This window comes from Kogia breviceps, chromosome 4 (genome assembly GCF_026419965.1).
Source record: "Kogia breviceps isolate mKogBre1 chromosome 4, mKogBre1 haplotype 1, whole genome shotgun sequence".
NCBI lineage: Eukaryota > Metazoa > Chordata > Mammalia > Artiodactyla > Physeteridae > Kogia > Kogia breviceps.
This window is the reverse complement of record NC_081313.1, coordinates 57,082,333-57,370,690: the sequence shown is the minus strand read 5'-3', so window position 1 is coordinate 57,370,690 and position 288,358 is coordinate 57,082,333. Positions and strand designations below refer to the sequence as shown.

Here is a 288,358-nt window from a genome sequence, read left to right as displayed (position 1 = left end):
CCCCCAACCCGAGCCTCTGCCCCAAGATGACTTGTTCTCCTCTGTGTCTGTGTGTTTTGCTGTGATAGAGCAATGCTGGCCTCCCACGAGGCAGTGTCTCTGGATTTCCTGCACTGCATTTCTTGTGCTCAGAGTGATGGCTGCTGTTATCAATCTTGGGATCACCTTTGGGATACCTGTAAAACCTGCAAGTATGTCTCCTTCCCTAGGTGATGGATCTGTCAATAATTCACTCAACCAGCAAGAGTATATTTATCCCCCATGTATTTCCAAAATGAGTGAGTCTCCTCATATGGGTGATATGAAGTGAGTCCACTGATAATTGATGGTTGGCACGTGCTATGTGCCAACCATTGCTCTGGACACCTAACACATCTCATCTTTACTCCATTCTTTTCAACAACCTTGAGAGGTGGTTGTTGTTATAACCATTAAGAACAGAGAGGGCTTCCCTGATGGTGCAGTGGTCAAGACTCCGCCTGCCGATGTAGGGGACATGAGTTCATGCCCCGGTCCGGGAAGATCCCACATGCCCTGGAGTGGCTGGGCCCATGAGCCATGGCCGTCCGGAGCCTGTGCTCCGCAGCGGGAGAGGCCACAACAGTAAGAGGCCCGCGTACCACAAAAAACAAACAAACAAACAACAACAAAAAACAGAGACTCAGGGAAGTTAGGTGACTTGCCCAGGATCATACAGCTGGTAAATCGACAAGCCAGGGGTTCATTCCAGGTCTGCCCAACTCTGAAGCTTACACAGGACATGGTTTCTATCTGCAAGGAGTTTCTGCCATATTTAGGGAGACCAGAGATACAGTGATGAACAATACAGGACAGCATATCATTCAGTGTTAATGAGGTTGAGTGGGGTAATAAATATTGTTAGCAATTTGAGTGAAACCAGCCACAATCACAGTCCAAGAACCTCATGGATTAAGGTATACACACAGTAGCGTTACCTGCTTCCTAATTATTAACCTAGTCCAACTATAAAACTTTCAAGATGCACAATGCACCTTCCCCAAACCCTCACCAACTCTAACCCAGGTATTTAAAACATTTCCTGTTGGGCTTCCCTGGTGGCGCAGTGGTTGAGAATCCGCCTGCCAATGCAGGGGACACGGGTTCGAGCCCTGATCTGGGAAGACCCCACATGCTGCAGAGCAACTGGGCCTGTGAGCCACAACTCCTGAGCCTGCGTGTCTGGAGCCTGTGCTCCACAACAAGAGAGGCTGCGATAGTGAGTGGCCCCCGCTTGCCACAACTAGAGAAAGCCCTTGCACAGAAACGAAGACCCAACACAGCCATAAATAAATTAATACATAAATTTTTAAAAAATATTTCCTGGTTACCACTACACACACTAAACCAGAATTTTCTGGCAATACGTTATTTCAGGTGTAAATGTTTGAGATATGTGTTACCAATCTACCTCCTAACTTCCATCAAAATTTTACAGTACTTAAATTTCTTTAAAAATATCATCACAGGGCTTCCCTGGTGGCACAGTGGTTGAGTTCGCCTGCCGATGCAGGGGACACGGGTTCGTGTCCTGGTCCGGGAAGATCCCACATGTCACGGAGCGGCTAGGCCCGTGAGCCATGGCCGCTGAGCCTGTGCGTCTGGAGCCTGTGCTCCGCAACAGGAGAGGCCACAACAGTGAGAGGCCCGTGTACTGCAAAAAATAAATAAATAAATAAAAAATAAAATAAATAATATTTTTAAAGGTTGTTGGGAGAAAAAAAGTCTCTAAGCACAGGCAAAACAGGACTAACCTTAGCCAGCATCTGCTACAAGCAGCAAGTGGCCTAGAAATCTATTGCACTTCTCTATTTAGTCCCTATCCTATACAGATCTAAGTAACTATAAGGATATTCAGACAGCGGCCATCTTCATATGCTCAAGTCAGCCTCTGTCACTGCTATCTCTTGGGATGAGTTGAAAAAATCTAATTGTGCTGCTCAAAGGAAGCATCACCAGTGGAAATGCACTATCACCAGGGAGCTTATGATATGCAAATCCTCAGGCCTTAACTCCAAGCCTTCCAAACCCTCTGCCCTCCAGGTAAGCCATTCCACTTGTCTTGGCCAGTTATATACAAGAAGTGATACTTGTATCACTTTAAGAGCCAGCAGTGACCTACCACCATCTCATTCTGCCTGGAAACTCAGTGTCCCAAATAGAGGTTGCTCCATCAGTCTGGGACCTGGAGTATGCAGCACAGCCCAACCTAACCCACAGTAGTCTGGAGACATGTACTTGTTTTCTAATTTTGTAAACCACTGAGACTTTTAGTCCTGCTTACTGTAGCAGTATACCTTAACAGAATTGATACACATCCTTTGAAGAAAATAATACAATGTTAAGATGTGCAAATATTTTTTGCACACCATCTCATTTTTGAGTTAATAGTTGACTTTTAGATATAGCTGTATAGTACCTTCAAAAGGTACTTTCCAATTAGTACAAAAATTTAAAATGAATTCTTATTATTGCAAGCAGAAACTAAGGCATTATGATTGCTAATACAATTTTTTTAAAGTAGCCCTATATTGAGGGAATTTTCTGGGGTAATGGAACTATTCAGTATTCTGACTATGGTGGCAGTCATATTACGTGTTAAAATTCTTACAACTGTATACATACATGTCAATATTACTGTTAACTTAAAAAGTAACAAAAACAAATTTCAAGAAAAAAGTAGTCCTATTTATTTAAAGTGTTATCACTTAAGGAAGATAAGGTGACATTCCTAACACAAACACTACTTTTTTTCAGGTATCTTAGAGAATACACTACATAGAATGGAGTTAAGAGATTAACTACTTTTAACTTTTTTGATGTAACCTCAGTTATATCTACAAAATGGAGCTACTAGTCCCTACTTCATAGATTGAGAATTAAATGAGAGAAAATTAAGTGTTATAATACATATAAGGCACTCAGTATATGTTTACAATATAGACAATATTAAGAGAAAAAAACTCCTTGCTTACCCACGAAGGAATATGCTAGTCTCATAATTACACCCATAACAAACCATGGAAGCCCTGAGGCCTGCTGGAGAAAAATGTTTTCAGACATAAGAACTTTAAACCACCTTTGATACTTATACTGTCATTTTAAATCTTTAATCAGATTCCATCCATGATTATCAGTCATATTACATGCCATGATTAGCTTTCTATAAACAACTTTACCTTCTGTGTACAAATCAGTATCAATGAAATAAAATATAAAACCGTATACTAAGCAAAGAACTTTATTAATCTTTGTTTCAAACTTTATTCCCAGGCTTCCTCAGCTTAATTAGCTGCAAAGAATGAATTGTATATAAGCAAAAACTGAAAAGAGCTGCAGTGTCCAGGGGCTTGGGCTTAAAAATATTAGAGATCTAGATTTTATCAGATCCATAAACAAAATTTTAAAAAGCAGTCATAATATAAAATAGCAGCTCCCAGTAACTTCTTCAAGATTTATCTTCTTCAGAAGTTGACTCAATTCAGTTTGCTTCATTCTTGGAAGCCTCATCAAAATTCTCCACAAGATCTAGGAAAAGGAAAAAAAAAAAAAAAAGTAAAAACTCAGAAAAAAAAGCCATGTCTATAAAAATAATCATCAGGTCTTAAAAAGAAGATAGAGAAATGCTCTCAAAATATATCCTACAGTTAAATTAGGATATAAATTTAGACACCTGTTTTTATTTCCAATGAGACCACTACTCATTTGGCATACTTTGAAGTGTATATTTTGGCATATAATTAATACAAGGGAAAGAGGGAAATTATTAACTTGCTGATGACATAAATATTATGCTTAAAGAATATGTGTATGCCCTACCCATTCCTGCTCCATTCCAAGAATTACAGTTAAGTAATATTAGTTATGTGGGGGAAAGAATCAAAGAATACCATGACACATAATCTGAAGTTTTCCTGGATTCCTGTCTATGCAATGTGGAAATATTTCTGAGTCTAGGGAGTCTACTGCCCAATATCTGTTTTACAACAAAATAAATTACCCAGTAACAGGACAGAAAAATGCCTCATGACTGCCAAAGGAGTTTTCCTGCTGATTTCAGAATGATTATATAGAAGATATTTCTACAACTTCGCCATGCCTTCTCATATTTATGGATCTTAGAGTAGGAAACAAGGGTCATTTGTAATCTGCAAGTACCTATTATATTTAGATTACTACATACCTATCTATTTACAAAATATTTAAAGTTAGACACCCCTTGGGATCCCAAACAGAGAAAAACCAAGCCTACAAACCTAACTCCTAGGTGGTTAACACCGCATTATTTTTCTCATTCTCCCTTTGCCCCACTTTACCCTATTTCACATACCTCCCCAACCCCTGGCCTAAGGTAATCTTTCTTATAGTACAGATTCTTCGTTATCCCTTGCTAAGATTCTCTAGTTTAACCACAAGTGAAAGTTCCTACCTGGAACTTCATCATCATCATCCTCTCCAGTAGCAAGTGGTGCTTTTCCATCCACAGCTGTTAAAGGAAATGTAAATGTTCAAATAACACTAACCAAAAGAACAACAGGTGAATGGTCAAGTGTTGTTACAACTTATGTTTATGGTGACATTTGGGATTTCTTTTACAGTACTAGCAATAGCATGATAGTCTGATATCTACAAATGAGCTAGAATACTAGTACCAGCCAACACACCAAATTCCAAACCCATTCTCCTTTCAATCCCTCTCACCTCTCACTGTGTACAACACAGTACAGGTAAACCCACATACCAAAAAACCTTTACTGAAGTGAAAATAATCAAAAAATTAAAAATGCCTTTGACTGGTAAGCCTCCATTTTCCTTTTTTTAATTTTTTTTTTTTTTTTTTTTTTTTTTTGTGGTATGCAGGCCTGTTGTGGCCTCTCCCGTTGTGGAGCACAGGCTCCGGACGTGCAGGCTCAGCGGCCATGGCTCACGGGGCCAGCCGCTCCGTGGCACGTGGGATCTTCCCGAACCAGGGCACAAACCTGTGTCGCCTGCATCAGCAGGCAGACCCTCAACCGCTGCGCCACCAGGGAAGCCCTCCACTTTCCTTTTATTACACAAGAAAGTGAACTACACTTGAGAGCTGAGACCTCACAGTACTAGCCCTGTACAATTTTCAGTGGAATCCTTCAAAAGCCTACCTCTGAAAGCCTACCTCTGAAAGCCTACGACTTTCTAGAACCTCTTAGGCCTTTCGGCATGACAAAACAAACAAAAAACACCAACACACACAAATTGATTAAAGCAGAGTGAGCAAACCCCAAGAAAAACATGGATGACTAAATAGCAGACCATATAATAAACCTGTCTCACTTCTACATTTCCATTCCTCAAAATTTTAATCAGAGAGCTTCAGCATAAAGCAGCTATACCCCGCTATATACCTATTCAACCACACAATTTTCTGCCCCGAACAAAATCCTTATTTTACAGTATAATTAAAAACACCAGAATAGCAGGAGGCCAGTTCTTAAAGACAAGTGGTAATACCAGCTAAATTTGTACAACTGAAGAAGTTTAATAATTTATAATGTATTTAAATATATTTCAATTAACTGTCAGTTATTTTAAAAAAAGAAGCGCAAATTAACATTTTCATCATTTCCAGCTAATAAAGGTAAAATTTTTAGTCTCTGATCCAAAACAGAAAGCTAGTAGAAAGCAAACATTCCACTTAACCAAGTATAATGATCAAAGCATACTAGATAAATTATTTAACTCACCAAGAACACCTGCTTAAAATTGGTATTTCTTAGAGGAAAGGCTACGTTTCCAAATTTAAAAATATTCATATCCACTGTGCACTCTAAATCTTAGAAATCTACTGACAACTCAGTAACCCTGGGCAAAACTGCTACTAAGGAAACTCACATTGTTTGGGCAGAGCTTCAGCCAGTCTCCTTAAACTGGTCAGACTGTCTGCACCAAGCTGGTTTAAGATGCTGGGTAGCATTTCTGTCAGCTGCTTTGTCTCAGCATGGCCTGTAATGGTGAAAGTGTTTGCTGCCAGAGATGCCTGAACTTTAGGATTGTTAAAGTGGATCACTGTTCCTTGGTTTGTGAACATATTCACCTAAAAAGAAAAAAAAAAATTGTTAAATTAGCAACACTCACCAAAATCCCTTTAAAACCAAACACTGTATTAAGCAAAAGCTGAAGTCTGGCTAAGTAACCTAGTATTACACCATAATGCACAAGCAAAATTCTGCCTGAAATGGAAAGTGCAATCTAATCCCTTTTACACTTAGCAATCTCTCTGATAGTAGAATAGAAACATATTTTAGAGAGAGATGAAATTCTCTGTTGGCAGTAGAGTCAAAAAAATCATTTAACGCACGAACATTAAAGTTTCCAATCAAATCTTATTTTTTTTTGTTTGTTTTTGTTTTTTGTGGTATGCGGGCCTCTCATTGTTGTGGCCTCTCCCGTTGTGGAGCACAGGCTCCGGACGCGCAGGCTCCGCGGCATGTGGGATCTTCCCGGACCGGGGCACGAACCCGTGTCCCCTGCATGGGCAGGCATGTTTTCAACCACTGCGCCACCAGGGAAGCCCCAAATCTTATTTTTGTAAAGAAATAGAATCTGACACTTACCTCTTCAATACCAGAGATATTGTTTACCCCTAACTTCTTTAAAGAGAACTGAAGTTTTTTGTCGTCTGCTGTGGCTGTTCTATGAACCACCTTCTTCTTTCTGCGAGCGGTTCCCTAAAGTGGGGAGAAAAGGAAAGAACACAGCATATGTTTATACCACAAGAGTCATTTTCAAACGGACAGTTTCTAATTCCTTTCTGACCTCTCAATCTGTGTAAGAAAATTACCATAACCACAAACTTTTATGCAGTGAGTAGGCATATTAAGGCACCGATGGAAGCCAAAAGAGGAGAATGAAAGGAATTGTCTAAAAATCCTTCATAACTTCTAAGCTTCTGGTTTTGTCAGATATAAAGGAATGATCTTTTCAAAGTTCTACTTTTTATGTTATCTGCTCTATAAGGGAGCATGTGCCAACCTAAATTAAGCCTCATTTAGAAACTCCATATCCAGAACCATTAACCTTTTGTTTCGATATTAAAGAAAAATCAACATCCATTAATATTCACAGACAAGATACTATAAGACACAGATATGTCTATATATAGACTTCTACAGCATCCAAGAGTAAAATCTGAAGTAAAATCTATCTTAACCTAGCAGGTCCCTACACAATCTGCCCTGCCCCTCTATGCCACTCTTGACACTCCATCTTCTATCACACATGTAAACTCATCTTCAGCCAAAAAAATCTTTTTGCTGTTCCTTAAAAAGGCCAAACAGGAGCCTTCGCATATACTGTTTCCTTCTTCCCCTAACATCTGCATGGCTCCCTACCTCACTACAGATCTCCGTTCTTATGCCACCATATTGGAGTGGCCTTTCCCAACTACCCAATGAAAAACAGAAATTCCCACATTCATTTTCTATCTATCCAGGTTTATTTTTCTTCATAACACTTCAGAGAGAAATACATTTTATTGTCTTTCCTCACTAGAACATAAGCTCCTCGACGGCTTCGATTCTGTTTATTGCTATAAACCTAGTATTGAGTACGGTATCTGATTCATTGAAAGCACACATCTTGATGAATGAACAGAATACAGTCTTCAGGAAAACTTGTCTCTTGTACATATATGCCAAATCTCCAATCTCTCTTCTCAAAACTCGTTAATGACACTCTCATGGACTCTCTCATACATACAGACTAATCCATTCATGCAGCACATAAGGCTCTTCATGGAAAGGCTATCACCCACTGACTTCACCTTCCCCCAACCTCCACACCAATTCCTATTCATCTTTTTAAAATCCTGCTAAGGCCATCATCTCTTCTGTGCCTTCCCTAAACTGCCATAACACCCTCAAACCAAATTATTCCCATCTCTATATTTTGAAAATGCTTCTGTTCCACTATGTATATTACACTGTGAAAAGGGGTTTTTGTTTCATTTTGTTTTTTTTAAGATGCCTATCTCCCCTACTAGCATTAAAGTCCCCCTCTAAGGACTTTAAACTTCTTAAATTTTATACTCTCAGGATCCAGCAATAGTAAACGCTTAAACAAATCATAGTTTAACTGAAAATATCAATAGCTACAAAAAATACTGGTTACCAAACACCCCCAAAACCCTTTAAGAATAAAGATCTTGAAGCCATGTAGATAGATACCTGGTTTCCAAAGAATCCTCCCTAAAAGACATTCCAAAGAACTACTATAAGATTCTAAAAACAAACCCAGCCCACATTCTATAGGTTTCATACACTTTATACTCAATTCTTACTGAAATAAAGGGCTGTCATAGCATTTACCTAAAAAGTACCTAACGCTTTCAGATTTCTCTAAGGCAACACTAACTCATCTAATTTCACATTCCACAGTAAGTAGGTTTCTTAAAATGTGAAGAAAATGTTTCCATATTACAATGACAGAAATAGTTCCTACATTAACTAAACAAAGTTTAATCCTACATCAGCCTTAAGAATCTTAGAAAACCTTGACTTTCCTTTACCCTAGAATGATGTCACTCACAAGTTAAAGACTAATGATCAGAGTAACAACAAAAAGAAGGCACACAAGCACATTATTCAAATGACTCCTTCTGAAACCTGCACTAAAAGGAATGATGGTTAAAAATACCAATCTAAGAGCACCCAAACACTGCCCCACAAGGAATACGAGTTTTCCTGGCACCTGAAGGCCACACCTAGCTTATTAACAATTGCTAAAAAGGACAAGAAACACCTACTGCTGTTAATGGGTAGGTGTAGATCTTGAAGACCAGTTTGGGGGGAAACGGGGGAGGGGATCAGGATACTTTCACTTCTGGTAAAACCCAGTAATTAACAGATACACATCTTATTACTTAAGTCTAAGTGCAACTTTTGGCTATTTTGCAGTAGACTCTACTTGACGGTAAATGCTTGAAGTGAGAAAAACTAATAGATAATAAACTTGTAGCATGGAAGCTTTACAAGTTTTACCAAGTAAAGACACGCTCTGTTTCAACACGCTACCACACCTTGTTAAATACTAGGAATGTGCTAACACAAGGTAGAATACAACTAGGTAGACCTCTGCTAGAGTGCACATCTGACAAGTAAATTACAGAACCTAAAACTTAGCAAGTTCAAAAAAAAATCCCCTTGAAGGGGACCAACAGCCACCAGGAAAGATTAACCAAAAACCGATCATTTAAAAACCCACCCGTCAATCACTCTTATTCCCTCAGTTTCAGTGTAATTACAAAGCAAAAATGGAATGGTATCTGCTTAGGTAATATTTCCAAATCCACAGTCATTGCTCTTAAATTTAAAAAAATGTACCTATAAGAATGACATCTTCAAATATCCTAGAAAATACACAACTACCCTGGGTTGTATTTAGCTAAGAAAGGATTATGAAAGGTCTTAATTTACAAGAGGCATGAACTTCCAACTATTAAGTACCACAATTATCCACAACCATAAACTAAAGTTGAAAAGATAGGTGCAACTTAGATCTACTTAGCTTAGTTATTAAATAAATAAATAAAATAAAAATCAAGCACTGACTATATACAACTTAGATTATAAAGCCAATGACAAAACAAAGTCAAGGGTATTACGGGTCATGTGATGATCTAACCGAAACGACAAATTTTATTCCTAATTAAATTAGGAAACACTTCAGTTCTACTTAAAATACTGTAACACTGAAAACACCTACATAAAAGCAAAGTTAGCAGTTTAAGTGCTCTCTTTATCTCTTCGCTTGCATTTTTTTCTTCTAATTTACCAGCTACACGCCTCACTGATACACTACACAGTATACCTAATTTAATCCTTTGCCACTCCCTTCATAACGATTTGCAAGCTCTGTGAAATGCCCTCTAGGGACAAAGTGACAAGCCAATTCTATTAAAAATGCAAAGGAGGAAAAAAACCTAAACCATAAAACTTAAAAAAAAACAGAAACCAAAACCCAAAACCCCCAACGCTAGTAAAACTTACTTTCCCACCAATGCGCACTTGTGCCTGCAGTTTGGCGAGTTTCTCCTGGTTCATGATAGTTTCTTTCATCTAGAAAAACAGGAAACCCTCAGCGAGGAAAGATCTAGTTCACTCCAGCATTCCACGCTCGTTATTTCCCAAGACACCAGCGGAATAAACGTCCTACACAGGCCGAGGCCTGGATCCCGAATCCACCCCGCCAAGCTCCCGAACTTCAGTTCCGAGGGAGCCCAAAAAGCACCCGCTTTCCTACCCCTCCCCCGCTCTTTAAAGGCCCAGAAGAAGGGCTCTAATCCACAGCTGGTCAGCGCCTCCCACCCCCGGCCCCGGCCTGGCCTCGCCTCGGCCTAGCCAGGGCCTGCCCGGCCCGGCCACTTTCCGCAAGCCTCGCGGTACCTGAGGCTCCTGTCCTCGGGTTCCGCCGCGAGGTGGAGGAAGAGACGGCGTCGCCTCGCCCCCAGGGCAGCCGCCCCTGGCCCGACCTCGACCCCGAGAGTCAGCCTGAGTGGGTGCGCCTGTCCGTCGCATCGCCTTCCTCTCCTCAGCCCTGTCCCTCCCTGTCTCGCTCCTTCCGGGTACTTCCCGCCCCCGTTCCCGTCCTCCTCCCACGCCGGCGTCCAGAGCCTTTTTGTACCTTGTTGGAGCGGAAATGGGGCCGCGCGGGGGACTAGGGTTGGCGCTCAGGGGGGTCTCGGGCAGACCAGCTGAGATAAGGCGCACACACGCGGGGAGGCAAGATGGCAGCTAGAGGGAGGCCGGAAGTGACGCAACGCCACTTCCTCGGAAAGTCAGGAAACGGACTTCTCCGAGAGCTCAGCGGCTGGCTGCGCACGCGCGGCCTCAGGTCGCCGCGTTTGTGAAAGTCACCTGTGAGCGTCCTCTCGTGGTCCAGCGCTGGCCGGGTGGAGACTGAACGAAAGACTGGGCTGGAAGCACCGCGAGTGACCCTGGGAAAGGCTGTGGAAGGGTCAGAGAGCACGGTTCTTTGCACAGTTAGGGTTGAGTAAGTCGGTCCTGTCTCAGGGCCCCATCCCCAAAAGAAAGGGCCTGTTCACGTTTGCGGAAACGATAGGGGAGCCTAGAGTGTGCTCACCCCTCCATTCGCTGGGAGGTGTAGATTGTAGCGATCATCGGAATGTTTTCGAATTTCCCCTTTGACCTGAATGAGCCTTTACCAAGGCGTTTTGTAAAAAACGAAGCTAATTTAGCTTTCACAGATTAGGTGGTTTGGTTGGTTGCGGGACCATGGTTCCGAATTTCTGGGGAGCGTGTTTAGAATGCAGACCTGAGCCCCACCTCTCAGCGATTCAGTCTGACTGGGAATGGGACCAGGTAGTCTGCATTTTAGTAGGTGGCTAACCACCTTAGACCCGTGACCGTGATTACCTCATTTCTTTTGTGTCTTAGACAAAAAGTTGACTCCTTGATACCAGTTGTATCGATTTGACGATTAGCGATTCACAGTTGAACAAATTTTACCTCTCTTAGCTGAGTCATTCAATCAAAGGAGAATTTGTGTCCGGTGTGTTTGGGGAGGCTAAACTGGTGTGAGTTAAAATTTTCTAAACATTAGGACAAGCTTTTTTTTTTTTTTTTTTTTTGGGGGGGGCCGGTGGTACGCGGGCCTCTCACTGTCGTGGCCTCTCCCGTTGCGGAGCACAGGCTCCGGACTCGCAGGCTCAGCGGCCATGGCTCACGGGCCTAGCCGCTCCAGGGCATGTGGGATCTTCCCGGACCGGGGCACGAACCCGTGTCCCCTGCATCGGCAGGCGGATTCTCAACCACTGCGCCACCAGGGAAGCCCTAGGACAAGCTTTAAGACAATCTTAAAACAACCGATATTAAAAATGGCAATTTAAATCAGAATGTTTCCTGATCAGCCTTTTTGTGGTCTTAGCTATGAAAAGCGTTTGCATATTAAAAAGTGAGTCGGAAATCTAAGCTAGAGAAAATACAGTTTACATAAAGCAAGAAAACTTGTCTAGGTGCAGATTTCTCCCCAATTAAGATTAATGTTTTTGTTTTTGAATACTTACCTAATGTGAATTTGTTAGGATTGTGACCTCTTTAGGAAAATAACTGATGAGGACCGCTGTGTTGCTTTTTAGGATACTTGTAAGAGTTGATATTTTCTCAAAAAACAATGTTACTTCTATTATTAAATATGAGTCAAGTTTATTACAGAAAAAGGAGTTTGTACTATTAGGCTCTGGGGGTCACTGTCTTAACAATAAGGGTCAAAATGTGCTGTAGGAATATTACAAAATATATAGAAATACCCCTCTTTTTGAAAGTATATCTTTGTTCAGGAACAATTTTCCCCCCTTCCTCCATGTTATACTGATGGTATTTGAAACTTCCTAGTCATGTGAGGTTTTCTGAGTATTTGCATAAACACAGGTTTCTACTTAAGTAACTGGCCACCTGATTTTCTTCACCTGTTTTCAGGAAACGTTCCAGGTTTTAACTTTCCTTTGGTTTCCACTTTACTCTTGTTGTTTTGTAATTTTTAAAACTTTCATTGTGTTGAAATCATGAAAGATTCCCTAATAGTAAGAAAAGAAAATTTTGATTCTGACTCCTGGTTATTTTGTGAGTGGTCAGGAAATTCTGATTCTGCTAATATTTACATACCAGTCTTTTAAAAGAAATAACTGAAGGGATTCCTCCCCCACCCCCTGAGAAAATAGCTACTAAGTTGCCATCTTAGCTCAGTGACGGCAAAAGAGTAACTCACATTACCATTTCCTATGTGCTCCCAATGTCTATGACAAATATGGTTAGCTGGCTCCCACACTTTACTACTGAGCTTGAACAAACCTAAGAATCATTTACTCAGCACTCAACTTGGCCTTTGTCAATAGAGCCAGTAGGCAAGAAAGGGGAAATGTGCAATCCTCCTTGGTTTATGGTTTACGGTCTAATTAACATCCATGAATTGTTTTCACCTGTCAGTTGGACTTGAGCCTGCTTCTGTAAGAGCTAAAATATTTATTTTATATTATGTTTATTTGTTAAGAGCCCCATTCTGACCCACAAGAGGTATTGGAGATCACCGAGTATAAATGTTCCTGTGCTTTTAGTTGCTTCATTTTCTGGCCCCTTGACTGATAGCCACAATGGATTTTTTTTTTTTCTTTTATGTTTTTAAACCGTCTTAAACTCTTCTAGCATCCCCACCTTTATAAAGTTAACATCTATACCTCATCTAGCTCTTAGTTTAAGTGTCTCAGGAAAGCTTTCTCTGACATACCCAACACCATTAAGTTACATCCATCACACTCATTTTTTTTAAAGGAATGAGCTATTTTTTAAATAAATTTTATTTTACGGTAAATCTATTTATTTATTTATTTATTTTTGGCTGTGTTAGCTCTTCATTGCTGCACGTGTGCTTTCTGTAGTTTCAGTGAGCGGGGGCTACTCTTCGTTGTGGTGCAGGGGCTTCTCATTGCGGTGGCTTCTCCTGTTGCAGAGCACAGTCTGTAGGCGCACGGGTTTCAGTAGTTGTGGCACGCGGGCTCAGTAGTTGTGGCTCCCGGGCTCTAGAGAGCAGGCTCAGTAGCTGTGGCGCATGGGCTTCGTTGCTCTGCAGCATGTGGGATCTCCCTGGATCAGGGCTCAAACCCATGTCCCCTTCATTGGTAGGCAGATTCTTAACCACTGCACCACTAGGGAAGTCCCCATCATACTCATTTTAGTTGTGGTATTTTATTAAATGCAAAAGGAGAGGTTGATAATTTTGTTGAGTTGATGGAGAATTGAGAATTGTTGAATTAGGAGTCTTCATAACAATTTTCCACTGGGTTAATATTGAGTGTTGGCTCCTTGATTGTTGAATCTTCAAAGAAATCTTATGAGATAGGTACTTTCCATATTAGTGGTGAGGGAACTGAGGCTTAGAGAGTTAAAGGTGTGAAAATAGACACACGCAATCTCATCTTCCCTCCACCAAGTCTATCCGTCTATATGCATCTGAACCTATAGATATTGCTTTCCCTCCTGTTACACATGAAAGAAATAGTCTCTCTACTTGTTTATTTCATTCAGGGCTTTGGTTCTTCTGTTATTGTTTCCCTCCTATATCTGTTTTCCCCTTTTCAACTAGATCATTCTGCCAGTGCACTGAATATGCCTTAGTATCAGGTATCTTAAAAGAGAGCAAAACAAAAAAAATTTTTGACTTCTGTCCCCCTCCAGCCACTACTTAATTTTTGCACTCCTCATTATAGCAGAATTTCTCCCCAAATTGTCTAAACCTCCATGTTGGCAAATCCAAAGACAAATTCTTAGTTCTCATTTTAGGCAGTATTTGACATACTTGGCCCTTCCACATTTTTGGAACATTTTCTTCTCTAAGCTTCCAGAATATCTCACCTCCTGGTTTCCTTTTACTTTACTGGCATCTCTTCAGTCTACTTTGCTTTATCTTCTTCCTCCAACTTCTAAATATTAGAGATGCTCACATCTTAGTCCTATGTTCTTTTCTATCTGTACTCTCCGTAAATGGTTTCATCCAATTCCATGACTGTAAATATTATCTTCATTTTGATAAGTCCCCAAATTATAATTCCAACTTTTTGAACATCAGACTGAATATTCTTTTTACATTATTACAGAAAACTTCAGGTACATAAAAATAAAAATAATATAATGAACCTCCATAGGTTTGTCACCCAAGCATCAACAATTATTAATATGTAGACTCATTCTTAATATGGTAGGGTGATTATTTTTCATTTTTGACGTTGACATATTTGTAGACCTTTATTCCATATATACTTTAGATTTTGTTCAATTATTTAAAACTTTTTAATTGGGAATGATTGTGTAGATTAATTTGGGAAGCTTATTTATCTTTACTCATTATTGTATGAGTCTGCATTCAGTTGCAGGAAATAGATCTGGCTATTTTAAATATATAGGGATTTAATATGAGGAATTGGTGTTTAGAAACTTGTTTAAAGGGCTGGAGGGGCTTCCCTGGTGGCGCAGTGGTTGAGAGTCCGCCTGCCGATGCAGGGGACGCGGGTTCGTGCCCCGATCCGGGAAGATCCCACATGCCGCGGAGCGGCTGGGCCCGTGAGCCGTGGCCGCTGAGCCTGCGCGTCCGGAGCCTATGCTCCGCAACAGGAGAGGCCACAACAGTGAGAGGCCCGCGTAGCACACACACAAAAATAAATAAATTAAAAAAAAAATAAAGAGCTGGAGGAGTGGGCTGTCAGAAATGAGTCCCAGGATGATACTGCCAAACTGGGCAGTTAAGGGAGCTACTACCACTGTCTGTACCCATCAGGATGATGGAGAATTAAGACCCCACACCTGGAGTTATTGATGTTAAGAACACACTACGGTAGCTACAATTCAAGAATAAACAAGTACTCAAAGCAAATGACTGCTTTAGAAAGCTGTTGCAGGGCTTCCCTGGTGGTGCAGTGGTTGGGAGTCCGCCTGCCGATGCGGGGGTCACGGGTTCGTGCCCCAGTCCGGGAGGATCCCACGTGCCGCGGAGCGGCTGGGCCCGTGAGCCATGGCCGCTGAGCCTGCGCGTCTGGAGCCTGTGCTCTGCAACGGGAGAGGCCACAGCAGTGAGAGGCCCGTGTACCACACACACACAAAAAAAAGAAAGCTGTTGCAAAAAAAAAAAAGAAAGCTGTTGCAGAAAATAGTAAATATTATATTCATCTCCGTGATGCCTACCAACCAAAAAACAAAGTAGCAGGAAAAAGGCTTTTGCCTTACTTCTACCTTCCAAATTTTATTTAAATGTACCTTTCTAATTGGCAGAAATCATTTACCTCTAGAACCCTAACTGCATGTCTGGAAATGTATTGATAGTATTTAACTTTTTAAGATTTATAGGATAAGGAAGCAAGCTTGAAAGAAATTTGAATGAATGCTGAATCTTCACATTCATGAATGTAGTGAAAAAATTTTTCAAATATTTTATATATTTCAATAGAGAAAACTTTCTGAAGATCTTGTACATTCTTTGTTAGCTAGATTCCCAGCTATATTATAGTCTATTTTTTAAAATCTCTCCTATTTTAGATATTGCAAATATCTTCTCCTGTTTGTTAAATTTGTCTGTAGTACCCTGGTTGAACAAAATCATTAATTTTTGACCCCAAGGTGATCAGCCATCAAGTTACAGAAAATATGAGCTACAGAAAAAACATGTTAAATTATTCCACAGAAGGCAGTCAACAAAATTCAGGTTACAGGAAATGACAGGACAATTAATCTGGTATTTCAACAAATAAATTCTAAGGAAAAAAAAAAAAGGAGAAAGGGGCTTCTTTAGATAAAAAGAGACCTAAAAGACATAGCCAAAAAAAAGAAAGAAAGAAAAACTAGGCAGAACTAGAACGTTTAAGGATGTACACGCTTAGGTGACGAAAAGGAGATTGTCAGAAACATCAGGATAGTAGCTATTCTTGGGAGGAGAAGAAGGGTTGTAAGTGGGAGGAGACACATGGAACATTGCTAGGGTGGTAACCAAGGGTCTCTCTATTCTGACCTGTTAGTGGTATGCAGTTTTCTGTATTTGCTATAGTTAACAATAAAAGATTTTTAAAAGGACATAACACAACATATATAATACAAAGTTATGTGCATATTTAAGGTCATATTTCAACACTAGAATGGTGTGGTGTAAAGAGAAATGTATATTTGGACTTTGTCCCAGGTTTCTGGGCCACAGCTCCTAACATCCTTGGAGTGTTAAAAGTGTCTTCTGTATGCTAATGAGATGACTAGTGGGCTGTCGCCCCTGAAGATAGCTTCAGGTTGGGTCAGGTTGCCACAAAAGATCAAGACAGGATTAAAGGGTTGAGGGTTGTAACTTTCAGTCCCATCCCTTCCCCCTCCCCACCCCTTCCCCTGCCCCCAAACCTCCAGGGAGGAGAGAGGGCATAGAGGTTGAGTTTAATCACCAATGGCCTGGCCGATATTTTACGCAATCATGCGTATGTAATGAAACCTCTATAAAAACTCCTAAACAAGAGGGTGTGGAGAGCTTCCAGGCTGGTAAACACATCCAGGTGCTGGGAGGGTAACACAGCTAAGAGAGAGCATAGAGACTCCAGAAATCCCCCTCCCGCATACCATGCCCTATGCATCTCTTACATTTGGCTGTTCCTGGGTAGTATCCTTTCTAATAAACCAGCAATCATAGGTAAAGTATTTTCCTGAGTTGTGTGAACCAGTCTAGCAAATTTCTGGACTTGAGGAGGGGGTCATGGGAACCCCCAGTTTACAGCCAGTTGATCAGAAGTTAGGGTGGCCAAGGACTTGAGACTGGCATCAGTTTTGTGGGACTGATCCCCTTTAACCAGTGGCATTTAATGCTAACTCCAGGTAGATAGTGTCTTCATCAAATTGAATTATTGGACACCCAGTTGGTATCCAGAGAATCAGAGAATTGGATATTGGTGTAAAAAAAAAAAAACAAAACCAACCACTCGAACAGGCACCTTTTTGGGGGAGGAGAATAGGAGGGAAGATAAGAGAAGAAGAATACATGAGATACCTGGCATGGATTGAAGTTGACTGTGCTAACAGTGGCTAATGTCTATATAGCTTTTACATTAGACATTGTTCTTAGTGCTTTACGTATATTAATCCATTGGATCCTATGAAGTAGGTACTATTACTCCCATTTTACAGAAACAGAAAACTGAGACACAGAAAATGTTAAGTAACTTACCTAAGGCCACAGTGCCATAAGTGGCAAGGGTGAAATATGAACACAGGCAGGCAGCTCCACAATCTGTGCCCATATCTATTATACTGTGCTACTTACTACTAGGGAATATGATTATCTCAACTCTGTACTTGATACCCAACAAAAGTATATTCAACTGCTCACTCATTATCTCTACCTAGATGACTAACAGACTTCCCAAATATACCACATCTAAGCCAGAACAATATTTCCCATCCACTATTAAATCAACACTAAGAGTCAACTCTTTCCTTTTTTCCTATAATCTCCTATATCAAATCCATCTGCAAATGTTATCGGTCCTACCTCCAAAATATATCCCAACTTTGACCACAGACCATATTTACTGTTTCCAGCCTAATCCAAGCCACCATCACTCTCCTGGGCTACTACTATAACAGCCTCCCAACTTGCCTCCCTGTCCCCACTTTGCCACCTGCAGCTCATGCTCCACACAGCAGACAGTTTTTTTACAAAGCAGATTGTTCATTATTGTTTATTTTACAAAGCAGATTATATTATTTATTATAATAATTATTTATTATTCCCCTGCTTTTAGCATTCTGATGGCTGCCCATTGCATTCAGAAGAAAATCTAGACTCTACTATGACCTTCAAAACTACACATAGCCTGCCCTTAACTACTTATCATATTTTATCTCCTATTACTCTTCTCCTAGTTCCTAAAACATCTTCCATATTTAGGCTACTCAAGAGTACACAACAACAACAAAAAGTTTCTTTGATCTTCATTTTTATTTTGGAAAATAAAATAATAGGGTCAAAATATTCGGAATGATGAGTTTATCTCAGTCTCGGGGAAGTAGTCCTATAAAGTAACATTTGAACTAACAACTCCTCAACCTCAGTTGTCATCAACTTCCTTAGTCGTAAGTTTGAGGTAGTTTGTTATATAGTATTATTGTGGCACTAGTGGACAAATACAATGGCAACAATTAGTGCTATATGCTGTTGTGATATTGTGGTTTATAATAAATGTAAATTTGGTCTCAGCCCTCAGTTCTGGCACAGAGCTTCTAAAACCCTGGGATTTTCCTAAGTGATAAGAGCAAATTAGTGTGTCTTTTGATTTTCATAACAAACCCCTTTCAACCATACCTGAGTTTATGTTAATGAGGTAACTTTTGGAAGAAGTTGGTTGGGGGGCTGGGGGGTATTGCCAGAGGAACCAACCTTGATTAGAGGGTTGTAATTTAGCCCCACTCTCTGAGGAGGGGAGGGGCTGGAGATTGAGTTCAGTCACCAGTGGCCTATGTAATAAAGCCTCTATAAAGAACCCAAAAGGAGAGTTTGGAGAGCTTCCCGGTTGGTGAATACATGGAGGTGTGGGGAGAGTGGCACACCCAGAGAGGGCATGGATGCTCCACACCCCTTCCCACATACCTTGCCCTATACATCTCTTCCACCTAGCTGTTCCTGTTTGTATGTCCTTTTATAATAAACTGGTGATCTAGTAAGTAAATTATTCTCCTAAGGTCTGTGAGTTACTCTAGCAAATTAATCAAGCCTGGTAGCCTCCAATCAATAGCCAGTAGCTCAGCAGAGCAGGTAACAACTTGGACTTGTGATTGGCATCTAAAAGGGGCGGGCAGTCTTGGAGGACTGAGCTCTTAACCTGTGGGGTCTGACAGTAGTGTCAGAATTGAGTTACATTGTAGGACACCTGATCATTGTCTGCTGAGAATTGAGGAATTGCTTGGTGGTGATGGAAAACACACACTGGAGCTGTCCATCCTGTTCCCTTACTGTTAGCTCTCAGTTTGGCCACATGTAACCCATTTTGAGTTTATTTTTGTGTATGGTGTTAGGGAGTGTTCTAATTTCATTCTTTTACATGTAGCTGTCCAATTTCCCAGCACCACTTATTGAAGAGACTATCTTTTCTCCATTGTATATCCTTGCCTCCTTTGTCATAGATTAGTTGATCATAGGTGCATGGGCTTATCTCTGGGCTTTCTATCCTGTTCCATTGATCGATATTTCTGTTTTTGTGCCAATGCCATATTGTCTTGATTACTATAGCTTTGTAGTATAGTCTGAAGTCAGGGAGTCTGATTCCTCCAGCTCCGTTTTTTTCCCTCAAGACTGCTTTGGCTATTTGCGGTCTTTTGTGTCTCCATACAAATTTTAAAATTTTTTTGTTCTAGTTCTGTAAAAAATGCCATTGGTAATTTAATAGGGACTGCATTGAATCTGTTGATTGCTTTGGGTAGTATAGTCATTTTCACAATATTGATTCTTCCAATCTAAGAACATGGTATATCTCTCCATCTGTTTGTTTCATCTTTAATTTCTTTCAACAGTGTCTTGTAGTTTTCTGCATACAGGTCTTTTGTCTCCCTAGGTAGGTTTATTCCTAGGTATTTTAGTCCTTTTGTTGCACTGGTAACTGGGAGTGTTTCCTTAATTTCTCTTTCAGATTTTTCATCATTAGTGTATAGGAATGCAAGAGATTTCTGTTCATTAATTTTGTATCCTGCAACTTTACCAAATTCATTGATTTGCTCTAATAGTTTTCTGGTGGCATCTTGGGATTCTCTATGTATAGTATCATGTCATCTGCAAACAGTGACAGTTTTACTTCTTCTTTTCCAATTTGTATTCCTTTTATTTCTTTTTCTTCTCTGATTGCCGTGGCTAGGACTTCCAAAACTATGTTGAATAATAGTGGTGAGAGTGGACATCCTTGTCTCGTTCCTGATCTTAGAGGAAATGCTTTCTGTTTTTCACCATTGAGAATGATGTTTGCTGTGGGTTTGTTGTACATGGCCTTTATTATGTTGAGGTAGGTTCCCTCTATGCCCGCTTTCTGGAGAGTTTTTTTTATCATAAATGGGTGCTGAATTTTGTCAAAAGCTTTTTCTGCATCTACTGAGATGATCATATGGTTTTTATTCTTCAGTTTGTTAATATGGTATATCACATTGATTGATTTGTGTATATCGAAGAATCCTTGCATCCCTGGGATAAATCCCACTTGATCATGGTGTATGATCCTTTTAATGTGTTGTTGGATTCTGTTTGCTTGTATTTTGTTGAAGATTTCTGCATCTATATTCATTCGTGATGTTGATCTGTAATTTTCTTTTTTTGTAGTATCTTTATCTGGTTTGGGTATCAGGGTGATGGTGGCCTCATAGCATGTGTTTGGGAGTGTTCCTTCCTCTGCAGTTTTTTGGAAGACTTTGAGAAGGATAGGTGTTAGCTCTTCTCTCAATGTTTGATAGAATTAACCTGTGAAGCCATCTGTCCTGGACTTTTGTTTGTTGGAAGATTTTTAATCACAGTTTCAATTTCATTACTTGTGATTGGTCTGTTCATATTTTCTTTTTTTTTTTTTTTTTTTTTTTTGCGGTATGCGGGCCTCTCACTGTTGTGGCCTCTCCCGTTGCGGAGCACAGGCTCCGGACGTGCAGGCCTAGCGGCCATGGCTCACGGGCTTAGGTGCTCCGCGGCATGTGGGATCTTCCCGGACCAGGGCACGAACCCGTGTCTCCTGCATCGGCAGGCGGATTCTCAACCACTGCGCCACCAGGGAAGCCGTGTTCATATTTTCTATTTCTTCCTGGTTCAGTCTTGGGAGGTTATACCTTTATAGGAATTTGTCCATTTCTTCCAGGTTGTCCATTTTATTGGCTTAGAGTTGCTTGTAGTAGTTTCTTAGGATGCTTTGTATTTCTGCATGTCTGTTTTAACTTCTCCTGTTTCATTTCTAATTTTATTGATTTGATTCCTCTCCTTCTTTTTCTTGATGAGTCTGGCTGATGGTTTATCAATTTTGTTTATCTTCTCAAAGAACCAGCTTTTAGTTTTATTGATCTTTGCTATTGTTTTCTTTGTTTCTATTTCATTTATTTCTACTCTGATCTTTATAATTTCTTTCCTTCTGCTAACTTCAGGTTTCGTTTGTTCTTCTTTCTCCAATTCCTTTAGTTATAAGGTTAGATTTTTTTATTTGAGACTTTTGTTTCTTGAGGTAGGCTTGTATAGCTATAAACTTCCCTCTTAGAACTGCTTTTGCTGCCTCCCATAGGCTTTGGATCATCGTGTTTTCATTATCATTTGTCTCTAGTTATTTTTTGATTTCCTCTTTGATTTTTTTCACTGATCTCTTGGTTATTTAGTAATGTATTGTTTAGCCTCCATGTGTTTGTGTTTTTTACGTTTTTACCCTGTAATTCACTTCTAATCTCATAGCATTGTGGTCAGAAAAGATGCTTGATATGATTTCAATTTGCTTATATTACTGAGGCTTGATTTGTGATTTATTTATTTTAAAATTTATTGTTTAAGTTATTTTAAAATTTATGGTTAGTACCTTTTTCTTCCTAAGAATTTTACTCACCCCATACTCTCCTTTGTTTCTTGTAGTTTTTTGCTTTCACAATTAGCTCTGTGACCCATCTCTAATTTTTGGCTATGATGTAGGTAGAGATCAAGGTTGTGGTTGGGTTTTTTTTGTCTGTTTGTTTTTTTCCTCACATGGATTCTAGAAAGACTCTTGGTAAAAGACCAGAAAGAAAAGTTTTGAATTGGACTCTGGGCCTAGCTCAGCTGAAACAAGTAGTTGAGGTCTCTCTGCATAAAGATTATATAACATAAATTAGTAAAATAAAGTGGATCGTTATACCTTAGAAGGGTCTACTAAACCTGAACGGTGGTATTAAAATGGTAGGCGGAGCATTCATAATTCTTTTGGCTTTTCTAGATCCTCTCTGTCATAGGATTTTATTCTGATTCATTTGCAAAAATAAGATCAAAATCTAAAATAATGCCAAGTTCCAGCCTGTAGCACTGCTTTAGGAAAAAGAAAAAACACCTATAGAATAATATATTAATTTTATGCTATAAAATGTAACTCAGGTGGTAGAGAGTAATAGTTTTCAGTCTCCTGTAGTTTTACAGAATTCAAAATTTAAATGTTATACTCCCTCATTATTTTCTTTTAGCATACAGTCTGTTTTTAGCTGAGATCTGCTAAACACATGAAGAGAATGACATTTGCATTAAAATCTAGTTAAATTATAACCATGATCTGTGCTTTTAAGTATCATGGCTGATTTTCAGACTTGGTACTTCACTGTTGTTTCAAACAAATAAGGAGTAGGTGGGTATAAGTATTTATTCTACTGATGAAAATAGAACCATAGTTTCATATTTCCATTGTAAGTAGTCTTTTCATGTACATTATAAAAACTGAATTGAAAACCTTCATGAAGAATGGTGAGTTATCCCATTTTTCACTTCTACTTCAGTCCTTGGATAAGTAGATCAACCTCTCTGAACCTGTTTTCTCACCTGAAAAGGTTCTCAAACTTTGGCATGTATCACATTCTCCAGGAGAGCTAATAAAGCATATAGAGTCCCAAGCCCACTGGAGCAGGAGGGGGCCTGAGTCTAGGTCTCTGTGTTTTTACCAAGTTGCCCCAGGTAATTCTGATTACATGCCAAAATTTGAGAACTGTTGTCTTAGAATACTTCTGTGGATTCATTGATTGAGTCATGCATTTATTTATTAGTTTATGCATGTGTATAGAAATAAACATGTACTGTGTCACTCAGTTACACAGAACCAAAGTCTCAGAGATGAAAGACCTAGACCTGCACTAAAGAAGTTCTCAGTTTAGTGGAGGAAACAGACTAATAAACTGCTAATCACAATAGAGTGTTATGTGCTCTGAAACAGGCAGACAAGATGCTGAGGAAGCACATCACAGTTTGCCTAGAATTGCACACCAGGCAAGAGTTCTCTGCATCTTAGAAGGCTAGAGAAACCAACTGGGTGAGAATTCGAGGAGAGCAGTTTAAGCACAGAAGAATAAGGAGGCATAGATATTACAAGCAGTTTGAGAAGCTACTATTTTTCAAAGACTGGGACACATCACACTTAATGTTCAGATTTTAGGTGGTTCATGGTCAGGTAGGTCATTACTTAATGGTAGAATTAATACTCTCCAATTCTTTCCCACATTTTCTTTTGTAAAGAGAACATCTTTTTGTTTCTAGTATGAAACACCTTTGTAACATTTGCTAATCTGCTTTTAAAGAGTAGGCTTGAACTCAGCTTCAGCAGGCAGCATTATCTAGGTAGATTAAACAACACATCTTCAGTTTCTAGCAATTGAAAATAACTAGCTAATTTTGTAGAGATACAAAGTTTTCTCTTTAAAATCATTTATTCAAGTAATTAAATTGATCTATTTTTAAAGTATTAAGTAACTAGTTCATTTGGCGTTTGGGTGTGCCAGAAACTGTGAAGATGGTATATGAATGACTGAATTTTGAAGACTTGCATGGAGATAAGTGGCAGGAGATAAGGCTACAAAGACAAACAGTAATGAGGGACCCTGGAAGCAATGCTAAGGACTTTTAAGTTTTGCTATAAGGTGAGTGGAGGAATCCTGAAGAATGTGAAACAGGAGAGTGTTAATCTTGGAAAGAGCGACAAAAAATAATGCCAAAATGAAGTGGAGAAGCTGGTGTGAGGTGGGGGTGGGTGGAGGGGGTTCTCAAAGAGGTTTGGCTATAGACGATCCAAAGTTGTTCTTTATGGGCTTGGTCTCTTCATCACATCAATGGAAACTTCTGAAGTGGGTGAAGTAAATCGTTTTAAGAGCCTTCAGCCCCATTTAGCTGATATGAACAAAATAGCTAGTTTAGTAATATAAAGCATGATGGCTCTGCAGATTATTAGTTATGGGATAATAGTCCATGCTAAAATATTAATAAGAAATTTGGAATATAACAAAATTATAGCTTCTCTATGATAACAGGTACTAAAAATATGTACCATTAAAACCAAAACCAAAGCAAACAAACAAGCAAGCCTTCTTCCATGTGATTTGGGTGAAACACTTCATACAACTCTCCACTCCCCCCAAATCTGGATGCACAACTGCTGTCGAGTCATTATTCCCCCACACAGATTGGGCCAGACATGACTTCCAGCTCCTCTAAAATAGTGACCAAACTTGGTCATAGAGCCAGATGCCAGACACCTGTCTTCTGTCAACTAGGATCAAAATGAAGCCCTACCCACTAGATGACTTAACATATAAGATGTAACCTGAACAAAAATTGGCCCTGTTGCCTGTTTAGCAAAATCTCATTTATTAGACTTCCTTCCCACTTTCTCAACAGCTGTTGAAGATAAAGGCACTTGCAATATGGTCATATGGCCTTTTTTTCTTTTGTCTTTTTTTTCTTCTTCTTCTGATGCTGTACTGGCTTATTTTTTCAAATACCTTTTTAGGCTCTTCTTCTCTCCTGGTTCTTAGACTTTCTGCAGGACCTTCTGCTTTTTCTGTCTCTTCTCCAGAGAGTCCAATCATTTTCTGAGCCTCCACAATCAAGTCTCTGCTGACTTTTGAATTTGTATCACAAACCCTGGCCCCTTGTTCCCAAGTCCATATCTTCAGATGTCTCCTGAATCCATTTGGATGTCCTCAAGGGCAGTGTATCTCAAGTAAATCATCCTAGTGAATTAAATCTCCTTAACCATCCTGTTTTTTTACTACCAGTTACTGAGGCTGATAAAATGATATACTACAGGCTGTGGCTTCACCTCTTATTAGCTGGTCTGCTGTTCCATGATTTCTGTCCACAGAGAAATGGACAGTGTTAACTGATTGTGTACCCAGAGAATTTTAAACCGTCTTTTGTTGTGTCTTTGCCTTATGAATTTCAATGTATTTTATTTTTTAATTTTTAAAAATTTTTTGAGAGGAAAGCATTTGGGATTAAGGTTGTTGAAAATCAAGAATTCACTAAAGTTCAGATTACTGAGTACAGGATTATTAAATGGAATACTCATGAGGAATACGGAACGGCTTTAGTACTAGTGAATGCACTGATTAGAACCTTACAAGCAAATTCCAAAATATATTAGCCAATATACTATAGTCCAATTAAAATATATATTTGTATTTACATACTTTGTAATAAAATTGTCAAAATCAGTTTTACCTTCTGTTTATCTGTCATAAATTAGCAATAGACATTTGTCATGGAGGTCAGAGTAGTATTTCATAAGTATAGATTCATGTTTATTGCTTTTCAGTGTGTAGTACCTTAATGATACATACTTAATCATAAGTGAGCTGATAATAAGTGTCACCTAATTAATTTATGAATATTTACATATATGGCAAACATTGTGAAGGTGCCAGCATAAAGGAAATAAAATACATTCTTTCAGATAAATAATAATTCACAATTTAACCAAGAAATTGAAAGTGGCACCAAAATTACTCAGGATTAGTCTCTGAGATTCAAAACAGTACGCAGCAAGAACTGTAACAGTTTCTCTGAGAGTGGAGTTTGAGAAGAAACAGGTGACGGGTCAAGGCCCCAGGCAGGGAAAGCAGACTTGCATGAGGAACTGAAGAAGGATTTCTGGCCTCTGGACAGTCATTGAATGAGGGAACAGGGCAGAGTTGGGTTAGTAAATGAAAAACAAACCTTCTGGTTGCTAGTGACAGAGACTTGACTCCAGTTGGCCTAAGCCACAAAAGACACCTGAAGGTCCTGGGGCTCAGATAGCTTCAGGCATGACTGGATTAGGTTCTCAATGATATCACTGAATGCTGTCTGTGTCCTTTGGTTCTCTGGCTCTGCTTTCTGCTGGGTTGGTTTTATCGTCAGCTAGGTTTTCCCCACGTATGGCAAAGAGAGACCCCAGCAGCTCTGAGCTTACAACCTGACATATGTAACCCCTACAGAGAAGTATCTCCTCAGTTCCAGCAAAAGTCCCAGAATTAACTCTGGCTTGGTTGAAGTGACATGTTCACTGCTGGCCAGGCCTGGGTCACCTACCACCACTAGAATCAGGGAATGGGATTATGGCTCCAAAAGGAAGAGAGTGATTCTGTTAAAAAAAAAAAAAAAGATGTACAGTAACTTGGGGTGGGAAAAAAACAAGAGGGGACAGGAGGACAAGATAAGAATGTGAATAAACCTATTCTTATTTTCAAATTTTGGCTACAATTCATCTTGGCAAACCAACAGTAAAATGTTTTCATGCCAAATTGTTTAGGTGGCTTTAATTCAGAGTTTCACAACTTTTAAAAAATTATCATTCACTAAAGAACTTTAAAGGCATTGTTTTGCCTAATCACTCCCTATGAAATTTTAATACCACAGGTATACTGTATATCTGTTTATGTAGTATATATATATCTGTGCTTTATACATAGGAAGAGTAAGTATAAAGCCTCCTCTTTTTATCCAGTGCAGTTATGAACAACAAAATTTTAAGTTAAAATTTTAGTTAAATTGAAAATCAAAGCCATTAACCTTTATAACTGTATTTGCTGTGTAACTTTTAATATAATTTATTTGTTTATGTACTGTATTGTATCAAATTATACATAGATATTGGCAATTTTTAGAAGTACATGGTAATAACAGTGTAATCAATTTAAAAACAAATCATTCAAAATGGTTATCTTTTTCAGCAAAAGAAAAACAATTGAAAAAAGTTTCCTAAACATTAACTTTTAACTTTTGCTTAATATGAGAAAATGGCTTTTAACCTAGCTGGATGTTAGATATTTATTCAACTATTGTTGACAGTTCTTCTTTTCAGCACTTGATATAGTTAATGGGTTGACTAACTTTTGTAGAATTAAATAGTAAATATAAACCATTTTAATTTACTTCTCAAAGTTCAAGTCATACACAAAGCCTACACAGGCAATATGCTCAAGGCAGTCAATAGCAGTCAATAGCACGTGCAGGCCACCTCTTACTATGTGACTTCAAGATTAAGCTATCAATCAAGAGAAAGTCTTCCAATCACAGCCATCTATTTGGCATAGTTTTGCAGTACGGATATAGCATACATTTACATACCTTCCATGCCAATAGCAATGCTGCTCATGTGATACCTGAGAAAGGTCAACAAGAGAAATAAAATACTAAGGAATATGATTTTGCTGGGTAGGGTTGAACTTTGGAGGGTCAGAAATCATTGTACAGTAATATTGTTTTTCACCCACCCCCACCCTGTCTTGAATCAATTTTCACCCCCTTGATGGCACTGTCACTCCCTCTGAGCGTGAGTACTAACAGGTAGCTTAAAGAGCAACTTTTCCTCCTCACAAGGAGCTGAACTCTGTCTTCTAGTAAAGATTACATATTGGTTCTAATTTTCCCATACCAAACAGATTTAATCTCTCTTTCATATATTCCCAACATACTGAAAGGCTCCTCTAAGCATTTCCTTTCTGAGGCTAAAGTGAAGCACAGGTTCCTTGAACTGGCACTCATTTGACTCAGTTCCCCTGTTGCATTAGGTATCCTTTAGGGGCAGACACTATGCCTTGTTTCCCAAGCTGTTTGCTCTGTTGGGATCCACTCCAATCTGTTCTTAAAATGAGGTATCTATATCTGAACACAGTTTCTGATAGAGTTAAGGAAGGCTATCTCTTTCCTTCTTTTTGGTGGTACTCCTCTATAGACTTAGATTATACCAGGGCAACCTGGCTGATTGCCTACCAAGTCATGAACTGAAATCCTGAAGCCTTTCTGCACAGGTGCTGCTCATATGCTGAATTCCTCCTCCATTTAGTTCTAGTTTTCTGAGACCTATGTGTGCTTTGCGTTCACACCTGCTGCATTTAATTATGTTAGACTCTTCCCGATACTCAATCATGTTGAGACATTTGAAGATTCTGATTTGGTCATCCAACTCATTGTCCTTAATTAGTTATACTTGCTTTTCTAAATAGGTTTTTCATAAAGGTTAATAAGAACAGAAAGTCAGTATGAGGAAGAAAAAAGAAGCACATTTTTCAGTCCCTAGAGCTACTGTATGTACTGAGACTGATGAGCACGTGAAGTTTGTATCTAGGCTTCTTCCTGAAGGGGAGGTTTGCATTCCTCCTTCATGCATCTCCCACTTCAGGGAGAGAAGGGGATCTAAAAGGGCCATCTCAGGAGTTCCCACATACTGACTTTTCCAAAGTAAAATATACTTAGCACCTGAGATCTAATGACCTAATATCAGTCAATGTTTGTGGAAATTGTAAACATTATTGGAGTAACAGAATCTTATAAAAATATGGTCCTTTTCAAGCCCATAATACATGAAATGTTTTATCATTTTGGCCATATTAACATATGTTAACAATGTGACATCAAACACTGAGTCAATCAGCAGCATAATTTTGGAGGAAAAAAAGACCTTGCTACTGATACTGTCTATAATGAAGGCAAAAGAGTGTTTCTGACTTGAATTATTTGGAGATTTGGCCCAATTCTTGGCTCAGCAAGAATAGACCTGGCTTATGAGAGTTAATTCATACCATTTGGAGGCTAAAACAGTTATAAAGCTGCTTTGCAATGTCCTAAATTGTGCCTAAGAGACCTGTTTTTGACAGATGTGTTCATGTAGTCCAGTCAATTGGCATATGGAATTTTTATGTACAAGCTAGTGCAAAAGTTTCAACATGTAACTTTTATTAGTGCTTCCACTGGCGTGGGGAGACAGATGGTATACACATTGCTGGCAGAAGCAAGTTTTGCAGTTGGCCTTACAAGCCTGACTTCTCTTGGTTACTTAGGTCACTTAAGTTCACTCCCCCTGCCTCCCGCCGCCACGTGCACCTCCTGCCCGGAGTCCTCTGTAGGAATTCTCGCCCAATCGCTTGACTTAAGATTTCCCTTCTTCCCACCCATTCCTTGGCCCAGATCCCTACCTCCCCTGTCTGTTTGCCCCTTCCAGCTGGTCCAGGGTGAGATCGGAGGCTGAAGTAGGGAAGAACACACCCCCACTGTTGTTCTCAACCCCCATCAACCCCTAACGTTAGTCTTGGCAGTATCCAGCCCATTTCCCCCACATCAACCCCAAACTCCCCCTCTCTTTAAGTCTCAGCTCCAGCAATGAAATGCCCAGTTGAGCAAGAGCTACAGATTAATCTTCTGTCCCAGATACTCCTAAAGAAAAACTGGCGTTAGGGGAAATGTCTTCCCTTCTACTCTGAAGTACCTACATGAAATAGCACCAGAGGGGCACTCAGGGTGGAGCCTTTTTCCTTTTTCAGTCCCTACCATTTTCTCCACTGCTCGTAAGTATACAAACCCTCAAAAAATCCTTAAAGGTGTGTGTATTTTTAAAAGGTATATCTGAGGAAGTGAAAAGCTGAGTCTGAATTCAGTTGCCCAAGGAGGAAAGATTCTGTTCAGAAGCTACTAATGGTGGCAGTGGAAGAGGAAGTAGGTGTATTGGAGTGTCTGGGGATCCAGTCTTTGGAGATGCATTAGCGCAAAAACCCAACAGCCACAGCGCCCCAAACTCCTGTCCCACAGAGGCCCATTTCCCCTCTGTTCCACTTGTTTGGCCTCCATCTAGATGCTCACCCCAGCCTTGTCCTAGCCTCCTTCCTCCTCTCCCAGCCCCATGGTTTGGCTGGAGAAGTATAAAGAAAGGGGACCCACCATTTCATTACAGTGGTGGTAGGTGAAGGGCAGAGGAGAGATATAATGAAGTTCTAGACATATCTTCCTGTAAGTTGAATAGTACTGTTAGAACCACCTTATACAGGAAGATTTGGCTTACTCAGTAGGCCATAGGATGTGATTGATAGAGAATTGGCCTAGGAATCCGAACTTGCCTCCTAGGCTTGGTTCTGTCGCCCAGCACTTCAGACAAATCACTCAACTCATGTGCTTTGCAAAACATCCATTTATATATCTTTCAAATAGAAATTATGATATTTCCCACCTCGCAAGTCTGTGAGGGATTTAAGATTATATAAAATGGGCAAATAGTGCTTTGAAAGACAAAGAGCCATACAATTGAGGAGGGTACTGCACTATTGCCAGCATGTGAGACATAATCTGAGAGGAGGCTTTAGCATGTGGTGGGGAAACAGGGAATGTAGACTCCACTGGACAATGCTAAGATGGAATGTAGACTTTTAAGTCCCCAAAATGCATCTTTGGAATCTTAGGGCTCTAATGTTGCACAGTAAGCATGGACCCTTCTTGAGTCCACTCACCAGGCCCAGTGGTGAAGTATTGGTGACCTCTTGCTATTTTCATTTCCACCCCTTCTCCAGGAGCTATATCAAAGCCTCCACAGAACACAACCCTTTCTAGTCCTCCCCTACAGCAGAAGTCATGATTTAATGCACCTATGCGTTGATTTTCCTTTCCTATATGTTATTTTAAGCCCCTTGAGGTCAGGGATTGGGTCAAATTCATTTTTATAGCTCCAGTGCCTAGCACAGTGCCAGGTTAACTGTAGGTGCAGGTAACAATTATCAAATACTGGAAAAAAATAGCTGCTAGAGAGATGAACCCAGGTGTTTCTAGGACAGTTAGTGGAAAAGTCAAGCTTTGAGAAAATCCTATCAAAATTCACTTGGAAGAATAAATGTTCAACAGTAGTGAGGAAATATTTGAAAAGTGTTAATGAAAAAGGATTGAACTAGCTCTAACATATTAAAATGTATTATGAAATTAAACCAGTGTGCTACTGTCACAAGGATAGATCAATGAAAAGACTACAGAATCTAGAAAGAAACTAAAGTGCATGCAAAAATTTAGTGTATAATAAAGGTGGTACTTTAAATCAGCGGGTAAAGTATGTATCATTCAATAAATGGTGTTAGAACAACTGGCTATCCATTTGAGAGGGAGCATTAACTTCAGAGCCTTGTTCCATACCTTACAACAAAATAAATTTCAGATGGATTAAATTTTAAAAGTGATATATAAAAATTATGTATAATAAGGTATGGGTAAATATTTTAAAAATCTGAGTATGGGAAAGTCTTTCTAAGAATGACCCTGAAGGAAGAAAGCATAGATTTGACTAAATAAAACTTTTATAAACAACCAAAGTCAAAAGACAAATTGGAAAACAGCCGTTGCTTATACAACAGAAGATTAATATCCTTAGTAAATAAAGAGTTCTGATATATCAATAAGAACCACTTTCCAAAAGAAGGTGGGTAAGGAACATGAAAGGGTAATTCAACAAGGAAAAAACATTCAAATATATATGTGTGCAACCTCAACTTCAATTAAAAGAATGAGATTTTTATTTTTACTATTTTAATGGCAAAGATTTTAAAAGAATATAGTGCTCAGTACTGGCAAGGCTGTGGAAAAGCAGGTTCTCTTATCTCAGGGATTGTTTACACACAGTTGGGAATTAGGATGGAGTGAGGGAGAGAGGGGTGGAACAGTCAGGGGTGGAGAGCACCAATACTCACAGAAGAGGCTCAGTGTTCTGAGCCCTAGTCCGCTCATCTGAGATTTGCTGAAAGCTCTTGATGGGATAGAAAGTTAGACAGCAGGATAGCAAAGGAGAAACAGATCCAAGAGGGTACTAGGAATAAGGGTGATTTCTGATGCCATTACATCTATGTTTCCCTTCATAAAGTCTTCCTTGGTCATGCTTTTGATTTTTATAGAGCATCCCAAGACTTAACTCTTAAAACCCAGTGCACATTTATAATGGTTTCTTTTTAAAATTATATACATTTTCAAACATTTATATTCAGGAAGTGCAATGAGGTGGTAGAAACAAACTAGGGCTGGCATTTATGGATGATGCATGGTGTGGATGGAAAAGTCACCCCCAGATGGGCAGGGTAGGATAACAGTGAGAGCGTGAATCTCAGTTTACTAACTGTGGGGTTTCACGGCACATTGTTCAATTTGTTTCCTATATGTTTGTAGTTTTGTAAGTTGGAATAATACTACTAACTTCACAATGTTGTTGTGGGGATTAAGTAAAATTGTGAATGTAAAATCCTGAGAGTTAGTACGTGCTCAATAAGTTAGGTTCCCTTCCTTGCCAAGAGCACCAGCACAGGGATTCCTTATTTTGCGGGAGTCACCACACATTTCGTCTGTGGTCTGGTTCCTTTCCAAACAGGCCCTGAGACCTCACACTGTCTGAGAGTCTTGCTAACCCTTGAAAAGGGGTTCTTGGCAAAAAATTGAGCTGTTTCCTATTTTGCTGACCTCCAGGCTGAGAGGAAGGCTCTGGCTTCTGGTAAAATACTGATGGGTTCAATCTAACACGGCCTCCACCCAGCTCCCTGCCTGTGCAGGCTCACATGTTGTGGCTTGTATAAAAATTAGAGAAGATGTGACCCCATCTGGTGAGGAAATGGAGAACAGAAGATGGGCATCAGGAAATTTTAAAATACTGAGACCTTGCTCCTACTTTCAATATTCTGATTTATAATGGGATGCAGCCTGGGCATCCAGAGTTGCTAAATCTCCCCCAGGTGATTCTAATATGTTTAATATGTAGATAAGTTTGAGAACCACTATTCTAGGTTTAATGAGCCAGGATATAGCTTGGTCCACCCCTCTCCAGATACTTTCTACCACAGTGGTTCTCAAAAGTATGGTCCCTGAACCAACATAAGCACCACCTGCGAACTTTTTAGAACTGTCCTTTTTAGGCCATACCTCAGACCCGCTGAATCAGCAATTGTGGGGGTGGGGAGCAGCAGTCTGTCTTGTAACAAGCCCCCCAGGTGACTTGGGTGCACCCTAAAGTCAGAGAACCACTGCTATATTATCATCATTATAACTTGAGCATCCTGATCGCCATTCCCCTAGAGACCAGCCAGAGCAAGAAGCAAGAACTTCAGTCTTCTGAATTTGGGGCAATACCAAATCCTCAGTTTCCAGGTGAGTGATGCCAAAATTCTTAGTGTGACTGAGTTTCCATATAATCTGTGAAGCTTTTGTTCACTAGAAACTGGCGGCATTAAATTGGAGAGTCAGTTACGGGCTGCAGCTGCAGTCTTGGTCAAAATTAAAAGCAAGGAAGAGGTAACAGAGGGAAGGCAATGTAAAGCAAACATCAGCCCCTCTTGTCTGGGCTGTGAAACAGGAGCATGAAATATGAGGGGAAGGAGGAAAGGCAAGTGTCCGTGCCAAGTGAGACCAGAGCACCTTGGTCTCGGAGATTTCCTTGGGTGCTAATGCCCTTCAAGTTTGTTATACCTGCAGGTGAAATCTATTTTCCTTTTTATAGGGACCTGCTTTCTTGCTGAGGGAAAGAGCTAGTGTGAACTGGGTTAGATGCTGAAAGATAATCTCCCTGATCACTTCAGGGCCAGGCAGAGTGACAAAACACACAAGCAGTGACAAAACACACAAAGAAGGAGACTTAACCTGCTTGACAAAGGACTCCTTTGTTCACCCCCATAAAACCAGTTTACACTAATTCATTTCGTCCTGGGGTTAGATGTTGTGAATACTAAGGTAAACATGGCATAGAACCTGCCTTCAAGTAGATTACACTCTAGCAGGGGAAAGAGGTGAGCAAGTATATTTCTGCACTGTGTGCTGATTGCTCTGTGAATGAAATACAGTCGGAATACAGAGGGAAGGATTAATTCTGGATGGGGGTGGAGGTGAGGTAGTCGGGGAAGACTTCATGGAAGCAGCCCCTGGAGCTGGATTTTGGAGGGTGAATAGGTTGGCAGTCAAGGTGGGCAGAGGGTTTTCAGCCAGGACAAGGGCCCAGTGGGGTGAAGCAGTGTACTAAGTATTGTGAGCTATTGGTATTCAGGATTGTTATGGGTTAATCATAAGATGGGAAGTGACAGGGGATGCCACTGTAGGGTTGAGCAGGGATGATGGCCTTTGTAGGCTAAGCTTAAGGAACTTGCATTTGATCACACTGACCTGTAGTTGGCAAACCTAGCTGATCACCAGAATTACCTGGGCAACTTCCAAAAAAATTCCTGGGCTCCACTTCTAGAGGTTCAAATTCAGTAGGTCTGGGTGTCTCCCCAGGTGAGCAGGAAGGGAAAGACTGATGAGTAGAAAAGAGGCTGGGAAAAGCAAAATAGCAGGAGTGAGCAGTACTGAAAAGCAATTTGAAGAATTAGTCCAGTGGATTGTGGGGTAACTAGGTTTCTACCCCACTTTTTTCCCTACCCCACTTTTTTTTTTTTTTTTTTTTTTTTTTTTTTTTTTTTGGTATGCGGGCCTCTCACTGTTGTGGCCTCTCCCGTTGCAGAGCACAGGCTCTGGATGTGCCAGCTCAGCGGCCATGGCTCACGGGCCCAGCCGCTCCACGGCACGTGGGATCTTCCCGGACCAGGACACAAACCCGCGTCCCCTGCATCGGCAGGTGGACTCTCAACCACTGCGCCATCAGGGAAGCCCCCTACCCCACTTTTAAAAGGAATGTTTGGATTTTTGAGACTGGCTTTTGTGCAATCTTTATTCAATGGTTGGTGGTGCAGAACATCTGCTGTTGTGCATTTGGGCAATGAGTGTTAACCAATACTGATCTGGGTTTGGCAGGAGCCCTGCCTGTGTGTAAAGTTTATTTGGCACTGTATGAGTCATCTCAAGAAGTAACAATAATGGTAACAAATGAGGCATGATAGGATTTACTGTTACAGTACATACTTATTAATATTTGTTTTTCCAAAAATTGATAATAATACATGTTTAAATTTACTTTGCACGTAAAATAAAACTAACAGGGATGAATTTCTCTGAGTGAAGACAAGATTAGCCAAGACTGAACTACAGGCACTAATAGTGAGCGTCTACTACAAATAAGCAAATCAGCAAAGGAACTTAAAGTAGAGTGAATCCTTGGGCCAGAAATAATAATTTGTTGGAAGTTCTGTTAGGAAGCACTAGCTGTTGAAGCACAGCTTTTCACTGCCTTGGGGAAGAGTCGATCATAGAGGTTCCAGGTGTCTTGTTTGGAACCAAACAGTTGATATTTGAGCTCTCTGACTGCTATAAAAATATGAAACATATGATAGTAGTTCCCCCCCAAATTATATTTTATATGTTGTGAGCTGACTTATATGAAACGAATAATATAAGCTGTAATAGGTTCTCATTATTAAACTTTTTAATATTGTGATGTGGTAGATTATATCTTCCAGTGATGGCAAGTGACAATATCTCCCACATGCACTTTTTTAAAGTTTATTATTATTTTTTTACTATTTTTTAAATAGATCTTTATTGGAGTATAATTGCTTCACAATACTGTGTTAGTTTCTGTTGCACAACAAAGCGAATCAGCCATATGCATACACATGTCCCCATATCCCCTCGCTCTTGAGCCTCCCTCCTACCCTCCCTATCCCACCCCTCTAGGTCATTGCAAAGCTCTGAGCTGATCTCCCTGTGTTATGCTGCTGCTTCCCACCAGCCAACTATTTCACATTTGGTAGTGTGTATATATATGTCGAAGCTACTCTTACTTCGCCCCAGCTTCACCCTCCCACCCCATGTCATCAAGTCCATTCTCTCTGTCTACCTATTTATTCCTGCCCTGCCCCTAGGTTCATCAGTAACTTTTTTTTTTTTTTTTAGATTCCATATATATGTGTTAGTATATGGTATTTGTTTTTCTCTTTCTGACTTACTTCACTCGTATGACAGACTCTAGGTCTATCCACCTCACTACAAATAACTCAGTTTCATTTCTTTTTATGGCTGAGTAATATTCCATTGTATATATGTGCCACATCTTCTTTATCCATTCATCTGTCATCCCACATGCACTCTTTACATGGTGACTTTGACACACTGCTCGTTGAAAGTTGGCATCTATGTTCATCTTATGGATTAAATTGTTTCCTTCAAAATTCATTTGTTGAGGTCCTAACTCACATTATCTCAGAACATGGCCTTATTTGGAGATAGGGTCTTTACAGAGGTAATCAAGGTAAAATGATATCATTAGGGTGAACCCTAATCCAATATGACCAGTGTCATAAAAGGGGGGATATTTGGACACAGAGGCACACAGAGGGACAGTGATGTGAAGAGACATAGGGAGAAAATGGCTACCTATAAGCCAAGGAGAGAGGCCTGGAACAGATCCTTCTCTCACAACCCTCAGAACGAACCAGTCCTGCCAACAATGTGATTTTGGACATATAGCTTCCAGAATGGTGAGACAGTTGTTTAAGCCACTCAGTCTGTGGAGCTTTATTGTGGCAGCCTAACAAACTAATACAGTCCCCTCCCCTTGAATCTGGGGGAGGTATGACTACTACAGAAATAACATATGTGACTTACTAGGCTAGGTTATAAAAGGCATTACAACTTCCATTGGTTCTTTTTTTTTTTTTTGCGGTACGCGGGCCTCTCACTGTTGTGGCCTCTCCCGTTGTGGGGCACAGGCTCCGAACGCGCAGGCTCTGTGGCCATGGCTCACGGGCCCAGCCGCTCCGCAGCATGTGGGATCCTCCCGGACCGGGGCATGAACCTGCGTCCCCTGCATCGGACTCTCAACCACCGCACCACCAGGGAAGCCCTTCCATTGGTTCTTTAGGGAGACTGGTCAGCCATGCTCTGAGGAAGCCCAGGCCTCCTGAAAAGGTCACATGTTAGTGTTCTAGCTGACAATCCCAGCTGACAGCTGTCATCAACTGCTAGAGGTGTAAATAAAAACACCTCCAGATGATTCCTGTCCGCAGCCCTGGGTCACCCCAGCCTTCAAATCCTCCTACCTGAGTCCCCACCTACTGCAGATATATCAACACCTTTATGGTCCTTGTGAATTTCTGACTCACAGAAGTTGTGAGCATAATAAAAAGTTGTTTCAAGCCACTAAATTTGGAAATAATTTGTTACTTAGTAGTTGGCAACATGTCATTGTTTACAAATTTTTATTTTACGTGACTCGTGTTTTTGTTGAAATCATCAGGTACCTTAGGTCCTAGACGATGGTCCTCACTTCTCTGAGCCTTTTGTGACATTAGGCCCAGACGTTAGTCAAGAACAATCGGTGACTCTGCCTCAAGTCAATTTAATAGAACTAATGAATGAATTTCAGACAAAATGAACAGGACAGGGAGCAGTGGCTCAAGGGTGAGGGTAGGAATTTCAGAACAACTTCTGAGATAGTTACAAACTTTAGCAGGGTTACCACAATTTGCCTGGAGCAGGGGAGGAATCTCGGAGCCCCATAAGGCAGTACTTTCCTCATCTGGGACACAGTCCAGGAGAAAAAAAAAAGCAAAAGTGCCAACCTGTCAGGGGGGTGATAAGTATTGGCTGTTCTGGAAGAAGAACTGGGAAGCAGATTGTGGCAGGATCTAAAATTTCAACCAAACTAGGCAGCACTGCCAACCTGACTGCCCCACAAGTTCAGTGTCTGAATCCCTAATGAGCAGAGGTAGGAAAGAAGGCATTGACACATCTGCACTGAGGAGCTGTGTTCATCAGACTCTAAGTATCAGACATAAGGAGAATGTAATCCGTAAATCTGACCCCAATTATTTTCTAGCTCACTCTTCTTTTTGGTTTTTGGTTTGCCTTTCCTTGCTTTTTAACAAAATTCATTTTGAAAACTTTCAAATTTTGTCAGGGATGGGGGAATTTTTTTAAAAAGTTTTATTGAGGAATAATCAACATACAATACACATATTTGAAGTGTAGAATCTAAGTCTTGACATAGGTATATACCGGTGGAACCATCACCATTCTCAAGATAGTGAACATATCCTTCAGTCCCAAAAGTTTCCTTGGCCTTTTATTTTTTTTCTCCCGTTGCGGAGCACAGGCTCCGGACGCGCAGGCCCAGCAGCCATGGCTCACGGGCTTAGTTGCTCCGCGGCATGTGGGATCTTCCCGGACCAGGGCACGAACCCGTGTCCCCTGCATCGGCAGGCGGATTCTCAACCACTGCGCCACCAGGGAAGCCCCTCCTTGGCCTTTTAAACCCCTCTCTGTCCTTTCCCACCCCGCCAAGGGATGAGGGAGTTTTGACCCACACACACGTCCGCCTTGCTTGGGAGGCATATTGCCCCTAGTGGCAGAGTATGGTAATGACTATAACGCTTGCTGGAAAAGTCTGCTGAATAAGGAGAAAAGCGGAAACTCAGATTCTGTGTAAGTGGAATGAGGGTGTGTGTCTGTGTGTGTGTCTGTGTGTGTGTGTTTCTTACAGGCCATTTCTTGACTACCCTGTAAAGACCTTATGAGACTGGTTCTGTTATCTGAGAACTTCTTGAGTATAGTTTCTTTTTCAAGCACATGCTTGTTCACACTCATGAGTATTGTGCAGAAGGTAAGAGGGATGCTTTCCAAGCTCACTAGTGGTGTTAAGAAGTGAGAAGAACCACTTCATACCCATTAGGATGACTACTATTAAAAAAATGAAAAAACAGAAAATAACACGTGTTGTGATCATGTGGAAAAATTGGAACACTTGTGCACTGTTTTGGGGAATATACAATGGTGCAGCCACTATGGAACACAGTATGGCAATTCCTTAAAAATAGAATTCCCATATAATCCAGCAATTCCACTTCTGAGTATATGCTCCAAAGAATTGAAAGCAGAGACTCAAAGATATATTTGTGTACCCACATTCATAGCAGCATTATTCATATTGCCCAAAAAGTGGAAGCAACCCAAGCGTCCGTCCATGGATGAGTGGATAAACAAAATGTGGTATATACGGACAATGGAATTTTTTTCAGTCTTGAAAAGGAAGGAAATTCTGGTACATGTTACAACATGGATGAATCTTGAAGACATGCTAAGTGAAAAAAGACATAAAGGACAAATATTGTATGATTCCACTTACTTGAGGTACCTAGAGTAGTCAATTAAATACAGACGAAGTAGAATGGTGGTTACTGGGAGGGGGGGCGGCAGGGGGGAGGGAGGAATGGGAGCTACTGTTTAATGGGTACAAAATCTCAGTTTTGCAAGATGAAAAGAGTTCTGTGGATGGATGGCAGCACAACAATGTGAAGATACTTAGTGCTACTGAGCAATACGGTTAAAAATTGTTAGGATGGTAAATTTTGTGTTATGTGTATTTTACCATAATAATAAAAAAAGAAGTGAGAGAAAAGAGAAAATTCTGTGTGGAATTTTTGGCCTGATCAGAAGGTTAAAGTGAACATGCTTTACACTTATTTTTTCTTATTTTAAAATAATTGGGCTTCCCTGGTGGCACAGTGGTTGAGAATCTGCCTGCCAATGCAGGCGACACGGGTTCGTGCCCTGGTCTGGGAAGATCCCACATGGCGCGGAGCAACTGGGCCCGTGAGCCACAACTACTGAGCCTGCGCGTCTGGAGCCTGTGCTCCGCAACGAGAGGCCGCGACAGTGAGAGGCCCACGCACCGCGAAGAGTGGCCCCCGCTCGTCACAACTACAGAAAGCCCTCGCACAGAAACGAAGACCCAACGCAGCCAAAAATAAATTTTTAAAAAATATTATATGCAACAGGGAACTTTAGCCATATTAATATTTCTTAAAGCAGTAGTACTTGGGTGTTTCATATTTTTTAAAAATTATGTCTTTTCATGTATCTAAAATATGTAACAATACAAAACTCAGAAAGTAAAAATATTTATTCATTCAAATACCTTGGAGGTACTTAGTCTATGCCTGGCCCTGTTTGATTTACTGGGGTTACAGCAGTAAACAAAACTGATATAATTCCTTCACGGAGCTCACATTCCTGTGGGGGGATTGTTTGGATGAAGTACTTTTTTTTTCGATGAAGCACTTTTTATATAAATGATTATTTCTCTGGGATTGATGCCTAGAAGTAGAATCACTGGGCCAAACAATATAAACATTTTAAGGCTTTTACTACATCCTGCCAAATGCCTTCCAGTCCCATCAGCAAGCCATAGGAGTGTCTGTTTTCTCACACCTTACCAGCCTTAGGTATCTTTTACCCTCTTTGGGGGGAAAATAGCATCAGTCCAATGTGCATTTCTCTGACTAGCGGTTAATGTAATTATAAACAAGTTGGAACAGTTTTCAAATATCCATTGTCCATTTTTCAAATACCATTATTTTTATTAAAAATCAATTTGGAGGACTTCCCTGGTGGCACAGTGGTTAAGAATCCGCCTGCCAATGCAGGGAACACGGGTTCAAGCCCTGGTCTGGGAAGATCCCACATGCCTCGGAGCAACTAAGCCCGTGCGCCACAACTACTGAGCCTGCGCTCTCGAGCCTGTGAGCCACAGCTGCAGCCGCGTGACTAGAGCCCCTGCTTTACAACAAGAGAAGCCACCGCAATGAGAAGCCCGCGCACCGCAACGAAGGGTAGCCCCTGCTCTCCACAACTAGAGAAAGCGTGCGCAGCAACAGACCCAACGCAGCCAAAAATAAATAAGTAAATAAATAAATATCAATTTGTAAGGACTATTTTAACTTTATTAAAACTCCACTGGTCACATTTGTTGCAGTTATTTTCCCCATCTGATCTTTCCCCTTTGCCTCTGTCTATATGTTTTTTTTTTTTTTTTTTTTGTGGTACGCGGGCCTCTCACTGTTGTGGCCTCTCCCATTGCGGAGCGCAGGCTCCGGACGCGCAGGCTCAGCGGCCATGGCTCACGGGCCCAGCCGCTCCGCGGCACGTGGGATCTTCCCGGACCGGGGCACGAACCCGTGTCCCCTGCATCGGCAGGCGGATTCTCAACCACTGCGCCACCAGGGAAGCCCTGTCTATATGTTTTTACCCAGTTTTTATGTAGCAAAATCTATCCATCTTTTTCTTCATGATTTATTCCATTCTCTGATACTTAAGGTGTTTGCCCATTCCAGGATCCAATAAATAACTCCTATATTTTTGTTAAAAATGGTTTCATCTAAAAAGAAGTTTTCATCATTTGCATTTACTTTCAACCAAAATATTACAGTTGGGGGATGGAGGAGGATAAAGCACTGAAAAACTTTGAAAAACTCCCCCCAAGTGAAATATCCTTGTCATCCTCTCCCCACTTCTAAAGAACCACCAGTTTTATTCACCTGGAATTTATTTTGATATATGAGCTAAGGGGTCTAACTTTTTTTTGGCTCCCAAGAAAAGTTAACCGACTGGCCTATACAATTTACTGAATAATCCTTCCTTTCCTCTCTAATCTGTTGTGCCACATTTAAAGTCATATACTAAGCAGTCCACGTTCACAGTTTATGGCCCATTTCTGGACTCTACAGTTTGCACTATCAGTCTACTTTTATTTGAAGTCCACATTATTTTGATTACTAGAGCTACATAGTAATATCTAAGGCAAGCTCTAATGCCCAACCACTCTTCTTTTTCAAAATATTCTTCATTATTCTCACTCATTTATTATTCTTTGATACAACCTTGGAATGAAGTTTTAAAAAGCCTTGATAATTTTTTTATCATAATTGCATTAAACTCATAAATATAAATACCTTTAAAATAGTCATTATGCCCACCTATCTAGTTACAGTTGTTATATAGCGGAACAATTGATTTATCTATATTTGTTTCATACCAGCAAAGCCTTGCTAAACACAGCCTGCCAGGGCACATGCTACACACTGCATGTGGATGCAAAGATGGCTGATACACATCTTCTAAATGAGGTCATCTATAACTAATCTAAGTCAGAACATTGTGGATGCAGCAGAAGATGCAGATGAAGGCACAATTTGATACATTTTGACATGTATACACCTATGAAATTGTTACCACAGTCAAGATAATGAACATAATCATCACTCCTACATTTTCCTTGTGCCCCTATGTAATTCCATAATTCATTCTCCCATTTCCCCCATTACCTCAAGGCAACCACTAATCTGCTTTCTGTCACTCTAGATTTGTTTGCATTTTCTAGAATTTTATATACATAGAGTCATGCAGAATATACTCATTTTTGTCTGACTTCTTTCACTCACCATAGTGATTTGCAGATTCATTCATCTTGTTGCATGTTCTTTCCTTTGTATTGCTGAGTAGTATTCCACTGTGTGGATATGCCACAGATTGTTTATTCACTCTCCTGTTAATGGACATTTGTGTTGTTTTCAGTTTTTGGCTATTACTGATAAAGCAGCTATGAACAATCACATACAAGTTTTTGAATGACCATATGCTTTTGTTTTTCTTGGGTAAATAGCTAGGAGTGGAATGACTGAGTCATGTAGTTGGTGTGTTTTTCACTTTTTAAGAAACTGCCAAAGTGTTTTTCAAAGTGGTTGTACCATTTTGCCTTCTCACTAGCAGATGCTAAGGCAACTCAGTGGCTAGCCTGTCAAGAAACAGTGCTGGAACAATCAGATATACACATACAAAAAACAAAACAAAACAAAATAAGCCTGCCTCTATACCTCACACCATATACAAAAATTTATGCAAAATGGATCACAACCTAAATTTAAGGCTCAAAACTATAAAACTTGTAGGAGAAATCCTTTAAAAATGCTGAGGTTGGGTAAGATTTCTGAGGATACAGCATTTGAGCCAGGCCTTGTAGAAAGTAGAACTGAAAGGACTTGGTAGCAAACTAGACATTGTAGAGTAAGGGAGGAATCAGAGTTGATCTGAGTCTCAACTGGTTCTTACTGGCAAGATAGCAAGAAGATTGATACAGGAGCGATGAGGCATACAGAAGGAATAGTGGGTTTGGAAGTCAGAAGAGAGCATTTGAGTTGCCAGCACAAAGTCCAGCTAGATACGTCCAGCACACAGCTGGAAACATGACACTGCAGCACATGGGGGAACTATTATTTGCCTAATAATAACAGATAATGCTATGAGGGTGGATAGTTTCACCAAGACATAGAATATAGAATGCGGTAGAGATGAAGACACAATCTTGGGGAACACCAACATTCAGGTGAGGAAGGAGTAAAAAAAGAAGCTTAGGTGGAGCAGTGCCAGAAATGCCATGGAAAGACCAGATGAGATGATTCTTTGACTCCTGTCTTGATCTTATAGCCTGTATTCAATGTCAGGAAATCTTGTGAGATCCTTCTTCAAAATACATCTAGAATTCAACCATTTCTCACCATCCCCGTTGCCATCCCCCTGATTTAAGCCACCAGCAGGTCTCACCTTCATTGCTGCAATCTCTTCCTAACTTGTCTTCCTATTTCCTCCCTTGCTTGATATAGGCTATTCTTAATAGAGCAGCCAGAGGGACCCTTTACAGGATTTAAGGATTTAAGTTTGAGCAGGTCATTGCTCTGCTTGACCCCCTACAATTGCTCCCCATCTCACTTAGAGTAAAAGCCCAAGTCCTTCTAATGCCTACAAGGCCTTGCATGGTTGCCTCCTCCCATCCCACACCCCTTTGACCTCATCTCCTATTCTTCCATTCTATATCGTTCTCCCCCTTGCTCCACTAGACCACCATGGCCTGCTTGCCACTCCTTGAATATGACAAGCATGGTCCTGCTGTAACTGAAAGTGGGGTCCGGCTACTCACCACTCAAAAGGCAATAAAGAGGCAAGTTCATGGAAAGGAAGGTGTGCTTTGTTTTGGATGCCAGCAACGGGTGGAGGTGGAGGAAGGGCAGGCTCCTGTCCAAAGGCCAACTCCCCCCACCCCCGACAACCAGGGGGCAAGAACTTTTATCGACGGAGGGAGGGGGCTACATACAGAAACAGCACCATCAGCTCTGACAGGCATCTTGAAATTGATCATGCGGTGGTCTGACCAGCGTCATCTTGATTGTTTTAGGTACAGTTAGTCTTCAGTTCTAGGGTCAGTTTATTTCCATTTCTTTGAAGCAAATTCTCGGAATTGTGGCAGCTTATGTCATGCCTACAGTCTGGTCACCATGTAGTTTACTTCTTCCACCTGATGGGGGTTTCAGTATCTATAAGACAGCTCACAGGATATGGCTCAGAATATTATCTTTAGCCCTTGAGGAGGAACTAAAGATCCTTGGCTTTGCTTACTGACCAAATTTATTATTTGGTCTCCTTTGACTGCTTACTTTAAACTTTTGGTGTCTGTTCCAATAATCATGCTTCAGATTATATAAACCGTTCAGTTTGTAGTCTTTCTTTCACACTAGTAGTGCTCTTCAGGTGTCTGAACTCAGCAATTTGGAAATTGCTCATTGTGAGAAATTTGGGAAAAAAATATAGAAAAGTACAATATAAATAACGAAATAAAAACCACCCATAATTTCACTTCCTGGAAATAACCAGTTGACATTTTAGTGTGTTTCCTTCCAGCCATACAATTTACATGTATAGTATATTAAATAATTGATAAATTATTACATATAATTTTCTCTCTGGACTTTTACCATTAATCTTGAAGTTTTGTCAAGTTATTAAAATAGTTCACAGACTTAATCTGTAATGATTATAAAATATTCCACCTTAAGGACATATAGTAATATATTTAACTCCTGGGCATTTAGAATGTTTCCAATTTTTTCCCTTTAAAAAAATCACTGCAACAGATATTTTTGTACGTAAATCTTTGTTCCTATTTCTGGTTGTTTCCTTAGAATAGGATCCTAGAGTAAATGAATCAAAGAAAATGGCACTTAAGATCCAAGCTTTGTATTGCCAAATTGTCTGCTAGAAGGTTTGCACCACTTTACACTTTACAAAGGCAGCATATGATTGAGTTCCTACCATCACACCCCTCACCCTCATGCAATTTGCTAATTTGATAGAGGAAAATGGCATTTCATCATTTTCTAATTTGCATGTCTTTTTTAAAAAAAAACTATTGATCATTATTTGCATTTACTCTTCTGTAAATTTTGGGTTTAGGACCTTTCTCAGTTTTTTTCTGCTCTGGAAGGCTGCCAACCAAAGCTTTCTAGCAAAGGAGATTCACTCACATGTGCCTCTAGTGGAAGACATCTAAAGTGCTTTCTGCACAGGGGACTATGTTTGTACTTGACTGCAACAAACCTCCCCCTGTCTCTACTCACCTCCCGCAGCTTGATGTCAGACCATGGTGTCAGGTGCAGGGTTGCCCCTGAGGGCAGACATCGAGCTTTTGGTGTGTTTGCATGTGTAGAGCATGTAGTTCAGCCTTGGTTTAAGCCTGAACATCAGGCTAAAAAGAGTGTGTGTGTGTGTGTGTGTGTGTGTGTGTGTGTGTGTGTGTGTGTGTGTGAGAGAGAGAGAGAGAGAGAGAGAGAAGGAGGGAGGGAGGAGGCTGGTCACTGTATACATTTTAAGCACACAAAAAAATTTCAATTCAAGACAAGGCTTTCTCATGGTCTTGTAAGAATTCTTTTCATTTTCAGTGTGTCCTGTAGATAGCTGCACCCCTAGAATCCCTTTAGAGAGCCCCATTCTTCCCAAGAAGAGAGATTTCTCTTCACAGACAGCCCCTGGATGAACTACAAATAAAAAATAATTCTAGATGTGCTAATATTATTATTATTATGTGTGCTCTTTCTAGATGTGGTAATATTATTTTTAAATTCTTATATTAAAATTTAAAGTACTATATATATTTCCAGGAAATTAATTTATTAAACAGTGTAAATAAACACTAGATGATTACAGCACCACACACACAGACTCTTGAGGGTCTTGTATTGAAGATGACTTACAAATGGAGGAGTTCTTTCTGGAATGGAGTTGTGTATATTTTGCAATTAAATTCACGATAAAAATATCTTTTGAACTTTTGATTTGGGGATGCAAAATTTAAATGTGTGTCACTGCAAACCATTGAGACCCAGTGTTGAATAAGTCTGTGTTGGTGTGTGTTGGGGCAGGAGGGCTAGTCCAGCTGAACTGCAGTAATGAAAATTCCTGAGTCAGTGTAAATAATTTTACTGTTATAAAACACAGATTTAGACCTTTGCTGACATTCTGAATTCTTGAGGATTTCTGAATCCTGCTCAGGCCACGAAATGCTTGTTTAAGGAGCTGTGTGCAAGCATAGACTACCTAGCAAGACCCAGGAGACCACTAACATATCTTCTTCACAAAGGAATCTCACCTCCCAACTACACTGCTTGAAGATGCACCATTTGAAACTGGATTACGGCATTTTATCAACAGAATTCCTGGGTTAAAATGCATCTACTCTTGGGAGAGGTGCTAACCACTGTCAGCCAGTAATACCTTGCCTTGAACTTATTTTCAGACTAACTAACTGGTCCTGAAGAAGTAGATTGGGTGGGGCAGTGGGGGGGGTGGAAAGAGGCTGGCTCACGGAGTCCTGTGTTGGGAGAGGCCGCTAGAACTGGGACATGATGCTGGAACGTTCTACTCTGCCATTGCTGCCTCCGTAACGGCCAGGGGCAACTCTCAAGAGCCTGCTTTGCTTCCTCAGCCGTCACATGAGGTACCCACTTGACTGGTTGTTGTAACCTTGAAATTAGCTTAGTGGCACATGTGAACCAACACTCATGGCAGGTAATATTACACCACAGGAGAATGGTGAAGTGGAGGGCTTGGACAGCCAGAGAAACATTTTTAAATCATCTTGGGCCCTCAAGGATTTAGGACAGGTAAGAAGGCATAAAAAGTAAAAGGATGTAAAAAGTGTGCATGTGTGTATGTGTGTGTAACTAATTGTACCAGGAACTAATTCTGGCAGAGTCTTAACTTTTAAACTGAAGATAATGTGCAGAGTCTGAGTCTGAAAGTCCCAAAATTGTGAGCAAGTTAAGGTGACAAATCCAGAAGGGCACAGCAAAAAACAATGGGGATCCTTTGAGGATTTCTGGAATGAAAAAGATGTAGGAAAATTAACAGACACATCTTTATTGAGTGCCTAGTGCATGCAGAGTGTTACAAAGAGCTAGGTAAGTAGAAATTCAAAAATAAACAGAAAAGGAGGAAACAACCCAATGTCCACTGATGGATGAATGAATAACCAATATGTGGTATACATAATATACAACAGACTATTATTCAGCCTGAGGAATGAAATTCTGATACATGCTACAACATGGATGAACCTTGTAGATATTATGTTAAGTGAAATAAGCCGGACACAAAGGACAAATATTATATGCTTCCATTTATATGAGGTAGGTGGCTAGAATAGTCAATTTCATAGAGACAGGAAGTAGAATAGTGGTTACCAAGCTGCTGGGGGGGGGCGGGGTGGAATGGGAGTTATTCTTTAACCCGTACAGAGTTTCAGTCTGGGATGATGTGAGAGTTCTGGAAATGGACACTGGCGGTAATTGCACCAAGGTGAATGTACTTAACGCCTCTGAACCCTACACTTAAAATGGCAAGTTATGGCGCGCCTACGCCCCGCTCCCAGTAAATGCGGCACGGCGGAGTGGAAAAAAAAAACAAAAAACAAAAGCCAAGTTATATGCGACGCACATGTGAACACGCACACAGCGAAAAACAAAAAAACAACGAATAGAGCCCTTTTTGGCCTCCAGGCGCTAGCGTTTCAAAAAACAAGAGAAGACGCATACAGCCACAAGAAGGGCAGCGCAGGATGAAAGAACAGAGCCAAAGACATGCAGGGACCCCGAGGCATCGCCCACTTTAGGCTGGGGTACTCAGCACTTCTCAGTAGGCATAATAATTATCTGTTTACCTTGCTTCCCCATGGGACATAAGTCACACCAGGAACTCTCCTTTGATTGTTACGCTCTCCGAAAACCAGAATGCCTGGCACAAAGTAGTATCTCAATACAGGCGAGTGGAAAGACTCTTGGAAGAGAGAGAGCCCCAAATGTCCGCGTAATTTGGAAATGCGTTCATGTTCACGTTCATGGGTAAACGCCTGGGATGCGCTAGGGACCGGAGAGTGTAGTCCAGTTTCCCGCCCGGGAGCTTACGCCCCCAAGTCTGCCAGCCTTCGCCCACCGAAGGAAGCACCTGGACCTTGTGGAGCTCGCGGTCCGGGGCCCGAGGGCAAAGGGCTGAAGCGGTGCCTCTCGAGGCTTCAGCCGCCTCCTCTGCCCCTGCGGCGCCTTATCCGCGATAACCCCGGGACGCCTCCTGGAGCGCCCAAACCGCCAGGGGAAAATATCCGAAACCTGCAGTCCAGGGAAACGCCTCCAGTTGCCGCAGAGAAGGCGACGTGGGGCCTCGAGAAAGAAAGAGTCTTGCCGCCCAAAGCCCAGGGGGAGGGAAGCCCGGGAGCCCACCTGGCACACTCGTAAAACGCCCGCTGCCTCCCGCGTTCCGACTCTGGGCCAGCTCCGGGCCAGGTCCACGCCGCCGCCAGGAGGCAGGCCTCCCCCATGTCGGCACCGCCCGGCCCGCAAGAGCCCCGCCGCTTTCCGCGTCCGCGCGAACTGGGCGCGCCGGAGGTGTGTGTGTGGGGGGGTCGCCTTGACGTCCCCCGCCCACGACAAGGAAAAGTTTCTTGATCTTGTACCAACTTGAGGGGTGGAAGTGGAGATTTCCCAGCCGAGGCCGAGAGCTGGGAGCCCATTAGGACGGAAGGCCCGCGGGTAGGGGACAAGGAAGGCGAAAGGGGGACGCGCTGAAGAAGAAACGCTTGGGTTTCCGCGCTGGGGAATTTCACGAGCGCGGAGCTAAAGGTGGCATACAAACGTGTAGCTTAAGTAAAGCAAACAAAACAAGTGGCGTGCACAAACGCTAGGCTTTAGTAAAGCTCACCCAAATCTCCGTTAACGCTCTTTATCCTTGCAGCGCTTCTCCTGGATTGATATTCCGCTCTAACCTCCAGTAAATCCTAACACTTTCCCCTGAGTGGCCAGAAGATAACTTGACACGTTTTTTCAAAGGTTTTCAGGGATGAGCTCTTAACCCTTTGGGGAAGGACCTTCGGGCAAGGTTACAAACGGAACTGCAAAGTCAATCTCCCCGCCCTCCTTGGTCAGACAAGTCCACGGAGGTGGTAGCAGAACGGAATGACGGCTGTAACTGATCATCTAACGTAACTAATGGTCTGCGAACAAATTCTTCCTCTCCGTTTCAGCTTTAAACACTTCACCACACACCAACCCTCAGTGCAGCGAAAATCATGGTGTTTATTTAGATAACGACTGAGTACTTATAAAACTTAAACTTTCAAATGTAAAAGTGAACTCCTTGGTAAGGACTCCTGGCTACATCAACAAAGCAATGTAATGCCTGATTAATAGTGCTGATTAATGTTGGCTCGGGTTAATGCTGAGCCCATTACAATAATTAGATGGTTCAGCCATGTATCAAACGAGAGTCAATGAAAAATTATTTAGGACTTTGAGGCGTTCTCATACATCTTCCAAAGATCTATGATGGACTTTATGGGTCATTTGTAACTATCACTGATTGATAGCTGTCCCGAGCAACAAAAACTTGGCTTAAAAATAAGTCTTAGGTGGGGTAACAGTTTATTTTTGAGGCTCTGTAACTAAGGGGAGTAATGAAACGTTTGGAAACGTGAAAACTGCTTGATCCATGAAATGATATACACAAGGGTAGCTGATGATTGTTCCTACATAAAGCCATTGATTTTTGATCCTCAGTTATTGTCAAGTGATCATTTTAATTAGGAAGCTAAAATTTTGAGGCAAAGTCCCCACTTTGAAATAAGTGTTTTAGGAAATGCAAAAATCCAAAAGGTATGGCTATGTATGAATTCCACAAACTATTAGGGTTTTCCCACTAGCCAAAATAAAATCAGCTGGTGACAAAGATAGGTGTACTTAAAATACCATCGTATTTGAAATATTTCCACTACCTTGTCACCTGAAAAGGAAAATTGGGCTGAACAGAACTTGAATCTTCTTTTTAAAAATTATTTCGTTTCTTCTCACCAGTACCTACTGGAAATATTTAGTGGATTAAAAAATTTTTTTTTCTAAAGCTGGTGTGAAAGTCTTTATCATTGTAGTTTCTATTATTAAGCCTGGCTGAGTAGAGATATGTGTACACGTTTAGTAATTTAAGTATTTCGAGATTACTGTGGAGTGTTGATTAGAACGTTCCTCTTACTGATAACTATAGAATCCCTTACCCCATTATGAAAGAACTTTTAAAAGTCGTTCCTAGATGCATTTTCTGGTGTATTTGTGTTTTCACTAAAAATTTCTATTCCTTCTCTGCATTCAATGCTTACTTTCTTTACTTCCATGAAATTTGTCAGATCCTCTCATTAGAGCAGCTTAGTTTAGCTGTCAAGTTTCTAGGGCATTCAGTTGCAGATAAGTGACTAAAACGCTAGCTTAACAGCATTTTTATTAACAGATGGTGGAAAACAAACGTCTTTGGAGAAGAACCGAAAGGGACAAGTTAAAAGGTCAATAAACAATTATTATTGTGCTTAAACTGGGGGGTTTCTCATCAGATTCGGTGGGGAGCCGCTCGCCCTATCTGGTGGATATGGAACAACGCAGCAGACCTCAGGGCCGTTCCCCGGGGACCACCTCAGAAGACGGGGTGGTAATCTCCTGGCTGGACGGCTCCGATAGGCCATCGAGTGGTCAAACCGTCGCGTCCCGAGAGTGCTTCTGAGGTTTGGGTTGCGGGCTAATTGAAGAGGAGACTGGGAACTCTTAACTCGTGCATCGGCCCTTGGTCAGACCACCGCGGGCCTGCGCGTACTTCAGGTCTCGGCCCCTTTGGTAACGAATGGTGGGGTCCTGTCTCCTCCCCCCTCTTCTCAGTTGCTGCTCCCTCCTCTGGGTGAACTTTCTCTCCCGAGCGGGGCTGCTTTCCTAGGTTTCCTTTCCCTTGCCTCAGTAGCGCTCTGACGTGCACACCATGTGACAGGCCTCCTTCTGCTATAAGCAGAGGAAAGGTCCGCCCTCTCCTGGACTCAGCCCTCTCCTCGCCGATCTCTGTCCCTAGAATCTCAACCGTCCCGCAACCTCCCAGGCGCCCGACGCTCTGACTTGCTCGCCCAGGAGCCCCAGCAGCCCCTCCTCGACTGACCCGGCGAGGGCCGCTGGGAGGGAGAAAGATCAAGTCCTCCGCCCGGGCGGGGTGCGCGCGGAGCCAAACGAGCGCGGAGGTTTTGGGGCTACCGCGGCGGCGCAGGAGTTACAAAGTCGCAGCGCAACCCTCAGCCGCCGCTGCGCAGCCCGAGCAGCGGCGGCGCCCCCCATTGTGGCGCCCCCAGGCCAGGCCAGCCACCCGGGACCTGGGCTGGGGCGCGGCGGGAGCCCGGCGCCCGGCGCCCCTATGGGCCACCTCGCCTACGCCGCGCCACAGCTATGACCCTGAGCACGGAGATGTCCGATGCCTCCGGCCTCGCCGAGGAGACAGACATCGACGTGGTGGGGGAGGGCGAGGACGAAGACGACGAGGAAGAGGAGGACGACGACGAGGGCGGCGGTGGCGTGCCCCGGCTGCCTGTCCCCGCGCAGCGGCGGCGACGGCGGCGCTCGTACGCCGGGGAAGACGAACTAGAGGACCTGGAGGAGGAGGACGACGACGATGACATCCTGCTGGCCCCGCGGACAGGGGGCTCGCCGGCGCCCCCGGGCCCAGCCCCGGTGGCAGGGGCTGGCACCGGCTGCGGCGGCAGCGCGGGCGCGGGCGGCGGCGGGGCCGGCGGCGTGAGCGCGGGCGGCGGCAACAAGAACCCCCTGGTGAAGCCGCCCTACTCGTACATCGCGCTCATCACCATGGCCATCCTGCAGAGCCCCAAGAAACGGCTGACGCTGAGCGAGATCTGCGAGTTCATCAGCGGCCGCTTCCCCTACTACCGGGAGAAGTTCCCCGCCTGGCAGAACAGCATCCGCCACAACCTCTCGCTCAACGACTGCTTCGTCAAGATCCCCCGCGAGCCCGGCAACCCCGGCAAAGGCAACTACTGGACGCTCGACCCCGAGTCCGCCGACATGTTCGACAACGGCAGCTTCCTGCGCCGGAGGAAGCGCTTCAAGCGGCAGCCGCTGCTCCCGCCCAACGCCGCCGCCGCCGCCGAGTCGCTGCTGCTGCGCAGCGCCGGGGGCGCGGGGGGCGCGGGGGACCCAGCCGCCGCCGCCGCGCTCTTCCCGCCGGCGCCCCCGCCGCCCCCGCACGCCTACGGCTACGGCCCCTACGGCTGCGGCTACGGCCTGCAGCTGCCGCCCTACGCGCCGCCCTCGGCCCTCTTCGCCGCCGCCGCCGCCGCCGCCGCCGCCTTCCACCCGCACTCGCCCCCGCCGCCCCCGCCGCCCCACGGCGCGGCCGCAGAGCTGGCCCGGACCGCCTTCGGCTACCGGCCTCACCCGCTCGGCGCCACCCTGCCCGGCCCCCTGCAGGCCTCGGCGGCCAAGGCGGGCGGCCCGGGCGCCTCGGCGCTGGCGCGCTCGCCCTTCTCCATCGAGAGCATCATCGGGGGCAGCCTGGGCCCCGCCGCCGCCGCCGCCGCCGCCGCGCAGGCCGCCGTCGCCGTGCAGGCCTCGCCCTCCCCCTCTCCCGGGACACCGTCCGCGCCCGCGTCCGGCGGCGGCGGCTGCGCGGCTCAGGCGGCCGTGGGGCCAGCCGCCGCGCTCACCCGCTCCCTCGTGGCCGCCGCGGCGGCCGCCGCCTCCTCCGTCTCCTCGTCCGCCGCCCTGGGGACTCTGCACCAAGGGACTGCCCTGTCCAGTGTCGAGAACTTTACTGCTAGGATCTCAAATTGTTAATAACGCTATGTTAGCGCGCTTGAGAAAGAGAAGGTAGGAATCCCGGCTCCTTTTTTTCATCTGGGTGGTTTTGTGTTTTGTTCCCTCCTCCTGGCGCGGCCCTTCCCGACCTCGCTCCCCCATTCCACCGCTTTGGATTCTCAGATGAGACTGTGTCTGGCAACTGCTAGGGCGCGCTTTTCTGCTCTGCAGATTCCTCTTATTTATGCAAAGTCGCCCTATGCTGCAGCCCCCCAACCTAGGGCGGGGAGGAGGAGGGTGCTGGTGGGGATCCGCCCTGTCTAGGCACAAGGGGCTTCCTTGACTTTGGGAAATTTTAAAAACCTAAGCCTTTTTGAGGTCTAGAGAGTCTCAGGTCCAGGCGTTAAAAGAAAAAAAAAAAAAGGATCGATAATGTTCAAAAGAAGATTAAAACAAAAATAGTAAAAGTCCCGAAGAATGCCAGAGAAACAATAGTTTTTATCTGAGGTCACTTGTCTGATGTATTTTTTCATGAAAAGAAAAAAATGATTAACATGTTTACATAGGGGAAAAAGTCAGAATTATCATTTCTTATTTTAACCTGTGTGTTGTATCATAATAGACATGAGGACTTTTTATTTTGTACTTACTGCGTATTCTTTGCAAGGGGTATTGTAAATTTTGACTGGCAATTATTATTGTACTATTCTAATGTAAGATTTTTACACTTTTTTAGAAATAAATGCTTAATTTTCAAAGAAAATTCTCAAAAAGCATCGGCTTCAGTCATCCCCTTCTTAGTTTATTGTCTTTTCTGCTAAGAGTTTCCTTGTGAGATAAGTAGGAACCCATTATGAAATAGAAAAATAATATTTTCTAAGACAACTTAACAAAAGCATCATGCCGTGATTTTTCATTTATACTTTCTAAGTCAAAGTCATTGCAGGGGATCAGAAATTGTTTTTAAACGACTACAAATAAAAGTTACTTTGGTATACATTTCAAATCTTATTTGATTCCATTTTGAAGAGCATTGAGCCTACTCAAAATAAAAGCCACAGTTCTTTAAGATACTGATAACTTTACAGAACTTTAAAATTTATTTTCGAGTTTCTCACTCCATTTAACTGCCACTCTTTTTTAAGCACAATATTGTATATATATATATATATGTAAAAATCCTGCAACATAAGGTTATATTATAATGGAAGCAACACAAGCAAATAGGAAATTTTTGGATGAAAAATTTACTAGAAAAAATTTAATAGAGCTGATCATTAGTTAAATAGCTTTAAAGTCATGAATAAGAAACTATTTACATAGATAAAATGAATTATATTTGAAAGCTCTAGTATTTAAAACTATTTTCTTTGACAGAAAGGATTCCAGTAGTTGCATAAAGAAGTTTTTATCCTAAAAGGCAAACTTAACTTTGAAATTCTAGTTTAAATGCAAAACTTAGAGTATGTAAGGGAAACCTTTAATTTTTGGATAGTATACTCTTTAAAGAATAAAAATGAAAATGCATCAGGTGTTTATACTGAACTACCTATATTTATACAATTTGGGTGATTTAGGATATCTTTTTTCAGATTTTGTTTTCACTGACTACTTGTTGCAAGCAATTTATAGTTCTTTGAAAAAAATGTGAAACTAGTTTTGATTACGACCGATGTTGTGGGCTTCAGATAAAACCAAGGCATATGTAATATGTAATTTAAATGCTTAATATCAGTGAGTTGCAGAGGTTAAAACTGTTAATTTTTTTAAAAATCTATTAAAAAAATATCTGGACAGGTATATATCTGAAGAGCTGGAGATTTAACCTAGCAAATTAACAAAGACTTCATCATAGTCCAGTGTTTTGCAGTGACGTTCATTCTTGATGCCCTGTCCTTCCCTCCCTTTTTAGGGAGGAAAAAAACTGACTCTCACGGCCTCAAAATTAAGTTCTGTGTTTGTTTTTTTTCCTATGAGATATTAGGGAGAGGTTAAATAAGAGGTTAAAGTAAACACAATCACCCCCAAATTTACCACTAAATATATAGATATAAGTTGAAATTCGTTAGAACAAAATCTTATATGCAAAGTTACTCTTACTCTAGCCCACCTAAGGGAGAGGAGACATTGGAACCCAGAACGTCCGGATGCCACTGGTGCCCTGGGTGAACAGACGTTAGCAGGCCGAGCCCAAACCACACAAGCACTGCTGACGGGCCTTGCAGCCTTCTGTAACGCATAAATCTGAAATGTATATCTGAAAGTAATTAGGAAGAGAGAGCGAAAGAACAAAACCGTGTGTATTATTATTATTATTTGCATGATGCTTGGATGTCCTGAAACCTGGGAATCCCTGCTGATCCCTCTCTGTGTCCAGATTCCTGCATCTTTAAAAAAGTGCGGGGACTGGGCTTCCCTGGTGGCACAGTGGTTGAGAGTCCACCTGCCGATGCAGGGGACACAGGTTCGTGTCCCTGTCCGGGAAGATCCCACATGCCGCAGAGTGGCTGGGCCCGTGAGCCATGCCTGCTGAGCGTGCGTGTCCGGAGCCTGTGCTCCGCAACGGGAGAGGCCACAACAGTGAGAGGCCCAAGCACTGCAAAAAAAAAAAAAAAAGTGCGGGGACGGGCTTCACCCCCCCAGGTTGTCAGTGCTTTTAAGAGAATGGCAAGAAGGCCTCGGCAATCCAGCGTTGGCCTCGGTCCTGGACCCGGAGCTTCCCCTGCAAGCGCATCGTGAGCCCTGATTCCTGAGAAAAGGTAAAGCAGACCCGCCTGCCTCAGTTTCGAGTTTTGCGTCCTGCGAGTTCAGCTCCTCCACTCTCAGGGTTTGGGGTTCCACCATCTTCTTTGCTGGCTCCGTGGGCCTGGCCGACAGGCGGACGACATATGAGAAAGCGAAGGCCGTGGGGCAAGTGAGGGGTGGGCCGTGGGCCGCTAAGCGAGGGCCGCGGGGCAGGCGAAGAGTGAGCCGTGGGCCGTGGACCCGGTGAGCCAGGAGAGCGGGGCGCGCCCCGTCAGGCCGCCGGGCGAGCAGGTGCTGGAACAAAGACCGCCGGGCCGCCCGGCTACCGCGGCCTTTGATGGGCAAGGACGTCTCCTCCCGGGGCTCCTCATTCGCATGCAAATCCAGCTCCGGTCCCCTTTTCTTTGAAGGCAAACAGAAGGATGTTTGTGTGTTTGTAAGGACGAAGCCTGCTTCAACAAGCCTTCCTCAATAGGCTGGGTCTCGAAAAATAAACCAGTTGGACAAACATTGGCCACCAGCTCTCCTCCTCCCGACTACAAAGTGTGGATTTGCTACAACTCATTAACCCGACGCTTTTCTCCCCTTCTTGTTTCTTTGCTCATCAAACGCCCCCGTAGAGCCTGGAGACAAATGACCGAAGCGCAGTTGGGAGGGAATTGCAGTTAATAGGGAGAGGGATATATTGGGGCTAATGGTTCAGGCAGCTCCCGAAGAAGGACCACACAAAAAGGAGCCTCTCCATTCAGGGCTGTGTTGTGCTGTGGAGATTTAATCTGCAGCTAGATTTAGCCAAATGTTATCTATTGCGGGGGTAATGAAGCCCTTATGGATTGAATTGCTCCTTGTACCACACATGGTGTCATGACCTTAGATCATTTCTTGGTTGATTTCTTTCTTCTCTATTGGGTAATTATTTTATTTCTTTAAAATAAGCTAGCGTTTCTGCTCAACAACGTGTTTCCTCTCCATCCCCATCCCGTGAATTTATTTAAGAGGCACTTCCCTTCTTCTTAAAAAAGAAAAAGAAATTGAGGAGGCAAAGGAAAAAAATCGTGAGGACTTTCCCCATTTTTTACTCACTAAGGCATCTTGTTTGCACATCTCCGCTTCCTTGTCCCCTACTCAGTGGCCCATTCCTGCCTTAACTTTCTGCTGATGAATTGGAATTTGGGGTATATTTGTTATCAAACTTCTTACAGTGAATGTAGTAAGCATCTCTTTGGGGGGAAGGTTTCTGCCCTTCACAGTTTTGTTTGTTTGTTTTTAACCCACCATTTCTTCCTCTAGCCTGTCCTCTGAGAGAGCTGGGGGAGGTGATTATTTTGATGGAATACCAGCCTGTGCCATTTATTAAAGGCTGTCTGAGGCCAGTGGCTGTGCCTGTTTTGTTTTTCTCTCTCTGGCTCTGGTGGCTCTGATTTCCTTGCTTGACTGAGGACCAAGCTTGGAGCAGCTAACAGTGTTATTACAACTGCTATTGATGGGTAGGGATCTGATGTTACTACCCAGAGCTAGGAATTAAGAACTCTAATTTCAGTTTAGAAATTCTCTGCTGGCTACACATTTTGCTCACACCTGTCTGTATAACTGACTGAGAAAAGTCATTTAGGGGCAAATTAAAGGTCATATCAGCATCAAACTCAATCCAAATCAGAAATCTGCCCAGGAAGGACCCTGGTCTCTCTGGCCTTCTGCCAGGGAGGGTAGCCCTGGGACTAATTGGAATGCCAGGGGTCCCCCTTCCCTCTTTAGAACTCAACCAGATAGGCCTGGGGAGCAGAGGACAAGTGAAGTGGGCCCGGCATTGTCAGTATCCATTCTTGTCTCTACTGCTTTCCTGGTGTTGCAGCTGGGTCACACATATACACACGCAGGCATGTACGCTCGTTGCCCGTCAGCTGCCACTTGCCTCCCTTCTCCCCTATGATTTTGTAATTAGGCATATGCTTTTTGTTGGTAAATGTGTTTGATGTCATGGCCAGTGAAACGTGGAGTGTTTATAGGGCCACGAATGTAAATGTGTAAATATGTTTAGTGTAAAATCTGGCCCTTCGACTTTAGCAATAAATACCCTGCCAACTCGGATACAATTACATTTGACAGAAAGATGGAGAATCTGATCATGACCAGCTGCTCAGGGCTCTTTGGGGCTTATACTTTGCCAACTGAATTCACTTTTCAGATAATTTCTTTGCATGTCACATCTCTCTAATCACATCTTTCCCTTCATATGAACAGCCTGGGCTCCCTTCTTTTTATTGTTGACCCCTCTGGCATGCAGGAAACTTCCTGGTTCATTCCTCCTGCTTGCTTTACCAGGAAACTACTGTTCAGTAACAAGCAAAAAACACATAGAAAACAGCTGATTCTTATCATCGAGCCCCTGTTTAGAGTCCAGAGTCTCCAAGTGTGATAAGGTGGCTAGGAAGAGAAGTAAGGATAAAGACTGTAAGCTTCATATTTATAATTTTTCTTGTCTTTAGCATTATCATCCTAACTTTAAAAACTGTTTTGAGTTACTCTACCTTTTAAAAGTGAACATTTTAGGGAAGTATAATATACATACAGAAAAATGCACAAATCTCAACCACTTTTCACAAAGTGAGCACACCTGTGTAACCAGCTTCAGATCAAGAAGTAGATGTTACCAGTACCCAAGAACCCCTTTCCTGTCTATTCCAGTCACTACCCTCAGCACACATTAACTTTTCAAAAGGATTTTCACTAATACTTCTCCCAGCCACACTGTGAAGTAGTGAGGACAATAATTGTTACTGACCCCACTTTACAAATAAAGATATCAAGGCTCAAAAGATATGAAGTGACTTGCCCAAGGTCACAGCTACTGGCATGTCAGCATTTAAATCCCATTTTGTTGCCATTACATCACACCGCCACTGTGTTACCATCATTGTGATTGATTAAATGCCCATTGTGGTAGGGTGATTGCCTTAGAGGTCACTGTGTAGAAGAGTCATTTATTTCTTGTACACTTTTTTTGTGTTTTTGCTAGATTCTCCTCCTTGTCACTTCCACTCAGGGCTTCCCAGAGATACGCAGCCCCTGTTTTGGATGCATTTGGAATTGATAGCTAATTATTTCAGATATATCAGCTTCTTCCACCTAGTTCTACATGACACTCTCCTAATATCACTTTTTCTTTCTTGTTTTTTTTGCATCAGCAATCTTCTTTAAAACATCACACACACACACACACACACACACACACACACACACACGGCTTATCTTTTCACCTCTGTAATATTTGTCCGTTTCCTCGGCTTCTCTCACTGATTTTTTATGCTCAGAATCTGCCAAACTGGCAGAACTTTTTGCTAAGATGCTAAGTAGGTCTTTATAACCAGACTTAGGATCACATCCTTTTCATGTGGAAATGGGAAGAGTATGTAAGAGTCAGATAAACTGATTTAACATTTAATGAGAAAGCAAATTATTTTTCGGAGACTGTGCCCTCCCCCCACTCTCGAGGATTTTTACTTTGAACAGCTGCGTATGATGTGGCTTGAGTGCGTTCTTTTAGCCCCTACACGGTTAATGCACTGCACCGGAGCCTCCTGAGGGGCAGCGCCTCCTGGAGCTCCAAACTGCTGAGCCACAGATCTCCCTAAAATGCCTTGATGGTAGTGGGCGGGAATCCCAGACCACCTGCTGGAATCACATCTCTCCCTTGACGTGAACAGCCCATCCTTGCCAGTCGCCACCAGAAGCCTCACTGAAGCCCAGACTCCTTGGGCAGGCGCTGGAGCCACTACTTGTCCCTTATGAGGACATCCAGGCCGGAGTCAATGCGGGCATCGCACCTAATTATGAGCTGCAGACCGCAAAGGAAAGTGTGGGCGGTGATTTTTTTCAAGAGACAGTGCTTAATGTAAGGTAACACCGATTTTCTAGAGAAAGTGCTTTTAAAAAACTCTTCTAAATTCTAGGCTGTAAAAAACAACAAAACCCCACTTCAGGAAGAAACAGTCTATTAAAATCAGAAGCTTTATTTAGAGAACCTGGAAAATTCTAATTCTGAATTTGAAATTAGAAGAAGGTCTGGAAGGATATTTTTCTAATCTTAAAGTGAGAGTGACTCTATTTTTCAAGATAGGATGTTTCCCTGTACAAAGCATGCTACCATTAAGGAGAATCTATCTAGTCCGTTAGGCGGAATGCAACTCTATGTAATGCATCCATAGGTCCAGTAAGTCCCCCGAGCACCAAGAGAGGATCAGGCAGGCCTGGGTGGGAGAGGATGGATCTGAGGCCATGGGCCTTGCCTGGGTGTGTCTGTCCGAGAGGGAGACAGAAACAAACTACGAATTCTCTCTTAATTACAACTCTGATCAATAAAAGACTGGCAAAGAAAGGGGGACAGATAATTATAGCAGAAAGCAGAAGCTTCTTTGAACACTTGCTTAGGAATTCCCTTTAATATAACTAAAAGGCAGATATTTTCAGCAATAAAAAGATAGGATACATTTTCTGACAAGTCAATAATGAAGGATTATAATGAATGAAAAATAACTTCATTTTCTATTTCTATTTTTTATATTTTTACGCAGTTTCATATATATGAAAATGACTGTGACAAGATTATATTCTGTTAAATGTTTGACTGGGAAGAGGGGGGAAAAAAATCACAAACCAAGAAACAACAACAAAAACCCTCCAAAGCCTGCAACAGAAGAAATAAGATTCAGTTAAAAATAAAAATATTAGATCAGTTTTCACACTCATTTATACTTTTGGCAAATGTGGTGATGGGTTTTGAGAATCAATAAGCCAATTTATGTGAAAATACTTTGGAAAACATAAAACGTATACACATGTATGGAATGATGCTTCCTTTGTGGCTTCTTTCCCACATCCTTATTCTTCCAGGAAATAAAAATTTCTAAACGTTGGAATATACCCAAATCCTTAAATTAGTTAAGAGAAAATTTTGGCCTCCTGTAAGACTCATCTTTCTTCAACATTCCCACCCTATCTGTGAAATAAATTGTTATTTAACCCTTTCTAGAAATAATGAGAAGAAAAGAGGTGGCACTGTGTTTTCTCTTACCTCAGCCAGATGTGTATCTGGACAGATAACTTTCTCCTCCCTTCTAAAATAAACAAACCAGTGGTGTTTTTAATCCACTCTTCTAGTCTCTTGTTCTATTTCTTTTCTCTAGTTATTTATCTACTGATCATCTCTTTAACCTCTAAGCTTTGAAAAGTGGGATTAGTCTTCAGTATTTATTGAGCACCTGCTACATCGCAAATCCCTTTAGTCCCAATTTAAATGTAGGGAACAAATGAAAGAATTCCCACCACCACGCTGCCTCTGATAACGTAAACATATACTCACACAACCAGAGGAACAAGCCATTTCAGTAGGAAACAATGGGTGGAGGGAAGACTAGGAAGATAATTTTTTCATTTCCCCATTTAACAGAACCATTAAAAAAAAAATCCCGATCGTCTGTAAACTAAACTGAAGTTGCTTCTTGAAAATATCTTTCTAGTGTGGCAGTTTTCTCACACGGTGCTTAAAACAGCTCTAGGGGCGTACGTGGTACGGGGGTAACTCAGTGAGAAACTCCTCCACGCAGAGAACTAGGAATTTGAGTTTCCTCTCAAATTTTTAAGGCTTTCTAGCAAGAGTTCCCGTATCAGTCTTATCCCTAGCCACCAGTTCTCGGTGAAGAACTGAAAAGGCGGGGGAGGATGGTTTGTGATCAGGCCCATCAAAAAATGCTCAGACTACTGTGAACTGAGACTGTGACCTACAAGGAATGAGTTTATGTTCACATGAGCTTGTGAAAGAGTCAAATACAGAGGCACAGTGAAAAGCCCTAGGACACTTTTTTCCCATTCTTAAACATTTTATTACAAATCAAAGAAAAACTTTAAAATAAATTTTAAAAAAATTTTAAATAAAGAAAAATAAATATTTTTCTTATATTCTTTTATAATTTTAAAATATTTTCCACTTGTAAAAACTGTAGACACATTAATATGGAAACTCAGAGAAGTCAGGGTTTGGAAGAGTTTTTTGGTTACTCAAGCATTAATCTCACCTTTAAGTTATCGCCAAGGAACTTAGGACAGGTCACCAAGTTTAGATCTTGTTTTCTTCTTCAAAAGGAACCAGGGGTACAGAGGACAAAAATAGAATGCTGAGGTGCTGTGTTCTGTTATTCTATTTAAGGAATTTAATATTTCTTTGCCTTCCTCCTCTTTCCCCCCTCCCCCCCAATCCCCCCCCAATCCCCCCCAATCCCCCCCATCTGCATACTTAGCAGGACTCATGCAAACCATCCCCCACACGTCATTAGAATTATGTGGGACGGGATCCCTCATTTTAGGGAGTTGGTGGGTGCGAGTTGTTATTGTAACTCTATTCTGTAACTAAAGCTCTGGCATGTAATAAATCTCTCCCCAAAGACTTTTGGATCTTTGATTTGAAAAATCGGATTCCTTTTGTGGAAACAGTTGACAGGAACCTAAAAGGATTAGTTGCATTCCACATAGGATAATTTTTACTGGCAACATTTTGAGACGATTTGGTCCCTTTCAGACCTTAAACAATGTCCAGAAAAATGATCTAACGAGACTTGTATTGTTTTCCTTTGTATGTGAATCCGTTTGCCGCTTGTGCCAACGTCTCCATAGGCTTTTGACAGGGTTTTGCTCCCGAGCAGTGCACCGAATTAATTTTTGATCTCCCTGTCTACTTGGTTTGTTACCTCCTTCGGCCAGGGGCGCAGCAGTGTTTTCCCAACGTCAGCCCCTGAAATGAAGCGGGAGCGGGTGGTTTGTCTCTCGGTGGCGCCGCGTCTGGAAGGGGGCCCAGGGACCCGTGGCGGCTCGCCGAGGGCGGCGCGTCCGACGCGCAACGACCGGCCCCTCGATCGCCGACAGCCCGGGCACCCGGACTTGGCAGGGGACGGCGAGGCAGCGCGCACTTCCTAACCCTTCACCGTCTGGTACTCCTGGGGCCCTCTGTCCACCAGGATGCGAGGCTGAAAGCGAGAGGGCGAAAAGGGAGATAATTTCGTTTCTCCTTCCTCCCTAACCACCCCCCTCAGCCGAAAAGAAGCCCCAAACAAAAAACCAGGAGAGGCCTGCCGTCTCCCAGAAGACGGCCGCTGTGCTGCTGCGAGCGGGCCGCGGGCGACCGCGCTCCCCGCCTCCCCCGGCCCTCTCCACTGTTTATTTTGTTGTCAGCGGACTTATCAAGATGTTAGTTTGCTGGAGGTTCTGACCTGCCCGGGCGCTTTGGCTGCTCAGCCCGGGCTTTCCCCTCTGTTTTTACACCTGCACAAACTCCACCGCACTCCCCTGTCTGATTTATGGCTCAATTAAAGGTTCAGCGTTCTTGAAGCCACCCGCGCTGCTCCCCTCCCCGCCTCCCGCGGGCCGCGGCGAGCGCAGGAATGCGCGGGGCCGGCTCGATCCGCGCCGGACGACCGGGAGCGCGCTGCCGCAGGACGCGCTCGGGACCCGGAGGGGCGGCGGCGCGGGTGAGGGGCCTGCTCGCGGAGAGGGGCGAAGGAACCTCGCACGCACATTCCCAACAGGCGCACGCAATTAAGCCTCATCCCCAAACCATAGTTATTTCCTTCTTGAGGTTTCGGCTTTATTGGGACGAGGCGCAGCGCCGACAGCACGCAAGGCCCGGGGCTGGGAGGGCGACGGGAGAGGCCACGTGGCGCGGCGGGACGCGGAGGCCCCGCACTGTCCTTCCGGTCGCGACCCCCCTATTCTCCCTCCCCGGGGCCCGCCTGCCGCGCTGCCCAGGCCGCGCCTTTGGACGGTTTTCCGGGAGAGGCAGGGGCGGCCGCGGGGCGCGGAGGAGTGGAGAGGCGCCGGGCCGGGGCTGGAGGCCGTGCGCCGCTCTTCCGCGGCCCTTCCTTCCAGCCTCTCTCCGCGAAGGCTGCTCGTCCCGAGGCCCGGAGACTCTCCCTGGAGAAGCTGGAGCTGCCCGCTGCCGGCCCCGTCTGTTCAAGGGAAGCGCGGGGTCAGCGACCGCCCAGCCCGCGAATCCGGCGGGAGCCGAGACTCCGCGGCGCGGGCGGGTTGGCTCCTGCTCCAGCCTCCTCCTTTTCGGCCTTTTCTTTCTAGAGAGAATAAGCGGCAACCCCACCGAAGTTGGCAGCATTGAACATCTTCCTAACCCAACTTTGTCTTCTTTCCGTCTATCATTCCACCTTTCTAATTAGACTAATTAGGAGCGCTCTGCAGTGTCGCTAGGCCCAGGGACTGAAACGCTTAGAGGTCGTGAAAAGAGCCCTGAATGGCGACGCTGGGGGCCGGGCGGGGGTCTTTGCGACTCATTCAGCACAGAGTAACAGTGGCAACATTTATCCCTGGCCATTGAAAAGAGGCTCGATTAAAACGTTTGGGAACTAATGCCACCCTGCATCCCTTCTCTAATTAGAGGAGCCCGGGGCTATTTCGAGAACGCCGGAACCCCGCAGACACAAGTCCTGCGCGCTACTGCTTTCCGCCCTTTCAGCTCAGCCGATTTCCTTCCCGGAGACAAAAGTCCGCCACCTCCCCACCTGTTGCTGGCCCGCCTTTCCCGCGCATCCCTAGCCCCTTCACTCTTGCTAGGCTGAAGGCCCAGCCAACTGTGTTAGGACGCGCAGCGAAGCAGAGAAGTTGGGGGCAGCCTAGTGGAAAAGGCTTCTAGTTCCCTCTTACTGTCTCGGACGGAAAGCACACTTTAGCATTCGGCAGGCTCCAGATTTTTCTCTCAATGTGTTTCCTCGGTATTTCTCACACTGCCTATGTATAGCTTGGGCTTACTCCCTCCCCCACATTTTAAACATGAAATTTCCAAGTCAAGAATCTGGGAATGGGAGTCTCAGGTGCCCTCCCTATCGACTATACTATCTTAGCCGCACACTTTGCTGTAGGAGCTCTTCACTTGCATAAGTAATTTGTACTTTTTGTCACCAGCCTTTTCTTTTTAAGAAATGTGTGTTGAGCACCTACTATGTGCCTAGACAGATTCTTACTATACACTTCAGCCTTCTTCCTTCCTTCTTAACCCATCCCCAGATATGCCTTAGGAAGCTGAACTTGACTTGGCTCAATTTCTCAAGCTGTAGATTCTATCCCCGGGGTTTATATGTAGAGCTATGTAGATTTTATCTTTTTCATGGCTTCGTAGGAAGGTACCAAGACACAAGGTATTAGGGAAACAAGTGATAGAAATGAGAAATAGCAGACACATTTCAACTACAGATTTTGTGCATATGTGTGGGGTTATTTGTTCATTTTCTTGGTGAGAGGGTGATATCTGATATTTTTACAAAAATTTGAAACACATTTTGCCCTAGAATAAAGGGGATTCAGAAAGTTTGATTTCCTCTTTTCTTTTTCCTTCCTTCCTCCCTCCCTCCCTCCCTCTTTCTCTCTTTCTATCTTTCTTTTCTCTAATCCTTCTTTTTGGAAAAGTGCCAGATGTACAAAGAAATATCATCAGGTCACTGTTCTTGATCTTGTTAATTTAGAAAATGGAACCTCAGCAAAAGATGCTATTAACTAAATGTCAACCCACAGCATGCAAAATTCCTTGGATCCAAACTTCAAAAAAAAGGAATGAAAGATGTCATGTGAGTGAAAGGAATCGTGGAATTTTTAAAGGCCTAAACTGATCTTAATAGATTTTTATTGCTTCCTCACCCTGCTTCACAATATTTTAACAGTTACAACATACATGACATTGCAACATAAATCTAACTATTAAGAAGCTGGGAGGGGCAGAGAAGAGGGAAAGAGACAAGCAGAGTGGTTCACTTGCGCTGGGGAGAATTACAGTTTGCAAAATTTAAAATTCCTGGAAATTTTGAAGTGAGAAACCAAAATCGATTGTCTGTGATTTTTAATAATCAAACCTCTTATTTTTTCATTTCAGTTGCTAACACATTTTAATTAAATAACAGCAACTAAAGTGCTCAACTCCTAAGCATACAACTTGTAACCACTACTTAGATCAAGTTACTGAACATTTTAAACACCCCAGAAAATCTCTCCATGCACCTTTCCAGCCAATGCCACCCCATCCTCAGCCACTATTCTCATTTCTATCACCATAGATTATTTTGAAATGTTGTTAAATTTCAGATAAATGGAATTATACAGTGTGTATATAGTCTTTTGTTTGGCTTCTTTTACTCATCAGTATGTTTTTGAGATTCATCTGCTCAAATTCCTATTTATAAGACAAATTTAAATGGTAAGTCAATTCATATAGGTCAAGAAGGGCAGACAGACACTGGAAAGCTTTAACTTACTCTGAAATTAAAAACAATCAACATTAAATTAAAAACAAACAACGCCCCAATTCCAACCCCCCTCCAAAATACATCATTATCAACCAGCAGAGGTAATTTTATGATTACAAGTATGTAAGTAAACAAATATGATGAAATGTTTTACCTGCAATAACTGTTACATCATTTTCAAGACGCAATTGTGGGTAAATATAAGGAAAGCAGAAGCCACAAGCTAGCTGCTTTTGTCACTGGATTCTATTTGCTACTCACCATTTTAGCAGCAGGAAGTACTTTGGGCCTCTTCACAAAGAATGGCATGAACTTGAGGGGGAACATAAATTGCATCCAGTTTGTTTTATCTCAGATGTGCAAGTACTTAGAGCAACAGCATGTCAAGTGCACTCTGAATTTCGTTTGAAAGTAAAGTGTTCATTTTGCAAGTAACCTAGCCGTCTACACTTTGTCTCATCTATGGGTCATCATAGAGGCCAGTTAACTGTGAACACAGAAAGCTGTTCCCTAGAAATGAAAGAAGCACAGCAAACCTGCAGAATTACAATGGTCCTGCTGTCCCCCAGGATCCCCAGCCATGCAGCCCCAAAGCCTGCTCTCTCATGAATTCACGCTGCAGGTGACCAACCAGGGACAACCAGTGCAGCCCATCATTAGTGCTCCTTCCCTTCCAAAAAACAAGAGAATGTAGCCAGTAGGAATGTTTTCCCCAGGAAGGAGAGCATTTTTAGGCATGGGCATGTTTGTGCCATGGGAGAAATTATGAGACTGGGTAGAAGAGACTGAAGTGAGGTTTTGATTGCTTATTACTTGATATTGGTAAAGTTGAAGTAGAGAACACATGTTTTTATAATCTTTAAATCTAAAAAATTAACATAAATATAAGATAAGCCATGGAGTTCATACTCAGGAAAACACTGTGAAGACCAAAAGTCATCTCTAATGAACTATCACAGTACCAGTCATATAAACTGAATCAGTAATTTTTGAAAATAAGCAAAAGAAACTACATACCTATTAGAATATTGAACATTAAAATGAGCAATAATACCGATTGCTGGTGAGGATGCAGAGAAACTGGATCTCTCATACATTACTGGTGTGAATGTAAAATGGTATAGTTACTCTGGAAAATAGTTTGTCAGTTACTTACAAAATTAAATATATGCCTATCATACAGCCCGGCAACTATACTCCAGGGCATCTATCCCAGAAAAAATGAAAATTTTTTTTCACAGAAAAATCTGTACATAAATGTCCATAGCAGCCTTAGTTGTAATAGCAAGAGACAAAAAGAAAACAGATAACCCACATGTCCTTCAAGGGGTGGAACTCTGGAATATTCATACAATGGAATACTACTCAGCAATAAAAAGGAGTAAACTATTGGTGAGACAAAAAACTGGATCTCAAATGCGTTATGCTTAGTGAAAAAAGTAAACCTCAGAAGGTTACATACTGGATGATTCTATATAACATTCTTGAAATGACAAAACTACAGAGATGGAAACAGGTTGGTGGTTGCTATGGGACAGGGAAAGGTTGGAAGGGGTTCATATATAAAAGGGCAGCAGGAGGGAGTTCCTTTGTAGTGATGAAAGAGTTCTATGCCTTGATTGTTGTGGTGGTTACATGAATCTATAGAAGGGATAAAATTGCATAGAACTACACGCACACACAAATGCATGTAAAAAATGGTGAAGATTGAGTAAGACCTCTTGTAACCTATAAGCTACTTAACGGCATTAGACAATATCAATTTCTCGGTTTTGATATTGTACTGCAGTTAGTTATATGACATGTCACCATTGGAGGAAGCTGAGTGAAGGGTACATGGAACTCTATGTACTATTTTTGCAACTTCTTCCGAGTCTATAATTATTTCACAATAAAAAGTTAAAAATAAGTAAGAGATCCTTTAGTCTGTGTCTCATTAATAGAAGTCTCAGCCAATGACAAGAACTTTCACTGGTTGATTTCTCATAATTAATAATGGCAATGAATTTAGCCCTGTCCTTGCAATGGGTATTTTATAAGCAATGTTTAAAAGACCCATCATTTTAGGGCTTCCTTGGTGGCGCAGTGGTTGAGAGTCCGCCTGCCGATGCAGGGGACACGGGTTCATTCCCCGGTCCGGGAAGATCCCACATGCCGCGGAGCGGCTGGGCCCGTGAGCCATGGCCGCTGAGCCTGCGCGTCCGGAGCCTGTGCTCTGCAACGGGAGAGGCCACAGCAGTGAGAGGCCCGCGTACCACACACACACAAAAAAGACTCATCATTTTAAATAGTATTTTCTATTGATAGGCCCAATGCTGAAAATTTCTTGAAACATAAAACAATTTGCCCATTTGCTTGAAAAAATTCATTCTTGGAGGGTGGATTTGATTTTTGTAACTAGCCAAGTGTCACTGAAAAATCAAATATCATGAATAAGACAGATGACCAAATTGGGCAAAACAGTTTTTTTGCAAAGCCAAAGGGTCCCTTAAGATTTATCATCTTGTATAAACTGATCACAAAAAGAGATCTCAAGATGTCCTTGGGAAAAAAAGAAGTCCTCGGGAGTGAGAGCATCACTGGTATCAGTATGACCTCCTACGGTGATTGCTTAGAAGGAAACACTCATTTGCATGCATAAGATCTGATGAAGGTTTAAAAATTGGGCCTCATTTCTAGTCTAGCTGTAAATGCGGTTCTTGGAAATGCATGTCTTATTTTGAAAATAGTACGTTAAACAAGGTATTGAGTGTTTAAAGGGTAACAGTTACTAATCTCTTTCTAAGCAAAGCAGTACACATTACCTTATCTGTTTTGTAATTTGAACTATGGCAAATGAAATGTTTATTAACTCTAGACATGGTTGTGACTCTCTTACTCCCTCTACCAAAGTGGAAGGGTGACTCAACCAGTACTACCACTAGTTACATTGTTAAAAATCTCCATCCATGAAGAGTATGTTCAGCCCGCATAATCACATAATCAATGGTTGGCACAATTATGCCATAGACTTGATGCAGATCCCGCCCCTGAGATCTGGCCTGCCTATCTGGAAGTGGACCATGACATGAAAACAATCTAAATTCCTACGGTAAGCAGACCAAATCATGAGTGACTGGATATCAGACAAGTTTTGAGTCCTGATGCCAGTGTTTTAACTATGGTACTTATTCTTTTCCTTGAATGTTTTATTGCTTTCATTATTTTATTTCCTCTAGGAATTGTGGACTTCTAAATATTATTAGTGGTTTACCACTTTTATACACATGTATCCTATTATTTTTGGAGATTTGTATGTGGAGAGAGAGACTGGCCTCTTTATTCCACCCATTCATCTACCTGCTCACATAGATGGGCTCCTGTGTGTTTAAAGAAGCCAGAATGGACCACACAGAATCTAAGACTTGAGCAGAAGAATTTGATCATGAGTATGTGACAAAAATTTGTTTTTATTATAGAAAAATCTCTAGTAATTTATCAAAAAATTTTGCTCACTTTTTGATTTGCTTGAAAACAGTTTATTATTTTAAAACTAAAGCAACTTAAGAAATATTACTTTGCTTAATTTCAACAGAACTTCTTGAAAAGATTGTAAACATTTTCATTCAAAAATTTAATAAAATACATGAAAAATTAATAACAAACTAAAACCACTTCTTATGAAAGAATATAAAAGTGACAAAACTTGGGAATTTGTTACCAGACTCTTGGGTCTATATATCAATAGTATTACAGGCATAACATAAAATAAGGGTTAAAGAAAGTACAAATAAAGATAACATTACGATACTGATATTAAAACTAAAACAAATGATCAAGGGAAACCAGAGACCTACACTTGATTATTCATTTACCCATCTTGCATTTAATGAGCACCTACTGTGTCTCAGGCATGGTGTGATGTGCTGTGGATACAAGGAAAAATGAGACATCTGGTTGGAGGGTTGCGGGAGAAGACATGTATACTAATTAAAATATTATATGACATGCTTCAATAGAAGTATGAACTGATAAATGTAAAATCACAGTGAAAGAAATAACTATGTCTGAGAGGGCCAAGAAAGGCTTTGTAGGGGAGATAATGTTCGAGATGAGCCTTGAAGAAAGAAGAAAATTATACCCAGGAAGAGAATTATAAAAAAACAGCAGCATGAAAGAGCTGCTTTCAGTGAGCCTGTAATTGAACACTGAAACCTCATTACATTGAGTCAACCAAATGCACATAATCAATGGATACTCCTAGTCTGATCACCAAAATCTGAGGTTTTTTTGGCAGTGTCTAGAATCATTTCAGAGGTAAAGAGCAGGGAAAGGGTGGACTAGGGGTCTCTTCACTTGAGTATGTGGTTAACTGTTGTATGTTTAACTCTTCCAGCATATTTCTATTATCCTGACTCCAAAATGGAAAAGTTCTATGGGATGCATAATTTTCTGAACAGGGAAAGGAGAAGGTTGTTTACAGAGATGAGTCTCAGATATCTAGAGCCTGTTATTAATGTCTACTTTGATAAAGGATGGACAGGGATACAAGGGTAGAGGGCAAGACTACTAGCTGAGGCTCGCTGGGAAGAGGGACAAGGGTGGGGAGTCAGTCACAGGGAGAATATTCTGATGATTCACTGTGGTGCTGCTCACAGCCATTGCATCAGGCCTTCCCTTACTCAAGTGATAACCAGATCTCATCCCCATCTTCTCCAAGCTCTAGTACTAGCTTTCTAACGGCTGCTAGACATAACCAGTATTTAGTATTTAACATTTCTAAAATAGGCATCTTTTCATAATTGACTTCCTTTTTTTTTTTTTTTGGCGGTACTCGGGCCTCTCACTGCTGTGGCCTCTCACGTTGCAGAGCACAGGCTCCTGACGCGCAGGCCCAGCGGCCATGGCTCACGGGCCCAGCCGCTCCACGGCATGTGGGATCTTCCCGGACCGGGGCAGGAACCCGTGTCCCCTGCACTGGCAGGCGGACTCTCGACCACTGCGCCAACAGGGAAGCCCTGGCTTCCCTTTTTGACTGCTTTACTTCTAAGAACAGTACTCCATTTTCATATTAACCCAGGCTTTACATTTTCAGAATCATCTTTTATTTCTTTATCACATTAATTCTCACATCCACTCATTCACCAAGTTTGGTCAACTCTTCCTCTCCAAAGACTCGCTTCTCCCTTCTACACTCTCACAAGGGACCTCGGTCAGAGATCAGACCCCTATCACCCTGTGCCTGTACCACTAAAATAATTTTTTTCCTCTGGTCTCCTTATCTCCAGTCTCCCCACTGTCCAATATAGGCTGCCGATTACCTTTCCCCAAACCTCTTTTTCATGTCACACTTCTGCTCAAGAACTGAAAGTGGTTCTTTATTGGTTATGATGAAGTAGTAAGTTTACCTTATAATCGAGAACTTTCATAACTGGGCCAAACTTACTGTCCCAGCAGACACTGTAATTTTCCTGCTTTTTGCACTATTGATGATATTATTCTCCATACCTGTACTATCTTTTCTTCTTCTGTAGTCTACATCACATAAGACCTGAGATACTTCCCCTCTCCATGAATACTACTACTACATGAGTACAAATACTACACAAATACTGTTACTACATGAAGACTATTACTACATATTTAACATGTATGGAGCACTTTGTGCTAAGTGTTTTGCTAATTATGTTATGCAAATAATCTCATTTAATTCTCACAACCATCCTACAAAGTACACCCCTGTTTTTCACAGGGGAAAACTAAAGCATGATAGCATTAATCAGTTTGTCACTATCATATATCCTTAAACAGATGAGCTAGGGTGAGGTTCTGATTTCAGAACCTGGGCTCTATTACTCTTCATTGCCTCCGGTGAAGGACTTCTCTGTCTAAACCCGAAGAATTTATTAAATGTAATACTTAATTGGCATGAATTTTATATGAGCTTTTGTGACGTGTCCATATGCACTGTCCACTATTAAATATCCACTATGTTTTCAGCTGCTTAAAAGAAAGGCTATGCCTTGTAATTCCCTTTGTATTCCCATAATGCCTTGCACATAATTAGCATTCAATAAATATTTTCTGACTGATGAATAAATTGACTAATCTACCATTCAATTGAAAAACCTGGGTAAAATAATTTGGAGTTGATCGGCTTTGTCTCGAGGCAAAACAGTAAAGAAACTGATCTAACCATCCAATTTAGCCTAATGGATCTATACTGTCCAACTAGAGCGGTAGGTTATGATGAGTTATGCTCTTGGGTACCTGACATTTGTACTACTATGATGGATGACTATTGATTGGTTTGACCAAAAGTCATAGACAGTATGAATGTATCTATTTCTACATGTACCTGACATGAAAGAAGACATCTTATAATTTTAAAGACTTTTAAAAGATCTTCCCATTCAAATTGAGCAGACTTTTCTTTGTACTTTCATTTACTTGCTTGCTAAAAGTTGATTTGTATTAAATAAGGCAAAGTTATGCCTACACATCTACAAATCAATAACTGAAAAACATCCATTTGATATACGTCTTCAGGGCATTATACTATTTTAAAGTTCTTTTTAATTATAAGGCAAGGAATTGGTACTACAAGATCTTTTTTAAATAAAAGAATATTATAAAACTGCACTAGAAGATTTGCTATATTTCCTTCTGAATTGTCCCTGTTAACATGCATCTTTTAATGAAGTCACCAACTTGCCATCAGTCAAGAGGAGGGTTGGAATAGCTGTCATTTAGGCTTTTTTTTCAGCATATGGCCACAGAGTTGCCAAAGTAGGGCCACACTCTTCAAAATTAAAGTAAATATAGTATGGGGAAACTATCATTTATATCCACAGTAATCTGGGAAAGAGGTGTCAAGTTACAACAGTGGAATTCATTTTCCATATTTATGACCTCTGTGTCAAGGGGCAGTTGAGGTCTTAGGGATTACTGCACTGAGATATCATTAGATACACTATTGTTGTGCTCTAGGGGACAAGACACCATCACCAATAGAATCACATAGGGCTGTTGAATTCACTATTCAGATTAACAAATTTAATACATCATGTAATCAAGGAGGGTGATTCTTTGGGAGAATCCACCTCATGAGATATTAAGAAGGATATAGAATATGTTCTTTATATATATGTGTGTGTGTGTGTGTGTGTGTGTGTGTGTGTGTGTGTATTAAGGATAAGAAGTTAGCTATATCGTGTGCTCTACTATCTACTTTCTGAAAATGCCCAGCCACCTGAGGACACAGCTCTGGATTCTCTAGCATTTATTGTAGAGCTAAGATGTACAAGGTGTTATATTAAGAACTAGGGGGAATGCAAAGGAAAGGGAGGGGGAATAACGTTTATTATTCACCTGCCATGTACTGGGAACTTTTTGCATCATATCGCTTTTAATTTATCCATCAAACCTGATGAGATAGAGGTTTGGCCTGTCTTACATTAGGAAATAAAGGCTCAGAGTGGTTAAGTAACTTGCTTAATGCCATACAGGTACGAAGTAGCAGAGCTTAGATTTGAACCCAGATTTTTCAACCCCAGAATCTGTATTTCAGCAACATCATGGAGGCCTCCCAAAGATGAGTTGGAGAGGATGGTAAAGAGACCAGCAGGACATAATTGGAGAGGAGTGGAGAATTTTCCACAGCATTCTGTGGCTATGATGCCAACTCACTTCAGAGTTTGCATTCCTACTGGAAGGACTTAATATATAGAATTAGCTTTCTTAGCCACTTCACACTTTAGGAGCACACTTGTGGCCATTAACAACTTTTTTTCTTTTAAGAGCAGGTACAGAATTTAAGAAGAAATTGCTTAGAGAATCAAAGTATGTGAACAATCTGGCATGTAGATGACTGGATGAATTTTTTCCTGTTGATTAGCTGTTCTGAAGCTTTGTTCAAGCAACATAGTTCCCTTTGGTCCCCAAACCTACAAAGTACCAGCCTGTGGGGTTGGGTCCATGAGGTCTACTAAGCTGAAAAACTTAAGTCCAAGGTAAAGAAAAACCAAAAATCTCTTCCAGATATGCTATAAGAGGTACCGTTGAGAGATGCCTCTTGGTTTACGTTGCAAATCATCATCATTACAAACCACCAACAGTCAGGAGTATGCTGATGACGTGGGTAGACCTTTCCATGACTGAGGTCTTGGTCTTGTAAGAGAGAAACTGGGATGTCTAATCAGCTCTGCTCCCTTTGCTCTGAAGGTGATGCTTCTCAAACCTTAGCATGCTCAGAATCACCTGGCAAGCTTGTCGGCATGCTAGGCCCCATTCCCAAAGTTTCTGATTCAGTAGGTCTGAATTGGGCCTGAGAATGTGCAATTGTAACAAGTTCCCAAGTGATGCTGCTGGTTCAGGAATCACACTGTGAGAATTACTGTCCTAGAGTATAAAGTAGGACCTAGGATGCCAGGGAAGTATACCCCTAACAGTCATCAGGGATGTGTAGGCAGCTTCTGACATGGCTCCCAAGGATGTGACTCCCTCCCCTTGAGTGTGAGCTGGTCATAGTGACTTGCTTCCATCAAAGAGAATAAAGCAAAAGTGATGGGATGTCACTTCCATGCTCAGGATATGAGAGACTGTGTCTTCCATCTTGCCGGTCCCCTCTGTTGCCCACCTACTTGCTCACTCTGATGCAGCCAGCTGACATGTGAGATGCTTGACACAGAGGCCCATGTGGGAAGGAGCCTAGGGAGGCCACCAGCTAACAGCCCTGGAGGAACTGAGGCATCAGTCCACCAATTAGCAAGGAACTGAATCCCACCAATCCTGACATCCTGAACCATGTCAGTGAGCTAGGAAGCAGATCCTTCCCAGTCATGTCACGAGATCCGACTGCAGCCATATGATTGACCCAGAGACAGAGGATCCAGTTCAGCTGTGCTCAGAGTCCTGACCCACAGAAACTCTGAGATAATAAGCGTTGTTGCCTTAAACTGCTAAGTTTGGGGGTAATTTGTTACTCAGCAATAGATAACTAATACACGTGACCTCCTGCCCTTCCATGAAGTACTAGATGGGCAGTAGAACAACAGTAGGAGGCAGAGAGAGACTGTGCCTTAGCATGAGTGATGAAAACCTTCCTGTACACAGAGCTATGCTGTTACTGTACAGAGTCAGTTAAAAAGTCTCTATTCTCTCTGTTTTATTTATTTTGTACTTAGAGTATCATCTTTAAATGAGACTATTCAGATAGTTTATTGCTAATTTTCAGAAGTTTTCTTTTTGCACTCTAAGGATTGCTATATGAAAAAATTGCTAATGGAGTAAACAAAAATTCCATCTGTTAGTTTGTGGTGTATCCACATTTAAGCATCTAAGAATCATGAGAACTTTATAACAAATTTATACCTTTTAGAAGCCAATACCTATAGGCAGGTAAGAGCTAAGAAATTTCTCACTTCTAACATAAAATTTACAAGTAAAGTAAATGACCAAAAGGAACATTTCAAACTCACATGATTGTAAACGCTGCTGTGTATTATTTAGGTAGAGTTTTAGGTTTTTCTTTATTTTTTTTTCCATGGTAGAGAAACAGATCAAAGGAACTATTCTTAATGTTTTTCATTTTGTCAACATATCTTTAGACAATCTATTAATACAAGCTGGTAATAGAATTTTATCGTGAAAGACAAATAGATTATAGGGTTTTTGTTTTTTACAGTGACTACATGACTTTTGTGGATTAAAATCAGGATGATCTAAATATTAATAGATTAATTTATGGAGAGGAAAAGTTACAAATCATTCACTTAAAAATTGGCTTTGTGCCCACATTCTAGAGGCACACTAGGGAGAGTTGTAGCTACACAGCTAATGTCTATGCAGAGTGAATTTCTGAACATAATTTATGTAGATGAAGTGTGCAGAATGTTTTTATTTGTTCTACATCGCACTGTCTCACCTCTGCATGAACTTCCCAAACCCAGATCTACTCCAAATACTTTAACTCCCCTTCTCCACACTTCCCTCCAACGTGTTTGCTTTGGCAACTTTCATGTTCTTACAAACAATTCTCCCAGCGAAATCAATCACTCTTGCACCCAAAGAGAAATACTGTGCACTCAGTGCGATGACAAAATGAAACATGTTTGAAGCAAACCATGTGTTCCCGCGTGTCCGGAATTATGCTATTTGCTCAAGGAACATGTTCCTAATGTGTTTGGCTTCTGTTACCCCTTGTGATTGCAACGCTCATTGTCTTTTGGAATTTATGATTTCAGAAGCAACTGCTCGGACTCACTTAATAGGACATTTTTGGAATGTGAAGCCTGGGGGATTCACCGAGCAGCATCACTCTGTTCTCTTTTCCAGGCAAGTCTGGCCAGTATAAGTGCACCTGGTGTTTGAGGAATTCTGGGGGATTGGTCCTCTTTTCCATTTGGAACCCCAGACAAATGGCTTCTCTGAATGACATGGATCCATCGTGATTTGAAAGTGATTCCGTTCATCAATCACATTATTAGGGAAAAAATACTTTCTGGTGATGGAGTGAGGCAATGTCCTTTTCGAAAAGAACTTACTTTTCTGTGGTACTTTCCTCAAAGGCACCCAAGGTACCTGACCAGATTTGCCCCTCAATTTGACAGTATATTTACTTAGAAGAGAAGCATCAGTATTACCAGTTCCATCTTTGTAGGCAGGAGACCCATGAGCTAATCAAGATACCGGGCCCTGTTCTCCTTCTCTGATTGATGCATGTCCAACCCTTACCCCAAGGATTGTTATAGCAGGAGCCATTCCCAGACCCCTTGAGCATTTTAACTGGGTTTCTGCACTCTTTTCCCTTGGAGTTCTTCACATGCTCTGGGTTCACTTCCTGCCCCGAGTCCAGCTACCTACTGGGGGCCCTGGGAAACTCAATTCCATGGAAGCCTGATTTTTTTCCCTGTATCTCATCAGTCTTAGATTTTTTTTTTTTAAAGAACAACAAATGGGATAAGTAAAATTTCCCACTAGTCTGGTGTTTAGTACACTAAGAATTTAAGCTATCAATCACTCATTGCAGCAAACAGAATGACACAGGCTCAGAGAAGGTACACAACTGAATCTAGTTATAAGTGATGGAGAAAGACCTTAGTTTATAAAGGGGGAGGGGGCAAGCGTTAATACATTCTAGAGCCTGGAAATATAATTTTTTCACCCAGTAAGAAAAAAGTTGATGCTCAAAATTTTAGGCTTTCTTTGATCCCAGGAGCATTGAAATGAAATTTTACATCACCATCCTCCACAGGCATTTGAGGGGGGCCCACCGTGGGCACAAGGAAGGGCTCATATGACAGTGCACTGGTTAAGAGCTCAGGCTCGGAAGGCCAATGGATTGAGACCCAGCTCTGCCACTTATTAACCTGGTGAATATGCCTCTCTGAGCCTCAGTTTTCTCATTTGTAAAAGGGCACTAATAATACCTACCTCATAGGTTTATTGTGAAAGTTATATAATATGATGCATGCAAAGCACTGGCACATGAGACAGGCCAAATCAATGTCAGCTGCTGTCCTCATCATATCACCACTGTTATTGACGTAAAGTTCCAGTTGGGGCCATGGAATATAACTAATCCAAAACAGCTTATGCTAGGAACTAAATAAGGATGGCAAAAGTAAGTGCATAAAAATTTTAACAGAGGAATAAGGGATTTCTTAAAAGGAAGGTGGACAAAGCTTCAAATGGGAAAGTGGGTCCTTTGCAGGGTCTTGGTCTGCACCTTGAAGGTGGGAAGGGATTTGCCACCCAATCCTGTCCTACCAGTTCTATAGCTGCATTGCACCAACGTGGTAGTGTCTCCCTGTTGTAGACTGAACGTTTGTGTTCCTACCCCACCCCCTGCCGCAAAATTCATATGTTGAAGCACTAACCCCTGATGGTATTTGGAGGTGGGGCCTTTGGGAGATAATTAGGTTTAGATGAGATCATGAGGATGGGACCCCCATGATGGGTTAGTGTCCTTATAAGAAGAGGAGGAGACTGGAGCTCCCTCTCCGTGTCCATGTGAAGACACAGGGAGAAGTCTGCAAGCCAGGAAAGGGCCCTCACCAAGAAATGAATCTGCCAGCACTTTGATCTTGGACTTCCCAGCCTCCAGAACTGTGAGATATAAATTCTAAGTGTAAGCCACTCAGCCTATCGTATTTTGTTATAGCGGCCCGAGCTGACTAAGACACTCTCACATGGATGTGAGAGGGTATCAAAAGAATCAGCTTGGACATAGGAATGTGTCACTTTCCAGGTAGGCAGTCTTCTTGGTTTATTGGACATCCAGGCATTTTATTGATGTCCTTCTCCTGACTGGCAGGAGCAAAGTGTCCTCTGTTGGCTGGGGTCACTGAGTAAAGGAAATTTGAGTTTGAAATATTGAAACCTGTTCTCTTTGATTCCAAAGAATTTAAGTTCCTCAGCTATGATTTTTTTGGGGTCTCTGAAACTTTTTCTTTCCTTAGTCCTTTCATCTCTGCCAACCGGTTTCAAAATAATATGAAATGTGGGCAATTTTTATTAACGTTGTCTGTCCTTTTCTTTTTAAAATTCAGGGCCATGGATCTCTTTGGTCAAAAGAAGCCACAAGCTCTTTTCACACTTGATGGAGATATAGATAATTTAATTTTGATCTGGAGGAGGGAGTGTTTGGGCCAAAATTAGACAGGTGGCAAATGTCATTAAGTCATTAAGATCTGGACACTTAATGACCAATGTAAACCAAGCAAGTGAAGGAAGTACAGGAGAAAAGGGAAACTGTTTTAATTCTCTAAATCTCTTCAGCTGTGGCTCCCCAGACTGAATAAAAAGCTTGAATAAAGGGAGAAGTGGGTTCGTGGTTCCTAATGGTTCATTTTCCTTTCTTTATCCTAGTATTATGTTTGTTTTTGAAAGCTACCAGATTGCATTGCCAAGTGATATTTAGCTTAGGCTCTCTAGAACTCTTTAGGTATTTTATTTCTAAATGTATTTGAAACAGTCCTGTCTCACGTTGCACTTGGCAAGTCTTCTTTTTCATGATGAGTAAATTTAGTTTCTGCTTCTCTGATCCAATTTCATATTTTAAATATCTGCTCATTACACTTTCTACAGGTACTTCTTGGCAGTGATGCTCTGCATGCCCCCTTGCAGAAGAACCCCTGCCCAACTTCCCCTTTTCTCAAGGCAGAGCCACAGGAGAAGTCCTCTTTAGGAAACTCTTCAACCCATTGTAAAATCGTTTGAGGTTAACGATTAGGAATTCATGCCACAGCAGTCCTTTTTCTTAATGACTACTACTGCTATGAATTTGGAGATTTAAATCCGGTTTTCAGTCAACAGCATTTAAAAAATTATTATCCAGTATTTTTGCAGATATCTTTACAATCCAAGGTTGTTTACTATGCACCCTCATTTGTCTGTTTTCAAACTTGATTCAACTTGATCTTTCATGGGTTTTCCTAGATAGTGATCAGTGGCTTTGCAATGACTCGAATGAAGTAGTTGTTTAATTACTTTCGACTCGACTCAATAACTGTACTTCAGTGAAGTTAAAAGTGAGTCTTTTCTCGAGTAGGGAGGAAGAATGACAGAGAGGAAGGAAAGCTTAGCATGTTGGAGGGATGTATTGAGGTAGACCTGTAGTGTTAATCCAGTTTTGTTGTTAGTGTTTACTTTCCTTTCTCAAGACTGGGGCATTTCCCGCTATTTTCCCTTTTGTTGCTTGGCTAGGAAAGGGCATGCGTTCCGCTTTTCTTTCAGCCCAAACATAATACACGAAGCCTCTCGTGCTTGGGGGGTGGGGTGGCGTTGGGGGGAACACATGTGGTTGTGTTCTAAGCGCCATCTGCGGAAAGATGGTCCTGGGAAAGCTTCTTCCCCAGAACAGAGAAACATCTCCGGAGCGGGTGATCTCCGGCGCGGAGATTCAATAAGCCCAACCGCACTTGGCTCCGTCACAAACCTAATACGGCAGCCCATACTGTTGCTCGGGAAGTCTCCAGCCAAACCGAGTTCTTGTAAAAATAAATACTCATCAGCAAATATTTTGATTAGTTAAAAATGTTCGAAATGGCGAACGCCCCGCTCCCCTGCTCTCCCTCACGGCGCGAGAGCAGAGAAGAGGCTTCCCCCTCCTCCCCCGCCCTCCGGGGCGGGAGGCCCCCGCTCCCGGGGCCCGCGGGTCCCCGCGTCCCGCCCGCGCCGCCGTGCGCCCAGCCTCGGCCGTCCCGGCGCTCGCACGGCCTCCGGGGCGCGCGGAGCCGAGGGCCCCGCGGGGAGCGGGCGGCGGGCAGCAGGCGGCCTCGGCCTCCCCAGGGCCCGCGGGGCGCGGCCGGCTCCGAGCCGCCGCCACCTCGCTACACTTACTTGCCTTAAGCTCTTTATTAACTCCCCCGGAGCAGCGCGGCTACGGCCGCGCCTCCTGCGCCCCGGTGGTCTGGGTCCTTCGCGAGGCGCACATGCTAAACAGATTAACATGCCTTGGCTGACCCACGCTTCGCAACCCGCGGATTGGGTTTCTGCAGCTCCATGTGGAAATTAACCTATCTGTACCCGTGGTCAGCTGCGCCCGGCCGCTCCCGCGCCGCTCGGGCAATCCAAACAAACCCGGGCCGCGGGCTCCCTTTGTTACTCTTGGCTCCCCTCCCCCCTTCCCGGCCAAATATTTATTGGAAAAGAGGTTCTCCTCTTTGGCCGAAGGTCGGGCACATTTCTGAGAGCTCTTTATTTGTAAATGATTTTTGGCAGGGCCAGGCACCCTTAGGAGGGGGTGGCAGGGAAGCCGAGCTCCATGACTGGAGGGTTTCTAGCACTCCGCAGGCAGGGAGCTGTTTATGTTTGCACAGGGCACCCTAGTCCTGGTCATTAAAAATACATGCACTGTCTATATTTTGCTTTTATAACAGTCTCTCTGTTTAATACGGTTGTTTGTTTTGTTCTAGGACAAGTTTATTCCCTCACCTCCCATCTCCGCCTCCCATTCACACCCAGTGAGCGAAGTGAGGCGATTCTTCTAGGCTTTCTTTCCTACTTAGAAGAACTGAAAAGTCAGACTTAGAGGCCCGTGGGTACCAACCAGCCTGAAGTTAAATCCAAAGCGTAGCAGCGTCTATCTCAAAACTGCTGCCTCTTCCACCACTTTCGGGGGCACCGAGGATTACTAATGGACCCCTGGTTCACTTGTTAAGCATTACCTTCTTTTATCCTACTATTGTATAATTACGTATGCACAGTTTGGCTTTCGCTAGCTATAGACTGGAGATGTCTGTGTCATTTGGAAGGGGCTCTATAGTGAATACACTGCTGCCCAGAAGATGGAGATGGCTCTTCATATTCCTTTCCCTCTTGTTGGTCACAAAATGTCTCCATTGTCGGGGAACCACGAGTGGCTATTTTCTGGGACCGTTGCTACTCGTGATGCATCTATGGTTGCCTTGTCCCATTAATCAGAATGAGCCCAGGCCATTTGAGGTTACCTGCTGTGCCATCATTCCTCACTGGCATCTAGCAGCATTGCCTCACTCTGCTGGGGTGGTTTGGGCATGTCCTTGAGGGTTGTTTCTCAAGGTCTGTGGGAGCTATCCACCCCACTTGCATTCGTTTTCCAGTCAGCCCTCCCTGTGGCGCCCTTCATTGTCTCGGCATCGATAAACTGTGTGAGGCTCTTAGGTGGCATGGATCAAACCGTGCAATGGTTGCATCAATGTGGCAGGGCCATAATGGCCCCATAGTCAGAAGATTGGGCACAGCTGCCCCTAAGCAGATCACTGTTTGCCAGCCCACTGAGTGACATGCTGACTCCGTTGATTCATTTTGTCCTTTCAAGTCGTGTGTTTCTTGGATGGACAGCACGTTCCTGAGGTAAAAAGCTTTCAGAGCTGCAAGCTTCCAGAAAAACAATCAGGAACCAACTGGCAGCATATTTCAGGGGTTTCAGTCTGATGCGGAGGAGATGAACTAGAATTGGCTCCGATAATATGCCCATAGCGAGGAACTCCATTGAGACTGAGCTATAAATAAATGTGCTGAGGACAAGGGGAAATCATGGTTCCCCACCCCAACAGGCATGGCCACGAGAAACCTGCTAACCGCTGAGCTTGAAAAGAAAAGAAAATTAGGCTCAAGGTCCAAGGCAGCACAAGGCATATAAGTCAGTTAAGAGCTGGTGGTTCTTTTTTCTTCTGGTTATGGGTAACATCTCAGAATTCCTTCCAGCTCTGTAACTGTGGGTTTAATTAGAGAGCATTTCTCTGCATTTTTCACAAAGCAGCTGGCATCTTGATTTCTGGTGAACCTTTTCTTTTTTCTTCATCAGCACCTATAGTCGATATTGTCCATATGGATCACGTGTGTGGGAACACACAAATTACAGCAGCTTTTGTCTTTTGTCGTGAAGGGCTGACAGGGCAATAAACACATGCAGCCTCCCTCCTCCAGGAATTCCTCATCCTCCCTGTGTGGCTCTAGCCCTGTGGATAATATCATTACAGGACTAAACAAATAAACAGTCCATCCGAATCAACCGGGAGGCACTGGGGACTACACAGTTCCTCTCCAAAGATGATACAAGTAAATTTACACTCGTAGCTTGGATGTGCTCCAACTGCAATGAATAGCCGTTCAGTTCTGTCAGGCTGGGGAGGCACTGGGGCACTGGGCTGACCCCCCAGCTCTGTCTTTGCTTCAATCAATGTGAGCTTTCAGCGTTCTGTTTTCCTTACTATCCTCAACTGGGAACATCAAGGACCAGTAACATTTTTTATGAACCCTGAGCTCAAAGAAGAACTTTTTACTACAAAGTTAACATATTAAACCCAATGACATGGATGAAAGGTTAACACACTTCTGCCAGCCCAGAGCTTCCCCTTCGAAGGTGATTTCCTGTGTTCAGGCTGTCGCCGCCATTGCCTCTGCCACAAGCCCTGTCTGAAAAACACATGGATGCATAAGATGGGTACATGCCACATCAGCAACAGAACAGAGACTGACTATAGTCAAAAGCCACAGCAAATACTTATTCTCATCCTTACCAACAAATTCATTAATATCATTCTTTAATTGAAAAGAATCAGTTACAATGATAACATCAATACCACACGTACTTCTCTTTTTCCAAGTTGAAAAATGAAGCTTTCTCTTCTCCTATCATCATGTGTCAACAGTTCCTGGGATGTGCAGGCCTCTTCTTATGCCTGTTCTTGTGACTGGAGACTTTCTTTTTTAACCATTATTTTGCCTGAAACTATATGATAGTTCTGTGTGCGTGTGTGTTTTTTAAGATGGAAAAGAAATACCCTAAAACATGAACAGTGGTGGTGGGATTACAGTTTTTAAAAATTTCCTTATATTTCTCTGCTTTTTCTCCTGTCACATTCCCCCAGTTCTGGCCCAAGAAGTGTATGTTATTTTTAGAGTCAGATAAAATTAGTATTTAACAAGGTTATTCTTAAACAATGTTGATCCTCTTGAGGTAAGCACTAATTTCAGTTCAGCATACTCAGGAAAGGCATGCGGTTACTGGCTTCTCTGGCTTATCTGTTCGAAACCTAGGGATCAGGCATTCAGAGGGTCTGCCTGCATTTATTCAGGGAGGTGGAGGTGGGCCAATGGAGGCAAAAAGCAAATAAAACGAGAAAAAAGTAAAACACACACCCACGTGAATAAGACAGCATTACTTTCAACAGGTGTTTTCTGGTATTTATGACCCATTCTGGACCTGATAGAAAACAACTCCATCTTCTTTCAGTGTCCAGGGGCCTCTGCAGGTGAGCCCAGGCTGGGGCAGCATCTGTTTTTACATCTTAAACTGCGAAGTTTCTGGGTGAACACAGAAAACTCTGCCATGGAATGGCCGTGAGAGCCTGGAAAAGTTCCTGAACATTCTCCGGGCATGAGCTCCCTTCTTTCAAAATGAAGAGGTTGGTCTGCTGACCTCAGGTCAGTGTATGAGTCAGCTCCTGTTTCAGAGTGTGAGGACTCCTGCTTTCTGGACACGTGGTTGGAGAGCTCTAATGAGTAGAATTGTCCAGTTGTGAAGAAGGAACTTGTCCTGAGAGAAAGGCCCTAAAGTGCCCCCGAAGTGGGTGGCACAGATAATCGGAGTCACGAAGCTTGTTATCACAATCCCAACAACTTGAGGAAAGTATGGCCCTCGGATCTCAAATCGGGATTCAGTGGGAAGACTTTGGGTTCCTCTGATCATTTGTATGAGGCAAAGTTTTAAATTTTCACCCAAGAGACATTACGTTGAGCCCCTGGATGTGCCGAGTACTCTGCTGGGCACAGAGGCAACAGGAAAAACAGACTCTATCCTCTGCTCTTAGTGGGTGCTCATGGACCCCACCCCCCTCCAACCCCTCACAAGCGCCTGACTGAGGAGACTAGTGACTTCTGGTTAGTCTTTAGAACTCCAGTTTGGGACTTCCCTGGTGGCGCAGTGGTTGAGAGTCCGCCTGCCGATGCAGGGGACACGGGTTCGTGCCTCGGTCCGGGAAGATCCCACATGCCGTGGAGCAGCTGGGCCCGTGAGCCATGGCCGCTGAGCCTGCGCGTCCGGAGCCTGTGCTCCGCAACGGAAGAGGCCACAGCAGTGAGAGGCCCGTGTACCGGAAAAAAAAAAAAAAGAAACTCCAGTTTGGTAAGGAAGAGCCAGGCTCCTGGAGGTTAGAAAACAAGCTGTGGCCTGAGGACACCTGGCAAAGATCGGCAGGGAGCAGGGAAGGAAGGTGTTTCTGACATTGCCCTAGTCCTTCCACTGTTGTCGACGTTGACTCTGAATTCTCTCTATACCCTGAAAACCTAGTGACTATTATAATGTTGCCTATATTTTCTTTTGGTTTCCCATCATATTCAGCTAAGTCATTTTTAAAACATCTTTATTGGAGTATAATTGCCTTACAATGGTGTGTTAGTTTCTGCTGTGTAACAAAGTGAATCAGCTATACATATACATATATCCCCATATCTCCTCCCTCTTGCGTCTCCCTCCCACCCTCCCTATCCCACCCCTCTAGGTGGTCACAAAGCACCGAGCTGATCTCCCTGTGCTATGTGGCTGCTTCCCAGCTAAGTCATTTTTGAATGCCAGCCTGTCTTAGCTGCATGAAGGGCAACTCAAAAAAAGGGAATTTACTTGTGCCCACGCTGAATTTAAGGGAGAAACTGGGTATTCTAGGGAGCCAGTCATGGCAAAGGCAGTTGGAATCAAAGTGTGATACTTCCAGGAGACAATGCAACTCTGGAAATATCTCAGGTTTGGTAATAGCAATGGAAAATAATATTCACTTGGACAGTCATTTCTTTCACCTGGAGAAATCTCCTTCCAGAAAATCTCTCAGTTTACACTGTGTTTAATAATCTGCATTTTTAATCAGACCCTCCCAAAGCTGAATTGGGGCAAATAGTCATTAGATCACACTTTGAGAACTGATAGGATGGATGACTGAATGGAATGGATTCTTAGGGGATTCATTGAGCTTTCTTTTTCCGGTACACAAAGATATTTTGTTTTATTTCATTTAAACACAGAAGAGATGATTATATATTTATTTAGGGGAATGTACCAGGTTGAATAGTGTTCCCCTCAGATTCATGACCTTCCAAATCAGCTGGCACCTTCTAGCCTTTATAGCCAGAACTGTGAGGAAAAAAATGTCTGTTGTTTAAGCCACGCAGTTTATCCTATTTTGCAGGCCAGGCAGATTAATAAAACTGGTTCTTGTAAGAATAGGAGGAGAGACACGGGGAGAAGGCCATGTGACAATGGAGGCAGAGATTGGAGTGATTGCAGCCACAAGCCAAGGAATGCCAAGCATTGCTAGCAGCCAGCAGAAGCTAGCAAGAGGAAAGGGAGGAGCCTCCACAGAGAATGGCCCACTGACACCTTGATTTTGGACTTCTAGCCTCCAAATCTGTGAGAAAATAAATTCCCATTGTTTGAAGTCACGCTTTGTTATGGCAGCCCTAGGAGACTAATACTGTGGTTTAGATATAATCCTTCCATTAGAGAAGTAGATGAGCTCTCAATATAGGCATTTAGGGGACTTCCCTGGTGGTGTAGTGGTTAAGAATCTGCCTACGAATGCAGGGGCCATGGGTTCGAGCCCTAGTCCGGGAAGATCCCACATGCCGCGGGGCAACTAAGCCCATGCGCCACAACTACTGAGCCTGAGCTCTAGAGCCCGCGAGCCACAGCAACTGCTGAAGCCCGTGTGCTGCCACTACTGAAGCCTGCGCACCTAGAGGCCATGCTCTGCAACAAGAGAAGCCACCGCAATGAGAAGCCCGCACACCACAATGAAGAGTAGCCCCTGCTCACCACAACTAGAGAGACCCCATGTGCAGCAACAAAGACCCAATGCAGACACAAATAAATAAATTAAATAAACAAATTTATTTTAAAAAATATAGGCATTTATTGTTTTCTACTTGTTTGCTCATATTTTGAAGGATATTGGTATTCAAATATTTGGAATTGTCATGAACTAGACAGTGGTTTATCAGTATTTATAACATCTTTGCCTTAAATTGTCCCCTAAAACAGAACATATATGATCTTAAATATTTGAGACAAATGGGTTTTTGATCTTTTTAAATAAGATTAAAGAAAAAGAGTAAATGTACTTGTTTTTGATAAGAAGCAGAATACCCCAAACTTTCATAATAGAAAATAAATTCATTTTGAGGTTGGGTTGTCAGTCATGAGTAGATGTGAAGTAATCACTTTCTCTTCTTAAAATTCCAGAAGTTAATTTCAAGAATAAATCTGATTTTCCATCTATTTGAAGTGATGGTAAAATTTTGTACAGTGAGTTTGTCTACCTGAATGAGACTTCAGTAACTTCAGCCTAGCAGAAAAACTCATGCAAGAAATCAAACTTATTTCCTTTTAAGACATGTTAAGAGAATCTTCCCCTTTTTTGGTAGTTGCTTTGTAATTGTAAAATTATATGAGTAGATTTTACTTCTCAACGCTGACAGTTCCTTGTGTTTTGTGGTTGGCACTTTAGTGAACCTAACATCTGACAAACCATTGATTTGCTAGCATTTAACTTGCATATCTCCGACTTCTCAGGGAGGTGCTGTATTATGGTGTAACATGATAGAGAAGGGGCAAAGAACTTGGACTGTTGCTGGCATATCAGTTCTTTCCATTAATAAAACACTCAACTGAGTCATTTTCTCTGGCCCCTTTTCCATTGTAAAAAAACTTAAATCAAAGAACATGACTGCTTTTATTGGCAAAGCAGTAGATAAATCAGAGATGTAAAAATGCAAAAAGAAGGATTCAGTACAAGCACTATGCAGAGTGGACTCGCTGGGTGAAAGGTTTATTCTGTCAATTTTCCTCTTGAGACACTTAGGTTTAAGGAAATGTTTGCACTGTTCTAGAGAAAAAGTTGGCTGTGTGCTTTTCTTGTGTGTTTAGGCCACTCTGGAAGTAATTCCTTTGGGCACAATTATCTAACATATGGTGATTTAGAAAAAGTCCAAAGCAGAGGTCATTTGGATGTTTTAGACAGGAAAGAAGAAAAATCCATCTTGGAGAATAAAATGAAGTCAGGAAGGACTTATGGTCAAAGGAACTTGAAAAAAGTGAGATAGACTTCAGGTAAAAAATGCAACTCAAATTTTTTGTTTTTGCTTTTTTGTTGTTGTTTGATTTTTGCATGAGAATTGTGCCTGTGGAGTTGACCAAAAATTTTTGATAACAGAGCATTTTGACGCTGGACAAGGCACAGAGGAGCTGAAGGCCAGCTTTCAGCTGGCCCTGTGTGTAGGCGGGACCTGCCCTTGGTTTAATGCTCTACTGTTATCCTCTTGAAATTCTAAATAATTTTTTAACTTCACCCCCTATATTTTAATTTTACATTGGGATCTGCAAATTATGTAGCTAGTTCTGCAATAGATGGTCTATTCTAAACCTCTCTCTCTTTTTTTTTTTAGATGAGAAAATAAGTTTCAGAAAGGATAAATGACTTGCCTGGTGGAGCCAGGAATAGAACCAGTTTCTCTGGGTCAGAACTGCAAAATGAATTCACATTCTGTGTCTAAACAAAGAGAAATGTTTTCACCCTCATATTGAAAAGAAGCTTCTTCATGCGGCATAAATGAGCCAAGAAAAACACTGAAAGAATCCAAAAGAAAGAAAGCTCTGGACCCTATTGGGACACAAATAAGGAAGACCTCACATTGATTTTTCCCAACTCACTTTGAAAAAAACACTGGCTGCCATATTCATTTCCCTCACTTCAGCATCAAACTTTCAGATCCTCTGAAGTCAGGGTATCCTGGCATACACTCGACGTCTTCTAAGCAGCCAAATCCCTACTCTTCTGCTGTGGAAGCTGACGGGCCTGTTCTATGCACCTTCATCGCTGCTGCTGTCCCAGCGAAAGCTAATGATTAATTTTAATAATGAGGCATTTTTCTTATTGCATGGTCAGGAAGCTAATTAAGATCATCTAACATCAACCAAGTAACAAACCGCACTACAAATCAGAATTGAACACATGCAGTGGTGGGCCACTGCCTAAGGCCTCCAAAAGGGCTTTTCCAGAGGAAACCAGCCTGGAGAGCATCGTCACTCAAATGGGAAATGTCCTGTAATTGTGATGTTCTGTATCTTTAGCTGACATAGCTATCAGAATTCATACTTTCGGTGGATTCTGAGGAAGCGAGCTATATATTAAAGAGTTGTTTTTTTAACTTTCTTTTACGATTGGAACAAAAGAGTTGCTTTTAAGCACCATCCCCCAATCAACTCCCTATAACGTTCTGATGATAAATGACATTTATGGAAATAAAAATGTAGGTTTGTAACTCTGCCCAGAGGTTGTCAACTGGAATTCTGTTGGACCAGAATAGCCAAAGGAATTCTCAAAACACATTTTCCCCGCATGAGAAACATCCTACTTCAAATTCTCTCGGTGTAAGTCAGAGATGAATATATAGACTGGCATTCATCACCTGATCCACAGAGAAAAAGATGTGTGAAAAAGCCAAATCTGATACCAGGCTGAAGGAACCAGATGAGAATGAGCTCTCTTTCGGATGCAATGCTTACTTCCTATGCTTTGAAGAGGTGTCAGGGATTTTACTGGCAAAGGAGAGCCAAATGTATAGAAAATACGGTTCAAGCTCTTTTATAAAAGAAACATTCCCAACTTTCTCAAGTGTCTGGTGAGGGTGTGGAAGGGTGAGTCAGCAGATATTTTCCATGTGCAGGTCAAGTATAGAGGAGGGAGGTGTGGAAATACAAGAAAAGATTTGCCTTGGCAGGATTTTTACATCATAACATCTTAGAGCTGAAAGACCTTCTATTCTTCCCCTCACATTTTATAGATGAGAAAACTGAGGTCTGGGGAGATTGTGAATTACCTGTGGTCCAAGGGCAGTCTTCTTCACAAAGTGCGCAGCCTGGGTAAGCTCTAAGTTTGGGGAGGTTCTGGGGAGAGGAGATTGGTCTGTGTTAAACACTGAGGCATAGCGATGTTAACTCCTGTTGCCTTGGTGGCCAGAAGCATGTATCTTGGGGCTGCACTTCTGAGCTGCTTGGGGTTTTGAATGCAGCAGCTGCTACGGAGAACTCATTCAAAGCACCTTTCTCAAATCACTGCACACCAAGACCAGAATGGTAGACAGCAAAGGGGAAAGAAAGAAAGAGAGCCGATGGCCCTGGGCCACTTTGAAAGTCTGGGTTGCCATACCACAGAAACAATAGCAGTGGAGCACAGGCTCTGGACGCGCAGGCCCAGCGGCCATGGCTCACGGGCTTAGTTGCTCCGCGGCATGTGGGATCTTCCCGGACCAGGGCACGAACCCGTGTCTCCTGCATCGGCAGGCGGATTCTCAACCACTGCGCCACCAGGGAAGCCCCTCCGTAGAGTTCTGTTTCTGACAGTTGGAGTTCTTTTCTGACCTCAGAAACCTCGAGCCTCTTAATCTGACCACGTTTGGATGAACAGCTCAGAGGGAGAGGCTGAAGCACTACATAATCAAGCAATGGTTACAGTCATATATATGTGGAATCAGCTTCTAGGAGGTGGCTGTCACAGAGGAGGGCACCGTCACATACGAGAATCTGGGGGGGACAAATGAATCCCCTCCCAATAACACAATAGTCGTAGTAATTGCTGTTTTACCAAGGGTTGTGCTTTCATTTAGCTGGTTTAGAAATAAAGATAATGATGTTAGTTATAAAAGTACTACAGCCTCTGGACCTGGTTGGTCTATAGATACATAAACTTTTTTTTTTTAGAAGTGTTATTTTTATTTTTATAAAATTTATTTTATTTGTATTTATTTTTGGCTGTATTGGGTCTTTGTTGCTGTGTGCAGGCTTTCTCTAGTTGAGGTGAGTGGGGGCTACTCTTCGTTGCTTTTTTGTTTCTTAATTAATTAATTAATTAATTAATTAATTAATTTAGGCTGCGTTGGGTCTTCATTGCTGCACGTGGGCTTTCTCTAGTTGGGGCAAGAAGGGGCTCTAGGACTCTAGAGCACAGGCTCAGTAGTTGTGGCCCACGGGCTTAGTTGCTCTGTAGCACGTGGGATACTTTTAAAAATAGGGCTAAGTAACCTAGAAAAGTCAATTAGTAAGGGTGGCTTACCATCTACTCATTGTCATGGGATTTTCAAAATTACAAAATTTGCTTTTGAAAATTTTCCTGAAAACATACAAAATTTAGCTAAATCACCATTAACTGTTACTATTTGCATGAATACAATAGCAACTTATCATAATCATGGGCACTCCCTGTTCCTACAGGTTGTATTCAAACTTTAATTCTCTCCACAATGAGAACATGAGCCAGCCAGGCCCATGATCCCCAGTTCTTCACTCCTGTTGCTTGGGTTCACTTCTAAAAGTAAACCACCTACATGCAAACCCATGTCTCAAGCTCTGCTTTTTAGAAAGGAGAAAATTAGGCTAAGACAACATTTGTTATATTTCTTTCAATCTACCCCACCCCGCCCCCCGCTGGCCTCTGTCTTACCCTTCATTTAACAGTTCAGTTTCAGTCTTTTCCAATTTGTCTTAATTCTGACAACCTGTTTGGCTTACAACCATCTTATTTGTTCCTGATTTTTAGCCTGTTTTTCTCATTCAAGCCTAGTGTACTGATGCCCCAAATCCCTTCAAATCCATAGCTATAAAAAGTGCCTCAGTTCTTCTTCCTCTGAATCCAAATGCTCACTAATTTCAGTGGATTTAGCCCAGGATAAGGTGAGCACAGCACTGTGTCTTTAATTAGGCCCTTTTCAAATCTCCCGTGGTATGTACATACAGTTTGGATTACTAAATTACGCCAAAAGCGTTTCATGTGAGGGGGGTGTGAAGATTAAGAAGTCGTGGTTTCTAAATCGCTTTAAAAGTCTAGATATGCAAGGTCTTTTGCAAACATATGGCCTTTAGTAAGAGACATTGCCTCAGCCCACAGAATAAATTCTGTCTGGGGAAAATGTCTTGTTCAGCCAAGCCTGGAGAGGGTGAACATGCTACAGTAACCCTACACTGTGACAGCATAGGTTGCTGCAATACATCCATCCATCCATCCATTCAGAGACACTCATTAGATATTTATCATGTGTCAGGAACTCTGCTAGGCCCCGCAGATTAAAAAAAAAATCACCTTCAGATTGCTCACATACCAGTATGTGCATATGTGTATGTTTGAGGGGGTTGAATAGTACACAATTACATGTCGAATGCCACTTAAGGAGGAAGCAAAGTGCTAGGAGGGTTTAGGAGAAGGAGAGTTTACAGCTAACTGGAAGATTCAGTAAGGCATCACAAAAGAGGTGATCCTTGGATGAAGCTTGAAGTGGAAGCAGAATTTTGTTTAACACGTTTTAAAATTTGGGAATAAATTTAGATATACAGAAAGTTTCAAAAATATTAGAGTGTTCCCACATGTTTCTCATTCAGTTTCCCCCCTCCTCCACATCTTACATTTCCACAGAACACTTGTTAAAACGAAACCAACATCGATGAATTACTACTAACTATACTCCACACATTGGGGGATGTTAGCAGTTTTCCTATTAACGTCCTCTTTCTGTTTCAGGATCCGTTTCAGGGAACCACATTGCATTTGGTTGTCATGGCTCCTCAGCTTCCTCTGGTCTATGACAGTTTTTCTGTCTTTGCTTGTCTTCATGACCTTCATAGTCTTGAGGAGTACGGGCCACATATCCTGTAGCATGTCCCCCAATCTGGGTTTGTGTGATGATTTTCTCATGGTTAGACTAGCCTTAAGGGTTTGGGGGGAGACCACAGAGAAGTGCTCTTGTTACCACATCATGTCAGGGGGTACCTGATAGCCACATGACATCACAGCCAAGAAGGAGAATTTTAACGAGGGAACTTGACCCACAGGTGAAAAGCGTATGTGTGAGTAAGGTGTGTTTGTGAACTCCCAATTAGTCCAGGTGGGCTGATGGGGCGAATGCTCACAAGGAAGCAGAGGGAGATAAGGTATGTGTTGATATAACAGTTTAAAGTTTTTAAAAGATTTTGCGGAAAGTAACTATTTCAAAACTTAGCACTTTGTGGAAAAATGATTGGGTGGATATTATAGCCCCCAATGTCATTAAAAGGTGAGAAAAGCGAGGCCCAAGCAATTACGAGGATTGTTGAAGGTTGCACCAACAGTGATGGAGGCAGGCCTTAGACACCGTTCTCTTGATTCCCATCTTGGTGTCTGCCCCTTGGAAAGGCCCGTGGAGCAACTGTTGGGAGTGATGGAAAAGCGTATGTGAGTCTGATGGCTTTGTTAAGGCTGCCCCCACCCTCACTTCCTCTGTCCCAAGTGCTCATCAAAATTCTGCTCACAAAAGCTGTGCAGAGCAAAGTCAACTCTTTCTTCTGAAGCAAGGAAAGCTCTGCCATGCAGGTCTGAGGAAGTTTTCTTCTGTGCTGCTACCTCACTTAGTGTTTGCCACGGTACCCATGCAGAAAGGGAGTATGCCACCGAGGCTCTAAGGGTGGAGGGTCTGCCACGTGAGCCCTACTAGCAAAAATGTTCATTCGTGCCTTCCGTGGGCAATCAAGGACACGCGAGGGACACAACTCTTTCAGCACCTGGAAGTTAATCATTGGTCTTGGTTGACCCAGGTGCAGATTGAGGGGAGAACGCGAAAGATCAGAGGGGCTTCTCTTCCCTTCTTTCCCAGTGAACTCTGGGACTGGTCCTTTACTATGTCAGAAAGGGAGCCAAAGTTGGCTAATCGGGAAGTTCCCTTATCTCACCCTTTTAATTAATTAATTTATTTATTTATTTTTGCGGTACGCAGGCCTTTCACTGTTGTGGCCTCTCCCGCTGCGGAGCACAGGCTCCAGACGCGCAGGCTCAGCGGCCATGGCTCATGGGCCCAGCCGCTCCGCGGCATGTGGGATCTTCCCGGACCGGGGCTCGAACCCGTGTCGCCCGCATCGGCAGGTGGACTCTCAACCACTGCGCCATCAGGAAAGCCCTCCCACCCTTTTTAGATTAAACATTTACTTGTTTATTTCATAAACATATAGCATGTACTCACCGTGAGTCTGGATTTGTTAGGCAACAGGAAGCTAAGATAAACAATATCAATAAGGTTTCTTGTTTTCAAGAAGCTCACCAGCAGGGAAAAAATAGAAAAAAATTTAGTGGGAGAGAGTGATTAACTGCCTGGGCTTCATAGAAGAGGTGATGCTGGAGCTGGGTCTTGTAGGACAATAAGGGTTGGGAAAAAGCACATGCAAAAGCCTGGTGGAGAGCAGCAGCATCGCTGGTCTGGGGAAGCGGGAGTCATTTGGTTTTGCTGGAGCATAACATGGGGTGTTGGGAACACAGCTTCTGCTCCAGGCTGCCATCCGGAGCCATCCTCTGGGGGTGGAGGCTCAAAGACCTCCGAAAAAGAGTCCTCTAGCGTTCTACCTTCTACGATGCTGTCCTTTAGACAGCCAGGCACTGGGATCTTCAGGATTTTGCCTGACTTCCCATTATTGCAACTTGATCTTGGAAGTACACAGCCATAATGCCTAATCCCTTAAAATGTGTTGAAAGCATAACAGCATTTGGTCTGTGATCAGCAACAGACTCTCGTGCAACTCATTTTTACGCAGCTCAAGATTGAGTGGAAACATCCCACTGTACTTAATGCAGGGTTTCTGTTAAAAATGCAGTGTTTTAGGTGGGGAAAAAAGATTATCTATTGATCTTCGCTATTCACTTGTTCACAGAACTCTGTCCTATACTGTGTCACATGGCTCCCTTATAGTTTCCAAAGCCATTAAATGCTAAAGAAAACAGGATTTTTCCAGCTCTGATCTCATTATATGTACAAATTCCAAGAGCAGCCTCCCAGAAAATAAAAGTTTTTATACAACAGAGTGGATGTGTTCATGAAAGATATATTGTTTATTTTCTTGGCACAGATTTAACTCTAAAATAAGATTACTTAATTGAAGAAAACATTTCCTGACATGCTGAGAAGCAACATTTGAACCAAATCTCCTCTCTCTTAGATTAAGTCTAGGGTGGATGTGTTCTAGGCTATTTAATCCATGTGAATCTCAAACAAAATCATTTTAACTACTGAGGCATTTAGCTGGTAAGGCAAAATGTAACTCAATACGGCAGGCGACAGCTTGTAATCAATTATGATTTTTTAGTTGGGGAAGTTCCTGGGGTTTGTCATTACAGTAGTAGTTTATTTATTTATTGGCACAAAAATTTTCTTAAATCTGGAAGCATTCAATTCAATTTTTCATTGCACGGGCTGCTTCTGGCTTTGGTTTGCAGGGTAACTCAGCTCATTTTTAGTGGTTCTGTTTGCTATTTTTAGGACTTTGGGGTCAGCACCATAGTATCTAATATTATATATTAGATATTATATTATAGCTATATCTAACATGATACATATTCTATAATATTTATTATGTAGCATATAATATATAACATTATATATTATATAGTAATATATAATGTTATCTATATACATTATAATATTCACACTATTAAAACTAGTCTGTATATGTGTGGTAGAGGCAGCCAGTTGTTCACCAAAATGCCTTTTCCCTTTGGGCACATGGCTGCTCACAAGAACAGATTTCCCAGACTTTCCTGGAGTTGGGGAAGGCCATGTGATGAAATTCTCATCTGCAGAATATGCACAGAAGTGTTGAGTGCCACTTCCAGGGCCAGGCCTTCCATGTGGAATATACCTCCTTCGTACCCTCATGGCCCTTCCTGCCGGTTGGAATTTGGATGTGAACACTCAGCTTTGACCAGCTGGATAAAGACAATGCTCTAGGATGCTGGTACAATACAGTGAAAGGAACTTGGGCCCTTGAATGTTCGTAGGGAGCAGAGCTGTGCTGCCCACCTGAATTGCTCACCTTTGAACTGTTATATGTGACAGAAATAAAGTCCCCTATTCTTTAAGCCATTGCATCAGTCAGGGTTTATTCGGAGAAGCAAAAGCACAGGGAAATACAATACGATAAGGGATCTGTTACAGAGATTTTATCTTAAGCAATTGTGGGAGCTGGAGAAGCAGTTTCTGTTGGGCTGGCTTTGTGACTGATGCTAGAAAACAAAGTCTGCAGGGCAGATAGTGGGGAAGGAAGGTGAGTGCAAAGCAGGGTTAGAGCAAGGATAAAGTGGAACCAGTCAGCACCAGCTGGCGTTTTGGCTGCTTCTGACCTCGATGGTATGAGCATCTGCAGGAGAAGCCGATGTCCTTCATCATGGACCTAACACACACCTGGCCCAGGAGCTGGAGAAGCTGAAGGCAGATCCGGGAGAAGGCAGAGTAGCTGCAGGCCTGGCTCCCACATCACACCATCAGGGTGAACCAGGAGATCAGCAACAGCAGCTGCTGCTTCTCTTCCGCCCTCCAAATCTCACATGAGAATCTCTCTTGTGACACATTCTAACTGGAAACATACAGGGAGTAAAATTCTGGGAAATAGAATTCAGCCTAGCTATGTTGACACATTACAAAGCCACCACAGTCAACCCTTGTCAGCTTACACTATACACGGTTGCTTAAGCCATATTTTATCTCTAAAACCGTAATAAAGTCATGCTTCAGCCAGATGGGATGCAACCATCACACATACAACCAAAAACACAGTATCCCTTTCCCCAGAAGAGGATACAAAGTCCGTTTTTTAATTTTGGATGTTGTTAATTTTTCTTCTAGATGACACACAATCCCTGTTCTTTGAATATTGGTATATAAAGCTAATTACTATATAAAACATTTTAGGTTAGATGATACGGGGATGGGGGGGAAGAAAACAAAACTTTTTGGTTAATATATATATAAACATATAAATATCAAAATGGTGAAGCAACACTCAAACTCTCATTTATGCAATGGGCACATGATCATTGCTGGTATGCAGCATTACTTTCTTCTACCACCCATTCCCTTTACCCTAAGCAAGCACTTCAGCTGCTTATGGTTCCTTGCCTGGTGGGAGGACTCAGACATTCATTCCTGAAGGGTCTGGGTCATTTGCGATCCTGCCTGAATTGGGTTGTTGTAGTTTTCCATTGACTTTAATCCTAGGAAACGGGAATAGTAAGAGGTGGCCCAGAAGATCTCCTGTACTCCAAATATATTGTTCCTTAGCCCTGTTGTGTAGTAATCCCAATTACCCCATGATTATCAGGGTCAATCCCCGCAGCCAGTACCTGACCCTCTTCTCTGCTCATTGATTCACTGTCAGGAAGCGCACATAGTGTGCAGGTGGCAGTCTCAGCTTCCAGTTCGGTGGAATCATTGCTGTGTCCCTTGGTGGGAGCATTTGCCACCTTTTGAAGCTAAAATTCTTAAACCAGCAGAGCCCAATTGCAGGGACGGGAATAAAAAATATTACTAGTGAATCACTAGGGGTAATAGTGATAAGAGTCAACCCCATTTCCTCCCCTTGATCCCCACACACATGAGTCCAGGCTATAGGAGAAAAATCACCATATACTGGACATCAGTTTGAAGCTATACTGTATCCTGGAGGACATTGCCCCAGCCCTGCAGGGCATTGTCACCTAGCTGGCACCCAAATGAGTCTTCAAAAGGCTATTCCACTATTACATCAAGTCAGCTGCTTTAAGATGATGGGGAGCATGATAAGACTAGTGAATTTCACGGGCGTGGGCCCATTATTGCAACTTCATTTACCATGAAATGAATTCTTTGGTCAGAAACAATGCTGTTTAGAATACCGTGATAGTGCATAAGGCATTCTGTAAGTCCACGGATAATAGTCTAGGTGGAAACATGGCAGACAAGGAAGGCAAGAAGTGAAAGCATCCATTCCAGTAAGAACAAAGTGCTGCCCCTTTCATTGTGGAAATAATCCAATATAATCAACTTGTCACCAAATATCTGGCTAATCTCCCTGGGGAATGTGGCATATTAGGGATGCAGAGGCTCTTGGGAGTTTGGGCACTCAGCAGTGGTTGTAGCCAGCTCAGCCTTGGTGACTGGAAGTCCATGTTGCTGAGTCTACGCTTAACCTTTATCCCTTCATCCCTACCATGGCCACTTTGTTCATGAGCCCATTGTGCAAAGCCAAGAGCAGGTAGAGAAGATACTGACTGATGTCCACAAAAGGGCCTTCCTCTCCACCTGAGGTCACCTTTCTGTAAGCATTCATAAGACACAAATATCTCACACTCCGTGCCCATTCAGAAAAGTCTATCCACATACCGTTTCTTCATATTTCCTTGTCACCAGTTTTCAATCATGTTCCTTCCAAGTCCCTGACCATTCAGTCACACCATTAGCCATAGCCCATGAATCACTGTGGTCATACCTCTGTCCATCTCTCCTTCCAGCTATAGCAGGTGGTACACACTGAGTTGCTAACCTAGGAAAGCTAACTTTGGCTTCTTCCAAAGGATTCCACCACACTCCTGGGAAACTCTTAGCAAAAAATGGTTTCCAACTTACCTTGGTTCACAAACACTGGTCCTTGGATACCACAGCACTTACATATGCACTCTAACACAGAGTCTTACACGTGGTCGGCAGGCGCTCCATCAATATTTGTGCAATGGTTGGATAGTCTTGACCATGCTACTGCTGAGGTTGTTAGAAAGTAGCCAAATGCAAAACAAGTTCATGCATCTGCCCAGCAGCTGAGATTGCATAGCGTGTGACCACTTATAGCCAACAAGTCTGTATTGATCAGCTACTATGTACCCAGTTATTATTCCACAGTAATCTTTTTAATACCACTTCTTGAGCTAGGTTAATTTTACGGACACATGACATCAATTACATAAAATTACATTTATTTCTCGTTCAGGTTAAGCACATTTGTATATCTGGGCCTGGAGTCATAACTACTGCCTCAGAAGTGCTCAAAGAGGAAAAAAGGAATTTATTGTTTCCTACTTATTATCTATCTGGATCCCTGAAGTGATACACTCTTCAGCTCTGGGAGGTTAAGGCCCATTTCTGACGTTGGTCTTGTTCAACACTCTCAAACTGTCTTTGGTGTCTGGCACATGATAGAGCTGTATAAATAATCGTTGAGAGAATGAATGAGTTGTTCATCGAGATCATGTCAGAAACTTTCTGAGATGCCCAAGGAGCTGAACTCTGAGCCCAGAGGGAGTATAGCGTAGTGAAAAAAAAAAAAAAGCACTGGGCCAGGGCCAGGACAGCTGAGTTCCAGCTTTACCTTTGCCACTGCCTGGCTGTGTGACCTTGAACAAGGCACGTATCTTTTCTGGGCCTTGTTTTTGGTCCGAGTGCTCCAAAAACTGTATGTGGATGCCTTTGGGGACACACATTCTCTGGTTTGCTGCAGTTGCCACCCATTCTTATCGCCTCTGTGCATTTTTACTCCCAGTCTGGCCCCTGGAGCCATCTGAGTTTGTAACTTTTGAACACAATAGACCCCTGCTCTGACAATCTCTGAGTTCCTGCCACTGGAGTCTAAGTGCCCTAAGGGCAGGATTTTGAGCCTGTTTTGATCACCACTGAATGCCCAACCCTAGAAGGGTGTCTGGACCCTGATAGATGTTTTAGAAAGCATTTGATGAATGTGTGAATGCATGTGTGAGAATGAAGCAGACCCAGGTAGAAAAGGAGCTGGGGGGACCATGTCAGGAGATGTCTCCCTCCAATTTGGATAAGTTTGTTTTGCTTTGATGGAGTAGGAGGGTCTCTGGTCTTCTGTAGCTCCTAAGCTTGTCTGGGAGGTCTCAGGTTGAGTACCACTAAGAGAAATAACATTTCTGCAAAAAGCATCCAACATCAAATAATACAAGCTGGTTTAAATATTAACTGGCCCGGTTTGGGAGCTTTCCTAAGAAAATTGGCCACTTTGTACATCTTTGCTGCTGTGGGTACTGGCCGGAGCCCTGTTCTGGATGCCTCTGCCTGAGCTTCTTGCCTGACCAAGTCAATGCTGTCTTACTGCTGCGTCCAGCTGAAGAACTTCCTGTGAGCTTCCTTCTGTGTGTTTCGAAAAATTCCTTTCTGAGACTACAACCGCACAGCACGGCTGTTAATACTCAATAATGCTTTTGTTTTCTGGTAGATGTTAAACTTTAACATCAGATTATAATACACATCAGCAGAATATTCCACACAGGTCTTCTTTGCTAGGCAGAAGTGAGTCCCCTAATTCATCAGCTTTGGAGGGAGTAAAAACCTAGCTCACTCTCATAGCACCTGGGGAGAAACTCTCGTAAAACAACTTCCAGTTCTTCAGAAGGCACTTAGAATATTAAAATATCTCACAGACAAAAGAAGTTAGAGGCTTGAGATTTAAAGAAACTGTTTAAAATTAGAAATGAATCCTGAATTACTCCTAAGCATGTACGCTATTTTCTTCCATTTTCCTTGCTCTAATAATTTGTAGTACACATCTTCAATTTGTGAGTTAAAAATGTAAATAATTTGACAAATTTTGTCTGACAAATCCAGACTAGTACTTGTTTGGATTCATGAAGAAAAAAAACCTGTGTTCAAACCCCACAGAGAGAGGACAGAGCAAAAAAAATTCTTCTGGTCTCATAATTGAAGATGTCAACATTGACCATGGCCTGGAAACTGAAGGTCTCAGTCTGTGCTCCAGACCCCTCTGGTGGGGTACCATTTCATTTATAACTTGGACACAAAGGTGGCATCTACTCTGGGCTGACAGAGCTGGGGATAAGCAGAGCAGTCCTCTCTGAGAGTAGGTGGTGGAGGCCACCAGCAGAACATTTCTCTGCACATACAGAGGAAACCCCCTTTTCCCCTACACTGTAGGTTTTCACTGGAAATATCCCAGCCAGAAATTTTTTTATTTCAGTTGTCATTTGTAGACGAATCAGCCTAGATGCTTTCACTCTGCACTGCCTGCCCATCAGGGCACAAAGTTAGAGATGTCTTGGGAAGATACACATGCAGAAGAATTTGGCCCACAGATTCAAAGCTTCGACTTTGCAAATTAGACCCCAAGATAGCACAATGCTGTGTCATGTCCTCACAAAGGAACACAACTTTGAGGTTTATTCATGCAGCTCTGGCTTATACTGTGTATGTTATGATCCATATCTAACCACCTAATTAAAAAAGATAAGGATGTGAAAATTCATTTTAACAGAGAGGGAGAATAATTCAGTAGATTTGAAATTTAGAACAAAAGTGATCAGCTGAAGTTATTCCAACTATATAGCATCGCATGGTAGCCTTGAGAAGGACAATGGGAGAAACTAGAGGCTGGTTTATAGAAATGATCCTGCAAAACTCTTTACTAGTTTATACAGATCTAAACTATAACATGGGTAGTCAAAGAATAGTAACTTTATCTTTTTCTTTAGCACACTGTAAAAAAAAAATTGTTCTTCATTATCATAATTATCTTCATCATCTCCAAAACCAACAAATGTCATTCAAACCTGATTATTGTATTTTAAGTGTTCCTAGTATCAGACCGAATTTACAGCCCAAAGAAGAAAGCAGTGACACAGATGCCTATGCAAAATACACACAGATTAATTACCTAAAATCTACATGGAGAGAAAATCCATTTTCAGAGATAGGTAGTCATAAGACTGTCATATCTGGTAAAATTCTTAAGGTGAGTCCCTTTAAAAATTCATTTTATATTTCCCACAGCAATCAGCACAATGCCTTGCACAAAATTGGTGTCAGGAAGTTTCTGTGAAGAAGACAGGATTTCCAAATTTGTTTGGAAAATGGCATAAAGTTTACCTCTGAAGTTTACCTTCAAAACGTCTTCAAGAAAATGTAAGTTTTGATTCTGGCTCTCTTTTAATGTATTCTCTCTAAACTTTCCTCTTTAGAAGAAGGAAAAAAAGTCCTCCCTCAATTTACCCCCAGTCCTTCCTCTTAAACAGGGATCCTCTCACGGTTCACTCCTCCCACTTCCCGGAAAGGCTTGTTTCCTGGGGGAAGCTTTTTAGTGGCTGCCTCCTCACAGGAGAACCAGAAACAAGTCTGAAACGTCCATCCTTGGAGCCCTCACCATGTTGTCATCTGGAGTGTTTTATGTCTGGCTTGTATTGTCTGGGTATTTCAAACTGGAAAACTTCACAGGAACTGTGCTTTTGAGTGAACTGTTTTGAACAGCTGAAATTAGTTGAAAATGCTTGAAAAAGTCATAAATAGCCCAAATTCTTAATCTGGCTTTGGGAGTAAGATTACTAAATGTCAGAGTTTTCATAACGAAACATGGAAAGTAAAAGATTTCCTAAACATTCTGCTTTTGATACTATTATCAGCTACCCTTGCCGCTGCCTTGTTTTTTGTGGAAGAATCTCCCTCCTCATTGCTCTGAAAAGAGGGTGAGTGTTGTAACTAACAGTTCTACCTCTAATGAATCAGCCTCACCTTGCAGAGGGTTTTGAGGAGCATCATGCTGGATTAGGAAACCATGAAAAATCACAGAAGTTTCAACTAGAATGAAAACAAAGGGGTGCATGAGACCACCAAGGCTCTTAGAAAGCAGCACCTATCGATCTGTGTTCAGTGTCAAGTAGTCTTCAAGAAAGTGCCACGCAGAAGCCCTGCGATGATGTTGTTTCTTATTTAGTTTTACTCTTATCAAAGGTACGGGCTTCCCTGGTGGCGCAATGGTTGGGAGTCTGCTTGCCAATGCAGAGGACGTGGGTTCGAGTCTTGGTCTGGGGCCCGTGAGCCATGGTTGCTGAGCCTGCGCGTCTGAAACCGGTGCTCCCCAACGGGAGAGGCCACAACAGTGAAAGGCCCGCGTACCGCATACACAAAAAAAAGAAACAAAGGTACATGTGCACGCATGTAAAGAAGCAAGGAGTTGTTACAAGGCTTGCATGAAAAAGAGAAGCCTCCACCTTCTGCCTCTCCTCATTCCCACTTTCTGAAGGCAAACCTACTCGATTTTTCCAAACAGTTATTTGGTATTCACATCATGTGATTTATCTCCAAATCACATGACTTCATTGCTACTTCTTGAATTTTCACTTTTAAATATTATCTATGGACTTCCAACAATAGACTATAAGGATTTAACACTCTTTCTCACCCCCTCCTACCACCCATATTCACATGAACCATCACCCTCCAACTCTGTACTCCCAAATATTTCTACATGCTTTTAGTTAGATCAATATATAGGTGGCCATTTTTTGACCATTTAAAATGCTATTATCAGCTGAGCTGTGTAGTATACTATAATTGCTCTTCCTTTTCTCCACAACTTACCATTTTCCCTGGCATCAATAACTGCCTTACTGTTTCCTTTGCTTGGTTTTCTATATATTTGTCACCAAATAAGCCCCCAACTCCCTTCCAGTTATGGAAATCTCCTCTCAATAAGCTCAAATACATTAGATATTCCATCAGATGTCACTCCAAAAGCCTTCTAAACCCCTCCAATCTTGATTGTTGTCCCTAAGCTGGTTACATATCTGCTGTCTTGGGTTTTCCCTTCACCACCATCTTGGGGGTTACCTTGGCCTCTGTCTCGTGCTGAATTCCCTGTTTCTTGGACGTTGTGTCTTCCTTTTTCTTGATTTATTCAGTTGTTTTGATGGAACACATCCTCCAGGAGCTTTCTGAGAAAAGTTAAAGGGTGGTAAGTGTTTTGAGAATTGCATTTCTGAGAATATCCTTATTCTACCAATCCACTTTGATTAGTGTTGGGGCTGGGTATAAAATTCTAGGTTGGGAATAATTTTCCCTCAGGAATGGAATACATTGCTTCTAAGGCCTTCATATTTCTAGCATTGCTGTTGAGAAGTCAGACACCATTCCAATTCCTGATACTTTGTACCTAATTTTTAGGATCTTCTCTTTGTCATAAAGTGTTAAAATTTCACAATGATGAGCCTGGTGTGTGGATCTATTTGTATCTACTTTGGCCAGCAGGCAGTAGGTCATTAACTCTGTAGATTTTAATAAGTTATTGGATGATCCACACTCCCCTGCAACTGTTCTTTTTGTCTTTTTCTGGAACTCCTACTCATCAGATGATGGATGTCCTGGGCTGTCCCTCTAAATTTCTCACTATTTTTCTCCTATTTTCTGTCTCTTCATTTTACCCTCAGGGATACTTTTTCAACTTCATTTTCAAAACTTTTATTGAGAATTTCATTTTTACTTCCCACATTTAATTCCCTGAAGATTTTTGTTTTTTATATAATACCTTGTTCTTGTCTCATATATGTGGTAGTCATTTGTTAAAGGTTTCACCTCCCTGCATTATGTTCTTCCAAGTTGTTGTATATTTGTTCGTCGATTTGGCCTCATTTTTTTCCTATTAGAAATCTTCCTCAAATGTTGGTAATCTTGGCTATCTGTTGGTATGTAAGAGTAGGGTGCTACAAAGCTGATAGGAAGTTCTGTATGCAAAAAGCAGGGCTTGTCAAACTCTGAGCTTCACATCACTCTGGGGTGATCTGGGTAGGCCATTTCATAGGTGAATCCCTGATGTTAGTTTCTAGGTCTTTTCTTAAGCTGTCCAGATTCACCAAAGAGGTCTATTCTAATTAGGAGGGCAAAATGCTGTGGGGTTAATTTCAACATTCAGTGTGTCAGCTTTCACTTATTCACCCTGTTTTTAGGATACATTTTCCACCTTAACTTCTTGGTGTTCCCCAGCCCAGCAGATCCTTTGTCTTATCTTCTTCAGGGAATACATTTCTGTCTTCTGTCAGAGTAGTGGAGGAGATATGGGGGGGTGAGGGTTCTCACTGCTTCTTTTTTAAAATAAATAAATAAATTTATTTATTTATTTATTTATTTATTTATTTTTGGCTGTGTTGGGTTTTTATTGCTGCGTGCGGGCTTTCTCTAGTTGGGTGAGCAGGGGCTGCTCTTCATTGCGGTGCACAGGCTTCTCATTGTGGTGGCTCCTCTTTTCGCGGAGCACTGGCTCTAGGCGTGTGGGCTTTAGCAATTGTGGCACATGGGCTCAGTAGCTGTGACTCGTGGGCTCTAGACCGCAGGCTCCATAATTGTGGCACATGGGCTTAGTTGCTCCGTGGCATGTGGGATCTTCCCGGACCAGGGATCAAACCTGTGTCCCCTGCATTGGCAGGTGGATTCTTTTTTTTTTTTTTTTAACATCTTTATTGGAGTATAATTGCTTTACAATGGTGTGTTAGTTTCTGCTTTATAACAAAGTGAATCAGTTATACATATACAGATGTCCCCATATCTCTTCCCTCTTGCATCTCCCTCCCTCCCACCCTCCCTATCCCACCCCTCTAGGTGGTCACAAAGCACTGAGCTGATCTCCCTGGGCTATGCGGCTGCTTCCCAGTAGCTATCTATTTTACGTTTGGTAGTGTATATATGTCCATGCCGCTCTCTCACTTTATCCCAGCTTACCCTTCCCCCTCCCCAGCAGGTGGATTCTTAACCACTGTGCCAGCTGGGAAGTCCCCTCACTGCTTCTTAAACAAACTCAACCAATCCTCTGGATATTAGCGCCATCATTATCCCCACTTCCAGAGGTAACTGGTACTGCCAGTTCTTAGACCTATGGAAGATTTCATGCCTCTGACTTTTTCCTACTTTCTAGGGTCTGCTAAGTCATTACCACTTCTCCAAGTGCTTTTCAGCTGCTAAAATGTTATTGTTTCTCCTCTTCTCTTTGTTTACCTTTTGTTTTTTCTTTGTTTGATTCCTTAGTTGTTACTTTAGTGGAGTTTCTGGAGGAAGTGGACGCAGATGCATATCTAGCCAACTATCTTCAACTGGAAGTCCATTAAGTAATCTGATATTTTTATTAAAGAAAAAAATAGAAGTCATGTTCTACAGAGGAAGCTTCCCTTGTGTGCCTGACATGCATAGATCTAGGGCTTCCTGTAAGTTGCTAAATGAAATGAAAAATAATACCTTTGCCTGTTCTAATACCTGATCTGTAGGTTGAATCCTTGATTCACATCACTGCCCTGTTGGCCAGGGGCCCTATGGAAGTCCTGTGCCTTTGGGCCTATACTAACAACACAAGAGTCTCAGGAAGGATTTCAGCCTCTCCTTTTAGCACTCTGCTCTGCCCACCTGTGGCCGATTGCTGGGTAATAATAAGGAAGCTACAAATAGGAGAAGGAGAGACCCTAATTAGGGATGGAAGAAGAGGATCTGAAACTCTAAGAAATGCACCCCTTTCCCTCCCTTGTGGCATAGCCATGGTTTTGCCCCTCCGCTGCTCTTATTGACCTGTCTTTTCCCTTGGTCACCTTCACAACTCCAGGACAGAAGAGAGAAGCACATACTTCATTAGTCCACTAAGGACTGCCCAGTTCATGGGGTCAGAAACTAGAATTCTGCCAGGTCACTATTCTCAGAGGCCAAGTGGATAAATACAGCCCTGCAAGGAGACAGTTTAATCTACCCCACATTTGCATTACTTCTTTGGAAGGGGAAAAAGAAAAAGAAGATGTAAAAGTTTTTAAAGATAAGAGCTCTCAACAGGGTCAGTTCTTTGTAGGAGAGTTTACATGTGGGGCTTCCAACTATCTACTTACTTACATACACATACACACACACATACACACACACACACACACACACACACACACACACACACTCCCCTCAGTGCTTTTATATAGGGTAAGTGAGACCTAAATGAATATCAGTCAAACATGTAATGGGAGAGAATCCTCAAAATGGGAATCCTGTAGTCTCAAGAGGGTATTTGTGGGATGGGGGAAGGGAGGACCTTGGGCTTGGCCAGCATGGGATGGAAGTCTGAATGCACTGACTGTATGTAGACAGGCCTCAGGACTGCCTATGTGTTTGGTTTTTAAAGTACCACCTGGCTGTCTAGTATCTTACGCTCCGCAACCTGGGCATTTGTCAACCAGCTGTGTCCCAGCAATATCTCTGGCTCCCAAGATTACGGCTCCAGAGCCAAATCTTGCTTGATTTATGATTTGGATGATTCATACAAAAACTTCTTGACTTCTTGCTTGGGTATGGAGTTTTGGAAAGAGCTCTCATCTAACGGGGACTTCCTTTTCCTTTACCCTCTAGCGTGCTCCCGTATTTTGAATTCAGATTTCTATTACTTGGTCTGCTGCAGGGCTTAAGGGTTTGGGAACTGGAGGAATTCCTGGAGGTGCTGGGAAGCTGCTCAGGCTTGGATGTTGATAACACTGCTTATTTCAGCTACTTGGACAAGTGCTGCAGGCTCCATCCTGCTCTTACTCCAAGCTTCTTTCAGAGCCAATATCATTTTCTGAATATGTGTCTTTATACATAATTTTCAGTAATCTTTGCAGGCAGCTGTCTTTCTACATAGGATCATCTGCCGGAAATGCAGGAAACCACACAGGCCAGAAACAAAAAGACACTCGAGGTATTGTTTAGAGAACATATGTAAGATATTAGAAACCACAACATCCTACACCTGTAGCAACATCTACTGCAGATGGGTATGTGCTCTGCAGTCCATTTTAGACTTTAATGTGAATTACTTCTAAGAAACAAACTCAGGCTGCCTTTCTGCCAAGTTCCCTGCTGTAGATGATTACTCCTGAAAGGCTACATACCTTACAACTTTACTACCTCTGGAGCACAGAAGAGACCTCATTTGCAAGGGTTTGTCCAACTCAAGCCAAGGTCATCAACCAAGGTTTCTGTCAGAGCAGTTTTGGCCCCGGAGATTCTGCTTGCTCTTTCAAAGTACACAGGAAACCCAAACAAACTCTATAGGGCTCATGCCTAACAAAAAGCAGACCCAGCCAGTCACTCACTCGCTCATTATTGTCCAAAAGTAGCACTTACCACCTCAGTATTAGTTCTACAAAAAGCACATGAGCTCTGTGAGTCTTAACTCCCTCCTAATCGCGTTTTCTGAGACGGGACCCAGGGCTCAACTTCCATTGACTGGGGTTTGAACACCTTATCAAACAGAGATTTTTATCTTTATTAGTTTCCTATTTAAACCCAAGCTATAAACACCATAACCATTAACAGTTGCGCCATTCAGAATATATGAATGTTCTCAAAATTGATGACTCTCTACAATTTTGGGCAAGATCCAAGACTGTAAACTTGCGTGCAACGAGAACCAGAAGGGCAGTGAGGTTGGCAGCAGTAGGAATGTTGTATGTGGCTGACTGCCTCTGAGGAGATATTTTAAAATTAGGGACTCTTTGGGGATTTCTTTCATTTTTGTTTTATTTTGCATTAATTCTGGGTCTTTCTGCCTGAGCCAACTTCCAAACAGGGATACTGGAAAGGCTTGGTGAAAAAGACCCAGAATGTTCTTCTATTAATTTTGTCCCTGGCTAACTTGAGTACCTTGAGCAAGTCTGTCTGATGATCAGTTTTGTGAAATGGCACTTTCTCTCTTCCTTTTACAGTGCTGTGGTGAGGACCACATACGTCTCCTTGAAAAATATAAGTTGATAAACAAATCTAATGTCCTTTTTTGCCTTTAAAGTTAAGAAGTTTATTCAATTACCCAGTGTATTAATTTATCTATTGCTATATATCAAATTACCCCCAAACTGAGCAGCTTAAAGCAATAAACATTTAAAAAAATTTTATTTCATTGAAATATAGCTGATTTACAATGCTGTGTTAATTTCTACTGTACAGCAAAATGACTCAGTTTTATATATACATATATATACACACACATTCTTTTTTATATTCTTTTCCATTACTGTTTATCACAGAATATTGAATATTGTTCCCTGTGTTATATGGTAGGACCTTGTTGTTTATCCATTCCATATAAAATAGTTTGCATCTAATCCCAAACTCCCAATCCATCCCTCTCCCCCACTCTTTCCCCCTTGGCAACCACAAGTCTGTTCTCTAGGTCTGTGAGTCTGTTTCTGCTTTGTATAAAAGTTCGTTTGTATCATATTTTAGATTCCACATATAAGCAATATCATATGACATTTGTTTTTCTCTTTCTGACTTATTTCACTTAGTATGATAATCTCTAGGTCCATCCATGTTGCTGCAGATGGCATTATTTCATTCTCTTTTATGGCTGAGTAGTATTCCACTGTGTATATGTAACACATCTTCTTTATTCATTCATCTTATCACTGAAAGTGGGGTCTGGCTGCTTGCCTTTCAAAAGCCATTACAGAGGCAAGGTTGGTGAAAAGGAAAGTTTGCTTTATTTTGGATGTTGCCAACTGGGGGGTGGGGGGAGGGTGGACTCCTGTCCAAAGGCTGACTCCTCCCCCCCTCTGCCCCCCCCCCCCACAATCTGTGGGCAAGAGCTTTTATAGATGGAGGGGAGGGGCTACATGTAGAAACAGCACAGTCAGCTCTGACAGTCATCTTGAAATTGGTCATGTGTAGGTCTGACCAGCATCATCTTGATTGTTTTAGGTACAGTTAGTCTTCAGTTCTAGGGTCGGTTTGTTCCCATTTCTTTGAGGCCAATTCTTGGAATTGTGGCGGCGTATGTCATGGCTATAGTCATCCATTGCATAGTTCACTTCTTCCACCTCGTGTGGGTTTCAGTATCTGTAAGACAGCTCACAGGATATGGCTCAGAATATTATCTATAGCCCATGAAGAGGGACTATAGTTCCTTGACTATGCTTAATGATTAAACTGTTATTATTTAGTCTTGTTGGACTGTTTTCCTTTGCTTCTGCATTTTCTCACTTTTCTGATTAAACTTATTCTTTGGCTAAAGTTTTTTTCACAGACAAAAGGCAGGCGGAGGATGGGGTGGAAGGATCACATCCTGCTCTGTTTCAATCTGTTGATGGACATTTAAGTTGTAAAACAATAAACATTTATCTCACAGTTTCTGTGGGTCAAGAATTCAGGAGTGGCTTAGCTGGATGGTTCCGGCTCAAGGTCTTTCATGAGGTTGTAGTCAAGTGTTGGCCAGGATTCTAATCATCTGACATTTGACTGGGGCTGGAGGATTCACTTCCAAGATGGCTCACACACATGGATATTGGCAGGATATTTTGGTTTCTTGGCACATGGACCGCTCCATTGGGCTTCTTCAGTATGTGTGACATGGCAACTGGCTTCCCCCAGAGTGAGTGATCCAAGAGAAAGCAAGGCAGAAGCCATGATGTTTCTTATGACCTAGCCTGGGAAGCAACACATTGTCAGGATGTCCTACTGGTTACACAGGTCAGCCCTATTCATTATGGGAGTGGACTACACAAAAATGTAAATACCAGCAAGTGAGGATGGCTGTCTTGGGGGCTGGTTTACCACAAATCAGAAATACATTGACAAGTAACTAATGAATTAAAAGTGGTTATGGGAGTTCCCTGGTGGTCCAGTGGTTAAGACTCTGAGCTTCCACTGCAGGGGGCATGGGTTCGATCCCTGGTCGGGGAACTAAGATCCCACATGCTGCACTTGTGGCCAAAAAAAAAAACCTGGTTATTAAGTACATGTTTGAACTCAGCATATTCCAAACATTTTCCCAAGTTCCATTCACATGTTCTGAGCATAGAATCAGAGTTAAATATTCAAACCTTAGATGGTTACAAATCTGGCTAATTCATGTACTTGTTTGAGCCTATATGTCCTCATTTGCAAAATGGACATAATTCTATACTTATTTCACAGGCTTATTGTAGCCATTAATCAAAATAACAGTACCTAAGTACTCAATCGATGGTAGGCATTTTTATTAATTATTATTGCTTTCACTACATAATTCAGTTTGAGAGATGAGCTCAAGTGCCCAGAGTTTGCATTCTGACACTCATATAAAAAGAAGTCTGGATATTGCCTAGGTTCAGGTTTGATGAATGCAATGGCTCAGTGACATCATCAAGTACCCAGGTTCTTTTTAATCTTTCTTCTCTGCCATCCTTGATATTTGGATTTCCTCCTTGATAAGATAACTGCATAGAGTAACTGCTGCAACTTGGATCATCATGTCCTCACACAACTACATACAAAGGCTGGCTAAAAGAGTAAGTCCCTTTCTTCTTTTCAAAGTGAAGAAAATCTTCCCATACCCCTATAGACTTTTCCTGATATTTAATTGATCTCAGTTGTGTTACATGTCTATTTCTAAGCCAGTCATTTGCAGGGGGTAGTGAATTACAACTTGCTGGCTTAGATGAATCAAGACTACTCCATGGGGCTGGGGAAAGGCTTGGCTTCCCAGAAGCACATGGCTATATGATGCTTTAAAAAAGAACATGAGGGCTTCCCTGGTGGCGCAGTGGTTGCGAGTCCGCCTGCCGATGCAGGGGACACGGGTTCGTGCCCCGGTCTGGGAAGATCCCACGTGCCGCGGAGCGGCTGGGCCCGTGAGCCATGGCCGCTGAGCCTGCGCGTCCGGAGCACAGGCTCCGCAACGGGAGAGGCCACAGCAGTGAGAGGCCCGTGTACCGCAAAAAAAAAAAAAAAAAAAAAACAACATGAAAGAAAGATGGAGATGGCTGTCGGGTGAGTCAACAGTGTCTGGTACAGGGAAATAAAATTTTTAGAATTTTGCATGGCTGAACATGTCTTTATTTTGTCTGCACACATGAGTAGTTCATCTGGATGTAGACTTCTGGGCTGGAAATGATTTTTCCTTAGAATCGTAAAGGCATTGCTCTATTATCTTTTTCCTTCTAGTGTTATTTTTGAGAAGTTCAATGCCATTCTGATTTTTGGTATGGGACCTGTTTTTCTTTCTGGAAGGGTTTTGGGGTTTCTCTTTATTCACGAGTTTCTGAAATTCTGTGAGTATGCCTTTTGGTATAAGTCTTTTGTTAGTCTTTGTGCTCAGCATTCAGTTGGCCCTTCTAGTCTGAAAAATTATCTTACTAAGTTCCAGGAAATTTTCTTGTACTGTTTCTTTGAAAAAGAAATTCCCCCTTTATTATCTCTGTACTTTCTTCCTGGAATTTAATTTGAATGTAGGATTTCCTATATTGGTCTTCTAGTTTTCTTATCTTACCCCTCTATTTTCCAAATGTCTTTCTGTTCGTTTCTGAAATATTTCTTCAACTTCATCTTGACTTTTTTTACTGAATTTATTTCTGCTACCATATTTTTAATTTAAAAAATTTCTCTCTTGTTCTCTTAATATTTATTTTTTAGACCACTCTTTTTATGTTTTATGGATGCAATACCTTTCCCCATCTCTCCAAGGATTTTACTTGGAAGATTTGTGTGTGTGCGTGTTTGTGTGTTTCTTTAAAAAGTTCTCTAATTCCTCCCAGCCACTTACTTTTCCAATTTGGTTTTTGTCTTTTGTTAAATATTTTCCTTAAAATATCTGGTGATTCTTCTTCACTTTCTCACATATAAGAGAAAAAAGCACTTTGTCCCACTTCACTATCTACCCATAAGTTACACTGTAATAGAGGAGACAGGAATGCCAAAGGCATAATGACATTATGATGTAGTGCCCCAGGTAAAACTGACAGCAGTCATTGCTAACGTTTATTAAGTGCTTGTTATTTTATTTAATCCTCATAACTCTGTGATATATGTATTATTACTATCTTCATTTTGCACGTGAGGAAACCGAAGCTCATACAGCCAGAGAGTGGTGAATATGAGCTCTAAACCATAATACCATACTGCCTCTTAGTAGGTGAAACTTGTCCTTGGCATGGCCCACTGCCTCTCTCTCTCTCTCTCTCTCTCTCACTGGCACATCTTCAGGTGTTCTTGCTCCCTAATTCTTTGGTGCCCTCCTGGTTTCCTTAGGTATCCTCCGTTTGTATTGATAACCATCCCTATTATTTTTCAAAATCCTCTGCCCGCCCATATTTCTTCTCCTTTTTCCCCACTCCCTTTCTCCTCCTCCAATCAAAATTTCAATTTCTTCAATGGTACTACCTCAATTTGGGTTCAGAAGAAAAACAAATCTATTGACATAACTTAGAATGAACACACACCACCACCACTCTAGTGATTAGCATTTTAGAGGGGACTGTATTAATTCTAATTAGTTGTAGAGTCAACATAGGTAACATTTCTTGATCTGGCACTGCACTGTAGGACAACAGAGACAATTGGTCTTGGTCATTGTTCCTAATACGTTAAAATTTTAGTTGAGGAGATAGTTTACCTAAAAAGATAATCATAGTACATCAAGTACTTGTGTGCCCTCTGTGAGATACTGAACACCTTTAAAGGTAGTGACTTCTTGACATCAAGGCAACTTGATTTTCCAAGTACACTGAGATTTCAGAGGAAGGTGTGGGACTCAAGGCAGCGACGTCTGCAAAGGTGAGTGCCCAGAGGATGCCAAGAGGGGTGTGTGTGGAATCTAGACAAGGGACACTGATGAGTAAGTGTGGGGCGTCATGAGAGGTGACCTAGTGCTACCCTTACTTAGGTCACCGGAAGAAAAGGGGTTTGTGGCAGGGCCCTCCATTTCTGAAAGGCAGTGCTCTTTGAAGCCAGGATGAGGAAGATGCAGGAGTGATACATGATTCTAACTGTCACACCAGTTGCTCCCAACGCTGTTGTTTGCGTGGTTCTCAACAGCATACAAAGCTGCAGGGAAAGAGGGCTTCTTCAGAACTTGGCTTTTCTGCCACTTTGAGTGTTTTTTAGATGAAAGTGCTTTCTTTTAATATATTTGAAAAATCTGGAAGGAATAAGATAAATCCATACCTCAAGCTTTATCAGCTTCAGATTTAATCATGTTTCGTGAACCGAATTCATCACAGCGTTTAAAGGGCAATAAGAGAGCAGAGCCATCAGCCAGTCTTCAAGACTTCGGGATGAACTATCAGATCAACCTTTATTCAAAACAAACAAATCCCTTATTGACTTTTCTCCCTGGCTTTCAAAACCAAGCACCCAGCAGCAGATTAAAAACGCCTCCCAGGGCTTCCCTGGTGGCGCAGTGGTTGAGAATCCGCCTGCCGATGCAGGGGACACGGGTTCGTGCCCCCGGTCCGGGAAGATCCCACATGCCGCGGAGCGGCTGGGCCCGTGAGCCATGGCCGCTGAGCCTGTGCGTCCGGAGCCTGTGCTCCGCAACGAGAGAGGCCACAGCAGTGAGAGGCCCGCGTAACGCAAAACAAAAACAAACACAAAAAAACCCGCCTCCCAGACCCGTGCTGCTGGAAGGGGTGGGTCCTATGCCCCCCTCGGCGCATGCCCGGAGTCCCGGGTCCTCCGTGCTCAGGGGGAACGGCTTCGTGGCCGCCAAAGCCCAGCAGCCCAGGGCGCAGCAAAGACACGGAAGGGTCGCCAAGCCGCAACCCAACGACCCCTGTCGAACACGCCTAGCCTGTGATGCTGGGATGTTTACTGTGGAGTTTGTGTTGTTGGAAGAAAGCAGGAGAGCCGTTTCTCCCAGACCGGCAGGTTTCCCTGGGCGGTCCGCTCCCTCAGGGCCAGCGGGAGAGGGCGTGTGGAGAGCTGAGGATGGCCGTGCGCGGGCCTCGACGTCCCCGGCCGCAAGGACGTCAGACGGCCTCTGCACCCGTGCGGGTACCTCCGAGCGGGCCCGGGCTCATTTTCCACTCGGCTGCTTCCCGGCCGAGCTGTAAACCCAGCCTGACGTGGGCTCATTAATTTGGCAGCGACTGTAAGGCTGGGCCAGGGCGGCGCACCCGGGAGGCCTTTGTGCGCCCAGGGTCAGGTCAGAGGGCAACCGAAACACGGCTGAACCCTGCACGCGGCTCCCGGGCGCGGGGCTGCGCGGACCAAGCTGCTTCCTCCCGCCGGCCGCCCCGCCAGCGCGGCTTCCGGAGCCCGGGAGTGCGGTGACCCGGGCCCTCCGCAGCGCCCGGCGGAGCTCGGAGCCGGCGCGTCTCACCCGGTCTCTCTCCGGGAGGGTCTCAGGCGGGCTGGGCCGGCCGTCTCCAAGGCCTCCCGCCTCCGAGATTCAGTTCCCCGGGCGCAGGCCCGGCCCTGCCCACCGCCTCCCCTGAGTCTCCGCGCCCCGAACCAGCCCGGGGGCGCCTGACCGGCCTGGAGCACAGGGTTCGCCGCTTCCTTCCGGCCCGAGCCAGGCTTCCGCCTGGCAGCCCCGCGGCCGGGTCGTGTGGCCTTTCGGGAGTTTTCCTGGACGCCCGTGAGGCCAGGCTCCGTGTTCTTTTGCACATGGTGCAGCCCTGACAGTCGGCCGGCATCGAAGGCAGCCTCGCTGTCCTCTGTCTTCTCGCTTCGCCGGGTCGAGGCGTGCGTGCGGGAGGAGGCACGCGCGCCTCCCGGCGGGGAGAAGAGGCCGCAGGCACCCTCGGCGCTCGGGGTCCGTTTTCCCCGCGTGCTCCTTGGGCCCTCCATGCTGACGAGCGCTTGCCGAATTTTCTTTCCCTTATCCAGTTTTCTCGACGGGCGGGTTTAGACTCGAAGCCCTAGAGCCCGGATCCCCAAGCGAAACGGTTCTTTCACAAACGCCTGAAATCGGCGGCGGGGACGGGGTGGCCTTGGGGTGGCCTAGGGGTCGGGGGAGAAGGGTTGTTATGCTTTTTCCAAGTGCTCTAGCACAGATTAATTTTAGCAAGAAACAGAGCGGCTTCTGTGCCTTTAGGTGACTTTTGTGACATTTAGCAGCAAAGAAATCTATTTCCTTTGCCATTCAGAGCTAACCACGTGTAACTGGCCCAGAAGTCTTGTATTTTGGGGAACTGTTTGCGATATCCCATCTGTTTTCATCTCGCAGTTCAAACGATACTGTTTACCCTTCTGTCGGGGAAATTGGTTTACATGCGCAGCAATTTCAGTGAGACACCGAAATATTGAACCAACGCTACGAATCGTCCAGGCTTTGTACTGCTAATAACCCTCCATTACGACTGTCATGAGACATTTACACAACCTCTTGGTCGGTCCTGTAAAGGAAAGTCAGATCCTGGGTTTATCTAACTATTTGAAAACCAGTTGGCCTTTGGCCAGAGACGCAGACGCATGGGTCAGAGGAGGTGGCCGGGCAGCCCGGGAGCAATTGGGTCGCAGGGGGCAAAGGCCTGATGCCTTCTGTCTGCTGTGGGGTGGGCTAGGTTGGCTGATACTGAACGACCCCCAGGCAGCCCTCTCCTTCCGTCCCGCAGACTCGTTTGCGTCTCTTTTCTGCGAACCGCGATCCGGAGCTTCGGGCCCAACTTCCCGAGTGACACATCGTGAAACCGCAGGCAAGTGGTGCAAGCCCGGAACGGATGGGTCTCTGACCCTGCGTGTTTTGCAGATTGAGGATGAATGGAGGTGTAGACGGCTCAGGGCCATCTAGCCCTTTCGCGAGCCGCAAAGAGACGGTTCGGTGCTCCCAGGAGGTACAAGTCTCCTTTCTCAGGCTGTGTCGAGGAAAGGGAGCCCGTCAATGCAGCGTGAAGCGCCGGCCCGCAGCGGTGTGGGTGGGGGGCGGTCTCGTTCTTTTGGCCCGTGGGCAGCCTCGAGACTGCTGCGTAACCGGCTCCGGAGACCGGGAGTGTGCGTTGGAGCCGCGCCCCGACTTTCCTGGGGCGGAGAAATTGGAGAAATTGCTCTGAAGTAGCGTCGGCTGCCCTGGCTGAGAGGCCCGTAATCAGGCCCTGGCATGTGTGCAAATGCTGATTTTGCGGGTGTTACTTAATCCACGCCGGCGGTGAAAAGCCTCGGGTTGGTGGCAGACTCACCTCCCACCGCCAGGCTTCTTCTCGGTCTGCTCTCTAGGGAGCAGACTCTGTGTCCAGGGTGGGGTGGGGTGACCGGTGAGGGTGTGAGTCTGATGCTGGGGCTTCTTTGGCCCAAGGATTTAGGAGTGAAAAAAGAATTCGAAAATGAAGCTGATGACAGACGTCTGCCGCCTTAATTCAGGCTGTTGTCCCAGTGTCCTGGTAGAAATTAGCCATTTCCTCTGTATCCGAAGCTAACTTACTCTTTCAAGGGGAGGAGTAGTTGGCAGAGGAAAAAACCATAATGATTTACACACAGTACAAAATGTGACCAAGGCTAACTTAAGGAAGGTACAAGGAGAGGAATATTCAGTTGATCATTTAAACCTCAGTACCAGAAACAGTCAGAATTATCTGTGGAAGGCCATAAGATCAGTAAGGGGCTCCTCTACAAAGGAAGACCCAAATTTTAGTCGTGGCAGTTAAAGTGACCCTTGGTAACTCTATTAAGGTGGAGGCCTGCTTCTGGGCAAATGCAGGAAAGCAAAGATGTAAGGCCAGAACCCACATCCCACAAAGCGTCCATCTTTTCCAAAGTTGGAAGGAAAAGCTCCCGCACAATGCCTCATGATGACCAGCCCTCAGTTCCCTCTACTACCTTCAATTCATGTCTCATATGACTTATTATTATGCTGGAAATGAGTAATTTTAAAAGGCAATATATTCTGGGGGAAAAGGAGTGAAAATTCCAACCTACCTCATCCCTTAAATTTCAAAAGGCAAATATTCCATTAACTCATGACCACACCTTTCCCTGCCCCCCAAAAGCAATGAGAAATTTATATAACAACTTGAATATAGGTCTAAATTATAAGGGGCAATCTCTCTTTTCAGATCCTTGAGCATTTTATTTTGTGGCCTTTCCAGTACTTTCTACCAAAAACAAATTCACAGAGAACGTGAAAGCACCCCAGCTATAGAAACTAGTTTTAGTCAGTCGGTGAAGACAAATTGGAAGTTTTGTCCTGAAAAGCAGTGATTTTAAGGTTAAGGTTATACTTTTTATTCATGGTCAGCATAGCCGCAAAGTGTAGAAAGAAACAGAATTATCTCAGAGTATAGTGTTCACATATCAGGGCCATTATAAAAACAGGGTTTTAGTTTAACAGGGTTTCTTAGTAGAGGCCGCCTCTGCCTTACTAATTGTCCTCCTTGATGTTTGCTTTCTTTTGTCCTCCTTACCCATCTACTACAGCTGACAAAAACTTACACCAAAGAGACTCCTCACACAATTTGTTTTTGAGAGACTGCTATTTGCTTAGCACTGTACTAGCAATAATGAAGGGTAGGAAAGGATCAGATGTGTTCCCTGCCCTTCTGGAGCTTCTCATTTGCTTGGGGAGAAAAGACTTAGAAAACTTAGGGTATTCATGTCCATTAAAGAGGTAGGAAGGGCCTCCACAGTATTGCTGAGGGAACGGAGTGAGAATGGCAGCGCAGTTAGAGTGTGAGGAATGGCACAGGTCACAGGAATCTTTTCCGGGTCACCCAAGTGGTCTTCAGGTCACGTTGGAGAGAAAACTAGATGAGGAGATTGGGAAGCCAGCAACCAGATGGGGCCTGGCTCAGCTTTGTGCTTTTTTCCCCTGCCTCTTCTGCTCTTGCAGCGTGCACAGGAAACAACTGAAGGGCAAATCTGGAATTCATGGTGTGTGTCTGCGTGTGTAGCGGTGAGGTGGGGAGGAAAAGGCCAAATACATTATCTGATCATTCTCTACCTGTGGGGAGGTCAGGGAGCTTCATTTTCTGGCTGTTGACCCAGAGCTACTTGCCTTGCTAGTTGCATGGATATGATGCCCAAATGTAATCTCAGGAAAATAAACTAACTGGATTATGAGCTGAAGAATCATGTGGCTTTTTTTCCTGCTAGCATCTCAGCAGCTGCTCTACGACAAACATGGCCCAACAAAACTGCCACCATCACAGGATGAATCTAAAGGACTTAACTGCCTGTGAGTAATTTACAAAAAGTACTTGGAATTTGGTATGTGATTAGAAAGAACAGCCACAGTGGAACACCCCTGCATTTCTAGTCATTTTTGAGACCATATCTACCTGGTTGGTGTTTGAAGGCAAAATAATTCTTTCTGCTTGAGAAAAATGTTTGATTCTGTTCCTCCACATGCATTTATTTGGGAGAGTTAAAAACAAATCCAGATACAGTTGCTGTTTTGATTCTACTCACCCTCTCCCTCCCCTGCCACCCTCCACCAAAACCTTCACTTTGTCTGGTTTGATTTTTCAGACCACACACACAGAGGACCGAATGTTTTATAGGTGATCAGAGTCTTATCAGCTCTGTAGTTGGCAGAAGACTTGATCTTTGACCACTTGCCTCTTCATGGTATTGCTCTGTGGGAAGAGGTGCCCCCCTCCTTAATAATGTGGGATGTGGTAGGATGACCCTCATGGCCCATCACCTCTGTCATTTAAAACATAGCTAGTTTGGGCTTCCCTGGTGGCGCAGTGGTTGAGAGTCCGCCTGCCGATGCAGGAGACACGGGTTCGTGCCCTGGTCCGGGAAGATCCCACATGCCGCGGAGCAACTGAGCCCGTGAGCCATGGCCGCTGAGCCTGTGCGTCCGGAGCCTGTGCTCCGCGGTGGGAGAGGCCACAGCAGTGAGAGGCCCGCATACCGCAAAAAAAAAAAAAAAAAAAAAAAAAAATAGCTAGTTTAAGTCCAATTGATCTGAAACCTGCTTTCTTCAGATCTTGCCCAAAGTTTATATCCGTAATCATCCATAATGAGCCTATGCTGTCAGATCTACCCAGCACCTGTGCCAGAAGACTGAGGCCCAGGCCATGGTCAGCACCACTGGTGGGCAGCCTGAAAGAGCCTGGAGGAGCCCTGCAGGTGAGATACTGCCTGGAACCTCTATACTCACCCTGTTTTCCCCCCCTCCATCTGAAGGCCAAAAGCCCTGCCTGCCCCTAAAATATCTGAAACAAAACACACATTTAAAAATTTTTTGTCAACCTGTAAATAGTTGAATTTTTTCCCATTGATGAAATTATCAAGTACTTAATTTTTATTTCCTCCATGAATGTATTCATATGTTCATGGAAATCTTGCCCAGCACACAGAGCATTTGGCAGTCAGTTTCTTCTCCTTTGGGAAACAAGCTATGCGAGTTTTCAGGGATGACCAGGGAGACTAAGAGTAAGTTTCTGTACAGTCAGTGAAACCCCAACTAGTGGAAGCCATGCTCCTGGCAGAGCAGTGGATGAGGCAGGTAGAGGCAGTGGATGGGGAGGGGGGGAAGGTTGGCATGTGATCCAGAAAGTCTAATTTCTGATGTTTCTTGGCAGGTTCTGACTATGATATCTTATGTGGGTAACCCTTCAGATGTGGTAAATATTGTAGATATTGGATGAGAAAGAACAAAAAGCCACTTAAAAAAAAAGCAACTCAAAAAGAGAAAAACTATCATGCATATTTTGATTCGATTAAAACAATGATTATATGTAAATAAGACATAACATAGTTATTCCTAATGCATGTATGCTTGTGTTTTTCCATTTATATTTCTTCCATCTAATAGATATCCAGATAAAATATAAAATCAAAGTCAGCATTTACCATTTATCTTATCATTCATATACACTATTCATATATACTTATTTTTTTCCTTAAAATGTACAGAATTTCAATCCTATAGACTTCTTTTGGGTCATGAAACTCACTTGACATTCTGAAAAACACTTTCAGTTGTTTCTTTAGCCAAGTTAGCTTTGCCCATTTTATTAACTGCACTTTTATACATTTATTTATTTTTGTGATTTATAAAAATGGCCTCATCATTTTAATAGTCACCCCTGGGTGCATAGGCAATGGTTTAGAAAACTTCCAAAATATGGTAATACCACTATAGCAAAACACCATTACAGCAACAAAAAACACAAACCCACTGAACACGAGCCCAGAACAACATTCCTCCAACTATCTGGGGAAAATAAACCAAAAAGAGCTATCTTTCATCGTGCCTGAAAGGTCAGCTAACCAGGGCTCTCAGGAGAACAGAGGAATGGTATTTTACAGAGGAGGGCCCTTTATGGAAGACCCTCTGCTTCCAGCTCCCCAGAAATGCACTGCAGGGTGGGGTGTGGAGACTGATCTCATTTGAAAAGAGAGGTCATAGAAATGAAGCAGCAGAGAGCCTGTCCCACCTCCTTTGTACGTCTGGGGCTGCATGGATGAATAGACACGTGGTCCATGGGAGCTGATGACCACTCTTGTCCTGAGAGCTGAGGGCAGAGCCCTTTTTTTTTTTTTTTCCTGTTGTTGTTATTATTTAGGGCTACTAAAGGGCAGAAGGAAAGATTGTTCTTTGTGACGCAGCATCATAATATAGAGATGGCTTCTGAGTCCCAGCTGTTATTTTTACTAGATGTGTGATCTTGGGTAAGTTGCAAAGCTTTTCTTGAATTTAAGTATTTCTCTTAATATTAGAGACGGCAATGGCTGCTTCTCAGAGTTGGTAAGAGAATTAAATGAAAAAGCCTGTGTGAAAGCGCCGGTGTAATATATTGAAAGTGCTTTATATTATACATGACTGTACTACTACCTGGAGTTTTCCTTGAGTCTAAATCATCTGGACTTTCTGTCTTTAGTTGGGTGCACACAGCCTTCGCCATTGTGAATCGGATCTGAGCGAATGCCTGAAGAACCCAGAGAAGTAGCTGGTCTGAGGAGGTGGCCCCATGTCGTACTGCCTCTGACAGCACTGGACAGGCAAATAAAAACTCAGTCACTCAGGAGTGTAACAGGGGTTCTGACAGAGTCTGGAGTGAGAGAAAGTGCCATGGGGCAAAAGAAAAGATAGAGGGGACTCGAGTATGTTCAGTTGACTTTTGCCAGCCTGTGAGGAAGCAGCATGGAGCAACGGTTACAAGCAAGGGCTCTGGAGCTCTTCTTACCAGTGATGCATACTTAGCTTTCAGTGCCCGAGGCCCACATCTGCAGAACAGGGAGAATAATAGTACCTGCCTACAGCATTGTAGGGAGGACTCAGTGGGTGAGTGCAAGCAAAGGGCTTAGAACAGTGCTCAGTATGCTGGGTCCTGGTTCTTTCGAGAGGCAATAGAGAGTCAAGCTAATGCACTGGACTCTGAGGGAGCTGCCTGAGTCTGCCTTCACCCCTTACTGACTAGATGACTTTGGGAAGTTTCTGCACCTCTGTGCCTCAGTTTCTTCATCTGTAAAATGGGGGTGGTAATAATACCTACTTCCGAGGGTGGTGGTTATGATTAAATGAGTTAATAAATGTCAAGTATTTAAAGCAGTGTCTGGCAGGTAGCCTGTATTTGCTGATATTATTATTGTTGTTGTTCTTTACTATTGTTTTCATAGGCATGCTGCCCCCTCACCTTTCCCTCCAACTCAATAAATGTAGATTATCCTACGGCCAACCTGAAGGAGAAGACTCTGTATCACCTGGAGATTTTTTCTATGGCTCTCACCAATACCCCTGGACATACCAATGTCATCCTAAGATGGCTCTTTAATAATCCTCTAGGAAGAGACACAGCCACCCCTCCCAGCAGGCTACCCCATACCACACCCTCACTCTACCGTTGGATAGACTCTCTATTTTTCACTTGTGATTTTTCACCACCTTCAGCTCTTCTACTTGTGTTTTTCCTCTTCCTACTAGTTCTTGAGCGTGACCAAGGGTTCTTCTGAGTTCCATAGACCCTCAGGGGATCTTGCATTAATCAGACCAGGGCTGCTATTGGTCAGGATGAATACATGGGCGGATGGATTCAATGGACAGTGCTTGGTTTCTGGTTTTTATGAAATCAACAAGAAATGAAAAATGGAGCATAAAAAATGCCCTGTTGATTTCTAGTTAATCCTATTATCTCATTCTTCATGCTACAATAGATCCAGAATGATACCGCTATTATTTGAAAAGACGGAGAATAAATGCTAACGCCTTACCAAAACATTGCAGGACTCTGCAGTTTCCTCTAAAACCTTTCTGTTTGCAGGTGGACTTAAACTCGACAGACGGAGGAACATCATTGAGCACATCCCCTTTGTTAGCAGTCTGAGCTTCATAGGCCCTGGGCTTATGGCATTCCTTCACGACAGACATGGCAGAACGAGTTGGACATGCCATTTTAGACTGAGCTCTGAATCTCCAGATTGTGAGTAGTTTAATTCATACCCTCCATGTAGCTTTGCTATTGACATTTATTAGCCGAGAGTGTTGCTGCCAACACAAGTTTTGAGTAGATTGTGGTATAAACAGATTTCCTCTTTACACATTCTAATCAGCGCAGAAGGACAGTTTTTATTGAAACCGTATCTCAGCCTAAGTTTCTCCACACATGTAGGCACACATGTACAGAGTTTAAATTGTATTTATGGTTGGTAAATGTTCTAATTATGGGGCTGCGTGTGTTCTGAGGGGAAAATTAAATCAGTGAACATGGGAGGCCAGGATGCCCTTCTGCCTTGGTTTAGGTTCTTTATGGTTTTAGGCTTTGAGAATTCGATGCCATGAAATGGTGGGTGACAATCCAGTTAGATGTTTGACTCCCGACTGATTTACGATGTTATCTACATATTTCTTTTTCCTCCATGAGGTAAAGTTTGATTTCTTATTGCCTGCATCATCCTAACATATCACAGAGCAATTTCCAACAAGCTCCTCTTCTGGACAATGTCCTGGGCCTCATTTCCCATATTAGAGTGCATGAAATACTAAAATAGAAAAGGGGTGTAATTGACATGGTTGCCCACCAGCCCAGTCCCATATTACTGTCGTAATGATGACAGTGAGTAGGTTACTAGTCACCAAGCAGTGCCTAGGCTTCTTTGGAACTCACCTAAGGAGAGGTGTTTTTTTTTTTTTTTTTTTTTTTGCGGTATGCGGGCCTCTCACTGTTGTGGCCTCTCCCGTTGCGGAGCACAGGCTCCGGACGCGCAGGCCTAGCGGCCATGGCTCACGGGCTTAGTTGCTCCGTGGCATGTGGGATCTTCCCGGACCAGGGCACGAACCCGTGTCTCCTGCATTGGCAGGCGGATTCTCAACCACTGCGCCACCAGGGAAGCCCTAAGGAGAGGTTTTGACATCTTCCCCAGTGCCACTAAAGAATGCAGTCCTAGCTGTAGCTGACCAATGGGTGCTAAAGGGTTTTGAAAGTAGCTGCTGCCGCTGCTATATAGTTAGCTCAAGGATGTTGTAATTTGCAAAAATGGGCAAAATATGCACTCCAAGGATATGTAGAACGTAATCTAGTCAACTCTACCCAACCACAGTAATTTTGCTGCTGCAGGCAAAAATGCCTTCCTGGGGTAGGCTCAAGTTGACAGATTACTGAGGGAAATTTTTGTCTCACCCACACTCCCAGATTATTCAGCTTACTTTCTAACACACCCCTCAACCCTCCATGCAGACTGTGTGGTGTAGACCTGGCACCCTAAACTGAATAATCTCCTTGCTGACAGCTGAAAAGTAAAGGCATCTGTGGCAATCAGATGGGTTGCCTCAGGTTGGTTCCAGATGTCAAGTTGATTAATGTTAGAGTCAGGACTGCCAGCAGCTAGGCCACATGAGTGCACAGATTGCCAGGAAACAACCCTGGTGCTTGTGGCATCGGTGGGTAGAGACATAATGCACAGATACTGAACAGACGCCAGGCCTTCTGTATCAGCTCAGTAGAATGCCCAGAAAATCATGGATTCCTCCAGCATGCAAACCCCAACACATAAAACTTATCAGCTATTTTTCATGTTTCCTAACCTAGTGGGTTTGTTTCCTTAAGTCAACATCAGTATTTCTATGCTAAGAGGTCCAACCCAGGAAGGCCCTAGTGGGAAAGGCCCAAGATAAAGTTTGGATCTTTGTGATGATAAAACAATACATTTCTGTAGTACTTCCAATTTTCCAAAGCACCATTGTATTGACTTCCTTTCTCACTTGTAGCTTACATCCCTGTGAGTAAGGTTGAGAAAGGTGTACTCATGTTAGTGATACAGGGTTTGTGTTTTGAAATACTCTGTGGATATAAGGTGTCATTGTCTCTCTCCATCTCCGTGGGCCACTATGAGATGGGTGAATGGTCTATTGAAGGTCATGCAGTTTAGTCAGCACAAGAAATCATCCACCACCCTACTCATTCTCTTAAACCAGTGTTTCTCAAAGTGTGGTCCACGGACCAGTAGCATCAGCATTATCCCAAACCTACTGGGTAGAACCCCTGGAAGTGGGCCCAGCAATGTGTTAACAGAAGCCCTTGAGGTGATTCTAATGCACACTCAAGGCTGAGAACCACTGGCCTGTGCCAGTAGTTCCCAGCTCAGTTTTCTTGGATGCCAGGACCCAGTGGACATAATGATGAAACCCCATAAGCTGTTTTCATAATTTCATGAAACTTAATGAAAATCATACTCTTAATGTTACTTTTTAAAAAAACTATATATTTTGTTACACGTGGCTGATAAATGAATGTTGGGAAAGGAAATTGATTATTAGTCAATGCCATTTGGTATTCTTTCATTCATGCATCACTCATTTAATCCTTTAAAGGTTATCTAACACGCTCTGTGCTAGATGCTGGGAGATTCAAAGATGGTACACTCTTTACTCTTGAGATAACTATAGGCTTGTAAACAGATTATTGCAATTCAATATGCTAAGTACCGAAAGGCACATTTAAACAGTACTGCTGTAGAAATAAATCTTCGGAAAACCTTGGGGGAAATAATCTTCAGACTTGGCTGTGTTGCTTCAAGACTTTGTGCTTGAACTTGTATGGTTGGAATGGGGAGAGCTGGGATGGCAGGACTACTCCCTCTTCATTCCCACCCACCCAGCTGAGAACCGGTGGAAACACAAGCCCACTTCTGGGTTCTGGGTTTGCCCTCTTCTTGGAACTTCCTGCCTTTCCCGGGCAACAGCATTTCTGATTATGAGAAGCACTGATAGAGCATTTGAAACAGGCTCACAGAGGCTCTGTGTTAGTAAGGAGAACTTGAAAATAAGACCTACAACATATTTGTATTGACTTGGCTTATCTTTGATTATAATGGGCAATTATTTAAAAGGCACCTCTCTGTTTAACCAGGGACTTGAAACCAAATGAATTGTCAGCTTGATTCAGAGTCTATTTGGAAAATATTTCAGTACACTTACTTTAGAAAATACATAGGTTTAATTTCAGTTCAACTGTTTCACAGGTCTTTGTCTTAAAAAAAAAAATCCATGCTTATGTGGCAGGAGAAAAAAATACTCTCTGTGTTCATTTTGCTTTCAGATTACAGTGAGGTTTGTCCCTATTTGTCAGGTTCTTGGTTCTAGAGTCTCAAGCCTAAGCAGACGAGGGGCCCACCTCTGTGCTTCCTCTCAAGTTGACTTTCTGTCTGTAATTCCACTTCAGAATGACTGTATACACAAAGTACATCCAGCATCACTAAAACAAGAGGAAAGGGAAGGGGCAGGGCAGATATGTTAATACAAGGAATCTTCACATGTAACAACTGAAACTTATATCAGAGCATTAGCAATCGCTTTCTTCTGGTGGGGGAGTGCTTCTGGTTCTCAATGAGGTGTTAGTGTTTGTGGGGTGATAACCTTGTCCCGCTGAATTATGATGAGAAAACAACCCAGTTGCCTACAGAGCCAAAAACAAATCTCAGAACTGCTTAACTCATCCGTCAAACAAACTGTATTTTAGGAAATTCGGGACAGAGAAAAATGCACAAAAGAAAAGGAGATTTATTTATTTGTACAAAAGTAGAATGACAGGCATTTTGAGTGGATCCAAATAGCATTTAGGGAGAAAAAAATGTGATTCATTGCCAGCTATTAAATCTTGTTTATCCTTCTTTAAACTAACCAGAAACACATTTTGGAAAAACGCTAGTTAACAGTTTAAGCATTGACAGCCTCCTGTTGTGCTGCTTTGCCTTCCCTGCCTTCCAAGGGGAAGAGGATGGGGTGAAGCCAGTGAGCATTGTTTCATGAGTCCATGACAGGAGATGAATTCCAGTCCTGCTTGTGAAGCTTGCCCTCAGACTCTGGGAGAATTCCTTCAGTTTCCTCAAAGAAGGATGCTTACCTCACAGCAGGGGCAAGACGTCCATGTTTACAAGGTAGTTTCAGATGAAAGGCCCTGAAGGACACAAAACATTCAAGGACACAGTGACCGATGAACTGAGGTGTCCTTCAGAAAGTGCCAGTTCCCAGTAGCCCATCATTTTCACAGTATCTCCTAGACTAACAGCTGACCTCACCAAAGCTGGCTCCAGTCACAGCTTTGTGATTGAAATTCTTCAGAGCACTTGACAAGGATTGGAAAAATTTGCTGAAACCCCAAAAGCCAGTGGGAGAAAGCCCTCCAGGCTGCAGTATATTGTGGTGGCCCCTTCCAGACCTGCCCTGCGCTCATCCTGCTACAGGGCTTTGAGGGAGCAGCCTTTTATAGGTGGTTCTGCTGCCCCCAACTCCAGCACCCTTTTGCTTAAATGTATTAGTATAAATATTTGGGTTGTCAGTGCCCTTAGAATTTGAGGGTTCTGTACCTACCATAGACTGTAGTGATTAACTTGATTTAATTACTTACAAAATATACACATTTTTGAAAAAAGCCTTTTTTTTTTTTTTTGCTTTCTAAGCAAGTAATTGTACCACCAGGGTTATCTAGGGTTTGTGGTCTCAGTAGTGTCTAGAAAGGGGACTGCTGAGTTTAAGGCCACAAAGAAAGGCCCAAGTGGACTCATTAGATCCATAGAAATCCTCTCTTCTCACCCCCTCCCACTACAATGGTCTAGGCAGGAGGAATATCCATGCAATGGTTTGCTGACCTTCAAGCCTCAGAGCACTCACAGAAGCAAAGTGCTCTTTGCCATTGCTGGTTGCCATCCCTCCTTGTCCCTCGTAACCTGCAACTTTTCTCTTGCCCAACACATCACATTCCTTCACATATTTCTATTAATATTATAAATTCCGTGAGGACAAGGACTGCGTCTTATTCATATTTGTATCCCCTTCGCTTAGCAGAGCACCCACCCCATAAAGTCAGGCACTGAAAACCAGTGGTTGAAATGGTCCTCCCACAAGTAGATATAGGGCCTCCTCACCTGCCAGCATCATGAGCCACCTAGGCTAGGTCTGCACAGGGTTCAAGGTGTTAAGACATTTCCTTCCAGAAAGCTCTCTAATACCCAGTATTTGGATGACTCTCCTTTTCTTCATTTTAATTAACTCTAGAAACAACATTTCAACCTCTCTTACCATCACCACCACCACCACAACAGAAAAACAGCCCTCCTCATCATCCTGTGGCTTTCCTGAGAATCTACACTTTTAGGATGAGAATCCACCTGAACTATTGCAACAGTACCTACAGGGTTTATTGGATGAGAGGAACATAAAATAGCCTGAGACGTCAGAGAAAGACAAACTTAGATTGGGAGAAAGGTGTGCCTTCTCTTCTGGCTGTTTGGCCAGAGTAGCAGTTGGGAGAGGGAATAAAGAGAAAGGCACAGAGCATCATAATAGTTCAGAAATGTCAGAGCGTGCTTTCTTCCAGAAGGTGTAGATTCAGCAGATTTAGCATCATTAAATCCCTCTTGTCTCAGAAGGAAAATCTGGGCATGAGATGGGACAAGAAAGAGGGTGTCCAGCCTAGTTGTTCTCTGACTCTCACCATAGAACACAATGATAAAGGGACAAAAGACTTAAAAAAATAAATCAGTAAAGTTTCTAGATGGTATGAACTGTTTGTGTCCCTCCAAGATTCATTTGCTGAAACCTAATCCTCAACGTGATGGTATTTGGAGGTGGGCCTTTGGAAGATGATTAGATCATAAGAACGGAGCCCTCATAAATAGGATTGATTCCCTTATAAAAGAGGCCTCAGAGAGCTCCCTCACCCCTCACACCATGTGAGGACACAAAGAGAAAATGGCAGTCCATAATCAGCAAGAGATCTCTCACCAGAACCGAACCATGCTGGCACCCTGACCTTGGACTTCCAGCCTCTAGAACTGTGAGAAATAAATTTCTGTTGTTTATAAGCCACTCAGTCTATGGTAGTTTGTTACAGCAGCCTGAACTAAGACATCGGAGTAGTACTTTAAAAAAATCTTACCAACTCTTTGCACCTATGCACTTGACTAGCTGACCCATGTTTTGGTGTTGCTGGGAAGAGCAGTGGTGGATGGGATGTGGATGGGACCGCCGGTTCAGGGGAGGAGCTGAGCTCACAACAGGAGGCAGTGGGGACTTGCTGCAAGGGCCCTCTGACTCTGGCCTGGCTTCCTTTGCCACATCACCTTCTACTTCCTCTTTCCAGGGAGACTGTGGTCTCAACCACATGCCTGCAGGCAACATGGGCTCACATCGAACCATCACATGGTACCCTCTGTGCTTAGAGCTTCATATCCAGGAGTATGGCAGCAAGGACAACATTGTGGTCATTTTGTCCCATAGTCCTGCACTGTCAACAAGAATCTCAAGAAGTAATGAAGTCTGTGGGCCAGGAATTCTGCTCCGAGGTGTACACCCAAGAGAACTGGAAACATACACACAAATGTTGACAGCACTCCTATTCATAACAGCCAAAAAGTGGAAACAGTCCAAATGTTCATCAACGGATGAATGGATCAACAAATGTGGTATGTCCATAAGCTGGAATATTATTCAGCACAAAAGGGAATAAGTACTGATAAGTGGTATAACATGGATGAACCTTGGAAACATTATGCTGAGTGGAAGAAGCCAGAAACAAAAGGCCATATATTATGTGATTCCATTCAGATGAAATATCCAGAATAGGCAAATCCATAGAGACTGAAAATAGATTTGTGATTGCAGTGGGTTGGGGGGTTGGAAGAATGGGGAGTGACTGCTAATGGGTATGGGATTTCTTTTTTGGGTGATCGAAATGTTCTGGAATTAGATAGTGGTGATGGTTACTCAACACTGTGAATATACTAAAATACACTGAATTATACACTTTATTTTTTAATTTTTTATAAATTTTTATTTATTTATTTTCGGCTGTGTTGGGTCTTCGTTGCTGCACGTGGGCTTTCTCTAGTTGCTGTGAGCGGGGGCCACTCTCGTTGCAGTGCGTGGGCTTCTCATTGTGGTGGCTTGTCTTGTTGCGGAGCATGGGCTCTAGGCGTGTGGCCTTCACTTAGTTGTGGCACGTGGGCTCCAGTAGTTGTGGCACATGGGCTCGGTAGTTGTGGCTCGTGGGTTCTAGAGCTCAGGCTCAGTAGTCGTGGCACATAGGCTTAGTTGCTCTGCGGCATGTGGGATCTTCCTGGACCAGGGCTCGAACCCGTGTCCCCTGCATTGGCAGGTGGATTCTTAACCACTGCGCCACCAGGGAAGTCCTGAATTATATACTTTAAAATAGTGAATTTTATCTCAATAACAAATGCAATTAGAAAAAAATGAAGTAATGAAGTCAAGTTACTGGGAAGCAGCAGCCCCTTTTCCTTCTTTCTTCCCTCCCTCAGCCAACTGAGAAATTTGCTCGCACACTTGTACACTCTAGATCCGTATTTTCAGCTCATCTGTTGTCTCTTTCTCTTGTCTTCAACCTTCCAACAACTTCTCTGCACTCGAAGTGATCATCCTTTACTCAAATGGGTGTTCAGTTCTGAGTTTTTCTTTTTGTGGCTGCAGTATGCCTTGGGTCTTTGGGGCTGGGTTGATCTAGATAGAAATCCCAAATCACCACTCTGTCTCTGGGAACACTGTGCCTCTGAGCTGCCCCCGTGGAAGCCGGATTTCTCAAATGTTGGAAAACAGCAGGGAGGCTGGTTTAAGAGACTGATTGATAAACAAGGCTTGGCAAAATGCCAACTCGGGCAGTCTGGTTTCTGTTTTTTGTTTTTTGCTGCTGTCATGAGACAAAGCCTTGGGGTAAAGAGATGCCTCTATCATGGGGTTCTAGAGGACCCCTCGGTTTGCTCTTCTACATGTTCCCTCCTCGGCAGGTGTCAGCACAAGCCCCTCCCTCAGGCTGCTTGTGTGGAATACAAACATCTATTTAGTTATAAGTGTGAGAGTTTTTCAGAGTACAACCTCATAAAAGTGGCCGCTGGGGCACTCACTGTGCCCACTCTGAGGGCCCCTGGCTGCAAGCCTCCCGCTCTCCCAGCCCACCTCTCACACGTGACTTCCTGCTTTGCTCTCTGGGTAGATGACTTTCTTTCCTCCCGGTCACAGGTGCCTCAATTTAGGCATTCCTGGTCCTTGATTATCTTTCACTCTTTTCTGATAAGCACATCCAGGAGCATTTTTATTCCCATAGATGATTTGAAGGACAGACAAAATGGGAAGCTTCTTATCATATAGTTCTGGGAAGAAAAGGGAAATCACATGCCACTATAGGCTTTTTAAGCAGACATGCTGAGATGTGATGCAAATGAAATAGTACTGCCTCACCTGGACCAAAATAGTTTAAGCTGGCTAACAAAAGTCAAGGCTTTGGGTTTATTTTTTTAACTGACAAATAAAGCCCAGAATAGTCAAGTGGATTGAAAAATATTCAAGTGATTCACAACAGAACACTGGCCGTTGTTTAGTCCACAAGGAGCGCCAGTGGAACAAGCCTGGTCATTTATCTGCATATTTAATGAAAACACATAGCCCTAGGCATTAGTAGCATACTGAGCCATCTCCTGCAGGCCAAAGAGATGTTTGTGGAGTTAGCAGTAAGTCTTCCACAGTCGTGTTGGTGGGTAGTCAGAATGCTGTGGTGTAAGCAACAGACAGAGATTCTGGATGACCCAAGTTAAAAGGAGTTTATTGGTGCTATGTGGTGTTCACAGATTGACCGGGAGCCTGGAGAAGCAGGCCTGGGGAGGGCAGTAACCAAGCTCCAGAGTGAGGAAGCCTGTAGTATGGGAATGATACCATAGCTGGAACAGTCTGGATAAGGCAAAGCTGCTACCCTTGGGTCACTCAATATTCAAAGTCTTGAGAGGAAGCATCCAATTGGCTGAGGCCTTATTGCAGGTATGCCGGTGGCTTTATGACTGTGATGAGAGGGAAGAGGATCTGGTCGCTCAGCTTCTGTATGGGAAGTGAGTGTCATCCCATCAAAACTACACATGGGGGAAGAGGTAATTCCCCCAAAAGATATCAGAGTGCTAATTAGGAAGTGGGAGCAGATGCTAATTGGACCCAAACCCAACCATTGTTTCTTTCATTTGAAGTACAGAAAATCACTTGAAACAAATGAAGATAGCCTCTCTGTGAATGAGGGTGTCCAGGCATCTGTAGGGAAGTGTTTACAATGAGACCTTAACTTTATGGGCATTCTGGCAAAGGTGATATATGAGTATGAGCTAAAGGAGTATCCAGAACTGTTACTAGCTCTCCTGCTGAACTGGTTGTGCAGCCTTGACTATATCAGTGGAGACAAAGTCAGCTAGTATTTATACATAGACAAATGGAACATTTATACAGTGACTCTGAATCAAATTAGGTAAAAGTGAGCTGATTAAACCTCCTTTGTGAGGATCTTCAGCCATTTTTTCCTATCAAAAGATTTAATAGGTGATTAGCACTTCAGGTACTGAGAGCTATGGCACTTACTATGCACAAAGAACCTCTACGTACTCCATTAGCTTTCACAGTTTATATATATATATATATATATATATATATATATATATATAAAATATCAAATATTTATGTATTTCCCATTCACATATGCTGTTAGCCAGTGACAACAGTGTGTCACCCGAGGAGCAGCAGCCCACCATCTCGCACGTACAGTCAGCCCATGAGGGTCCTGCTGGGTAATCCTGGGTAGAGTGTGTTAGGCAGTATTGTTAAGTGGGCTGTTTACTTTGCTGTGGCCTCTCCTGCCATCCACATTTCGTTCTGGCCAAAAAGTGTTAAATGTTGACGGCTGAAAAAGGTCTACTATGATGGTGCTGGACCTGCTCCAAAGAAACGAAGGTGAGGATCATGCTGGATCACATTGTAAGTTTTACAGCAACTCATGTCCCCTTAAGGACGTTGGTGGAGCAAACACGGGGTAAAGTTCAGCAGGCAGTCAGTAATTGGTGGAAGCCTTTTGACATTGTGGAAGAGATCCGAAATATCACAACAGCCTTGGGAGATTTAGCAACAATTATATGAATGGGAGCTGGAAGAACTGCGTCCAGAGACATGTTGTGACTTCAGCGAACTGGAGAGAATGGAAGTGTGCTCGCCACGGCACAGTCTTCTCAGTGTCGGGAAGAAGGGACCAGGCGGTGCTCCCTCTCCCGGAAACGCCTCCGCCTCACTCCAGGGAGGATGCCTTCCTTGAGGAGCTGCTCTTTCCCCACTGGTTTCTCAGAGAATTGACTCAGCTCTTCATTCTTGCAGAGCAAGTCAGCAAGGCTTTCAGAGAGGGAAGTCTGTTTGTCTCTATACTTTTCAGCATGGTTTTGCGGTTGCAGTAGGTATTCCATTAGGATTCTTGGTGGATAAACCACAGATAACATTCTCCATGCCTCTTTGCATGTAATCTTAGTAATAAAGTGCTTGGCCAATATTTTATTGATCATTGAGAATTATGAATAATAATGGTTGTGTTTGCTGGAAAGCTTCTGGGAAAAGATAATTAGAAACATATTTTTGTCATGGCAGTGAAACAATTGTCCAATTAGTTTTTAAGGAATTCTTCTAAAAGAATTAGAATTGCTTCTTTTTTAAGAATGGCTTCTAAAATAAAGACCATGATGCAATGCTAAGATGAATGTTTTGCTTGGGCAACTTAAAAATAAGTTTGTGAGAAGCAGTATTCGTAATGAAAACTAAAACATAAGATTAGTTGTTACGGTGTTACAGCCCCACCTCTAGAAAATTTGGCTTCAAGGAATGGGCACACTGAATAGAGTCCAACTATGCAGGTTTCTGTCATATTCTTGGGTGTCTTAATACGGGAATCATGCATTTTAATATAAGTTTATAAAACATTCTGAAAATACTTAAAGTCTGTGTCAGTATGAACAGGATTGAAGTGGCAGTGACTAAATTATTTGTTTCATGCATAGTATAGCTTAAGAAATGGATAAAAGTAGAAGGAGTATTTCGCAGTCCTAGACAACTTGATTTTTTAATTATAAGTCTCTAGATCCAGCCTAGGATGGATTCTTTGTAAAATCAAACATTAAAATAGAATCAATATTATGCCTGTGACTTCATATATTCATCTGGTGTAGATTGACAGGGAAAGTACTTTCAAGTCTCTGTTAATACATGGTTCTTACCATTTCTCAAGCTTTAATATGAGGGTGTAAAAATCACAGCATTTTAGCATGGTGGATTGGGGTGGACACCAATTAAGGGGGTATTGCAATAATTTGAGCAAAAAATGCCAGTGGAGCTAGTAAGAAGTAGTTGGATTATCAATAATTTTTGAAAGAAGATTCACCAGGGTTTGCTGGTGGATTGTATGTGAGTGAAGGAGGAGGACTCAAACATGACCGCAAGGTTCTTGCTCTGAGCAGATAGAACAATGAAGTTGCCATTTACTGTCATAAGGAGAGCTATGAGAAGAGCAGATTTTAGGAGAGAGATCAAGAGTTTGGTTTTGGACTAGTAAGTTTGAGATGACTTTAAGACTTCCAAGGGAAGATGCCAAGGAGTTAGCTGGAATAACAGTCTGGTATTCAGGTGAAAGATATGGGCTGGAGATAGAAATCTGCACGTCATCAGTGTGTACATGGTATTTAAAGACTTGAGTGTGAGGAAAGATGAGGACTGAGGATGGAGAACCCTGGAACATGCCAAGATTCAGAGATCAGGCAGATGAGCATAATCAGCAAAAGCAACTGTGAAGTGGCTAGAGAAGGAGGTGGAGAACCAAGTGAGAGTGGTGTCCCAGAAGACAAGAGAATGTTGTTCAAGAAGAAAAGAGTAATCACCCTTGTCAATTGCTCCTGAAAAGTTGAGAAAAATAAGAACTGAGAAATAGGGTGACCAACTGCCCTATTTTGTTCAGAACTCTCCCAGCTTTGGCAGAGTCCAAAGCCGACTGGGATGGTTGGTCACCCAACCAATGAGAAATAGCCATTCCTTAGCAATATATTGGTCAGGAGTGATTTAGGCAAGAAAAGTTTGTGTGGAATAGTGGGGACAAGTGTGGACAAAGCTGAGTGGAGTGAGGTGGTTTTAAGAGAGAAAAGGTGGAATTATTTTTACATAATACATATTACAATATTGTTACATCATTATTCTTACATAATATTAAAGTTATGTAAGAAAAATTTTTAGTTTTTACAGATGCATTCTGAAGTATTTAAGAGAGAAATGGCATGTTATCTGGGACTTGCTTTAAAATACTTCATCAAGGACAAAACAAATAAGTATCTCACCTATAATTTTTTTTTTTTGGCCATGCCACACAGCATGTGGGACGTTAGTTCCCGACCAGGAATTGAACCCGCACCCCCTGCGTTGGAAGCTTAGAGTCTTAACCACTGGACCACCAGGGAAGGCCCTCACCTATAATTATTAAATCTGGGTGATCTGATTATGGCGTTCATTATAATATTCTGAATGTTTAAATATGATTGAAATTTTTCATAATAAAAAGTTTTAAAAATTTAAAGAAAGTGAATGGGAGAAAAGGAATTAGAGGCAGCAGGAATACACAACTCTTTTGAGGAGTTTTGCTGTAAAGTATAGTAAAGAAATGGGCTGTGCCTGGATTGGTCTCTGAGTTTTGTTTTGTTTTGTTTTCTTTAAGATGGGGGAAATTAACAGTACGTTTGGATGCTGATAGGGAAACACAGATGAGGCAGACAAGGCAGGGCAAATGCAGGTGTGCTGTCCTTGAGCAGGGAGAGGAGATGGAGCCAACGGGGCCCAGGTGGAGGGCTTGGTCTTAGTGATGATGGTGCTGAGCTTGTCCACAGTCAGTAGGGATTCTGAGATGATTGGCTGTACATTCCAGAGGGCAACCAGTGGAGGTGTCTGGGGTTGGGAAGGTAGGGAGTTGGTCGGATTGGGGGATATACCAAGCTCTGTGGGGGTGAGTCCTAGTGAGAGGGATGGTTTGGGATTTTGGGATTCTGGTGGTGATGGGTAAATACCCAGAAAGTCAGCATGGATGTGGGCATCATGGGACTAGCTACATCAGGCAGATGTAGGGGTGAGACTGAGAGTTATGGGGAGAGGGGAGGCCTGCAGAGGGGTGGGTCATCAGGAAACACAGGGAACTCTGCAGGTGTGTCCCCACCCCACTAAGTCCCAACTCTCCCTGTGGCTCAACCTGTGGAGTTTGGGACCCAATGATGTTCTTGTCAGAAAGAGGAGGAAAATTAAAAAAAAAAAACAAAAAACTGAGTCATGTACTAAGGAAAATTAGAGACAGAAGTCTTTCAACTCCCAGACCTGATAAGGTCAAGACAGAAACGTTCTAAAAACCAAAAATGCCAGTAAATTTACCAGTGGGTCACAAGCCCATGAAGTTCAAGATCAGTTTAATCTCTCCTTTGGTCATTCTGCAGACTTTCCAGAGGCAGAAAATTTGTCATGTGAAATGGCGTTTTCTTCTATTTGGGCAACCCCTGAAAACAACCTTTAGTTGTTTTGCCTGAGCCTCGCATCTCTGCACAGATGGTTTCTCATGGTCCCTCAAGGAACCTATTGTTTTGAGGTTGCCTGGCATAAAGTAGACATTTAATCAATATTTGTTACATGAATATCAAATGAATGAATGAGGTTATTTATTTATTTATTGAACTCATAGGTTGCAAACATTGTTCTAGGCAATGAGGAAATGGTTGTAAATAAAAGAAATAAAAATCTCTGCCTATATCCTAATGGGTCTGACCTTCTAGAGGAGGGAAAGAAATGCATGTTATTACGTGAGGCCACAGTTCCAAGGGGGTGGCAAAACTGAACTCCAAAGTGAAGAAGTCTTAGTGATTGGTTACTGAGGGCCTATCATGTGCCAGTTGTTTTAAACATGCCATCTAACTTCAACTACCAATATGCAGTAAGTAGTATTGATCCCTATCTGAGAGATATGCAAAGTGGGGCTCAAAATGGTGAGGTTCCCAAGATAATGGTGCTAAATTGGCAGAGCAGGAATTTGAGTGCAGGTCTCTCTGACTTCAGGGCCAATATTTCTAACCAGTACACTGAGTTGCTTCTCAGTCTCTACTGAGCACTAGTGGGTGCATTTCTATTGGGAAAATAGGGGCACTGGTGAGTTCGGAATCCTCAGTTCTATCCCTCTATCTTGGGCATGAACTAACTCAATAGCAGATACCTCTCTTGCAACCAGGCTTTGACTCTGAAGCCAGTTGATAGCCTTAAGCTCTCTAGCTCTCAGGTTAATTTCTATTTAGCTACAGATGCAAATCTAAGTCTTAACGCATATATGTGGACTCTAGAAAACTGGTACTGATGAACCTATGTGCAGGGCAGGAATAGAGATGTAGACGTAGAGAATGGACATGTGGACATGAGGGGAAGGGGAGGGTGGGATGAATTGGGAGATTAGGTTTGACTCAAATACACTATCATGTGTAAAATAGATAGCTGGTGGGAACCTGCTGTATAGCACAGGGAGCCCAGCTTGGTGCTCTGTGAGGACCTAGATGGGTGGGATGGGGGTGAGGGTGGGAGGGAGGTCCAAGAGGGAGGGGATATAGGTATACATATAGCTGATTCACTTCATTGTACAGCAGAAGCTAACACAACATTGTAAAGCAATTATACGCCAATAAAACCATACAAAAATAAAAAGTTAAACAATAAGTACATGGATGTTGTCCATAAAAAAAAAAAAAAGCAATCTAAAAGCAAGATCCTGAGTCTGGGAGCTATTTCACAGTTTGTTAAAATGCCAGTTCCTATCATATGAATAAGGAAAAGAATGACGCAGCTCAACAATCTACCCATGTTACCTAAAAATCACTAGCAGTGCCCTCAGAATGGTTCCAAGTCATGCTCTGAATCCTAGACAACACTCCTGAATTATTGTCCTTATTTTTTAATTGAGATATAATTGACAAAATATTAGGTTCAAGTGTACAACATAACAATTTGATATTTCTGTTTATTGTGAAAGGATCACCACAATAAGTCTAGTTAACATTCATCACCATGCATAGTTATAGACTTTTTTTTTCTTGTGGTGAGAACTTTTAAGATTTACAATCTTTGGTAACTTTTAAATATTCAGTGTAGTATTACTAACTATAGTCACCATGCTGTGTGTTACATCCTCATGACTTATTCATTTTATAAGTGGAATTTTTTACCTTTTGACTCCCTTCACCATTTTTGCCCACCCGCCTCACCCCCAATGTCCCTGACCACCTCTGGCAACCACCAGTCTGTTCTCTGTATCTGTGAGCTTGGCTTTTACTTTATTATTATTTTTTTAGGTTCCACATATAAGTAAGATTATATGCTGTTTGTGTTTCTCTGACTTATTTCACTTAGAATAATGCCTTCAAGGTCCATCTGTTTTGTCACAAATGACAAGATTTCCTTCTTTTTTGTGGCTGAGTAATATTCCATTGTATATATATATATATATATATATATATATATATATATATATATATATATATATATATACACACACACACACACACACACACACCATATTTTCTTTATCCATTCATCCATCAATGGACACTTAGGTTGTTTCCATATCTTGGCTATTATAAATAATGCTGCAATGAATATGGGGGTTCATATAGCTTTTTGAGTTAGTGTTTTTGTTTTCTTCAGATAAATACCCAGAAGTGGAATTACTAGATCGTATGGTAGTTCTATTTTTAACTTTTTTGAGGAACCTCCATACTGTTTTCCGTAGTGGCTGCACCAACTTACATCCCCACCAACAGTGTAGGAGGGTTTGCTTTCCTCCACATCTTTGCCAACACTTGTTATTTCTAGACTTTTTGATGATAGCCATCCTGACAGGTGTGAGGTGATGTCTCATTGTGGTTTTGATTTGCATTTCTTTGATGATTAGTGATGTTGAGCACCTTTTCTGTTAGCCATCTGTATGTCTTCTTTGGTAAATTTCTATTCAGATCCTCTGCCTATTTTTCAAATGGATTGTTTTTTTTCCTGTTAAGTTGTATGAGTTTTTTATATATTTTGGATATTAATGCCTTATCAGATATATGATTTGCAAATATTTTCTCCCATTTGTTAGGTTGCCTTTTCATTTTGTTGATAGCTTCCTTTGCTGTGTAGAAGCTTTGTAGTTGGATGTAGTCCCACTTATTTAATTTTGCTTTTGTTGCCTCTGCGTTTGGTGTCAAATCCAAAAATTAGTGCCAAGAGTGATGTCAAGGAGCTTACCACTTATGTTTTTTAATAAGAGTTTTATGATTTCAGATCTTGCATTCAAATCTTTAATCCGTTTTGAGTTAATTTTTGTGTATGGTGTAAGATAGTGATGCAGTTTTGTTCTTTTGCATGTGACTGTCCTGTTTTCCCAGCACCATCTATTGAAGAGACTGCCTTCCCCATTGTATATTCTTGGTTCCTTTGTCATAAATTCATTGACCATATGTGTATGGGTTTATTTCTAGGCTTTCTATTCTGTTCCATTGATCTATGTATTTGTTTTTTATGACAGTACCACACTGTTTAGATTACTATAGTTTTGTAATATAGTTTGAAATCAGGGAGCATGACTCCTCCAGCTATGTTCTTTTTTCTCAAGATTGCTTTAGCTATTTGGGGTCTTTTGTAGTTCCATAGCAATTTTAGAATTGCTTGTTCTATTTCTGTGAAAAATGCCATTGAAATTTTGATAGGTATTGCATTGAATCTGTAGATTGCTTTAGGTAGTATGGGCATTTTAACAATTTTAATTCTTGCAATCCATGAGTATTTTTCATTTACTTGTATCTTCTTCAGTTTCTTTTGTCAGGGCCTTATAGTTTTCAGCATATAGGTCTTTTACCTCCTGGTTAAATTTATTCCTAAATATCTTATTCTTTTTGATGCAATTGAAAATGAGATAGTTTTCCTAATTTCTCTTTAGGCTAGTTAATTATCAGTGTATAGAAGTGCAACAGATTTCTGTATATTGATTTTGTATCCTGACACTGTATTTGTTATTTCTAATAGTTTTTTAGTGGAGACTTTAGGGTTTTGTTTATATAAAATCATGTCTTCCACAAATAGTGACAGTTTTACTTCTTCCTTTCCAATCTGGGTGCCTTTTATTTCTCTTCTATATTTGCTCTGGCTAGACTGTCAGTACTATGTTGAATAAAATTGTCAAGAGTGGGCATCCTTTTCTTATTCCTGATCTTAGAGAGATAGCTTTTAGTTTTTCACCATTGAGTATGATGTTGTTTGTGGGTTTATCATAGATGGCCTTTATTATGTTAGGGTATGTTCCTTCCATACACACTTTGTTGAGAGTTTTTATCATGAATGGATGCTGAATTTTGTCAGATGCTTTTTCTGCATTTATTGAGATGATCAATGACTTTTATTCTTCATTTTGTTAATGTGGTGTATCACATTGATTGATTTGTGGATGTTGAAGCATCCTGACATCCCTGGAATAAATCCCACTTGATTACTGTGTATGATCCTTTTAATGTATCATTGAATTAGGTTTGCTTATATTTTGTTGAGGATTTTTGCATCTTTATTCATCAGCCTGTAATTTTCTTTTTTGTGGTATCATTGTCTGGTTTTGGTATCCGGGTAATGCTGGCCTTGTAAAATGAGTTTTGGAAGTGTTTCATTTTCTTCTACTTTTTGGAAGAGTTTAAGAAGAATTGGTATTACTTCTTTAAATGTTTGGTAGAATTCACTAGTGAAGCCATCTGGTCCTAGACTTTTGTTTATGGGGTATTTTAAAATTACTGATTCAGTGTCCTTACTAGCAGTCAGTCTGTTCAGATTTTCTATTTCTTTATGATTCAGTCTTGGAAGGTTGTGTGTTTCTAGGAATTTACCCATTTCGTCTAGGCTGTCCAGTTTGTTGGTGTTTAATCATTTGTAGTAGTCCCTTATGATCCATTGTGTTTCTGTGATATCAGTTGTAAGGTCTTCTCTTTCATTTATGATTTTATTTGTTTGAATACCTTTTCATTTTTTCTTGGTTAGTCTAGCTAAAAGATTGTCTATTTTATTGATTTTTTTAAACCAAGCTCTTGGTTTCATTGATCTCTTCTATTGTCTTGTTAGTCTCTTTTTCATTTATTTCTTCTCTGATCTTTGTTATTTCCTTCCTTCTTTTAGCTTTGGGCTTCATTTTTTCTTTTCTAGATCCTTGAGGTGTAAAGTTAAGTTGTTTATTTGAGATTTTTCTTATTTCTTGAGGTAGGCATTTATCACTATGTATTTCCCTCTTAGAACTGCTTTTGCTGCATTCCATAAATTTTGGTATGTTGTATTTCCATTTTCACTTGTCTCAAGATATTTTTTTATTTCACTTTAGATTTCTTCTTTGACACATTGGTTGTTCAGTAGCATGTCATTTAGTCTCCATGCATTTGTGGATTTTCCGGGTTTTTTCTTTTAGTTGATTTCTAGTTTTATTGTGGTCAGAAAAGATTTTGATTTGATTTCAGTCTTAAATTTGTTAAGACTTGTTTTATGGTCTAACATATGATCGATCCTAGAGAATGTCCCATGTGCACTTGAGAAGCATGTGTATTCTATTGCTTTTGGATGAAATGTTTTGTATATATTTGTTAAGTCCATCTGGTCTAATGTGTCATTGAAAACCAATGTTTCTTCATTGCTTTTCTGTCTGGATGATCTATCCATTGATGTAAGTGGGGTATTAAATTCCCCTACTATTATTGTACTGCTGTCTATTTCTTTCATTAGATCTGTTAGTATTTGCTTTGTATGTTTAGGTGCTCCTACATTGTGTGCATAAATATTTACAAATGTTGTATGTTCCTGTTGAATTGACTCCTTTATCAGTTTGTAATGTCCTTTTTTATAGTCTTTGCTTTAAAGTCCATTTTGTCCATTACAAATATAGTTACCCCAGCTTTCTTTTGCTTTCCGTTTGCAAGGAATATCTTTTTCTGTCCTTTCACTTTCATTCTGTGTATGTCCTTACATCTGAAATGAGTCTTTTCTAGGTAGCATATAGATGGATCTTGTTTTTTCATCCAGCCAGCTGCCCTATGTTTTTTTGCTTGAAGAAGTTAATCTATTTACTTTTAAAGTAATGAACTCCTTTAGCTTTTGTTTGTTTGGAAAATTTTTTATTCCTCCTTCGATTCTGAATGATAACTCTGCTGGGTAGAGAATTCTTGGCTGGAAAAGTTTTTTTCGTTCAGCACTTTGAATATACTCTGCCATTCCCTTCTGCCCTGAAAACTTTCTGCTGATCAACTTATGAGGACTCCTTTGTATGTCACAAATGGTTTTTCTTTTGATACTTTTAATATTCTCTCCTTGTCTTTAACTTTTAACATTTTAGTTATAATGTATCTCGGTGTGGGTCTCTTTGGGTTCATCTTATTCATAACTCTCCTGGATTCCTGGATCTGGATGTTTGTTTCTTTCCCCAGGTTAGGGAAGTTTTCAGCCATTATTTCTTCAGATAAGTTTTCTGCCTTTATATTTTTCTCTTCTCCTTCTGAGACTCCTATAATGCAATGTCAGTCTGCTTGATGTTACCCTATAATTCCCTAAAACTGTCTTCATTTTTAAAAATTCTATTTTTCTTTTTGCTGCTCTGATTGGGTGAGTTCCCCTGCCCTATCTTTGAGTTCAGTGATCTTTTCCTCTGCTTCATCATCTACTATTGAACCCCTGTAGTGTATTTTTCAGTTTAGTTATTGTATTCTTCAATTTTGTGACTTCTGTTTGGAACTTTCTTGTATTTTCTGTCTCTTTGTTGAAGTTCTCACTGTGTTCATCCATTCTTCTCCCAAGTGAGGTGAGCATCTTTATGACCATTACTTTGAACTCTTTATCAGGGAAGTTGCTTATCTTTGTTTCATTAAGGTTTGTTTTTTTTTTTTTTTTTTTTTTTTTTTTTGCGATACGCGGGCCTCTCACCGTTGTGGCCTCTCCCGTTGCGGCGCACAGGCTCCGGACACGCAGGCCCAGAGGCCATGGCTCACGGGCCCAGCCGCTCCGCGGCATGTGGGATCTTCCCGGACCGGGGCACGAACCCGTGTCCCCTGCATCGCAGGCGGATTCTCAACCACTGCGCCACCAGGGAAGCCCATTAAGGTTGTTTTTTTCCTGAGGTTTTATCTTATTTTTATGTTTGGAACATATTTCTCTGTTTCTTCATTGTGCTTGACTCTTTGCGTTTGTTTCTTTGTATTAGATGAAACAGCCACTTCTCCCAATCTTGAAGGACTGGCCTTCTGTAAGAGATGAAACTTACTGTTCAACTTTTCCCTGGCTTTTGGTTGTCTCTCAAACCTTTGTGATCATCCAAACAGCCTATTTTATTTTTAATAGCTCCCAGTTGTTGAGGGTTTGCCAAGACCAGTCAGTGTCCCAAAAGGGAGGATCTCAGTTAGCACCTAGATTCAGGCTGATTGGAAGCCAGACCCTCAGGCAACAGCTTTTAAAGAGTGCAAATATATACAGTCCTATGGGACTACAAACTTAAGCCCCGTTGGCCCCCAGAGCCAGGTGATCTAGAGGTGTCCCTTGGGCAGCAGTCACAAAAATTAGGGCCCCAGAAGAGTGTGAGTTGTAGTGAGGCAGGAGGAGAGTGCAAAGATGGCATTGCCCAACTTACATTCCCTGAGAACACCTCCACATCCTCTGGATGTGTGCCAAACCTGAAGCCTGCCCCTCAGCCTGCTGCTCCAGGAGCAACAGGTAGACCTCTTTCATGGAAATGCTGGGGGTGTGTTTCAGTGTGCTGTCTGTGCATTGCCCTGGAGGTAGTCGCCTGCCAAGGACTGTCTCTCTGATTGTTATAGTCCCACAGGACCTAGTAAGCGCCCTGGCCTCCAGAGTCAGGCAATCAAGGGGTAACCCATGGGCGGCAACTGCAAAAACCAGGGCACCAGACATAAAAACCAAACACATGTAAGAGCTCCCCTCTGAGAGATGTTAGCACTCTGGAGCATGACAGAAGGAGAGCGTGAAGATAGTGCCTGCTCCCTGAGGTCTCAGGAAAGGATTACAGCCAGCCCTTAGATGTATGTTTAATTAGAAGCCTGGCCCTTAGGGTGCAGCCATGATGATAAGCTAATTGGCCTCTTTTGAGAAAGATTGAGCTCCTGGGTCTGTTGCCTCTTTCTGTGTCCTGGGATGGTAGCTGTTTAAGAACTGTCTTTCTGGTTACAGTCCTGTAGGACCCAGGAGCATAAGCCTCACTGTCCACCAGAGCCTAGCAGCAACTGCAAACATCAAGGCAACCAGAAAAAGTATAAGTTCCATTTTGTAAGATACCAGCAAGCTGGAGTGAGGTGGAGGGAGATTGCAAAAGTTGTATTCACCAGTCTCTCTTCCCGGAGATCCCTTCTGTGGGCCCCTAGGAGTGTGCCAGACCTAAAGCCTGTCCCTCAGGTCAAAGCTCCTGGACAAGCAAATAGACCTCTTTCTCAGAAAGACGGGGGTGTATTTCAGTCTGCTGTCTATGCAGTGCCCTAGGAGTGGTAGCCGACGAGAGCTGTCTCTCCAATTTTTAGAATCCCATGGGACTGAGGAACTCAAGCCCCTCTGGTCTCCAGAGCCAGGTGATTAAGAGGCATCCTCTGGGTGGCAGCCACCAAAACCAGATCACCAGATGTAGAAAGTGGGGCACCAGACATGTGTGGAAGCTCCCCTCTAGGAGATGCTGGCACTTGAGTGTGGCAGAGAAAGTGCAAAGATGGTGCCCACTGCTTGGAGCAAGGCAGAGGGGGAGTACAAAGATGGCACTACCTGAAAAAAGTGGGGAAAAAAGAAAAAGAAGAAAAATAAAGAGAAAAATAAGGAGAAAAAGGAAGAAAGAGGAAAAAAAAAAAAAAGAAAGATGGCGCCTGCTGGCTTTAGCAAGTCAGAAGGAGAGCAGAAAGATGGCACCCAGCCTCCATCCCAGGAGAGTATTCCAACAGATCCCTGCCCCTCAGACCAGCACTTTAAAATTAGGAAATGAGTCTCTCACATAAAGTTTGGGTGCTTTTCGAAGGACTGCAATAGGCCCTGAGCCTGGTAAGTCTGCACATGAGCCACTTAAGAGATGTTCTTCGGCTCACCACAGCCCCGTGAGTCCCAAGGCCATGATCCCCTTTGGTTTCCAAAGCCAGATGTTCTGGGAGCTCGTATCTCAGGTGCTGGTCTTAAAACCTGGGGTGGCCAATGTAGGGCACAAACCCTTTGCTTCTCAGGGAGAAGCTCTGGGTTTTAAGTTCCCTTCCGATTTTGGGATGCCACACCAGGTGTGAGATTTAGGAGAGATTGTGTCTTAGCCTTTTATACCCACTTTGATGTGATTTCCCTCTCATGTGCCCAAAGTGAAAGGGTGGCTCCACCAGTTTTTAAGTTGTTTTCAGAGGAAATTGTTCCATATGTATCTGTAGATTCAGTGTGTCTGTGGGAGGAAGTGGGTTCAGGATCTTCCTATGTCACCACCTTAAGCTGGAACCCTCTTGTATTATTATTTTAAAAGTATATTTCTCTATGACTCTGAACACAGGGGAAAGCAGAAGCAGAAAAGGAAGTTGTCCATCCAGGGAGGGCTGGGAGACCCAAACTGTGTATGTGAGTAGTAATTACTTCCACACCAATTGTGGGTCACACTCTGCCTTATATGTGCCCTGGAGCCATGCCATAGTGAAGGGTGGGATGGCTGCAGGTATCCAGGAGGCTGCTCTCATGAGGTGGGTCCATGAGAACTGCTCCCTCCCAGGATGTGCCCCAGAAGTACATGCATGACCAGGCCTGCAGGGCCTGCTGCTCTCTAAGGATCCAGCCTCTGCATCCCCCCTTTCTTCCACCCTGAATTAAGTATTTCCCATTGTGCCTGGGGAAGGCTGCAACCCTGGGACTTAGGGCAAGGCTTGCCAGCACTGGGGGTGCCAGCGTGCTGTAGGGTTGCCCCAGGACCTCTAGTTCAGTCTGAGACGGGGTAGGGATGTGGTCAATGAACACCAACACAGCTTCTGTCTTCACCTGCCTCCGAGGTCCTGGTCACCACATGCAGAGGACTTGAGGAAAGAGGAACATTTTAAAATATTGAGTTTCCCACTGGAAGTTAAAACAAGAAATGAGGCAGCGGGGGTTTGCTCCATTCAGTTGCCTGAGAGCAGCTGCTAACCACGTCTCCAGCCCCCAGTGAGTGGAAAACAGCACTTGCCCCGGATAGGTGCTTCTTCCATCCAAACCAAACTTCCCCTCAATGACTTCATTGAAAGCTGGTTTACATCATGAAGAGAAACTCCATTTATTTATTTGTAATAACTTTGGGATTTTATGGACCCGCAAGAGGATGTAATTTAAGAAAACATTAGCAAGCTATTCCAAATACCAAGGTTTTGAAACTTGCTATGCCAAATAATCATCAATGGCAATAATTCAATATTAACAACTAAAAGCTGCAGCAAAACTTCTTTTGAGCAGGGCTTTGGAGGTGGAGAGGTTTTGAAATATATATTTTTGGTCGTAACATCCTGGGGTCCTAGGAAAAGACAACTGGATTTCCAGGAACCCATTATGAACAACATATGATCTAACAGAAGTGGGTGCATCTAATGCCTCCCTTGTGGGGCTTTAGCCCTATAAATAACTTAGAAAATTCATGGGCTGATTCTCTCACTGTTGCTTTGCTTTGAACATGATGTTGGAGGGAATTACATGATGTTTTTATTAGGATGTTAAAGACAGAATAATCAAAAGTTTACCAAGAAAGAGGGTGAGCTGAGAATGGCCCCTCACTGCAGAAATATGATATTTTTTCAAGTTCCCATTCTATTAGCAATCATATGTTAGTGATATATATATTTTTACACAATCGTTATTTTAATATGATATCTAATTTGTAAACAAAGCAGTTATCTAATTTTTTTGAAGCCTTTGCTTAGACAAACATCTCTTACACAAAAACCACAAACCATAAAAGAAAACATTGATAATTTTTGTAGACTTCTTCAAAATTTAAAAAGGAAAAAAAAAGCTATTTAAAAGCACTCTCAAATAAATGAAAAGATAAGCCACACACTAGGAGAATAGATTTACAAAACACGTATCTAGTAAAAGACCTGTGTTCACATTATAAAAAGATTTTAAATCACTCAATAAGAGAACAAATAACCTAATAGTCAAAATATTCTAACAAACACTTCACTAAAGAAAATATACAGATGACAACTAGGCACAAAAGATGCTCATCATTAGTTATTTAGAAAATGCAGATTAAAACCTCAGCAGATAATAAAATGCAAGGGTTGGCTAGGAGGTATAACAACTGGGACTTATACACTTCTTGTAGGGATAAAAATGCAACAGGCCTTTTGGAAATTTGACTTTTTTTTTCTTTTTAAGTTAAACACACACTTCAACTATGTGACTTAGCAATACCCCTTTCTAGGTATTTCCCTCAAAGAAATAAAATATATGTCCATACAGAGACTTATACAAATAATAATCACAGCTTTATTCATAATAGCTCCAAACTGGAAACTACCCAAACCTCAACTGGTGAATGGATAAACAAATGTGATTCACCCATAAAGTGGAATACAGCTTAGCATTAAAAAATAGTTACCCACAGATGCACACAAAATTTTGGGTGAATGTGAAAACATTATACTAAGTAAAATAAGCCAGGCACACTAATGTGTCTTTTAGAATTCCATTTATATGAAATTCTAGAAAAGGAAAATCTATAGTGACTGAATATTAGTGCTTTCCAGAGACTAGAGCAGTTGGTGGATATGAAGACAGGATTTTCTGCGTAGAGGCAGAGGGGATGTCTATATCATGATTGTAGTGATGGCTATATGACCATATTTTTTAAAAATACTTTGAAATGTAAGCTTAAAATGGGTGAATTTTATTGTATGTAAATTTCACCTCAATAAATCTGACTATCAAACAAGGATAAATACTACAAAGAGAAACTGCAAATCTATCAAAATGGAAGAGTTTCAACAATAACAGTTATGTTATCTGTAGGTTATTTGTGGATGCCTTAATCAGGTTGGTGAAGATCCTTTCTATTATTATTTTAGTGAGTGTTTCAGGAATAGAATTTCCATTGGAAAAGGTTTTTTTTGAATTTTATTTATTTATTTATACAGTAGGTTCTTATCAGTTATCTATTCTATACATATCAGTATATATATGTTAATCCCTATCTCCCAATTCATCCCACCACCCCCCCACCCCACTTTCCCCCCTTGGTGTCCATACGTTTGTTCTCTACATCCGTGTCTCCACCCCTGCCCTGCAAACCGGTTCATCTGTACCATTTTTCTAGATTCCACATATATGCGTTAATATACAATATTTGTTTTTCTCTTTCTGACTTACTTCACTCTGTATGACAGTCTCTAGGTCCATCCACATCTCTATAAATGACCCAGTTTCATTCCTTTTCATGGCTGAGTAATATTCCACTGTATATATGTACCACATCTTCTCTATCCATTCGTCTGTTGATAGGCATTTAGCTTGCTTCCATGACCTGGCTATTGTAAATAGTGCTGCAATGAACGTTGGGGTGCATGTGTCTTTTTGAGCTGTGGTTTTCTCTGGGTATATGCTCAGTAGTGGGATTGCTGGGTCATATGTTAATTCTATTTTTAGTTTTTTAAGGAACCTCCATACTGTTCTGTTAGTGATATTTTTATTTCCTTAAATAGCCAACATCATAAATCTTTAGAAATCTTTTTGAATCATGTTCAACCCTGTCCTCCTATTGGAAGCATGCAGGATCCAATGGTGGGAGACACAAATTCCCAACCAACAAATCTGCATCTTTTTTCTCCAGGAGACACTTGTTGAAAAGTGTGGATGTGTACACATGATCACCTGCTCATTTCACTGTAATTACATGCACATGCATTATACTTACAAATTTAGATATCTGTCTCCTACTCCCACCCCACTTGACTGACCTTCCTGAAGACACAAGTAAATCTTATTTATGTTTATAGTCCTAGGCCCACACTGCTGCTCAATTGTTAAGTAAGTCTAAGTCACTATGCTGAACACTCTGTTAAGTACTGAGGGCCAGGGGAAGGACCAGAATCTGCAAAGGACACTCTTGAGCTCAAATTTTATGGAAAGATAATTACCATTTCAGAGAAAAATTCAAGACTTTAGGGTTAGAGCTAACATTTAAATAGCAATTTATAGGTTATAAGATCATCTCTGACCCATATAAAATCACTTTGAGGGGGATATTTTCCCTATTTTTCAAATGAAGAAACCAAGAATCAAAAGAGTAAGTGGATTTTTACAAAGTCGTAGAGCAGTAAGGGTGAAGTTGGGTCTTCATCCCCAGGTTTGGTTCTTGCCCCATCATATCTTCCTCTCCCCACACTTTTCCCCATGTCAGAACATTTACACATATACACCTACTTTTTTCCTTTCATAACTGCTTTATTGAGATAAATTTACATATCACAAAGTTCACTCTTTGAAACATGCAATTCAGTGGCTTTTAGTGTATTCATAAAGTTGAATAATCATCATCTCTATATAATTCCAGAACATTTTTATTACCCCCAAAGGAAACCTCATACCCATTAGCAGTTACTCTCCATTCTGTCTTCCCCCAGCCCCTTGCAACCACTAATCTGCTTTCTGTCTCTGTGGATTTGCCTATTCTGAATGTTTCATATAAGTGGAATCATGCAATATATGGCCTTTTGTGTCTGGCTTATTTCACTTTGCATAATTTTCTCAAGGTTCATCTATGTGGTAGCATGTATCAGAACTTCATTCCTTTTCATGGTGGAACAATATTCCATCGTGTGGGTATAACACATTTTGTTTACTGTTCATCAATTGATGGATATTTGCACTGTTTCCACTTTTTGGCTAATATAAGTAGTGCTGCCTTGAACATTTGTGTCCAAGTTTTCATATGAAGATAGGTTTTCAATTCCTTGGGTACCTAGAAGTGAGAATTTTTGAGGCATATGGTAACTCTATGTTTAATATTTTGAAGAACTTCCATACTGTTTCCAAAGTGACTGTACCATTTTACATTCCCACCAGCAGTGTATGAGGGTTGCAATTTCTTTGCATCCTCACCAACACTTGTTATTTTCTGTTTTTTGATTATAGCCATCCTGGTAGATGTGAAGTAATATCTCGTTATAGTTTTGATTTGCATTTCTCTGATGACTAACAATGTTGAACATCTTTCCATGTGCTTATTGGTCATTCATATACCTTCTTTGAAGAAATGCTTATTCAAATCCTACGTCCATTTTTAATTGGGTTATTTTTTTTTCTTTTTGTGCTATTTGATAACCACAGAGCTGTGTAGAAGGAGGTGGGATTTGAACAAGTTAAAACACTGAGCTAAACCTAGTCTAGGACTGTCTAGGATTCTGAGTTCAAATTCTGGCCCAACTATTTAGTCAACTGAAAAATTTATATATCCTTACTGGCTCAGCTTCATTTTCTTTTCTTTTCTTTTTTTTTTTTTAAATAAATTTATTTATTTATTTATTTATTTTTGGCTGCATTGGGTCTTCGTTACTGTGCACGGGCTTTCTCTAGTTGCGGCGAGCAGGGGCTACTCTTTGTTGTGGTGTGCGGGCCTCTCATTGTGGTTGCTTCTCTTGTTGTGGAGCATGGGCTCTAGGCACACAGGCTTCAGTAGTTGTGGCTCGCAGGCTCAGTAATTGTGGTGCACGGGGCTTAGTTTGCTCCACAGCATGTGGGATCTTCCTGGACCAGGGCTTGAACCCGTGTCCCCTGCATTGGTAGGCAGATTGTTAACCACTGTGCCACCAGGGAAGCCCCTCAGCTTCATTTTCTAAAGAACAAGATTGTTATGTGTTTCAAAAGAAACTATAACTGACAATGCCAAGTGCTGGCAAGGATGTAGAGTAACAGAAACTCTCATCCATTGCTGGTGTGATTGCAAAATGGCATAGCCACCTTAGAAAGTAGTTTGGCAGTTTTGAATAAAGTTCAACATACACTTACCATATGATGCAGCAGCCTCAGTCCCAGGTACTTACCAAAGTGAAATGAAAATTTATGTTCAGGCTAAAACCTGTACATTAATTGAAGAAACCATTTATTTATTTGGCTGCACTGGGTCTTAGTTGTGGCACACGGGATCTTTGCTGCTGCATGCGGATCTTCGTTGTGGCATGTGGGATCTTTTTAGTTGCAGCATGTGGGCTCTTTAGTTGCGGCATGCAGGATCTAGTTCCTTGACCAGAGATCAAACCCAGGCCCTCTGCATTGGGAGTGCAGAATCTTAACCACTGGACCACCAGGGAAGTCCCCAAAACGTGTACATTAATTTTTATAGTGGCTTTATTCATGATCACGAAAACCTAGGTGGAAAATATCTTTCAATTGGTGAAAAGGTAAGCAAACATGCAAATAATTCCATAAATAAAATCATACTCAAAAATAAAAAGGAACAAGTTACTGATATTCCCAATAACAGGGATGGATCTTGATGCATTATGCTACGTGGAAGAAGCCTGTCTAACAAGACTGCACTGATGACTTAATTTATATGATGTTCTGGAAAACACAGTGGTTGCTAGGGGCTGGGATTGGAAAAAAGATTGACTACTGCTATGGTCAGAATGTCTGTGTTCCCCCAAAGTTCATATGTTGAAACCAAATTCCCAAGGTTAAGAGCAGGCCTTTAGGAGGTGACTAGGTCTTGAGGGTGGAGCCCTCATGAATGGAATTAGTGCCCTTATAAGAGAAGGCCAAGAAAGCTCCCATGCCCCCTTTCACCATGTGAGAACACAGCAAAAAGAAGGCTGTCTATGAACCAGGAAAAGCTCATCAGATGCCAAATCTGTCAGCACCATAATCTTGGACTTCGTAGGCTCTAGAACTGTGAAAAATAAGTGTTTGTTGTTTGTAAGCCACCTCATCTCTTGTATTTAGTTATAGCAGTCGAAATGGACTAAGACAACTACAAAGTGGTATGGGAAAATTGGAAGGTGGGGGGGATGATGTAACTGTTTAATATCTTGATTGTAATGGTTACATGATTGGTGTGTTTGTCAAAACAAGCAAAAATGTACAATAAAAAGCATAAATTTTATGTAATTTATAGCCCTAATTTAAAAACTAAAGCTAGGTTGGCATAGAAAGAGAAAAAAAAAGAAGTTCTACTTCTCTCTGTAAACAGGAAATCTTTTTGTTTCTTTGTCTTGCTTTGTTTCTTCACTCATCAATTTTTTTTAAGTTTTTATTTTATTTTATTTATTTATTTGTTTGTGCTGGGTCTTAGTTGCAGCTCGCAGGCTCCTTAGTTGCAGCATGCATGTGGGATCTAGTTCCCTGACCAGGGATCAAACCCTGCACTGGGGGCACGGAGTCTTAACCACTGCGCCACCAGGGAAATCCCTCGTCAATTTTTAAAATTGAAGTATAGTTGATTTACAATATTGTGTTAGTTTTAAGTGTATAGCAAAGTGATTCAGTTATATATATTAATATATTTTTTCAGATTCTTTTCCATTATAGGTTATTACAAGATATTGAACATAGTTCCCTGTGGTATACAGTAAATAATTGTTGCTTATCTATTTTATGTATAGTAGTTTGTATCTGTTAATCTCATAGTCCTAATTTATCCCCCTCACTCCCTCCCTTTCCCCCTTGGTAACCATAAGTTTGTTTTCTATGTCTGTGAGTCTGTTTCTTTTTGTATATACATTCATTTGTATTATTTTTCAGATTACACATGTAAGTGATATCATATAATACTTGTCTCTCTCTGACTTACTTCACTTAGTATGATATTCTCTAGATCCATCCATGTTGCTGCAAATGGCAATATTTCATTCTTTTTTTATGGCCAAGTAACATATATATATATGTGTGTATATATATATATATATATATACACATATATACATATATCTATATCTATCTATATCTATCTATCTATAACTATCTATCTATCTATATCTATCTATCTATCTATCTATCTATCTATCTATCTATCTATCTAATCTCACATGATCTTAAACCAGTCGTCTGTTGATGGGCACTTTGGTTGTTTCCATGCCTTGGCTCTTGTAAATAGTGCTACTATGAACACTGGGGTGAATGTATCTTTTCGAATTAGTGTTTTCATTTTTTTCTGGATATATGCCCAGTAATGGGATAGCTGGATCATACGGTAGTTCGATTTTTAGTTTTCTGAGGAACCTCCATACTGTTCTCCATAGTGGCTGCACCAACTTACATTCCCACCAACAGTATAGGAGGGTTCCATTTTCTCCACATCCTCTCTAGCATTTATTATTTGTAGACTTTTTGATGATGGTCATTCTGACCAGTGTGAGGTGGTGCCTCATTGTGGTTTTGACTTGCATTTCTCTAATAATTATCGATGTTGAGCATCTTTCCATGTGCCTGTTGACCATCTATCTGTATGTCTTCTTTGGAGAAATGTCTATTTAGATCTTCTGCCCATTTTTCGATTGGGTTGTTTATTTTTTTGATAATGAGTTGTGTGAGCTGTTCGTATGTTTTGGTTATTAACCTCTTGTCAGGCACATCAGGCAAATAGGAAGTCTTGAACCCTGAGGTCTGGTCATCTTTTGGGTACCTCCTTCTTTGCAGGAGGCTGCTTGGGTCTGACCCCCAGCCTCCCCTCCATATAAACTGAAGACCTGTATACTCCCAGATATGTGAGTTGAAAGGGGTGTTAGAACTGGTCCAGTTTAATCCATGGCTTATTGCTGCCATCACACTGTCCCAAGAACATTTTATAACTAACAATCCCATCTCCAGTGTGGTGCTGGGGGCAAGAACCCCAGGGGAGGCTGCAGCAGTTGTAAGCTGTTGAGTGATACTCTAGCATTATTTTAAACCTCCATAGAAACCTTGTCACCACATCATGGTTCTGATTATATCCATAGCTGTAACTCCTTTAAGCTGTTATTACTCCCATGGTGGCCAAGTTTTGGTTTGCCTATAGGCAGGGACCACAAGGCAAAGAGGATGGGCCAGAGGTGTCATTAAAAGTAGCTGCATGAAGATGTGTAGGATATAACATAGAAACTGTTGAGTCTTCATCTTTGTCTCCTACACTATCTTAAAGAGCTCTTTCTGGTATGATGTTCATTCTTGTTTGGCTACAACTTTGAAATTTATATGAAAAGACAACAAGCAAAAAAGGGGTCAGGAAAAGGAAAACAAGTGGTACTCACCAGCAGAGGAAAATGGACATAATGTTAAACGTACCAGAGGAAGAACATTTTCACTTGTTTTGATTATATAGTACACTGTGTGCACAGCTCGTGCTTTCTCTGGGCACAGGTTTTTGCAGGGGCTGCCTTCCGGTATGAAGCTCTGGGTGATGCTCAGACCAGCCTGGCTTTCCCTCACTGTGAAGGTGGGTGGAGTGATCCTAACACTTAGGCTTTACCCATATCTTACCATCCTGAACTTTCCTCCAGAGCCAGATTAGGATTTCTGGTGACCCACTGCTCATGGAGCAAGATTAGGAAAAGAAATCTCTGGGAGACAGCAGGGTACGGGGAAGTTGTGTGTAGATTCCTGAGCGTTCCAAAGCTGCTTTCCCCTCCTTGCTTGGTTTATTCTTTGAGGAGCGCGGGCCACCAGCAAAGGGGAGGTGGCCTCTTTTTGTGAGGGATCTGGGGAGCCTGCTCATACCCTTCCAGCTCAGGGAAGCTGCATTTGAGCCCGTGTGTTCAGTGGCAGTTCTTGGATTCCCTCTGTGTTATCACTGGGTGCCTGTGAGACTGTGGGTCTGTAGTGAAAACTATAACAGAAGCCAACAGCTGAGGGTATTTTCAGCTGGGGCTTTGGTGGGAGACCTATGGGCAGTGTGTTTGTATTTGGGGGTGGAGGCTGTGAGGGGGAGGGTCAGAGGGGAGACAAGACCTTTGAAAATAGATCTTGCAGTATGATTGTGCTGCTTACTAAAAGTGGCAACATATTGGGGAAGGTCTGCAGTTCCGTGGTGCTGGGAGATTTGTACTGAACTCTGGCCACGAGGAATTTTTTCTCTTAATACGGGCTGGTGGAAGAGAGATTTTACAAAAGCAACATGAAATCTTTAAATGGCCCCTAGATCACACAACCTCTTGTTTCAGACTGTTCTTAAGCTACCTTTAAGGTCTCCCTGCCTTTCTTTGCCTCATCCCACTTAGCCAGGTGGATGATAATAAAACAGATTAACAGTGAGAACAGCAGGCCAGGGGTGGCTCCTGTTGAGGGTCTCCAGGATGCTATGCAGGTGGCACCCCCAGCTCCTTGGAGACCACTTAGCTATGAGAACAGGGAGGGGAGCTCCGTGCAGGTCTCTGAAATCGCTCCACACTTGACCTGTCACCCACTGCAGTCTAGGCTCCTTTCCCAGTGTGGCCCGCTCTCCGGCTACCTCCCAAGTGGGGGCTTTCCAATACCTTCACCCTCTTTGTTCAATTCAAGTCCAGCTCATAGGTTGCTAATGTTGCATTAGCAATGTACTGGCTGCATATTATAGTTTTTTTTTCATATTGTTGTGCAACTATCACTACCATCCATCTCCAAAACCCTTTTCATCTTGCCTGTACTCATTACACAGTAACTCCCAAGACTTCCCTTCCCTCCAGCCCCTGGCAATCACCATTCTACTTTCTGTCCCTATGATTTTGACTAATCTAGGTACCTCATATAAGTAGAATCATACAGTATATATCTTTTGGTGACTGACTTATTTCACTTAGCATAATGTCTTCATGGTACATCTGTGCTATAACATATGTCAGAATTTCCTTCCCTTTTAAGGCTGAATAACATTCCGTTGTATGTATATACCACATTTTGCATATCCATTCATCCATTGATGGACACTTGGGTTGCTTCCATGTTTTGGTTATTGTGAATAATGTTTCTATGAACATGGGTGTACAAATATTGATTTGAGACCCTGTTTTCAATTATTTTGGGTATATACCCAGGAGTGGGATTGTTGGGTCATATGGTAGTTCTATTTTTAATTTTTTGAGAATCATCATTTTATATTCCTACCAATAGTGTACAAGGGTTCCATTTCTCCACATTCTTGCCAACATTCATTATTTTCTGTTGTTTTGATAGTAGCCATCCTAATAGGTGTGAGGTGGTATTTCATTGTAGTTTTGATTTGCATTTCCCTAATGATTATTGATGTTGAGCATCTTTACATGTGCTTATTGGTAATTTGTATGTCTTCTTTGGAGAAATGTCTATTAAAGTTTTTGCCGTTTTTGAATCAGGTTGTTTGTTTTCTGGTTGTTGAATTTTAGGAGTTCTCCATATATTCTGAATAATAATCCCTTATCAGATATATAATTGCATGTATTTACTCTCTCTTATAATTTTTTATGATAAAATATTTAATTCCTGCCAGATCAGTATTACTAACACTGAGTCTTTACCATGTGCCTAGTCCTGCCAAGTGCTTTACATACATTGTGTCATTTATTCCTTAAAATTAGGCTAAATGATTATCCCCAATTTGCAGACCAAAAATCAGTGGTAAACTGAATAAGTGCTGGGATTTGAACTCAGGTCTGCTGATGCAAAAACCCTGCACTTAAGTTCCTCACTAGACTGCTTCAAAGGGACATGTGCAACCCAGGGGCCTGATATAGCAGCAGGCACATTCTGGGGCATGTCAAAAGACCCAGTTCTAGTCCTAACTCTGCCACGGACCAAGGGACTGTTGTGGGATGAATGGTGACCCCCCAAAAGGTGTGCCACGTCCTAATCCTTATAACCTGTGAATATTACCTTATATGGTTAAAGAATGAATATTACATAGCAAAAGATGTGATTAGCAATTTTGAGAGGAGACGCTTATCTTGGTTTATCCAGATGGGAGCTACATGCCATCACAAATGTCCTTATAAGAAAAAGATAAAGAGAGAGAACACAGATGGAAAGTGAGAACACAGAGAGCCTCACAGAGGAGAAGGCAATGTGAAGACAGAGCAGAGAGTTGCAGCCACAAGCCAAGGAATGCTGACAGCCCCTGGAAGCTGGAAGAGGCAAGGAAGGATCCTTCCCCAGAGCCTCCAAAGGAAGTGCAGTCTGGCCAACACCCTGATTTTGGACTTCTGGCCTCCAGAATACATTCTGTTGGTCAAGCCACTCAGTTTGTGGACTCATTACAGCTGCCACAGGAAACAAATACAGAGACCTCAGACACGTGAGTTACTTCTCCATGAAATTAGCATGTGGGGTGAGAACACAGCTTGGCTTGGTTTCTTCATTGCCACACTGGAGTCACCCGCCACAGGAATCTCCAAAACGTAAAAACATTTTGAGTTTAAAGACATCACCCCAAAGTAACTGAATCAGAACCACTTGGGTGTGGGCTCAGAAAACAGCAACTATAAAATAACTCCAGGTGATTCGACTAGGGTCCAAGGTGAACACCCCTGGGTTTCTGTGTCTACACCCTTAACCTCTGAGAGTCTGTGATCTCACCAGAGAGAGCTCAGCATTCCCTGTCATCACTTTCCTCCAAAGTCTCAAGAAATGGTATGAACTCCTGAGCAGGAGAGAACCAGGACTTGCCAGAATAGAAATGGATGTCAGAGGAAGTCTTTCCAGGACCACAGAGGGGAGTGGAGAGCTTGGGAAGTAACGGGAAGAAGCCAGCAGGGCAGCAGGCGGAAATGAAAGTGCCTGGGAGGTCTGGGGAACCTTCGATAACATTGGATCAGACAACAGAGGGGGCTGTGGGACCAGGGGGAGGCACCTGTGAAAATAGCAAATACTTGAGCCAGAGGCGTTACACATCCTGCCCTGGATCCTTCGGGCTCCCTGCAGAGGAGGGCTCATAGGGCCAGGGTGATGTATCTCCCACGATGTCGGCGTCCCTGAGGGCCCATCAGGAATTTGACAGGGGCTGCAGACACATCTGAGAAAGGCATATGAGAGAGATAGAGGGAGCGAAAGCCAGATCACCATTCCCAAAGATATAGCTTTCACCTCTGCCCCCTCCTGCCTGCCAGCCCTGGGAGATCCCGACAAGCCAGGAAACTTCTCTAAAAGGGGTGGGCGGGGTTCAGGGTTGGGGGAGGGCCCCTCTGCCAGGCGCCGTCGTCTCCCCTCCACCACACAGCTGACAGACACTTGAGAACTTTCCTTCCCAAGCCTGTGTCCTGCTGGTTCAGGGCAAAGTGTGCAGCTTTCCCACCAGGATCAGTGAGGAAATGGCCTGGTTTGGACTCAGACAGACTGATTTGTTTTCCCAACAAGGCCTCAGCTCAGTGCAGGGAGCCCCAGCATTACCCATTTTTCCAGGGTGCCTCTCCCTCCCTCCCTCCCCCTCCCTGCTCCGAGAACACATCACCTAGTGTCTGTAAGGCTTCTGCTTCTTGTTTGACATCCCTTATTTACAAAGCAAACAGAATGTTCCTTTTAACACACATCATGCTAAGTTTATTAATGCAGAAAACAATCCCAGGGGGCCGACCCAGGGGACCTTTGAAACCTGCCAGCACAAACTCTTCAAACGCTTAGTGCGTCAGATCCTCCAGGACAATATTTCACACAATGGAGTAAAAATAATATTTTTCTTTAGGCCTTTCCAGCCGCTTTTGTGGCAAGCAGACAGAAATTATTTTCTTACTCTGCTCCTCAGAGCAGAAATCTGGACGAAGCTGCGTTTATTTGTTTAACACAATGATTTCATCCTAAATGTCTCGACAGCAAATAGTTCGTGGTTTAATAAAGAGCCTTTGAAAGGAGGCTGGAGCTGGGGAGATGTGAGGCCTGTGGCTCTCAGGGGCCGAGTGGCCACGGGCTACTGCCGCTGGGGTAGAGGAGGATTGGGTGCCCCCCTCCGGCCGACTGGGAGCTCGGGGACAATACGTGCTGCTTCCGTCCTGGAGAAGGAAGGAGACTGACCCTTTGGTCACAAATGCCAGGTCTTCCCCAAGACCAGCTCTGCCAAATACAGGCAGACACAAACCCAAAAGCAGATACTCAAAATTGCTTGACAAAAAAGAAGCCTTTTGAATTCATTCCTGCTTTCCCCAATGAAAAATTATGTCCATGTCAACCAAATGTTGGTTGCTGTTCTGATGCCAGCCCCAGAGTTCAGTAGCCAGGGCTCTGATTATGAGGAGGGAGAGGGAACAGCGCCAGCTCATGCCCACTGACTTCATCAACAAGCAGACCCTTCGCTCCAGCCAACAAGGTCTTCCAACTTGCAATTAGAAGTGTCAACCAAGGGGCTTCCCCAGTGGCGCAGTGGATGAGAATCCGCCTGCCAATGCAGGGGACACGGGTTCAAGCCCTGGTCTGGGAAGATCCCACATGCGGTGGAGTAACTAAGCCAGTGCGCCACAACTACTGAAGCCTGCCCGCACACAGCAACAAAGACCCAATGCAGCCAAAAAAAAAAAAAAGTGTCAGCAAAAACTCAGAAAGGCTCATTTGTGCTTCACTTCTTCTCCTTGGGAAGAATTGTCAGAGGGAGTAAAATGGAACAAATATACTCAGAGGAAAAGAGCCAAGGGAAGGTGGTGAACGGTATAAAAATTGCCCAGGTGGTCCTAGATTGTCAGAGTCCAGCTTCCTCCTTTTACAGGGGAGGAGGGAGGCCCAGAGAGGGCCAGTGACATGTCTGAGGGCACACAGCTATTAGAGCTGTGACAGGAATCCAGGCATCTGACTTCCGAGTTAAAAGGAGAAAAGAGCCCAATCTAGCCTTACAGCTAACAAAATCAAAAAGCTGAATTACAGGTCTCATTTTTGCTAGTTGGGACTTGGATGGAACATTTGATTCAGTTCCTGGTGATTTGGTTTATGGAATAGCCGATTGGATCTGAATCAGTTCCCAGAAGGGATGTAAGAACCAGCGAAGAAGAGAATATCTGTTTATACATACAGATATATTTCCAATTATAAAAGTAATAATTATTCATTGAAGATTATATAGAATATATACAAATATAAACAAGACAACAAAGATTAATTATTATAAGTACCTATAATAAAGTATTACTGTTAACTTATTGGTATATCTCCTCTTGGAGATTGCTTTTGTCCTTGCTTCTATATGCTTTTTATTTATTTACAAAATTAAGATCCTCATTGCTTTTTTTTTTCTCATTGCTTTTTAAAAAAAAAATTATTTAATTTATTCTTAAATATCTCCCCATATCACTAACAGTCTCTCTGAAGCATGACCTTAGAAAGGCCTGTGGTATCCATCATATTATATGACTGTCATAATTCCTTTCCCCAATACCCTGAGTCTGGTCATAGGGTAGAATATCTTGGAGTAGGTCTTAAGGAACAGTCACTGAAAGACTGTCAGGCTGTGTGGGAAATGGCCCCCAAATTCTTACAGCAATTGAAATCTTTCCTCCACCTCAGAGTACCTTTGATCACTCTCAAATCCAACTGCCTGCGCCCTGCCCTCAACTCTCTTTCATCCTTCCCATTTCTCTCTTTTTCCTATTCCTTTCCAGACCTGAGACAGGCATATATTAATTCCTTACATCTGCATAATATTTTACAACCTCAAAGAGTTTTTATAAAAATGGCCTCATTTGGTCTTCATAAAAAACCTACAACATGGGCAAGGCAGAATGATCTCAATTTTACATTCAACAAATGTTGCTTGAGTGCCAACTTTTTGCCTTTTAATAGCTACTGAAGGAGGGATTCAAATAAGTAAGTCTGTATTTCAAGGAATTTTTAGTCTAGTGAGCACTTTTCTTTCTTTTTTTTTTTTTTTTTTTTGCTGTACGCGGGCCCCTCACCGTTGTGGCCTCTCCCGTTGCGGAGCACAGGCTCCGGACACGCAGGCTCAGCGGCCATGGCTCACGGGCCTAGCCGCTCCGCGGCCTGTGGGATCCTCCCAGACCGGGGCACGAACCCGCGTCCCCTGCATCGGCAGGCGGACTCTCAACCACTGTGTCACCAGGGAAGCCCTAGTAAGCACTTTTAAGAACTTCAGTAGGTGATGGCTGTTGTTATTATTGGCTTAGATGACTTACCTTCTGTCACATGGCTAGTTAATGGCTCAGGCAAGTGACCTAGCACATCTTGCACTTTCTGTACTCTATCCCCTATACCACAACAGTTAGTTAAGAGTTGATTCAGAATTGGGGGGAATGGTCAGGGCAAATGGTTGATAGGAAGCTTTTAGAATTTCCTCCACCCCTTCCTCTCAAGCCCTAGTACAAGGTCCTAACACTTAAGATGCCAAATTTCCCTAATTGGAGTCCATGAATTGTTCTTTGTGTTGGAGGTAGACATAATGTAATTTATCTTTTAATGAACAAGTGGTTGTTTTGGATTAAACTCCTTCTGCACCCCTCAAAGGATAAAAAGGAGGAAGGAATTTATAATAGTTATTGAGCATCTCCCATGTCTCTGCTAGTTTCTGTACTCTATGCTTTACATATATATTTCATTTAAATCAGAACACACAGAGGTTTTATTCATTGCTGTATTGCTTAGGACCTAGTGCAATATTTGCCACATAATAAGCATTGAATTTGTACTAAATAAATTAATGAATACTCATAGGTAAGAATATGGAGATTCTGAAAGCTTAAGCAATCAGTACTAGGGCACCTAGCTGGTAAGCAATGGAATTGGGATTCAGTTGTGATTCTTCCTGGCTCTAGAGATGTGCTTCCCCAACAATCCACCCTATGTCCCTTGGTAAGCTGTGTGCATGCTTTAGGCTATGGATGGACTATTCAGTCATCATGGGTGTGGTGGCTTGGAGAGTCTGGTGCACTGTGCACAGACTACCATTTGGTTCATCTTTGTCTCTTTCTACAGTTCCTAGCACTTCACTATGAAAACAGCACCTGCTATTGTGTCTGCTGATGGACTGTTCCCTTCCTCTAAGTCTTTCTGGATGCTCCTTCCTTATATCATGGTTTGCAATGGCAATTTGACTCCTTGAGAGTAGAGAGTATGTTATGTTAAGTACTACAGTGTTTTTTATATTCTTTTCAGAGATATGAATAACAATGGCCTCCCTCTGAAGAAGCTAAAGCAAAAAAAAGTCAAGCTTTGCAAATGTTACCTCTAGATGCAGACCTGTGCCATTACTAGGGACCTATTGGGCAGGGATAGGAGAGCTGCTGGTGGAGCTGCACTTTTCCTCTGGGAATGTCAGTGTTCTCCTTTGGTCTGCGTGCTGGGTCCCTGCCAGGGAGCTAATTGTTAGATCTTGAAGGAAGGGCTCTTGCTAGCAAGACTACCTGCCTAGTGTGTATATCTTTAAATCCACTGTATATGTCATTGTTCAAATGTCTTTGGGAATTTAGAATCCAGATGCTTATGTTTCATGCATTGCCAAGATGTAACATTCCATAAGATTTGGAAAATAGAGCTTTATGAACTAAAATCAGAGTCAGCTACTCTGAAGTTGAACAGCATCTACCTTTTTTTTCTTTCTGAATAGTGAGATCTTTGCTGGTAACATACATATTGGCATAAGAGAACAATGATGTCTAAAGGATTATAGGCACTCTCTGGGAACATTTAATTGATACTAAAAGGCTCTGTCAGGACTGTTTGGGAAAGAAAATTGATGGGTGTCAAGGAGAGTTGTTTTCTGCTCTGGCCGAGAACACTTTGGGTTCCTTTTTCATTGTCCTTACCTCTCCCCTATCCCAAGACTCACCCATTGCTCAAGTATGCAGTGCTCTTGGACTGAAACAACACCAGGTACATATTTCAACACCAGCAAAATATTGACTGCTACAGCATGATTTCTTGGTCTTCGTCACCCAAGTCTGAGTTTCAACCCAGCAGTCTCTGAGAGATTTTATTTTTAAGATAAGGAAGGGGGCCTTTCCAAAAGTGATGATTTTATTCTGCAACTTAAAAATAGGATCCTTCCTGAAATATTTTTTTTCTGGAATCCCAGAATGTGACCTGATACTCCAGATCATCACTTTCCCTTTCTGGAACTTAGACTGTATCTTGGAGGCTCGGTAAGTTACAGTCAACCCGTTCATTTCTAACCTGAACCAAATGTAAGCAGTCCCATGTGGAGGTGACCCAGGGAACATTTTTCCCCACCTTTTGAGACTTGCTGTGTATATTCCTGACATGCACACAAATAAATGATGTAATTGATCGAGGATACTAAGCAGACCACTCATATGTAGCACCTGACTTTAGAATAACACCTTCTGACTCAAAGTGACTGGGCATAGAATCCTCCTAAAACCTCAGAGTGCTTGCTCCTGAATATATTAAATCTCTTTTACTTATCACATCACTTAAAGCACAGTGACAGCCTGGCACTTTTAATATTCTTTTTATGACATGTCATGTCTATCACAGGTCAAAAGGGGTCCCCCAAACAAAGCAATAACATTGAGTGAAAACTTATATAAAGTCTCTCTATTAGAAAAGTTTGTTTTGGCCCCCAAACATCGGCTTTTATGGGTTCCTGTAAAATCATGACTATTTCTTAGCAGTAGGATTTTCCAAGTCTTGCAGTGAAATTCTTAGTAATACTAGTTACATTAAAATGAAGATTGAGAGACTTTGACCTCAGGAAAGATGGGTTGGCATATTTTCCCTATTCATGCTACTAAATACAACTAAAACCCTGACATTATATATGAAACAAGCGTAGGAAGACTCTGAAAGACGGAAAGAAGAAGGCAGACCAGCCAGGGACATGAGGCCCCAAGGAACGACCCAGGGGTGAGTTCCCTGGGTTTTCTTGTTGCCTCGTATATCCTACACTTGGAGCTGCAGAAGCTGACCCAAGAAATGCTGGTGAGTGCAGACATAAAAAGCCCCAACAGAAGCCTGCTCTTTTTAGCCAAAGCACTAGGAAGAGTGCAGCTCAGCAAAGCAGAAAACTTAAATAAGTATCACTCTATTCCAGCCACATACTACAGGAAAAACTATGGCCTTACCCTACCCATGCCAGCAAAGGCCTAGACCCACACCCTCACAAGGCTGTAATGAGGCACTGCACCCCGCTACCATGATGGAGTTAGTGAAGACCAAATAGGGAGCCAGGACTTTTATCTCCGCAAGTTGGTAGTGAGGCCCACTGCCACCCCTGTAATTTTAGTGGAGCCCACATGGGGGGCCTAGATTTTTTTCTCTCGCCCAGTGGTGATGAGGTATCCCTCCTCTTCCCCACTGGGGTGCTGTCAGAGAAGGCCCGGTGGAGAGTCAGGCCTGGCAATTTCAAAATTGCCAGTGGTGACGAGGCCACCCCTACCTCAGTGTCAGTGGAGACAGCACAGGGACCAGAACTACTACTCCTACAGAGCAGCAAAGAGGAGCCCCCTACCTCGGATACCATAGAGGACAACTGGGCAATCTGAATTCTACCTCCACCTGTAAGTAACAAGGTGATGTACCCCACCTGCTTTAACCGCTGGAGTGGTGTTCAAAAAGAAACCTGGGGGGAACCAGACCAGAAGGTTTAAATAAGGCTCAGTCTCATAATATAATAGGAAAATGTCTAGGTTTGTGTTAAAAATCTCTTATACAAGAGCTAAGAAGATCTCAAACTGAATGAAGAAAGACAAACAATACACTCTAACCCTGATATGACAGAGATGTTAGAATTATCTGATAATGATTTTAAAGCAGCCATGATGAAAATATTTCAGTGATAGATATTTGAGATTAATTTACCAAAATCTCACAGCTAATGACACACCAGTTCCAAAGCCAGGTCTAACTAAGCTCTTTCTGCCATAGCGTGGTGATGCCTGAGTCTCCTTAGATTCATGGTTCATGGATCACTTTGCATTTTAGCATACAAGTTCTGTACTGCTTTGTCAGATCTACACCTAAGTATTTTTTAACACTCAAGAACTCCTGTTGCTGTTCTCTGTATGCTTCCTTTTCATAGCAACCTGTTCTTGTTTTGTGGTCACAATAACTTCTCAAGTTTCTCAAAGCATGTGACTATGCAATTATAAAGGTTCTCCTTTATGTCTTGTATTATATATGTTCCTTCTGTTGTAGATAATTCTATTTGTTCTTTTTGGGTCCTCTTTTGTGGTGTTGATTTTCCCCAAATGTCCATTGATTCTTAATGAGTCTTCCATATTTAAGGGTGGAAGGACTAGGTTAGTAATATGGGAGGATGGTGTGGATCTTTTTTGCTGTTGAGTAGGTTTGCTGAGAGCTCTTGGTGACCATTTATTTTCTTTGAAATCTTTATTGGTTTATATTAGTTTATAGAATTGAAAAGTGAGACTTGCCTGTCTCCATGATTTTGGCGATTCATATACTATCCATGAATTTTCAAAGATTACTGACAACCCCACCTGCAAATTGCAAACTGAAGTAAGGAAGACGTCAAGAATAAAGAAAGAATATTTTTAAAGGATAACAAGCAAGAGGATATGCTTAGGAAGAGGTGGTGGGTGTAGAACCTTGTCTCAGGTATACGAGTTCTTTATTTCTGTTGATTATTATGGGAACACAATGCCTCCCAGCCACAGGTGAGCTGTTTGTAAATATTTATTGAGCTGAATTACTTTTCCCTAATTTTTCCCTTCCATTAAATAAGAAATTATTAAGAACATTCACAAGTACTTTGAAATGTTGTTCAGAGACCATGGCTCACGGGCCCAGCCGCTCCGCGGCATGTGGGATCTTCCCGGACCCGGGCACGAACCCGTGTCCCCTGCAACGGCAGGCGGATTCTCAACCACTGCGCCACCAGGGAAGCCCTGAAATGTTTTTAAGTGAAAGATTATTTGGACCTGTTTAGTGTGCGTGTCACCTAGGAGGGCGATTGCCCCACGCCAAGCATTGTTCTAAGAATTTTACGTATTTATGTTATTCAATTATGATCACAGCCCTGCGAGGCAGTGTAGCAGTTGCTGTTGGCTGTCTTTCCACGTCCACTCTCACTCTCCTCTATGCCACAGACTGTTACTGCAAGTACCTGAAATTCTCTGCCGAAAGAACCTTTTTTTTTTCCTGGCTGCCGGAGCACACTCACCCCACGTGCAGGACACTGGGGTGCTGAGAGTTAAGACCCTCAGAAACAGCCCTCAGAATGACAGAGGGGGAACTTGGTGATAATACCCCAGCTTCCTTAACCCTCAGCTGGCAGTATCTGGGGTACATTGTGCACACTCTCCTGGAGTCCGTCATGCAAAGGAGTCCCAGTTGCTAACAGGTAACCCCTTATCAGCTGCCTCCCCTTCCCTGTTTCACTTCTCTACCCACACCAGGGTACCCCAGGAGCACCTTCCAAATAAACTCCTTACTCTCAAATCCCTGTCTCAGAGCTTCTGGAGGCACGCAAACTAGGGATACTGGGTAAAAGTACTGTCCCCATTTTGCAAATGAAGAAACTGAGGCATTGAGAGGCTGGTTGCTTGAACATGGATAGAAAGTTAGTAAGTGGCAGAGTTGGGCTCCCAAGTCCAAGTTTTAACCACCACCTTATGATGTCCTAATGCCTCTGAGTGCTGATGGGGCACTAGACACCTTGATAAGTGCTTCATCCAACCTCTTGTACAGGTGATAAAATAAGCTCAGATAGGTTATGTAACAAATCCAAGGTCACAAGTAGTAAGTGTCGGAGTGAGGATTTAAGCTCAGGTCAGTGCTCTTAACCATCCTGCCACGCTGCCCCCTTGGCAGCCTGCAATGTTTAGCTGCTTTTTCAACGAGACGGCTCTCAGGTGGTGGTAAGCAGGGTCCAGGGCTCTCACTAGCATGTCCAAGGGGACACGAATTATAGTCCTCAAGGGTTTCAATGGGCTGCATCCCTTGTCCTAAGTCTTTGTGCTGTTTTTTGGGTTTTTTTTTTTTTTTTTTTTTTTGATGTGAGTTTCATGAATCTTCCTGTCAGCCTGGATAAGTGTCTCCAGGCTGTTTTCCTTCCTCAAGTAATACCTTCTAGTACTTACTTGCCTCTGCTCAGGAATGGTTCTAGATGCTCGTCTTACCCCTGAGGAATGATGGAGAGAGGCCAGGGGTGGGTAAGGTAAGGCTGTCACTGATGACTGAGCCTTTTCTCTGTGCTAGGAGCTTTGCATAAGTTATATCATTTAATCCTCTTAGAAATTCCTGAATGTAATTGCTCCTTTTCCCATTTTAAAAACCAGGAAATGAGGTTAAGAGCGGCTAAGTAACTTGCCCAAGGAATTCATCCAAGGTTAAATAATTCAAAACCCAAGTCTCTTGGACTCTAAAGCAGTTCTCTCTTCACTGAGCCAGGTGAGGGGCTGGAAAGTCAAGGATAGGTAGGAAGCTGCCAGCAACTTCCAGGGCACGCCTGTCCAGCATCTGCCAAGAGGTGCCAGACTGTTTCTGATTATGATGGTTCTAGCATAAGATCCCTGCTTAAATCCCAGTTGGCTGGTATTAACTCTCATTGTAGGGGCAGATCTGTCATTCAAATCTTAAGCACATTCCCTTCCCATCTATGAGCATTCTCCAAGTGTTGGGCTCTGTGCTGACCATTACAAGATGGGGCTGAGAGAACAAGGAAAGATCTGATTCCTACTTGGGAGGACCCTAATGCCTGGTTTGGAAAAATGGACCACACGCAGATGAGGCAGCTAAACACACACGTGACACCTGTATACAAACTACTTCTCGTGAGGGGACTGGGAAGCAGTTGGGTCGGTTGGTGTGAATTTGAAGCCCCTTTCTGTACACTTATACCCAGTTTGGGATCCCATCGCTTGAACAAGACAGGAAAAATTGGAAAGGAACCAGAATAAATGTACAATATGAATTGCTCCCTGACAAACAAATTATGAGAAATTTATTTTTCTAAAGCAAAATAAATCGGGTACACATACCCACTCTTCCAGATGTTGAGAATCCTGGGGCCAGATTTTGGGGTTCTGTATCTCCCTATGTAAGAACCCTTGGGCCTGTGGGGCAGCAGGGTCTGTCCTCATCTGTCAGTCACCACTGTATGTTTGAAGGATGCTGGCTCCCCTAGCATCTTCTTCCCTCCATGCCAGACGTGGCCTCAGGGACCATCATGGAGAGTCCTGAGTCACAGAGGTCAGTGCCCAACTCCTCAGGCACTGGGCATCCTGATTCTGCCACCTCGGTGTTCCTGTGTGGGGGTGGTCTCAGGCCTCTGTCCCTCCTGGAATGCTATTTATACAGACCCCTTCTGAATCTTGGGAGACTATCCTGGGATTGGCGGGGTGGGGGTGGGGTGGTGGGGTGGTGGGGGCTCTTCTCTTAACCTCAAGCTCACAGCCCCTGTTCTCTCCCTACTTATTAGGGCACCAGCCAAATTCCCTCCCTGGGCCTTCATCTTTGAACTCTAAGGCCTAACTATGGGTGATCTTCCAGGCAAATTCTTTGAACCACCCTACACAAAACAAAACAAAACAAAACTCAAAGAAGTTGTTTATCACCTCCCTCCATTACATACACACATATACGCACAGACACACACACACGGGCACAGACACACACACACACAGGCACAGACACACACAAACACAATGAGTAAACAAACCAAGTCTTTTGGAAATGAAAAGCTATTCCCCTCTCCCCATGTATAAAGGGATTTTACACACCAGCATATTGTAGTGGCTAAGAGTGTAACTGTTTCAATTTATTTCTCAGCTATGTCACTTATTAGCTAACTAACCTTGGGCAAATGGCATAACCTCTTTGTTCTCTGATGTGCAGACTAGGGGTAATAATTACATCACAGGATGCTGAGTTACTACTAATAAAGCATTTATTTAGCACAGTATCGAACAAGCACCCTTAGAGCAGAAGCTCCCCACCTTGTTCCAGCTCTTCCGAGCGTCGCAGAGCCCTCTCCTGAGCTCTAGGCAAAGATGGAGGGAGTGCTGCTGAGTATCAGGGTGTTTTCAAAGAAAACCCATCTATTATGGGCTGAACTGTGCTTCACCTCCAAATTCACATGTTGAGCTCCTAGCTTCCAGTACTTCAGAATGTACCTATTTAGTAAGAGGGCCTTCAAGAAAGTGATTAAGTTAAAATGAAGCCGTGAGGGTGAGCCCTCATCCCATACGATATCCTTATAAGAAGACGAGATTAAGACAAACAGGGAGACACCAGGGACATGCAGGAACAGAGGGACAACCTTATGAAGAGGCAGCAAGAGGGCGGCCATTTGTAAGCCAAGGAGAGAGGCCTGGAACAGATCATTCCCTCGTGGCCCTCAGAGGAAACCAACCCTGCCGGCACCTTGATCTTGGACTTCTAGCCTCCAGAACTGGGAGAAAATACATTTCTGTTGTTTAAGCTACCCAGTCTGTGGTATTTTGCTATGGCAGCCCTAGCTGACTAATACACCATCTCAGAGATAAACTAGTGCCAGTGTCTCTAAAGTGCCTCATTGCCAGTCCTTGAACCTCACTCAGGGAGAAGGGCGCCCATTGGCTTCAGGAACTGAGAATTTGTGATGCACAGCATAAACCATTCTTCTGTGTCCATACATTCACCTGCCATGGCACCCACAAGTTGGACATGTTGAAAGGACACCAAAACAGCAGACTTGGGGTCAGAAATTCCCAGAAGGCACTAACAGAAAGGATTTAGCGCTGCCCACATCAGGAGGCAAACTAATGCTTCTGGAAATTGAATCAAAGGTTTACACATTGGTGAGGATATGGAACTATATGGAGAGGCTCTCTTGCTCATCCCCTGATTTAAAAAAAGCGTTTAAGCACTACATAAGCCCAGTGCCTACGGCTTTTCAAGGGTCTACAAAATGTTTCAGAATGAAAAATTAAATTAAGTTCAAGATAATTTCTTATAAAATGGCCAGGTGAAAATAAAAAATAAAATTACAACCCAGTTATAAAATGCCTTTCAAAAGGTTTTCAATTGCATTTATATTTAAAATAGGCTGCTGAAGTATTTTTGATATAGTTGATATCATGGGAGTGGTACCAGTAAAAGTTAGTATGCCTTTGGATCTGTGAAGGACTTAAAATTGGTTCTGCTTTCTCTCCACCCTCACCTTCAAACTCATACCAGGCCGGCCTGGGTTTAGGAGATGATAGTAACAGGGGGACTGGGTCTGTGATGTGGGATGGGAGTTGGGGAGAGGCTGAGGCTCCAAGTGATAGAAAGACATGCCATATAAGAAGGTGGTCAGGAGTCCAGCTTAAACCTGGGTTCAAACCTGAATTCTGCCCCTGGGCAACTTATGAAACCTCTCTGAACTTCGGTGTTATCACCGGCACAAAGGGGGTAACAATGCTTACCTCATCAAATTTTCATGAGAATTAAGAGAGAGGAAGGGGCTTCCCTGGTGGCGCAGTGGTTGAGAATCCGCCTGCCGATGCAGGGGACACGGGTTCGTGCCCCGGTCCGGGAAGATCCCACGTGCCGCGGAGCGGCTGGGCCCGTGAGCCATGGCCGCTGAGCCTGCGCGTCCGGAGCCTGTGCTCCGCAATGGGAGAGGCCACAACAGTGAGAGGCCCGCGTATCACCAAAAAAAAAAAAAAAAAAAGAGAGAGGAAGAATATAAGGTGCTTAGCTATGGATCTGGGGAATAGGAAGTGCTTAATACATGCTATTGTAGCTATTGTATTTGTAACTGCCTTCCTCACAGTCTCACAGAGGAAGGAGAGGGAGGAGTCTTGATCACTAAGGCTTTTGCTCAGCTTGAGCCACAGAGGAAATAGTCAGGAAGTGGCTTTTGACTGGATGTTGTTCCCACAGTTGAGGAAAAACAGCAGTGCAGAGAGGTTCTGTGACTTGCCGGAGCACAGGTCCCTGTCGAGGACTGGGAGGTGGTAGGGCCCTGCCTGGGGTGGGGAGCCTAGGCCTAGTGCGCAGGCGGGGCTCCAGGACACCCCTCCACACAGGAGCCACTGCGCAAGGCCCCAGGGGACTGATGGGCCAGTTCCCAGGATCCTGCGGGCCCAGGCGCCTCTTCTGCAGCTCCAGGGCAGAGAGAGCAGAAATTGCCAGCTGGCATCCTAGGAATGTGAACTGCTTTGCAAAGGCGTTAATGTTTGCTGGTGATGGGGGACTGATTATATCTACTCTGCCAGGAGCAGACAGACCCAAGACAAAATCCCCCCCGAGAGCCTCCGTCCTCTCACATAGGGTAGTGTCCCACGCAAAACTAAGTCCGGGACAAAAAGGACGCAGGCTATGAATTCACAAACTTGCAGCCAGGGAACCCTTCTGAAGGTCACTTTTGTTTCAGCAGGGGCTGAAAGGTGTTAGGAAGGTTGAAAGTGGCTTTTTAGAGTAAAAAGAGGAAATATTTAGAGTCTCTGGTAAATGTTCTATCGAGGTGGGAGTTTGGGAGCGGGAGACTTTCTAATTGATCTCTGGGTACGTGTGGAAGTCCTTCAATGGCTGCCAAGTGGCAAGTGAGCAGTTTGGGGACATTTCCAAAGAAGATTGTCTCTTGTTTGGGGTGGAGGATATTTTGAGGCTGGCCATTTCCTGGAACAAGGGGGTGGTGTGTGGTTGATGGGGTGATTTTTCCTGTCAAACTGTCATCATGGCCCCTATGGGGGAGTAGGGCGGCTGCCATCAAGGTAGTTTCTCATCGGACCAGAAGGCCCCTGGCTGGGTTCTAGGCCCAGCTGGTCCCTGAATGGGTCATTTCCCTGGACCTGTTTGTTATGCGTACACTGAAGGGTGCGACCACCCAAGAAACGTCAAATAGCTGACCCTTGGGCCAAATCCAACCTGCGATTGTGTTTTCTTTGGCCTACAAATGATTATTAAGGTTTTTACTTTGCATGCCGATAGGAAGGGCGTGCCTTCTCCAGTCCAAGGCCCCTCTGCTCCCTGCTGTGTTATACCTCCCAAGTGCCCGCCTGTAGGTAACCTCTGTCCCTGTAGGCATCGGGCCTGTGCCCCTGACCTAGATGACTTCTAGTGCCTTCCTGGCGCTGGCTGTCTCTGGTTCTACGACTCTCAAGGGCACCGCCCTCCACAAGTATTTGACACTCCTGCTTCCTGAGTCAATTATCCCTTTCAGAAAACTGGAGGGAGAAATGATATAATTAACTACCTGAGAGAAAGTGAACAGAGCAACAAGCTGTAACTACCGAGACCCACAGTGGAGGCTGAAGCCCGGGGCCTCATTTGACCTCACCCAGCTAACAGTGGTCTGATGCTTCCCTGGTTGGAAGAGATCAGCCAGGCCAAGCCCAGTTCATGCTTAGAGCCGCAGCCTTCACAGAGCAGGACAAGAAGAGGCCTCAGCCAGCCCCCAGGCTCCACCCCTCCCCATCAAGTAGCCAGGATCAGAATCAACACCCCAGAAGGGCAAATCCTCTCCTCATGCACTGTGCCCAGGAAACAGTTACTCTGTCCCTAATTTAGGACCTGGACATCGGTGTGTCGTTGGATCCTTGCATCCCAGCCTCAAACCACGGACCAGATAAATCAAGTTGGACTGACTTCAAAGCAAACACTGAGCAGAACCATCTGTGATTCATTCCTGAGCGGGCCCTTTTCTAGTTATGTAACCACAGAGATCCAGACAGAAAGACACAGCTTGGAAGAACTTTTTTTTTTTTTTTAAACCCCAAACTTTACAGTATTGGGATAATTATGGCTTTCATAGTGTGGATTACTTTAAGCTGTCAGTAATTTGAGTCTCAGCGTCAGTGACCAACTTTCTGTAATTGCATTCTATCGTGCCACTTCCATCCCTAGGTAGAGAAAAGAGAATCCTGAGTTCACAGGCCTTCCTTCAGAGCCCCTCACCCTGGGCACTTTGTTGTCAGGATGCTGCAATGGCTACATCTCCCTCCAGGCACCCTTCTGGGCTCATCACACACTTGCTGCCCAATCCACAGTCTTACTTGAGAATACTTGTTAGTCCCCTACCTGAAAAGAAGGGTGGAGCTTAGGTTGGCTTAGGCTTTTGATGTGAATCATTCACAAATCACCCAAAATGTATATTGTGGCTTATGGATAATGGCAAATGCTAGAGACTTTAAGAAACTATATTTTCCACACATCTGCAATTTTAAAACTTTTTTTCTGATTATAAAACTAATCTCTATCCAGAAAACAAACCAATGAAACAGAAACAGACTCACAGATATAGAGAACAACCTAGCAGTTACCAGTGAGGAGAAAGGTGGAGGGAGGAGAGAGATAGGGGAAGAGAATTAAAAGGTACACACTACTAGATATAAAATAAATAAGACATAAGGATGTAATGTACAGCACAGGGAATACATCCAATATTTTGTAATAACTTTAAATGGGGTATAATCTATAAAAATATTGAATGACTATGTTGTATACCTGAAACTAGTATAACATTGTAAATCAGCTACACTTCAATAAAAAATATAGACATTAAAAAATACCTATTGGGCTTCCCTGGGGGCGCAGTAGTTGAGAGTCCGCCTGCCGATGCAGGGAACGCGGGTTCGTGCCCCGGTCCGGGAGGATCCCACGTGCCGCGGAGCGGCTGGGCCCGTGAGCCATGGCCGCTGAGCTTGCGCGTCCGGAGCCTGTGCTCCGCAACGGGCGAGGCCACAGCAGTGAGAGGCCCGCGTACCGCAAAAAAACAAACAAACAAACAAAAAAACAAACCTATTAATGTAAAAATTCTAAAAAGTATAAAGAAAAAATATTTATCCCATATCCTTGCCTGGGAGGATTATTCAAACGATAAGTGATACTAATATTTCAGCACATGTCCCTCCACTCTTTGTTTCATCCATGTTTATATTTCTAGAGTTGAAACTATATGACATTTATAATCTTATATCCTGAACTTCTACTTAAATATGTGCCCACATTAAAAAAACCTTCTTAATCTATAAATAGCAACACTACTGATGAAATGGATGTACCATGATTTAAAAAAACAAACAAACAAAATCCTCTATTATAGGACAAAGATTGTGTCCAATGATTTACTACTGTAAATGCTGCATGAACATCTTTAGCTATTAATTTCTATCTGCATTTCTATTTGCTTTCATAGCATCTATTCCTAGAAGTGTAATCAACTCTGCATTAAAGTGTATGTAAATTTTTGAATATTCTTAATACATTTCACAAAGATTGAACCACCTTTTCACCATTAAGTATGAGTATTTTTTTAAAACCTTACTATTTTGATAAGTAAAAAATGTAGTCTCATGTTTGCATTAATTTAGCCTTCTTTGGTTACCAGTTAAAATAGTTATTTTTTTCAAATCTTTCTTAATAATTTTCATTTTATCCCTTCTTAGAGTAGACATTGTACAAGTCCATGGACTGAAGCTAGGAATGGTTGTGAGATTCCTGGTGCAGAGGTGCTCCCACCTCAATGCAGACCATCCTAAGGCAAGAGCAGCAAGGTCTGAGAAGAAGGTTAATTGAGCCAGGATATCCAGAGGAGGAGTAAGTCAGGGGTGGTTTCCATTCCTGGTTATACTGTTTATCTATTTCTGTGTGACAAATTGCCCTCAAAACTTCATGGCTTAAAATAACAAATGGTTATTATCTCAGTTTCTGTGGGTCAGAAACTCGAGGGCAGTTTAGCTGGTGCTTTGGGATTTCTCCTGTAGTTGCAGTCAAGGCACTGACTGGGGCTGGAGGAGCTGCTTCCAGGGTGGCTCATTCACATGGTTGTTGGCTGGGGGCCTCAGCTCCTCACACGTGGGCGTCTCCACAGAGTGTCCTCACAACATGAGGACAGCCTTCCCCAGAACAAATGATCAGAGAGAGAGATTAAAATGGAAGCCACTGTCCCTATTATAACCTAATTGTGAAAGTGATATACTGTTACTTCTGCCATGTTCTGTTGGTCATAGAGACTCACACTGTTACAGTGTGGAAGGGAAAGATACAAGAGTGCGAAGACCAGGAGGTAAGGATTATTGGAGGCCATCTTGAAAGCTGGCTACCACCCTGGCTGTGGGTTTTCACCAGTTCCTTTTCTGAAGAGAGGAGAGAATTAGTAGCAGATAGTAGAAAACTTCTCTATGATTTTCACGATTTGCTTAGTCATATATAGTTAACAATATATATAGTTAACCATATATAGTTCTGTTCTCATCATAAGGCTGGTGTCAGCCAATTTGTTTTGTCTCCATAACATCTGTAATTAAAAGACCCTTTGCTTACAGTTACAGTTAGAAGGAACCAGGGCCAGGAGCTCAGCTCCTCTTACATCAAGCACTGAACAAGCCACTCCCTCTCTGCTGGGGAGTTAGTGGACAGTACAGTAGTCACGCTATGCTCACCTTGACATGTGTAATTGTCCATGTGACTAGCTATAGCTATAGAAATAGCTCAGAGACCATCAACCTTGCAGTTTGGCAAACTCAACAAGGACGAGCAGGGAGACATGGGGCCCAGGCTGTGCTGCCTCTTCCCAGCACGGAGCCCCTCCGTCTCCCCACAGGCTGCTCTCTCACCCTCAGCCCAGCCCCACCAGTGCTGAGAAATGGCCTTGGTTTGCCTTGGAGAGGTTCACTTTCAGTCCCCAGCAAATGCCTCTTTGTCCTCTAGGCTGCCAGTTCATTTCAGCTGCCAGGGCTCAAAAAGTTCTTGCCTAAGGTTGAGAATCGGGCAGAGGTGTTCCCACTTGGGACTGCATAAATGCCCACACAGTCTACAGTGGGCCAAGCAAGGTCAGCGGGCAGCTGTAAATGCCTCCCTGACAAAGCCAGCAAGCTAGCCAGAGCCGAGCCTCGATCAGTCCTCCGTGCCGGGCAGCTGGGTGCCCACAAGAGACCTGGAGGACAGGTTGGCTTGGCTGGCAGCCTCTGGGGAGGGACTGAGACTCAGCTTCTTATAACCGGTCACGTGTGCAGGAGGGAGATAACATTAAGAAACAGCCTCCCAGATATCTTCCTTATGCCAGGGTTTGCTTTTACTCCTCAGAGGAAGCTACTGGGGCCTCAGCAGTGATTAACTAATGCTGACCCCAGGGTTCCAGGAGTTTAGACTCTACACATCAAGGATTTAAGCGTGCACATGTATGTGCACACACACGCGCAAGTGTGCTTTTCCTCTCTTGTCATGAAAACACACGAAACAAGAAAATCCAAGAGGCATTTATCTTTTTTCTCTAAAACATTATGTTTGAATATTCCCATTCCAGAATATTATCTAAGCCAGGCAGCAGTTTGTCTGCAGTGTGTGAGAACAGGCTTGCTTCCTGCCAAGGAATGTTTTTTCTTGTGGCTGGTGGTCTGACTTAGGCATAACTTGCTTGTACGAGGGGGATTCCTAACCCCCTCACTAGACATTAAAGAACTACAGCTACACTGTATTACATGTCAACAGTCCTCAAAGGAAACAACAGAAAGACAAAATATATTCTAGTCTGAACTCAAAGATAAAAATATCTTTTGCTTTCCATGAAATTATACAAAAAATGTATGTAATAAAGCCCAGCTAGCAAATATATTTGGTTTAATTAAATTTTAGAATTTAGTGTATAGTATCCCCAAAGAAGTTTTGCCATCAGATGCTTTAGCCAGGAACTAAAATGTGTGTTCCCAGAGGTTCCAGAGGTCAGTGACAAGCTTTCACAGTGACATGCTGAGTAGCCCTTCCCTGATGTATTTCCCACACCCAACTCAGTGCCAGATGAAGACTCAGTAACTGTTTGTTGGGTGGGTTAATGAATGAAAGAGATCCTTTTCTTTGAAGGCTTGCCTGGACTGTGTTCTATCATATGAACTTAAAGAAATCCCACTAAGAAAAAAGCAAACTGAAAAGCAGTACGTATAGTATGATACCCTTTTTTTGGCTTAAAATTTTTAAAAAAGAAAACACCTCTATATATTTTTCTCTATAGAAAAATCACTGAAAGATTACACCTGGCACTGTTGATGCTGCTTACCTCTGAAGACCAAGGCTGACTTTAGGTAAGAAGACTATCACATTTTTTGTAATTTCTGCCTTTCTGTATTGTCCAACCTGGTAGAGCAAGTTTGTATCAGCTTTTTTTTTTGGTTAAAAAAATAAGAATTCTTTAAAGACCTCACTTACAACGTTCAAAGCACTCTACTATGTTATTCTATGGGAAAGAATTTTAATTTTTTATCCAAAGAGAAGCCAGAGTCTAGGAAGGTTCATCAGTTCTGATGGTCATGATAATTTCTTAACTTTTCATTAAATGATTTGAACCACCAGGCCAGTGGTAAGAAAAAAAAGAATGCTATAAAAAGTTAGTAGAGGGCTTCCCTGGTGGTGCAGTCGTTGAGAGTCCGCCTGCTGATGCAGGGGACACGGGTTCGTGCCCCGGTCCGGGAGGATCCCACATGCCGCGGAGCGGCTGGGCCTGTGAGCCATGGCCGCTGAGCCTGCGCGTCCGGAGCCTGTGCTCTGCAGCGGGAGAGGCCACAACAGTGAGAGGCCCGCGTACCGCAAAAACAAACAAACAAAAAGTTAGTAGAATATTGAGAACTACATTAGGCTCAATATTCATTTATTCAACAGGAACTTATTGCATGGTATTCTTAGTTTATAGGTTTGTAAGTACAACAGGAACTGTGGCACAAAGGGTAGTATCATGGAAAGAAGTCAGGATCCTAGGTGGATTTTTTTTTAAATCACCTAAAGTTTCTGTCAGAATTAGAACCTCAGACTGTGGTATTCCTTTTGTCAAGGTTGGTTATTATAGCCTGTTCTTCATCTCAATGCTTTATTTCTCTTCCTTATCATGTAGAATGCCCATTTAACATGATGTGGTCATGTGATGTTTTTCCTATAAATTTATCATAATTGCAATTTTAGATATATAACAATCTATACACTCAAAGAAAATAAACCTTCTAATGAGGACTCAAGCTAACCACCTTAGGGAACTGCTCTTTTTGATTGTATTTTAAGGCCATTAAAGTATTTGTTTAGTGATTTATTCGTCCTGGAGACAGATGTAAGGATCGGTCTATTTTTCACGTTACACTGGAGTTTTCCTTTTAAATATTCTCCTTGGCCTTGTGGTGAAATGTGCATTATGCTACTTCCTTACAGTGACACATGCAAAAGCATTATTCATCAAACAGTATTTTCAAGCATACTTCTCATTATTCTTTCAAGTATATAAACATAAGGAAGCCCTGTACTCTTCCCGCAATATAAAAAGAATCAAAGATGTAGTACAATTTCTGACCCACATGGACTGCATTTTAAGGACAGGGTCACCATATTTCACATGAAGTTCTCTCTTGTTCTTTTTCCTTTCTCCTCCCTCCCCCTCATCAAATACATAACTGTACTTGGTCTGATGCTAAATCAAGGTAAATGAGACGTGACCTATTAAAAAGGAAATGAATAATTCGAAAGAGGGGAAAATTGCATTCCTGTCTAGAAGTATGGACATCATGGCTTGAATGTATAGGTTTATTCTACCACTTCACTAGATGATTTTGCTTTTTGGGTGGCATGTCTTCCATCATCCAAATTACCTCATGAAATCAGCAAAGTAAGTCAAACCACGTTTCGGTGCTCTCTACTTTCTATTTTTTTTCCATGGTTCTTTTTAATGGGTTCTTTTTAATTAATGGATGTATATATAGCAGACCTATCTTTGAGGGCTCTGTGGGAATAGTTCTTATTAAACTCCCTAAAACTTGATCCAAACAGGAATTAAATGATCTGTGTGAGCAGGCACACAGGTCAATGTTTCACAGGCAAAACTATTAATAGAATCCCTCATGTCTTCTAAGGACCAGTGGAGCCAGCCTTGCCCCTCCTTGCAGAATGCGGAGGAGGCAGTGAGGTCGGGGACCCATTCTCAGGAAGTCACTCAGTCAGCTCCTTGTCCTGGGGGCCAGCCTGGGTGGCACAAGACTCATCCAAGGAGGCCAGGTCTACACAAACAGTGAAAAGGGTCAGAGGGTAGAGATTCTTTGGCTGCAGGAGGAACAGAACGTTGTCTGGGTACCTCTATTAAATGCTGTGACCGACATGGCTTTGATCAGGCAACTCACAGAAAAACCACTGAGGCAGCCAGTTCCCTAGGCTCTGTGTTCCTTGTCACTGTCTTGAGAATTGCTGTGTCCTGGTCTTTGCACAGCTTTTTGCTTTATTTTTCTCTTTTTACTTATAACAAGGAGGGAGGGGAGAAAAAGAGGGGTTTTTTTTGTTTTTTTTTAAATTAATTTATGGCTGCGTTGGCTCTTTGTTGCTGCAAGTGGGCTTTCTCTAGTTGCAGCGAGTGGGGGCTACTCTTCACTGCGGTGCACGGGCTTCTCATTGCAGTGGCTTCTCTTGTTGCGGAACACGGGTTCTAGGCATGCGGGCTTCAGTAGTTGTGGCACACGGGCTCAGTAGTTGTGGCTCGCAGGCTCTAGAGCGCAGGGCTCAGTAGTTGTGGCGCACGGGCTTAGTTGCTCCACGGCATGTGGGATCTTCCCAGACCAGGGCTCGAACCCATGTCCCCTGCATTGGCAGGCAGATTCTTAACCACTGTGCCAACAGAGAAGTCCCTGAAAAAGAGTTTTGATACATTACAATCATCCGTGTTTTCTCCTTATGGAGTGAATAGTTCCTCTTATTTCTAGCTGGTCAAGGCCAGTGTTGAGAGTAATAAGAAATAAATCTCCCTTACTGTGATTAAAGCAACCATTAGAAAACAGACTTTGCTGATGGACTTTTTAAATATTAGTTTTGGTTTAAAGCGATGGGGGTTTGGCGGGAGGAAAGCCCTCTCCAGTACACTGTTGCAGGAGGAATGCAGCAGGGGCCCATGAGAGCTGCTATAAAGTGAGTGCTCCTCTCAATAAGGGAGTCCTTAGGGCTCTTACTTCTAAGTTACTTAAAGAGTTACACTCACGAAATCAAGAAAGGAGATGTGTTTGCAGGTGTCTTTACAAAACCTATCGATGAAAAGCTTGAGTTGCCTGTGACAGACAAAAGCAAGGTGCAGGGAACCATAGTATAACTTCAGACCATAGCATAAAGTGTTGGGAAAGTCAGTTCTCTTAGAAAAGGGATTCAGTTGTACTGAAGTATTATGAAACAGTGATACTTTAGCCTTGATGTATAAATGTTCCTAAATCTTTCAGAAATTGAGGAAGAACATATCAAGAGCCTGACATTGATAGAATTACCAGTGTCAAGTCACTGCCAGAGAGCACTTCTAAAACAGTCTATAAATGTGAAGTGTCATGTAACCATTTCCTGTTAACAACATTCATCACTGTGATCACGACTAAAATGGCCTACCTGTGCTTTCTGATCACTTAGAGATATTTGCCTTGCAAATATGTCAGTTGCTAAGTTCTGAAATATATAGGCTTGAACTACATTTGGATTTGCACTCTCTCTCCCTCTCTCTCTCTCTCTCTCTTCATGTTTCAAAATAATATAACGGGACTTCCCTGGTGGCACAGTGGTTGAGAGTCCGCCTGCCGATGCAGGGGACACGGGTTCGTGCCCCGGTCCGGGAAGATCCCACATGCCGTGGAGCGGCTGGGCCCGTGAGCCATGGCCGCTGAGCCTGAGCGTCCGGAGCCTGTGCTCCGCAACGGGAGAGGCCACAACAGTGAGAGGCCCGTATACCACACACACAAAAATAATAATAATAATAACATAACAGCTTTTGGAGCTATTTATAACAGCCCCAAACTGGAAACAACTCGAATATCCAGCGCTAGATGAGTGGATGAGCAAATTGCGGTACATCCATATGATGCAATCCTACTCAGCAATAGAAGAGAACAAACTACTGTATATAGCAACATGAACAGATCTCAGCAATGTTATACTGAGGGAGGAAAAAAAAAAAGATACAAAAGAGTATATGCTGCATGATTCAATTTATATGAAAAAGCAGAACTAATCTGTAATGACAGGGGGCAGATCACTGGTTGCCTGGGGCTGAGGTGGGAAATTGCCAGCAAAGGAGCACAAAGGAACTTTTTGGGTGATGGAAATGTTCTGTATCATGACTGTGGTGACGGTTATAATGGTGTATACATTTATCAAAACTCATCAAAACGTACACTTAAAATGGGAGCATTTTATTGTACGTGAATTTATCTCAGTAAAGTTGGTCTTAAAACAAGAGCTCAAGACAGCATCAACAACAAACACTTGGCCCAGGAGTATTTATTTGGATCATGGAAAGTGTCTGTGATCTGAGAGGAAGCACACCAAACTGTTAGTTTTGGTTACTCCCAGGGAGAAGGAATTGGGAAGAGAGATGACAGAGATGTATTTTGTTTTGTTTTATTTACTTTGTGCCCTTCTTATAAGTAGGTATTACTTTTGTACTGAGAAGAAGAAGAAAGAAAAAAAGATAAAGTCCCGGATAAGATAATGGTATGCTGAGAGAGACCACCCCTTGCTCCTAATGTGCTTGCTCTTCTGGTATGGGGTATAGCTATGTGTGTGGTTATTGTGTGGTTAAATCAACAACAGGCTACAGGCTTGCAAGGGGGCAAGTCTCTGTAAGACCCCCTGTGTGGAGGCTGAGGGCCCATAATCTGGGTTGGGATGTGTTCATGGGGGCACAGCTTCCCCAAACAGAGAATAATAGGGGGCCAGCCACATAGCCACGGGGATGGCTGGAGGAGGGTTATACCAGCCCCACAGGGACAAGAGTATAAAAATCTTAGGATAAGGGCCTTGGGGCTTCCTAAAGAGCTTCCCTGATTTTGCAGAGATTCTGTGTTCCTGCCTCCCAACCCCCGAGATTTTTAGTATTTCTTTAAAAAAAAAAAAAAAAAGTTGGCCCATCTCAGCTGGGTTAAGGGGAATAAGAAAACCTTTTGTATTGTTTCATTTGTTTTGTCACTGAGTTTCAGAGAAAAGGAGAGCTGGGTGTCCTTGATGGCCAGACTTGGTGGTGACTGAAGGCATAAAAATAAGGAGTAAGAGCCAAGGCTGCTTGAACAGACATCCCTCACCCCCCAGCAGTTCTTCTAGGATTTTCTGTGAAAATTTGGGGGCGGGAGGTGGAGAGAGGAGTGCTTGGTTATAATAACATATACCCAATAGAAAACAACTATTTAAAGATTAGCTGCACTGTAATGCGCCTTTCCACATGGCAAGAAGCGAGTTTGGCTGGCCCCTGTTTGCCAGGGTGATTTACAGAAGCCTTTGAACACCGATGCTTGTGGCCCTGCGAAGGCCGGTGACTGACTGACCTGTCTGTGTATGGTCCACTTCGGAAATAGAAACTTCCCCGGTGGCATGGGAAAGAAAACACCAACCTAATCCTGAAAGAGTAACTTTAAACCAAAGCCCAACCGAGAAAGAGAGCGGGAGAGACACTGCCAGCCGAGCCAGGCCAGAAATAAAAGTCCCATTGTCCCGGCTGAGGCCAGCTCCAGGCGCAGACTCCCACCCCTCTTGGCTTGCTCTGCACGCTGACACTTCTGGTACCTGAGAGAGTGCGTTCCAGAGGCGGGCAGCCTTCACACAAAACTGCCGCTGGAGGAGAAATCTTGCTGGAGGCACGAGGGTGTCGGGTACGGGGAGGTTATGACACGGAAAATCATTAAACACTGATGGAACCAACCTCAAACCTGCCAAAAAAAACAGGGATGATGAATTTGGGAGGATTGAGTCCATGAGAGGAGAGCAAGGGGTGGGTTAAGAATAGGGGAAGTGAGAAAGAGGAACTGTCCTGGCTCAGCTAGAGCAGAGGATGAGGACCTTACTCCAGGAAAGAGTCCAGGTCCTAGAAAGTTTTAGTGGTCATCAGGGCCCTGGCAGCTCAGGCAGCAGCTCACGCTTGGAGGCAGGGACGTCTGGGGCCCATCTGCTCAATAAAGATACATCGCAGGGGTAAAAAGCCCCAAGATAAAGCACTTAAAATAAAAGAGTGGATAGACCATCAACAGAAAGCAAAGTGGAAAAAGATGGGATGGAAGTCAGGGGCCACTGATTTTAGTCTGTGACCCCCAACAAGTCACCTGCCAGTTCTGGGTTGGACATCAGAGTGAAGTGGCTGGGCCCCGCCTCTGCCATCCCTTCTCCATCTGGTGTTCTGAGATCCTCAGAGTATGTCTCCTGGGTCCAAAGAAGAGGTTGTCCTTACCTGCCTACTTTCCTCTTGTCATCCCATTCTCAGGACTGCTCTCTAGAATCTCCAAGGTCTCCCCCATCTGGGAAATCGCCCCATTCTCTGACTGAAACCTGTTCACACCAGAAGTCTCAACCCCTCAAACTGGACGAAGGTGGAGGAGGGAAGCTTGGAGGGCCTAAGGGTTCTGAATGTTGGGGAGGGAAGATGCTGCTGCCATGGTGACAAGGGCCCACGAAGAGGAGTCTGGGCGTGATGAAGACATGCTTAGAGGACTATAGCTTCACATCCTGGGTCCTCCTTCCTTACCTTCAACTTGAAGAGGAAAAATGGAAGCTAGTCTCAGAATTTAAGAACAGTCTGAGAATGTGTCCTTCATTATAAATGGGCTGCATTCCCAGAAGACTTATTCATGTAGGTGCAATTCTGAAGTGCCTGGGCTCACATTCAAGCCTGAGGTTTAGCCTCAGCTTTGGCTTTTACTAGTTCAGTAGACTTGGTAGAATCAGGATGCCTCTCTGAGCCTCAGTTTCCTCATCTGGAAAGCAAGGGGTTGTCATCCTCTCCAAGTAGAGCCCTGAGGAGGTCCAGAAGAACTACAAACACTTATTCAAGGTGAATGATCAGTCCATGGGTGGCTCCTTCTCCCTACAGTTAAACGTGGTCCAAGCCAAGGAGTGCCCGATAAGGAACTAAGAACCCAGGCCCAGGAGGACAGAGAGAAAGGGCAGATGCCCAAGATAGTATTGCCCATGTCCCCCCACCCCACCCCACACTGCAGCCTCTAATTATTAAAAAACAAAAAAGTGAGGGGCTGGGTGACGTGATCTCTGACAGTCCTTGTAGACATTGGCTGATGCTATGAGCAAAAGCCATCTTTAGTGCACCCTCTCTGCCATCATCTCCTATTTTTCCATCCTTGTCAGCCTGTAGAGGTAGAACGGGTGGGAATGTGAGCTCATGGCAGCGACATTTAGCCAGTGCCCTTGGTAGAGCCGTCTAGAAGCACATTAGGGCAGTCTTTTGCCCTGATGCATGCCCTTTCTCAGCAGCACAGACAGGCAGAGCAGAGGGCAGGGCTGGCTTCATGGATGTGCAATCTTGTAAGGGTCCCTCACTTGGTTTAATGCTCTGCTGTCACCATTTTGAAATTTTTAATAATTTTTTAACAAGGGGCCCATGCATTTACATTTTGCCCTGGGTCCCACAAGTTACGGAGCCAGTCCCAGCAGGGGGCCTTGCCAGTGGGCCGCTTTCTGGACCAGGAATTAGTGGGGACTGATCTGGGTAGGGCACCCTTGCCATAGGTGTCAGCTCCATGGACTGAGGGGCAAGAGATCCACAGGGTATGTGGACACTGATGAATATATGGGTGTACAAGCACATAACAGTGAAAATACACTTGTAACTCTTAGGTAGGGAGGGTTTTAACTCTTAGGTAGGGAGGCCCAGGGCCATTGGGTGACCTACCCTTTCCAAAGAGAACCCAGTACAAACAAGTGCATATACCCAATGTGAGTAGATACACACGTGTCTGTGTGTATAAATATATGTATATATTTATTTATATACGCACATACACAAATGCACACACGGAAAAACCTTAAAGTGGCTAGAGAGACCTTGAGCAATTTAAGATCAATAGTGAATCAAATGTGCATGTGCTTTGCACTGAGCAAATTTTCTTAATCAAACTTTACAGAGGTGACTTTTAAACAGAATATGATGGAGAAATCTGGGCATAAACCTGGGTCAAGACTGTCACCTGGGCAGGAGGGAGTTTACATGTTCATTACTGTTATCATCTTTCAAAGGAGATGTGCACATGCACTGTTTGGATATTCACAGACTCTTGAGAATAAGAACTTACTTGTACTCATCTTTGTGTCTTTACCGTGTGCCAGCAGAGAATCTGGTAAATTAATATTTGCTTAATGAATGAATACTCATCTCTAAGTGGACAGGATTTTTTTTCTTAAAACCGTAACACATTTAATTAAGGTGGATGAATATATATTTAGCTATGTAAATATATCATGGATTAGTAGAACATTGGATGACAAAAGGGCATTGACTATTATCTAGTCCATCCCTCTCATTTTATAGATTAGAAAACTGAGGCTTGGGCTTCTCTGGTGGCGCAGTGGTTGAGAGTCCACCTGCCGATGCAGGGGACACGGGTTCGTGCCCCGGTCTGGGAAGATCCCACGTGCCGCGGAGCGGCTGGGCCCGTGAGCCATGGCCACTGAGCCTGCGCGTCCGGAGCCTGTGCTCCGCAACGGGAGAGGCCACAACAGTGAGAGGCTTGCGTACCGCAAACAAACAAACAAACAAACAAAAACCCTGAGGCTCAAAGAGCCTAAATAAGTTATCTGAGGTCACCTACTTAATCTGTACCAGAACTGAGCTCTTCTGCCATCTAACCCAAGTGAATTCTTCCACTAACCCACCCTGCCTTAAGAATCAGGAAGCATAAATAAGGAGTCAGGTGTTTACTCACCACTTATATATAGTTTTCCTAACCCTTCATTATGGAAAAGAAGAACCTAACCGTTTTAACTGTCACCTGCAAAAGGACTTCACAATCTGCTACAATTGCTCTTTGGTAAGCCCCTGGGAGAGACAATTTGAGATCTAATGCAAAATGAGGAGGAAAGGTCTAATAAAAGCTTTTTATTTGCAGATTGGAATTAAGTGCTCTGTGCCAGGCTGTTGGCTTTCTCCTGACTTCAGGCTTGCTGCTTTAATGCTTCAGCGAGCAGAAAATTGGAGAGTAAGAGCGTCAATCACTTGGCCCTGCCAAATGGCACCCCCTCAAACCTAAGTGAAATGTAATATTTTGCTTGCTCAGAACAACTCCAAATCCACCTCAGCTGCCTCCATACCGCGGGTTTTGAGGAAGCTGCAATACAGTTATTTTGTGTTACCAGAGCATCTACCCCTTTGTATGATTCCTTAAAGCTGCATTTCTAAATAGGATCGTCCAGGTCACAGGTGGCCAATCAGATGCAGCCCCTAAGCCCCAAACTGCTGGGCAGTACCGACATCAGAGCGCTGCTTTCAGGGAGGGTGGAGCAGACAGCATTAAGGCTTAGCCAGGAAATTAGTGAGGTGCAAATTGCACGGCGGTGGCTTCAGGGCAAGAGGAAAATTGCAAGCCATTGTCTGGAGAGAAACAGCGGGGTGGTGTTTTGGGGCCTGGCGCCACTGGGCCACTGGGCATGCTCATCCTTGCATTAAAACACTGGCGGGCGCACAGCAACGGCAACAACGACAATATTTTCTTGAAGTACAATGTATAAACAGAAAAGTACACAACCATAAAGTTCAATGAACTTTTATAACCCTAAGTGGCAACCTGCACCCTGATCAAGAAAGAGAACAGCCCCTCCTCCAGTCCCAGCCAGTCACCCTACTCCACAGGGCACTGCTATTCTGATTCGGCCCCATCTTTTCAATGGAAGCCAAGTGGCAACTGAAGAGGAGACAGCCTGGTGGAGACTGTCCAGAGTCTTCCCACAACTCCATTGCTGCAGGCCCAGCCCGGCAGCCTGCTGGGTCATTGCTAGCCCGGCAGTGCCTGTCGACCTTGACAGGGCCCGACTGGGAGAGGAGGCGTGGGCAGCACCTGGAGGAGAGGAGGCCTGAAGACGAGAGCCGGCAGCCGGCAGCCGAGGTGGAGAGACAAGCCCGCGGGCCGCCGTGCCTGCCCAAGGCCGGAGAAGGTAAGGTTCCAGTCTCCTCACTGAGTCCAGGCTCTTGGTTGTACTTGACAGCATCGGCTGTTCACAGAGGGATTCTTCTGTTTCTTTTCTGGTGTTTTTGTGGGTTTTCTCTCCTTGTAGGCTCTCTGAGTTGCTTTATAGTGGTCAACCATTCTGAGGGAGGAGTAGAGGCTGTCTTGCTCCACCAGCTTCCTGGCAGGCAGCAGAGTCAGGCCTCCATGGCTTGGCAGCTTCCACTCTGATTCTTGTGGCCTGGAGTCATGGCTGGTTTTGCTTAGTTTGTCACCTGGCTGCAGTGGACTATTTCACCCCAAGTTAGATGCTGTTTCTGAGGAGAAGTGAGCATGTTTTAAACAGGTTTCATGTTCTGCTCTGAGTTTTTGGTTTGGCTTCCCTCTGGTGTAGAGTGCCCTGGATGCTGGAGTACATATTGGTACCCGTGAGGAGGAATCCATTTGGATGTAGGCATCAAGGTTAACAGCCAAATTCTCTTTATACTTTCAGTGGAGTGGGAAAGAGATGCTTACATTCTCAGGGGAGGAGATCTGTCCAAGGTCTGTCCCAGTCATAACTGCATCCTTGGCTTGGGGAAAAGGGTTCCCTTGCCTCTTTGAGTTTGCCTTGATATACTTCTCCACGCCCTGGCCTCAGCAGGTTTCTCTTTTTGCTAAGGCCACTGCAGATGTCAAGTCCAATGAAGGCTTTTTAGTCCTCATCTTAAATCATCCCCGTGGCAGCAATGACGCCATTGACCTCTCTGTCCACCAAGACATTCTCTTCTCCCTCGGCTGCTGGGAGCTCATGCCTTCAGAGTCTTCTCCTGCATCTCAAGTTCCTCCAGTTCAGTCTTTCGTTGTCTCTTCTTCTTCCACTTCTCTCCTTGGTGGTGTGTTTTCCTGAGGTTCCATCCCCCGCTCTCTGACTCTGCACCCTTTTCCCGGGCAATCATATGCACACACATGGCTTCAGCCTTACACCTAGATCGCCAACCAGACTTGTTTACTATATTTTAAAGCTCTAGGCTGGCCACTGGCGCCTTCATGGATCCTCTATAAGCATCTACAGCAGTTGCTTTCAACTCTGTGTGCACATTAGAATCATGGCAGCTTTAAAAAAATATACTCTTGGGACTTCCCTGGTGGTGCAGTGGTTAAGAATCCTTCTGCCAATGCAGGGGACAAGGGTTCGATCCCTGGTCTGGGAAGATCCCACATGCCGTGGAGCAGCTAAGCCCGTGAGCCACAACTGCTGACCCCTCGTGCCACACCTGCTGAAGCCCGTGTGCCTAGAGCCCATGCTCCACAAGGAGACAGGCCATCGCAAGGAGAAGCCTGCACACTGCAACGAAGAGTAGCCCCTGATCTCTGCAACTAGAGAAAGCCCACTGCAGCAATGAAGACCCAACACAGCCAAAAAATATATATATATATATATATACATGAGCTTTACCACCTGAACTACTACTGATTCAGTTGATCTGAATCGAACCTGGACATCATTATTTTTAAATCTCCCCAGAGAATTCAAATCAGCAGTCAGAAATTAGGACTCTGAGGCACAAGGCATGTAAAGGTAGACAGCTGGAGTGCTCTGGACAGAAACCCCTTTGCATTCCTACACTAGGCCCTCCTCCAGGAAAATAAATCACAACTCTGGCCCTAGATTTTTCAAACCTCTGTATAGGCATTAACTGATGAATCCATGACCCCATTGGGAATAAAAATTGATCCTCGGGCTAGACATGAAAAAACTGAGGCTGGGCATGAAAAAACTGAGGCTGGGCCTTCCCTGGTGGCGCAGTGGTTGAGGGTCCGCCTGCCGATGCAGGGGGCACGGGTTTGTGCCCCGGTCCGGGAGGATCCCGCATGCCGTGGAACGGCTGGGTCCGTGAGCCATGGCCGCTGAGCCTGCGCGTCAGGAGCCTGTGCTCCGCAACGGGAGAGGCCACAACAGTGAGAGGCCCGCGTACCGCAAAAAACAAAAACAACAACAGAAACAAAACTGAGGCTGAGAGAAAAGACTGATTCAGAAGACTAGTTCTCCACCCCTTTCCCAGCACAAAACCTCCTCTGACCCTGCTTGAATTCTGGGGCTAGTTTAGGGTGTTTTTAAGGCCTCGGGCTCCGTTGTTTCCCATTCAGTCAAGTGCTTCCCACTTCTCCCAATGCCCTGAGGTTCTCTGACTGTAGAATGACCAGCTAGACATGAACAGAGGGGCTGACAGGAGATGTATTTCTAGGAGCAGTATTAGAAGCAACTAGAGGAGTCAGACTAACCATGAGCCTCATTCAATTTCTCTATCAAAATGGAGGCAATTCCTACTTTCAGAGACATTTGAAAAGCAAGAAAGAGATAAATGAAGATGCTAAAATATTGTCATTTATATTCTGATTTAATCCAGAATTGAGTTTATTCACACAGGGCCTTAAATAACTATCAAGTGTGTGCTCAGGAAACAACTTGAGATAATCCCATCCAACCGCTTGGTTTTCACAGGCCAGGAAACTGAGGCCCAGCAGCTAAGAGGCTTGCCCAAGATAATACTGCAAGCTGCATATCAGGTTTCCTAGTTCAATGTGCATTTCACTCCAGACTTCCCTGGGGATCTATGCCACACCCATGTGGCTGGGCCTGACCTTCACATATCACCTTTCCAAACAGAGCACCCTATCTGGGGCCCAGGGCCATTTGGTGACCTACCTTTTCCAAAGAGAACCAAAGCTGTTCTTGTCCCCTCGTCCCCATCCTGCTTCCCTCTCTACTTAAGACCCTGAATGTAGGTGGTCTGAGGTTCTCTGCCTAAAGCTTCAAAATGTCCATGGTCTTCCTACCTCTGCCTGCTGTCACCTTAGGGCATCTCCCTAGCGGGGTGAAATTTGGGGGTGGAGGGAGTTGTCAAAACTAGAAGAGACTTGGCCAGAGAGGGTACCTGTTCTCTAGCACCAGAGGAACCTCTGTTTGACCCTGGGCTGACCTTGGACAATACGAATCCTCTTTAAGCCTTCAGCTTTCTCACCTATGAAATGGACATCATAATGAGATGGGGTTTTATGAGAATTAAATGAGACAATTTCCCTAAAGCAATGGTTCTCATATATGACTGCACATTGGAACTACCTGAGGAGCTTAAACACAAACACACACACACACACACACACACACACACACACACACACTGATGGATGGCTGGGTAATAACCCTAGAAATTGTGATTTAGTTGCTCCAGGCATCTGGATTTTTTAATTCCCTCAAGCAGTTTTAACTGTGCAGCAGCATAGCACTTGGGCAAGTGATTAGCTAGTTCATTCATTCATTCATTCACTTCTCATATGAGTAAGATAATGTTGACGATTCAAAGCTCCCTTCCCTGCTGGAACCTCACAGGCCCTTTAAGGACCTTCTTCCTTTTGAATGTTCTGGGGAGGGTTTTCTTCCCTTTCCCCAACCTCAGTTCTGCCCAGGGCTCCCTGAGTTTTCAGAAACACTGGACTGTTGACTTCCACTTCTGAAAGGTCAGTGGAAGTAAAGGGCTTCCTGATCACAGGTGACTGTCCCCAGACCCATTCCAAGTACCTCCTGGGTGTGTCTGTCGAGCAAGATTGTTTAACCTCTTGGTGCCTTCCTTGTATAAAAGGAAGGGCTGGGCATTGTGCTTTAGTGGCTAGGACAGAGTGTCTTCTGCAAGTGGGATGATAACTTCTGCCTTGAAAATTATTAGCTACGAGGAGGAAATAAGGAAGAGGCCATGTGCAAAGAGCTTCGAGACAGGCCGGGCCTGCAGGCAGTCCCAATAATCGGGAACAGTGGTCTCAGACCATTGTCTCCACGGTGCAGATTTGTAGGTCACTGCTGATACCACTTTGCAGACAGGGGGAAGCTAGGGAAGGCGGAGGCCACTCTCCCGGCTGGTTTTACCATCAAGTCACAGACACAATCTCGAAACCTCCCTCTCCTGGCCAATTTTTAGGACCTTTCCCCACCGTAGTCCACCTCTCAACTGCGCTCTGACTTGAGTGCCAGTTCTCGGCGCGGGGGAAGCGTACAGCACAGAATTGCGCCTGGGCGGTGACCCGCGTGGCCTGCCAGGGGTGCGCGCGGCGTGTCAGCCGGAGCGCACGCCTAAGGCAGCCCGAAGCCAGCGTTCTCGGCAGGGCGCGCGGGTCAGCCTCCGGCCGGGCCCTCTCCCCGCCTCTGTCAATCTAGAAGGCCGGATCCCTGAGGCCCCAGGGGTCTCGTGCTCCGGAGGGTCGCGCCGGGGTCCCAGGCAGCCGGCCCCTCCTTGAGGTTCCTACGAAGTGTCTGAGAAAACAAACTGTTGCCCAGGCCGCAGAGGAGCTGGCGGCGGAGGAAATAGCTCAATGCCTGGCGGGCCACACCACCCTTGGCGCTGGCTCCAGGCTGAGCACAAGGTCCTTTGCCGAGACCTCGCTGTGCAACCCCGAGTGCCAGTCACCGCCCTCCGCGCATTGCTGGTGGCTACGTGGGTGGGGCGAGGCACCACGGTCCCCGCTCACTACCACCCGCTGGAACCTCAGATAAGCTTCAGTTTCTTCCAGCCCATCACTCCTTTTCAGGTGGCATAGTGTCAAGGGCCAAGATTTCAAAGTCTGGGTTCCAATCCCTGCCTTGCCACTTATGGGCATGTGACCCAGGGCAGATTACTTGATTTCTGCCTCAATTTCTCATCTGTAAAATGGGCACGATAAGGTGCCCACCCATGTCGAGTGTTGTGAGGAATAAGTGAATGTAAAATACCATAATAAACACTGTATAAGTATTCGACATTGTTAATAAAGTGGGGATTATAATATTCACCTTGCAGAGTTGCTATGTTAAATGCGATAACGTAGGTAAATTGCCTGTATTAAGTGGGCAGCGGATAAATAATATTTATTAGTATTACCATTACTCCCGGGAAATCAGATTTCTTTCTTCTTCTTCTTCTTCTTCTTTTTTTCTTTTTTTTAAATCTTGGCATCCTCACGTGCACGTGTGCGAATTTGGGCTTCAGGCTCAACATAAAATGGCCCCTGAATTCGTGCCCGGTTGTAATTTCCTTGGCGGTTTGGAAAGGTGTGCTCTTCCACGTTGCCAGGCTAGCGCCGTGCTTTTGTTTGCAATAGGGCAGTGAGTAAATCATATCCTGGGCTTAGCAAAGCAAGAAATAAACACATTCACAGTAGGACTCTTCAGATGGACTCTTTTATTCCTCTTTTGTATTTGTTCTTGGTCGTTGATGGTCCTCTGCAGACTAATGCAATGCTGGTGCGTCTTAATATTAATGGTTCCAAGCTGAAGACAGCCGTTAGCCTCACGCCGTCGGGGCTGCCTGGGCAGGGTTGGGAACCACCATGAAGCCCAAGCGAGGGCAAGGAAAGATTCTTACTGTCACTTTCTCCCGCTCTCGTCCAATACCTTGCATCTGAGTTCCTGGGGAGACATTTTTTCCAGGTTGCTAGTGAATTTAAATACCTCTGCTTCTGCGATTATAATTTTCTGCTCAAGCAAAAAGAGGGAGTGCCCTCCTCAGCCGGGTACCGCTTTTTTTGCCGGAGTTGGGAGCATTTAACCCTTTATATATAACACTTGGCTGGGCCAGGCAAACAGCCTCACCCAGGACACCTGCTGTGCAATATTAAAGGAGAGCAGAGGCTGTCGTTGGCCGGAATGTTGGTGGTGGCAGTATCCTAAAAATCAGCCTTGATGGCTGCTGAGACCCAAATCAAGGACTATACTCCTCTTCTTTCCCCACGGTGCTGGTGGCCTGGCAAAGCACAGGCGGTAAAGTAGGTGCCACTGAAAAAAGATAACCACCAGCCTCTTCCTCGACAGTTCATTTGAGGATTTCTGTCACTAGGGTGCTTCCACATGAATTTGGACTCCTTGCCCAGGCCCAGAACCCTCCCTGCAGCGCCCCCCAACAGAATTTGAAGAAGACGAGGGCCAGCGCCCCGGGCTGTGTAGAAGCTCTGGGGAAGCAGGGTAGCCGAGGAGAGAGAGAGACGCGAACGCGTGGGCTCTGGATGCAGCCAAGTTTCTACCTTTTAAAGGAAGAACCAAGCGCCGACTCTCGGCCTCACCAGAATGACAAACGCAAAAACAAAATTTAGCGGCGGAGCAGCTTTCAGGAAAGGGGCTCCGGGGCGAGGAGGCGAATGTGAGCCCGAGTGTGCGCCCCGGACACCCGACGCGCCCGGGGATGTTCTCCGGCGCGCTCGCTTGCCCCCTCCACAGACGCGCTGTTTATAAACTCTTTTCGGGCATCAGGGCAGTGACGACGCCGTTCGTGCTGGATGGCTTTCGTCCTGGAAGGGAAGGGCAAACAAACCAATCTTTGGCAACGCTCAACCCCGCCCCGTGGCATTCCGATTCACGACGGTTTTCAATGTAAATGCATTTCGTAACCTCCAAAGCAACGACTCTGTTTATTTGTTTTGGTGTAGGAAGGTTAGCAAAAGCTCTGGTGCCCTCCTTCGCGCTTCTCTTTGATTCTGTCTCAGATTTACGGGTTTTTACTCGGCGACACGGCCCGGGCCGTCTGCCTGCCCTCCCCTGGACCCGGCAAAGCGAACCCCAGGCCCCGGTCCCCGCTGCAGCTCAGAGGAAGGCGATTGCAGAACTTATCAACCCCCTCCCCAGGACCTCAGATTTCATCTCTTTCTTTTCCCCCTGCATGTTCAGTTTGTTTTCTCAAGACCTAAGCAATTTTTAATGTACTCTATACTTCCCGCTTAATCCTCATCGTTTATTGTATAATTATAGTTTCAAAGTGATTATGTAATTAAAATCATGTTTCGTTGCAGCAGGACTTCAAAAGGGCGGCAGACCCCCGCTCTGGCATTATTTTCTGGTGATGTAATAATTTCCCTGTGATATTTAAAATAAACACATTAGTTCAAGAATTCTAAACATGTCTCAAAGTATATAGTAGGCTTGATTGGCACGAGGCTGGGTTGTAAAGAAATGGTAAAACCTATCACTAGTTTAATATATTTCTATGCTCCCATGCAGGGTAAATTATAGGATAATGGGGCTCAGGCGATGGTAAGCTCTGTTTATATAATCCATTTCTTCACACGAGTTCCCATTGCTTTCCCTTCCCTTTGCTGTATGTGGTGGTTCTCTGATCCCCTGACCTCAGCCATGTGTTTTCACTTTTTCTTCTGATCTCAATTCCATGACCAGCGGGGAATAAAATACAAATTGAATAGTAACCATTCACAGGCCGCTCTTTTCAAACTGTTGTTAAAACCTCTTTGTCTTGTCTAGCGGTTGATAGATAAATGTGTTGTATTTCTCCCGATTTCCCCCCCCCTTTTTTTTTCTCCTGCAAAGGAAAAAATAACCCTCCTCAGCCCAATTATGCTCTTTAAAAATAAAACCCACACCTCCTTTCAACCCCTGTCCTGCGCTTCCCGCTCTCCCCAGCCGGCCCATTGGTTCCGCGGCGGTGGGAGATGCGGTGGATTCACCACGTGGAATAAAGAAGCGGCGGGAGCCGAGCTCCGCTGGGGGAAGGCACGGTGCCCCCGTGTGAGGTCCGCGCCATTGTGCCGCGCGGCCTGAAGGTTCATTTAGCATCGAACCTGTATCTCCTCTGATGTCTTAGCGGAGCGCCCAGCATTGGCTCCGAAGTTGGGGGCCGCTGCTCCTAGAAAGCGGAGGGAGGGAGGGTGTGAAGGAGCCTGGGAGAGGGAAGTTAGAGTGAAAAATTACTCCTTCGCCCGCCTTTTTCTCTTCGTGGTTAGACCTCTTTGAAGGCGAAGTGGACAAGAGGCCCAGGTTTTACAGCTTTTCTCCCCAAGGAGAAACACAATGGCTCCCGATTTCTGGGCCCTGCCTTTCCCAGATCTCTCTTCCTTCTACCTCCTCTGCTTCTTTTCGGGAACGTAAAGGCAAAAGAAAATAATTGCCGAAACTTCCATCCTGCAGCCTGCCCTCCTTTTCATCAGGGCTTCTTCGGGGTCAACGCCGCGGCAGCGTCTTTGTTATTCCACTGCCAGCGCGGGAGGGGGGTGGCGGTGGGGAAGAGAGGGGTGGGAAGGAGAACGTCTGTGGACGCGGGACCCGCTATCTCTGCGTCTCCCAACTTCAAAGTGCTCCTCGCTCTTTTAAAGCGAGCTGACACACCCTTCCCGGGAGGGGAGAGGGCCACCGCAGGGTGGCTCGCCGCGCCCGGCCCTGGGCGCACGGCTCTGCAGCCGGCTGGGGCGCCCGCGCCTCCAGGCCGCTCACGGCGCCCGCCGGGGTAGGGTTTCCCGGCGGTGCAAACCAACCCGCAATCGGCGAGGCCGGTTGACAGCGCTCTTCGCCGTGGGCCCGCGTACCTGTAAGCTGAGCCCCGCTCACATGCTTCACATTAAACCTCCGTGCCCGGTGCCTTTTCTATTTTTTTCTTCCGAAAGCGTTCTTATAAACTTCCCTTCGTTTATTTAGCCTGGTTTTCATTGCTCCAGTTTTGCATGGGTTGCCTTTGTTTAGTTTATTAACCCACGGGGTTACTTTAACTAAACATTTGGGCTGAATACTTTGGGGTTGAATTTCAACGTTTTCTAACGAAATTACAGAGTTTTTTGAAGCCGCACAGAGAACGCTGTGTTGAGTTTATTAGTCAATTTAACAGACTATAAGGGAGGGGGGAAAAGATGAATTTAGGACAGTCCGGGCTCGTACCCACTGGGCGGAAGCACCTCGCGAACCCTTGGGGTTGAGGCTTCTCCGGCGCAAACAGCGCGCGGGGACGGTGAGGGCGCGCTCCTCGCTTCAGCGAAGCGCGTACCCGGGGCCCCGGGCTCCGGTCTTCTACGCCCGCGGGCCCGGCTCCCCGAGGCGCGCGGCCGAGCGGGTCTTGCAGAGCCAAGCTCCGGCGCTGACGCTGGGGGACCCCCGCGGGAATCCCGCGCTTTCTCCAGGTTGTCACCCGACACGTGTTTGTTGGGTGCCAGCGGCGGGAGAGCTCTGCGGGATGATCTAGGGAAAAGGGTTTGTGGTGGAATCTGCCGGAAAGATTGGAGGCGGTGGGCAAACTTCCGAGGCGGGTGGAGAGCAGGCTGGCAGCTCCATCCCCCGGCCAGGGTGAACCCCCAGCCCACTTGGAGACTGGGGGTCTTTGTCCCAAGCCCAAGGAAGACCTGAGGGACCCCGGGGAGTCGGACACACAGACCCACTCTCTGAAAAGCGGCCGTTCCGGGACCGCACCGCGCCATCCCACCGCCTGCTTGGCCTAAGAGAGCAGGAATGGTGAAGAGGGAGATACTGATGCTGCTTCTGGGTCGGTCCAACTAGAGCACTGATAAGAAGGACCTGTTTCCACAGCTTCCTTTCCTAGCCAGCCACCTCCGCCACTTTTCACACACTCTCATTTTCCACCGGATTCCGGCACAGTGATGCCCAGTAAGAGGTGGCCTGGCTAAAACGTCCTTGACCCCTAGGCTTTTCAGAGGAAGCTGAGAACTTTGCTGTGCTTCTTTGGTGGCGGTAATGAAGTGGAAGCTAGAACCCAGAAAAAAAACTTCAACTAGTTGGGGAGGGATGAGGGGCCCGAGGGAGTGTAACACTGAGATTCCTTAACTGGTTTAGTGGGTTGGTGAGCTTCACATGGGTGAAAAGCAGGGTTTCTTACTGCAGCATGCAGCCACCAGGGCCCTGGACCCCAACATTTTCAAATTTAATTATAAGAGGTAGTACACACAAGAAGTTCAAAATTCACAGGTACAAAAGGGTATAGCAGGAAAAACCTCTCATCTCTCTCAGCCTCCCCCATTCCCCTTCCTACAGGTGACCACCACTGTTAGATTCTTGGGAATTGTTCTGGAGGAAATTGCAAGCTTTCACAAAAGGCCTATCCACTTCTTTCCTTGCTCCGCTTCCACCTTCTGGCACTCCCTGTGCACTTGCTGACCATTCAGTGTCTCTGAGAGGGCCATCCCCACCTTAGAGGTTGTTGCTCGGCACCTTCCCTTTCCCTAATCCTGCCCACACATCCACCTAGAGTTCTACTGGCCTGTCAGACTCAGCAGGGTTGGAAGGGATTTGCTTGTGACTTTTCCTTCACACAGAGAAGTCCAGTCATCTCTCCCTGCAGTTCTCCAAGTCCATGCTTTTTCTCTTCTACAGCACGACTTTGGACTTTTCTTTCCCTTTCCTCCGCCACTACTCCAGGTCCTCTTTGGACCATTGGAACAGCCTGCCAGCCAGCCTCCTATTCTTCCATTCCCTTTCCTCCAATCCACCTTGCACTCGCCACGTCCATCATCTGAGGCCCACTTTGGTGTCCCTTATCTGACCACTAGCCTCTGAGGCTTTCCACTGCCATTAAGTTGCCAGGCCGCAGACCGCTGCTAAGTCAAGAACCCATCAGACCCATTGCAGATGGTCACGTCTCAGCTTGGCTGACTCCCATCTCCTTGGGATGACCTCAGCTCCCCTCCCTCTCCTCCTGCCAGCCCTCTGCTGTAAGCATTTGCCTCACCCTCTTCTCCAGCACCTGACCCCTCAGGCTCTCCTGCCCCCAGACATTTCTTCAAGCCTTCTAACACCTGGCAGACCCTTGTCCCATCTCCACTGGTCAAAATTCTTCAAGGCCTTGCTCAGAAACCACTCACTCCCCAGCCATATGATATCATTTCCTCCCCCACCCTCAGAGTGATGTGTTTTGACACCACTTATATAGATGTGTTGAATAATCATTTGTGTGTTTGTCCCATTTCCTCTCCTAGATTTTAAACCAGTACATGCAAAGCAAGCAATAATTTTTTTCAGTTAATAATACTTCCCTCACTATTCCTCCTTTCTCTCCCTCCCCACCCCCCAAAAAAGAAGAAAGGAAACTTCAGTAAACATTAAAATACCTTTCTCTTTCTTAAATATGAGTTAATATTATCTGTTAGATTATCTGATTGAAGTAAATCTCACTGAGATATGACCAGTGTACAGGCTTAACCCCTCTAGAATACACATGCATTTTCAGAGAACTGGTTATTCCACTGAATCTCCACACTGAACAGGGAGGTGCAGTGGGCCACACTGGGCCGTTGTTTGCAGCAGCAGAACAGTGAGTAGTAACTTAGGGCTCCACTCCTGAAAGGTTGTAGATGCCTGGTGAAGATGCTCTCACTTAAGAATGTATAAATACTGTAACTGAAGTTCTGGGTTAAGATGACTGGCCAGATTAAATTTCACAGATGGCCCTCCTCGTGCTCTCCGCTCTTTAGGGGTAGGAAAGCCTACTGCTGGGAGCAGAAGGAAATCCTCTCCCTGGTCCCCTTCATCTTTTTGGTCACTGGACTCCAGATTCCCATTAGCACAGCTTTACACCTCTAGTCTGGTCTGAGCCAGTGGGGTGCCAGGGAGTGGGGGAAGAAGTTTGAGGCCCCCTTCTCCCCTCCCCATAGACTCCATCGGGAACCCTGAAATAAAATGCAATAGAGGTAAAACTGTGTTGGCTATGCCCATGCATCCCAAAGCCCCAACACCTTCCACGACAGCCAGATTGCTGTCCTTAAGCTCCCTGTAGAGCTGTCACTGGTCTGACCAGTTTTAATGCTTGACAATCCTGCTTTGCATAGAGATTCTATGAAGTACGCCCTTCCTCCACCCCCAGCCACTGCAGGGGGCCTGGCACAGGGTAATTCATTATTCAACAAGTATTTGCTGCCCACCCATTATTATGCCAAACAAGTAGATGGTGGGGCTACCCTGGTGAACAAGATAGGCAAAGGCCGGGCTCTGGTGGGGCTTACCTTCCTATTGTATTGGGGGCTTTAACCCCGCGGCACCCCGTCTCAGCTCATGGGGAGAACACTGAGTTGGGAGCCAGCCTTGGGCCCCTCAAGTCCATCTGTGATCTTTGTGTCCCAGGAATGGTTTGCTCAACCTCACGAATCGGTTTCTCACCTCCAGACTTGGAAAGTTTTGTGAGATGGACCAAATCAATGGGTGTTCAAATCCTCTAAACGTGAAGTATTCACATGTTCGGATCTGGAAGTTTAATTGTGATTATAAAAGGAAATCTGATCGGTTCTGTGTAATAGCAAAAACAGACACACACTCCTCTCTCCCGTTCCCCACCCCCAAGGAAAAAAAAAAAAACACAAACACCCTGGAAAGAATCTGAAGTTAAAATAAAAAGCAGCTGGCAATAGGCCCATCGTGTGTGATGATAATTAGACAAATGTTTTCCAAGTATGGGATGATCTTGTGAAGACAATGGTTGGGGGGGGGGGGAAAGTTTAGGAAATGGAATTTAGTAAAGCAGTGATTTCTGCCTGCCTGCAAAGGGTTTAAGTGGCACAGGATGTCACACAGTCTCCAATTTAGTACCTTTTATTTATTTTTTCCCTGCACCCTGGGAAACATGTCTTCAGCTAGAAGACTGAAGAAAAACTTGAGGCTTTGATTTACAAAAATTAAAGCCATGACTAGGCTTTGGATCAAGGTTGTGTCCCAGGCCTGGAAAGCCTCATCCTTCATTGTCTCAAACCTTTCCTGCCCTGAGGAAAAAGAGTTAAGAGTCTTAAGCTAAAGCAGCTCTTCTGCCATCTGGGGCTCTGACTCAGTTGACCCTCTCCCAAATTATTGTAATCCTGAGTCTGGAATGGATATAGATCTGGTCAGGGTGACGGCAGCTGCCTTCTGCTTCTGGGTGGCTCGGGATCTTCTGGACAGGCCTGGGTGGGGGCCGGGGGACTGTGGTGGAGGCAAAGCAGGTACCATCAGCAACCTGGCCGGCTCTGCAAAACTGAGGCCTTTCTTTCTCTGTGCCCAACCCCCAAGCAAATTTTACTCTTTAGAAATTATATTAGACATTTACACCTTAGTGTGAACATTAAGGCCATGTGTTAACTCACCCGCGGTTATTTACATTTTAAGCTTGGGCTTTGATTGTGAAAGAGAGTAATTTATCCCCTATTAAAAGAATTTCGAGTATGTGGGCATGTGGAGCAGGCTATGGGTGGGAAAGGGAGTTGAGGGAGAAATAGGAAACTCTCCCCAGCTAGATAGGACAGGGGAAAAAAAAAAAAAACTGGTGGAATCCCCTCAGCCAGAGCGAGAGAGGTAGCGCCATGGAGAGTATGTGGATTCGAGGCAGAAGAAAGATAAATGGAGATTACTTTCCTTTAATAAACCGACCCATCTGCCCTGAGCTTCAAAGGGAGGAAGACCAGATCACCTAAAATTTCTACTGCACTTACCCTTCATCCACCCTCAGATTTTACCCCGGGTGTGTACTGTCCATTGACATGAAAGATGGTGGCTGCTATGTCCAGAACCTGTTGGAAATGCTTACAAACTGAAGCAATTTGAGAAGTGTATCAGAGGCACATGGCCTATGTCCTGTCTCTGGTCAGTCGGCATTGGTATTTACTGGTTTGCTTCTAGGGAAAATAAAAAGCAGGTTTTAGTTTTCTTTTTAATCAAGGAGGAGTTTTTTAAAAATAAAAACCATTTTCTGAGTATAAAATGATACATGTGCTGTGTAAAAATGCAAACAAATACGGAAAAGTATAAAAAAGTCAAAACAAAACCAAACTCAACATCCATCTCAAAGGTAAGCATTGTTAACATTTATGAGAACCATTTCCTAGAGTGACTTTCTTTGAATATAGATACTTATAGCTTGATATCTACAACTTAACGTAAATGGAATATACCAGAGGGGTATACATATCCTCTCTGTGATGGGGCCTGAACACCTTCCCATGTTCCATGTCAATAAATGTGGATCTGCATCATTTTCCCTTTTTTTGGACTATAACATACACACAGAAAAGTGCATAAATCATACATGTACAACACCACAAATTTTAAAAAAGTGAACACACCAATGTAACCAGTAGCCAGATCAAGAAACAGAACCTTTCCAACACTCCAGAAGCCCTTCTTGCCCCCTTGCAGTCACCGCTTTCCAAGATAACCTCTGTCCTCACTTCCACCATCTGGGGATTAGCTGCCCCTGCTTTTGAACTTTATATAAATGGAATCATACAGAATGACTCTTTCTTACCTCTTTCACTGCACATTCTGTTTGCGAGATATATCCACGTCATTGTTGACCTACCCTCACAGCTATATGGCATTCTCTGCATCCACATTTACGCATTACCCAGTCTGCTGTTAATGGACATTTGGGTCCAGCTTGCGGCTATTATGACTAGGGCTGCTGTGAGCATTCTTTTGCATGTTGTTTGGTGGATCTATATACACACGTTCCTGGTGGGGATAGGCACAGGTGGGATTGCTGTGTCATAGGGTACATGTATTTTCAGCTTCAGTAGATACTGCCAGGTGTATTACCATTTTTAATGGCCGGGCCACATGGGACTCTATTGCATTCATGCACCAACATTTACTTATTTATTTAACCAGACTCCTCTTGATGAGCACTTATTTTGTTTTCTAAGTTTTTCTATTAAAAACAGTCAAGGGACTGAATCTGTGGGAGACTGAGAGAGAAATTTCTCTCTCCTGCTTAAATTAGGACCCAGGCCTGTTGAAGTTTGTGTAGCTTGGGTGATTTTCACCTGTTGTGTCATGCAAGGGAGAATAAGGCCCCAAAGTCTTGGTTTTGTTTTTTATTGCTTTTACATGGTTATGACCTAGGGGGAAAAAAAAACTAAATAATTTCAGACAATCGTTTTGGGACTTTGTGTTTTGTTTGGTGGTGGATTGCTTTAATGGAGGGAGGATTGAACTAGAGGAACAGACAAGGAATAGGAAGCCCCCAGCACTCCCAAGTAGAAAAAGGACAAATTTGGCATCACACATCCCATTTCTCTTTCTAGATGGTCCTGTGCAAGTATTCCTAAGTGAGTGAAGTGAAGTCAAGCAAGTTAGAGTGTTTTTACATTATTTTTCTCATAGTGTTTTAGCCATTCTCTATTGGTGGGCATTTGACTGAGCATTGCTGATTAGATTTCATCTGTTCATTCAGCAAATATTTTATTGAGCACCTACTGTGAACCACGGACTCTTCTAGGGTTGGGGATACACCAATCAACAACACAGACAAAAGTCCCTGCTCTTGGGATCTTCCTTTCTAGCAGAGCTTACATTTTCTTAGAAACATTGGGAATAGTTTCAGCTTGCTCCCTTCATAAGAGGACGATCCTGGGAATGTATTTTCTTTACTTCAGTTTTCTTATATCTGTCAAAAAGTTTGATTAAAGCCTTTGGAGACCACTGATGTGACTTTAGACTCAGCCCTTGTCCTCTGAGCATTGGTTTCCCATCTGAAAAATAAACATGATGATGCCTCATTAGAGGAATTCTGAATATTAAATAGATAGCATATATAAAGTACTGTGTCTGGTATACACTAAGTGCTCAATACATGGCCACCATTACTATTATTACGTGCTCTATGAACATAATAAAAATGTATAAAGTATGATTTCTATCTCACTGGGGTTCAATATCTACTCAGGAGGCCAGAATAAAAGGCAAGAAATAATCGCTGAGCAGAACCAAGAGAATATAATTAAGTGGTTCAGTAAATTGTAGGGTGTTAACTATAAATGCCATAGGAATTCAGAGGAGGAAAAGATGGATTTGGGCTGCTGGAGGCTGGACTGCTGCCTGGCTCTGCAGGAGAGGGATATGAGAGGATTCAGAAGGTCCCTCCAGGTCCTGGGGATGAGGTGGGAGTGAGTAAGAAGTTGGCTGGATAGAAAGGCAGCATCTAGTCATGACAGGCGGGGGCGGGGCGGGAGGGGGGAAAGGCGGGCCATGGAATTTAGACTTGGTATGCAAAGAAAGAATAGGGACCAGCCTTAAAAATCCCACTCAGGTCAATCTAGGTCAAGGAAGGAGAGGAGAATACTCTCATTCTAAGTCCTTGCCCTGAGGAGGGAAGGCTGGTGGGTGGGTCGTGGGGGGGGGGGCTCTTAATTAGGATGTGTGGGGAGACGTAAGACTCTCTCAACAACTCCTCATCACACTAGTCAGGGATTAAGTTGGCTGGCTGTGAAAAGGACTTAAATAAGCAGTTTGGTTTTTAATGCTAATTTCAAGGTATACTGTAACCTACAAGTTTTAGCCCATGAGGATGGCATGTACTGTTTGGTGTGCCAGTTTGGGGCAGGATAAGAGTATTTGGCAGGGGCATTGAGAGAACAAACTTGAGCCTTTTGTACAGCTTTCCCACCTCTCTGCCACTTTCCTCACAGAACTGATGGGGCTTGGGATGTTGACACTGCTTCTGCACTTCAAGGCCAGCTTCACAGTTTGGCCAGAGGATTCTGTGATCTCTGTTTCCTGCTTCCCCCTTGGTGTACGAATGACCATCACAAATAGTGTTCAGAAGACATACAATCAGGCATGCCCAGTCGTCAAAAGGGTCCTTTATACTCGGCCTTATTTAAATCTAGGAGACTTGAAGCATTGCAGGAATACTAACTCTGTAGCTTTCTTCAAAACCTGGGTAAGGAGAAGGTCACAGAATGAGGTTAGACAATCCCAGAGGGCTGGTTTTATCGTACATAATGGCTGGGAACCTGAGTGGAAAAGCATCAATATGTAATAATCTACTTAAGGTATCAGGGTTAGGAAATGGTGTTCCTACTTTTCAGATTAAAAAATGAAAGCAGAGAGTAATCAGATCATCTGGATTTGCAATCAGATAATCAGAAAATCTGGCCAAGGAAAAAGGCCAGACAGAGAAGTAGATCCCTGAAATCCACCAACAAATCACACTACCTGGCTGCAATCCGAGGGGGATGATGAAATCAATCTAATCAAGTGGTTGTAAAATACATATAACGTTACATTTACCATCTTACCACTTTCAGGTGTGTAGTCAACACAGGGAGTGCATTCATGTTGTGCACACAATCTCTATAATACTTTTTTTAAAAAAATAAATTTATTTATTTATTTTTGGCTGCGTTGGGTGTTCGTTGCTGTGCGCGGGCTTTCTCTAGTTGCAGTGAGCAGGGGCTACTCTTCGTTGTGGTGCGCGGGCTTCTCATTGCAGTGGCTTCTCTTGTTGCAGAGCACGGGCTTCAATAGTTGTGGCACGTGGGCTCAGTAGTTGTGGCTCGCGGGCTCTAGAGCTCAGGCTCTGTAGTTGTGGCGCACGGGCTTAGTTGCTCCGTGGCATGTGGGATCTTCCCGGCCCAGGGCTCGAACCCGTGTCCCCTGCATTGGCAGGCAGATTCTTAACCACCGTGCCACCAGGGAAGCCCTCTATAATACTTTTGATCTTGCAAAACTAAAACTCTGTACACATTAAATGGCAACTCCCTACTCCCCTCTCCCCCCAGCCCCTGAGAGCTACCATTCTACTTTGTCTGTGTGATTTTGACTGCTCTAGATATCTCATATAAGTGGACTCGTACAGTATTTATCTTTTTGTGACTGGATTATTTCACTTAGCATAATGTCCTTCAGGTTCATCCATGTTGTAGCATGTGTCAGAATTTCACTCCTTTTTAAGGCTGAATAATATTCCACTGTATGTATACACCACATTTTGTTTATCCATTCATCCATCAATGGACAACAACTGTTCATTTATAAGACAACTATTTTTTAAAATTAATGTCTTGTGTAGGTTACATATTCACATGGTTCAAAATTCAAACTGTATAACAAAGTAAATGGTGAAAGTCTCTCTTCTATTCTTGTCCCCCAGCCACCTAGCTCCTTTCTCCAAAAGCCACCAATGTAACTCATTTCTTCAAGATCCTTCCAGAGTTGTTTATACATATATGTAGAAATGGTGACATACTATACACGCTGTTTGGCAACTTGCTTTTTTGACTTAACAACATTTCTTGGAGATGTTTACATATACAGAGTGTATATACACGGGACTTCCCTGGCGGTCCAGTGGTTAAGACTCTGCACTTCCACTGCAGGGGGCGTGCGTTCAATCCCTGGTTGGGGAACTAAGGTCCCACTTGCCCCGCAGAATGGCCAAAAAGGAAAAAAGAAAGTATACACACGTGTGCATACACACACCCACGTCTACATGTTTGCATGGTATTCTACACCATAATTTACTTGTTAAGTCCTCTATTGATGGATATTTAGGTTGTTTAAAATCTTTTCCAAATAAAGTTGCAATGAATAAGTAACATTACATTTGTCATTTTGCACAGGCGAGAATATCTGAAGGGTAAATTCTTAGAAGTGGAATTACTTCACCAAATATTCCTTTGTCAAAAGATGAAGCTGTGATAGACATTGCCAATTGCCTTTCACAGGGGTTGCATCCATTTCTACGCACATCAGCCATGTGTGAGTGTTGGTTTCTTCACATCTTTACTTATATGTTGAATCATTCATTTTTATCACTTTTTAATATTAGTAGCTCAAACTTTAGAAATGTTATAAACTATGCCATAAGCTCAGCAAAAAATAGCATTCTTTCTCTTTCTCCTCTCTTCTCCTTGGGCAATTTCAGGCTCAACTTCTGCATCTCTGGCTAGACTGACTCAAGTTGCTGTAATAGGGAATGTGGATGACCGAGCGAGTGCTGGTACTGAGATAAGGAGCATTTCACTCAGGTCACTGAAGGCGACAGGTTGGTGGCGAGTGAATGTTCTTGTCCAATGACTGTTCTGTGACCTCCGTGAAATGACTCTGTGGCCTGCATATAGCATCTCCCGAACAGATGTCCACATCACAAAAATCTTCTCCACAATTAGCTCTAATTGGCCACCTCCTTAATCTAAACAGGAAATATAACTTCCCAGCCTACAGGCCCTTCCTGCAGGCCAGAGGCCAGCCTCCCATTGTGGGGCGCGGCAAAGCGTTGCCGCAAAGCAGGGTAGAAAAAGCTGAGTCATCCATCCTGTAGCCAGTGCGCATGCGTTGAGATATGCTAACAAGGTTTTAGAGCAGTAACCAGTCCGAAGGCGACGTGTAATTATGCCTTCGATATGAACCAATCAGAGACTTGCACAGTATCCCGAATCTTATATAGGCAGCTGCCGTTACGGCTGCGGGGTCTTCCTTCCATCTTTCTCTAACCAAGCTGTACTCCAATAAAGTGTGATACGAGAAGAATCTAGCGTGTGGCGACTGTTATTCTGCTGGTCAGACGCAGCTCGCCATATCCCATGGCAGTGGGACCCTCTGAGAAAGTCTGTATAGCTACAACCCAACTCGGCTCTTGCTGGGATAAAGACCAACACCATCATGCCTCATCTTTGACAAACACTGCCTTCTCTTTAAAAGCTATTTCAAAGAGAGGTGTTTTGAGTTCCCTGATTTCTTTGACAGCAGATGATCCAAGTGCCATTTGGTATTATAAAAACAGACAGCAGAATGAAAGAGTGGGGCTAGGACCTCGGCAATCCCTTCTAGCCAAGCTTATTGTAGGGGCTTGTTAGGTATTCCTGAGGTATATATTCCTCGCTTAATCCTCATAACCACTCTACCAGGTATTATTCTGCCCATTTTGTCATCAAAATTCAAGAGGAGCAAAGAACCTGCTCCAGATGACAGAGCTAACAGATAGGAGGGGTCTGGCTTTAAAGCCGGTGCTGTGTGCACAGCCCTACTCCCCTTCCAACACCACGTGGACAAGCGCAGGAATCAAAGATGAAGCCAGAAGACCAGGTCGGCAGGTGAACAGCAGAGAGCATGGCAGGTGGCGGATCCCTGACTTTCACCAAAGCCTTGGGGAAGACGCTGGAGGCCCTTCTGCCGGGTGGCGGCCCATAATCATGGGTGGCCAGCTTCCTTTCGAGGAAAAGGGTCAGAAGAGACCACGCCTCAAGGTCCTGACTCAGGACCTTGAGGTCCCCACCTCTCCCTCGAAGCCTAGCCTGCCTACATCAACCCCACGGAGCCCTGGCTTTTCTCCACCTCCAAAGCAATCTCTCTGCACAGCCTCACAGACGGCCTTTCCTTATGGGTTCTGATTTCTGACATGGGTCTTCTCTCTCCAAGTAATAATGGCTAACCCTCTTACAGTGCAGTCTGTGTGTCCAGCTCTGTTCGAAGCCTGGTTATGTGTTCAATCACTGACTCCTCACAATGACCCGATATGGCAGGTACTGTTTTTATAACCTTCTACAGAAGAGGAATGGAGGCACAGAAAACTTCAACTAAGTTGCCCATAGACACACAACAGGGTATGTAAAGTGGCAGGGCCCAGATCCAAACCCAGGCAGTTTGGCTTCAGAATCCACGCTCTTATAATCATCCTAAGTGGAATGGAAGCCCCTCAAGGGCCACAGTCACATCTGCTCCCCACTAACCCATGGACCCTGCACAGTGGTAAGAAGCTCAGTAACATCCCTAAAGAACAGTGGGCCACAGAGTTGCTGCCTCAGACCTGCCATAGACCTGGCTGTGTTGTAGTGTAGGTTACCGGGCACTGGAGCTTCCAAAAAGCTCTTAAAAGGTCCTTTTATGGGTTTCACAGCCAAGGCCACTTTGGGGTATACACCACAACTTTCTTCTCCCTCACAGTCCTCCCTTTTCTGAGCTCTTATGCCGATGTGTCCCCCTGTGGCAAGGGAAGAACCCAGCAGGCTCTTTCCCCCAGCTGTGTTAGCGTGTGTGCTTGCTCTCTGGCAATGACACGTCAAAGCTGAGCCAGCTGGAGTCTTACTAACCAGAAAGCCCTGGAGTCAGGCCTTTCCCATATCACCTTCCGTCTAGAAAGTAGATGCCAGAACCACGGCTTTACGGGCTGGGGGTGTCCTGGACTTGCTGGGAGTTCTATCCACTGCCTTAAATAGGGCTGAGGGTTGGAGGAAGCAGATCTTTAGCTTTGCAAACAAGTGGGGACTTAAACATTAAGTTACCACCCTCTCATCCAATTAGAGTTCTTAGGAAGGAGATGGACCTCCTGGGGGCAACATGAATTAAGTCCTGGTAACAGAAATTTCTGCCCAGCTCATCCCCAAGGTGTGTAGCCTGGGAGAGCTCTTCTGAGGGAGAGGATCTCCCTCCTAACCAGGCTTTTGGGGTTTGCTTTGCATTAAGCACAGAGTTAGTGCCAGGAGTGTTTGGACTCTCATCTGGAAGTGGGTCATACATGCTGCTGTCCTGAAGACAAAAACCAGCCCTAAACACCACAGGGAGGACACCAAGGTTCTCCATTGGCCACTGAATGCTGGGGCTGGCCAGTCACTCCTGCACACCCACCCCACCCCCTTGAAATCGAATCAGGGTGATTTATGCCAGGTTCGAAGTAAAGAGGCTGCTTTTAGTTATTTCACTCCATGCACCTCCTGCAGGGTGGCCAGCTGGTGAAACACCCGTGTGGGCTGCTCAGGTTTTCATATGGTTTTGCAAAGGCTCCCACTGATCCAAATGTCATAGCTAGTCTGGTATTCAAAGTTTAAATTCCTTGATTCGGGTCAACTCTTCTGTGCAAACCAAACCTGATGACAGTCTGCACAGAGTAAGTAGGTATGAACTCTGATTCTAAAATGACATGACAGATCCTCAAACAAAGAAACCAGAACTTGCATATTTACAGCGGTCACCTGTGAGGTTGACACTGACATTTTTCTTGTCCAGAACAATTTTGGAATCTCTCTCTGGAACTCCGGAACTTACAGTCCCTTCTTTTGTATGCCTGAGAAGTAACAATGATTTTTTTTTTTTTTTGCAGGTGGATTTAATTTTTGGAAACTGTCAAAAATAATTCAGAGCCAAGTCTGGTGAATCAGACCAGTAATCAAGTTGGGGGAGACCATTTGGGACTTGAAACCAAAAAGCACATTATCAAGTAATGTATCTAATGTTCCTTCTGGACTAGCTCTGAAGACCTCTGAAAAGAGGAATTAGAGCTGTTTCAGGCAGTCATAGCTTCCCACAGTATTGATATCCACTTTGAAGGGCTAGCATCTACTTGGCAAAATAGGTTGTGAATAGCTTGCTTGAAAAAAAAAAAACAGCCTTATTACTTGAAATCATACACATTTATGTAAAAACTCCTCCTCTTAAATAACCATGGGATTTTGTTGGCATATAAGCTTATTAACCAGCACTGTTTTTCCTGTATTTATCATATAGGCCATGAATTTATTTCGATAGTCCTAGCACTGCTCCTGAGTTTTCCTTGGCGGCAGTCCAGTTCCTGAATGTACTGCCAAGCAAGGAGCAAGTAGTTTATCGTAACAAGGGGCTGGGATTATTGTTGAGAAAAGCAAAGGGAGGTCGCATCTGCACTGCCGGCCAGGCCAGCTGAGTTGCAGCCCAGAGAGAGGGCGGCATTTGCTTTGGGCTTCTTTTCTGTCCAGTGCAGTCTTCCAGGGGCGGGCATCCCGTGCCGTTCCGTTCACTTCATTGTGAGTCACTGAGTCCTAAGCCTGCGCCTGGTATTAGGCTTGGCACCTCAGAAGGTTTAGAGAGAAGGCTAGTATCAATACTACGCAGGAGGTGCAAATTTAAAAAATGACATAGGGTAATCTGGAGGCAAAGATCCAATGGCGGAGGCAGAAAAAGGGATCCCCAAAGGAGGTGACATTGGAGACGCAGCCCGCAGAAGGTGACATTGGCAGGGTGGCTGGAGCCCAGGTTGGTGCAGAACCCGCAGCCTATCCCGCCCTTCCACCCCCAAGAGCTGAGTTCCCAGCTCAGCACTGACAGCTGGGCCAGTGCTACGGATGGGATTACAGCATTAGGTGAGAAGTTAATCACAAACATGAATCAGCCTTGTTTTTTTCCTTCTCAGCTCAGCTCCGGAGCCCTGCAGGGGAGTGGGCAGGGCCCCTCGCTGGATGTACAGGAAATCATACTGGGGGGAAACACGAAGCCAGCCATTTCTCACCGGGGCTAAGATGTTACCTGCATTTTGAGATTACAAGGGAATTTACCACGCGACCTGGGAAGAGAATCCCCTCGGTGTGGCAGGCAGGAAGAGGAACTGTTTCATGGACCAAGTGGCTTCTTGGGTTCCACTCAGGCTGTGACCACTGGGGGGTTTTTCATTTCAGAGAGCCCCACCTCCACCCCTGCTCTGCAGCTCCCCCCGGACTGAGCTGCGCCTACGTCAGAAACCCTTTTTTTGCTAAGGGTTCTCTTCTCTTGTCTCCCACCCCTGGAAGGTCAGCTTGTATAGAAAACCCACTTCTCATCCAAACCAGCAGGGCTGGGTTAGGACCTGCCAGAAACCCTTCCCTCCCCAGCCCTCTTCTGGAATGTCCAATACTCTCAACTACCCTTATGTTCCCTCACATTCTCCTCCTTCAGCTCTGGAGCGTCCCACTTAACACCCAAGATTTGCAGAGTGGCTGTCACTCGCATAGACAGACGGCTGATGGCATCAGCCTCCTCTGCTCTGGAACCCCCTCGCCCTCGGCTTTCAGATTTGACAAATGCTGCTCCTCTGTCTCCACGCTGACCTGACGGGGCAGCCATTCAGTGAATGCTGTGCTGGGCTCAGAGTCGCGCCATCACAAAATATTTCCCTCCTTTGGAATTCTGTTGGCAAAAATCCTCAGTTGCCAGCAGCTCTTTACAAAGAAAAGACCTCAGTGTCATCAGAGGAAGGTAACCCTCATCAGAATCTTAGTAAATCTCCATAGGTAGCCAGGATGGCAAAGGATTTCATGTCTTTGTTTCTTTCATGTTTTCAAAGTATTAAAGTTACTGCACACAAGTGATTAATCAGAAAATGTTAGAGTCTGACTTCATAGGTCATTGCACAAGCCTGCAAACGTTCAAGAATTCCATTTAGCTCTGGGTTTGAATGTCACATCTATTTGTGCAGCCAAGGGAGGCTGATTCTTCTTTCTTTATGCCCCAAGGAAGTTTCATCTGGGAAGCAGGCAGTAGGGAGTGCTAGAACCAACAGGGTTTCTTACTATAAAAACATAGAGTAAGTCAGTCCCCCGCTGGAGTTAAAAACAAAGTGGACTTTGGCAGTTTGATGCAGAAGGGAGAACTCGAAAAGGGAGTGGGATGGTGCAGAGGACAGATCAGAGAGCACACAGCAAAAGACAGTGACATCCAGGAGCTGCTTTCCCTTTCCAACAAATAGAGCTGCTGCAGGAAAGGGTCAAAATGATGTGTATGACCAGACACCGATATGTGTCCTTTCAACCTGGACAAACAGACACCAGAGGTTATGCACACATGATACCCTCAAAGTCAGAATCACTTGTTATCAATAAAGCCCATACTCACCTCTGGGCAAAGGCAAAAAGATCACACACAGACACACATGGACACACTGACCTGAGACATGGATAAACAAGCATGCTGTCCAAAGCTGTCACCTCTCTGTGACAGACTGCAGGGGTCTTCTCGCAGGCCACTCCTGGTGTCTGTCAAAGCTAATTGTTTTCTCAGACCTTGTCTTGACATTCAACACAACTGAACACAATAGCAGACCGGCTCAGGCAGGATTTGCCAGGTCTGTGGGGTTGGCATCCTTTGGTGGGAAGGGGGCAGTGGTGACCAGGAGATCTGGTCCAGTGGTGGGGTGGGGACGGGGGGTGCTGTGCCCATGTGGGGATGGGGAGATGAGCACTCACACTTTTGAAAATGTCAGGAGCCAAATTCACAAAAGTCCCGTGGAAGCTGGCCGCTTTGTGCTGTGGTTCCCTCAGCCTCGGGTGCTAGGCAAGCTGATTGGGGAACACCCTGCGGTGATAGTGGATGCGGAGGCTCAATAGTTACGGGAGTTTCTAGCTTTCCAAGAAAACAGGCCCCTGGGAGACTGAGGTCATGACAGATTCTTTAAAAACTCTGCGGCTTGGCCAACTTCTAACCCAAATTTTTACTCCTGCTCACCCCAAAGCTCCCAGGAGGGTCACCTGAGTGAAGCCCTTCTCACTCTTCAATGGCTAACGAATTCTCGTTCCAGGTACGTGAAGGAGATTTTGTGGAAATGTATCTGATTTCCCTCACACTCATCAAGTGAAAAAATTAACCTTTATTTCCGAAGGATGGGTAAAAAAGAATGCTAACGGACATTTATATTCAGAAAATGGAAATAATTTTTATGAAGTTTTTAGCCAGTTTTCCAAACACTTCCCACTTATACACCAAGGATGTGTTCTAGTTCTTAAGACGCAAACACACAGTTAAGTGGCCCCCATTTAAAGGGAACGAGATATACAGACCCCCCTCCCACCCCGCCCCTCCAAGTTGAAGGACCGGTGGCGCATGGAGCCAGCATGTCCTGAGGACGCAGGCTCAAGGAAGCTTCTGAGTGGAGGACCTGGCGTGCCGCACACAGCACCTGCTGGCAGATTCTGTCCACGTCCATCTGTCCATCAGCAACTGCTCAGCCGTGGGAGGGGAGCCACGCCGCACACGTGAGGAACCAAGTGCTGATCCACAAGGGAGTGGTCTGGTGCCAGCAACTGAAGGGAGATCTCAGAATTGAAAACATGTTGTAGAATGTTCAGTAAAAAAGCAATCTGGGCTTCCCTGGTGGCGCAGTGGTTGAGAATCCGCCTGCCGATGCAGGGGACGCGGGTTCGTGCCCCGGTCTGGGAAGATCCCACGTGCCGCGAAGCGGCTGGGCCCCTGAGCCATGGCCGCTGAGCCTGCGCGTCCGGAGCCTGTGCTCCGCAATGGGAGAGGCCACAAACAGTGAGAGGCCCGCGTACCGCAAAAAAAAAAAAAAAAAAAGAAAAAAGCAATCTGCTAATGGCCCTACAACCCCCAGAAGGCACAGCACATTTTTAGATGCACAAGATACAGCCTGAACAGCACACAGCTCCAGCCTCATCCAAAATTTATAACACAATCAATCCTTCAGTATGCTTCCCCAGTTGGAAGAGACTTTGATAGCGTGTAAATGCTGATGGGAAAGAACCAGTCCAGAGAAAAAGAGGTTGAAGACATAGGAGAGAACGAGGATGATCAATGGAGAGAGGTTTGTGAAGAGGCAAGAAGCCAGAATCTGGAGGACAAGAGGACGGATTGGTTATGAACAGGGAAAGGCAGCTTATTTCACTGTTCCCGGAGGGGAGGTGGAAAGCAGGGCTCAGATGCCATCAGGTTTGTAGGTTTGGTGGTGGGAGGGAAGGAGTTTGAGGCTGTCACCATTACATCCAATTCTGTGTGTAGGCAGGAGTTGTCTTATGGCACCTGAGTATTTTTGCATGTGCAAAGAGCTAGACAAGCTCTAGAGTATACTAATTTTTCTACGCTTTGCACTTTGGAGGGCTTAGAATTAATCAGAGAAGCTGGAAAACATCCTGGGGCTGTCACCTTGTAGAGTACCCAGAGAAGACAGGTCCAGCAGATTCTGGGGGCAGAGCCCCAGTCCAGGGAAGTCTCCAGGGACCAAGTAGCAGCAATCGGCCCAGGACCTGGATAGAATGCCTGGTGCTCAGTCAGGAAAGAGGCCGGGGGATCTGCTGTGTAGCACATATTGTGTTCTACCCAGAAAATCCCTTAAATGTGATTATTCAAATGATGCTTTCTCTATCGACTTAAAAAGGAAATAATATATACCCCATTTGTTTTAAATGAGAGCACCTCACACCTTGGGTTTGTTTTTACAATGCTCCTCACACACCTGGCACTCACTGAGTGAATAAATGGATGACTGACTAAAGAATGAGAATGTACCTATGGAATAAAAAAGGAAAAATCAAAAAAAAAATAAAAAAAAAAAAAAAAAAAAAAAAAGGAAAAATCATTTGGAAATGACTGAAACTCTACTGAAGCAATCTCTACCTCCTCTCAATCCTTAGGGATTAAAGGGTTAATTTCATATTTGAATTAAGGATTTTAAACCCTTAACCCCATCACCTATCCACCGTTAACATCTTAATATCTTTCAGATATTTCTTTCTATGAATATATGCTTTTCTTCCTCCTACTTTACAGAAAAAGAATCTAACAGCCTATCTTCTCTTGGGAGCTGCTGTTTGTCTCTTAGCAGGACATTGTAGACAACTTCATCCAATGTCAAGAGATACCATTTTAGTTCCCAATACTGCGTAGTTAGAATGGATGTTCAGGTAAACATGATTAGCAGCCACGTGAGTGTGAGATGCTAAGAGAAGCGGAAACCTGGCAGACATCTGCATTAAGGGGGCAGGCAGAAGAAGAGGGACCCATGAGAGAGCAGAAAATGGGCCAACAAGATGAGGGAAAAGCATGGCAAATGGTGTCACAAAAGCAAGGAAGGAGAAAATTCCAAGGAGGAGGAGGTAGCCAATGGCCCACATGCTGCTGAAGGCTCAGGTAGTCAATGGCTGAGGGGTAGAATTGGATTCAGCTGGAGTGGAGTTACTCAGTTTATATTGTCCCACTCCCCCAAATTTCCTCATGTTATGAAATGAGAAAAGAGATTTTTGTTCTGTCTACCAGCTGGACAGGAACACTCCTTAGCCTAAAGTGATGGTCTGAAGTTTGTGTTTTGAAAGGGTTTTGGTTAGAATCGCATTTAGCTGCCTTTAAGAGAAACCCAGTCTTAACCAAATGGGTTTTATTTTGCTCAGCTGAGAAAAAGTTTTGAGGCGAGCAGTCAAGGGCTGTTACAACTGTTCAAGGTAGTCATCAAGGACCCATACCCCTTGTAGCTGCTATTCCACCAATCTTAGTGTGAGGGTTTCATCCTCATGGTTGCAAAGTGGCTGCTCTGCCTCCAGCCTTCATTCCAACCAAGAAGAAGACAAAAAAGGACGTGCAAAGTTCCCATATCATGAGTCTGTACATTTTCATGAAAAACCCCATCCCATACTTTGCTTACAGATCATTAGCCAGAACTGGGTAGTATGGCTGCTCTCATGTGTACAAGAGTCTGGGGATATGAACATTTTCACCTGAGCACATTGTCAATCATTTCTGGGCAAGGAGGAAGAGAATGGATGCTGGGAAAGCAACCAGCAGTATCTTCTGTGGGGTGATTATATTAGGCCTGAACATAACAGCATGCAACCTTCTTAGATTTATTACTGTTTTTGTGAAAGACAAAAATATTAAAGCATTCAATTTGATTCTAATTCTACCAGGAAGTAAAGACTGAATCACGACCAGTCCTGGGCCAGTTTTCCTCAAAAAGTGGGGCAGTTAGAGGGATCAATGTCACCTAAACTTTTAGCTAGGTTCCAGCTCTTTTGGTTTTACTGACAGCGCCCTCAGATATATATATATAAAATTAAATTCCACCTTGCAAAAGTAGGTGGAAGGGCTTCCCTGGTGGCACAGTGGTTGAGAGTCTGCCTGCCAATGCAGGGGACACGGGTTCGTGCCCCGGTCTGGGAAGATCCCACATGCCGCGGAGTGGCTGGGCCCGCCAGCCATGGCCGCTGAGCCTGTGCGTCTGGAGCCTGTGCTCTGCAATGGGAGAGGCCACAACAGTGAGAGGCCCGTGTACCGGGAAAAAAAAAAAAAAAGTAGATGGAAAATCCAAGCATAGCAAGTTGCTAGGAGACCTGAGGGCCTTTATTGGGTGAGCTGTTTGGGGCCTACATGACTGAACTTCTCTCACCTGATGACAGACATGCCTGACACCTGTTTAATTTCCAAAGTTGTGTGGAGGTAGGCAGCATTTCAGCTCTGAGCAGGGGAAACACCCCATCACCGGGCCTCCGTAAGTTCTGGAGGAATTGCTGCTGCCCGTCCTCTGAGGTGAAAGGAGAAGGCAAGCTGCTGAAGGAGAGAAAAGGATCCTCGACCTTTCTTCATGAAACAGTAAGCCTGGTAGAACAGTTCCATTTTTCTTCAAGAACCCTCTGCCCTCACCCTAATAAGGCTTTCTCCTCAGGGTGCTAGTTTCCAAACAGTGAGCTGCTAAGAGCAAGGGTCTGTGAGCTGCAGCCTGTGATATCTGAGGACATCTGTAGAGGCCAGGATCGATTTGCTTCTCCTCCAAGACCACACCATTTCTTTGCCCCGTCTCCCTGCCCACCCCCCCACATTGCTAGAATAATATCTTTGTTAGCTAAATTGAGCACATGCCAGATGCAGTCCATCTAAATGAGCAAGTGCTTTCTGGGACTAGGCCTGATGAAAGAAAAGCCAAGCAGAGCTCAGTCAGCATGCCAATCCCTGGCTGCTGAAAGGTAACCATATTATTTTAAGAGGACTGTGTGTGCCAGCACACGGGCAGACACTGGGAAGAGGCAGAGTCACTTAGCAGCATCTTCATTCCTGCCCGGCACTCTCCAGCCCAAGATGAGAGATGGCTCTGGGGAATTTCCATTCTGTAATTCACTTAAGCAGGATAAACAGAGCTCCTGCTCTGGAAGATTTGCCCCTGAGCAAAAGGCACTTGGAATCTACGGGGGATGGAGGGAGGGTGCAGGTGGGGGCTTGGATGTCCCATGTGAAACACAGAAGAAAAACAGGAGTCAGGTGACATGAGATGCAGCCAGCTCTGACACCAAGCGGCCACAGGACCTGAGCAAGTGACTTCAGTCGCTCATCTCTGAAGCGACTTGTGCTTTGTAGAGCCCTGAGGGCTGCAGAGGTTTTTAGAGTTTCTACAGATATTTGATTGAAATTGCATTAAAAATTTTTCCAACTGTATTAAAAAAAAGGATACAAATATGACAAGTGCAAATTTTTAACTGAAGACTGCCAGCATGTTCCTTATAATGCCTTCCAAATACCTCTCTGTGGGTAAACCTTGGAATAAAGCTGTTCTGCCATCTGTCTAATGGAAGAGTATCTCAAGCTTGCAAGGCAAGTTATCTTTAAAAAAAAAAAAAAAAAACCAACAACTGTTACCATGTGCAACTACTTATCTGAATGAGGATTTCTTTTCCTCAATATTGTGCAACCAACTATTCCAGAAATAAACTAGATGCAGAGGCAGACCCAACTGCTCTTATCCATCTAACTTCAATTTGGGGGGTCATGATAGCCTTATTTTACTCATTGCTTAACCTACAATTTAACTTCATTTTAACTCCAAAATGCATTCATGCTAATAAAATACTGCCTTGTCTCATTTTCTGTGTAGGTGTTCTACTCTGGTTGTTTTACTAAACGGTTTGAAAATCATGAGAGCTGAGACTACTCGGGCCTCAGCTCTCGCTTTCTGAGTTTCGGAGACTGAGTGCCCTGCCGTGGGTCAGACAATCACCAGGCAGGGGTTCCACAGGGAACGGGCAGCAGTGGGAAGACGAGGTTTGCAAGGGGAGGAGGGCGGTTAATGAAACCTTGCATATATCATTATCAAGTGCTCAATACACATCTGTTTGCTGGCAGAAACAAGCCTTGACACAGGGTGTGGTCAGTGCTAGATTGTTGGAGATTCAGGAACCCACAAATGGGCAAAGGATGTAGCATTTCCAGGCAATGAGCACATCAGACTGGTTGCTACAGAGTAGTTATGGGGAAGAGGGTGCGGTGGGAGAAAAGAACAGAAACTTTGGGACTTTCAAGAGAAACCTCCCAGCTGGTAAAACTTGGTCCTTAATCTTTGCTGCCGATTTCGGAAACTTGTCTGTTTAGGGCCACGGGAGAGCCTTATAACCTGCTGCCAGGCTGTTTGACGCCCTTCTCCTAGAAGGAGCGTGAATAATCTCCCATCTCTGCCCCTCTGTCAGCTAAGTGATGCTCATTCGGTATAGGAATCACCTGGAGAGCTTGTTAACACAGGTCCCCGGGCTCCACTCTCAGAGATCCTGCTTCAGTAGGTTAAGCACAAGGCCTGAGAATTTTCATTTCTCATAAGCTCTCAGGTGAGACTGATGCTGCTGGTCCCCAAACAAAACCGAATAGCACTGACTTAAATATTGACGGGACACGTAATACACCCTCAGCACGGTGCAGGGGGCCAAGGAAGACGGAAAGAGCAGCTCCCGTCTTGAACAAAGGGGACAGGATGCCTTCCTTCCTGATGAGTGGATGGTGGGAGTTAAAGAGAAACTTCCAGCAGAGATCTACAGGATGAAGGGGGGAGATCCCAGGGACACGGAGAAATAGGGAAGGGTCCCAAGCTCCAATCTATACTCCATACAGTTGCCTACCCCAGAGAACAAAATGATAGCTGGAAAGCAAGTTCAGGTCAAGAGCAAACCCTTATGAAATGAGCATGAAAAGTGAAGGAGAAACAAAAGTGCTCATAAGGCATTCCTGAAACGGGGGCTAGCAGGCCGTGCTTATCTGAGCAGTGTGATGAGGCACTTTCTTGAAAGTTCTGTTGGGAAGAAGAGCATTCACGTGATACCAAGAACAAGTCTTATCCAATGGTACCAAAGAGAACCAGAATAACTTGTCTACGCACAGACCACTTAGTCCCTCCAGTTTCTTTACACTTTTCTTATTATTCCCACAGTGAACGCCTTTCTTTGGTGAAAAGATACCATGATGTCCCCAGTTCCCATCGTTGGTTTAAAAAGGTACACTACAGCTCAGCTGGACCTCCTGAATGGCTGCCACCGTTTTATGCAGTGGCCCAGGAAGAAAAAGCCCGGCCCTTCTGCCAACACAGTGGTGAGTGTAGCTCTGTTATTTCAAATTTACTCTTAAAATCCCTCTCTAAACCTTTGGAAAGAGACAAACAGATGTCCTACAGCACAGGGTGTTGTGTGTTGTGGCTCCGGTTGGGGAAATCATACGACTCATTTGTATAAACTCATTAAAATATTTCTTTCTCTCATAAGTTAGCCACAAGTATTAATTAAAGGATCAAAGAATATGTATTTGGACCTATAAAAAATAGAACCAGCCAAAGCAAAAGGAAAAACTATGGAGCATTTTGGAACTTTAAATTTTTCAAAATGACCATATTGGAATTGAACATTTCTGTTTGATAAAGTTAGACTCCAGAAAGGAAAACAAAAGCTAAGACACAAACCAAATTGCTTTTAAGAATTATCCTGTGGCAAGGTTATTTATTTTACTTGGAAGAACCAACCTAGAATGTATTTGTGCTGAGTCATCCATATTTACATATGGTAGAGATAGTCCTCACCTTAAAAGCTCGTTTTAAAGTCAGTGTTAAGGAGAAAGAATATATTTTCTCGTAGAAAAAAATTGTTATCTGTGGTGGGAAAGGTGTGGGGCTGGGCACACACAAGTCTGCATGGCTGATGTTTAGGATGAAGAGTCGGCCAAAGGGTAGTAGAGCCTGGATCTTGTGAACAGAAACTATTGGAGGGGGACTAGGAAGGGGAAGGAGACCTTCCTCCCCCACTTCTCTGGCTGCCTGAATGCTGGAAATGGGCTCTTCCATTTTTTTCAAATAAATGCATTTTTGTTGAGGATTCTGTATACCAGACATCATGCTGGGCCAAGAGAGAGAATGAACAAGACTGAAAGATCCCTGCCATCAAAGAGCGAATATTTCAGTGGCAAGGACAGATGATTTTATAAAGAGTTACAAATGGAAGCTTCTGCAATCATAGTAGCACCCGACTCGGACTTAGGGTATCAAGGAAGGCTTCCCAGAGGAAGTGACAACTAACCTGAGACCTGAAGGATGAGGAGTCAGAGGGTCAAGGGGACGAGGTACTCTCCAAGCAGAGGAATCTGCATGGACAAATCCCCAGGGCACAAGAGGACAGGCTGGTGGGGGAGGGAGAGAAGGTGATGGATTCCATCCTGGAAATGTTGGTTGACATGTCTGTGAGATGTGGGTTGTCCTGTAGACAGATGGGTGCCAGGGGGGTGCAGCTCAGGAAGGTGGTCTGGGCTGAAAGTACAGACTCAGGAGTCATCAGCATGTGGATAGTGAGAGAGGATGAGTCACCCAGGGAGAGTAGGACCGAAGAAGTCAAGGAAAAGAGTTAACAAGCAGAGAGGTCACCAGGGTCAAAGGTCTTGGGGAGGTCATGAGCCAAGAACTGCAGTTCCCATTGCTTTCGTCACAGTGTCACCGGCGACTCGGGCAAGAGCAGTTTCCTAGTGGGGAGGTGAGCAGGGGAGAGACGCTGGGTGAGGAGAGAAGGCTCAGGGTGAGGACGTGGAAAGCAGGGGGACAAGCAGCCCTTCCCAGATTCCCGGCTGAGAGGGGGCATGCTGGGAGTGGACGGTGGGTTTAGGGAGAGCATTTTGTGTTTGTCGAGGTGGGAAAACTGGTTCAAGGAGCCAGTGAAGAGAGCAAAGTGGAAGATGCTGGAGACCGAGGGCAAGGAGCTAAGGGCGGTGGCTGGGAAGGCAGCGGAGCTGGGATCCAGTAGGCAGAGGGCGGACAGAGCCCAGCTGGGGGAAGGGGAGGCTGGGTGAAGTGCAGGGCATTGGAGAACCGGCTGGGTCGCTGGCAGGAAGCTGAGGAAGTCTGTGGAGGAAGGCAAAGTCATCCCCTGAGCGTGAGGGGCGAGGGAGGGTCAGAGGTTTGCGGAGAGTGGAGGCTGCCTCTGCTTCTCCCCTAATACATATGTGTGCCTCTTCCCTCAGTCCCCCGGGGTCAAAGGGCCCATCTGTGCCATACTCTTCAAGCTGCATCCTTCCATCCCCTGCCATTTAGCTCCCTGTATATTTCTTTGAAATTTCCATTTCCCAATCTAGCTGTCTAGGTGTTAGAGGGGCAGCAATCTGATCAAGTTGGTTTATGCTCAGGTCTGAAAGACCAGTGGGTCAGAACCCTTTTAGAGGTATTTGCATTTCTGTGGAAAGTCTCTTGTTCTAAATAAACCTCAAATTCAAGAGTTTTCAAATGGAGTGAATAATTCTAGGCAGCAGGCCGGGATAACTATCTGAAGTCTGTCTCTGAGGGTATCTTTTATCCACAAAGTGATCCAAAGGACAAATGCCAAGGAAACAGAAAGGTCTGCAGAGGAGACCAAGCCAACTTCGTGATGTGGATGGAACAGATGTCCAGAGCAAGTTTCTACACACTCTCCTAGCTCTGGCTGTGCCAGGCACTGGAATGGTCCAGAATCAAGAGATCAGGGCTCCTGAAACAACCGATGCAGTTAAAGCCAGCACCAGGGTGAACCTGGCTTCTACAGGCCACATCAGCTCCTACTGTGTTAAGCTCATATTATGTGGCACACATGAGGTATAAAGCTAATGCATTGTGTACAATTGGAATTGACCTTGCAGATGGTGTCCACTGATGGTGATGGTAATAATTTGCAGGAGGTCGGTACTAAATATTTTGTCACCTGTTACTGCAGCTTGGGGCATTGGAACTGTTAAAATATGTTTAGGTTGGAAAAGTCTTGATATCTATCTGTGAGCTGTATACAAAATGTGTAGGAGTGTGTGTGCATGCTCCCTGTTCCTTTGGGTCCGGGGGGTGCGCTAGTACAGATAGAAACTCTACTTCTTCTTTTTTTCTTTTTTTTTGGGGGGCGGTATGCGGGCCTCTCACTGTTGTGGCCTCTCCCATTGCGGAGCCCAGGCTCCGGACGCACAGGCTCAGCGGCCATGGCTCACGGGCCCAGCCACTCCGCGGCATGTGGGATCTTCCCAGACCGGGGCACGAACCCGTGTTCCCTGCATTGGCAGGTGGACTCTCAACCACTGCGCCACCAGGGAAGCCCAGAAACTCTACTTTTAAAAACCCTGAAGTCTATCAGCTCATTTTCTCGGACTCAAAGTTTAAAGATCATTGCATTTTGAATCAGAAACAATTTTTAAAAATATTTTATTGACTTTTATTGTTAAAGAAAAACGTGCTCACTGCAGAGAGTTTGGAAAACACAAAAAGCCCAAAGACAAATGAAAGTTACCTGTAATCCCAATTCCTAGGGATAATCCCTGGAGTCTATTTTGACCCATTTCATTTAAGTCTTCTACCTCTGTCTGTCTGTCTCCATCTCTCTCTCTCTGCCTTCCTGTCCCCTCTCTCTTTGTCTCTCTCTCTCATTAAGGATAATATCTCTACATAGTTGTATATCCTGCCTTTTCCACTTAACTGAATCAGGAAATGTAAAAGCAGTAACAGAACCTTTTTATTTCCACATTTTCTACTTTATTTCTGTCTGCATCTTTCTCTCCTTTTTTTTGGCCAGTATTTCTTTATTTTGGAGTATTTCCATTTTTATCAAAGTTCAATTCAAAATGTAAAACAGTTTATGCTTTTTGAGTTTTATTTCCTCCCTACTTGTTAAAATAGACCAGTAAAAGAAAAGTTTTCCAGATTATGATAGATCCACCTCCAACTATATAACTGGTTCAATTTAGAGTCTTAGGATAATGATCTGCCACCATATGTGGGTTATAACTTGAGGTTTGCATAAAAATGTGTCTTGGATTAACTGACTATGCCACAGTGCTGGGTAACTGGCTTGTTTCTAGGAAGTTAAATGCCTGACTTTTGCTTGATGTAGTCAGTAGAACTTTCTGATGAAAGCAAATAAAACAACCAATTAGGGATATGACTTCAGGTGTGGTCTCCTCCATGTAGAGGTGTGCTCCGTGTTCACGAAGATTTTCTTTGGGGGAGGCAAAATGCCTTGGAAAGCAATTATCTTATTGAAGTCTACACTTGTCTGGGGAGCTGAGGTCAGCCACAAAGCCGTTGGAAAAAAAAAGGAGCTGTCTACCATAGAAAGCAGTTTCTTTGGGGGGAGGGGGGTCAGTTTGAACAACTTTGCTTTTGAACTGAGTGACCTCCTGAGACCACTAGCCTGTGTCGATTAAGCACAGAGCAAACCTCAGGATGAGGCAGCCCCCTCGCCCTTCAAATCACTCCCATTTCAAAACAAAAACACAAACAGAAATACTTTAAACTCTGCTTTCCAAAGCTAGTGCCCTCCCCCCAAACTGTCTGTTACTGCTTCTGCTTGGATTATTTTCATTTGGGTTGTGTTTTTCTGACTGAGGGCCAGGCCCTTGTCTTTGTGTATTTGTAAAGCGCCTCGTCTACTGACTAGTCTTTAGAAATTACAGACAAAAACAGGAATGCAAGAGAAACTGGCAGCTAAAACCTTGCAGCTTTTCTGAACTGATGCTCTGCCCGAGAACCAGAATGGAATATTTTTATAAGGCAATATTGAAACATTCTAATCCCAAGAAACTAAATTAAGTCTACATTAGCTGAATAAAAAACAGTGCCCTGAGTTGGCATGGTGTCTGCCACTAGTATGGCTCGCCATGATGCCGCGTTAACGAGCTGTTGCTCTGCGGTCAGTATAAAAGGGAGTGGATCCTTTCCAGTGGGGGAGCCTCATGACAATTTCATGACAATGATGGGTGAATTTAGACTTCATGCCGCCGTCTGTCCTTTTCTGTACCAAACTTCTGGAGATCCAGAAGTTCCTCCGGCATGATGCTTTTCATCTTATGACATGTATCTGGCTGTGCTCAACTGGTAGAATCTAGGAGCCACAGGAAAGAGAGCCCATCATTGGAGGGACACAGAAATGTGAATGTTTGGGTTCAGTTGAGATATGCTATGAGGCCAGGTCAGCACAGCGGAAGCAAAAGGGAGGCAAAGTGGACAAAGTGGAAATTCCTTCCTTCCTTCCTCCCTCCCTCCGTCCCTCCCTCCCTTTCTTCTTCCTTGACCTTGCCCGGGTTGGGTATAAAAGATGGGGTCTGTGAAATCTTTCTGTCTTAGAAACTTATTTCCTAGTTCTGTAGACATGGTTGTATTAGATGTTCTCTATCAGTTAAGAATGTACTTGTAGACTAAAAGATGTAAGTGCTGTATAAAATCAGCCAATTATTTCCTCTTTGATTTCTTCAGTGATCTCTTGGTTATTAAGTAGCGTATTGCTTAGCCTCCATGTATTTGTATTTTTTACAGAATTTTCCTGTAATTGATATCTAGTCTCATAGCATTGTGATTGTAAAAGATACTTGATAAAATTTCAATTTTCTTAAATTTACCAAGGCTTGATTTGTGACCCAAGATATGATCTATCCTGGAGAATGTTCCATGAGCACTTGAGAAGAAAGTGTATTCTGTTGTTTTTGGATGGAATGTCCTATAAATATCAATTGAGTCCATCTTGTTTAATGTGTCATTTAAAGCTTATGTTTCCTTATTTATTTTCATTTTGGATGATCTGTCCATTGGTGAAAGTGGGGTGTTAAAGTCCCCTACTATGATTGTGTTACTGTCAGTTTCCCCTTTTATGGCTGTTAGCATTTGCCTTATGTATTGAGGTGCTCCTATGGTGGGTGCATAAATATTTACAATTGTTATATCTTCTTCTTGGATTGATCCCTTGATCATTATGTAGTGTCCTTCCTTGTCTCTTGTAATAGTTTTTATTTTAAAGTCTATTTTGTCTGATATGAGAATTGCTACTCCAGCTTTCTTTTGATTTCCATTTGCATGGAATGTCTTTTTCCATGCCCTCACTTTCAGTCTGTATGTATCCCTAGGTCTGAAGTGGATCTCTTGTAGATAGCATATATACAGGTCTTGTTTTTGTATCCATTCAGCCAATCTATGTCTTTTGATTGGAGCATTTAATCCATTTACATTTAAGGTAGTTATGGATATGTATATTCCTATTACCATTTTCTTAATTGTTTTGGGTTTGTTATTGTAGGTCTTTTCCTTCTCTTGTGTTTCCTGCCTAGAGGAGTTCCATTAGCATTTGTTGTACAGCTGGTTTGGTGGTGCTGAATTCTCTTAGCTTTTGCTTGTCTGTAAAGGTTTTAATTTCTCTGTCTAATCTGAATGAGATCCTTGCTGGGTAGAGTAATCTTGGTTGGAGTTTCTTCCCTTTCATCACTTTAAGTATGTTCTGCTACTCCCTTCTGCCTTGCAGAGTTTCTGCCGAAAGATCAGCTCTTAACCTTATGGGGATTCCCTTGTATGTTATTTGTTGTTTTCCCCTTGCTGCTTTTAATATTTTTTCTTTGTATTTAATTTTTGATAGTTTGATTAATATGTGTCTTGCCATGTTTCTCCTTGGATTTATCCTGTATGGGACTCTGCACTTCCCGGGCTTGATTAACTATTTCCTCTTCCATATTAGGGAATTTTTCAACTATAATCTCCCCAAATATTTTCTCAGTCTCTTTCTTTTTCTCTTCTTCTTCTGGAACCCCTATAATTCAAATGTTGGTGCGTTTAATGTTGTCCCAGATGTCTCTGAGACTGTCCTCAATTCTTTTCATTCTTTTTTCTATATTCTGCTCTGCAGTAGTTATTTCTACTATTTTATCTTCCAGGTCACTTATCCGTTCTTCTGCCTCAATTATTCTGCTACTGATTCCTTCTAGAGAATTTTAAATTTCATTTATTGTGCTTTGATTGTTTTGCTCTTTAGTTCTTCTAGGTCCTTGTTAAACATTTCTTGTATTTTCTCCATTTGATTTCCAAGATTTTAGATCATCTTTTTTTTTTTTTTTTTTTGCAGTATGCAGGCCTCTCACTGCTGTGGCCTCTCCAGTTGCGGAGCACAGGCTCTGGATGCGCAGGCTCAGCGGCCATGGCTCATGGGCCCAGCCGCTCCACAGCATGTGGGATCTTCCCAGACTGGGACACGAACCCGTGTCCCCTGCATCGGCAGGTGGACTCTCAACCACTGCACCACCAGGGAAGCCCTAGGTCATCTTTACTATCGTTACTCTGAATTCTTTTTCAGGTAGACTGCCTATTTCCTCTTCATTTGTTTAGTCTGGTGGGTTTTTACCTTGCTCCTTCATCTGCTGTGTGTTTCTCTGTCTTCTCATTTTGCTTAACTTACTGTGTTTGGGGTCTCCTTTTCACAGCCTGTAGGTTTGTAGTTCCCATTGTTTTTGGTGTCTGTCCCCAGTGGCTAAGGTTGGTTCAATGTGTTGTGGAGGGGACTGGTGCTTGTGTTCTGGAGGATGAGGCTGGATCTCGTCTTTCTAGTGGGCAATATCACGTCCGGTGGTGTGTTTGGGGATGTCTGTGACCTTATTATGATTTTAGGCAGCCTCTCTGCTAATGGGTGGGGTTGTGTTCCTGTCTTGCTAGTTGTTTGGCATAGGGTGTCCAGCACTGTAGCTTCCTGGTTGTTGAGTGGAGCTGGGTCTTAGTGTTGAGATGGAGATCTCTGGGAGAGCTTTCGTTGTTTAATATTACATGGAGCCAGGAGGTCTCTGGTGGACCAGTGTCCTGAACTCAGGTCTCCCACCTCAGAGGCCCAGACCTGACACCTGGCTGGAGCACCGAGACCCTGTCAATGACACAGCTCAGAAGAAAAGGGAGAAAGAAAGAAAGAGAGAGAGAGAGAGGGAGGGAGGGAGAAGGAAGAAAAGAAAATAAAGTTATTAAAATAAAAAATAATTATTAAAATAAAAAAAAGAAGAGAGCAACCCAACCAAAAAACAAATCCACCAATTATAACAAGTGCTAAAAACTATACTAAAAAACAAAACAAAACAAACAAACAAAAATCAGACAGTTATGTTAAACTAGCATATCTGCCTTTGTGTTTGTCATTGGCCTGAATAGAAAGACCTATAAAATTGATTTTTTTAAGAAAGCATTTTGTTTGGTATTATATTTATTCAATAAAGTATTTAGTTTTTAAAAAGTCTCTCCTCTTCCTCTCCTCTTTCTCTCTCTCCCTTCCTTCCTCTCAACTGAATTTTGAAGTAAACTGTCTCTTCCTCACTTTGACTGTAGACATAACTTCAAAAAGGAAGAAATAACTCAAAAAATAACATTTGAGATCCTGATGTTGTGAACTCTCTTGCTCAGCTAAGTTTAGAAAGGAATTCGTATGTGAGATGTGGGTTGGACAACAGAATAGACCTAGAAGAGGTGTGTACCTAAATGTCCCCTCTTCTGGAAAGCAATGATGACCTTAGAATCCTGGGGAAGCAGAACAACCTAACCAAACTCCTTGCAGGTTGAACTGCCCTAAAATGAGCTGGCAGCCTGGGCAGCTTATGTCACCAGGGTGCCAGCCCAGCCCAGTTAGGGGAGAATGAGGCCAGGAAACTTTTTGTTGGCAGCACAAGCGTATTGAATTTAATGACCCAGGCAGCAGCCGAGGTCACTGCAATAGGAACTCTAAAACCAAATTGTCCCACACGGAACCCTGCTGTCTTTCTCTTTAAAACAGCCCTGGAAAAGCATAGGCAGAGCCCAGTCAGAATATGTCTTTAAATTTCATTTTTCATTTTAGAGATCAATAACTGAAGAATTGAAAAACGTGCAAACCTCACCAAAAAATCAGGTTTGGAAACTTACAGTTAAGCTTTCATCACAGATTTGGTTCCAAATGTACATTGTTGGGGAGAGGCAGTTAAAATATAAGTTTTAGAACAACTGTTACTATTATGAGGATTTAAAAAAATATATCTTTATTGGAGTATAACTGTTTTACAATGGTGTGTTAGTTTCTGCTTTACAACAAAGTGAATCAGTTATACATATACATATGTTCCCATATCCCTTCCCTCTTGCGTCTCCCTCTCTCCCACCCTATGAGGATTTTTTATGAGAACATTGTTCAATGTAGTCACATTTCATTTCTAAAAATAGACAAATAACAAAAATGATTCACAGATGTTGACTTATGAGAAAAATAGTGAACGATATAAACCAAAATGTATTCGAAAGAAGGGTAGAGCCCCTCATTAAAAACTTCCATAAAAAGCACCTCCTTCTGCCTGACTCCCCAGGAAATTGCACAACACATGGGTACAGGCGTGCACACCAGCACCAGAACAGCGACCCAGGGCAGGACCTTTCAGTGTAACGCTCTGACAGGAGCCTGCTGAGGGCAGGTTCTCGGAGGTGGCAATTCTCACTAGTTGGTCTACATCAGAATCACCTACAATGCCAGTTAAATGCAGATTCTCAGGCACCACTCCTAGAATCTCAGATTCAGTATATCTAGAATGGAGCACAGGAATCTGCATGTGAAACCAGCATTCCAAGCCGTTCTCCTGCAGGTGGAGCACAGACCACACTTTGAGAAACACTCCTCTGAGGGATCCCATTGAAGTCATTTCCTCACTGTCAGAATCCTGCAGTTGCCAATTAGGGCTCACCTCGTCTATCCGTGGTTTTTATTAGCACCTGCGCGAGTCTTGAATACCTAGGTTTGGGGAGCCATAAAAGGAGTAATTAGAAATGACCAAGTCCTCATTACGGATTGAGTCTGTAAACTGTTTACTATACAGTTAACCTAAGCATAATTATATAGATCAGACTACCATTACTAGAATGTGTGGTTCTGGAAATACACCTAATCCTTCTGTATTGTATTATTGTCAAAACAGTCACCACCCCTCCTGACTTTTCCCCACCCTGGCAGTTGTCCCTGGGAGATTGGACATCCTTTTTGCAGGCAGGCTTGGCCATGTGACTCATTTTGGCCAACGAAATGTGGTAGGAAGTAGTGGTGCCTCTTGGAGCAGAGGCTTCAAAAGCCATGGTGTGGCTCTGGCCTGTCTCGTCCTTGTGCCATGTGAGCAGCATGTCCCAGATAGAAACTGCTCCTTCAGTCTAGACCTGAGTGGGGAAGACCAGGGGTCAAGCTACAGCAGAGACTGAAGCAGACAGGTTATAGGTGTGAGCGAGAAACATTGGCTGCTGTAAGTCCCAGAGACAGCCTACTTGTTCGCTCCTGCAGCCTAACCTAGCAAAACCAGCCACTAAAATGGCTCCTCATTAGTTTCAGCAAACTACTAAACTAGGCATGACTAAGGGAAATGTCTTGGTCCTGATCCTTTCCGGAATTTTCTCTTGTCATCTGAATTCTTTGTGTTCCACACCAATCTGTGCTTCTTTTTCATAGCGTACTTAACATTAACTGCAGAAAATTATGAGTTATCTTGTAAGTGTTCGAAGTTCAGAGTTGAAATACCAAAACTTCATCAGCTGTCCCTCCGTTATTCTTTTTTTTTATTTGAAGTATAGTTGATTTACAATGTTGTGTTAGTTTCAGGTGTACAGCACAGTGATTCAGTTATGCACATATGTATATCTCTATTCGTTTTCAGATTCTTTTCCCTTATAGGTTATTATAAAATATTGAATATAGTTCTCTGTGCTATACAGTAGGTCCTTGTTGGTTATCTATTTTATATATAGTAATGTGTATATGTTAATGCCAAACTCCTAATTTATCCGTCCCATAAGGTGGTTTTTTTTAATTTTAAAAATTTTTTAAATATTTATTTATTTATTTTTGGCTGCGTTGGGTCTTAGTTGCTGCGTGCCGACTTTCTCTACTTGTGGCGAGCGGGGGCTACTCTTCGTCGGGGTGCACGGGCTTCTCATTGCAGTGGCTTCTCTTGTTGTGGAGCACGGGCTCTAGGTGCACAGGCTCAGCAGTTGTGGTGTGCAGGCTCTAGAGTGCAGGCTCAGTAGCTGTGGCACACGGGCTTAGTTGTTTCATGGCATGTGGGATCTTCCTGGACCAGGGAATGAACCTGTGTCCCCTGCATTGGCAGGCAGATTCTTATCCACTGCACCACCAGGGAAGCCCACAGAAAGTGTTCTTAATTGCACGGAACCTAGGAAGCACCCTCCACTTCCAATATGCTTTGCAGAGTGGCCTTCCACCAATTACCTATGAACAGGACCATGATCTATTTGTGTGGTATTGCAGTTTCTTGTCCACCTTTCTGTTCCTGACATGCTGTGATCTGATGTAGTGTCTCCAGAGCTATGGTGGTGAGAAAGTGTTTATTTGCCTTTACTTTGTAGTGAGAGTAAAAAAAAAAAAAAAAAAATGTCCACTTGAGACCATGCTTTTAGAGCTCCAATATGGGCTCCATAATATTTCCCTTATAACATTATCAAATATCTCTGTGGAAACTGGGCTTTTATTGTTTGACCATTTCATGTCCCCACTGTGTTAAGCTAGTGTCCTGACACTGTCAGAACACACTTGTGAGTACAGACAGCCTCGAGAGAAAGGGACGAGTGGTGGATAGCTCGCTGAGAATTTCCCAGAGGTCACAACCCACTTTTGCTCCGGCGCTGCTGTTGGTGGTGACCCACTTTAAAAAAAAATTGAAGTGTAGTTGATTTACAATGTTGTGTTAATATTTGCTGTAGAGCAAAGTGATTCAGTCATATATATATATATTCCTTTTAATATTCTTTTCCATTATTGTTTATCTCAGGATATTGAATATAGTTCCCTGTGCTGTACAAGAGGACATTGTTGTGTATCCATTCTATATGTAACAGTTTGCATCTGCTAACCCCAAACTCCCAGTCCATCCATCCCCCACCCCTCCTTTCCCCTTGGCAACCACAAGTCTGTTCTCCATGTCTGTGTGTCTGTTTCTGTTTCATAGATAAGTTCATTTGTGTCATATTTTAGATTCCACGTGTAAGCGATATCATACGATATTTGTCTTTCTCTTTCTGACTTACTTCACTTAGTATGATAATCTCTAGGTCCATCCATGTTGCTGCAAATGGCATTATTTTGTTCTTTCTTATGGCTGAGTAGTATTCCATTGCATATGTGTACCACATCTTCTTTATGCATTCCTCTGTTGGTGGACATTTAGGTTGTTTCCATGTCTTAGCTATTGTGAATAGTGCTGCTATGAACATAGGGGCGCATGTATCTTTTTGAATTACAGTTTTGTCTGGATATATGCCCAGGAGTGGAATTGCTGGATCATATGGTAATGTGAGTGACCCACTTTTCTGTTAATCACTCCTAGACTCTTGCCATGTCAACTTCCAAATTTTCTACGTTTCTTGGGCTAACACTCTGGAGCCAGTGTAAGCACGGACAAAGGAATGTATTCAGCAAGAGTGGCTTGCAGCTTGGCCTGGGAAAGGCCTGGTAGCAGGACTAGAGGATCAGTAGGAGCCAGCCCAAATTTTCACTCTCCAGATCTGTCTCTCAGTCTCCTTGGTCTCCTCCTTCCCCTGCCCCTCAGTCCCAAGAGGGGGCAAGGCTGCCCATAGCTCAGGAGTCCCAGCCTCAAGCACAGGAGGGATCTCTCCATCATCTCAGTCCCCAGGACCATCAATTCAACAAATATTTATTGAACACTCACTGTGTTCCAGACACTGCCGTAGGCGCTTGAGATACATAAGGGAAGGAAGAAGCTTCCTGTGGGGTGGGAGATGGGGGCCAGAATTATGTTCCATAAATATGGTTTCCAGGAGCCCAACCCTATAAATCTCAGCAGGGGCCTCAGTAAGAAGGATCACTGTCAGCTGGGCAGATACCCCAGAAGGTGACACTCGCACAACCAGAAAGAAAGTGCCAAATGGGAAGATTGTACCTTTTTATCCCACCCACATAAGCATGATCTCATATAGCATTTTTCACTCAAGTTTCATGAGTGCTTTACAAGCCTTATGCCATCACTCCTCATCAGTTTTCTTTACCCTGAGCCAGGCTGGTGGCGCGTGCTATTAACTTTATTTCTCAGAAAAATCAAAAAACAACAAATAAACAGGCAAAATGGGAGCAAGTAAAGAAAGGAGTTAAATGAAATCAGTGTTGCTAAGAATTCTTTTGGAACAGTTGATTCTCAAAATATGGTCCAATGACCACCAGGGCTCACTTCTGAAATGAATTAATATCAATAGTTTTCTCACAGCATTTCTCAAAGCTGTCTTATCCAAAGTTACACCATTTTTGTGACACAGTCTATTCAGCTCTGTTTGAGAGGAGACGTGGAAATAGATAGTCTTGTGCAAGCAGGCCCTGGGCCACCATTCTAAACCTTACTCTGCTCCATCCAGGCACCCAGTTGGGCTCCAGTCAGAGATTTATAAACCTATGGTGGGAATGGCTATTTTGTAAATGAAAATCTGCCTTTGATTTTGACTCTGAGATAGTGAAAACAACCAGAAACAGAACCCAGATGGAGCTGCTTCAGGCCTGTTGGGGAGACAGCACAGCTGAGAGGCGAACTAGAACCAGAAGTAAGAATAGAAATTAGCTATTTACCCGAGTCCACCACAGAAGTTGCCAAGAAAATCATGGAGACTCATTTTACTGTAACAGGCTGCACTTTCATCACACAAAGGGCAGTTCCAATTAGGGGAAGGAGAAAACAGTTGTGAGTGGGAAATATTAGTCCATTAAAGAGTAAGGGGCTTCCCTGGTGGCGCAGTGGTTGAGAGTCCGCCTGCCGATGCAGGGGTCACGGGTTCGTGCCCCGGTCCGGGAAGATCCCACATGCCGCGGAGCGGCTGGGCCCGTGAGCCATGGCCGCTGAGCCTGCACGTCCGGAGCCTGTGCTCCACAACGGGAGAGGCCATAGCAGTGAGAGGCCCGTGTACTGCAAAAAAAAAAAAAAAAAAAAAAAAAAAAAAAAAAAAAAAAAAGAGTAAGGATGGTTGGCCCCACGTGCTCATAGACAAACATTAACCCAGTAACACTCAGAATGAATGTGAGCCTCTGAAGCTACTCCATAGAGCTTAAGATGAACAATTTCTAGGGAAGGGAGGGGGGAAATTCAGGCAAAGAAGATGACCCAAGCAAAGACCTAGAGGTAAGAAATAACACAAATTGTTGAGGGGCTGCATGTTATTTCTGACCCATGTTGTGAGGCAGGAAGTAGGAGGAATGTAAGGGGCAGAGGTGGACAGTGTCATTTAAGAAACGTGACTTTGTTCTGTAGGTGCAGGGAACCATTGAATGGCCTGATTTAGATTTTGGCTGTTGTTGGGAGACAATCCCCCATGAGTTTATCACTTCTCTGCATGTCTTGTGAATCAGGTACTAACTCATCTCCATTCCTCCTTGCTTCTTGAGAATCACAGGGACAGCATGGAGTGACTCAGGCAGATGCTGTACATGAAGTGGAGGTTCTGTCTCCGTTCCCTAAGTGAGCTTAGGGAACCTGAATATTTTATAATTTTATAATGGGCTGCAACAAAGCTGCTGCCCTTTGAGTCTCCATCTTCCAAAGAGGCTTGCTATACAAACATCCTTGAAAGAATAATCCAGAACAAAAGGGTAGTTTCCCAGCTACTTGCTCTACTGAAAGTTATAAAGTCCTTCGTATTTGACCCAGGAATCTCATGTATTCTGTCAGCATCCATGAAATTGCTAGCATACAGCCTGAGTAGGGTAAATCTGAGATATTTCATGGTTCTTGACAGCTGTATGTTGGTCCAATAGTTTGGAGGCTGTTGCAGTGACAGGTGAAAGATAAATTGGTTAACTAGGGCTATGAAGGTCAATATAGAGAGGAGGCAATAGGTACCAGAAATATTTAGAAAGTAAAATTGATATGACCAGTGATGGTTTGGATTGGAAGAATTGGTGAAAGAAAGTGATTGTAGATGATCCCACCTTCTAGCTTGGGCGTTTGAGTCATTAGAAGAGCTTATGCCTAAGAGAGTGTTAGAGAAGGAACCTGACTGGGAGTACAATGAAGAGTTTAGTTTTATACACGTTGCCTCTGAGGTTCTCATGGGACATCCAAGAAAGGATGACCAGGAGATACTTTAATATGTGTCTGAAACTCAGGGGGAGGCATTAGGACATGTATCAAGAGTTGGGAGGCTTCAGCATATAGGTGCTGTGGTAGCCAGCCTCCAAGATGTCCCCTAATGATCCCTGCCTCCTAGTATTTGTTCTCTTGTGTAGTCATTGTATCAGAATTGGTCTGTATAATCAATAGATGATACATATGCCATCACCAGCAGAAATGATAGTATACGACTGCCAAGCTTAGGTCATAAAAGAAATTGTGGTTTATGCCTTGGTCTCTCTCTTGGATCACTTGGTATAGGGGAAACTGGCTGCTGTGTAGTGAGGACACTCATGCAACCTTATAGAGAGATGGATGTGAGTGAGCCACTGTGGAAGCAGCCCAGTCAGAACCTCAGAGGACTGCAGCTCTGGCTGACATCTTGGTTACAACCTCACAAGAGAGCCTGAGCCAGAAACACTCAGTTCAGCCATTCCCAGATCCCTGACTCTTAGAAAGAAGCTATGTGAGATAATAAATGTTTGCTGTTTAGGTTGCTAAGTTCTGGGGTAATTTGTTATGCAGCAATAGAGAACTAATACAGGTTGTAATTGAAGTTGTGATCTCCTTCAGCCCCCTTCACTCTCAGCAGATGATCCCCGGCCCTGACTTTGTAGAAAAAAATGCCAACAGGCCGTAACTCTTTCCATCTCCCACTCCATTACTCCTCATATATAAAGGTATCAGTTCTGCACCTGCACTTACCTTTCCTCCATCCTTAAAGGAAGACTTACCTGTCTGGCTTTGCAGCAAAATGCCTCTTTAACTTTACATATTCATTTCCTGGGGCTCCTGTAACAAAGTACCACAAACTGGGGTAGCTTAAAACAATAGAAATTTATTGTCTCACAGTTCTGGAGGCTAGAAGTCTTAGATCAAGGTTCTAGCAGGGTTATCCTCTCTTTGCAGGATCTAGGGAAGGATCTGCCCCATGTTTTTTTCCTTAGCTTCAGTGTTTGCCAGCAATCCTTGATGTTCCCTGGTTTTCGCTGCACAACTCCAATCTGTGCCTCCATTCTTCTTTCTATATCTGTCTTTTCTCCTCTTATAAGGACAGCAGTCATATTAGATTAGAAGCCCACCTTACTCCAGTATGACCTCATCTTAATTTATGTCTTAATTATATCTGCAACAACCCTGTTTCCAAGTAAGTTCACATTCTGAGGTTCCAGGGCTTAGGACTTCAACATATCTTTTTGGGAGCACAATTCAACCTGTGACACTGTGCACAGGAGAGAGGAGGACCCTTCCAAGTTCTCATCTTGTTGGCTCCCCTGCATCAGCATTTGACACTATTGATCACACTCCACTCAGAATTCCCCCTCCCCGACTTTCAGGGAATCACTCTCTTTTCTACCCACCTAACTATTCCTCAGTCTCCTCTACTGGTTCCTCTTCTGTGCCTCTCTACCAGTGAGTTCTCTGGACTTCAGTATTTGGCCTCCTTTTCTCCCAAAGTTATGTCCTATGTCTGGGTGATTTCAGTCATACTCATGGCCTCAAAATGCACCTAAACCTCTATATTTAGTCCAGGCAATGATGCTGAGTCCCAGGCCCATGTATGCAAATACCAGCTAGACAGATGAACCTCAGAAGCCACCTGTCCAAAACTAACCAAACTCTTCATTTCCTCCTCCATACTTGCTTGCCTTCTTGTAATTCTCTTTCTCTGTAAATTTCTCCCATGTCCCTGAGTCCCCTAAGTGTCTGGGGCTCATTTTATAATTTTCCCATCCCATGCCTGAGTCATGTCAATCTTACCTCCTAAAGAACTCCTGAATCTGGTCCCTCTGCATCACCTCTTGCCTGGTTCGGGCCCTCATCATCTCTCATTAGACCAAGGCCACACTCTCCTCAGTAGTCTTCCAACCTCCACTTTCTGCCCCCTACTCAATACTGCTGCCAGAATCCTCTTCTTATAACTGATCTCATCTAATCTTGTCACTCTTTTGATTCAAACCCCTCAAGAGATCTTCTTTGCCTTCAGGATACAATCCAAAATTTCCCTAGCTGTCCTCTAAGGCCCACCTCACACAAATCTCTTGCCCTTTTAACCACTTAGTCCAATCTCTAGCCAACAGGATTACTTATTTCAAACTCATGTTGAGTTCTTCCATGCTTCTAGGGACCTCTGCCTCCTTCTCTCCCCCTTTTAAAACTTGGTGAGGTAGACATGAAAGTGTACATTTCAGACCTCCCATTACAGGATACATAACTGACCAGGGCCCCAGGTTGTATGTGCTGAAATCCATTGCTACATTTGTAGTAAGGCCTGATTCCGTGGGATTCTCCCAGCTATTGAAAGAGTCTGGAAGAATATTACGGCAGGCCCTTTCTTAGGAGACACAGAACTTTTCAACAGCCTACTTTGGCTTGAAGACTCCCTGACAGTCTTGCTGAACCTTTCTTAGACGATCAACTTTCCCTCCCTCTCTTCTTATTCCAGGTCAGACTTACATAGTGGTCTGACAGTTTCTCCCAGCCTTCTTGGGTTCCTTCCCTATCTCCTCTCACAGATGTCTCTTCTAATGAAAATGTTTAATTCCATCTTGGTGTCTGTTTCTCAGAGGATTCAGACTAACGTACCCAGCTTAAATGTCTCAAAGCCTCACCTTTTAGGACACTAGAGAAAAAAAGAGCAATTTAAGCCTAAAGGAGAGAAAAGAAAAATAAAAATTAGAGAATATATCAACAAAATCTGAAACAGAAAAACAGAAATCAACAAAACCAAAGGCTGGTTCTTTAGGAAGAAAGTTAATACAGTTGATAAACTTCTAGCCAAGGTAACCAAGAGAAAAAGAGAAAAGACACAAGTTACAAATATTAATAATGAAAGAGGCACGATCACTGCAGATACCATGAAAATTTAAAGAATAATCAACGAGGGCTTCCCTGGTGGTGCAGTGGTTGAGAGTCTGCCTGCCGATGCAGGGGACATGGGTTCGTGCCCCAGTCCAGGAACATCCCACGTGCTGCGGAGCGGCTGGGCCCGTGAGCCATGGCCGCTGAGCCTGTGAGTCCAGAGCCTGTGCTCCGCAACGGGAGAGGCCACAGCAGAGAGAGGCCCGAAACTTACACATGGAGAAACGAATAATCTAAATAAGACTTTATCTATTAAAGAAATTGAATCAAAAATTAATAACATTCCAAAAAAGAAAGCACTGGGCCCAGATGGTTTCATTGGTTAAATTCCACCAAACATTTAAGGAAGAAATGATACCAGTTCTCCACAATCTCTTCCAGAAGATAGAAGCAGAGAAAACTTCCTAACATATTCTATGAGGCCAGCATTATCCTTAATATCAACCAGACAATGATATTACAAGAAAGGGAAACTATAGACCAGTGTCTCTCATGGACATAGATGCAAAAATCCTCAAAAAAATATTAGCAAATCAAATTCAACTATGTATAAAAGAATTATAATACCATGATCAAGTGGGATTTATTCTAGGTATGCAAGATTTGTTCAGTATATGAAAACCAATCCATGTATTCCACTATATCAACAGGCTAAATCAACAGGCTATGATCATATCAATAGATGCAGAAAAAGCATTTGACAAAATCCAACACTCATTCATGATAAAAGCTCTCAGCAGACTAGGAATAGAGAGATACTTCATAACTTGATTTTTTAAAGTCTACAAAAAATATATACCTAATATCATGTTAAGAAACTCAAAGCTTTGCCATTAAGATCAGGAACAAGGCAAGGATGTACCCTTTCACCGCCCCATTTTTAATATCATACTGGAAGTCCTAGCCAATGCAACAAGACAGGAAAAGGAAATAAAATGTATACAAATTTGGAAGAAAGAAATAAAACTGTCTTTGTTTTCAGATGACATAGAAAATGCCAAAGAATCAATAAAAAACTGAAAGTAATAAGTGAGTATAGCTGGGTGGCAGGACACAGGTTAATATACAAAAGTGTTGTCTTTGATTCTTCCTTGTTCTCTCTCAGGCGGTCTTACTAACTCCTCCTCAGGTCCTCCCATGTCATTTTACAGACCCCTGTTCCAGCAAATGTGGCTTAGGTACATTTATCCAGATACTTGGCACCTTTCCTGGTGCATACAAACCTCCAATTTTTTGTTCAGTGTTATGTGCTCATGAACAGAGAGTGGGTTGCTCCCCCAAAAACTTCCTGGTGAAAACTTCATTTCACCTGCTGTTTTCCAGCAAAACTTCTTCTTGCTAAAGAAAAGGAGAAAAGCATATGATAATCTCACTTGGGTCATTTCCCTTTTGAGAAACATTATTTTACTTCAATATTCAGAAATGTCGAAGTGCTAGGACCCACTGTGCTAGGAACCACTGTTCTAGGACAATACTTTTTCATTTGATATACCTAATTATCTTAGAGTAGGCAAATGATAAAAATTCAGTCCCCAAGTATACATATGACAGACGATATAATATCACATCTGGATTCTGACATTGTCTCAGTCCTTATGTCAACAAAATGTTTTTTGATATATGATGTCATGCTGTATGGTAAATGTTGCCAAATGGCCTGAAGAAGAGCAATGTTCTGATGCAAATGACAGAAATAATGAGCATGTGATGACGTGGAGGGAGACTTGCAAGGGAGGGATGGGAAAGTATAGCAGCAAAATCTGTGGGAACAAGTGGTACAAAAAGAATGAAAGTGTGAGGGTACTGCATAAGAACTCTGTGCTCTGACCCCTGTCCTGGCAGGGTTCTGAGTAGGCAAACCTGTCTGTTATACTCACTTGGAGGTTTACCTTTGAAATTCAAGGCCACCCTGTTGGAGAGGGAAGAGAGTGCCTGCAAGGGGATGGTTCCTGTTAGACTACATTACTTCTTAACCACTTCATGATTTCCTCTCCATGGTAATTCAGGTCAAAAGTAGAACAAGTTTGTCTCCTTTCCTCCTTCTTAAATCAATCTCACTTTTGTTCTTTTTATCTAGAATCACTTTTTTTCAGTACCTCTGTGTAATACTTACTAGGCATAGGGGAAAATGAAGTGATCACCAAATGAATGGATGATTTTTTTAAAGCAGTAACCTGAAGCACATTACTGTTAGACTTAATACATTGCCCCACCATCATCTCCACTTGAGTTGAACTCAGTGTGCTGGGTAGTGCTTCCTGGGAGGAAGGTGAGGGTCTTACTCTCTCTAGCTGACCACTTTACCTGGCACAGAGCAAGTGTTTCATAAACTTTTGAGTAAATAAATTTTATCTACTGTTGCTTTATCCACAACAAACTTAAAAATCAAGACATTTTCCATCTGCCAACTAGACTACATCTGAGATACTTCCCCAAACCAGCAGTGTGTGAACACCCAGAGAATGGAAATTAATTTTCTTAACCCTTTTCAGAAGACAAAGCTATGAATACTCTCCCCACCCCAATATAAATTTTTATCTTAATCTCTCTTGTCTAACACAGATGGATTTTCAATTTCCATTGGTTGAATTGTCTGTAGCCCACTGCTTACCCTGTTGGCCTGCATCCTTCAGAGTTAAATAAACCCTTTATTTATAGGTTTAGACATAGGCCTAATTCTAGACTTTGGAGAAGATTTGGCCCAATTTATAAGCTGATTGCAATGAAATAAATGAGTTTTTGGACAGCTGACTCTCTCTTAAAACCCTAATCTAGCACTTTAAAATGTAAAAAGGACCTCACATCAAGAAGTCATGGAGGCTCCTTAGTAGAACCCTGTTTAAACTTTTGGTTAGCGTCAATTAGGAGGGGCTGTTAATGGGTATAGACCCATTAACTGATTTATTTAGAGAGTGGCATGTGCCTGAGGGCTGCCTTGGCAAGGAACTGTGCTAAACATAGAGATACACACTCCATGTCCACTGGGCTCACATAAAAGGGAAAAAATACCCCATAGGGGTTTACCTCAGTGGGGTGAGGCTTGATATTTTCCAGATGGTGACACCACAAGTGAGTTCAATAGAAATATCTTTAGAAAAAGGTGCTTGAATATTAAATAAACAATGAATATACATGAAGCCCTGATCTGCTGCTACATCTCTTTACATCTGGGCTGGGAGTGTCTCCTGTCCCTAGCTGCAGATGGGGTGGTCTCCTCTGTCAGTGGGAGGCCCCATTAGATGTCCCATTAGGAAGATCTTCTGGCAGGGTAAATTCTAGAACTGGAACATTGTACACAAATAGATTCAGGACTTTTCTTGGGGTGATGAAGGGAGAAGAAGAAAGCAGCAAAGGAGAGATTTGGCTTGATTGCAGGAGTCAAATTATATGCATTGTGTGTGAAAGAGCAGGCGTTTCCTCCTGACTTTGGGGAAAGGTCAGTAAATGCAACAGTTAAGAAGCATAAAATGGAGCTGGTCAAAATGATGATTGTGAAATAGCTCAGACATGAGCTGACCAAGGCTCCAGAGTCATTCATAAGACAAGAGACTATCAAAAGGGAACATATGTGAGCTATTCGGTGGGTTGGGACAGGCAAATCCAGGCACTTTTTATATAAGTTTACATCTAAGGAAATCAAGGTGATGATGAGAGTCTCAGTCCATTATCTACTTTGCCACCCTGTGTGCATGTGCGTGTGTGCGTGTGTGTGTGTGTGCGTGTTGGCAGACGGAGTTCAGGAGGCCCCAGAAGAGGAGGTGGAGAAGCCCTCAGGCCCTGCTTCCCTGGTCCCTACACGAGCTTCTTCGACACTCACTAAGGAGGCACGAAGCCTCTCTTCCAGTGTTTGGTTAAAGCATGTAGAATGCTCAAGTGAGGACTGCCAAAATACTGGGTTTTCGTGTCAGGTACTATCAGTGGACAGTGTTAGGGGTGTGTAGTTGTGTGGTGCTCTCAGCTGCTCCAGCCCAGCCCCCTCAAAAGCAATACCAATGAAGTTTTAAGGCTCATTCACATGAAGACAGAGCCAGAAACCTCCCACAGAGTCTTTCAGTGATGGATTATTTAAAGACCTATTGAAATGTCTCTGAAACCCTGAAACTCTGGCAGTATTTCCCAAACTTCCCTTAAGATGAGAATTACCTGGGCATCTTAAACCACAAATGGCTGGGCTCCAACCCTCATCTGCTGAAACAGAATATCCTGGAAAAGAGACATGGTGATCTACATATTTAACAAATGTTCCAGGTGATACTTGGCATCAGGGTTCTCAACCCTGAGAGTCTTTTGAAAAATGCCTATGCCCAAGTTCATTGCTGTAGCCATCCGGTTGTTGTGAGATGGGGCCCAGGCACGGGGTTTCCTCGAGTGACTGTGATAAGCCCTCGGGGTGACTCTGGGACCCAGCGTGTGTAGCAGTTCCGCTCAGGCTGTGGCATCGGGCTGCCTGGGTTCACCTTTGGGCTCTGCTGCAGCTTCTGCCTGTGCAGCCCCAGGCAGTTCTTTTAAATTCTCTAAGCTTCAGTTTCCTTGACTCTAAAATAGTAGCCACGATATGATTTGCCTCCTGTGATTATTTTGAGGATTAAAGGGCTAATTGTGTGAACTACCCGGCACACTGCAAGCACTCAGTAGATTTTAGCTTTCATTAGTCATTTCACACGTGCCTCTGTGTTAAGAACTGGGACACAAAGATGAAGATGTGACCTCTGGGCCCTCAGGGAGTTTGCCATCTCTTGGGAGAGACAGACATATGCAAGCTAATGGGTGATGAGTGGATTGGGCCATCGGAGCAATATGGACTAAGCACATGGGCTCAGAAGGGAGGGCGGGCATCTCTAGCAGGAGAAGGAAGTACCAGGGACATGCGAGGGAGCTGGGGCTTGAAGAATGGGAAATATGTAGCCTAACTGAGGAGGTGGCAGGCGGGCAACCCCGGTGGCGAGAGCAGAGCATGAACAGAGGGTGTGCATGGTACCTCAGCAGACGGTATATGGCAGCATGGCTGGGCTTAGTGTTGGGGAGATGAGCCTACAAGGTAGACTGGGATCAAATTCTGAAGGTGATATTGGGGGTTTTGGTCTTTTAGCAAAGGGGACCAATCACCAGAGGACTTTTAGGTTGCTAAGTGACATAACTGGGTCTCTGTTTCAGAGCAATAATCCTGGCAAGAGCTTGCGGGGTGCTGACAGGGATGCAGAATGGGAGGCAGGAGGCAGGGTGAAGACAGGAGTGGAACTTTCATTAATTCATTTAGTAGATATCTTTTGAGCACCTACCGATGCCAGACACTAGATGCTGATCTACAGCAGTGAACAGACCTGTGTCACTGCCCCCGCAGCTAGAAGGTGGCTGCAATAGTTCAGGGATGTGACAGGGAGGCCTGACAGGGACCAACAGGTGTGAGATAGAGGAGGACGGGGTGGAATGGGAAAGAGATTGTGGAGATCCAACTAAGAGACTTGGGGAAAAATAATCCAGATAAGACAAATGCATCAGAAGAAGAGGGAAATTATTTGGGACAGCATGGCACCAAGGAGGGGCATATAGGAGAGACCACAAATCACTGGTTCCCAATCTGAGGCTTCTACTGATAAGGAAGGCCTATGGACTACTTGCAGTTATTTTAAAAGCTGGATATAAATATGCATTAGTCATTCCTGTTAAGAATGCAGGTGGTAGCTATGCTGGCTATCTGTTGCTGTGTAACAAACTGCCCTGAAACATATACAACCATTGACTCAAACAAACAGCCATTTATTGGATCTCACATTGTGCAGAATTTAAGTAGGGCTTAGCAGGGGCAGTTTTTCTACTCCACAGGCATTAACTGGGGCCATGAGGCAGGATTCAGCTGGCAGTGAGCCTGACCTGGAGGCTCCAAGGTGTCTTTGTTCACATGCCTAGCACCTTGACGAGGACAGCTAGAGGCTGGGGCTCAGCTGGGCCCCTCTCCTTTTCCATGTAGTCTCTTTAGGGGGGTAATTAGACCTTTTAGATGGCCGCTCAAAGTTCCAAAAGACCTCCAGCAGGAAACGGTCAGTTCTCTTCAAGGTTTAGCCCAGAACTCTCATCGTATCACTTGTGTATTCTGTTGGTCAAAGTAGTCACAGGCAAGCCCAGATTCAAAGGGAGAGGAAATAGGAAGATTATCAACCATTTGCAGCCATCTTTAATCCAACACATCAATTAAAACTTTAATTTTCTTTGTCTTTAAAAGCCGGGAGTGGCTTCCCTGGTGGCGCAGTGGTTGAGAATCCGCCTGCCGATGCAGGGGACACGGGTTCGTGCCCCAGATCCCACATGCTGTGGAGCAGCTGGGCCCGTGAGCCATGGCCACTGAGCCTGCGCGTCCGGAGCCTGTGCTCCTCAACGGGAGAGGCCACAGCAGTGAGAGGCCCGCGTACTGCAAAAAGAAAAAAAAAAAAAAAAAGCCGGGAGTATACTACCCTAAGTTATATTCCAAGTTATATAAGCATAAGATGTAATTTGCAGTAATGACTGGATTAATTAGAATGGAAAAAAATATATCAAAACATGAGGTCCTTGGAAAATATAATAAAACATAATAAAAGGGTAACTATTATCACACTTATGATCAAAAGATTGAGAAACACTTATTCTAAAATCCAAATTCCCCACCGTGGCCCATCATCCCTATGAGGTCTGGCCCCCGCCCACCTCATAACAGGCTGTACTCCCTCTGGCATTGTGTTCCAGGCACCCTGTCTTCTTTTACTTCCTTGATCTCTCCAAGCTCTGTCCCAGGATAGGACCTTTGTGCACACCTTTTCCGCAATTTTTAATTTTTTTCATGGTTGACTCTTTCTCATCCTCGAGAGGCCTTTATTGACCAGCCCATCTAGGTAGGCTTGTCATCCAGCCCTCCCATCACAAGTTACTCTCTAAGGCTGCCCTATTTACGCTCTTCATGGTTTTCATCACAAGCCCCCCCCCCCACCTCCCAGGATATAATTCCGTGCAGGTACGAGATTTACTATTTAGCTCCCTGCTGTATCCCTAGCACCTTGCACAGTGCCCAGCCATAGCAGGCAGTCAATAAATATTTATTGAATGAATGAAACTTTCTCTTAGGCGTCCCTAGAAGGTTCTGTTACCACCTGTCAGGAGCAGAGGACATGCCTTGTTGGAATGAGGTCACTCACGACTCAGCAGAACTATGTTGAGGGTGCTGAGCCCTGATCTTGGTAGAACATACACATACTGGCCCACAGAGGTTGCAGGTGAAAAAGCTTAGTGGGAAATGCTATCGGAAAATGGCAGACTGGAAGTGGGGCATTTATAAGCTATAACACAGGGCAAAGCCCCTTGTATATCCATTTCCTATATCTTGCCTATCTCCTGTATTTTTCCCTGTGTTGCTCCATGGACCTTTGAAATCTGGGTGACTTGGTGTGATCCTGAAGAGGTAGGGAACCATTCTGTAGCCTGGACTTGACATTTGATATATGACGTTATCTTCATCTGGAGAGAAACCTACCTAGAGAACTTAATAAAATGAACAATAAGCAACCTCAGGCATTCAGAAGTAGGAAGCCAGAGTTATCTGGCTATAGCTGTCTGAGCCAGGAAATAAAGATCTGGGGCTCCTTCCTCCCCCTCTCTGTGCCTCGGCTCTGCTCTCCTGCCTCTCTAACCTCTCTCCACCGAGCAGCTGCTCCTGTTTCTGCTGGTTGATCACCGTGTGACTTAAACTGGCACATGGATTCACTCCAGCTCTGACTCCGTGTGACATTTGGGCCATCACCATCCATCAACAGGCTGACTCAGTCTCTCTGTCTCCATGTGTAAATGCCCTTGGGAGGAGGATTGGCTCAGCTGGCCTATAAATTGGCTCCCCGTTGGGTCAGGTGTCTGTCCTTGGCCCAATCCTCTCAGGCCCAATCTCTGAGTAAAATAGGCAGCTGGGGCTGGGGGCAGGGGTGGGGCTGAGGAAGGAAGGGAAGGGAAGTGGAGCAAATAAAACAAAGGTCTCTTGAATGTAACTCTTGTACCACCCCACCTCTAGTGGTACTGTTAAAACAGTCTCAGTGATGTGAGAAGAAAGTAAAAATAACATTACCATCGTTTAAGAGCAGTTTCTAAATATTGCCCAGATTTAATAAATCCAATGAAATCTTAGTTTAAAATAGTAAAGCAATATAATATTCTTTATGATTCAAGCAGGTCCCATTCTAACCTTCTAAAGCCTCTTTAAGATTATTTATCCTAAGATAGCTTTAAATTCCCTGAATGACTCAGACGGAAATATGTCAACATATCATTTGCCTTAAATATTACATAAACTCGAAGTGATTTTTATGTTTGAATTTTTAAATGAATTATATTGCACTTTTTATATATATTTGTTCAGTATGCATATAGATCGTTCAGTTCTGTAAAGTTAACCAAAGCCGAAAGATTAATTCTAGTGCTGAGTTTTAATAAGTCTGTTTCTTAAAAATCGCCTTTGAAAAGAATGAAGTCATGCATCAAATTAAACCAGAGAGTCACTTCAGTGGAGATACAAAGCTGAAGGGTGTTATAATTTCTGCATCCTTGGTAATACATTCACAGAAAAAGAAAAAGTGTTAAGAAGAAAGCCTGTGGTCTGGGAGATGAGATAGTAAAATGTCAGTGTGTTTCACCTGACTCAAAATGAAACCTCCGGAGTCTATAGAGAGGCGCCTGTCCCAGCTCTCTTGCACTCTCATGAGTACCAGCCATGACAGGGTGTCCTGAACAGCAAATGGGAGGGATAATGATATCTTCATCAGAGGTTTTTAGGAAGACTGAATGAGTGAAGCGATGTCAAGTGCTTGGAATACTATCTGGCAGACGGCACAGCCTCTGGGAGAGTTGGCGCTTACTGTGCAATTGCTGCTATTCCCCCTTACCTGAGCTGAAGACATTTTGCCCATGTGGATCACCTGCTCTGAGTCCTCGGTTCAGCTGGCCTTCGCTGCGGCCGTCTCCATGGTTACTGACCCTGGGATCCTGGCTCCTTCCCCATTCAGTCAGCACAGGCTCTGGGCATTCTCTGTTAGACACCTTTGAACCTGCAAACTGCCAGCTTCCCTTCTATCTTGGTTTGAAATCACTAGGAGGCATGAATGGTGAGAACTGTCACACAAACATGTCTCCACTTACTCACGAACTCAAATATTTAGATTCGAAAGGAAATGTAACTTTTTCTCTGCTCTCTCTCTTTTTAGCCACCTTGGAGGGGTGGGAGGATGAAGAACCTCATAGAAGAGTGGAATCCCAAAGAAACAGCTTTAGGAGCTGAGAGGAGCCAGACATTCAGTATATTTAGGGCTCCCTTGTGAAAACACAGAAAACAAAAATAAAAATGCCTCCTGCCACTTCAGCATTTCTCTTCCACTGATGCCCCCCACGCCATTTGCTTTCAAAACAAATGGAAGAAGCCAAGTGTTGACAGCAGTCACTGGGGGGTTAGAGTATGTGCCGGTATAGAGGAGGCGTCCTCTTTCAGACTGACAAGACCTTAAAAACAAAAACCACAAGTCAGTGCTGGTGTGTGCATGCATGTGTGTGTGTGTGTGTGTACACACAAGCCCATGGATCGGTGGGGGGCGGGGCTTCACAGGAGTCTGGATTTGATTTGCAGGATTACGAATTGCCTTGAATGTTTTGAGAAAACTTTGAGGATTTGGTGGATATTTAAGAATTAGAAGTTTTATTTGAGGGACATTTAAGGATCAAGCGTTGTTATTTAGGAAACATTAAGGGCAGACTCTGTCCTCAGCTACTTTCACGAATCTTCTTTGTTCCAGGAAGTTTGAAGTTCTTTAAAAGAGAAATTTGCTCCTGATATTCAGGAGTGATGATGAGTGTGGTCTTAACTGCAAAGACAAGAAAAAGACAAGTGAAAAATCTCAAACACTGCTTGAAGTTCTTACTCTAGATGGCCATTCCGTCCACTCTGAAAATTTAAGATTCTGTATTTGTATAAGTATTTTAAAATATCATACTAACTTTTGGACCATGTGGGACAATGTTTGTTACTTTAAATTTTTTTTTACAATTTAATAAGTGTGATTGGTATCTCATTTTAGTCTTAATTTCTTTGATTACTAAGGAGGCCATACATCTTTCAATGTGTATATTTCCTGTGAATTGTTTGTTCATGTTGTTTTCACATATTTATTTTGGAGTTTTAAGGGTTTTTCCTTAACAATTCATAAGTCCTCTTTTATGAATTATGGAATATTTCAGACATACAGAAAAGTAACAGATACACTTAGAGCTCCTTTTATAAACTTCCTGGATCCCACTTTCTGCCCCCTCTTCCAGAGGTAAACCACTTAGAGTTGCTATATATCTTTCCATTCCACATTTTAATATTTTTAGTCTTTGGTCATCACACACACACACACACAGTATTGATTTGTAAGTTTTTTAATTTTATGAGTGATAATATACCAACCTTAGCATTCTGCAACTTGCTCTTTTTAAACTCATTATTGTATTGCTGAGATTTATTTACATTTTGACAAACTGTAAGGTCCAATTCATTCTTTCTAATGACTAAATTGAATTCCACTGTATGAACATAATATAGGTTATTTACTGTATTGTCAGGGACCTCTTTATATGATTTATTTAAGTACTGTAAGGGAACTCTATATATGAATATACATTAACCCTACTTTATGTTGGTGTCTGTGTGTGTGTTAGTTATAAATGTATTTCCCCATGTCTTCTTATTTTAATTATTTTTATTTTTACAGAAGTATAAACTCTTATAGAGTTAAATCTGTTGATTGTTTCCTCTGTGATTTCTTCTGTTGCCTCAAAGCATATAGCGTGTTCACCCCTCCAAAATAAAATTAATGTTATTAAGACCAACTATGTTCTGGATTTTCAAGTGAACATGTCAAATTTATCTTTGTATAATTTTGGATACTGGCTTAAGAAAGTATCCTCTTTTCTGTTATCCTGTCATGTTTTTATGTGAACCTCTATTAAAATGATCATATTCCCTCTTAGTGACTCATATTAATATATACTTATATCAATATATTTCATAAATTTCTCTCAATTACAATCTCCTTGAATTTTGGGGTAAATATGATATTTTACATATAATTCTTTATGGTCAACATATAATGTTCAATTCTGTTTCCCCCAGTTTTGCATTTTCAAAATATCTGTAGTTTTTGTTTGTTTATATTTATTGGGTTTAGTATCAGAACTGTGTTTGCTTCATCAAATGATCTGGGTACCTTTGCAGGCACGTGCATGTCGAGGAACATCCATCAGCGTGACAGTATGGCTTCCTTCTGCTGGAGTGACTTATCTTATTGGTGAGTTTGGGGTAGAGCCGGCCCCTACCTCCTGCCCTCCTCTTGGGAACCAGCCTGCCCACAGAGAACATGCTTTCTGACCTACAACTCTTGGCCACACATTTTACAAGACAAGTTCCATGTGGCGAGCATGTGCTAATTCAGTGCTACCTGTGGCAGAGGGTGTGGGTCATCTAAGGGTTAGTTCTGAAAGATTTATGCTTGTCACACATCTAAGCTACATCCTCCAGCATAGCATTTGTTAGCGATAACTGTTTTGATTTCCATCTGTTTAATTTCCTTGCTCACCTCTCAATTAATTCTGACTTTTAGTGGGGGAAAAGGGACCCCTAAAGCCCAAACAGTCCAATATATATTTAAAAGGAATTCCAGAAAGAGAGAATAAGATGAAAGGAAGAAAAACAGTAATGGATGGTGATGGCTACACAACTCTATGAATATGCTAAAACCATTGAAGTGTACACGTTAAATGCGTGAATTTTATGGTATGTGAATTATGTCAGTAAAGATGCTTTTAATAAAAGATAATGGCTGAAAATTTTTAAGAAGCAATAGAAATCACTAATTGTTTCAGAAATTACAATATAAATCAAAATGAAAACATCCCCAGGCATATCATAATGAAAGAGAGAAACTCTTAAGACATAGGAAAGATCTTAACAGCTACCAGAAAGAAAGGTAGGTAATCTTTACAAGAATAGCAATTCAGTTAGCAGACTTCTCAACAGAAGCCAGAAGGCAATGGAATAATATCTGCAAAGTGCTGACAACTGGAATTCTACACCAGCTAAACCACTGGGTCAAAAGTCAGGATGAAATAAAAGACCTCAAAATCTGAGATAATTTACCACTAATGCACTTCTGCTGAATAAACCCAAAGTAGAAAGAAGGAAATAACAAGAGCAGAAATAGATCAAAGATAAATCAAACTTAAAGAGAATCATCAAAGCCAATAATAGGCTCTTTGAAAAAAACTAATAAAATAAGACGAACTTCCTTCAAGATTGATCAAAAAAGAGAAAAAAAAAATGCACAAATACAGAAATCGAGACTAGAAAGGGGACCTATCTAAAGATAAAGATTTTTTTAAATTATAGGATAATTTTGAACAAGTCACTAAACTTGAAAACTTCAACAAAATGATCATTAATCCTGGAAAAAGATAAATTATCCAAGCTACAGATGAAATTGAAAATCTGAATTAAAAATTAATTTTTTAATTAAAATTAATTAAAATTAAATTAAAAATTAAAATTTAATTAAAATTTTCATTAAAAATTGAATCATTAGTTTAAAAACTTCCTATTATTTAAGGAACTGGTAATTCAAGTATTGATGTTACACAAACTGTTCCAAAGAAAGATGGAAATGTCCAAAATTATTTTACCTATGATTTCTGGGTCCTTATACTCATTTCTCAACTACTTTAGCTCCTGTGTCACTATCAGTCTTTCTCCTATCTTCATTCTTAGTGAATCCAATATACACTTAGACTACCCTTCCAACAGCCTGAACGCTTGGTTCTTTGAGCTCCTCTCCTCTGATGATCTTGTCCTCTACCTGTTCACCCCTGTGATTGGAACCGGGCACAATCTCAATTTCATGCAGCCCCTCTCTACTCTAACCACTACCTCTAACCACCTCCTTGTATCTTTCCAGGTCCTTCTTTCTAGTACTCTAAATTCAAAAACGCTTGGACCTACCAGGACCTCCATCCACTGATTCTGCCACCTTTTTCACTGCCTCCCATGCCCTGATGTCCTCTTCCCCTCCCACCTTACCCAGCTGAAATTCCTCAGTGCCGTTGCCCCTTTCTCCTTAGTCCTACTCACTTGGCAAAACCATGATCCTAGTTAAGTCCAACTTTCCACCTACTCTGAGCCTGCAGAAGAAAAATGTACACCCAATCTGAAAGGCCTATTTTAAATTCAGGATCACAAACCTCAAGTGAGCTCTTAATGGTGCCTGGCAGATGTACTATATTTCCTAGTCCATTTACCTCCTCATACTTGACTATTTCATACCTTTTCCTTTGTTCTCAAATTTCCAACACCTAATCCCACCCCCTCCTCATCCACTGAAAACCTTGCTTTCCACTTCGCTGAGAAAAATGAAGCAATCAGAAATTCTACAGATTTTACCCTCCTTCTGGTCTAAGGGCCACATATTCTGTCATCTAATCTACTACTATAAGTGAACTATCCATGCTTCCATCTGAAGTCAATCCCTCCACTTCAGAGCTAGGTATTATTTCCTCTGATCTAAGGGCTAGTAAAGGACATCTCTCCAGCAATTGCCCTCTCTCTCTCTCCACTGGATCATTTCCATTAGCATAGAAACATATGGTTATTTCTTCCATCTTGAAAGAAGCTTCCTTTTGACCCTACCACCTCCACTTAATGAATTTGCTCATCATTGTGGCAAAATTCCTTGAAAGTGTTGTCTACACTCACTTCAGTTCCTTTCCTCCTATTCTCTTTGAAATTGAGATTTCCCCTGCACCACTCCATTGAAAGCACCCTTTTTCCAGTCTCAGCGACATTTAAAGACAGTGGATCACTCCCTTCTCCTTGATAGCCTTTCACTTGGCTTCTATGTTACTTCACTTCACTATCTCTGTTTCTTCCTTAGCTGGCTCTTCTTCTTGTTCCTGACTTCTCGACATTGGATTGTCATAGCGCTCAGCTCCTCATCCTCTTCTCTATGTATACTCATTCCTTCATTGTTCTCACTTAGTCACGTGGTTTACATGCCATCAATATGCAACAATTGCCAACTGTCTATTTCCAGACCACACCTCTCCCCTGTGCCTCAGATTCATATGTCTAACTGCCTAATAGCCAACCCCGCTTAGGTATCCAACAGAAACCTCAAGCTTAACATGGCCAGCGCCGAAATTCTGGCCTTCTCCCACCACCCTATTCCACCCATTTTCTCCATCTCAGTTGTTGGTGATGCTATCTTTCTAGTAGCTCAGCCCTAAAACCTTATAGTCTAAAACCCTTTTCCCCCTAATATTCCACATCCAATCCATCAAGAAATTCTGTTGGCTATACCTCAAAATATACCTAAAACTGACTACTTATCACTAGTTCCACTGCTACTGCCCTGCTCTGAGCTTCTGTCTCTCACCTGGACTCCTGTAGAGCCTCCTGCATCATCCTTACTGTTCTGTAGCCCAGAAATCCCCTAAAAGGTAAGCAAGGTTGTATGTTTCCTCTACTCAAACCTCCCCAGGCCCACACAGCAGAAGGCTTACACCACCCACAGAGCCTCCCCCGTACCTTATCTTCGTTTCATCTCCTACTTCATCTTCACCCCACCTCCTGCTCCCATCACTCCACTCCAGCCACCCCAGCCTACACAATGTTCCTCGAATAGCCAGGCTCCCAACTTAGAGCTTTTGCCATCACTGTCTCCTCTGCCTGTAATGCTCGTCTGCAGGTGTCTGCGTGGGTAATGCCCTCACTTCACGTTTTTGCCCAAATGTCAGCAGGTCTTCTTCAGAAATAGCAGGCAACCTCTCCACCACCACCACACTCCTAATCACCCTCCCCTGATTTATTTTGTATGTACTTTCTTGAGCTATAATTCACATGCCATGACATTTACTCATTTAAAGTATACAATGCAATACTAGTTATTAGAGTCACAGAATCACCACAATCAATTTTAGAACATTTTCATCACTCCCCCAAAACCCTATACCCATTACAGTCATTCCCCATTTCTCCCAAATTTCCCCCCTTCCAGCCCCTGGCAACCACTGATCTACTTTTTGTGTCTATGGATTTGCCTATTCTGGACATTTTATATAAATGGACTCATACAGTATGCGTTCCTTTGTGACTGGCTTCTGTCACTTAGCATTAAGTTTTTGTTTCATTCATGTTGTAGCATGTTACAGCACTTCATTTCTTTTTATGGCCAAATAAAATATACCATATTTCATTTATTCATTCATCTATTGATGGACACTTGGGTTTTTCCACTTTGGGGCTATTGTGAATAATGCTGCTATAAACATTTGTGTACAACATTTTGTGTGGACATAAGTTTTCATTTTTCTTGGGTAGATACCTAGGAGTAGAATTGCTGGGCCATATGGTAACTCCATGTTTAACCTTTTGAGCAATTGCCAGACTGTTTTCCAAAGTGGCTACACCATTTTATATTTCTAACCAAAGTGTATGAAGGTTGCAATTCTTCCATACCCCCTCCAACATATTTTATTATATCTTCTTAATACTTGCTTTATTGTTACAACAGCACTTATCATTTTCCAATATGCTATGTCATTCATTTATTTCTTAAGTTTTTTTATTGTCTGTCTCTCCACTATAATGTGAACTCCATAAAGGCAGGGACTTTTGCCTTTTCTCATCTGTTTTGTTCACTGTTGAGAGTGCTTAGAACAGAGGAGGCACTCAATGAATATTGGTGGATTGGAATGCAATGGGTTTAGTGTAACTGATACCAAAACCAGACAACAGTGTGAGAAAAGGAAGACTGAGTGAGTCTCAGTTATTAATGCAGAGTCAAAAATTTAAATAAAATGTTACCAATGAAATAGATTAAGATTTAAAAAAACATATGTACCTCAGACAATATAAGCTAAAAAGAGACAAAGCTAGCTACGCATTAGCCAGCTACTGGGAGACACAGGGCCAGAGATTCCATGGCAATGTAAAACAAAAAGTCAGAACTGAATTTTGTTTCCTACAGGGTCCATAGCTCATTAACCATGAAAGAAGCAGAAAAACAAATCAAGGAACCAGTTATCCTTCAGGAAGCCAGCAGGCCAAATGGGTGCCAACTTGGCACCAAGTGTTGTTATAACTTGGTCGGGCTCCTGACCAGGCTTCTGCACAGGCACACTGGGTCTTAGCAAAGCCAGTGTGGGAAGGAAAAAGTAAACAGGAAGAGGGTGGGGGGACTAATAGCCTAGAGACCTGATGCAATGCAGAATTCTAGTGAGCACAGGCATCAGCTGGTGTGCCATGGGGTCCAATCCAGTGTACGGTGTGGATACTGAGTCAGGCAGTCAGCGCTCCCAATTACCAGTCCATTCCCAGCAAGACCCCAGCCACTGGCCAAGGTATAAAGAACAGGAGCCGGTTCCACCTACCCCAGGGGTTCCTGGCAGGGACCAGCCAGCGTGTCAGACCAGCCAAATGGCTGGAGGGCAGGGTTCCAGTCCAGGGGTAGGGATGGGGGTGGATGGAAGGAGAGGAGGGATGAAGCTCTGGATGGCCAAGAAGTCTAGCTGTGGAAATTGACCAATACAGTGTGGAATATGTGATATATTTGGGTGGGGGGGGTGGGTAAGAGAAGATGACAGGGGACCCGGTTTTACATATTTGGCACTTGTTTTTTAATATCTTGTTTCTTCAAGGGGAGATGTCTATCGAGTCCCTGTAGGGCCTTTCCAGCCCCCATCTAAAAATTGCATTCCCCACTCCACCCTAGCGGGTCCCAGCAGAGTACCCAATAAGCCTCTGTAATGTATCAGTTGGCCCCCATTCCCTGAATAAAGAGACTTTCCACAGAACAGAACCGGCACCCACACAGTCTTCCCAACACTTGCTTTCTTCCTCTGGGCGGCCCCAGATCGCCCCCAGGGCAGGACCGTGAGATTCACGGGACATCTGAACTCTGCCCACAATACTGTGTAACCCTACAGCTACCCCTCTGACTGCGCTGACCTTTGATGGGGTGGGGGGAGGGAGGCAAGGAAACCACCCTTCTTTTACTCCTCGTTAACCCACCCTGTCCCCTCCGTTTTCTAAAAAACACATGTACGTTTGGAAAAAAAAAAAGTCTTTCATCTGGGATATGTTTTCTTTACCAGAGCAAGTGTGTGTGGGAGGGGACGGCGGAGGGAGAGAGGGCGGGGAAGGGGGTACCAAAGTGCCCAGCGGCAGGAGCACCTACAAAAACAATCCTCCCTTGGTGAGGCACCGAAGGAAAATCGTACTAAGCAAAGTGACTTGCAACTCCGGGAAGGCTGGGCAGTTCACGGTGGGCAGTCCTGGGCGACGATGGGGGGCGGGGGGGGGTGGATGAAGGGAAAAGAGACGGAGAGGGGGAAGGGCAAGAGGAGGGGGAGGGGGCGGTCCCGAGCAATTCAATGGCGCTTTGATTTAACAACTCCAAACCCTTTGAAAACATTTTGCCAAGAAAAGCTTGCCATCAACACGTATAATCTCTTATCAGAGGCCCCTGAAAGCCCGGGCCCCGGGGTTAATTCCCCCATCGCAATGAGTTTGAATCAGCTCTAAACCCGCAGTGACATGAAAGCTCCCGAGCCCCGGGCCGCACAGAACCCACTGCGATCCGCCGACCGGGGAGGATTACGGGGCCTGTTCCGCGGCGAGCTCGCCGGCGGGACGGGCAGGCTCAAAAGAAAAAGAATAATTAGGGATAATTGCTTGTGTCCAAACACAAGCATTAAGGCCCCCTTTTCCCCTTTGGGACTTTGTGAGCCAGAATGAAAGAGACACCCCCTGTTTTGACAGCTGGAACAGCGGCCTGGATCCGTGACCAAGGGAGGAAGCGCTCCCGGCTGCTGGGAACGCGGCCGAGTCTGGCCGCGGGTGGGCGGGGGGGCCTCCGGGCCCGGAGCCGCCCGAGTCCACGCGCGGGGTCCGCTTTCGCGCTCGGCCCTCGCGAAGCTCGAAAAAGGGGGTTGTCTCTCCGCCTGGCTCTTGCGGCCTCGGAAGCCCGCTGCAGCCCAGGGGCCTGCAGCGGGGCTGGGCAGCAGAGGCCCGCGCCCAGCGCACGGTGGCGGGTTGGCGGAAGGTGGCCAGGGACCCAGGGGCGTGGCGCCCGAGCCGCCCAAGGCGTCGGGTGCGGCAGAGCTCCGGAGGCTCCGCTACGCAAGTTTGCACCCCGAGCCCCAAGTGGCCTTTTTCAGACCCACTGAAGCTCACAGAATGGAAATGAATATCCGGTCCCATCTCTCTGGGCGTGAGGCGGCCTGCGCCCCATTTGGAGACACCCGAATCCCAAGGTGATCCCAGGCACATTCGGCTGCGCCCTTGAAGCGAAGGCCCGCGTAGGAGGCCTCCCTTCGTGTCTTGGAAGTGACAAGAGAATTAAACGCAACTAGGGAAACGAGCTTAATGCACACCCGCTGCCTCAGGGCTCGGCAACAATGCCCACAATCCCGAGGCGAGCTTGATTCTGGGGTTTGGGGCCAGGGCGTCCCGGAGGAGACCGAACAGGCCTCGGCTAACAATCTCCGGGGGCCGAACTTTCTGGGAGCTTGGCTAGTTTGCCCCTCGTGGTCCAGAAAGCCACAGGGCCCGAAAAGGCCAAGCCAGGCCTGGAAGTTTCCTTGAAGGAGTGGGGTGGAGGTGGGGGGCAAAAAGCGGCTCCTGCCAGCTGGATGCCAGCTCCTAAGGCGAGGGGAGGGAAGGGGAGGGAGGAAGGTGGAAAAGGGGGAGAAGCTGACGGAAATACGGTCTTCGAGACCACCGGCAACACCTGGACCACCCAGGCCGAGGCCTGGAACTGCGAAACCCTGAGGCCTGCGTGGCCAACCGGCTAGAAAGTCCGCAGAGGGGAGTGGATCTTCCAGAGTATCACCAACCGGGGTCTCTCCAAGGCGGCTGGCAGCCCGGTGGCCGGCAGAATCCACAACCGCGCCGTCCCCAGATGCTCGGGCCTGTGCTCCGCTTCCAAATACGGATCATATGCGGGGCTGAAGGAAGAGTGGGGAAGCTGCGCGGCGAACACGCGGGCATGCGTAATTGATTAAAGGGAAACCACATCCGACAAGAAAAAGGTTTTCTGAAAGGAGCCGAGTCCGAGACGAGCTTCCGACCCTGCAGCTGTGGCCCAGACAGATCTTCCCGCGACTGGGCCCTCCCCACGCAGCAGAGGACGCGCGATGGGGCCTGCTGGCCCAGAAGAAGCAACCCACCTGGCTTGCAAAGACTGTGTGCCTCAGATAAAGCTCAAGGTTAAAAGTTTCTGGGTTGGCCTGGGACTGGGGGAGGTGGCGGGGGTGATCTCTGGACCTCCACTGGCTGGCTGCGGCCACCTGGGTCTCCCACAGCGGCCTTAGATAGAGCACCCGCGGGTTAGATATAGGCCCCGCAGGGGTCGCCTACATTAACCCAAAGCCAGCTTGGGTTCACCAGACAGGACTAGTCTGCAAACAGGGATTTAAGATCTAAAGGTCCAGATCCGGACAAAACACACACTTGCTTACATTTTTCTGCCCTTCGTCTCACCCCTTTCTTTTCGGGAAAACCGAATGACAGCAACATTGCCGAGAAATAAGAGAAAATGCTACTTTTTGAATACCTGTTTTCATTTTACTTCTAATTGCCAGTTTATTAAGATACCCTTAGCTTGTTGAGGATTAAATACAAAATAAAGTTTATAACTGTCGGTAGATTTTTTAATTTTTGTAATTGTAGGCTTCGGATAATTCTCTTGACCAGAGAATAGTTGGGAAGATTCTAAATGAGGGAAAGTGTTGCGTTTCTCTACCACAAAAGAATGAGCTATCACACCTCCCTCCTGTGAGTATAAAAGTCAGGAAAAAATTTTAAAGCCTTGATTTGCAAAGTTTCCTCTCATAGAAATGAGTGATGCTATCTGAATTTTCAGACTGCGGCACACTTTTCAGGTTAGGCCTCAGGTTTTGAGGCAATCAACGCTTTATTTATTTGTTTTGGGGGAAGGGGAGAATATTCCGATGACAGCAAAGGAGACCTTCCTGCTCCTTTTTCGTGATTCCGAAATCCTCCCTCTTCTCTCTCCAGCTGCTTAATCAGGCTGCTCTAAAGAGAAAGCTTTGGTTTGTCACTTTGTTTTGTTTTGTTTTTGAGATTTAATATTGCATATATTTCATCACGCCACACTGGTTTCAACAACATATAAAACCCATGAAATTTAATATTCAATTTCAGAACCTTGGCCAAGAGATTAAATTATTAAACCAAGAAGAAGAAAAACAAAGATTCTTGGGAAAACGAGAACCTCCATCGAATCTCTACTTCCTCGGAATTACAGCATTTCTGCTTACGGTGCCTTGTGGGCCTGTTCCCTCGGTGGGCTCAAAATAGGCGAGACAAACCGAAAAAAGAGGTGTGAAAATGACGTAATACATCTGAATCGGTGCCCCGCAAACGTCACCCTGGCGTTGCGGAGTTACTCCACAGTTACGCCTGCGGGCCGCACCCCCAAACAGCCTGGAAAACCGAAGAGCGCGATGCAGGAGAGGGTGGGTCCCGACCGAAGGCTGCAGCGTCGAGGCAGGCGGGCCGCCCCGAGGAGTTGCGGGTCTGAGCTTAGCAGGGGCGGCGGGCGGGGGGGGGGAGTTAAATAAAGACCACAGTTCAGAATCCGGAGTTGCTAGCGCCCCTCCCAGGGATTTGGAAGGGGTAGTGCAAGTGAGGGACCCGGAAGTTTAAGCTTCGTGAGTTTGATGATAAAGTAGCTTTGGAGTTTTAAAAATAGATCTATTGGTCCCACAAGTCCCCTCTAGGGAGGCCACCAGCCCGCTCCGGCCTGCGTGGAAGCCTGCAGGTTCTACGAGGCGTGGGCTCCGCGTGGACGCGGCCCTTGGGCGGTGAGGAACCTCGGTGTAATTTACGAATGTCCCCCAGGAGTCTGGGACTTTTTAAGGAGCTCCCTCTGGAAGGTCTGAGCGGGGAGACCCGGGCGCGGATCGCTTCCAGCCAGGAGCCCCGGGGCTTCGACGGGCCCCTCCGCTTCCCGTCCTGGCCCCGCGGCCGGGGAGCGCTGGGCGACCAAGGCTGTGCGGACGGCCTGGAGGCCGTGCCCGCCGTCGCGGTCTTCCAACGCGGGTCCCGCTGCAGTTGAGCCTGTGCCCGCGAGCCCCGATAGTAGGGCGCAACGTTAAGATCGCAGGTCCAGTGAGCCCCCGAGCCGGGTCTGCTCCCGTCTGGGCGCAACGGGTTCAAGGCCCCCGCCGAGGGCGCGCGTCTCCGGATTCGTGCGGCAAGGTGGGCCCGGCGGTGGGGGGAGAGGGCAGCAAACAAGATCTTTCCCGGTCTGGGAAGGCCCCCTTTCCGCCGAGCCAGGGCACGCAAACTCTCCGGGGAACGGGAGACCCAGGGAGATGGCGGGCAGTCAGTCGTCGACCCCGCTAAATGGCGGGAGTTCCAGTTTTAAAGCAAATCTCAAGCTTCGCGGCTTAGCTGATGGACTCAGCTTCTCCTTTTAAGAAGCAAACCCAAGTTCGCATGGAAAAGGCTAAAAGATGTTATCTACTTTCGAGTCTTCCTCTTCCCCCAAAGAGGTGCATATCCCCATCTTTCATAGCTGCCTGCACTACTACAGCAATGAAACATTTGTTTTGTGGGATATGTTAGAATTAATGACAATAAGATCTATAATTTTTAAAAACAAATACAGATTTTTTTAAACCATTGTCCTTATACACATTATGTGCATGTGTGTGTATCCACTCATGTATAGATAACACGCATATTTGGGTACATACTGTGGACTTAAATTTGCATTCTAAAGCTGCAAAAATACAGTCATGTATCCCATCACATATGCTATGCTTGAGCATGTTGGTCTTCTCAAAGGCCAATTAAAATGCTATTTTCTTTTAGTTTTTATTTAGAACCTCCAAAACAGGAGCAAACTGTACTTTTAGAATGTAGCCACTCTCTCTACACATGAAAAGATGACATGTATAAATTATATTTTCAATGGAATGTTTAAAATTCATTTCTTTCTCTAATATAACCTGACTTCAGGGCATAGGGGCTTCTATTCTTGGAGGGGCACTTAGACACAGTCAGTTCTTGGCTCCCAGAGCAGTGCCTGATGCTGTAAAACACTAAATCTGGACAGATTTACACAGAACAGAAGCTTTAATTTCACCATTCAAATTCCAGCCAAACAGCTTTGGGGATTTTTCTATGTTCCAGACCCCCTGAATGTTTTTCCAGGTTGTATGGTTGAGCCCTAGCCTATGGCAGCTCATCCAAAATCATGACATTATTAAACACAGAAAGGAGATGTGTCATCATGTTTTTTTTAAAATTGTGTCCACCTTGTGGAACAAAGACATTTTATTTTAAAGATGCAACTACTATAACATTGATGAAACCGCTTATGTATATATGATAAAAATTTGATGAAGGCCTTTACATGTAAGAGGTATATTGTTTTATTTGTAGTCCTTTACTTGAAACTGTCTTCACACAGTTGTTTTCTTTTTTTCTAAACAATAATTTTCTGAAGACAAAAAATGAAGAAGATATTCAAGATCATTCTATCAGATATCACCTGAATGAAACTGACTTCTTCCCATTGAGACAGGCATGGGTTTTCCTCCAACTTTAAAATAAATGACTACTAACCCTCGTGCACTGTTGGTGGGAATGTAAATTGGTGCAGCCACTTTGGAAAACAGTATGGAGATTTCTCAAAAAACTAAAAGTAGAGCTACCATAGGATCCAGGAATTCTGCTCCTGGATATTTATCTGAAGAAAACGAAAACACTGATTAGAAAAGATTTATGTACCCCTATGTTCATGGCAGCACTATTTACAAAAGCCAAGATATGGAAACAACCTAAATGCTCATTAATAGATGAATGGATAAAGAAGATGTGAGATTGATTTATCTATCTATCTATTTCTATATCTATCCCTCCATATATATATGTGTGTGTGTGTGTGTGTGTGTGTGTGTGTATATATATATATATATATATATATATACACACACACACCCCCACACACATATACAAGCAATGGAATATTAGCCACAAGAAAGAATGGAATCTTGCCATTTGTAAAAACATGAGTAGACCTAGAGGGTATTATGCTAAGTGAAACAAGTCACAAAGAGAAAGACAAATACTGTATGATTTCACTTATGTGTGGAATCTAGAAAACAAATGAACACACATAACTAAACAGAAACAGAGTCACAGATTCAGAGAACAAACAGGTGGTTGCCAGAGGGGAAGGGTGTTGGGGAGGGAGAGAAATAGGTGAGGGAGATTAAGAGGTACAAAGTTCCAGCTGCAAAATAAATGAGTCACTGGTATGAAATGTACAGTGTGGAGAACACAGTCAATAATTATGTAATATGTTTGTATGGTGACAGATGGTAACTAGACATGGTGTTCATTTTGAAATATATAGAAATATGGAATTCAGTATATTGTGTGTCAAGAACTAACATAGTTTTGAGATCACTTATACTTCAAAAACAAACAAACAAACTCATAGAAAAAGAGATCAGATTTGAGGTTACCAGAGGTCGGGGTTGTGGAGAGAGGGAATTGGATGAAGTTGGTCAAAAGGTACAAACTCCCAGTTATAGGATAAACAAGTACTAGGGCTGTAATGCACAACATGATAAGTATAATTATCACTGCTCTATGTTATATATGAAAATTGTTAAAAGGGTAAATCCTAAGAATTCTCATCACAAGGAAAAAATATTTTTCTATTTCTTTAATTTTGTATCTATTTGAGATAATGGATTTTCACTAAACTTATTGTGGTATATCATTTCATGGTATATGTTAAGTCACATCATTATGTTCTACACCTTAAGCTGATACAGTGCTTTATGTCAATTATATTACAATAAAACTGGAAGAAAAATAAAATAAAATTAATTACTACTATTTGCATTAGTAGAAAGACCAGAAGTTGTTTTCTTCTACTGCTAATGAAGAGTATATTACATTTCCCCCAAATGAAACCTGGAATTTTTAAACTGGACTGCCAGGTGTATCACCGTTAATAAATAGCATTTAAGTGCTATTTGGGGGGTGGGGGTGGGAATTTCTTCTAGTAGGCCCTGGCTGCACAGAGTTATATTCTCAAGATGCTTATAACTTACTGCACATACACCTCAGGAGATACATTGTGTGAAAAGATGCAAGTCAAATACATATGTACATTCTGCAAAAGCAAAGAAATTTGTATTATCAGAGTTAGGACAGAGAATAGACTAAAAATAATTCTCCCTGATGGTAAATCCATTCATGGCTGGTAAAATAATTATGGACATTTTTTTTCTCCACATTTTATTCACATATGTATGAAGCTTGGTGCAACCATGAGATGTACCAGCATTCCTACAGAGCCCCCTCCAAAGCACCCAAGAAGTGTGAAACAGTTAAGGTACCCCTTGCATTTCTTCCCCTACAGGCCCTGCTTGTGGAGAATAGTGGAAAGTACAATGTACTGAGTTAAACAAATATTTAACTTGCTCCATGTCCAAGGCAAATCAGATTTCAGGCCAACATATGGGCTCCAGCTTAGGGCCGGAGACATGGCCTCAGGTTAGCTGGGAGTGAATGATGTGTGTGGTCATCGTTGGAGGCTCTGGCTGGACCAAACAGACACGTCTCACCCACCTTTCCCAGGGCTGTGGGGAGTCTGAACTCTGCTTTATTCCAGAACCCATCACAGGCTAGAGCTCTCTGAGGTAGGTCCAGCATGGTTAATGTAGATTCTGAATTTAAATTCTTGCTTGACTGGCTGAGTTCCTTTAGGGGAGGCACTATGATTTATTGATTTGGGGTTCCCCACATTTTGCACCATGGTAAGCACTTGATACAGGTCTGATGGATAACTGAAATCATTTAAGTTCCTGGTAAGGAAGATCCCCACAATTATGGTCTTTGGGTCTTCACGTGGCTTCAGAGCATCTAGATGTGGGCTGTGACACAGTTGCCACCGGCCACATGTGGCTACTGCTGCTTGGAATATAGCTTGTCCAAATTGAGAGATGCTCTAAGCATAAGATGTACTGGATTTTCACAGCTTAGTCTGAAAAAAAGAATGTACAATATCTCAATCATTTTATATTGATTATATATGAAATAATACTTTAGACATATTGGGGTAAAATATCTTTGTAGTAGCCGCTTCTAAGGTGACCCCTAGTGACCCCAGCCTCCTGGTATTCATGCGCATATGTAATTCCCTCTCCTAGAAGGTAGGCTGGACTTCATGGCTCAATGCCAATGCATAGAATTTGGCAGGAGTGACTGGGAGGTAACTTCCTAAGATTAGATCACAAAAAGAAAGACAGCAGCGCTTCTTTTGGGTGTTCCTTCTTTCCCTCAATAGCTTGCACCCTCTCTCTCTTTCCATCTCAGAGCCTAGTCGTCAGTGAAGAACAGATTCTCGTGCTGAAGATGCCAGATGGAGAAGAGAGGCCCCGGAGAATCCAACTGCCGGCCACGAGAGTGATGCTTTTTGGAAGCGGACACTCCTGTCCCCGTCAACACTTCAGATGTTGTAGCCAGACCACTAGCTTGACTGCAGACTCAGGAGAAGCCCGGAGCCAGAACTGTCCAACTAAGCCACTGTGCGTGCTGACCCATAGCAAGTGAGAAATAATACATGTGTGTTTTAAGCTAAGTTCGGTGGTAATTTGGTACACAGCACTAAATAACTAATATACTATTATTTACATTAATTTCATTGGTTTCTTTTTTTTTTTTTTTTTTTTTTTGCGGTACGCGGGCCTCTCACTGTTGTGGCCTCTCCCGTTGCGGAGCACAGGCTCCGGACGCGCAGGCCCAGCGGCCATGGCCCACGGGCCCAGCCTCTCCGCGGCATGTGGGATCTTCCCGGACCGGGGCACGAACCCGCGTCCCCTGCATCGGCAGGCGGACTCTCAACCACTGCGCCACCAGGGAAGCCCCATTGGTTTCTTTTTACTTTTGAAAATGTGGCTACTAGAAAATTTTAAATTACTTGTGTGGGTCACATTACATGTCTGTTGGACAGCACTGGTGTCTGTGGCTCAGACAGGGCAACAGTGCTCCCAGTTTAATTCAGGACTCTAAGGACCTGGAATCAAATTTACGATGTAGACAGTCATGAAATATTTAGGTATAAACCTTACAAATTATGTTATAATCTCTAATTTCTTGGCTAAACCCATTCCTGCTATTTACATATGAAAGAGCTGTGGATTCAGAGTCAAGAGTTACTCTATTCTCAGTTTAGCCCCCAGTTAGTTGGACACTGTACCCAGAGAGACCACTTTAATGTTCCTTCCAGCTCTGACATTCTATGGTTCAACAACTGCTCATTTCAGCATTTTCTTGCCACCAGGGCGTAACAGCAGCATTGGTGATAGAATTGGTGTTTCAGGTGATAATGAACCAACATTAGCGGCTCCGCTTGTCCACATGGTCTCTTAGCGAAGACTGGTGAGTGGGTCAGAATGAGGGGTGAGCAGCCTGAGACAAGGCCACACTCTCCAGCATACCCGTGACTGCTCCCGCCATCCACCACAGCCTTTCCTAGAATTCTTGTATATCTGTTCTTCACTGCTACTGACATCTACAACACCAGAAAACTGTGCTTTCCTTTAGGAGTATTGTAGCTAAGTTTGACTTTAGGAAGAAATGAAGGACTTAGCTTTCTATTTATTTACAGAACCACAGAGATCCAAAGTGCTAATTAGAAAAATATTTTAGAAAACTGTATTTCGATTGGATTTTATTTTGCTAGTACGATGACAAATTCTCATAAGTTTTCAATGGTTTTTCCATCTTCTGACCAGAAGGCCACCGATTTGAATCTCCTCTACTCTGGCAATTTACCGATAATTATAGAATAGGGCTATGTTACGAGAATGAACATAGTCCTCTGTGCTTTTTTGCCACACTTAATTAAGAAATTATCTTCCTTCTGTCTTAAATACGTTTTACTTTGACAGCATGATTGCAGACGTAATACATGGCCCTTCCGAGGGGGATGACTTCTCTAGCCATATTTTGACCAAAAGCAGATAGTCTACTAAAAGGCTGTCGTTGATAGCTTCATTCACTTAAAAGTGACGTTCGATACATGTTGCTGAAAATATTCCTGCTTTGGACTTACTGGGTGGGTGATTAAGTGAAGGGCAGGGACTGTTACACAAGCCATTATTTTATGCATGTTAGTGGATAGTGGCTGCTCTGACATTTTGTACAAAAAACCAAACAGGTTATTAATATAAATTAGCATTATTTTGGCAGATGGCATTTATTGTTTCATGATATTTATTTTATTAGGTGTTTCATTTGCAAATTTGTGTAACAACATTTTAGCAGAATTTAGATTTTCCTCAGGAGATAGGTTGTAGAAAGCTCTTGCTAAACTGTTGAGGGATTGGTAAAGTTATGTCACTTATATGGAGACTATTACAAATTAGGGCTTTGTATTTAAGTGACAATTTAAATTCTAGATTTTGATTTTCAGTTTTCTAAATGTACATAATTCTTTCCTAAATAAAATCATTAGTGCTTGTCTAAGTACACAGAATAAGAAAATCAACCATTTCAGGTGGTACCAAAGCTTTCCCAAGTTTCCAGAGTAATGGGATTAAAGTCATACATGTGCTATTCTGTTTTCCATAGGCGCTAACTTCAGCCATCGCTTCACAACACCAAGCAAGCTGGCTTTCAAAACGTACTCAACATATGCTTCTGATAACTTTCTAAAACAAGCAATGAACAGCACAGCATGTCAGAGTAGACTTATGTAAATTAATGTCCAAGAAGTGATGGTTCTTAGTTTCTCATTTTTATTCTCATTTTCAAACCAATTTTCTTAGCTTTAGCGTTAAACATTAAGCAATATACACCCAGACCTTGGGAAGCTTTTTCTTTCTTTCTTTTTTTTTTTTTTTTTTTAACATTTGCAGGCACAACATAATGTTTTTCAACTGAAGAAAGCCATGGTTTTACCAGTGAAATTCTATTACTGTCTTCAGGGAATGATGATTTATACTAAGGTTTAGAACGTGGAACTTTTTATCTTCAGCTCTTGGAATCCAATGAAACCATTTTCGTGCCTTTGCCCCCTCTTTACTCCTCTTCCTCCCTCCTCCTCATCCACCTCCTTGACCATTTCACGTCCTTCCGCAGCCACACACAGTCTCATTCTTCACTCTCTGCAGCTCTCTCTCCGGGGTGGACCCTCTGCCTTTGGTGGTCCTGCAACTCCAGGCTAATCCAGCCACTGATGACTAATTCTGTTCCTTCCACCACTTGCTCCTTCCACCTCCCCTGCCTGCACATAGGGTGCTCTTCCCTCCTCTCCCCCCAAGAAGCTTACCACACAGACCCAGCTTCAGCAAGGGAAAGTGCTTCCAGGGCAAGGAGAGGAAGAGAGAGAACTCAGCGGGACTTAACATCAAAAACAAGGAAAAGAGTCGATATGCAACCTTCAGTGTGTGCAGGATGCTCCTGGTTGTCTTTCTGAAGTCCTGCCTGCTACTCCCCCAGTGCAGTCCCACAAAATTTGCTGTTACCAGCCTTGCAGGTATTTTCCTAATTTCCAATTCTAACCCCACCTCACAAACAGGTGCCTTTTAGTGCAATCAGGATAAAATATACGTGTGGCTGTTACTTTGTTGCTTTGAAAAGGAGGCGAAGGGCATAGGGCCTATCAGGCCAGGCCATCCCTGGGTAATTTGCCATGAGCCTCTGTGTGGATCCAGATCCTCCCTTTGTTTGAGATGATTCCTGTAGATGACTGACAAGGGCGGACTTGTAACAACATTATTTCAGGAGGATAATACCCAGCCACCATAAATTCCTTTTTTAATAGTTTATTGCAGGTTGTAGGCTATTGACAATGACTTTATTTTAAGTAGGAAGGAAAATAGTTCCTTGTTGCTGCTAGTCTCTAAAACCACTTTAAGACGTTTTAGTACCCTCAGAGAAAACCTAGGCTTTCATGAAATGAATCATAAATAGTTGAGTTTAAGAAAACCACTGTTCAATAGAAAGAGAGAGGAAGGGATGAGAAAAGAAGGTATCTGAGATACAAAAGAGATGCTCTGGGAGCTGCTTCCATGCAAGTAAAATTTCAACCCAACTTTCACAGCCATCCTTCCACGTCTTAACTTTCCTGGGTGATAAATAAAATTGAACAAAGAAATTTCTAAAAGCCTTAACCACACCTATGTGGAAGAATGAAAATGAGTTAGGAACTAGCTCATTCTCATATTAGCAGGAGGAACTCTGGGTTTCATTTCATTTCGTATTCTGTTGAGGCACATCACTTCATTACTGATTCTTTGCAGTGAAAAAGAGACATTACAATTTTCATGTAAGATCTCAAATTTCGTTAGTATTTGTACATCTTGCCTTCAGGTGATGCTGCAAGAGATTTTTAGCGCTGCCAGTTCTTGCAGTTTCAGACCACACACCAGTACCTATGCCGTAAAAGGCCATCAGGAAATAGAAAATAATTTTATGGACATTTAATTAGAGGAGAATGTTTATAAGAGCGTGTGTGTCTATTTTTTCTTTTCCTTTAAAAATGTGTTGCTTTTTATTGGAAAAACATATAAAAATACAAGCCCTAAAATATCTTTCTAAAAAGCAATTCTTATAAAACACGCATAGAGTTAAAACCATGCAAGGTAGGTACATATGTGACTAATCATATTTTTGATATATCTCTCTACCTAATCATTAACTATAAATGCCATATAAGAATTTGTAATCCACAGTAAATTATTTCATAGAAATAATTTAAGAGGGCTGCTGACTAATGTGAAACATTCTAGTTTCCACCAGCAGTTGGCTGCCAAGCGTTGTAAAAAAAAAAAAAAAAAAAGAGTCCCAGATATAAGTTGACATAAATTATCACGACTATAAATCTCTAACGATCAAGTGGTGGTTAGATATTATTGCATTTAGAAGATAGGGAAAAACATATTAAACACCATGAAGTCTTTCCTGGTTCCATTTTACGTATTAGGAAACTGGATCTTTAAAAATCCTCTCAAAGCCTTTTAACTTCTTTAATGCCCTAGACTCAATGTCCTATGTTTCAAAATACATTGTAATAGTTAGAGTTTACTGAGCATAGAAAAAAAGGGGGAAATCATATTATAATTACCAGAAAGACAGCCTAAGCTCTATTTTTAAAATGTAAGTTAGAAAATTTAGTTTTAAACTAAAACTTTAAACATTTTTCAAATGTTTTTCTCAGAGTGTCCTTTTTGCAGCAAAAATCAGAATAACTCAAAGTGATAATTATCCAAATAACAGTTATGAGGGGTCTTTTGCCCCCTTTCAAATTCTTAAGTCCTCTGTAAAGCTGGAAACATTTGAGTGGAAATAATGTTCAGATTATAAAAGGCAGCAGCACATGAGTGAATCAGGCAGAATTGGCCTGACAAGGGGTCAGAAACCAGAAACAGTGACATGCAACCACTCAGATGGCAGCATTATTCAGGTAGAAATCCATAATTAGCTGAATTTTTTGAGTTTAGAGGATTACTATAAAGTGCAGGGGGAAAATAGTAAGTCTGGTTGAGAAAAGTAATTCCCTTTCCAAATCTTCACCCTTTCCTTCAAGATGTGACTCCAAAGAAAGACAATTATGTCAAAGAAGGTTAGGGGTCTAATTCTGAACACTGCCTTTTAAGCACATTCTAGAGGCCTATTAGACATCATGTAAACTGTAGACAGCAGTGCTTCCACCACCCCAATACTAAACATCTGTGCACCAGCTTCTTGGGAGCAGAAATGGAGACATATGCATTTTAACATATTCTAAGAATATAGTCACAGGGGAAAATCTACCTTTCACCATATATGGCCATTGTGCAACTCTATCCAAAACCTTGATGCAGATATTTATGTAATATCTCTGCTCCCTGTCCCCATAGGTTGGCAGAGGTTTAAGGAAATACTTTGGGGAGACCCCTGCAAAGTTGGTTTTCTAAACTATGAATGGTGCTGATGGAAAAAAGCTGAAATGCTTTTTTGAGCATGAATTGGACTATCTCCATGTGGGGTATGTCAGAGAATTTTTTTATCAGTCTTTCTAAAAATATCTATAGATATAAAAATTTGTAGTTATTATATACACTGAACATTCTATTTGTGCCAGAGGTTTTTCGGTAAATTGTGTTCTTGACCCATTTCTTTGTGAAATATCTCAGTCTGCACTCAATTCCAGTGATGGAAAGGAATATCCATGGGATAAAGTGAATACCAGGTGATATTTTACAAGTGACTTTGGGAAATTGTCCAACACGGCTAGATTAACACTTTGCTGATTATGAGGGAGGAGACATACAACCAGTGGGCAGAATTACAATAATGGTATTCCAAAAGAGACACAGTGTTAAAAATGACACTTAAAATTTTTTCATGAGTATAATTTGCATAATTAAGCCAGTGTGAAATTAGCGTGCTGGAGTGTAGTGGACATTTAAAGAACATACAGCAGGCACGATAATGTAGTCAAATGAGCAGCTATGATGTTTTATTACAAAACTTTAAGTATGTGGAGGGGGGTTTCAGAAGGCCTGGATTCTAATTATGCTTTGCTTTTGTTTTTTAAACTAGCTTTCTGACTATGGCTAAGTCTCCTCATCAGAAAGAGAGATGATAATATTTGTCCTTCTTACCTCACAGGTATTACAAAGCTCCAATAAGAGAACATATATACAATTGCCTTGAAAACCGTCAAACACTCCAGAGGCACAAGATACGATTATCATCATATTCTCAACCATCCTGCAGTAACAGGATGCCATTTTCATGTCAGTGCTAATGTAGGATTCCCACTGGGAAGAAAATAATCAAAAGAATGCCGCTGCCTCCACTCGAGCTCTCCGTAAGGAGCCCTTTGAGCACTGAGGAAGGGCCATGCTCCCTCTCTAAGCATCACCCACCGCTCCCCATGGACTCTCTGGCCAGAGTGCTCACTGGGAGGATGGTGAGCTCACCGAGAGGACATGGCTCTAGGACTTGCCCTCCACCTGGCCGTCTCCCACACGTTAATAATGAAAGCTTTTCTCAAACCTCCAGGATCAGCATATACCTTTGGAGAACAGAGAAGTTGCAAATCACCGGTGCTGCCTGGCCTTCTCTCCTAACACAGCTGCGCTGCATTTACTGCTTCCCTACTCAGCTCACCCTTCCTGCAAAATATATCAATATTATCTTTAAAATGTGTTCAGTAAATTGTTACCTAGGAGAGATTTTAGCTCCGGGGGTGAGGGTGGGGCTTAAAAATGTTAGTTATCTGGAGCATAGAGCTTAACATTCTGGACTCCAAGATGGTTCTTAAGCCTATTTACGTTTTCTCCAAATTCTTTGAGGCTAATGCAACTTCTGAATGTATCTAGTAATCTCTAATTATTTGTGGAAATGGTAGATGTGAGAAGGCCAGATTAAACCACAGATAATCCCAAAATCTCATTTTAGCCAACAGCACGGCTCTTTTCCCACCAAGCCCAGCCCTAGAAGGACCATTAAGAAGAGTAAGGCTGCCTGGAGTTCCAAGCTCCCTGTTCCCCTGCCTACCCTCTGGTGGAGATGCTAATGAATCAGCCAAACTGCCAGACAAATAGGCCAGCAGAAAGAAGAGTGGAAAATCAGGGGCCTGGGCCACTGCCAAGCTAGAAAAGCAGATGCTGAGGAACTAGAAGGCCCTGGAGTCTTAGCAGAAAGGAGCAACCCAGGAGCCTTGCCTTGCGAGTCCTGGGCTACAGTTGCCAGAAGCAGCAGGGTGGTTCTACTTTGCAAAGCTGTCACACTCAGATCATTGCCCTCTGTCCAGTGTGACCATCTGTGTGCTCACCCAAGATGAACAAGAGCAAGCTACAATCAGGAGGTTCCTCCCTGGGTTCATAGCACCAAGGTGGTGGACTGAGCCAAGCGCTCTCCTCAACTGAACTGCCGTTTACTCCCAGGATGAGGAAGGAAGAAGATAAAGATTCTATTTTTTTTTTTTTTTTTTAGGCTCAGCGGTCATGGTTCACCGGCCCAGCCGCTCCACGGCATGTGGGATCCTCCCGGACCGGGGCACGTTCGTCCCCTGCATCGGCAGGTGGACTCTCAACCACTGCGCCACCAGGGAAGCCCAAAGATTCTATTTTTAGGACTCGTTTGTAAATCCCACTAGCCTTCACTTTAGTGTTCTCCCCCTCTCGGTGAGTTTTATTTTTTTTCTAACTCGATGGTTTATAAACATCAGAACAGCAGTGTTTCACAATCCTTTCGAATCCAGGTCTACTTTTAATGAACATAAAATGTTTACAGGGTCTGTAAGGATATTTGACATTTCAAAGTAAATATCAGTGAAACAAATCAATGCAAGTCATTTTAGGATAAAGCTTTTTTCCCCCCCTTTTTTTAAAGACAAGGATATTTTATTGAACAAGTTAATGCCTACTCAGTACCCTCAAAGATGCAATTTGATTTTTGCTCCGCCTCCTTCCTTTCCGGGGGCCATTTCCATTTGTGTCGGAGCTCTCTGAACTAGTACTTTTTCGGCTCAAACGCGTCAGGAATAAATTTGGAAAAAGGAAGAAAAAGAGAAATGGAGACTATGTGAAGAAGGGAAAAGAACCGGGATGACCGTAACTTCTTGGGGTGAATGCTGAAAATGTGCGGAAGTTTGTACTAAAAGAGAAAAGAGTTGACGTGGAGGGGCCGCGGTCGGAGAAAACAACAAGAAAATGTGTCCATCTAATTAGACGTAAAAACCTGGCTCCTGAATTTAAACCTTCTAAGCCCCAGGGCTCAGAATTAGCAGAACTGATTTACGGTCTAAATTATGTCCTTTAGGCTCATGACACCTCCAGGCGTCTATACCTGCGAAACGGGGGTAGGAGGGTGCGGGGAATACGGGGTCTCCAGATGCTGGGAGGGCGGTTTCGGCCCTGAGGACAGACGGGACGCGGGGAGCAGCTGGCCACCTTCCTTCCCAGGGCAGCCTTCCTCTTGGAGGCTGCCATGACTGTCCCCCGGCTTTCGGGGCGGCGGGACCACCCCTCGGCCGGCACAGCCCCCTCGCTCCCGAGCGTCCCCTAGCGCAGGTCGGGCAGCGGCGCAGCGCGCGGCCACTCCCAGGGCTCCGGAGCGGAGCGCGCGCGGCCCCCCGCGAGCCCCGCACTCCGAGAGCGCCCGGCGCCTCGGCGGGCCGGTGTCCTCGGTCTCTCTGTCCTGCCCCCCTGCGGCCATCGCGGGGAGAGCAGCGCGGCCGCTCCTCGGTCCTGGCCGGCCAGGGTCGCCGCCGCCGCCGCTCCCGCCTCGACGGCGGGCACCTGGGTGGACAGGCTGCGCTCCGAAGGGGACGGAGGTGATTCCCGCGGGACCGAGACCCCCTGGGATCATCGAGAAGGTTCAGGCAACCGTCCCCCAAACCCACTCTGTCCACAACAATGAGAACAACCGGAGGAACCCTCTCCCAGCGCCAGACTCGTCGTCTCGTTGGCAGTAACTGAGCAGTATCTATCGCAGAAATGAAGTGTGGAGGTAGAAGGTAGGAGAACGGTGCCCTACGTTTTAGGGCGACAGGAGGACCTGTGGCAGCCACCACCTTTGCAGATCGGGGCTTAGATATTCATTTCGTTTTAAGGCCCCTCTCTCACTGCCTCTACTAGCCAGAGAGAGTTCCAAACGACTTCCACATCCCGGTAGTACGTGGGTGCATGGCCTTTCCCTTAGCCAACCAGCGAGCCCAATTTCGGTTGCCAGAAAATGTGTTTCCCATCTAACACTTCTCTCACAAGGACAAAATACAATGTGTCTAAAAATGGTGAACTTCCTGTCTGGGCTTCACCCACCCTGGTTCCCCACTTTGGAATAAGACTTGAGTACCAAAGATTAGCTGGAAACCTCTTTTCCTTTCTACATCCCAGCTTTCTGCTGGTTCAGTGTCCCGTGTCAGGTGAAATTATTCATGAGGCTCTGAACAGAGTTGATAAGTCTTACCCCTTCCCCCTCAAAATTCCAAGTGGATTTAAATCACTCCCTAGTTGCTTCAGAGAGCCTGTGTTTTATGGGAGTTCTCTAGTGGGCTTTGAAGTATTTGCTTACCAAATCTGTTTCTCAGCTTCCAGCTCCTGAATAAATTACCCACCCCTTCTCTCCGCCGCCCCTCCCCCTGCTCCCCACACATGTGAACAGTCGGGGTGTTCTCTGGACAATAGCTTAGAATGTGAGCTCTGGGACGTATCAGTCAGTTGCCAGTCCTGGGACACCCATTTGCTACATGCTTGACTGAGAGATTTTGATTGTCTAATGGAATAGGAAGGGAATTGGGGCCCTCGGCCCATATTCTGTGCACAGATTTATCCCCTGCGTGCAGGATCACTTAACCAGTGTCTCCATTTACCATCTTGAGGCCAGTTGCCTTGTCAGGAAAATGGCCATGAGAACACTCATTTAGAGAACACATCAAAATCCTCGCGTTGAAAACATCTTGGAGCTTCTTTGAGGATTGCTACTTGCCAGAGGTTAGTGTTAATTGATGTCAGACAGGTCTGTTGGGAAGAATGTAGACTTCTATTTATTTTGTTGTGTGTGTAAAGGCTAGAGAGGATAAAGGGAAAATGGGCAGCCACGGCCCTTTGGTGAGCCAGGAGGCATTTTGCATGATCAGCCAAGCTACTTACAAAAGCACTGTCGTCCAGCCTTCTGTGTGAGTGAAATGGGACATGGCTAAGTTGTCCATGTCAATGCCTGCCCTTGCTGTCCTCATGCCCAGTATGTCACTAAAATCACCATTTCCCTCACTCACGCCACGTGTGGAAGAGGTAATTAAAGACTCCCCAGGAGATTTGAGGGCAGCCACTTCTGGGGTTAAGGTTTGTCACGTTTCTATGCTTCACCTCACCAGGGGCCTCAGCTGCACAAGGTTTCCTTGATTCTCCAGCTGGGCCCTCCCAGTCAAAAACAAGGACCCCATTACCCTTTTCTTATTTAGAGTTTTACTAAAACAACATCATCATCATCAACAGCAAGGAAAACAAACGAGAAATCAAAATATACAAAAGAATAAACATCTGGCGTGTTTACCAAGCACAGATTTCTTACCCTAAAACAATTAAAGCCTGTCAGATTTGGCTGATCCCGCCTCTGGCTGGGCTCATGCCTTCAGATTCCTTGTCACCCACATCACTGCTGCTTCATTAGAAGAACGGGTTCACACCACTCTGCTCCTTGGTCCTCTTCTTTGCTGGGGGACCTCTGGCTTGGCTGGACTCCCACTTTTGTGCACCCTGGCCTCTGAGCCCGAGAAAAGCATTTCTCAGGCTGGGTTTGGGGTTCCTCCCTGAACCTCTTGGCAGTCCCTCCCATGCAGGGAGGTTCAGAGCCCTCCCCTGTCACTCTACTCTCAGGCAGCCAGCCCAGGCTTCAGCCCTGGATCCCACCCTTCCAGAAGCCTGCCTGCCTTGTATTCACCCCTCACCTCCCCCACTCTCCCCAGCCAGCCAGCACCACTGAAAACCACCTGTTTTGTGTTTTGAAAGCCTGGAAGCACCCCTGTCCTCCACCCTCGCAGACCTCCCACTGAGTCCCAGTTTCCTATCCAAACTTCAGATTTGAGGTCTCAACTCATTTGAAGGACATGAGAGCTCACTGCATATTCAGTTCAAGTCTTTCCTTCCTGGCCGGGCTTGCCAGTGGTCCCCCACTCAGGGGAGGAGTGGTCTTTTAAAGTTCTAAGCCTGACAGACCCCTGAGACAGCCCTCAGGCTTGTCAGAGGTTAGAATGCCTGCAAAGTCACAGTCATCTCTGCAGGACACTGTATCACCAATTAGTCTCCTCAAATGTTCTAGGAACAATTTTACAGGCAAAAACTATGATCCTGCTATGGTATGTACTGTACCGTGAAATCACAACCACCAGTAAACAGGTTCACACACACACACACACAAAGGGAAACTATTGAAGTCTCTGATGGGCAGTTTCTGAATATTCTGGTGATGCTAATTTAATTTGTTCGGCAATTTTTTTAACCTTCGGCCAGCATTTGCTACCCGGTGACTGGGAGTAGGTATCAAAGGTTGGAGAAAAACCTAGAGAAGATAAAAAATTTAACATTGATAAAGCTCTCCCCATATAGTAGGCAGAATAATAGCCTTCCCAAAATGCTCACCCTCTAATTCCCAGAATCTGTGAATATGTTACCTTACAGAGCAAACGGGACTGTGCAGATGTGATTAAGCCAAGGATCCTGAAATGGGGAGATTGTCCTGGATTGTCTGGATGGGCCCAATGGAATCTCAATGGTGATCATAAGTGAAAGAGTCAGAGTCAGAGAGAGATTTGAAGATACTAGAGTGCTGGCTTTGAAGATGGAGGAAGAGGTCCAGAACCAGAGAATGCTGGAAGCCTCTAGAAGATGGAGAAGTCAAGGGACTGTACCCTCCCCCAGAGCCTCCGGAAGGAACACAGCCCTGCCGACATCTTGATTTTAATCCAGCAAACCCCATTTCAGACTTCTGACTTCCAGAACCGTAAGATAAAAAATTTGCATGATTTTAAGCCACTAAGTTTGTGGTAATTTGTTATAACAGCAACAGGAAACCAGTACCTTCCATTAACTTAATTGTTTATGTGACTTGAGAACAGAATACCTTCTTTAGGAGGTGATGGGAGCACGCTGGTACAACACGAAGAAGGAAACAGCGTCGCCATTCACTTTTTTTCAATAGTTATCATTTGTTGTTTACTCCACTGCCACCTACACCAAGCCAAGGTCTGGACTAGTCACCGATAGACCAGCAAGAACCTTTGGTGATAGGTATTGTTACGCACTTTTTACTGAGGAGAAAACCGAGGCTCAGCATAGTACAGCAACTGCCCCAAGGTCACACGTCAGTGGCTCATAGGTGGAGAGAAGGGATGCCACTTCTACTTCAGCTAATTCCAAAGCCTTTGCTGTTTCCTGCAACCCATCTTTATGCCCCTTCTCGGAGAGCGGCTTATGAGCCACTGTTCTTCAGCGCCATCCTGTTCATCCACAGGAATACTCAGCCCTACAGCCAGAGAGGTGCCTTTTTCTGCCATGATAGGTGGCAAGCCATAGTCAAAACTGCTTCTTGGAAACTTCTTTCAGTTGCAAAAAAAAAGGTTGGAGTTGAGCCTTTGGCTAGAGGCATAATCAGAAAGTCTTAATGTGGCACCGGCCTTAGGTTCAGTTACTGCACGGGTCTGTGTGTTGGTTTATAGGATAACATGTCCATTTCAAAGTGCAGGAGCAGGAGATTCAGGGCTCCTCTCTCCTGACAGGACCTCTGGCCTGTGCTGGTAAGCCCCACGCCCTGTAGAGGTATGAGGAAGGCACTAGGGAGTGACCTGACTGCTGTATGCTTTGCCCAGATTCAGCGATTCTCCATCCTGACTGCACATTCAGACCACCTCAGAAACTAGAAGAACCTGTCAGCGTCGGGCCCCACCCCAGCCACGTAAACCACACTCTGTATGGCAGGGCCAGGGCATCAAGGTGCAGGTCAGAGTCTCCCAGGTGACTCTAATATGCAATTAGGACCGCCACGGGACCCGTAATCAGTAGGTTATATCCTTCACCGGAGCTGTGTAGGTGCCGGCTGCCACAGTGCGTACTTGCCTGGATGTGTCAGCTCTGCGGAGTCAGTAACCACGAGGACTTCAGATCCCTCTCGGAAGAGCAAGTGGTACCCCGTTCACAGGACACCGTGCAGCCGAGAAAGCAGAAGGTGCACCTTAGGGTGACCAGCCACCCCATTTTGCCCAGGACTTTGTGGGAGAGGGGTGTTCCCAGACGTGAGATATTAAGTGCTAAAATCAGGAAAGTCCCTGGCATTTGGACAGGGAATGGGAAGTCAGAAGTCCACGGGGAGTAAACTCTGATGCTTGGGTGGGAAAGCTCTGGCATCAGAAGAGGGGTGAGTGTGAGTGTGTGTGTGTGTGTTTGTGTTCCATGCGTATGTGTGAGAGTTGTGCATTCCCGTATGAGAGTGTGTGTGCATGAGTGTGTGTGTGTGTGTGTGTATGTGAGAGTGTAAGCATTCTGGGGACAGCAGACCTCACCAACCCAGAATTGCCCCACTGCAGTGGCTTCTATCATATCTGAGCATGTGCCAACCGAGCTGGCCCTGAATCCTGCCAGAGCACAGCCCCGAGTGGTTCAGTGAACTCAGGGGTAGACATTGTACATTTATTTTGCTCTATGACAGTATAATTAGCTTTTCCTCTTGTGAGGAATGAGGGTAGCGTGCTTTCTGACAGCTGTGGGAGCTGCCTTCCTGCCTGGATAAATCTAGTATCCCCGATATTGTTACACCTGTTTAAACAAGGAACAAATAGGTATTTATTTGAAGTTCAAGAGGCCATATGAGCCAGGGCCTAAATATAGGCCTGGATATAATTATAAAGATACTTAATTCCTTGTTCTGAAAGAGTTGTGCAGCCCGCTGTTCCCTCAGAGGCTTGGGCAGTTTCCTTAAACACGTGTACTTCCCACAAAGAGGCAAGACGGGGCTGAGAATGCCTTGTGGAGGCAGGGGAGCACGGAACAGCAGCGACTCCCGGACCTGGCCGATTGATCCTCTGAAGCACCAGCAGGAGGCTTGATAAAGATGCAGAACTCCTGCTCCTCCCGTGGAGACTGTCTCTCCTTTGGTCTTGGAATGCAGGACAGGAACTTGTATTTTTCAAGCCCCCCAGGTGATTCTGATGACTATCCAAGTTTGGGAACTCCTGAGCTAAGGCGTTGCTGGAAGTAGGTCAGGGATACTAATTATTGCGGTTTCCTGAGGACCCCCTCCATACAGGCCCCCGTTATTACTCCCAGTTTGCAGATAAAGACAACTGAGTTCTTTCATTCATTTCTGTGCTGATAGCAACCAGAGCCCCTCAGGGCAGGAGTTCATCATGTTTTTTTAGGTCACAGGGCCTTTTGAGACTCTGATGAAAGTTATAAACCCTCTCATCATAAAACTGCACTCGCACGGAAGATTTTGCACGATTTTGCAAGGTTCATGGAGCCCCCCCCCCCCCAAAGCCTGCCCTAGGATCTCTGGTTAAGAATGCCCATCCTGAAGGACATTCCCTAAGAGGAGTCCACAAACAGGGACGGCAAGCTGGACCCTCAGCAGCCCGAGGAAGAGTTTATGGGGCGTTCACTGTGGGGTTAACGGGGTTCAGGGCACACTGCGGGGAGCTGTGGGTGCAAAAAGGGAGGGTGGGATGCAGCCCCTGCTTGCAGTTTAGTTGGAAAGACATGCTGCACTAGAAGAAAGACAATATGAAGTTCAAGGTGGTTTATGCCAAGCCCAAACCGGGGCTGGCAGTATGCAGTGCAGCTCAGTGAGCTAAGCCATCATGGGAGGGCTCAGAGTTTGGGAGGTGACAGCTGAGCCTGGCAGGAGCCTGGCCTGAGATCAGCAGGAAGGAGACAGTTCTGGGTAGGGGAAGCTTGGTGATTATTTGGGGAAGGAGGGGAGAAAGCCACATGCACAACAGAGACAAGGAAAGAAAGGCCATTAAAGGGAAAAAAAAAAAGATTCTGTATGCGAAGAAATGAATCCTAACCCCACCCTCTCCAGAAAAAAGGAAGAAAGTAAAGGATATAAGAAAGAAATGCTTAACAGAGTGATAACCTTTGGGGTCATTTTATAGTATGTCTTCATTGACCAATTAATTATTTTAACATAATGCTAGATAATTGTGCTTTACAGAAACAATTATGATTACGATTACCAAAAAATTACAGAATTTATTAAAAATATATTAATTTATAGTTCTCCACAGATAATGTGGTCCAGTAACAGGACCTAAGATAAAGTTGTATGGGGACATCTGTCAGTTTATCTCTGAGACTCTATGCGTAACCTCATTTGCAGATTACTTCAGAAGTTTAACTTTGAGGTTCTTTGTGAAAATGGGGTTAGAGCCAAATGACCCTCCTGCCTACCCTCCACCCAGGATAGACCCTGTCACAGTGTAGCTTAAAGTCTGTGCAGAAGAAAGTGGCGGAAATAGAGTTGTGACGTTGGATGTGATAGGAGAAGGGTCTGGGGCCCCACTGAGTTTCCTCCTTTGTCCTGTAGGGGGAGCCGCCGCAGTTTTGAGGGAAGTTCCTGGAGTCCCATTAAGGCAAAGAGCCGAGGGCTCTGGGTGTGGGAGAAACTGGAGGCTGGGAGATTGGCCAAGAAACAATTGCAGAGGGGCAGATGCAGGGAGGAGAGGCTGGACACGGGCCAGGGAAGGGCAGATTCCAAGAAGGGAAGATTATCCAGCCCTAGGCACCTGGGGGAGAGAGACGAGGGAGAGAGGAGCCCTGGTTTTGCTGGAGGGACTGGGCACCGGTGGCTGCACAGACAGAAGCAGAATCCATAGGGTACGCAGGGTGAAGACAAGCTCAGCATTGCTCCACCCTCTGGCAGGAGGCTGGGAGGCTCTCCACACAGGGTGCCTCAACTGGGCTTTTTCCCAGTCAGAGTGTCGTAATAGTTCCTTAAATGACAAATGCTGCAGACAGGGTCCTCTGCCTGCCTGGCACTGTGTTGCCTGAAGGGTGTTCAGATTCTGGGGAGCACTTCTTTCCTCAGCTCTTTGCTCTGCCCAGAACTTGGCCCCATAATGGGAGACGGGTTCTTCAAATAGACGAGGGATTTCAGCAACTCCAGGGCGAGATGCCTTGTAAATGTATGCAGAGTGTTTTAATAACAATTAAACGTATGAAAATTAATAATGAAAAACAAAGCTAGGAGTGAATCTGTAAGGTTAGATGGAGGCAGAAATAGGGAAATGGGCTGGGATGGACGTTGCTCTTTGAGAGTAGCAGGAATAAACACAGAAATAAGCTTATGTGGAAGTAGAAGAAAGTGTAGGGTCAGATACCTGTTTCCCACAGTGGTCCAGGGCCCTAGGAGTTTCTGAAATGCACATTGCCACTGCCTGGGTTAGTGAAATGATTTCTTAAGCAACTTAAGTAGTTTCCTGCTTCTGTTTCCTGTTTCTTTGCATAACAACAAGCTTACTAAACAGACTCAGAAATTATCACAACATCCTTTAACCCATTTTTAAAAAAATGATTGAAAACACGCTGTGAATCTGATTTCCCATGGTTAGACAAAGCTACATATGACCACTTTTAAAGAATAATAGCAACATACAGATACATTTAGCCCTATTTTCATTTAAAAGAACTCCTTGCAGTGGGAAGGGACAAGTGACTAGTTCTGGCCAATAAAATGTGAATCATCTGCTCTCAGCTGATACCAGAACTGCAGTTGCCATGATCTTGAACTTCCCAGCCTCCAGACTGTGAGAAATAAATGTTTGTTGTTTATAAGCCACACCATAGCAGCCCAAACAGACTAAGACAATGGCCATTGTCCTGCTTTCCAGTGTTTCACTATTATTTACAATGCTGCAGTTGACATCTTTCCTGTATCTCTTTGTGCTCAGCCGTGAGAGTTTTTCTAGGGAGTGTAACAAAAAATAGAATTGTTGGGAATATGGATTTTCAGTCCTGCTTGATATTGCTAAATGATTCTTGAAGAGGCTGGACCAGTTTATACTGGGGGCAGCTATTTTTTGAGCTTACATCATAGCTTTGCCCAGTGTCCTGATACAGACAATGTTATGCATTTCACCTTTAGAGATCTTCTAAACCAACCACTCTTATTCTAGATAGTTGTGTTTTACAACATTTTTAAGCTTTAAATTTTTTTAAAAAGAGACATATTCATTGTAAAAAAAAAATTTAAACAACTCATAAAGGTACAAAGAACAAGGTAATAACCACCTGAAATCCTACCATTTGAAGAAAACCACCACTAATGTTTTGGCGAATATCCTTCTGAGCGTTTCTGATGGAAATGTGTGTGTGTGATGTTACATAAAAGGAATCAGCCTCTGCTAGTTTATCACCTGACTTTTTACTCAGTGGTCTGTTATGAATACGTTGAGATAGTTTTCCAAATGTACAAAACTCCTCTGATTTCCTTTCCTTTGGCCTGGGGTTGCTTCAAGATTAGAAGATGAGAGGAAGGGAAGGGAAGAGAGAAAACTAACAGTGGTAAAGGACTTAGCGTCTCTCTATCTGATTTCCTCAACCATCCCGGGAGGCAGGTGCTGCTGCCCATTGCACAGATGGGGAAATTAAGGTCACAACAACAGAGGGCAATGGAGTCAGTAGTCAGTAAGGTCTCTGCTTACTCCACTTCATTTGCTCCACCTACTCACCTGCTACCTGTCTTCCGCTGGGCTCCCCCCAGTCCTCTGCGGATGCAAAGAATGGCGGAGATCTGAAGACCTAGACGTGAGGTCCAGGCCCCACCACAATCTTGGTGAATCATGGTGAGAATATAAAAAATCTGCCCCACTGAGGTAGGTATCTGCTTTCCCTTCTCCCTCCTTAGGAAAGAGGGGGGCAGCAGTGTCTTCCTGAAGGCACTCGGGGTGGGGGTGGATCTGGAAACATCTTAGAAAGGAGGGTGAAGGGACATGCCTCTGGGGGGTGGGAAGTGGAAGCAGCCAGGTCCTGAGAGAGGGTTCCCATTTCTCCCAGACTTGGAGAGGGTAAGGGAGGGTCAGGGAACATGGAGAGGCAGAGATTTGGTAGCTAGTAGATGCCAAGTCTGTGGCCAGTGGGGAGGAGAGCTGTGAGGGCCTCTCTGAGCTTCAGGAGTGCCCAAAAGCCTGTGAGGACTGGGGGTCAGCTGTGGCTTCCTGTAGCCCTGGGAGCAATGGTAAAGGAGGAAGCCACCAGGGCCCAAGGGCCTCCCGGCCTCCTCACCCCCGCCATTGTTTAGCACCACATAAGCTGGGTTTCTTGTAGGATCGCAGGATTAAGAGAGGGAACACCCTAATATTTTGGAGGATAAGTTTTTTTATTGAAGAATAGTTGACTTACAATGTTGTGTAGATTCAGGTGTACAGAAAAGTGACTCAGTTATATATATATATTATTTTCTATTATAGGTTATTATAAGATATCGAATATTGTTCCCTGTGTTATACAGTAAATCCTTGTTGCTTATCTATTTTATAGATAGTAGTTTGTATCTGTTACTTGCATACTCCTAATTTGTCTATCCCCCCTCTTCCTCTCCCCTTTGGTAACCCTAAGTTTGTTTTTTGATTTTTTTTGCAGTACGGGGGCCTCTCACTGTTGTGGCCTCTCCCGTTGCGGAGCACAGGCTCCAGACGTGCCGGATCAGCAGCCATGGCTCACGGGCCCAGCCTCTCCGCGGCATGTGGGATCTTCCCGGACCGGGGCACAAACCCGTGTCCCCTGCATCGGCAGGCGGACTCTCAACCACTGAGCCACCAGGGAAGCTTAAGTTTGTTTTTTATATCTGTGAGTCTGTTTCTGTTTTGTATATAGATTCATTTCATTTGTATTATTTTTCAGATTCCACTATAATATTTGTCTTTCTCTGTCTGACTTACTTAACTTGGTATGACAATCTCTAGGTCCATCCATGTTGCTGCAAATGGCAGTATTTCATTCTTTTTTATGGCTGGGTGTGTGTGTGAGTGTGTGTATCCCACATCTTCGTTCATATATGCCACATCTTTTGATAGGCATTTGGGTTGCTTCCATGTCTTGGCTATTGCAAACAGTACTGCATGACATTGGCGTGCATGTATCTTTTTTAGAGTTTTCATCTTTTCCAGATATATGCCCAGGAGTGAGATTGATATTTTTAGTGTTTCAAGGAACCTCCATGCTGTTCTCCATAGTGGCTGCACCAACTTACATTCCCACCAACAGTGTAGGAGGCTAAATTTTATTTTGGAGAAATAGAGGAATGTGACATTCCTTGAATTTGATGTTGTGGCCTAAACTTCAGGGCTGACAATATGGGAATGTACCCTGTGCAGTCACCCAGAGCCTTACGCTTAGAAGAGCCTTGCACTTGATTTAACGCTCTGCCGTCACCATCTTGAAACTTAATTTCTGAACAAGGAGCCCCATGTTGTCATTTTGTAGTCATGTATGAATTTGTAGCCAGTCATGCAAAAATACATGCCCGCTGCATCCCCACTTAGCTGAAGTTTCCAAATCTTACAACTTGAGCAGAAATCCTCACTGAAGGCTGGAGCAGTTAAAGAGGACACTAACCACAGGTCAGCCCCACTGCACACCGCATGCACCGTACCCACCTTGTGTTTGTTTACACCGTTATATTTCTATAAGCAGTGCTCATTCACCAAATGGTCGCTACACACGTCTAAAACAGCTAAATATAAACTTAATATGTATTATTATAAAACTAAATGTGAAAACCATGGTGATGCATAGAAAGGGAAGCTGCGATGAAAATGAAGCTGGCGGAGGGGGGCATTTTTGGGTGGATTTCAATGGAGTGGGGTTGAAAGTGCCAGGGAGGCCTGAATGGTAACACGTGTGTCCCAAGCGTCCTGGCTTGCTCCCAGTGTAACCGCTCACCTAGTGCTGACAGTTTGGAGCATTTATCCCTGCAGAGTCCCCTCTCGTTCCTTGGCCTTTAATTTCCACAGATCTTCAGAAGTTACACATCAATGTGGAGTCTTTGTATATATTTGGAACTGAATAATCCGCTGTTGAAGTCGTCATATCCTGATGTTTACGATGTCTCTGCAGTTGGTTCCCAGGTTCTTGGGGGCGTACATGACTTTTTTTATCGGGTGAGGACACTTTTACCCCAAGGTTCTGGAATTCATGCTGCTCCCGCCTGAGGCTTCCAGAAGCCCCTGCAGTTACCTGAGTGTATGTAGGTGCTGGACAGAAGTGCCCCCAGGGGTAAGGGGTTTGGGGCGATGGGTGTGACCAGGAGTTAGGGGACCTGGCGCAGTGTCCCTCTGACACAGACTCCTCTACCTACGTCTTCCCTCACTCACCCTCCCCGCCTACAGTCTGCTTGCCCTGTAATTAACACAGACACTGCTGCCTCTGTTTTCTTACAGGTAGCGTTAATCACTCACCAAGTATGTACTCAGGCGCATACCATAGTGCTCAGAGGTGGGAAATGTCGTTAGTGCCTCCAGGCTAGACTTTATTAAGTGCTTTCTGTGTTCTGGGCACTGCTCTAAGCATCTCTCATGGGTGGTTCTGTTTAACCCTCAAAACTACCTAATGAAGCAGGCACTCTTATTATCTCCTTTGAACAGATGAGAAAAATGAGACCCTGAGACACCAAAGAAATTGATGCAAGTTAGCAAGTGTTGGAGCCAGCATTCAAAACCCAGCTGAGCCCGCCAGTACGATCCCACACGTGCTACCGGCCAAGCAGGTAGAAAGAGGAAGCTAATTATAACAAAACCCCCAGAGCAAGGGTGCGCGCTGACACCCGCTGAGAAATTTGGGGTGTTTGGGCATGAGTGAGGCCAGAAGGCAGCAGCCTCATTGGAGTGATGGTAACACCAAGCACAAGAGAAGCACTGGCCCCCTTAGACTCCCAGGCAGTGACCTGATAAGGATGTGACCCTCTGTGGAGGCCAAGCCAGGCCAGGGACACAGGTGAGCAGTGAAGAGGGACCATTCTGAGCACTGCCCATTGCAGGTTACTCTGATTTGTCTTCTAGTCCAGTCCACCCAAGGGCTCTGGGGCAGCCTCTTCAGGAGAACGTGATATCACCCGAAAGAACAGGTTCAGTGAAAGACCTGGTCCACCAGAAGCTTGAGGGAAACTGAGAGGAGAGCTTCATTCTGCTTTGTGCGCCAATGATGGAGTGGAGGCAGGTGGGAAGAGTCTTTGCTCCAGGTAATAGGAACACCTGTCAGAGCTAAACAGAGGCGTGGTCTCATCCAGTGGAAGAGGGGTATCAGGGTGAACCTCATGAAATTGCCATCGAGGTAGGTCAAAAACAGAAGAATACTGGCAATTTCACTTGTTAATTCTAATTCAGCTCAGCCGCCAGCAGAGCATCAGCTGTGGCTGAGAAGAGGGTATGTTAACACAGTGGATGGGTAAGTGCAGGGAGCGGGGAGAAGCCAGCGTGGGGAGGGCTGAGGTCAGATAAGGCCTGAGATATTCAAGAGAGCCCTTGAGCCCAGAGAAAGGAGCTTGCTGTGGCCAAAGCATTTCCCTGTGCAGGAGCTGAAGGACAAGACCAGCGTCCTATAAATATCGTCCGAATCCTGTTCTGAGCTGACCTGACCTGGGAATGAGCATTACGTGACACACAGGTAGAGGTGGCCAAGCTGGCCGTGTCAGCTGAGTGTCACCAGTACCCATGGGCTGGGTGACCAGGGGAGGCTTCTTGGAGGAGGTGGACCTTGAGCTAATTTTTCAAGGATGGGTGGGAATTAAGACAGTTGCAGAGAAAAGAAGGTGAGAGCTGGAGAAATCCATTATACAATTCTACAGGTATTTTAAAACAGAAAGTCACAAAATGGTATGGATACAAAGATTTATTTTTGGTTAAAAACATGTAGGAGTATATACATCTGCATGCAGACACTCATATCTATTCATAGAATGATATATGGAAGTATATTTATTAAAATGTTAACTATGTTGTCATTACTGGGCATTACGTTCTTTGTGCTTATCTGTATTTTCTAATTGTTCTGCAGTAGTAGGTATTACTTGTAAAACATGTTTTGAAGGTTAAAGAATATAGGCCTTTTTTTGTGTGTGTGGTAGGCGGACTTCTCACTGTTGTGGCTTCTCCCATTGCAGAGCACAGGCTCCGGACGCGCAGACTCAGCGGCCATGGCTGGCGGGCCCAGCCGCTCCGCGGCATGTGGGATCTTCTCGGACCAGGGCACGAACCCGTGTCCCCTGCATCGGCAGGCAGACTCTCAACCACTGCGCCACCAGGGAAGCCCCAGTCTTCTGAAGTCCTGTCACTGTGTAGACGCTCCGTGAGAGGAAGCTGCTACCTGAATGTGAGTTAGAATTCTTCCCAGGTGTTACTGAGGTAGTGAACGCCACAGGATTCCCACAGCTCCTAGGATACCTAACAGAATGGTTTACGAGCTCACACTCTGTAAGTTTAATTCGATCTCCACAACTTGCTAGTTAGTAAAATGGAATAATGATAGTACCTACTTCTGAGGCTCTTTTTGAGCCCTTGGAGGATGTTACTGTTGGCTTCTCTGTCTCTGTCACTCTCTCTTTTATACACACGCACTCTGACTTGAACACTGCTCTCAACCAACCACACGAAGATAGTGTAGACTGACCAGGGCTTCTCAGACTTTAATATGCACGTAAACAACCTGGGAACCTTGTTAAAATGCAGGTTCTACCTCAGGAAGGCTGAGCTGGAGCCTGAGACTCTAACAAGCTCCAGGTGATGCCCCGCTGCTGATCTGTGGACCACACTTTGCGAAGTGAAGGTGAGAATGAGTTCATGTCCTTTGAGGATGACCTGGAACAAAATGTACTTCAGCGTATTCAGGTATTACCTGTCACATGGATTCCCATCTCTCTTGGGCAATATTATGTCATCCTGTTCTTCAGGAAACAGAAACACCTACTTCTATGTGTAAGACTCTGTGCTGGATTCTGGGACAACAAGGTCTCTGTTGTAAGGCAGGGACCCTGCCTTAAGGAGCTTGTATTCAACACATAAACATAAAAATCTAGGCAGCCAATAAAAGAACCTATTCTGGGCTTCCCTGGTGGTGCAGTGGTTGAGAGCTCGCCTGCCGATGCAGGGGACGCGGGTTCGTGCCCCGGTCAGGGAAGATCCCACATGCCGTGGAGTGGCTGTGCCCGTGAGCCATGGCCGCTGAACCTGTGCATCCGGAGCCTGTGATCCGCAATGGGAGAGGCCACAACAGTAAGAGGCTTGCGTACCGAAAAAAAAAAAAAAAAAAAAATGAACCTATTCTGGGTGCCAAAGGAGGGCTACAGACAGTGAATAAGAGTGAGACTCCAGGGCTTCCCTGGTGGCGCAGTGGTTGAGAGTCCGCCTGCCGATGCAGGGGACACGGGTTCGTGCCCCGGTCCGGGAAGATCCCACATGCCGCGGAGCGGCTGGGCCCGTGAGCCACGGCAGCTGAGCCTGCGCGTCCGGAGCCTGTGCTCGGCAACGGGAGAGGCCACAACAGTGAGAGGCCCGCGTACCACCAAAAAAAAAAAAAAAAAAAAGAGTGAGACTCCAGGGTCTATTCTGAATTCTGTAGAGAACTTCAGTCCAAATACTTCCTTTGGAATGTTGAAGAGTAGCAAATGCTCCAGATGCAGGGCTGCATTAATGTCTTAACTTTTAAGGTGAGAGTCACGTCTCTGTGTATAAAAATAAGCTCCCGGGACTTCCCTGGTGGCGCAGTGGTTAAGAGTCCGCCTGCACATGCAGGGGACATGGGTTCGAACCCTGGTCCAGGAAGATCCCATGTGCCACGGAGCAACTAAGCCCATGTGCCACAACTACTGAGCCTGTGCTCTAGAACCCGCGAGCCACAACTATTGAGCCCACGTGCCACAGCTACTGAAGCCCATGCACCCGAAGCCCATTCTCTGCAACAAGAGAAGCCACCACGATAAGAAGCCCAAGCACCACAATGAAGAGTAGCCCCCGCTCACCACAACTAGGGAGAGCCCGTTAGCAGCAATGAAGACCCAACGCAGCCAAAAATAAAATATAAATAAATAAATTCATTTAAAAAACAACAAAAAAATATATGCTCCCATGGGATTTTTGAAGTTGTGGTGTATTGTTTTTGTAGCAGCCAGTCTTCCTAATTCCTCATTAGTGGGGTAACCTGGGGTGGAGATATGGAAGTCATCTGGAATATAAATACACAGGCTTGAGGCCACACGGCTCCATTGTATCCATTGTTTAAGGAACACGTTTGTCTCATTCAGCTGCATTTTGTGGGGCTTTTAGCTTCTGCTTTATTCTATTAGAAAATTATTATTTGCTATGGAAACAGTGATGTCAAATTGGTGTAGGTGGGGCTTAGGGCCATGAATAAACACAAAATAGTTCAATACAGGGGAAGCAAGTTATTATTAGGTCTAGGAGTTGTCCGTTTGTGCAGGTCGCCCCTCCCAAGCCCTGTGTTTTGGGCAGAGCAGTCTGCCAGGCTTGAGGGGGGGCCGGTGGCTTACCTGGGAGAAAGTGTCATTTTATTTTATTTTTTATTATGTTTTAATTGAAGTATAGTTAACTTACAGTGTTGTGTTAGTTTCTGGTGTACAGCAAAGTGGTTCAGTTATACATATATATGCATTCTTTTTCATGTTCTTTTCCATTATAGGTTATTACAAGATAATGAATATAGTTCCCTGTGCTATATGGTAGGACCTTGTTGTTTATCTATTTTTTATATTAGTTTGTATCTGCTAGTCCCAAACGCCTAATTCATTCCTCTACCCTTTCCCCTTTGGTAACCCTAAGTTTGTTTCCTATGCCAGTGTGTCTGTTTCTGTTTTGTAAATAAGTTCATTAGCATTATTTTTTGGATTCCACATGCAAGTGATATCATATGGTATTTGTCTTTCTCTGTCTGACTTACTTCACTTAGTATGATCATCTCTAGGTCTGAGAAAGTGTCCATTTTGAATAGCACAATGTCTTAGAATACGGCAGCCCTGCTGAAACAGGATGTGGTCTGCCCACGGAAGCAGTGGGGAAGAAGAGAGAGGGGACCTAATGGGGCACATTGACAATGTGATCAAATGTTAGAATATTTTCTTGAGTGGTTATTTTCCTAGGAAGCAAGAGCTTTTTGGGGAGATCAGGAATTTCTATTGGGTGAAGACACTTTGGAATGGAAACTTCTGGAAAACAGGGCTCCCTGGGGAAGCTTGGAGTTGAGCAGAACTGAAGCTGGCAGGAACTGCCATGGGAAGCCATGGGGCCCAGAGAGACCCTCCAGACCTGGCCCACGGGGAGGCGGGGGGATGTAAACAAGATTGCCCAGCAATATCAGCTCTTTTTTATTAGGTGCTGATTATGTTCCAGGCATTATATCCTTTGATTCTCCCAATAAACCTTATGACCTGGAGAGTAATGTTGCTTCCACTCCCAAAGATGTGGAAATTGAGGCTCAGCAGGGCCAAGAACTTGCCAAAGGTCGTAAGAGAATAATGGAGAGAGATGAGCCTGTTCTGACTCCAGAACCGGCTTTACTAAACACCATTCTATGTCCTTAAAGAAAAAGACTGAGCCACAACCTTAGAGGTTGAATGTAATCTGCCAGAAGTGTTTGCTTTCACTAGACCCATGAAACTCACACCATGGTCAGGACAGAGCACCCATCAAATCAGGGCCCAGGGAGACCTAGAGGGTCACCAGCCTCCATCTGCCGGTTTTCACCTGGTGAAGGCAGTGAAATCGTAGCCCCAGAGCTGTGCCGGGACACCACTGCACCATTCACAGGGCTCCTACCAGGGCTCCAGGCCCACGCTGAGCCTCAGGGCAACATTGAGAGGCCCAGACTACGCCCTGGACAGATAAAGGGGACAGAGGTGGGATAGTTTCGGGGGCGTGCTCAGAGTCACTCGGCCTGTAAGGGGCCAAGCCTTTGGCTACAGAAGTCGGCCCTTGGCCGCTGTGCTCAGCTATGTGCAGGTCAGAGGCCTGGCGACTGCAGGTGAGCATGAGAGCCACCCCAGGACCAGGACTGTGATCGGGCAGTGTTGGAGGCCCCTTTGACTATTGCCTTTGCAAAGGCTGAGGGCAGACTGAGGCCAGAAGAACCCTCAGCCAAATTTGCAACTGTTTAACCACACATGTTCCAAACAACCTAATCCAAAAATGGGCAGAAGACCTAAAAAGACATTTCTCCAAAGAAGACATACAGATGGCCAAGAGGCACATGAAAAGCTGCTCAACATCACTAATTATTAGAGAAATGCAAATCAAAACTACAATGAGGTACCACCTCATACCAGTCAGAATGGCCATCATCAAAAGGTCTACAAATAATAAATGCTGGAGAGAGTGTGAAGAAAGGGGAACCGTCCTTCACTGTTGGTGGGAATGTAAATTGGTGCAGCCATTATGGAGGATGGTTTGGAGGTTCCTCAAAAAACTAAATATAGAGTTACCATATGATTCAGCAACCCCACTTCTGGGCATATATCCGGAAAAGACAAAACTCTAATTTGAAAAGACACATGCACCCCAATGTTCATTGCAGCACTATTTACAGTAGCCAAGACATGGAAGCAACCTGAGCCCATCGACAGGAGAATGATAAATAAGATGTGGTACATATATATAATGGAATATTAGGCATAAAAAAGAATGAAATACTGCCTTTTGCAGCAAGATGGATGGACCTACAGATTATCATATTAAGTGAAGCAAGTCAGACAGAGAAAGACAAATATCATATGATATCACTTATATGTGGATTCTAAAAATATGATACAAATGAACTTATTTACAAAACAGAAACAGACTCACAGACACAGAAAACAAATGTATGGTTACCAAGGGGGAAAGTTGGAGGTGCGGAGAGGGATAAATTAGGAGCTTGAGATTAACAGATACGCACTACTTTATATAAAATAGATAAAAAACAAGATCCTACTGTGTAGCACAGGGGACTATATTCAATATCTCATAATAGCCTATAATGGAAAAGAATCTGAAAAAGAATATATAGACATAAAACTGAAAAAAAAAACTGAACCACTTTACTGTACACCAGAAACTAACACCTAACACAACACTATAAATCAACTATACTTCAATAAAATAAATAAATAACCACACATGTTCCATTCTTCTCCAGGGCCATCATTTCCCTCTCAGCACCCAGAGCCTTCATTCTGACCTGTGGCCTCCCAGCGGGGTTTGCCGCTGCACCATTCACCTGTTCACATGTTGCACAAGTATCACTGAGTGATTCCCTTGTTCCAAACACTGAGCCTTTGGTGGGGGGCTGGCAGGGCCCTTTGACCTGGAGTCCAGCTTGAGGGTGAAGTTTGGTGAGGATGAGGCTACATCATAAATGCTGATTTCTCCCTTAAGCTCTATCCTCTAAGTCTGCCCATAGGAATTGAAAACTCAGAGAAGAAGACAAAAAAAAAAAAAAAATTCCCAGCAGAAACCGTAAATGGAAAACCGACCATCCAGTTCTAATGGCATCTGGATCTGACAGAGGAAGGGGATCGGACTCCACGAACTAGGGCAGGGTCTTTACAAGGTGTGCAGCTGGTAAGGATGGTGGGTATGGAAACAGTGCTTTGCAAACTCTGAAGTGACACTTGAGTGTGGGTTGCTGTTTTAATGACATAAAATACATGTCTTAGAAAATATCCAAGAAATGCAGCTCAGGAACTGGGACAAATTAAGAGTGAAATTTGCAATCACATAAGCCAGTCAGGGACCCCAAATCATACAGTGCCTTAATTTTTCATCCTAGTCACAAGTTGCTGGTTTGAGGCCCAATTTCTAGATTCCCTTTTGAGTTCTTTCTTTCCAGAAGGCATACTCGTCTCCCTACTGTCCTCTGCCACCTCTCTTCTTCTCCACCGCCACCCAGGGCTGTGACATAGGTCTGTGCAGTTTGTCCCCAGCACAGCTGCAGCGGAGGCCATTCACATCAAAGTCTACATGAGTCAGACCATTGATTCTTTTATTTTTATAACATTTTTATTGGAGTATAATTGCTTTACAATGGTGTGTTAGTTTCTGCTTTATAACAAAGTGAAT

The 288,358-nt window shown here is 43.8% G+C and overlaps 2 protein-coding genes across 3 annotated transcripts; one reads left to right on the top strand and one right to left on the bottom strand.

Moving 5' to 3' along the window:
- Nucleotides 1–3,243: 3,243 nt before the first annotated feature.
- Nucleotides 3,244–10,814, bottom strand: BTF3 (basic transcription factor 3). Of its 2 annotated transcripts, none has more exons than XM_059061789.2 (6): nt 10,675–10,814; nt 10,041–10,109; nt 6,609–6,722; nt 5,887–6,088; nt 4,448–4,504; nt 3,244–3,546 (listed from the first exon to the last, which is right to left on the bottom strand). In XM_059061789.2, exons 2-6 carry the CDS (start codon nt 10,107–10,109, stop codon nt 3,500–3,502), a joined length of 489 nt encoding a protein of 162 aa, XP_058917772.1. In that variant the 5' UTR covers nt 10,675–10,814; the 3' UTR covers nt 3,244–3,499. The 2 variants fall into 2 exon arrangements, with proteins under 2 accessions (XP_058917772.1, XP_058917771.1); XM_059061788.2 differs by having other exon boundaries at nt 10,437–10,807.
- Nucleotides 10,815–51,181: 40,367 nt separating this feature from the next.
- Nucleotides 51,182–53,571, top strand: FOXD1 (forkhead box D1). Its single transcript, XM_059061781.2, has one exon. The coding sequence runs from the start codon at nt 51,621–51,623 to the stop codon at nt 53,019–53,021; it is 1,401 nt and encodes a 466-aa protein (XP_058917764.1). The 5' UTR covers nt 51,182–51,620; the 3' UTR covers nt 53,022–53,571.
- Nucleotides 53,572–288,358: the final 234,787 nt, after the last annotated feature.

Excerpts from the sequence above, each read along its gene's own strand:
- BTF3 (XM_059061788.2), bottom strand. The coding sequence starts at position 10,568 with ATGCGACGGACAGGCGCACCCACTCAGGCTGACTCTCGGGGTCGAGGT. Across the intron at positions 6,089-6,608 it reads ATATCTCTGGTATTGAAGAG|GTGAATATGTTCACAAACCA; the intron begins GTAAGTGTCAGA and ends TTTTCTTTTTAG. Across the intron at positions 3,547-4,447 it reads TGATGATGATGAAGTTCCAG|ATCTTGTGGAGAATTTTGAT; the intron begins GTAGGAACTTTC and ends TCCTTTTCCTAG.
- FOXD1 (XM_059061781.2), top strand. The coding sequence starts at position 51,621 with ATGACCCTGAGCACGGAGATGTCCGATGCCTCCGGCCTCGCCGAGGAG.